Source organism: Meriones unguiculatus, chromosome 20 (genome assembly GCF_030254825.1).
Source record: "Meriones unguiculatus strain TT.TT164.6M chromosome 20, Bangor_MerUng_6.1, whole genome shotgun sequence".
Lineage (NCBI taxonomy): Eukaryota > Metazoa > Chordata > Mammalia > Rodentia > Muridae > Meriones > Meriones unguiculatus.
In genome coordinates, this window is record NC_083367.1 from 69,456,445 (window position 1) to 69,744,802 (window position 288,358).

General features: G+C 44.9%; 1 protein-coding gene, 1 long non-coding RNA gene and 1 pseudogene across 12 annotated transcripts; 1 reads left to right on the plus strand and 2 right to left on the minus strand.

Annotated features, from left to right (window-relative positions):
• Positions 1-8,537: 8,537 nt before the first annotated feature.
• Positions 8,538-217,037, minus strand: Plekhg1 (pleckstrin homology and RhoGEF domain containing G1). Of its 11 annotated transcripts, none has more exons than XM_060373155.1 (17): positions 216,887-217,037; positions 161,627-161,688; positions 93,265-93,773; positions 62,837-62,937; positions 49,874-49,943; positions 41,184-41,230; positions 37,607-37,757; positions 33,082-33,213; positions 31,192-31,374; positions 31,013-31,108; positions 30,813-30,899; positions 25,433-25,466; positions 24,859-24,954; positions 22,821-22,859; positions 21,351-21,373; positions 17,984-19,625; positions 8,538-11,818 (listed from the first exon to the last, which is right to left on the minus strand). In XM_060373155.1, the coding sequence occupies exons 3-17, from the start codon at positions 93,670-93,672 to the stop codon at positions 10,770-10,772; spliced, it is 4,158 nt and encodes a 1,385-aa protein (XP_060229138.1). In that variant the 5' UTR covers positions 93,673-93,773; positions 161,627-161,688; positions 216,887-217,037; the 3' UTR covers positions 8,538-10,769. The 11 variants fall into 11 exon arrangements, with proteins under 11 accessions (XP_060229138.1, XP_060229141.1, XP_060229140.1 ...); XM_060373158.1 differs by having other exon boundaries at positions 93,265-93,776; XM_060373157.1 differs by lacking the exon at positions 216,887-217,037 and adding an exon at positions 216,472-216,830.
• On the minus strand, positions 35,868-36,818 carry LOC110552872 (E3 ubiquitin-protein ligase RNF5-like; annotated as a pseudogene).
• A 37,170-nt stretch (positions 217,038-254,207) lies between the features above and the next one.
• Positions 254,208-260,230, plus strand: LOC132649529 (uncharacterized). Its single transcript, XR_009588007.1, has 4 exons — positions 254,208-254,251; positions 254,333-254,375; positions 256,912-257,008; positions 258,889-260,230. It is a non-coding gene; the product is annotated as an uncharacterized LOC132649529 (long non-coding RNA).
• Positions 260,231-288,358: the final 28,128 nt, after the last annotated feature.

The following is a 288,358-nucleotide window of genomic DNA, read 5'->3' on the forward strand; positions in this document are numbered from 1 at the left end:
TAGACCAGGCTGGTACAGAGATCTGCCTGAGTGCTGGGATTATAGGTGTGTGCCGTCATACCCCGCCTTATTTGCAATCTTTTTTTTTAATTAATTCTCAGCTTTTGAGATTTATTTATTATGTATGCAATTGTCAGCCTACATGTAGGCCTGCATGCCAGATCTCATTATAAGTGGATGTGAGCCACCATGTGGTTGCTGGGAATTGAACTAAGGACCTCTGGAAGAGCAGCCAGTGTTCTTAATCTCTGAGCCATCTCTCCAGCCCTTATTTGCAATCTTAATGGGCAATTAAGAAACAAAACAAAACACTTGTAAGTTCTGGATAAAAAAATGCCCACGCTGATGGGACAATTAAGATTGTTTACTCAGATGCTCAGAATACTGGTGTGATAAGCCCAGAGTCTGTGCTCAGCTTGGGCCAAACCCAGGTGATACCATTGCCCAGGAGAAGCATCTGGAGTCTTAGGTAGAGTTATCTAATATGAAAGCCCCCCTCAAAGGCCGATGCGTGGAGGGCTTGCTTCCCAGCTGGTGACATGATTGGATGATGCGAACATAAAATTCACCAGTGGATTAGTTCACCAGGGAGGGTACAGCTGAAGCGACGGGTGGCAGGCAGATTTACTTGGGGGAAAGACATGTCTAAGGTTAAATCTTGGAGAGTGTCTCTTGTCTCTGGATCCTTCTCTCTTTTATCCTTCTGTCTTTTCTCCTCCCCACCTGCCTGCCTCTCTCTCTCTCTCTCTCTCTCCTGGGTGTCATGAGGTGAGTAGTCTTGTTAGCCACACGCTCCCACTTCCAGCCACCCACAGGGCTTAACTGTGAGCCATAATATAACTTGGTTATGTTGGTATTTTGTCCCCGTGGTGAAAGGCTAGCAGAGCATAACATACCTACTTGCAGGACGAGGGAGTGGGAGTCAGACAGACAAAACTCCCAGGCTTGTTTCTGATTCACAGCTTTGACTGCACATTGAGAGAGCTGCCTCAGTTTAATGTCCTGAAGGAAACACTGTTAGCATTTATATAAAGATGCCAAGCATACAACCTATCTTATGAGCGTTTCTTCAGGGGAAGGGAAGCAGAAGAGAGTTGGGGCCTGAGTGAGCCATGAGGGCAGAGAGAGAGAGACAGAGAGGCAGAGATGGGGAGAGGGGGGAAGCCCCTACAGAGAAAGGGGAAAGAGCAGAGAAGAGAGCAAGAGAGGAAGGGGAAAAGGTAAAAGGCAGGGGTCCTTTTATCCCGGGTCCCTGTGGGCGGTGACCAATGATGACATCACAGGTGCCTAAGCAACCTGGGAGTGGGCTACTGCATCAAGATTTATGGACTAACAAACACTACTTAAGAAAAGTCAGCTACAGTAGGAAGAAAGGTCACTATTATGTTGAAGTCTTTAAAAATGTGTCCACTAACGTTCTTTCTTAGTAGAGGTAGGTAATTTCAAGGCATTCAGCAATAACACTTGAACACAGTTTAAACAGTATATCTGAGTTTAAAATACCATTTTCTAACCAGACCAAGATCAGAGGTTAAGAAGCACTGGCTGCTCTCACAGAGGACCAGGGTTCACTCTGAGCGCCTGCATGGCAGATCACAGCTCTAACTCTAGTGCCAGGGGATCCAACAGTCTCCTGGCTTTTCGGACTTTGCACGCACATGGCACACTTACTTTACATACATGCAGGCGAACCCTATAATGCCTAAAATAAATATTAAAGAGTATTTCCCACATCTATAGAGTTCACTTACCCCAGTGGTTCTCAACCTTCTCAATGCTGTGACCCTTGACTAAAATACAGTTCGTGTTGTGGTGACCCCGACCAGGAAACCAACAGTGTGGCTGCTTCATAAGTGTACTTTTGATACTGTTGTGAGCTGTAATGCAAATACCGGATATGCAGGATGTCCATATGTGACCCCTGTGAAAAGGTTGTCCAACACCCCCACACACACCGCAAAGGGGGTCTTGACCCACAGGCTGAGATTTGTTCTGTTCCAGGAGCCATTCTGCAGCATGCGAGAAGTCACCCAGGAATGAGACGGCTCCAGGCCCAGGTCTCACGGGGTTACCGTGAAGAGCGCTGTGGGCCACATGCCACTTCAAGGGGAGCCCTGAGCAGGATCGCTCTGGGTCTCAAAAAGTACCGAGTGGCATCGCCCTAGATTCAAGAGAGTCCTCAATGAGCTTTCTGGAGGAGGCGGCAGGTCTGATGGCTTTGGAGCTAATGAAGACCAGAGCTGATGTTGGGAAGTGAGTAGAATGGTTAGGAAGAATCACGTGAACAGAGTGTCTAGGGCTCAGCAAGCACAACAAGCTTGAGTTATGGAGAATGGAGAGGGGGGAGGAGGAACAGTGACAAGTCAGGCTGAGGAGCCAACTTCCGTAGCACAGCTGGTCACATGATCTCATGAAAGACTTGCCCCGTGGCCAGGCCCTTCAAATGGGGAGGATGACGATCTTTGTCTTATGTGTATCTTGCCACATTTTTTTTTTTAATCAAGAAGATGAAGAGAAAGAGGAAACAAAACATCTCAGATTATCAAAATAATTGTTAGAGGCAGCTTCTGTGTTTTTGTTGGTTTGTTTCCTTCAGCAAAGAACAGTTGTTCTGTGTGGTGGCCGAAGTGAATGGAGGCGGAGGTAACCAGGAGTGACCAGACCAAGAGCCTGGGAGGCCAGTGTCCATCAAAAGACGGGGGTTCTTGGAACAGTGGCAGCATGTGGTGGTGGTGAGCACACGGCACCGTGAGAACTGCAATCCGCGGCTGACACTTTCCCTGCATGAGGAGGGCTGGGAGGTGGCAGCTGATAGCGCTCTGTCTACACAGAGTTCTCCATTCCAGAAAGTCTGAGCTTCCGTGCAGCACTTTCCGTGTTTTGGCAGTGTTCTTTCTGTTTCTATTTTGTGGAGTAGTTTGAAGAGTATTGGAGTTAGCTCTTCTTTGAAGGTCTGGTAGAATTCTGCGCTGAAACCATCTGGCCCTGGTTGGTTTTTTTGTTTGTTTGTTTTGTTTTGTTTTGTTTGTTTGTTTTGCATGGTAGACTCTTGATGACAGCTTCTATTTCCTTAGGAGATATAGGACTGTTTAATCGGATTACCTGGTCTTGATTCAGCTTTGGCATGTAGAATCAGTCAAGAAAATTGTCCATTTCATTTAGATTTTCAAATTTTGTGGCATATAGACTTTGGAAGTAAGACCTAATTATTGTTTGGATTTCTTCGGTGTCTGTGATTATGTCCCCCTTTTCGTTTCTGGTTTTGTTGATTTGGATAGTTTCTCTCTGCCTTTTAGTTAGTTTGGCTAAGGGTTTGTCTATCTTGTTGATTTTCTCAAAGAACCAGCTCTTGGTCTCATTGATTCTTTGAATTGTTTTATTTGTTTCTAATTTATTTCAGCCCTGAGTTTGGATTATTTCCAGCTACTCCTCTTTGGTTTGTCTGCTTCTCTTTTTTCTAGGGCTTTTAAGTGAGCCATTAAGTTGCTTGCATGAGATGTTTCGAATTTCTTCTTGAAGGCACTCACTTCAATTTTTAATGTGTAGGTAATTCCCGGGCTCACAGTGCCCGTGGAAGCCAGAGGAGGGTGTTGGATCCCTTGGAACTGGAGTTATAGACGGTTGTGAGCTGCCATGTAGGTGCTGGAAATCGAACCCAGGTCCTGGAAGGGCAGCCAGTGCTCTTAACCTCAGAGCCATCTCTCCAGCCAAATCCATTCATTTATTAGGGAAGGTTTGATATCCCCCCCTTAAGACTGGGGATCCCTCAGCACGGCATTCCTCCTCTGTGGAATACACTCAACACTGTGGCACCCCCAAGGGCTGTGGTGAGTCTGGGGTAATGAGGGCCGCTGCAAATGTGGAGCTCACTCTGCCTGCATCGATGTCGCAATGCCTTTCACTCCAGTCCTGGGAAACCAAGGCAGGCTAACCACTAGCCTGTAACCCCCTTCATGGTTCTCAGCAATGAGCTCAGGGCTAGGTCCGGCAGGTGGGGAGAAGGCGTAAAGCGGATTGATTGTCCTACAGAAGAGACAGACCCTGGTCAGCCGAATGGAGGATGTCACAGTGCTTGTGTGTAGGCATACCAGGCTGGGTAAGGCCAGGAGGGATGTGAATGTGAGGAGTGTGGGGAGACGGTAACCAGATGGTCAGTGAGGATCTGAGTAGCCCAGAGAAAGATGGCTTGTGAGGAGGATGCCTCGGAGGAACGTACAAGGGGTCAGGGGAAATGACATCAGTTTTTATACAGTTCAGATGGAAATACCCTGGAGGAAAGCCTGCCGTGTCCCTCAGGAAGGGAGTGTGGGCTACAGAGGGTACTTTTAGGAAACAGAATATAAAAAGTACTTTAAGCCTTTCGTGAATTTCTAGCAGTCAGGGGGACTCTTTGATCACACACACCAGCAGCCCATGGGGCATGTAGAGGCCAGGCAGAAATGCGTCATTAGTGAGTTGGCTGGGATGTAAAGTTCCCTCTAAGGAGCATCATGTTCTTCATGCTTTCCATGACAGTCACTCATTTCCCCTTAAGAGAAAATCCTTTATCATTTATCTAGAACATCTGTGCTCAGGCTGCCCACCAAGCCCATAAAGGAGCCAACTCCTTGAGTGGTCAAGGCAAATGACCATTACGAATGTTGCTTTTTCACCTTTTGTACCTTCTCAGGTCTCATCGGGTTGCGTCACCACAATCCAGGACCAAATGGGCCAGCCCACCCCCTGCTCTTTTCTCCCTTTTCTAGATAAGCTGGACATTTGGACTTTTGTTTTTAAGCTTGTCTTCATATTGCACAAGTTAGATTCAGCCTCTGGGCCAGCAGCTCATAGTTTCCAACCTGTCTGTGGAGGAAGGAATTTGCTGATATCATGGTCTTGTTTTGGGGTTCCATGAGAGCCCTGTGCAAGCTGCACATTGCTATACCAACAGGGCATTTGGGGGCTTGTGCTTGCCCATACAGCGGAAGTTCTGATCGCTATCAAAGTCCTGTTCTTTTAAGCTATGCTGAGATCAAGTGGCTTTAGAATTAGTGAGTCTGACTGCTTCTTGTCCCTTTGAATTGTGTGCTGTGTGTGAATTAAGCTTACTGTCTATGCCTGTGGTGTGCCTGACATTGTAGAGCAGGGAAGGCATGTCTTTTGACCCCCAGCCACCTGTGATTGCTCCCTCCACCCCGCCTAACTTCTCCATCTGTGTGATAGGCGACTCTGTGCTTTCTTCACATCCCCAGAAGCAATTATCAGAAAAGGCTTTTGTCCAAATGACGCTCCCAGAATGGTCTGAGGTACCACCTGGAAACTGGCAGGATAAATGTCTCCAGAATCCAAGAGGTAGGGAAGGGCAAGGACTCGTGAAATGCCACCTTCCCGTGATTGGGTGACACTGTATTATTGATGGTTCTATGGATTAAAAATATAGATTCTTAATTCTTTTATGATTGTTTTACATGAATGTATTGTATATACCACATGTGTGCCCAGTGACCATGGAGACAGAAGAGTTTATTGGATCATCCAGGACTGGAGTTACAGGCTGTTGTGGGCTGCCATGTGGGTGCTGGGACTCAAACCCAGGTCTTCTGAGCAACAGATGCTCCTCACCACTGAGCCATCCATGCAGCTCTGCTGTGAGTTCCTCAGAGCTAACTATTTGTTATTCTTACTTGTCTCCACATGCTCCTGATTGGACTGGTGTCTCCTGCTTTGGGCTCTTGTAAGGTTTGAACTCTGTGTAGCCAATCATTAAACATGTGTTGGTCAGGTACAAATCACCCCACTCTGTTTAGAGCTGGGACAAAGCATCACGCAGGATCAAAGGACACGAGGCGTGTGCGCTACCATGTAGAAAGAACATTTATCTAAAATGGGACTTTGAGCTCCTGCAAGAGAGCTTTCAAAAAAATTATAAAAGCAAACACCCGAAATTAATTTAGTTATGTAGATTGGTGAAGGAGTGAAGGGTGTGACACCCAGAATATGCTTAATTGGTGACTTGATTACTTTAAGACGAAATCAGCTGAAAATTTCCTTATTTATGGAGACTGGTCCCTGGCGCAGCAGAGGATCTGTATAACACTCTGAAGGGGCTCTCATGTCTCCTCAGCCTCTCCATCTGCCACCCGATTTAACCTTGTATTTGTTAATACTATCTATCTGTCAAATTTACTACCTGGTCCACATATCTGTTTGTCCTTGCATCCTTTCACAGTTATTGGTATCTAAAACCACTACCCTCGAGTCATTTCTTTAATTTTTATTCTTTTTATATCCGCCATGTCTATACCAAGTTAATAAAACTGTAATATTTTCTCATGTTAGCTGGCTGTGTATTAATTGGGTCTCTAAATCCAGCCAGAGCGTCCAGGTAAGGACCAAGAAGGGAGACAGGAAATCTCTCCTTTTTAGGCATATATTTTTAAAATCTATTCTATTTGGGTTTCTTATGTGTCTACCCCCCTTCCAACCCTTATTCACTCTAATACCTTCCAACCCCCCAACACTCAATAGGAGAGAAAGGGAAGAGGAAAAGGGCAGCATGTGTCTCTTTACTGCTTCCTGCTGGTTGGGTCCTCCAATTCCTTGGGGCAGGTCCAATCTTAGTTTCAGGACATCTCCGACTTCTCTTCTCATCAAGCTGCAACAACAGCCACCAGAAGAAGTGGGGGTGGGGAGGGAAGGGAGTGTCAGCAGGCTTCTGACTCGGACCCCTCCCCCGAGTCCTCAGAATTAAACTCTCTGCAGCTGGCAAAGGCCATGCCCTTCTCAGAGCCCACAGAGGCCAATAGCCTGCTGCTGTGGACAGTCTGAATCAGCCCCATATCCCACACCTGGGAGCAAAACAAAACCACGTTTTATCAAAACAAAACATAACCAAGACTTTTACTACACTCCTCTACATCGTGCAGTGAGGTTTTACATTTGTCTAAGTTTAAGTGTCAAATAATGCCACCGTAGCTTCGGAGCCCCGTTGCTGTAAGCTACCTATGGGGGGGGGGTGAGAACACAAACCTGAGAATACACATGTCTTGAGTTTTTTAAAATAAAGACTAATATATAAAATAAAGCTTCAGATCTCATACATGCAAGGTGTTTAATAAAGACATAATGAGGTGAAAGTTGTGAAAAGGCAATAACAGTTTCTTCTACTGAATTTTCATTCCCGAGTTAAGGAATTGAGTGTAGTCATAACTGGCCAGTTAGAGAAAACCATAGCTCACACAGCGGACTAAGGGCACATAAAGCACTGTTCACATCTACTCTTCATGGTTGTTTTTTTTTTTTTTTCTTGTGTAAAAAGGCAACTTAGTATATATTTAAAGGAGTCCCCCTTTTTTCTGAAGAGTTATGCAGAGAACTTATACACAGCATTTTTTTTTTGTCATTGGCTTGTCTAAATTAAACCCATGACTTCCATCAATTCATCACATCCAGAGAGATCTGAAGTCTCTTCAGTATGTTTAGAAATGCCTAGAAATACTCTAGAGAAGGACTATCAACAGCTTTTCTCCATGGGTGGAATCACGCAGCCTGGATTTTCAACTCAGCTGGCGAGGATCTTATGTTTATATTTGGAAATGGATTGCTTTAAAACGCACCAGTAATTACCCATTTATAGAAGCATGTTTTGTCACTCTCTCCCTTTCTCTTATCTCTCTCTCTTCTTTTGATTTTGTTTTTGAGATAGGGTTGTACTGTGTGGTCCTGGATGTTCTGGAATTCACCCTGTAGACCAGGTTGGCGGAACTTGTAGAGCTCCACCTGCCTCTGCTTCCTAAGTTGCTGGGATTAAAGATGTGCGTCACCACCAGCCTGGCTTGTCTCTATAATTTTAACAAAGAAATTCTGGAATGAAAAGTTGTATGAAATAAGCCTTACTTTGTAGAAAACATTTGAATTTTCAGTTCAATAACGGAAAAGGATGTCTTGTTATTATTACCTTTTCAATGAAAAGGCTTTTAATTTAGTGACTGAGTTAATTTTGACTCCTGTCAAGAAAACATAAACCATTTCAGACACTAAGCTTACTACTCCAAAAGCAATCCAGATACGGAAAACTAGTTTGTCCAGAGTCACTGAGACTTAGAATATCCTCTGCCCCAGTTTCTTTCTGTTGTGAGAAAGACATGACCAAAAGCAACTTAGAGAGGAGGAAAGGGTTTATCTCAGCTTACTCACACTTGAGTGTTAGCTCACAGTCTATCGCTGAAGGAGGTTGAGGCAGGAACTCAAACCTGAAGCAAAAACCAGTGGAGGGATGTGGCTCATGCTCAGCTAGCTTTCTTATACAACTCAGGACCACCTGCCTAGGGACAGCGCCACCCACAGTGGGCTGAGGGCTGCCCACCTAAGCATGGTGCTGCCCACAGTGGGCTGGCTGGACCCTCCTACATCATGGCTAGGCTTTGCGAAGCTGATGAAGCTAACCAGGACATGCTTTTACCTTGAATACTTTTCTCTGTGGTTCACATGGCAAGACGGAATCTATAGCCAGTTTGGAAAAACCGTAATATTCTAGAGCAAACACATTAATTCAAACATTTATTTTCCACTTTACAAACTTTATTAAATAATGGGCATTACTAACCTCATTGTCTTATATACAGTATTTAAACTAGGTTTTCCAAGCTGCATTGCTTTCCCTCACAAAGAAAAAAAAAAGGTGAAAAGTGAACTTATAAAAAAAAAATTGGCATTTTTAGTGTAGGAACCCAGTAAGAACTTTTAAGCACATAAAACTTTCACCCCAGGTATATACATCCCCACCCCACTTGCAAAAGAAACTATTTTAAACAAAATCACTGAATTGCTAACATCGAGGGAGCATCTGAGCATGCACACACACACACACACACACACACACACACACACACACACGGCTCTCAAAGTCTGCAGCCTGGTCCACAGAAGTGATCAATAAAACTACAGATTTATCCTAGAACCAAAGGACCACATACACAGATATTTTATACAACATGACATCTACCTTTGCAGGTGACATCAAATCATGCAACAACACACCGATGTGAAAAATTAGTAATTTCTGAGACTCAGACAGAACGGTGACACGAACTATATTGGAATGTGGGTCATAAAGACTAAAAATAAAATTAAAAAAAAAACCCAGGAACCTTCATTTTTGGACAAGAGTCAGGTAACTTAAAACTATTGCTTAATATGGAAAACTCATGTTTAAGTAAAAGCAATGACTAGAAAGGAATGTTTTCAGAACCATGTGATTCAGTCAGGGCACTGGGGCGTGCAGTAGGGCCCCACCACCAAGCATCCCCTTCAGCCCCAGACCTTTTGGTAGCTACAGGAAGAATAAAGGATTTGGAGAACACGCAACTCTTAAAATTAAAAAAGAAAACAAAACTTGGGGGCTTATTTGTAACATGAAATGGAGTTAAAAAGAATGAATTCTGGAAGGCTGTTGGTGAATCTCTAGTATTGCTTACCATCAAATGAAAGGCCAGACATCTTTCCCTATAGTTCCTGTCATAGCTTTTTAAATGGAAGATTGTTTAATTCTAATAAAGAGAAATAAGTTAAAACTGGAAACTGAGAGGGTGAGGAAAGATTCCAGAACGTTCCACTGTATAAAATGAGAATAGAAAGGGAGAGAATATTCTGACTGCATTCATGGAGCTTTCAATGAAATCCTTTTATGAAGTAGCAATAAATCTGTCTTCATTTTTCTCTTTGGTTTTCCTTTTGAATCACAGTGTCTTGCTTTTTAGCTTCTGTTCCTCTCGACACAGGGTTAGAACGGTATGCTATCACAGTGAAATGCTGCATGGGACTATAGTTACAATGTAAAGGAAGTTACTAGCCAGAACTCAGCAACAAGAGGTTCTGTTCTTCCGTAAGTTCCGAAACACTGAAAGGGGCCCTATGTTATGCACTGTTTTGAAAGTGAGCTCTTGCCCCTCTCTGTGGTGAGGACTCCTCAAGGGCGTTCAGCTGAAACCAAAGCTCAGGAAAGTGTCTACAAAGAACTGTTCTAGAAGAGTCACTTTAATGCAGTTTGTCTTAGTTTAGCTGAAGATTTACTGATAGATACAGGCATATACAGTACCAGAGTGAGATGCTTTGGGTTGGTTTTTTTTTTTTTTGCAGGGCCAGTTCTCCTTTAGTGGTAATACAAAGAAGTCGTCAAGTATCTTATCTAATAATTAAGTTGGCTTGCATTTTATTAAGAGTAGATTTCCTTATGCCATGAAAGAGATAGTTTATTTCACCCCAGAAATTGTAGAATTGCCATAATTACTGGCACAGCATCTGGGCCTCGTCCTGGAACACATGTAAAGATTTTTTTTTTCTCATAGCAGGTTGGTCCTAGGGCTACATATTAATTTTTTAATAGTCATATAATGTTGTCATCTAGATGAAATGTGATGAGAACACCAGCATGGTAACCTTAAAATACGTGAGGAGGCTGTACTCTAACCAGTGGTCTCTGGCATACGTCATTCTTGAGTCTTACAATAAATACAGAGATGCCACATAGAAGCATAATTCTTTAAATAACTCTAGCTTCTCTTTTTAAAGACTGTGAAAGAGACTCGTGCTGCCTCTGAGTCACAGTGTGAAACTCCTTGGGGAGACAGATAATCTAAGAGTTATATGGGTGCTACTGTCAGGATATGGAGGGGGGAATGTCCTGGTCAAAGAGTTGTGCTATAAAGGAATGCACATTTTACCCTCTGATCATTACAAAATGGCTTCAAACTGGTACGTTTGTTTAAAAACAACAGTAACAACAAACCAACCTAGGCAAAGCTGCTTGAGCTAAGACACTGAAATTTCTCTCTCAGAGACTGCACAATGTTTTGCTGATTGGGTGATGGCCCTCTCCACAGGTAATCATTCAGCTTGTCAGAGTCTTTAAACGCTGTCAGGTATGGAGAGAGGCCCAGCCTGCCGCTCACGGCCTCCTTCAAGGGGCATGGTGTGCTGTGGCTGCAGATGCTACCAGAACAGTCAGGATTCAGGATCTTTGGGTCAGACTTCCTGACCGGACTCGGAGAGAGATCCAGCCCCACCTCGTCCTCTTCTGACTTGATTTCCACATAGTCATCTTCATCTCCCTCGGTCTCTTTGAAATTAGAAAAGTAGTTCTGTGTCGCTATTTGGGCACTTAAGGGTACATTTTTATTTACCACCAGAACTTTCTGTGAGTCTTGGAGCGTGAGATCGGAGCGTTTGCCAGTGTTCTTTTGACAGGAGTCAGCCAGCCCTGACAGGAGGTCCTGCTGGCTTGCACCTCTGGAACTCTTCTGTAAAGACAGCACTTGCTTCTTTTCTGTCTCACTGGGGTAGTGGATGGAGTCCAGAGATTTGTTAATCAAGACTGAGGAAGATGACTGGGGTCTGCTGTAAGCCTGGGATTTAGCGCCCATTGCTTTGCGACCCAGCGAGTTGTAAAGATGGCCCTGACCAGAGTTCTCTTTGTGGGGCTGGCTCACCACCACGTCGCACGGCTGCACAGGGCCCAGCAAAGGGTCTGATGCTTGCAGAGAAGGCACTGAACAAACGGCCGACAACTGTCTGGGAATACTTTTTGCAATGCTATCTAATGTGTTGGGATATTTTGACTTTGAGTCTTGTTCTGCCTGGACAGAAAGATTGGCCAACTCTCCATTGCTGTAGGGCGAATGCCAAAGCCAGTCCTCTGCAGTGCGCTGGGCCTGGGAAGGTGATGCGGGCCTGAGGGGAGCGGGGTCTGGGGTGCTGCCCCAGCCATCCTTCTGAACTTTAAGAGGTGTCTCTCTGAACACAATCTGGTCATACAGTTGGGAATATTCAGCAATCCTGGCACCTGGAAGGCAGACATTGAAACAATAAGTACACATAGGATTATTCTTGTGTAGTAAGATTAAACATAATAGCATAACACCCTAAATGATATATTAAAAACAGACAGGAGTCTTAAGATTAGGGGTGAGTAGTCACTGAATGTAGCGCTAATAAAAATAACGCATAGTTTAATAAAAACAGAGTTCATTTTCTTTGATTGAATTCTACATTATTTTATTTGAACAACAGATCTGTAAGTGCCCAGTTATATGTACTGGAAAGTCCTTTAATCCATAAAATAGTGTTTAGTGCTGAAAGCAAGCGTCAAAGAAGAATGCTAGAGCCACATTCTGATGTATAAAATACCTCATGTTTGCTATAAGAAACAGGACCACAATACTGTAGCCAGCCCTGGCTTCGTGCTATTCTTGTTTGCCCTCAGACAAGTTTTCTTAGAGAAGTCAGCTCCTGGCAGCTGTTCCAACACCACTGGTTTCCAGATAAGCCCCTAACGGCTGCCTGGCAGCCAACATCTAGGAGAGCCCTTTCCCTTAGCACAGGTAAAGACTAGCTTATGAATCCTTTCCTGTTTCTCCAAGCCACCAGAAACAGACCCCTTGCTCATGTACTCCATAACTGAGTGCTGTCTGCCACTGACTTAAGAACAACATCTGCCACCTAAAATTAAGCTGCAGCCCACTCCCCATGTCGCCTTATTTCACAGCATTGACATCTCTAAGAGTATGACCCAGCTCTTGATAGGCACAAGAGAGCGTTCTCTTGGGCCAGCAGCACACTGATCCAGGAGCTGCTCCCAGCTGTGATCCTGGCACGCAAGACTTTTCTAGCATCAAGGAACACCATGCTCCCCGTGTTGCTCAACCCTCCTCTGCAATGCCATCTGTGACGGAAGTCCATCCCCTCTGACAACCAGCACATGGCATTATACACACTGGGACTATTCAGATGCTTGGTGGCCTGCTGTCAGTAAACGATCCTCAACATTGCAGGGAGACACGCCTTTAGGGGAGCTTGTGCTATTCCCTTCACTCTGCATTCCTTGAAGATGGAAACACGTTGCTGGCCTCATGTGCTCTCAACCCATAACCCTCCATTCTTTCACCCTTGACCCCAGCTCCCTGCAATCAAGGCAAACTACCTGTGTAACTTCTCATCAGAGTTAATATCTAGATGCTTTGGGTTCCAAACTTTAAACTGCAAGGACAGAGATTATTGTTCAGAGAATTCTAGAAGCAAAACCTTGGCAAATTCCTCCTTAAGTAGCATAGCAAATGCTCATAATACCAATTCAAACGCAGCAGAACCTTAAAAGATATGCTCTGACCATCTACTTGCATTGCAGCGTTCTATGGTAGCCATTGTCCCAAAGCCTGGCATGTTGCATTAACTATGAGACCCCATCATAGCGAGCTGGGGCTTTAGACAATGTCATCTGCTTCAGCCCACACCATCTCTCACATACTGTACGCAGCCCTGAGTTGATTCACAGCTAAGTCAGTGGGCACTGAATTTCTACAAGGTTCTGAGGAGACAATAATTTGAAGGAGAGCAGAACTAATTAATAATTCAATTAAAAGTATTCTGGCATAAACTTACCCATGAGGTCTTTTAGGGGGACATGGCTCCTGACTTCCACAATGTCTGAAATACCCATTGCATTTCTCATGCCTTTTCCCTCTCATACTCTTTTCTTCTTAATCAAGTCTTACCCATCCCTCAGAATCATCTACAAGCCCAGTCTCAAAAATCCTCCTCCTGCCTTCTTTCACAAGTGTTATACAGGGCTAGAGAGATGGCTGAGTAGTTAAGATGCCTCCTGTTCTTCCAGACAAACCAAGTCCATTCCTAGCACCCACATGGGGCATTTTAGAAGTGCCTGTAAACTCCAGTTCCGGGGGATGCAGCACCCTTGTCCAGCCTCCAAGGGCACCTGCATGTATGTGGCGCATAAACATACACTCATACATATGTATGAGATAAACATTTAAATAGCCGCATATGTACATACTCAAATACATGCACGCAGAAGAGCTATATGGCTAATACCTTTTGTAGGCTATCTTATGACTACGGACAGTCTGTGGGCTTTTGGTCCCAGAGAACAATGTTATACACTTTGCTCTGAGCACCAAACACAATTTCTAGAAGGAAATTGGTCTCAACTATTTAATTACACAGTTTTTGTTGTTGTTGTTGTTGATTTATGGGCTTTTCCTGAGACTACCCAACAGTCAAGACAATGTGTAAGTCAGGCCACAGCAGGAAAGTGGGAACAGGCAGATGGTCCTGGATTAACATGCTTCCCACAGATAACTCACACTGGGTACTCTAATCTTTAGATAACAAAGAGGGCCCTTATAAGTTCTGAATAGAATGTTTCTCACTAGAAGAGAAAACTTCTTTCAGTTATTTGTCTCAATTTTCCTACTTGAGAGAGTTTACAACTTGCACAATGCCAGTATGACCAGACAGACTCTCAGAGCTCGAGCTGTCATGAAACACCCTGTGAGCCAGATGCATAGAGTGCAGTCGGCCACCGTCGGCCTCTCCAGCTGAGAAAGCGCTGTCAGGTCAAAGTTGACTGGGATCTTACTGCCGGCATAGGACATGTACATTATTATTATTATATGATAATAGCAGGCTTTCTTTTTTGTTGTTTTTTTCTGAAGGTTTTAAAGTTAGAATCCTTATCATCAAAGATAAAAATTGAAGTAATTCTTTCAGAGATATCACACATAGTTCCAAGACAGGATTAGAAAGATATTGACATTTCTGATGTTGCTCAGATATAGACAGAAGCCTAGAAATGTGCCTTCTCTATGTTACACAAGAAGTTCTCAATCCTACATGGAGATATCACCCAAAATACAGAAACCCAAGCAGCCTCCTTGGTTTCAAATACTGTTCAGCTGAACGAGATGGCCATATGCTAAAACAGGCTCTAAAAGGTGGGAGCAACTGGACCTGGTTGGGTGATTTATAGGTGGACATGTGACCCAGGGCCTGTAGACCCCGGGGACAGAGTTCAATAGAGATGCTCGAGGGTTTCAGCAGGTGAATAGGGTGCTCTTCCTTCCGCACAGCACCGAGAGCAAGCTCCTGGCAAAGAGGCAAGGCCCATGCGCAGAAGTCTGGAGAATCGGTCCATTCGATTACGACGTCCTGTGCCCAGATAAACAAGAAAGAGAAAAGGAGTCATAATGCCAACCAATTGAAAGCCTAGTGGGCACAGGAAGTGGCCTCGATCACCCGGACTGAGCCAGGACTGAGAGAAGGCAGCCCCCGGGGGTATGCTCCTGCCGTGTGGAGGGGAAATCGGCTGTCTCAGAAGACGCCTTGGGACGGTGCTCCTCTGTGTTGGAGGAGGACGTCAGTAGTGGCCTAGTAGCCCACCACATCAAGAAAAGACATGGATATGAAGCTGAGAAGAGATACGGGACCCCAAGAAGACAGCAGAACAAACCAGAGGTGAAGCAGGCAAAAGGAACTTCAATTGCCAACCACAATACTCAAGAGCTGGGTGAAAAGAAATCTATTTATGATAGTTTTAGGTCCCAATTCTTTTGTTCTGAAGGGCTTGCTTCAAACAGACTTAGAGTTTTGTATCTTAATGGCTGGCTCCTATTCCAGTTGGCCTGGCCCTGTCGTCTGCTGGTATAATCAACGAGTCATCACTACCATCGGAAATCTTAGTAGTATACTTTCTCTGAAGCTGGGAACCAATGGCCTGGTCTCAGCCTATGGCTGAAACTACCACTAAGCAAGTTCTCCCAAGACCACCTGCTCCTGCCCCCATAGGCCTCCACCAATTTGACGTCAGTCACTCTCTGTAACTACGAAACAGCCTTGGAACCAGGATATAAATGACTTTTAGCTGTTACCAGGAGGAAAAGAAATGCACTCTAGTCTCTCACAGTCACACAGAAATCAATTTTTAATTTTATTATAAAGAAGAATGCAAAGAGCCTTTCAGAAACCAACCGAAGCCTTCACTCCCTGATCTGGTAGGAAACCACTGAACATGAGAGTGTTTGATAATTCAGTCTAAATTCTGACACGGCTTTTGTCTCCTGCGTCTACTGAACTCACTCAGAATTTAGCTATCTCTGTCCTTCCGTCTAGTTTCTGTTGAGATAAAGAGGCTGAATCTAGCAAAGAGGAGAGGTTAGTGGCATCCATGTATCGAAGTGGTGCTGACGTGGAAAAACGCACCTTGTCATGGGGCTGACGTGCAGTTTTGTTTCTCCCCCACCCCCAAGGCGGGACCCAAACTACGATCTTCTTGCCTTGGCCTTCCGGGTGCCACATTACCTCTATGCACCATCACATCTAATTTGATTTCTGCTTTTAATTGGAAACCTGACTCCTTTCTTTTCATACCGAGGTGGGTTTTTTGTTAGAAGATAGGAGATTAAAGAAAAGAAAGACAATAGGAGATTTTCTGTTTCTCTTTCTTTTTTAAAAACAGAATCTCAGTATGTATCCCAGACTGGCTGGAACTGGCTAGAGCTCATACGTCCTCCTTCTTCCATGTTCCAAGTCCTGCGATTTCAAGTGTGTTACAGGGCATGCCAAGGGCAGGATTCCTTAGAAGGGTTTTAAAAATTATAGGTTGCAGGGCCTTTGGATGGAGCTAAATTGGAAATGTGGATGGCTGGCCGCTGGTCCAGTCACAGAACTGTGTAAGATGAGATGTGGTGATACCCACCTGCGTCCTCAGCATTTAGGGGCGGCTGGAAGAGGACCAGAAGTTCAAAAGGCTTAGTGACACAGGGAGTATGAGGCTAGCCTGGGCTATATGAGACCCTGTCGAGAGAGAGAGAGACAGAGAGAGACAGAGAGAGAGAGAGAGAGAGAGAGAGAGAGAGAGAGGTAGATTCCTAGCTGCAACCCTGGAAATCAGTGTCTAGGGATAAAAAGATCCCTAAGGAGAACGTTCTTCTTTTGTTTTCTTTCATCAATCCATACGCTTTACTCACAACCCAGCTTCTCCTGAAATCAGTGTTTCATTCTGTCTTTCAAAATGTCACAGTACGACTCGCTCGCCCCTGCACCAACATCACACCTAAAACCCCAGTTACACCCACAAAGGCAGTCCGGCTGAAGGATTAAACTTCCTGAAGCATTAAGTGTTGAACGAAGGGAAACGATCTATTTAAGCATACTTAAAGTAACTGAGTAGCAGCTGAAATGTGTGGGTGCAAACGAATTGTAGCTTGGAAAGATGCATAAAAACGGGGGCTGCAGAGAGAGGCGAGCACGCTGGCTGCTTTCCCGGAGGACCTGGGGCAGCATACCCCTGCAACTCCAGTTCCAGCGGACCCAACGCCCTCTCCTGGCCTCCTCTGGCATTGCAGATATACGGTACACAGGCACACACAGAAGATAAAAATAAGTAATTCTTTAAAAAAGTTTTTTTTTCTTTGCTGGGAGAAGTGGCCACTTCTGTGCTGTGTGTGTGTCTGTGGCTGTTCTGCCTGAGCATGTGTGAGCCTGAGGCCTGCGTTGAGTGTCCTCAGTTGCTCACACCTTACCTTCTGAGACCGAGTCTCTCACTGAGCCAAGACTGACTGGCCAGCCAGATGTCCTGATGCTCCCTCTTTGCCTCTGCCACGCTAGCTTTGGATGTCGGGCGTGTCACACTAAACCGGACTTCCGGATACCAGGGAGCTCAACTCAGGTTTTCCTATCTGGCAAGGACTTTACCCACTGAGCTTTCCCTCACTCTTAGGCCAGGGTGAGCACTTTTGTTAGGGTTCTGTCAGAAACAGCAGCTCCACTGTGGCTGATTCCCAACCTTAACAGTTTTGAGGAGAGCCTGTTCCCAACACAGGGAGAGTCACAGGGAAATGCTTATCGCCCCTCCCCCCCAACACACAGGTTAAACCAGATAGCTTCTTTCACACTTCAGGCTCCCTTCGAGGAACTTTTTCCTAAAAGTACCAACTCTATAGCAACATCAGTTGTGCAGCAAACACTGAGGCCCAGTCATGCTCCACTTTACATGATCCAACTCAGGTAGAGCCGGAAGGCCTTCCTGGCCTGTGCGATCTGAGAAGCGAATGGCAGTGTTCTCACAGGTGTGTCTACTCTAAGGACAGTTAGAACTGGGAAGCCTGTTCCCACACATGACTGTCAAGAAGGAAGAAAAGCGCGCAGAACATACCAATGGCAGGCCCTCCTTGCCTCTTCTCTTCCAAGATGGCTGCCAGGTCTTTGTGAACGGGCTTATGCTGACAGGGCGGTGGCTGCTCCAACTCTGGGCTTTTCACTTTCAAAAGCTGATTTGCCTTCTTAATCTTCTGACTATATTGCCTTGCCATCATAAAGACCCTGCTCTTGGTCTTATCTGTGGCTTCCATGCCAGGGTCAGGGCTTTCTGGGTCTGTCTGGGGCAGGCTGCAGTTGGCCAGGTCATAGGGACTGTCCACAGGAGGTACTTCACTGGCCAGAGAAAGTTGGTTAAGAGTCAAGAAGGAGCCTTCTGTAGAAATCAGGTCCTCATCAAGGGAGCAGCTGGCCCTGCTGGCTCTCACAACCCTGCTTTTCCCAGGTGTGAGGAAAGCCTGACTCTCAGGAAGGGACAGCATGGACACAGCGTGGCCTGAGTCTCTGTCTCTGCTTGGTTCACGGGTGCTCTCAACACACAGCCTCTCTGGTGCATCATCTTTGCTCACAGGAAATGCTGCGAGGAGACGGTCTCTTGCTTTGTCTTCATTTTTCTTGATGTAATTTTCCAAGTCATTCCAGATTTCATCTACTTCTTCAGACAATTTGTCTGACAGAGCCTTATCTGCAATAGGCAGGTTACAGCGGGGCGAGTCATACAACAAACTCAAATAATCAGTATTGGAAGGTCCCTGGTGGTAAGGCACATCCTCTTCACCAAACTGGAGGCTGTCCTGGGAGACAAATGGCCTCAGGCTGTCACAGCAGGCAAAGTCAGCTTCCAGACCCAGGAAGGTGCTCCTTTTGGGCTGCTGGAGGCTGCTGCATTTCAGTGACGGTGTGTCTGGAAGTCCTATGGTGTCATAGATGTTTTCTTCCACTTCCTGGAGTTCGTGAATGCTTTGGTTAGATGCCTCCTGGCCACTGGGAGCTGCCTCTGTCTTGGGGTAGAGAGAGCCTGTACTGTGGCTGGCCTGCCTCTTTGAGAAGGCTAGTTCTGGGGTGCTCTTGGGGCGAACAGGGTCTCTGGGTGATCTGAGGAGAGAGGAATCAGCCTCGTCCCGCTTAGCAACCATTAACTTCAAGTCTTCAAAACTTATGTTATCATAGACATGGTCTATATCATCAATTGTCAGCTCTACAGATGACCCAAAGGAAGTCATCCCTCCCTGGCCTCCTGGTTGAGGGCCGTTCTGCAGTTCTCTCCTGGGACAGCACTGGGCGCCGTCGCTGTCCCTAATCCTCCCTTCAGGAGGGCATGTGTTGCTTTCCCCCACACTGCTGGCCCGCCGGACGGTCCTGTGGCCAGAGCTGGAGATCTCTGTGGGCTCAATCAGCCCCAGGTGCCAGCTGCAAGGGCGACTGGAAGAGCTCTCTTCACACAACCTGGTAGAATTGAGATCGGAGGAAGAAAAGGACGGGACGAACATCTGGTAGTCATCGTCGTCCTCCTCGTTGTCCTGCGGAGACCGGCGGCTGGGAAACAGGGGCTGCCGGATGTGCTGACCTGCCCAGAGGCCCCTGCTGCCGCCTTCCCCACGAAGCATGCCGAACATGGCAGTGCGGCTTGGCTGGCTGTCCCTCTGCGCAGGAGAGGCTGTGACGGAACTCAGCTGGGAGGAACTCTCCACTCTAGAAACCTGAAGGAGACAGACACAAAGCGACTGAATCATTGTGTCACTGAGGGACATCACCTAAGTGGCTAGACAGCCACATGCTTAAAATGATCAGTAGACATTGTTGGTTTTTAATGAGCTGAAAGGCATGTCAGATCTTTTTAAAAAAACATGCAGAAAGGGGAGGGATAGTTCTGGTAAGCTGATGTCTTACTCCAAGGGCTTCCTTAAACTTGAGGCTCACTGTGACCCTGACCTTGATTTATAGGTTCCAGGCAAGGAGGCTTTGTTACAGAAGTTGAACCCACTATAAAGATAATGGTATCTTAATGTTTGTTTTCAAAACATATTTAATTCCTGGGTATCTGTTTGGAAGTAAAAATGTGGGCTACCATCGTTTCTAATCAGAGAAACAAAGGAACATTTTGTCACCTTGACGGAGCCCGGCTATCTAGAGAAATCCCGTCTCCTAACGAGAGCACCGTGACAAACGTGTCCTAAATGCAGCAGAACTCCGCTCCCGCGTGTCACAGCGTGCACGCTGAGCAGCCTGGCCCTGGGGCTTATGAAGGAAACAGCAGAGAGGAGCGGAGAGCATCCTGGTACTATTCTGTACCAGGAGCTGAAGTAGTCAAGTCTGTGCCAACTAACTAGGACCTTGGTGAGACACTTCCTCACTAAGGCACTGTGAGTAATCTATGGGAAATGTCCAATTACCTAGAGCTCTTTAGCACTTGTCTGTCTACCAGGAAAGGAAGAAAACAGTCTTACGTTTTGATAATAATTTCATAAGTAGGAAGCCAGGTCCTGCTAATGTTAAGCAGCTAGCAAGGATTGTTTATAAATGGCAGAAACACATTTGGAGCCAGGACTTAACCCCAGGTTATGTACTATGATAATATAAATTTTCAAGATGCTTAATATGATATCTGGCAAAAGACAAATATACCACAAATGATAGCTATTATCAAATTAATAAATATCCAAAATTGCAAGAAAAAGCAGAAGGGAAAATGGTCACCTTGGCCAAGAAAAGACTTACATGCTGTGACCAACCCTACATTGACCACATCCTAATCTTAGAACGTCATCAGGTTTCCGAATGACATATTGGACACAGTGTTCCAGCTTTGAAAATCCTGCTTCTTCATTCATTTTAGGTGCAATCAAGGCACACAGACCATACCCGCTGTACCAGGAGGAGGACTTAGTTTTAGCTTTCTTTTGAGACTGTTTTCACTATGTTTCCCAGGTTGATATTAAACTTCTGGATTCATGCACTCTTTCTGCCTCCGTTTCCCAAGTAGCAGGGATTCTGTTCTCCTGCACCCACCTTAAGGCCATATTCTTTAGAAGGTCACCTAGGCCTGCTTCAGGAAGGGAGCTACACCCAGGAGGTCAGGGGTTGGCGCATGCTAGCCTTATGCAAGGGTTACTTCGGCGTGGGGGGGATGAGGGGGTGGGGAGGATGGGGAGATGGGGGGTATAGCAGCTCCTGAGGAGAGGAGTGAGCCACAGGATAGGTAGAATTGCCTGAACTGCAACAGATGGAGTGGGGAGGGAGCACACTGAAAAGAACCGGTCTTCACTTAAATCAAGTATAAATAGCCAAACATGCAAAGTGAGCAAGAGTGTCAAGATGTAAAGTAAACGCTGGCACGTCAGGCTGGGGCTGAGACCAGCGAGGCAGGGCGCTGAGCTGAAAGGCGTCCACAGCAGGCCCTCCAGAAGAAGTGTGGCTCTGCTCACCTTCTGGATATCCTGTGCAGTTTCTGAAAAATAAACAAACATGCTTGAAGGTGGAGAATTTAAAATGCGTCTCATATCTAGGTAAGCACTCATATTTTTACACGGCTTGTAGACATCTTGCTAATAACTGGAGCTCAATAGCTTCAGGTCTTTTGGGTCCAGTTTTCGAGAATGTCTCTCGCTTATCTGTCCTATAGCCTCTACCATGACAGAAGCACTTCATTATGGGCTGGAGCTGTCTTCTGTATCCATGAGCGCTACAGTTCATGGCAAATAGTTCCCAAATCTTCCTAACAAAAACACGAAAAAGAATGCCCAGGCCATAGGCCACGGGAGTCCCCGAAGACTTGAGAAGGTCCTTGTTGAGTTTTAGGCATTTTGGGGGTTTTAAATGAAGATGAGGTCTTTATCCAGCAGGTCTTCTTGGCCGTGTCATGAAGAGGAATTTATGTAGGTATCTTCGAGATACCTCAATAACACATATCTCATCTTAAAATTGTTGAGTTATGTAAGCTTATAAAAGCTCCACAAATTTCTCTGCCTAGACTAGTGGTCCTTAACCTTTCTAACGCTGTGACCCTTTAATACAGTTCCTCAGCTGGGGGTCCCCAAACATAACATTATTTTCATTGTTACTTCCTAACTGTAATTTCGCTAATGTTGTGAACGCTAATGTAAACATTTTTGGAGACAGAGGTCCGGCAAAGGGGTCACGACCCACAGGCTGAAAAGCACAGCTGCAGGAGTCTTGGTTGTTTCGGCAGCTGATAGTCTACACCTGGAGGACAGGAGCCACACCAGGTGCCAGAGCACACGGGATAAGAGTTGACCTCTGAAAAGATAGACCTCTATCATGCCAAGGCCCGGCCCCACTTGTGACACTTGTGACGAGTACAGAGTTCTAGTCACAGTTGTTGACACATCTGTATGGGCCAAATTGTTGGGTCAAAGGCAAATGACCACTTGGAACTTCAATGGGCGTTACCAATTTTTGCTCAGGACATTCATAAAAATTCAGCCTCCCATCAGGAGTTTTGCAGTGCCTTTTGGTCAAATTCATAGCTCCATTTCTCTCATTTAAATGAATAGCTTTTCCAATTACTGACACAGAGGGCTTTTTCCACTTTAAATGTTATTGGCTTGTTATCTCTTCTACAAGGCTAGGGCATATGTATACGGACATACAGCATATATATATTACATGTATATGTTTAAGGGTTCTTTTCTTCTTGTTTTTGTTGATAGCATTTCTATGCTAAATGTTAGTTTTATGTCCATCAGATACGTTGCAAATAACTTGCATTAATTGACTGTTTTGCAACAGGACAGTTTTGCTTATAGAAACATTTAATCTTCCTGTAATCAGGCTATCTAACAAACTCACCAACCTACAATGCACTTAACGCACACATTTCTTCTATATGGTTTGAATACAAATGAACAGTTTTGCAGCTCTATTTTTGGACTTACCACTGGTCTTCAACACTTTGTGTGATCTCGAGGAAGGTTCTAAGGGAAGAGCAAAGCCAGCGTCATTTGCAAATCAATACTTTTCCTCATAAATAAATTAGTAGCTTATTGACATTTTAAGAGACCTAGAAATGTTTCTTTTTTGCTTTAGACTGGCTTTCATGCCATCGTAGGCTAGCCTTGAACTCACTATGTAGCTGAGTATGACCTTGAACTTCCAGTCTACCTGCCTCCATTTCCTGAGCACAGAGATTACAGACAGAAAGATTACAGGCATGAGCCCCTTCTGTGTGGAGCAGGGGAAGGAACCCAGGGCTTTGTGCCTATTAGACTCACACACTATCAATGAAGCAACGTCCCTGGCCTTGAGCTGCAAAAATGCTCTGTCCAATTTGCCCAAATTCTCAGTGCTCAGAGACACTTAGGTGCAAGCAATTCACCCAGCTGAAGCGGTTTGATAAACTGTAAAGGGTCAGGAGTTACAGGGAAGAAGGGCGGGGGCTACTTTGCCAGCCCACCAAACAGCAGAACAACTCCCGGCTCTGGCTGCAGCCTCTCCGCTGGTAACTGGCGATTTTACAGCCTAGGCTGCATACCTTACCCACGCCGTGGATCCTGCCAACTCTCTGTCTCAATCTGAGCCCACTTCTTCCTCTTGAACTTTCACCTGTATTTGCTACCAACTTGTCAATGACTTTTCCCTCCCAGGCTAGTGACCACGGTGACATTCTCAGTCTAGACAGCTTTTAGTGAGCTGCCCAGTCACCACCCTGCATATATATTACATGTATATGTTTAAGGGTTCTTTTCTTCTTGTTTTTGTTGATAGCATTTCTATGCTAAATGTTAGTTTTATGTCCATCAGATACGTTGCAAATAACTTGCATTAATTGATTGTTTTGCAACAGGACAGTTTTGCTTATAGAAACATTTAATCTTCCTGTAGTCAGGCTATCTGATCAGGCTATCAGCATCATTTCTCCTTGAGACAGGCATGGTTGCTGCATACAGGGTTTCCTTCGCAATGCAGCGTCCATGCTAAGCCAGGCTTAGCACAGCCTGCTAAGCCCTCATGGTCAGGCTCTTGTCGTCTACGCCCCTCTACCCTCATCTCTTTCCACTGTGCCTTGTCCTCTGCCATCTCAGCTCCACCCTCCCTCCAGCCATTGGAGGCGCTGACAGTGACTGTCCGTCCTGGGGCCTCTTGGCTCAAGTCCTATAGGGTTCTGCATGGATGACTCCAGCTCCACCTGCCTTCGTCTTCCTTCCTACCAGAGCATCAGTCTCTGGCTCTGTGAAGTCTCTCTCCTTCCTGGAATCTCTTTCTCTCCCGTCTTTGTCTTTCCACTCTCTTTTCCATCCACATCTACCAAAGCTTTGTCAAGGAGACTGTTGTTGATCCGGAAGGCCTCTCTCACAGTGAGGGTCTAATAGAAATCTTAGGTGCTGTCTATCCTGGCATTCCTTGCCTATAGTAAAGGGTGAGGTGGACTTAGTAAATACTCCTTTCTATAAAACCAAGATCTGAGTGCTAAGAGAATGGTACTGATTTATCAAACACATACCAAAATGTTAGGCTTGGATATGCTGTATGTGTCATTCACAGGTATACTTTTCGCCAGAAACAGGAAACAGGGCTAATGGGGGTACTCGCCAATGACGAGGTTCCAGATAAAGCAAAAGCAGTTGGTGCATTCTCTCTCTCTCCCTGACACAGGGTCTCGCTGTGGAGCTCTGTCTAGCCCAGAACTTACTATGTAGATCAGGCTGGCATCCAACTCACTGAGGTCTGTCTGCCTACACCTGGGACAAAAGGCATGTGCCATCATACCTGGCTGGTTGACATGTTTTGTATTCACTGGGAGATAATTAGGTTGAGAGGTGTTTAAAGAAAGGCGAGAGGTTTCTTTTTGTTTTTTTGTTTTTGTTTTGTTATGGTTTTTTGGGTGCCACCAAGCAGACAGAAAATGCCTAGGTCAGAAAGTGCCCACTTCCGGCTTCCCTGAGCACCACAGTCTGCTGCCGACACCCTGCTTACCTGATTTCTGTCTCTGCCGATAAGGTGCGGAACCTTCTTTGGAGCCACACGGCGTCTTCATCTCTCCCTCAGGACTGTAGCAGAAGCCTGGATGGTCTGCAGAGGAAGTGCAGGGGTGAGTAAGGGTGTGGGACCATGCAGCGGGCTGCTGCTCCCAGTTCTCAAGTGATAAAGGTTCTTGTAAATAATCAAAAGGGGCTTTTTAAAAAATGGGTGGGTAAACATGGATAAATGCACTGCAGTGCCTTTTCTTTTTTCTCTCTCTCTCTGTGTGCGCGTGCGTGTGGTAGAGGTGACAGGAAGAGTCCTCCACGGAGGCAGATCTGCTGGTGTTAGGACTTGCAGAAACCTGGAAGTTGGCTAGCCATTGAGCACTGCACAGGGAAGCCAGGAGCAAAGAAGAAACAAACCAGTGTCTTAGGAAGTGATGATCATGTCTACTCCAGCTGCTAAGCCGAGTGACCAGCTGCTAGTGTCTTATACCTGACCTTTCACGAGCTTTGAGACAGAGGATTGGATACCCACACAGACAACAGCATCTCAAGGAATGCTAAGGAATCAACAGCAAACTTACGGATGGCGTCCATTTCAAGAATTGCTTGCTTGGCCTGAAAGAGAGAAAATGTAGGTACAATTCAGTGTTTTTAAAAAAATTCTGTTTCTTTTTTAAACTACCATGCATGGCAGAGATCTTATCTCACTTGAATAAATGGATTTTAGGAAACTTTCTCAGAATCCCTCATTATTTATTTTAGGTACTAATACATGGTTCTAGAGACGGAAAGACTATCATCATGGGGACAGCAGATGCTGCCGCTGGGTACAATACAGCAAAGACTTGCCGGCTAGCTTAATGGTCACATGGACAATTTAGACTCACCTGCGAAGAGTCTCAACAAAAGACTGTCTAGCACAGAGGTTCTCAACCTTCCTAATGCTGTGACCTTTTAATTCAGCTCCTCATGCCATGGTGACCCTCAACCATAACATTATTTTTGTTGTTGTTTCATAACTGTAATTTTGCAAATGTTATGAGTCATAATGTAAATATCTGATATGCAATCCCTGTGACAGAGTTATTATTTGACCCCAAAAGGGGTCTTGGCCCACAGGTTGAGACCCGCTGGTCTGGATTAAGTTGGCCTGTGGGCACATCTGGAGAAGATTATCTTAATATTGTTAATTGTTGTGGGAAGATGGATTGGTATGGGTCACAGCCCTGGGGTTTTGTCTTAATTTGTATCAGAGACAGTGAGTTCAGTAGCAGGCCTACAGGTATGAATTTACCTCTGCTCTTGACTTCTGATGTGGTGGCTGCAAGTTCCTGCCCTGATGTCCCTGATGTGCTGGAGTGTAACCTGAAACTATGAGCTGAAATAAAACCTTCCTCCCCAAGCTGGTTCTTTCCTCACCGTACCATAGCAGCAGAAACGAAGCAAGAGCAAGACTTTTATAGGGAGACCCCGTGTCGATACAGAGCCTGCACATGTGTTCTGGTGAACTTTATTATTTTTTAAAGATTTTTATTATTTATACAGTATTCTGTCTGCACACCAGAAGAGAGCACCAGATCTCACAACAGATTGTTATGAGCCACAATGTGGTTGCTGGGAACTGAACTCAAGACCTCTGAGAGAACAGCCAGTGTTCTTAACCTCTGAGCCATCTCTCCTGCAAACTTTAAATCACCTCTAGCTTACACACAACACCCAACAGGTAAATGCCTTATAGATCGCTTTACACTGCATCATTTAGGTGAGTAAAAAACAAAAGCAAAACCCAGCCCTATGCATATATGGACAGCTGCAGTCCAGTTATGTCCCAAAGTGACCCAAGGTACGGTTCTCGCCTCTGAGGATACGAATTCCTAACTGAGCTGGAAAAACCAGATCCACCTTTCCCAGTGCCATTAGGCTCGCCCGACAGGCTCAGGCATGGATCCCATCTCTACCCTTCCCGGGAACGGAGCCTGATGCCTCAAGGTTTCTGCTCTCCACACGCTTGGCAGTTCTACCAAGGATCCTTCAGGGTTTGTAGTGACTGTCGTCATGTGTTGCTAGTGCTTAAAAATAGGCAAAAGCTAAACTGTCTCAATCCATCATTTTGCCAGTTGATTGGGGGCGGGGTTCAGTTGAGGTGACGTTTCTTGCTTTCCAGTGCTTTTTACCTTTCTCCGGGGGTATGTAATTTAATTTACATACAGTATGTTATAATAACTAAAATGATTTTTTTTAATTTGCTGCAATCTGTAATAATATCGTGCAAAACTCTTTGGGCTGAGTGATAATCACATGTAATAAAAAAATAAAGATGAAGGCACAGACGGAAGAAAAACCATTAACAGTCACTTTAATTTTGAGAAAGAGTAGCTGCCTATTTCATACTCTTATCTTTTACTTTATATTTGGAACTTGAGGTTACTAGGTGGAATTAATTTCAAACACAAATGACAGTTTAATCTCTGGAAAGTAGCTTTCTAGTCCTATGTTAATATTTAAAATGTAAAAGCTCTTACTTAACTTTTTGCCCAATTAATTTGGCTGAGTTTATATACTGTGTATATAAATGGGGCGTGTGTCGAGTTCCAAGAAATTCCCTTAGCAAAATTAATCCATAAGAAGGCTTAATCTTAATCCCCTGGAGTCTTGTAAATCATTTCCAAAAGAATTCTTTCCATGTCCACTAGGTGGCAGCCAAGGGCCACCAGGGAAGTAGAGGGCGAGGGTGTGAGCGGGCAGAATTCAGTGAATCACCAACAGCTGTGTTGACATTAGAAGCCCGTGTTCACGTCTTGTTGTTTAAAGTGTCCCATTATACATTTGTTTGATTTCATAGAAATAAATATATTTTGAAAGCTTTAAGAAAACAATTGAATAGTCTTGATGAAAGATCTTTAAAAAAAACACCCTTCGTTTAATAATCCCTTAAATAGGGCAAAAAAATCGCTTTTAACATTATAGTGGATAAAGTATAAAAGTAAGTTTGTTTTCATTCCTAGTGGGGGAAAGATGGTTTAGAGGCTCCTTGGAGCCAGACGACTTGGGTTTAAATCTGAATTTGGCCATGTGCTAGTTATAAAACTTAAGCAATTGGCTTCCTGCTTCTGAACCCCTGGTTTTATTTTCTCTAACATTTGAAGAACATGATCCATCTCCAAGGTGTTTACTGAGTGTGACGTGAGAATACAGTGTAATTCTTGCCATGTAATGTGTTCAATAAATAGTTAATTAAAATCCATTTTGGATTCTAAATGGACTAATAACTTGGGTGAAAAGAATGATTTTATTATGGCTGTATCAATTATTTTAGGCATCAAGTGAAACCCATCACGAATGCGTAGAAGAGGACAGGCAAGTAAGCTGTTTCATTTGGTAATTGCCTGTAATTGCCTTTCTGAATCTTGTTAAGCAATTTCCCAGAATTCTTGTAACCGGTGGGTGGGGCATATCAAAGACATGGTGCCATCCTGCAGAAGGGCATGGCCTCTGAGTAACCACGAGAGAGGTCAGTCACTGCTATGCAGGAGTTCCCTGTATCCCACGACTGACGCAAAGAAACTCACACTTCGGTCCAAGCACACACCTCTGCCTATCCATTTCCTGAACGTAAAGCCATTCACTGGCACAGCTCCTACAGACCGGTCTAGGAATCTTCTCAAAACACGTAGAAGGCAAGCTGACCATACTGGGCTCTCCTGTGTGTCTTAGCACTCAGGAGGCTGAGGTTGGGGTGGGGGATGGGGACTCCAGATCCAAGGTTATATGGTGAGACCTTGTGTCACCAAGCAACCAACCAACACCAAAGGTAAATTTCTCCTTTCCCAGAATCCCTCCTGATTTTTCCCATCCAGCAGCACTCTTATGACTCTGATCCCATTTTCTGTTCTTCCTCTGTTCTCTTGGTCCCATCATGGATATCCCTCCATCCTCACTGATGGCTACTCACCCCTTTAGTCTTTTGCTCCTTTATCTCTAACAACTGTTTCTCCTCAACTCCACAGTGCCAACGTGGAAGGCAATAAGCTCATCCTAGAGCCTGGACACACCAGGATTACCCTGCCTTCCAGGTAGGGTACCAGGAATGGTCCCCAGCTACAGACTCCACATTTCTCTCTGAACTGGACTTCTCACAGACCAGAAGTCTCTTTTCTACTCTGCCTGGCGTCACAGTCACCGCAGCTACAGGCTCATGACCAAGCGCCCTTCTCCTCGCTGTGGGAACCATCTGTCCTGCAGCTCCATCCCCCCCCCAGGAATGCATGGGGCCATAGTTCCTTATGGCAGTTTCCATATTGCGAGGTGGTTTGTCATGATGCCATCACACTGATTCCCGCAGCAGCCGCAGGCGGGTCTTAAATGGTCTGAGTCACCCTGCGTGACCGTTCTCTTCAGCACATCCCAACCCCATCCCTGCTTCATCCCTATGTCTTCATCACTCACGCCATCACAGTCTCCTAATTCTCCTCAGTGTTCCCCTGCCATGACTCTTCATTACTTACCCTAGCCCGGGAAACATGCTTTCAACGCTTTCTACCATTCCGTACTAACGAGGGCCCCTTCCTTCCACCTCCCCCACAAACGGCCTTCTTCGTCCCTGTTGCCTCCTGGTCTTCCCCGACAGATCGATAGCCTTCACCACGTTTTTCACCCGATGGCAGGCCTGGCTTTGTGTTGCTCTCTAAACTGCACCTTTTTGAACTTCGTGGGGAAAGAGCCCCCAGCCAGCCTGTTTCTAATTTCTTTCAACCACTGCAAATACTCTGAGTTCCAACTCCACACTCTGTGCCTGCTTTTCTGCTCCCCTCTCCTTCCTTTTCAGGTACCCCCTCCAGGTCCTCACCGTGCTCCTACGCTCCCTGGCGGTCGTCCAAGTGCCCCTCCCCCAGCAGGTGGCTAGCTGGGATTCCCAAGAGTCCTTGTTTCCTTTATACATTTTTGTGGGCCACCCCATCAACCCACTGCCTCTCCTAATCCTGGGCTGCCAGAACCTGAATTTCCACCTCCACCCGCCCGGCCAGATGCTACTCTGCTCCCACCTAACCGGTTTGGCCTCCTCCGTGAGCTGGTTAACTCCCAACCTGGAGCACTTCCTGCAACTCAGACACAATCCCAGAGGGTGGCGTCTGTTTCCTTGGCCTGGGTGACCTGTCTTGCATCTGGGGCACCCTGTGCTGGGTTCCATGGACTACTCGGCCGGCTTCCACTTCCCCGGGCCCCATGCCCGCCCTACCTCCTGGCCCTCGCGTCCCAGCGCCAGCTGTGTTTGGCGAGCAGGGTGTCACTCCTGTTTTGTTTACTTTGTTGTCTTAGCCCGGTTTCCCCTCCCTCTCCCCAGCTTCGCAAGAACATTCCTCATCATCCTTCAAGAAAGCAGGGGGCATTTTCCTTCCTGTCCTCCACTGAACACTTTGTCCTCCACCCCCCTCCCCGCCCTGGCCACCTGGCTTTCAGCACTATTGTTTCCCCACATCCAGCAAACAGATCTGGGTTAGGCGGGCAGCTGGCTCTCTCCTGGTAAATTCCTTCCCGCCAAACTGGGCTTGGCTTCCCGCTGTTCCCAAGGGACCTTACACAGCCACGTGAGACTGAGGGCTCCTGGTCGGGGCGGCGGGGAGGTGTCCCCAGAATTTTCTGTTAGTTTTCTGAGCTTCCTTATGGGCTTTAACTTTTTTTCTCTTTAATCCTCAAGGAGTTTAAAAAAAAAAAAAGAGCAGTTAGCAACATTGGCTCCGTAGCCCAAAATGTAAATATCTGGTGGGTGTCATTGCTCCTTTTTATCTATCTGTCTATGTCAACGTAACCTGGGAAATGTCTTTCTGTAGACAGGGTTTTGTGTGTGACTCCCCCTGACTCAGCCTCCTGAGTGCTGGGATTTCAGGCTCCCCGGTGAAGCTATGCCTTGCCTCCTGCCAGACTCCTTGCTAGGGCCTGGGCCCTCTTGGCGTTATGGCGTACCTTAGCTGGGATCTTCGCCGCATGGTTCTCCAGAATCAGTCTCTTCAGGTGCAGGACCCAGAGGCGTTTGTCTTGTTGGGATTTGGCCTACAGGGTGAGGTTTAAAAGGTGAGACATGAGGCGACCTAGAGATGGTGGCTGCACCCCTCTCCCCTGCAGGCCTCTTCTCTGTGGGGGGCTGGTGGCGGCCCACCTGTTACCTGAACTGTGTGCTGAAGCTTGGGGTTCTTGTAGTGGAAGACACTGAAGCTGAGCGGCTCCTTTGGTATGACCTCCACCAGCATGAGGTTGCCACACTGCAGGGAGAGCACAGCAGGTGAGCACACTGCTAGGATGCCCAAGCCACCCCGGGCCTCACAGCCACCTGAGGAGGACCCACCAGGATGTGAGCTTTGTACATAAAGGTGTCGTCTCTCTTCTTCGTGATGAGCAGCAACTTGTCCAGGAGAAAGAGCGTCCTCTCGTTCTTCGCCCTCTGGATGCGGAAGGTTCCCTCAAGCACCAGCTCCCCGTAGCTGGTGAGGTCTGGCCCCTTCCAGTTCGTTAGCAAGCTCTGGATCTCCTGAGAAAAGGAGAATTTCCCTGAATTAAACACCAGGCAAACTGCAGGTATCTGTCATTGAACTCAAGGATGGTGACTGACAAATCATATTCATGAGGGTTAACCGAAATGAATTGGATTTTTAGCTGCTGACTTGCTAGCTGCTCATTGTCGGTCCTGAATGGTCCAGAGTCACAGCTGGCAGCAGCAGCTATACCCTTCAAAAGCCACAGGTGGTCAGCACACTGGCACTATCGGAGATGAGATCCTTTTCTAACCTTTCTCTTCCTCTCCTCTGTGGATTAAAAACCTCCAAAGTTCACCATACTATACAGAGTAAATTTTATTGGCTAGAAACAGAAATGGCAGAGATGGAATAAAATTTGAGACAGGGTCCGATTTAGTGCTGTCTTCAAAATGTCATGCAGATTGACACAGTATGAAAAATTAGCTGTTTAGCCATTTTTGACTCTACTAAAGACGTCTGACATAGTTGTAAGAAAGAACACTTGGATGATTAAACTTTTTGTTAATGCTGGGAAAACATCAGTAACATAACCTGGAAAAACAGAACGCTGTCTTCTGACTTTTGACAGGCAGCGACATCACACCAAACTCTGATCGCCTGATTTTCTTCTAATTTATGAGGGGAAAAAAGTGCACCCTTCCCTGAGTTGAGTTGTCAGTGGATTCACCCTGCATCTTTCTGTCTCGCTTGGAAGGTCACAAACAAGACCGGAATTAGCTGCTGGGTCACATGCAGCTAATTTTAAAGAAAGATTTATATATTTTTACTCTCTGTGTTTGAGTGCTTTGGCACATCTGTGCTCCTGTGTGCATCATGCGAGGGCCTGCTGTCACAGAGCCAGAAGATGGTGTGGGAGCTGAACAACTGTGACTCTCTATCTGGGTGGGTGCCTGGGACTGAACCTGGATCCCTGCAAGAGCAGCAGCTGCCCCTGACCACCAAGCCCTCTCCCCAGCTCCCCTTTTAAGTGGCTCATTTTTTTGAGGGGTTGAGGACATAATCAAAAGTTCCTGAGAGGGAAAAACGTTCTGGAGAATTTAGGATTCATGATGTTGGTGCTGGACGGAACTTAGCAGACCCATCACCTGGCTGTCATAACTGACAGTTGAAGAGGCTAAAACAATGTGCTTTGGACTCATGTCTCAACCGAAATGCAGAGTTGCTGCTCCAGGCTCCAGTCTCCCAACTGAGTCACCTGCCCCATGAGTACCCTTATACTGTACCACAGGTTCGTATAAACTAGGGAGAGAGAAATAGGGGCTGTAATCCCAACACTCAGGGAGGCAGAGACAGGAGGATCTCTGTGAGTCTGAGGCCAGCCCTGTGTATAGGGATAGTTCCAGGTCAGTCAGGGATACACAGAGAAACCCTGTCTCAAAATCCTTAAGTATTTTAGAGCAAATTGCTTTCAGCAAGAACTACTGATTTATAATGATATAAAATAGAGCCTTGTGAGACTCATATTTATTCAGGGTCATCAAAGGAGCTATAAGAAAACTATTAGTTTAAAAGTGATTGAGTTTGTCTTGTGTGGCTACCTAACCACTGGTCAGCATGATCCACGTCCTACCCCGTCTTCGGGGAAAACTGGTGAGGGCCAGCAGTGAGGGGCTCTGCTGGTGCAGGCTTGAAGGTACGGTTTGGGAGGCGGCGGCCTGCAGGAGCACCTGCTGGGCACTGCCACCCGGCTGTGTGCTCACCTGTAAGCGGATGGCGTGCTCGTGCTTCCGTTTCATGTCATTGATGTGCCAGGCCACTCGCTGCATCGTGTCTATGGCGTCTAGCACCACGTCATAGCCTTCTGTGTCCCTGTCAAGGTGGTTCTCTATTTCCTAAAAACAGACAGACAGAAATCTTATTAGATCTTTATGTTGTCAGTGAAGCAAGCGGCTTCTTTAGGTATAGTTTTATACACACACACACACACACGTATACATACATACATACATATGTGTTATTTATGTATCACCATAATCCCTTAAGTTTAAGAGATAATTTTACCATAACTACACACCACAAAAATCCCAGAATGGGCAGGAATAATGAAAGTATATTACAGTCCCTGTACAAAGGCATAAACCCTGCATTAACCATGCAGAGATACTGTATTTGCAATGGTCGCCAGCGTAAAAAGGGGGCTTAGTAATAATACAGTCCTCATTCTCAAAGACAAAAATCTTTTAAAAATACATTACATAGGCAGGCAGTGGTGGTGCACGCCTTTAATCCCAGTACTCAGGACGGAGGCGGAGGCGAGGAGGAGGTGGGGGCCTCTGAGAGTTCTGTGAGTTTGAGGCCAGCCTGATATAAAGAGCAAGTTTCAGGATAGCCAAAGCTACACAGAGAAACCCTGTCTCAAAAAAGCCAAGCAAGTAAGCAAGCAACCAAACAAAAACCATACACACACAAACATTACTTAAACGTATCTAGGGGACACGCTGCTTAAAGCTTAGCGAAAGAGCATGTTCAGGATACATAGGCCCTGGGTTTGACCCTCAGCTCTCATCACCAGAGAGGGGAGGAAGGGAAGAAGGGAGAGATGGGGTCCGCTTTTGTGAGGTCATTCAGTGTTAAGGGGATTAGAGCATTCAAGGTTCAAGAAGCGTCCTCTGACTGTCAGGACAATTTGCATTATCATAAGTTTCATAATCCCAAGGAGGGAGGAGAGGGCACAACCCCTGTTAGGATTCTTTACTGCTTCCACGTCTCCTGGACCCGGATGATTCTCAGTAGATGGCCCGGTCATTTGCTCTTTTCATCTTCTCCGATGGGTGGTATAGAAAATTCTTTTTCCCATTTTGGTACTAGGAACCAAATTTAGGGCCAGACAAGTGTTCTAGCATTGAGCTAGATCTCCAGGCTCAATACATGCTTAATTTGAAGCAACACCGACTTAAAAACAGCAATCTACATTAGTAAATGAGCTCCCCCATCCGTGGGTCCCGCATTCACTGCTTTAGACAGCGGTAGACTGAGAATAGCCATATTTACCAGAGGCTAGCTGTAGCTACAGCGATCATATTTTTGGAAACAATGCAAAAAAGTCTATACATGCTAAATGCAGATCTATTCCCTAAGCAATATAACAGCTACACAAACACAGCGCTTCCTTTATGCTAGATACAACCTAGAGGTGACTTAGAGCCTAATGTAGGGGTGAAAGTATGTAAATTCTTTGCAAATCATTCTCTTGTTTTATTATTTTAAAAAGCAAGTTCATTACAGCGCTCTATGCTATTCTTATAAGGGATTTGAATAGCCCTTTCAGCATTTGGAGGGACCTGGAATTGGTCCTCTGCAGATACTAAAGGATACAGTATTGACAGCAGTAAAAACTCACTCATTAGATGCTTTATTACACCTGTCATACATAATTCTCGAAAAGGCAGTGACTGGAGCTTTGGTATAATACTGAGGCTTCTTCCCATTACTTTAAGGCAACACTGTTAAAAACTGAGTATTTAAGTTTTCAGCAAGCTTGACCATGGGCAGAATCTGCATTTTCTTTCCAAACTCTCAGGCCCAGCTGCTGCCATGTCTTAGGAAACTGTGCTATAAAACCAAGGTCTGGGTGACACTCTTCTTTTACTTTAAGAGACTTTTCTGCTTTTCAGTACCTAGACAGAAGTTCAGGGGGTATCCTGTGAGGATGCGTGTGGGATCAGCTCTGGGATGCTGTGAATTTTAGAGGGAGATTCCAAACTACACGTAAGAGCAAAAATATTTCAAATGCAACAAGAAGTCGATCTGGGATTAATTCAGTTAACATGCCCCTTTCCTTCATTAACAGTCATTTATAAACACCAATTAAGTTTTGTATAGATCTTGATTATTCACAAGAGCTGAGATCTTGGATTTTTCTTGATGGCTACCAGGCTCTCAAGAAGACTCATGTCCTATATGTCACAGTGACACAGTTTAGCAGAGACGTATTCTGGGGTAGGTGTTGCTTTTTCAGCAATTATCCAGACACTGATTTGGCAAACTTAACCCACTAAATCTAGAAGGTCCTTAGGGTTCACTTGAAAATGAGGGAACTATTTCCAGTGTGCTTTCATAAGATGACAGATGAGTCTCCTAGGATGAGCTACTTAAGCAAGAAGATGGAGAAATTTTTGGTAAAAATTTACATATGTGAACTCAGCAGGCCAGAAATGATTGCCCAAGTTAGAAACCTAGAATCATTTCATAAGAGACACTATTCACAGTCAATGGTCATGCTGCCCTGAACATGCCTGATCTTGTCTGAGCCTGGAAGCAAGACAGGGTTGGGCCTGATTAGTATCTGTATGGGAAAGATACCGGACATGCCGATAAAGTGGGGCTCCAGATTAAAATTCCTTTATTTAAAATATTTATTTGATTATTGATTGATTAATTGGTTGGCTGAAGTAGGGGCTTATGTAGCACAGGCAGGCCTTAAACCCTCTGTCTAGCTGAAGATGATACCAAAGCTTCTATCCTGCTTCTGCTTCTAACACCCCTTCAGAAAAAGATTATTTTTTAACATTTTATGTCCATTATTATTATTATTATTATCTGTAACAAGCATCAAATCAAGAAACCCGTGAGAGAGCAAAGGATTGGAGAGCAGACCTGCACGCCCGTCTGTAGGCTGCTCTCCCCCGGGGGAGAGGCTCCCGTCCGACCAGCCTGGTCACTCCTGCCTAGGCCCTCCTGAAGGCGGCCTCGGCAAACAGAAATGGGCCATGGAAGTGAGGAGGTAGTCCGAAAGCAAGGACGGGCCAGCAGGGACCCCACATACGGATTCTCCTCTAGCTAGAGGTGGGTAGGCAGGTCACAGCTCAAATACTGAGCAGCCAGAAAGAGGAGATGGTGACAAACAGGAGGGGGAATCTTTCCAGCTGGAGGCCCTGTGGCCCTGCCCCTGATCCACACCCGCTCCCTCCGGAAAGGATCCTGGGTATTGAACATGGTGGTGAAAAAGCCAACACCAACCAAGAAGTGAGAGCCCCTGGTATCACCAGATGGCTGGAACCCTCCTCTGCTCTCTGGAGCTGTTCCTTGGCCCTGAGGGTGGAGTTTTCAATCTGGGGTCCTGGGGCTTCTGGCTCCCTCGCCCATAAAGAGGGTCCTTCTCCCGGCTGATGCCAGCTTTACACATTGGGCACTGTTGCTGGTCTGGCGATGTCTCCAGCCACCGATGAAGACAGGGCCAACAATACAGGTGGCCGCACATGCTGACCACAGCCCCCCGAGCCATCTCCAGACATATGTTACATTCAGGTCACGCCTGCCCCACCCTGCCCTACTCAGGGGTTCGGCCCCTTGGGGGGGGCATCCTCTTCCTCCGCTGCTGCCATGGCTGGTTCTGCTTTGCCCCATGTATTAGTATTCCCAGGCACACACACGGAACACACGCAACCACACATGCGCTCATGCCCTAACCAGGAAAAGGTTCTTAATCTAGTATACAAAATAACAAATTACAGATGCCACCCCATTTTTATTGAGTGGCCACGGGCCACAGTGGAAGTAGCCCTTAGGACCTGGAGGCAGACAGCCTGGCCTCGGAGCTCCACTCCTGAAGCCTGAGGCTCTGCCTTGCCCCCACTGCAAAGCAAAGCAAGTCCTACTCGCAGAATGGGAATTATCTTCAACAGAACTTTCTCCATCTTTGCACATTTCATTAGAGGATGAGAGCTGAGAATCTTAGCCCTGTGTCCAACTTGTTTGGGACTCCTCCTTGAGTTTCATACAAGCAGCAGAAACTGACAGAAAAGGCAGAGAGCCAGAAGTGAGGCTAAGACCCATAGAGCTCCTTCACGGCCCTGTGCATCTGCCCTCCCCCTTTAGAGCACTTTCTCTGTTCTCTCATGAAAGGGCCGATGTATGGCAGACACTGCTCCCTCCCGGCTGCTACAGAACTGGGCCTCGTGGAAATTAAACAAAACAGGACAATGAATCTGCTTTTCATTTAGATGCTTGTTCCCTGCCTGAAACGGACCTTGTCTAGGACAAGCCCCTCCCCAGCCCTGTCGCTATCCAAGTTCAAGTGAATCTTTCATCTTGGCTGTCATCAGTGGGGCTGTAGCCCTAGCATCTTTGAGGAATCTCTAAGAAAATCAGTCAGTTGTGAAGTATGAGTGTAGAAAATGCTTCCATATGAGCACAGCATTTTCTGGTGTTACCCCTGCCCCCAAATTTAATATACACAACCCAAACCCTTGCCAAGTAAGTGCTATAGCCCAGGCCGAGACTCACATGTAGAAGGAGATGATATTTGAGAATCCGCTGAACTGGTTTTAGGAGATAGGACCCGAGGGGTAGTGAGTGTTTCAGAGTTTCCTGGCGCTCCCGGAAGAACTTGGCCAGTATCTTGTTCCTCATACACTCAGTTAGCACGGCCACAGACCTGCAAGGGAAGCACACGCTTTTCATCACCGTGGCGCCATGTTTTTCATGGGCGTTTGAGGTCTGAATGCCAATCTCGGTAGAAATGTCCTAAAATGGGCTGGGTAGCCACATTCTAGCTAGCTCCTGGCTAGAATGCTTTGGGCCAAGTTTAAAAAGGTATCCCTTCGGATGGACTGAGTTAGAGAAGGAACCCGACTTCAGAAATATAGTACCATGGGCTCAGGCTTCAAGGGCACACAGGCCCGTACCAACATAGTATAGCTTGGCAAAAGACATCTCTGTTGAATGTTAGCCCCTCCATATGCCACATCCAGATGTGTTTGTTTACTAATCATGTTGCACATCTGGACTCAGTTTCCACAGGTCAGGTGAGAAAGCACAGCATCCATGGATTAAGACAGAACAGTTGCTTTTTAGCACATTCTTGGCCTTCCATCAGGGCATTAGTCACCCATCCTCCCTGGTGGTTCGTGAAGCGTGCCTTCTCTACCCTCCCGCCTCCCTCTCTAGTGTTTTCTCATTTCTCACTGCAGGACATTAGAAAAGGGGCCTCGTGTCCCTTCTGCAGCCCTCAGGGTAACACATAGCTTCTGTGCATCTTAAAGCAGCAGCTGAAACACCAGGCTAGCTAATAGGATTGGATATCACACACGTGTGCAAATTAAAATCCTGATGTGGTACAACTGGAATGTGGGCAGAAACCACTTTATTCTTTTTTTTTCTCCCCAAGTCCGTGCCTTGTCTTCAGGATTAACTGAGATAATCAGATGAAGCCAAACATCAAAATGAGACTTCTTGGAAAGCCGTTAAGTGAAAGTCTTGTAATTAAGCTGTTAGAATCCCCTTGTACCAATTGCTTTAGAAAATATCCGTTCGAGTGGATTTATCTCTCCCTTGAGTCCCGATTGTCAAACTCTTCCTGTGAGATCTGGGCGTTTCTCTGAAGTCCTTTGGAGTTAGGTGCAGTTGGTCAGTAGCCTGGTGGATGACCGGCAGCCCAAGTTCTTGCTCAAGATTGGAATCTGCTACAATGAGGGCCACACACTCTGTGTTCCCGGAAATCTCAGGAATGGCTCAGGCAGAGGCAGACAATGGCTGACCTCCTTTGTACCTGTCCCTGGGGGAAGGAGGGAGTGACTTGTGCCTCTTCACAGTGAAATCACTGGGTGTGACTGGTATGAAGAAAGAAGTCACCTGCCAAGGTGCCGGTCACATTTAGGATCACCACCCTGGGTCTCAGGTAGGAAGAAAATCTTGGTACTCTTGGCTTGCTAAGACAGGGAAACGGGACTCTCAAGTCTCAGAGGCACAGAAAAAATTTCTTTGTGGCTACTAAAGCCACACACTGAGCAAGTACTGGATGTGCCTTCTTCCTTAAGAACATCCTTCTGTTAATGCCAGTTTCTTTAAAGTCAGACTCAAAATCAAAACACACACTCTCCAAAAAACTGTCCTTAACTATCCTCACTAGGTCTATTTCTCATTACTTTGTGTCTTCAGCTTAGCCACTACATATTACTGAGTCTATTCCATATTAATTTCTATTTAGGTATCTAATCTCCTCTATTATACTATTTCATTAATGTATTTAGTGGGTTCTGCCCCTCTAGAGCATACAAGCTGCCTGAAGGCTGGAGAGCTGGTTACAATTCCTGCCAATTGGCACTAAGCATGGAATAGTGCAGCATGGATGACAAATTCTTAACATCCTTCTCGCACAAATGAGTTGGCTTTCCCAGGATCCCAAAACGGCCCATCGTGGTAAATCATAGTGCCCCATAGGCAAGCCACTAGCACCTTCTGCATGTGTGACTTGGAAGAGTGTCTAGATGAGGTTACATCTTTGGTTAATATGTTCACAGTGAAATGCACACACAGGCCCTCCCAAGCCAGCCCCTCTGTCCACCAGACCCAGCGCCTTGCTGATTGGTCAGTTCGAACATCTTCCCTTTTGCTTGGGAAGAATTTCTGGGGAAAGGCTGTGACTTGGCTCTTTGGTTCCTCTGTTGCATGGCATTTTGGCATAAGGACCATGAGATTTAGTTGGGGCATTTTATAGTTCACACTGTGTCAGAAAAAAAAAGATGCTTAAGTGCAGCCTGCAAACTCTGGGTGTGTCTATAGATGAGGATTAGGGCAACAATTGAATATGAATGTGGTTTTTCGTTTTGTTTTAAACAGGGACCTGGGAAAGGCATGGCTGTTCTTCCAAATGAATAACCATGGTGTCACATCTTGATCACTGCTTACAGGGGACTAACATTTTACAATGGCAGGTAGTTGTTAAAAGTAATTCTGAATGTCAGGCTTCTTGCCGCACACCAGTCTTTCTAGTTGGGGGTGTCTGTCTGTTTTCCCTTCAGCAGAAGGATCCGACTGTATACTGTATTCCTGGAGGCCATGTCTGCCAAGATTGACAGGAATGTGCTAGTCACCCTCACCCTCCTGGCTGGGTTGCAGGCGTCTGGCAGTCACCGCTTCACAACCAAGCTCCGAAACTTTATAAAGATATGGTGGTGGGTGGCCTGAGGCTGGAGCAACTTGGTTGATAGCCTCACTGGGCCATCCATCAGCTACGGGATCCTTGTGGAGTCCGTTGGTCATGACCCTTAGCAGGCTCACCCATAGACTGGGAAGAAGGAAGGGGCGGTGGTGGGTCTGCATCTGATGAGACTTCATTGGGTTCCTGGCACTGGAGTGGATGTCCTGGGTTCCTTTAATCCTCGAGAATCTCTGCATCACTGTGAATCACTGTGAATGTTTGATTCAGCATTTGGTTTTATACCTTTCAACACTGTTCAGGAGTCAAATGCTCAATACATGTCTTGTGGAGAACACAGAAAGGTCTAGAATTGTAGGTAGTTGTCTTCCAGCTCTTGCTGCTCAGTGATCAGTACATGTCCAGGCTTCTCCTCAAACTGACCTCCTACCACTGATCTTGGAAACAAGCAAAACAGAGCCAACAGCTGGGGGAGGCTGGAAGCTCCCTTTCCTCACACTGGCTTCTCATGCTCTGTCCTTTCTGAACTTAATAAAACTTGGAAATCTCATAAAGTTCACCAAGCAAAACCAGAGATTTTTCTCCCCAGCTGGGTTATATAAACTCAGTCTCAAAATGTGACACACATAACAGAGAAATAGCCCGATACAACAATGTGAATGTGTCCATTTTCCTTCAGAGATATGCAGTGGCATTCCCGGTCTTATTCAGGATCTTCCATGAAGTTTTTCCTGCTCCAGCTTCACAGTGCATGCCAGTCCAACGGCATCAACCAATGCCTGAGATGCCCACAGCTTGTTCTCAGCACCTTTGCATTTCCATGGTCTTCAGCACTTGCCAGCCAGGCATAGAGTGCCCGAAATGGCATCTAAGACTCGAAACAACATGAAAGAGAGAAGAAACCCGCTCCTTTCCAAGACATACCTTGGGTAGTTGGTGCAATACTGAGTATAAATGTGGAACTCTTCACTCTACAAAGAAACAGAGGAGACTTCCATGAGTCCCAAAGCACAGACAACAACACTCAGCAACAACACAAGAAATAGTGATGAGACTTTTATCATTCCAATCATAGTGGTCCACCCCCTGAGCCTGTGCGGCCACCATCCATGCCCACTGAGCTCACATAAGTCCAACAAACACTCTGAATATCTGTTGTATCCCAGTGAATCTGAAGAGAAACCGGAAGAGGATGGAAATAAAATTTCTGCCCCAAGGGGCTTATGGTCACTCTGGTGGGCATGTGTGTGTCAGGGAAGTATAAGTAGGTTGGTTATATTTAGACATCACACGGTAAGACTATGTTGGAGTTTGTATGGGAGACCAGAAAACTCCTGGATACCCTCAAGCCTGGCATACGGAGCTCTCTCTGCCCATGGCCATTCCTGCTTATCTCACTGGGCCTGCCTTGAGAAAGAATCCAGGCTGTGCATCTTCCCAGCAGCTTTCCTTGAGCTCCTGGGTTGACTCGGCAGTTTCTTGTTGTGAACATCCACCATACACAGCACCCATCTGTCTGGGAGCAATGACCAAGTGATGCTGACATCTTCTGTTTATCTGTCTGGCTTACAGTCACCAGGGCAGAGTTCGTGTTGTGTCTTCCTGTTAGTTAATAGTGTCTATTGACCTCTCTCTCCTTCTGTACATCACATGAAAACTAAAGTCTACTCACCTGCATACATCTACCGCAGCAGCCATGTCTCAAAAGCAATAAAGGTTTGACTGACAAATGGACCTATCAACCCCTGCCCTCCAATCTCCACCTCCAAGGTGTACTAACTCTTCAGCTGTGAATTCTTATTACAGGAAACAACATATTGATACTGGCTGATTCAGACAATTCTTTAGAAAGGGAGGGTCACAACTCAATGCAAACATGAAAAGAGCATTGTTTCTTATCTTATTTTGCCTATTAATGAGGAAATCAATCAGACATTTAAAACCGGATCAAAAGAGAAAGAAATACAGCCCACGCAGGTGTGATTAACAAAGAATGAAGACATGAATTTCACAAAGAGATAGGAAACTGGCTTTTTCCTTTTGTGGACTGGGGTAGAGGATAGGAAACGAATTGTCAGCTCAGTCATGATGATGCAAGACTGGGCCAGGAAGGCTGTGAGCTTGAGGTCAGTTTGAACTACAAAGTAAGAAGGTCTAAAAAAGAAAGAAGGGAGGGAGTCAGGGATGGAGGGGGAACAGAGGGAGGGAAGAGAGAAAAGAAGAAGAGGTATAGGAAGAGAAGAGGAACAAAAGAATAGAGGGAATGTAAGGAAGGAGGGAGGGAGGGTCAGGAGGGAAGAACGGGGGAAGAGAAGTAGAAGAGGAGGAGGAACAGGAAAGAAGGAAGCGAGAAGGGAAAATCCATCACCCCAGTTCATTTGCATCTTGGTGAACAAGAACCATTTGCACTTCTCTCAGTTAGATAAAGTTGGCAAAGATGAAAAACATTCCATACACAATCAGGGAAAGGTGTGGGGGACTTCACTGAATTACTGATTGGGAAGAACACCCCAGAAAACGGGCAGTGATGCCAACTAACGAGTCCTTTTACTGATGAGTGGGGAACACTGACCACTGTGAGCCAGATGGATAAATAGAAGACCTCAGCATCATTCTTTCAGTGCTCCCAGGCAGGTGAATGTTGGCTCTGATGGGCACTCACAAGGAGAAACCATTGAGTCAACACAGGAGCTCAAGGAAGGCTGCCTGGAAGAAATACAGCCTGCATTCTTTCTCCAGGCAGGCTCAGTGGCCATGCAGTAAAAGAGTAGGGATGGCCATGGGCAGACAGACACTACACTGCCGAGAAACAGATCTACAGAAAGTGCAAGGCGAGTTTTAGGGTTTCAGACTTTTGATTGGGCAACTGTCAGAAAGAAGGACTCAAGCCAAAGAATTACTGGCTCTTGCAAACCCTGAACTAGAATTCTTTTCTTAGTAAGAGCCACAGGAAAATTGCTGCAAATCCACATTTCCCATTAAACTGCTTTGTGCAGAATCCACAGGAGATTCCAAGACAGTTATTTCTTGTGTTGTTTAATTTTTTAACTTAATTTTTTTTAAATTTTAAGTTCTTGTTTCTATAAAAAAATAATTATAGAATGTTTCAAACATAGAAAAATTAGAGAGGATGACATGGTTACTATTCAGGCAGCCACCATTTAACCTGACAATCATGTAGAGATTTATAGCCTACCTGCTCCTCTTGACCTCCCCCCACCATCACCCTGAAGGAAATTCTAGATGACACATCCTGTCACCTATACATATTTTACTGTGTGTCTCTAAGAACTTAAAATTTTTTATTTTAATTTTTTTAGGATGTGGGTATTTTGATAGCATGTGTCTATGAATCACATGTGAGCATGGTGCGCGTACAGGGCTCAGATCCCCAGATATGAGAGGTTTGTGAGCCAGTCCTCTGAAAGAGCAGCAGGTGCTCTTAACTGCGGAGCCATCTCACCAGGCCCTATCGCTAAGAGGCATCACAATTCTATGATCAGACTTAAATAATTCCATGGTATAAAGTTTACCACTAACCAGTCACATTTCCTTCTTTTCCTGATTTCCTTCCTTTTCACATTTTGCTGTTTGATTTGAAGCCCAAAAGAAGGTTCATACACAGCAAAGGTTATCAGCTGGTTGTGATTGCTTGCTTGCTTTGTAACGCTGGGTGGGAGCCAGAATCCCAGCATCCCAGATTCTACCCTCCACTCATCTTTACATCCTCCTCACAGTTTCTTCCTTTGCAATTCAGTTGTTGAAGAAACCAGACCATTCATTCCATCCACATGGTCAGGCTCAGGGGTCCTGGGTCCCCTTTGTGCATCCTGTCCACTGTACTCCTCATTTTCATAATTTGGTAAAATGCACCATGGGGCTGTTTTGTGCTTCCACCAAACAACATCTGTACATATTTTTTGTGATATTAACAGGCCCTGATGATTATTGCTAGGTCTGTTATCAGGGCTTACCAATGGTGACATTTCTAATTCAGTTTTTCCTTTTTTTATTCATTATTCTTAGAATAATATATTGCTTTCTTAATATCCTATAAAGGACCTATCTGATTTTTAATGTTACTTTAAGTTAATAAATAGGAACAGTTTAGTTAATGAGGTTCAGTTGTTTTCAATTAACTATCTTTACTGATTGTATTAGTCAGGGTACTCTAGAGGAACAGAATTTATAAAACAAAGTCTACCTGCCTGCCTGTCTCTCTCTCTGTCTGTCTGTCTGCCTGCCTGCCTACGTATCTACGTACTGAAAGGGGATTTATTAGAATAGCTTACAGGCTGTGGTCAAGCCAGTCCAACAATGGCTGTCTGGGCATCAACAGGAGGTCCAAGAATCTAGTAGTTGATCAGTCCATGAGGCTAAATGTCTCAACTGCCTTCAGTTTACACCAGAATCCCAAAGAAGTAGGCTCTAATGCCAGTGAAGGGATGGTCTGGCCAATGAGAGTGAGAGCAAGCAAGCCAAAGAGAGCAAACCTTTCTCTTCATGGCTGCCAACAGAAGCTATGGTTCAGATTAACGGTGGCTCTTCCTGTCTCAAAAGATCTGGATTAAAAGTGGCTCTTCCCACTTCAAATAATTTAACTAAGGAAAAAAATCCCTTGCAGGTGTGCCCAGCCACTTGGGTTTTAGTTAATTTCAGATGTCGTCACACTTGTCCGGTGTTCAAATGTCCACTATCTTTGGCTGGCGGGCACTCCTTTGGATACCGGCCTCTTTGCGTTCTACGACAAGATCCACCATCTTCAGAAGCTCTATGTTTTATGTGTGATAAGACATTCCTTATCATCCGTGTGCTTCCAAACCACCCATGCTTCCCAGAGCCCGGAACCTTGGTAGGAAGCAGTGTTTGGAGGCCAGTCTGGGTGTTGGTGACCTTCAAGCTTGGCTTAGTCATTATTTTTAGGGCTTTTCAATGGACAAATTTAAAAAAAATTTGTTGCTTTCTAAGAGATTTAAATTAGGCTTGGTCCATAGTGATACAATATTAAAAGAAAACATTTAAAACCTAAATCGTTGAGAATGAGCATGATGTGACAAGTGAAAACCCCAAACCTGAACTCATGCAATGGGTAGTGCAGGACACAGCTGCACTGAAAATATTGTGCAGAATAACCTCAGCCTAGGTGCAGAGGAAGCGTTCCTGGAGTCTGGGTTCACACCTGGATCCCTTCCCCAAGATACTGCATTATGCATAGGAAAAGTTCCAAAATCTAAAAATATATGAAACATTTCTGGGCCTAAGCATTTGGGATAAGGACTTCATACTGGGGAATTCCTGCACCTATATTTCACTTCTCTTAGCAATTTCATTTCTCAAGGGCACTAACATCAGCAATTCCTTGCATTATCCCACAGCACACTCTATAATTTTTTCAGGAGAAAAGGAACATCATAAAGTACGTGTTGGCTGTATTTTGGCCATCACACATTGTCCAAATCAGAATTTCCACTGTGGCTACCTACCAACCGCATGCACACCTTTTTGTGTTTCTTTCATTTTACTCTTGGTATATAGAGCCTGTTTTTTAAAGCCTTAGTTTGGGGTCTTTGACTAATGTGTGTGTATGTGTGTGTCTGTATGTATGCACAGCCAGTCAAATAAATACATACTCCAGAAGATAACTCACTTTGTTCTATTCTAGCTGATTGCTTCCTTTCCTATTGTGTGTGTATATGGCCCAGGCTGGCCTCAACTTTGCTATGTAGTTGAGGATGACCTTGAACTTCTTCAGTCTCATGCCAGCACATTCAATTCCTTTCTCCTATTTTTTAATCTTCTCAGTTACCCTGTTTTTAAACACAGACATCCTTTCATCAGATAAGCACAGCGTACTGTAGGAATGAGCGTGAGTGACATCACTGGAAGGTGTATGCTAACAGGTTGCTGGACCGAACACCGGATTTTCATTTAGTTGGTTGCAAGCATTTCTAGCAAGTTCCTCTGGGATGCTGATGTTGCAGGTCCAGGGACCACACTTGGGGAGCTTGTGTCTTCTCCACAGCAGTGTTTGGAGAGATCCCTGTCTGCTTGCGCTGTTCCACGGCACTCAGCGTCTGCGTGAATACACAACCATTCAAGCAGCTCCTGCTTCACATTGTCTCTCGTCTTCGGAGAATCAAGTGTTACTGCCAAGTCTCATTCAGACTCGCTGAAATTTTGTCAGTTTATCCTATGAATAGCTTTCTGGAAGTAGGATTGATGGGTGACCAAGTAAATTATTTCTAAATACCAGGTTTGGCCAGATTCCTCTCCATAGCATAAAGGCCAACTTGAATCTGTCTCCTTACAGCCTAAACGGTGTTTTACACCCAGAACCACATTTTCCAACATAGCACTTGACAAGAATCCTAGATTAGCTGTCAACTTCTAAGCACTGGAGACTATAAACAACTCGAATTTTTGGCTTCTTTTGAAAATGTATAGGTTTCGTGGGCCCACAGGTTCACACAGCAAATACTATTCCATTAGATCTGCAAACAGCTGCCCTGCTGTAGCCACCACCTGGGCCTTTCCACATACTGACTTAGGCAGTTACTGGCTGTACAGGACAGCCCTGCCTTCAGGAATAAACAAAGCAAAGCATTCTGCTCAGGCCCTTCAGGTGTGTGGCGGATGGAGCTTTCCCAATGCTCTACACCAACTTGGAGTTTCTGTTCTTTCCTCATCCTGGGACAGAACAGTATCCAGCTACCTTTCCTTATACTTGGAGACCTTTAGAATCGTGGAGCTTGCCACACTGAAAACAGTGGACTTCCTGAAGACACACTGGAGCTGAGTTCTATAGTCAGCCTCACACCCAGTCCCAGTAAGGCCCAGGATGCCTCAGTGTGACTCAGCTCCCATTCTAGAGACTTCTCCATTAGTGCCTTAACAGAGGATTAAATGCAGGTTTGACCTTAGATGTGCAAGCATCTGCAGATCCCACAAACAATGGTTTTATTAAAAAAACAAAAAAACAAAAGCCAAACAGCAATAGTTCCTAGTCTTATTAATGCTTGAATGTCCTTAGTTATTGTATAATGCCAGCCCAAATAATTTTAAAGATGCATTTAGGGGAATATATTATACGAATTAGAAAAAAAGCAGATACTGTTTTCTAGTTATTCAGCTCCTTCAAATTATAATTAGAGAGGATGCAGAAATGAGGCGATTATGCAAAAAGCCAAGCTATAAGGTAGAGCCTGTCAGACAACACACAGGACACCCATTCTGCTGAGTGGGTGACAGAGAAAGGAAGTCTGTGTGATTTTAGCGCCTTTCTACCACACATCTCTCCCTCCCTTACAGTCTGTGACTTTACGGATGTTTTCTTGGACATAGTACATAAGGAGCATATGGGGAATGTGACAGTGACTTGACGTAACATTTCAATGCTAGCAAATTCTTGATGATAATTCCAATATGTGGTGTGTGTGGGCCTGTGTGTATATATGTACACACGTGTGTGTGCACACATGCATTTATGTGCAGTGGGTGCTTGTTGCATCTTTTGGTGTCTATGTGTGCTCATACTCGTCAGCCAGGAAAGGAGGAAAGCACTCATGGGAGGTAGGAGGTGACTGGGCACCGAGGGAGAGTTGGCGAAGGGAGAGTCATAAGCTATTCAATCTCTCCTTCATGCTGCTCAGAACAATCCCCCCTGACAGCCCAATGAGAGATGAACATGAGGGTGGCCGAGAAGGCAATCTGGGGGAGACTTGAGTCTTTCAAGATGCTTCCAGAGTCCTGATTGCAGATCAGTATACACGGGGCAACAGGCCCAGCAGCACATGCTTATTTCCGTTCCTCAGGCCAGCTGCCATCCTTATTCTTCTGGAAGCAGTCGGTAAGACGGAACAGCGTCTTCTTTCTTTGGCTGTGGACTTCCCTAGCCTACACTTAGCACAAAAGTAAGCCAGGTCAAAGATGACTGTGTAAGCCCCAGCGATTCAGATAACAGCAGAAATCAACTGCCAGCTTTATGTCTTTTGCTAATGACCTCTCAATTAAAGCAATTTTCCATTCCTCTCAGAGCAGAGCAGCTGGTGGCAGTTCAGCCTCATCTAAATGTCAGGGTGCCGAGTGAGAGGCGGGCAGCACAGGGCCGGCCGGCACCCCTCCCAACGCCTGCTCCCACGTGAAAGTGCTGAGCGCTGAAGTTGGTCTTCTAATTAAACTTGGCAGTATTACAATGAAAAATGAGATTTGGGAGTTGGCAGGGAGGCTCATAAACAAACTTTTATGTGAATAATTAAGCCAGAGTTAAGCGAACACTGGAACCCCTTTAATCAGCTTGTGATTAGAGTTAGTTAGCAAAAGCCGAAAGTTTCCTAAAACGTCCGTGTAACGCACACGCTCTGCTTAACGTCCCTTTGAAACGCTCAGCCTATCTCTTTGTTTCAACACCAGTTCTACTGTTTCCATTTTCTTTTTTTTAAAATTCCTGCCCTATCAAAGAATCTATCACAAAGAGGGCAGCTGTGTAAAAAACTGTGTAAGCATGTATGCACCAACATTTTACATGGGTGCACACACAAAGCTATTAAAAAAACAAAACAGGAGACGTTCTATACAGGCCTACTGATTGCCTTCTAGTGACTTCCATCGAAGCTACAGAGTTGCTAGGTTTGAGTTCCCAGCCACGTGGGTGGGTCTGTGGCCATCAGAACGAACAGTGTGGAAGAGTCCACGGCCAGGAGCGGCTGCAGCACCTTCTCGGTTCACCGTCAGCGCTAAATGAGGCGCTGACGGACGGTTGCTTCCAAAGCATTGCTGAGAACTCCGCTTCAAACTCGCCCACTCCTTCACACGGTAAAACTCGCCCACTCCTTCACACGGTAAAACTCGCCCACTCCTTCACACGGTCCCGGAAATCACACGAAGCTTTCCCGTAAGATAATTTCTTCTAGACAGAGCTTTCACAGAGAAAAGCTGTTGAGTCCCAAAGTGCAACCGGAATAAGACAGGCCACTACGTCTGCCAGGCAGCGGCACGTGGATGGCCTGAGGTACTGCACAATGTCAGCCTTCCAAGTTCAGAGCCTGAACTTGCTTCATGTCAAGCCTGTGTCTTGCATTTTTCTAAACCGCCAATGACACAAAAGAAGAACACACACACACACACACACACACACACACACACACACAAAATACCTCAGGGTATTTTCTAATGCAGGAAATAAGCTTTGCTGTTTCTTACCCCTTGATAACAGCAGTGACTGTCCTAGTGCCACACATACCACAGGTAAGACACATAAAACAGGTAGATTCTTTGCTGTTTTAGAGGGTGTTAAATGCATTTTTATCTTTACATTCTCTAGTCCAGATTCTCCCTCCCAAACTTTAAGTCTTTCCAAGGAAAGAATGAATAACATTATCCAACTGCCATACAAACTCTTGGAAAAATAGAGCTAGCATCACTTTCTTTTTCCTGTAACTGTGTGTGTGTGTGTGTGTGTGTGTGTGTGTGTACAAAACAAAATGAAAACCTAACAGAAAAGGTGCATGACTAGTTGGCTAGCTCCTTTCAGTGCTGAATAACCATTACTCTAACTTTTAAACAAGTTGCACTCTCTGTCTTGCCTTGGTTGGCCCTGAAAAATGTGGGCTGCTTACCTTGGACACAAAACATTCTGCTATGGCCACAGGATCATTTTCACAGTTTTCCAGGTCTTGAAGAAGTTCACTGATAAAACAAAACAAAACACAACATCACATAGCCAGGAAGTATTAACGGTAGTCTTCAGGTTGAGGACAATTTTCAGAAGTTAAAAGTTTAAACTTTTCTAATGGCTTTTACAAAAAAAAAAAAAAAATCAGGAAATGGGGTCACAGAAGATCTATTGCCACTGGGTCCAAGGCTGAGATAAGAGTTGTCCAAGGTCATGGGCAGGGCAGGAGTTTAGACGTAGACTGGACAAGTAGTTCTCCCACCAGAGATAAGGCCTGCAGAAGAGTCAAGTATCCTGGACATCTGTTACCAATTGCAAAATGCTCACACATTCATTCACTGACGAAGGGCCTAGGTACCCAAGCAGTGCAGGGTGTGTGTGCCCCTCTCCCCCACCAACGAGCAAAGGGGCACATCCCCAGTCTCAAGGAATCCCTGAAGCATTTGAAGAATAAGATGCTCAAATAATACTGACAAACTTACTGACAGAGGAATATTAGTGGGAAAGACTGCTCAAAGGACAGATACACCAAGAGAGGAAGTATCCTCTTCTCAGATGCAGACTCGTGACGTTTTAGTGGCAGGACCACTGTGTTGCGTGGCTCTTCCTTTAACCAACCGTTTAATCTCTCAGTGTTAATGTTGCAGAAAACTCTGAAAGTGGAATTGCTTCCACACTAGACAGTCTTGGTTACATGGCACATTGCCAAGCTGCTCTGTAATAATGCGCACTTTAATGCCAGCCGGGTGCTTATTTTTTCAATGTTATATGCTATACATTTAATAAGAAGACAAACTGTTCTATGGGAATTAGAATAAAATACTCCCTTGCTTTGTGCTTCAAATTCTTGCTGGCCTCGGCTGAGAAGGCTTTACTGTTTCTGCTGGAGCAGGTTCCTATTTCTGAGCATGTTGATGATGGGTTTTCATTATTATTATTATTATTTTTTGTTTTAGTATTGCTTCTTTATTTATTTTTTAAACTCCCACCCATAATCTTTTTAACCAGATGTATTTTGCAATCAGACTACCTTAATGCTCAGATTTACAACTCAACACAATGAGAATACTATGGAAATAACATTCCTAGTTTAGGTTTAGCAGGTATCATGATTTATTTTCCTTTCTTGTAGAATTATTATTTCCTTGGATTTAAAAATAATCTCTCTCAAGACATATACTGCTACCAACTTGTTTTTATATCATTAGATATGATATTATTTGTGCAGATGAATTAAAAAAAACATGGTTGAGGAAAAGGGAGACCTGTTACCTTTTTATACAGTCCTATAACTGTAGCATTTGAAAAAAAAATCTTAAACAAAAATTAGCTGCCTAACTGTGTGTGAGGAGAATAAATCTCAACTAAGCCAAGCAAACATTTTTTCTGGTGATGTTATTCTTGGTGGTGTACTGTTACTGTGTGTGTGTGAAGTGTGGGAGGCTTCTATCCTGAGTCTGCACAGTACTGTCCTGCCAGCACGGGCCACTCTCCCGCTGCTGGGCAGTGCTGCATGGATCTTGGGGACCCGTCACCCTGGTTTGCCTTCTGTGCTGCGAGTCTTACTCCCTACCATTTCCCGTGATTCTCTCCTTCGAGAGTACACAGTTTCTGGAAGCTTCCTGAGTGAGGGCGAGAAGAGGTGAATCTTCTGAGTCTTCCTCTTCAGCAAACGTCCTTTTTTTCACCTGGATTGATGATGTCATGGGTCAGGGGATTCTTGATTGGAGTGATTGTCTCTGAATGTTCATGGGGCTTCCTGGATTAAAAAACTGCTACTGAAAATTTGCTATCCCCGTTCTCCCCAGTTGGTCTTCTGTGTGACTTTCTTTTTTTCCTGTAAGCTTTTAGAATCTTGTCCTAGCAGAATTCTGAGGCTCCGTGCTGGTCAGCTCTGGGTCTTGTCTTTGATCATGTATGCAGCCAGTTTGGATGTGATCTTGAGCTACAGCATAGGACATTAATTTGTGAAAATGCTGCTTTTTGTCCATGTTCTCTTCAGAGTACCGTGAGCACTGCCAGAGGCTGTGTGATCTGGCTTGCCTCACAGAAAGCAGGAGCAGAACAGGGCTTGGGTGTGTGTGGGGTGTGTGTGTGTGTGTGGGGGGGTGATGCTGATGTATGCTATGAGGATAAACAGTAAGGAGAGCTTCAAAAAAATGTAAAATGGTATCCAAACAAAACACAAAGCACAAAGTCATAAAATTGTTTGCCAAAATGCGTGGGTTTATTACTATTATCCTATGCATTGATAGCTTAATTATTTCCAAGCTTTAGTTTCTAACACAATAAACAGACATCATAAGACCCAAGCAAATGTGCTTATGGTCTTAACCACCTGCAGCAACACCAAAGCTCCTGGGACCAAGAACCTTCATGCCTACTGGTCTGGTGTGTCTGTCCCTCTGCTGGTGGCTGGCAGAGGTCTGTTATTCATAGTTTTGGATCTTCTGGTCTGACCGTGTAATTTTTCTCATTCCCCTGTTCTTTTCCTTGTTATGTGGAAGTTGTCTGTTTCTGGATCGTAACTTCATTTCCCACGTGAGATAGTTTTCCTGTTTATACCACTGCACTGTTAAGAGGTTTAGGGTGTTTTTGTCTAAACATGCTATCTGGAGGTTTATGCTTCTGCTCTTATTCCACAAGTGCAAAATATCCTGCTATGTAGTGCAAGGATATGATGATGACAGTGATGGTGAGGATGATGGTGACAGTGACCTTTCTGGGTGTTCCTGGTCTTATGGTCAGCTCTTCTTCCTCTGCTTGATGATTTTGGCTTTTGTCATCCATTCAATCGTCCTCCTACAAAGCCTCTGGGAACCTTTAGTTGTCCTGGATAGTTTCAAGTCAACTTGACACAAGCTAATGCTATCGGAGGGAAGAGAACCTTAACTGAGAAAATGCCTCTATAAGAGTGGGCATTAGGCAACCCTGTTGGGCATTTGGTTAATTACTGACTGAAGGGGGAGGGCCCAGCACATTATGGGTGGTGCTGTCCCTGGCTGTGGTCCTGGGTTCTATAAGAAAGCAGGCTGAGCAAGCCACAAGGATGAGAAACCTGCCTTCAGGTTCCCACCTGGTTTGAGTTCCTGCCTTGGCTTCCTCAGTAGACAATTATTCAGGACATGAAAGCCAAACAAAATCAACAACAAAGTCCTCCTCTCCTGCCCAAGTTGCTTTACTTGTGGTGTTTCATCATAGCCATAGTGTCTTTAAGATACTTTCAAAGGAGACACCATAATGCTGATCATAATCTCTGGGCATGGACTGAGTTTATCACACAGTGACTTTGACTTCCAGGTAGTGGTACTCAAGTATTTTAAGTGACATAACCTATTTACACCCGGAAATATTCTTAAAATGGAATATATATATATATATATATATATATATGTATATGTATGTATAGATATACATACATACACAAGGAGTTGATAATAATAAATAATAATCAACAGATATAGAAGATAATTATATTAATATAAATACTCCTTTGAGACTTTTTTTTTACAAAACAGAAGAGCATGTTTTTCATTTTCGTACGTTTTTCATCTAAGGCCAGCTGGATTCTCTTACCTGCTGCTGAACTCAATTTGCTGCAATCTATTACTTGGAGTGAAATCTACTGAAAACAAAGCAGCCACAAAAACATGTACTGAGGAGTTGGGAGAAGGCAGCTATACTTTGATAGTCTTCTGATAATAAGTGGTGGATTTTTACAAATTTGCTGAAGTCAAAGAAACACAATAAATGGGCCATCCTCTCACTGTCAAATCCACTGCATCATCCTACTTTCAAACATTTAAATAAAAATTTATTTAAACATCTCCATTGCAAGATTCTTTTCACTTCGGCAAGTACCATTCAGATATTTGTATTGTTATTTACAGCAAGATGGATGCAATTAAATGAGAAGCAGCTGAACCCTGAACAGTGTGAGCTGAACCCTGAGAGAGGGAGAGAGTGTGAGTGTGTGAATGAGAGTGTGAGCTAGGAGACAGAGAAGAGCTGAAGACAAGGTGTTTGGGGTTGGTGTTCTCACTTCTTGAAGGGAAGACTGCTCTGGTTCTAGGGCTTGTGCCTGGGTCTATCAATATTGCTGAGCTTACTTGAAATATTCCTTGATTATGTGCTACTCTCCATATTTTAAGTTCTGTTTTCCTACCATTCCTTCTGTGCCTTAATTTCATCTCCAGAGTGGATTTGCTGGGAGGGGGAAGTGTCTTGGAGTCTACCCTGGCTCTGGACATGCCTCACCTATAAATGGATGATTACCAGTCACTGCTCGGGAACCACAGATCCCTGATAGGCCCAACCCAGTTTTGCAGTGAGGAAGTCACAGGCCATGACGAGGACGCTGCTTATCTTAGATCACACAGATCACCATTAATGACAAAGCTGTGGAAGGTTCCTGACCCTCGTCTCCGTACTCCTTAGAAGCACAGCTGCTGAAGAAGGCATTTCTTTAGCAAACCTGAGGAGGCTAAGTACGAGACCGTCCGCCCTGGAGTTTTCAAAGGCCCACCTGGGAGATCCTCTGGTGCCATCTGGCACCTCAACTTTTAGAGCCTTTTACTCAGGTAACATAAACACAATGTAAGCGAGGATGGAAGGAGCTCTTTCTCTCACGTTCTTTCATTGGAGCTGTTTCCAAACAGAACTGTGTGCTGCTAGCCAACAGTCACTGAGAGCCTTCCCTCTCAGGCAGTGAGAAGCACTGAGGTAAAGAAGACAAAGGCCCTGCTTGTGACTCATGGCCTATTTCACGTTCTGATCACAGGTGACCAATGTTGATAAAACAGTCAATACCACATGGTATTGTAGTCTGAAGTCAAAGGAGAGACACTGAGGCAGGGTGGAATTTGTGGAGGGTTGAGGGGGTAATAACGTTTATTCTCTGAGGTGATCGATGTTCGAGGGCATGAGGAGACATGGAAGAAAACATTTAAGAAATGAGGCCTCTAATTCAAGACAGAATGAGCTTGGAACGTTCTTGTGTGAGGTGCAGAAAGGAAGCTGTTGTGGCTGGTGACGTTGGCGACTGAGGGGATGCAGGAAGACAGGTCACTGGGGGGAATATAAGAAAGACTGTGGGATCCAGCGGGAGCCTCAGTGCAGTAGGCCGGTCACCAGAAACAGGACTAGGTACCCAGAATTACAGCCTAGTGGGCCAATGACCCATAGAGGTGGCTTCAGTGTAGCAGTGGGCAATGAGACATGCGTGTCCAGATGATGGGGTGTCAGAGACTTCTCTGAGAGTTAGTCAGGTGGCAGCCATCTTGCTTTCAGAGTCTGGGTCTGTTTTCTTTTCCCTCAGTCATTAATTATTGTAAATCTCTCCTCTCTTTTGAATGGGATCATGAATGAGAAAATGACATCATTTTCTTCTTGAGTTCAGGCCTATGAACTTGCCCAGGTGGACAAAGAGCAATAGCTCTGTTCCCTTTCAAGAGCATATTATATGTGATGGTTTCTCTGACTGCTGCTGTGAACCTGAAGGCAGGAACTGTATGCTGACTGCAAGGCCGTACATACTGTTTTACGCCGAAGAGTCAGGAGTTGGCCTCTCCTCTTCTGCCTGGTGCAAACGCCAGCCTCCAGGAAACTTTCCCTACCACCTCACTAAGCCATTTGAATGTGTAGGTTCTGCAGAGACTCATGTGCATAATGGGACATGGCATGTCAGGCTCACGGGTATGTTAAGCTTTTGTCATTTGTTTGTTTGTTTGTTTGTTTGTTTGTTTGAGACAGGGTTTCTCTATGTAACCCTGGCTGTCCTGCTACTCATCACTACCACATGCATTAAGCCTTTCACTCCAGTTGACAGAAAGGAGTCCCAGCATTGTACAAAGCTGGGAATCATTGTGGTGGGCTGGAGGTGTACTAAAAAGAATACTGTCCCACCTCTCTCTGCCCAAAACATTGCATTATAATTTCATTTAAAAGTAAAGCACAGCCCAAAGATATATATATTTGTTTTAAGACATCTTTAACTTATCTGGTGAAGATTTTATTGACCAAAATTAGTTGCACGGTCTTGAGTATCTGAGAATGTTCTGTTCATTCCTGGAGTATCTGCCTGCCTGCCTGCTCTACAATGCTGTCATTAAAGTCAGAGCCAAAAGACTCAGTCCAGCATTTTACACACCGTAAAGCCTCCACACAGGTACACTGAGTGAAGAAAAATATTCAAAGCGAAAAGGACATTTTCAGTTTGAGCTTTGATGATTTTAATCTGTCAAGAAACAATTTAGACATAAAATCCATTTTGGAGGAACTGTCTACATTTCCTCGTGCTTCATCCTTAAAGAGAGTTTCAAGTTACATTCTAGACAACTTTTCTCTATTCCAAGAGTACTGGCATTTTTCCTTTGGTTGGCAACACATTTTTTTTTAAAGCTTTAGGATTTTAGGGGTCAAGTGGTTTCTTTTAACTAACCCAGTTCCTGACCATTTGGAGATTTATTCCAGACACCAAACCAGAGACTTAAATTTCAAGTTTATACCGTAAGAGATGTGGCCACTAAAAAATCAACCAAAATAAATTCTCAGTTGCATTTTATGATGAGAGATTTAACAATTTAAATCTCATGATATATCAAAAATTAAAGGAAGACAATAATGAAAGAACAAAATGTTATCATTTATGAACATGCATAAACTATTTCATCAGTTTATAAAATAAAGAACATCATGAGAACAGGAAGTTTGTTTTTGTAATGATATATGTGTATGATTCAAATCAGAATGCCTACCAATGTGGTTCACCCAATATGAATACAAATAAAATAACACACTGTTTATTAAAGTCAACTGCGTTTAATAATGTTCAACACCACAATATTTCTGATAAACTCTAGCAAAATGAAGAGGCATTTCTCTAGGTTTCATTATACTTAGTTCATTAATAGGGAAACGCTTCTGATGATGTCAAAATGAAGATAAAGATGGTGACATTGTGGGACAAGTGGATTCAAAGTAGTGGATTGAAAAAAAAAGGACTCAAAGGCAAGAACTAAAAAGGCAACAAAATAATCCATCTCATTTTCAGAACGAGTGCATAGAGTTCTAGAAGCATCTGTAAGCCGTTGTTCTACACCACAAGAAGCCTGGGCAGTTCCTTTGATATGACAACATACATAAGAGCCAAAAACATTCCTACTTGAGAACACACAGTTAATTTAAAAAATATAAAAAAAATTAGTCAACATAGTGTCAGTATTTTAAGCTCTGTAGGAATAAAATTTAAAGCTACATGCTTCCATGTGGGAGAAAATTTGTTAAATATTCTTCCAGAACATTTTAAAAAGTAGTTGGCACCAGATGTATATCTGGAATCCCAGGATGTGGGAGGTGGAGGCAGAAGGATCAGGAGTTCAAGGTCATCCTTGGTTACATAGTGAGCTCTAGGCCATCCTGGTTTACATGGAATTCTATCTCAAAAATAAATACACAAATAAATAATTGGTCAAAGAGACATACAGCTATAAGATGAGATGACTCGGTCATGTAAAAATGTCATTTTTCACATTAGACTCCTAAAAATACCAACAGAGCATTGCATGAAATTTGAAAAACTAGTAAATAAAAACAAGAAAACCACTTGATAGGGCTAAGTCAGTGTTTACGGGGAGCAAAGAGGGCTGAGGCGCCATGGCAACAGAATAGTTGGAAAAGTAGACTAAAGAGGAGTCAGAGCCCGGACACAGACCCTCACACCCATGTAAACCTGGCATACAGGACCGGAGATGTAAGTTAGCGTGGAGAGTTTGTGTGCTTTAGTCAGTTGTGACGGGACCATTGGCATGTGAAGCCAGAGCTCAGGTTTACTGTTAAACCGCACACTACCATCAGTTTCAGGCAGACTGAGAGCAAATGGAAAAAAGCAAAAGTATAGGAGTCTCTGAGAGAAAAGGATATGCTTACCACCCGAGAATGGGCGACAGAGAATTTTAAACGCAACCCAAAAGCATCCTACTTTCAAAAGTATTATTTTGTCTTGTGAATTGCGCAGTTCGCTTCTGGGAAGCCACACTAAGGTTAAAAGGCGTGTCTGGCCACACGGTCCACAGGGTTTATCAGCAGCCCCCATAAAGCAATGAGGAGAAACACAAGAGCAGGCCTTGGATATGGCCAGATCACAGAACAAACACAAGTGGCCAGCAAGGAGAAAACAACAACAACAACAAAAGCTCATTCCTATTGCAACTGGCTCAATGCAAAACGTAGAGCCGTCTGGGAAAAGCCAGACGCAGTTACACAAACTAGAGCACAAGAGCTCAAAATACTGCTGAATGGAAAAAAAACCAAACAAAACCTGTAAGAGTGTGACAGTATTTTCTGCCATGTCTAAACCAAGGTTAAGCACATATTTTAAGTATATATGTAACGATGGCAAAACTCCTACCCAGACGAGGCTTGGTAGCAGAACACATGTATGTGTATTATGTGTGAGGCCCTGGGTTCCATCGACAGACACATGGACACTATCACACAATAAAGCAAAACAGGAAAACAAACAAGCTGGGGGGCTGGAGAGGTGGCTCAGAGGTTAAGAGCACTGGCTGTTCTTCCAAATGTCCTGAGTTCAATTCCCAGCAACCACATGGTGGCTCACAGCCACCTATAGTGAGATCTGGTATGCAGGCAGAATGTTGTATAAATAATAAATAAATCTTTAAAAAACCCAGCTGGGGAATGAAGAATTATGGACAGTAGGTTACAAGGAAACACAGATCTAGGCAAAACTCGTCTATCTTCGTTGATCTGCATCTTTCTCATTCTCCCTTCAGTGAAGACACAGAATTGACATCTAAGACCCTGGATTCTCTGTTTTAGCATGTGAGAGGATGACATGCTAGGGAAATTTTATTCCCTAGAGTGCTAATCCTAGTGCCAGACTCCTCTCCCACTGCCACACGGTGCAAAATGGCAACAGAGAAGGACGCAGAAGAGGCTTTCGGTGAGACTTTTAATGCCTCTAAAAGAAAAACTAAAAATAAATGTAGCTTATGGTACAGAAAATGCTCTGAAGGAGCTGGGGTTTATTGTGTCACTCTATACATTTCTCTGTTTTGGAAAGACGGGTCCAGGGTTCCTGACCCACATGTCTGGGACCAGAAGTGGTTTGGGTTTGGGGACATCTGAATAGACACGGTGCAGTATCTTGGAGACGGGACCCAGGTCTAAACACAGAGACGTTTCATCTGTGGCTGGTAACATGTTGCTTGAATGTAATTTTACGGTTTTCAGTGGGTCTGTGTTATGACTATGACACGTTACTTGAGGTCAGATGTGGAATTTTCCACTTGTGCCGGTGTTCAAATGGTTTCTAGTTTGGAGCACTGTGTATTTTCAGGTTTAGATGCTCAATCCTTAATGTCTTGGAAAACAAACCCATTCATCTGAATTTTTCAGGCTAATATAGCCCATAGCTACCCCCCCCCCAAATTTGGACACATACGTTTTACCCAGCTGGACACAACATTATAATTCTATGCTGAAAAATCTAGAATTAAACTTAACAAAAGAACTTTAGAATCTATTACTAAGCTCCATCATGATCCACCAGACAGTTGCATCCTGGGAATCAATTGGAGTATCATTAAAGATGCATGAGCACTGACATAAAAGGCCACATTAATGTCCTTACTTATAACAACCATAACAACCACAGGGTCATTTAAACTATAAATTTAGATTCTATGTATAAAAAAATGGAAATCAAAACAAACGGGGACAAAAGAGGTGATTCTACTGTACATAGCGGGGCATTGGAGGGAAGCTCTGGAGCCCCAGCGCGCTCGAGGATGCCCGTGAAGGCTGTGAATTTGAGGACAGCCTGGGCTACATATAGAGTTCAGGGTCAGCCTACAAAACCCAGTGAGGCCCTGTCCCAAACAAATAAACAAGCAAGCAAGCAAACAGCCAACCCACAAAACCCTGACAATTCAACAGCGAAGTTAAACAACGGGCATTTCTCGTAACAGAGGAAGATGTTAGAAATTAACAAAAGTAGTATCCAAAGAGGCCCAGGACTAGTGCTACACTCTTGAGCAGAGGCTCTCCTGGTCTGAGAGGCTGATTTCTCACGTATGAAATCTGCGCATCTTATTGCATTCTCTCCAGCTCTCGGAGCTGCTATGGAGATTGAGATACTGCAGGAGCAGTGACTACCTAACTGTGATCACTGCAGCCACCAGCATAAACATGATGGGTTGCCCCTCTTGACCTCAGCCACACCTTGTATGTATGCCGTCAGCCAGGGATTCTTTTGCCCCGGCCCAGGTATATTTTAGACAGGAATGGCTTCTAGGGTCAACAGACATCCCACAGAAAGAAACAGAGAATGGATTCAGGAAGAGAGATCCATCAAGCTTTTGCAGAGTGGGCCACACTGTGGGTCCCTTCTTGTTAACTCACCTTTCACTTTCTTTAGACTAGGAGACACCCGGAACATTTATAATTCCAAGGAGTGAAAAAATCTCTCCTGACGTCAGCCATAGTTTCCTGGTGTCTTCAAGCCCTCCATAGGGTTGAAGAGCAGGATTCTGCTGTGCAGGAGGGCACATGGCTGAGTGGGCCCTGATGGCGTGTAGGGATGATGTGTCTAAAAGCGTTTGGCCTCTGGCACAAAGGGAACACCCCACAGGGACTTATCTTCACCAAGTTAGAACCAAACCACAGAAGAGCTACATCTGGGGCCTCGCAGCAGCCAGCATCTTTCTGGGTCACAGTGTCATTAGTGGGCTCTGGAGAGTGACGCTATCCAGGGACTCATGGAATTGCTAAATAGGGGCCTGCATTAAAACCAGGACATCACCAGTGAGCCTGTGGCTTCTGCAGCTTTTGATGCCTTTCTTATTGCTGGGCTGATTTCTCTAGATAGTTTGTTTTTTTTTTCCCCCTGCTGGGGTCCACACTGTAAATTCTCCAGGGCCGTTTAGACAATTCTGAGGCTATGGTCCCATTCCAGACCAATGAGTCAATTTGTGTAGGAATGGTTCAGATCTTGCTTTAAAAAAAAATAACGTTTTTACATATTTTTAAAGAATTTCATACAGTATATTTTGATCAGATTTTTCCCCTCCCCCAACTCCTCCCTGATCCTCCACCACCTCCCTACCCATCCAACTTCATGTTTTCTCTCTCTTAGAAACAGCACTAACAAACAAGTCCTGTGGAGTCCAATTGTGTTAGCTGACTACTCCTGAGCACCGGATCCACCCCGGAGTGTGGCTGATATACCCGGAGTCACTGCATTGAAGAAAACTGAATTCCCTCTCCCAGCAGCTATCAATATCAGCAGCTTCTTGGTAAGGGCCTTCACGCCTACTTCCCTTACACGCTGGGATTTTGTCTGGCTGGAGCTTGCTGCAGGGCCTGTGTGTGCTGTCACAGTCTCTTTGAGCTCATATGTACACTAGCCCTGCGTTTCTTTGGAGTCATCCACCGCCTATTTGTCTTCTAATCCTTCTGGCCCTCTTTTTATAAATCTCTGGGCCATTAAAGGAGGGGCTGTGACTCCCTTTAGGGCCAGATATTGCTTAGTAGCTCCAGGCTGACCCTGAATTCACTGTGTGGCTGAGGACTACCCTTCTGCCTCTGAGCCTCCCGCCTCTGCTGGTGAGCCCATCACCTGTCATTTTATGTGGAGCTGAGAACGGAAGCCAGGGCTTCAGGTATGCTTTGCAAGCGATGTGCCCCCTCTGTACCCTTACTGTTTTAGGGAGTGCTCCCCAGGTGCTGCCGTGGGGGATCCGGGGGAGTCTGGGAGCAGAAGACACAGGGTGGTCCTCAGGGTCTGCACGGTCAAGCACGGGGTTTCCTATGAGCTAGATCGTCACACTGGAGGATCCTGTCTCCTACAAGCCAGGCTGGTGCCAAAGCAGACAAGGGAGGGGGGACCCTGCTCATCTTTAATGGCCTGAATAAGCAAAGAGGGGTAGGATGTAGCTTGTAGTACAGCTGAGTCAGGATGAGAGGTGGCTGTAGAGTTTTCTAACGGCAGTTCACTGTGTCAAAGGAATGTTTCAGTGCTTGCTCCATGACGACACTGAGCTGGCCCTTGGGCATGTCAGCTAAGAGCTCCACCACAGCCACCAGAGGGGGCCTTTCTTGATATGTGAATCCATTTGTTCATCATTGAACCTCTCCCACAGCCCAGATGACGTGATGAGCACTAGTCCCTGTGTTCTTAGCCTGCCTTCTGTGTCTTCTGAGCCGTGCTACAAATGATTACAATAGTTTACATGTCTGTGTCGATGACCTGCAGCTTCCAGTCCTGGTCACAAGTGGAACTTTCTAGCCTGCTGCTCACCATCTAGGACCTACCTAATCCACATGTGAATTAAGTTTTTGAACTGGGGACTGCAAGATGACACAACAGGTAAAGATGCTGGCCACCGAAACCTGGCAACCGAGTTCCTTCTCTAGAACCTACCTGGAGGAAGGAAATGATTCCTTCAAGTTCTCTCTCACTGTGACACAAACACACACACACACACACACACACACACACACCACAAATAAATGCAAGTACATTGTAGTAATCTGAAATGCTTAATTGTTAGTGGAATGGAAATACTGTTATATCTTAAAAGCTTTACTGTCTATCTCTTGTGTCAAGATCATTTTTTAGGCAGGAGAAAGCATGTTGAAAATCCCACACAGGGGTAGGTGCCGGAGACCAAGCTAATGTGACGTTTGGATGCCCCACTTGTGTTCTCTTGTGGACAAAAGATGGCAGTGCCTTACCAGGGAGATAAGTCTCTAAGCCAGGAAAAAAGAGAGGGACAACATTTGCGAAGCTGAATCAAGGGTTACGGCAAAGGTTTCTTAGGTGTGCTCCACTGAGAGGAAGTCATAACGTGCTTCTGCAAGAACAGCCTTTTGTCCATCGACTTACCTATTAAAGTGGTAGATATCCTGTATGTTTCCAAAAAGAGCAGCCCTGTCTTCGGCGCCCAGAGGAAATCTTGTTTGGTCCTGGATGCATGCGAGGTAATCCTGTGAAGTCAACAAGAAGGACGCTTAGGGCTCCTGATCTTTTCTGAGACATTTTTAATATGCCTCAAATAACGATGATTCTAACATGTTCATTACCTCTGCCACAGAGCACAGACAAATGTTCTCTCACCAATGAGTACATACTTACCCACAGAAGAGCACGCAATTGTAGTAAGGAGAAAGAGTGTGGACCACATTAGAGAAGCCCCTCTCCCCCGAGACCATCAGAGCTTCCCTCTACGGATGCTGATCACAGTGATCACGTCAGAGTCTGGGGGGCTACTATTTCCTGTGTCTTTGAGTGATTAAGAAAACAACGTAGGGGTCTCGGGAGATAGTTCAGTTGAAAAGTGCTTGCTGTGCGAGCATGAGGACCTGAGTTCAAGCCCTGTAGCTAACGTGAAAAAGTCCATGATGGTGACACACTTGTAACCCAGTCCTGGGGAGATGGAGACAAGAGTGTGTTCATTGGCCAATCTAGCCTGATTTTTTTTTTTTTAGTCCTAGGCCAATGAGAGAGCCTGTCTCAAAAACCAAAGCAGATATATCTTGAAGAACAATGCTGAAAGTTGACCTTTGACTTCCCCATGCACTCTCATACACATTTGAAATCCACACAGTGGGAAATCAGAAATAAAAATTCAAAGCGAGACAGAGTTGTGTCAGACAAATGCTTAAGGAATAAAGACACCAAATCCTCACACAGAGAACCAGATTCTGCTTCAGATGACAACCTGGAAAAGTTTAACAGCCACATGACTCACTTTTGTTCAACATTAACTTATATTAGTGAACTGGGTGATGGAAATAATTTTAAATGTCTAGCATCTAAATGGTTCTCAAATAGATCCCACATCATCCAGACCCACAGAGGGTTAAACCAACACAGCCCGGAAGTTGTTTGAATTGCTGAGAAAGAGGAAACTGCTTTCTGCCCCTTGTGTGCTCAAGAGTTCATAACTCAATGTTCCTCTCTCTCTGCATTGCTGAAGAGTAGACGCAGTAGGAAGCAAGGACAGGATAAAGAAAAAAAGTGAGAGCAGCTGAAATAACGTAAAATAAAAAGATAAATAAATGCAGTCCTTCCCCAGAACTGTACATTGTAGCTCTGCTTTCTCCACGTCCCACGCTGTGATCTGCAAGCACTGGGGGAGGGGGAAGGTGTGCTGTAGCATTTTGGGGTGCAAAGGAACAGGGACCCCAGAGCCCAGCTCCCCATTCTATCTCATTTTCTAGCAACACAGGAGATGGTGTACAGAAAGACTCACTCGGGAGAAGCTTCATGTGCCTCAGATGCTCGTGTCCTGTGCCTTTCCCTCAGCCATATTCATTCTCACTCTTTCTGCCCCTTCCATAAAAAGCAAAGGCTTTGTCATTAGCTTTCTGAAGTAGCCCAGTCACTGTCTATGCCAAATATGCTTTCACGCGGGTCTTTTCCCCCTAAAAGTATTGCCACACGTGGCCTTTATTATCAAGCTTTGTCAGTAACAGTTCCCCCCTCCTTCCTAGACCATCTCATAAGAAAGCAGGCTCACAGCTTTCAGTTTAGTCACCATCGACACCCCCCCCAACTCCCCAAGCAAGAGTTATTGTCACCGTCAAGAGCGGACAATGATAAGCAAGTTATGTGTGTGCAGAGGAGTTAGTGTCCAGCCAAGAGCAGCTGAGCGTGGCGGATCTGCAAGAGAACATTCTGAACAGCATGTACGACCTGCACTTCATCAAAAAGCGCTCGCTGAGAGCTCCGGGGGTGGGTCAGCGAGCAGAGGCCCTCATCAAGCCTGATGACCTCAGTTCCCTCCCCAGAGCCCAATGCTGGCAAGAGAGCACCAACTCCCACCAGTTACCCTCTGACCTCCACACAGTCCATGGATGCCAAACAAAACAAATTAATATTTCTGCTAACTTACATGTGGTACATAAAAATGGTATTCTAGTCAACCTCACCAAATGTTTGTTTTTGATAGTAGCTTGGTATGTCGTTGATCCTTAAATGTCTTCATCACACACTCACACACGTGAGTGTGAGAGAGAGAGTGTGTGTGCTGGTATCCGAGGAAGCCAGACGTCTCTGATACCCTGGAGCTGGAGTTACAGGCAGTCAAGAGCTGCCCAGCATAGGTGCTAGGAACTGAACTTGGGTCCTCTGTCCAGCAGATGGTCTTAATCACTGAGCCTAACTAATTAGGGCTTAATTGGGGCAATTTTAAAGAGGTATTTTGCATGTAAAAAAAATAAGGCATTTAAACGAGAGAACGGGTCTGTAGCAGCACATCAGGCTGAGAGGTGTAACTGGATGGTGATTGGCTCTTGCAGTCACATGATTGGATGTAGCAGGAAGTAAATGAAAAAGCTAGTTAAAAGCCTTGAGGAATTTCATCTGGGGTTAGAGATAAAGCCTGAGGCCCCCTTTCAACAAATCTCCGATGGAACGTGCTTTGAAACTCCAAGAGTTCATGGCAGAGACCCTATATTTTAAAAGCTGCTTGCTTTTCTGACATTGTTGAGAAAATAGGCCATTAGGAGTCCATATTTTTGTAGGTCACTCTAGATAACAGATCAAAGTTGTATGGCCACAACTTGTTCCCCGCTCCGACCGTAATTAAGTCTTTGAAATAGGGGACGTTAACCCCGAACCAGTTACTGGAAACCACTGTAGCATGTGCTGCCCCGGCAGCTGCAATCCTCTGAGCCAAAATGAGGGGCTGTAAGCTGAGCCTAATAACAGTCCGGTCTGCGCGTAATTGACGGCACGAGCGCCCAGCCAAGGCCCCGAGAGCGCTGCAGTGCTTGTTCACTTCTCTGGCTTCGTGTCAGCACCTGTGGCTCTTACCCAGCCCCCAACCAATCTGCAGACGATGTCAGCACTGGGAAGCATTCTAGGCTTAGACGGAATTCACTCTGCTTCGGGGCTGCAGACACTGAGAGAGAACTTTCTACCACTCACACGGTTTCCCTTTGGCGATTTAAAAATTTGCTTGAAAGTATCTAGTTTTTAAGTTGTTTACGGCCTTACGGTCATCTTCATTGCATGGTTTGTACATGACGGTTCTCATTTTATTTGAAAATATCAGGAGTCCAACTTGGTGCCCATCAAGGAAGGGGAGTTAACAGGAAGCACTTTAAAGATTGTTTCTGACCCACAGTAAGGCAGAACCTGAACTATGCTGACATTTTGATCATGAGTTTAACCACGTTGGCTCTATTAATAAATCTGTTTTGTAACTGGTGCGTCTTTTTAAAAGTCTAGATTATTTAAAGATTTTTGTTTTATCTTATGCGTGCTTTGCCTGCATGTGTGTCTGTGTGCCACGTGCCTGCCCGGTGTCCTCAGACATCCGAAAACCGTGTCTGATCCTTCCTGGACCTGCCCTTCCCGGCAGTTGTGGGCTGCCACGGGAGTACCGGGAGCAGGGCCACCCCTCCAACCTAGAGCTGACATGGCTTATTTGTTCCTGTTTAAATTGTTTTACAAAAGCAATAGTGAGTGAGGGGCTATAACAGGGTGTGTGTGTGTGTGTGTGTGTGTGTGTGTGTATGTACACATGGCAGCTACAGAAATCCTAGTCTAGATAGTCATGCTGCAAAGACACACATAGCTACAGAGATCACCAGGACAATTTCTACAAGGGGCTTGAAGAAATTTAGTCAAGTGGCTGTTTCATTCTGTCTCTTTTTTGAAATCATGTTTAAAATGTTAAAACCTGTTCAGCATGTTAGAGGTAAACCAAAATGAGGAAAAGATAGTTACTCGCATGAAAGATAGCTTCAGTGCCTCCCAATGTTTTAGACCCATTTTTTTTTCCTGCACTCTCTTTAGCTTGGAGATAATCCACTGTACAAGGAAACTGGAAAAGTCTTCGGCTTCTCCTGAGGGCATTAAGAGCGGGTGCCACGCTCTATTTTACAAACTAGCAGTTTACAAGCTAAATCACACAGGATCCCATCCTCCAAGGAGCTGCCTCCCTGGTGAGCTGAAAAGACAAGTATCCACCAACAGGTCCTGTACAGTTCTGGCTAAACAACCCATAAGCGTCTATTAGAGAAGTGCCCACATGTTCAGTACAGAAGGATCCATTGGCAAAGGGGGAAATGGCCAGGTCCAGGAGGTATTGCATCCCTTGGCAGGAGAGAAGATCTTTTTACAGACAGACACTTGTGCTACCAGACTACTGAAAGACAACAGATCCCCAAACCCCAGATTTTTGCTGGAATTCCACACAGAGGGGAAGAGGAGGACTGAAGCTTTGATGCCAGCCAGAGGAGGGACTTGCCTCCCAGGAGATGATATCCCAAAAGCTGAATCAGTGGTGGAGAGATTAGTTAGTTAATCATGGTCATGCATACCCCTTGCCCTCCATGCTCCATGGTGGGCGAGAGCCACTGGACCTCTTTATTTGTTGTTCTTGGTGTCCCCATATTGAAGAACCCTAGTTTCTCAGCTTTTCATGGTGACTTGTCTGTTTAATTGCTATACGGGGGACAGTGTAACCTAGCTGTCAGGGCTGCCAGCACCTAAGCTATTACCCTAAAAACTTCAATAACAGAAAGAGAGGGTACACAAAGAAGGGGGTGAGAGGTAGCTGAGTCCCTGAGGATGACTAGGAGCTTGAGTACAGAGAAAAGAGGAAAGAACACATTTCCAGGCAAATAAGAACAAGACTCAGGACAACAGAAGTCAGGTCCTTGAGGGGGTGACAGGGGCTGTCCATGGGTGAAGAAGATGTTCAGGGTTGAACCTGGCTACAGAGAGCCCACTAGTCCTAGAAGGCAGGATCCTGGAGCGATGGGCAGATCCTCTAGGATGGGAAGACCTTCTTCTCTGCCCTGCGGATGATCAGTCCAGCGATCAGTAACCTTAGGAGGCCACTGAGGGTGGAGACCTACTTCATGGTTAGCTTTGGACCCCACTTCCTGGTTCTTTTGGAAGCACAAGAAAGGTCAAAACACCAGCTTTGCCATTCTTCAGGTCTCTTGGTCAAAATAGTGAAATAAATCCCTCTAGCTCTGGGAGCTGACATGATGGTTTGATCTACTCCAAAGATTAAAATTCCATACTGTTGCCTCCTTTAAGAGTTAATCCAGCTGGGTCTGTTAGTCACTTGGTCAAAGACTCGTCCTCAGAAAGGCCAATTACCTCAAGCCACACTAGGAAGAAGGGAGGAATAATTAGTCCCTTAATGAAGAGATGTCCATATCTATCTATCTATCTATCTATCTATCTATCTATCTATCTATCTATCTATCTATCTATCTTTCCAAAGAACTAAATTTTTGTTAGAATTATGCTGGTGGGAAGAGAAAGGGACTTTTTTCTAAGGAGGTGATCACCCAAAAGCTGGATCAATGATGGGCAGAGACATACCTTGAACAGGACATCACATATATATATATGTGTGTATATATGTACACATATATGAAGATGTATTAGCCAAATAGATATATATGAATATATAAAATTCTATATATACAGAATATATTCTATATGTTCTCTCTATATCAATCTATCAATCTATCTGTATAGATTATATATGTATAATCTATATATATAATCTATATGTATAGATAGATAGATAGATAGACAGATAGATGACCCTTGTTTTTCTCTTTTGTTGGACTATTGCAGGAAGGCAGTTGTGCTATGGTCCTGGGCACCTGCTACCTTCTATCTTCCTGTTTACTTTCCCCAGGTGCTGGGCCTGCAGATGCCATAGTAGGATAGTTATAGGCCTTTCTGACTGGCTGGGGACTTCTTCATACCAACGTGAGGTATTCTCTGACATCTCTGAGGATTTGTGGTAGAAGGAGACAAGGCCTATCTTTGACCTATCATGTGTAGATAGTAGGAATTTGCATGGCTCAGACTTGTACACTGTTTCCACCAGGGGTCAAGCTCTGAATTGTCCTCTGCATAGTGTCCCCAGGGATGGCTACACCTGATAAGATGGGCTTAGCATCACAGGCCTCTGACTGAAGCCTCACTTGGTCACCTTTGCTCTCTCTCCCTGAGGGCATGGGAACAGAAGGTAGCATTAGTCTGAGGCAAAGATAACATCCCATCCTCAAAACTGTTAAGGTTGTGATGACAGAAAGACATCTCTGAGGAACTGGCAGGACAGAAATTCTCTGTGAATAGTTGGCTAGAAGAGCTCTGGCCCTTATGTGATTTGGAGTCCATCTTAGGGACCATCTACAGAAAAGCTGGAGCTAACGCTTATCCTGTGTTTCAGGGCCAGGGACCACAACAAGTGCCTGCTCAGGAGAAGGTGACTCTAGAGATCTCAGGGCCAGCAAACTTCAACCTCAGGAGGCCAGCAGCCTACGCTAGCAAGACAGAGCCACTTGGGAGTCCTCTGCCCTAGGAGGAGCATCTAACAGCTCTGCAAATAGAGGCTTAGTAAGGAGTGTTGGAGATGCAAGACTAGGTACTGGAGGATGCAGTGTGCACCCTGACAAAGATCAGACCCCAAGGGAAGGAGAGAAGGAAGGGATTCCCTGACTGTGAGGGTCTTGAAGCACAGAGCCACGATGCCACGATGCCCTTTGCCTCTCCTGAAACCATCTTAGGAGAGTTTGGCAGGAATGGATGTCTAACTCTAATGTGAGAAGGAGCTATTGACCAATGCGCAGGAGGGGTATAGATTAGTGTAATATCTGAGCTGTCGTGACTATAAAAGGGAATGTAGGAACAGAATGGTGCGTGGGGAGACTGATCTGACCTTTGATTCAGAGTGGCTGTTGACACAGGACAGGGCAGGAAAAAGAAGCCCCGAACTGTAAGATTCCACCCAATAACTTTATTATAATGTATACCATAAAGGCTGGGGCTGCATGCTATGCTTTAGGTCCCATATGTAGGGGGAGGAAAATGTTCAGAAATGATGGAAATGCATGTACTCACTGCACACACACACACATACACACACACACACACACACACAAAGGAGAAAAACTCTTAAAATTTAAGTCATACTACGACAATTTGAACAGGGTAAGCATTATTTACAAAGAGCTTTGAGAGTATTGAGGAACCCATTTTCAAAGTATATAAACTTTTAATCTTTTTTTACCCCCCCCCCCCCCAGTAAGCCACTAACAATCTTACAGTGAAAATCGCTGATGCGGTTGGCGGATGAAAGCCTGAGACGTCTAATGTGCAAGCCAACATCTGCCCACTGCTTTATCTCTCCAACGCTTATGTGGGAGGAGGACAAAGTGATGGGAGCTGAAGGCCTATAGGTTCCCAGCTGCCCCATCAGGCCCAAAACAAAAGCTGGCGCTATAGACACAATGCTGCCTCAGGTCTATGGCACAAAACCTGCGCATTCATGGAGAGCAGAATGGGAAGTGCTGTGGAAGGAACCCACACAGATCTGTCTGTAAGTATCTCTGAAAGGGAAGGGAGGAGGAGGAGGAGGAGGAGGAGAAGGAGGAGGAGGAGCAGGAGGAGGAGAAGAAGAAGGAAAGAAATAAAGAAAAGAAAGAGGAAAGAGAGGAAAAAAGAAGCAGAAGAGAAAGAGGGATAAAAGTAAAACAGTCAGAAAGATGAAGGTTAAAACAGGGGGATGGAGAGTGGAGAAGGAGGAGAGAGGGAGGGAGTCGTGGGGTGGTAGTTCCCACCCAACACTGGAGTTGGAGGCAGCTCCTCCAGCGGACAGGAGGTTCGGTCTCACTTCAGGTTTGCTCATTTACCTCACAAAGGCTCTTTCTACTGACAATATGTGGACATCTTTTAAGAACTCGAAGATGTTTTGATAAGAGTAATAAACCCAGAGGTTTCAGACTCATTTACTTTCTATAACATTTTCTTTTTTTTTTTTTGTATTTCATTTTTGTATTTTTCTTTTTTATATTAATTACAGTTTATTCACTTTGTATCCCAGATGTAGCCCCTCCCTCATTCCTTCCCAATCCCACCCTCCCTCATCTCCCCTCCATGCCCCTCCCCCAGTCCACTGATAGGAGAGGTCCTCCTTCCCTACTATCTGACCCTAGCCTATCAGGTCTTATCAAGACTGGCGGCATTGACTTCCTCTGTGGCCTGGTAAGGCTACTCCCCGCTCAGGGGGAGGTGATCCAAGAGCCAGCCACTGACTTCATGTCAGAGACAGTCCCTGTTCTTCTTACTAGAGAACCCACTTGGATACTGAGCTGCCATGGGCTATATCTGTGCAGGGGTTCTAGGTTATCTCCGTGAATGTCCTTGGTTGGAGTATCAGTCTCAGAAAAGACCCTTGGGCCCAGATTTTTTGTTTCTGTTGCTCTCCTTGTGGAGCTCCTGTACCTTCCAGGTCTTTCTATCTTCCCTTTCTTTCCTAAGATTCCCTGCATTCTGCCCAAAGTTTGCTTATGAGCCTCAGCATCTGCTTTGATACCCTGCCAGGTACTCTTTCAGAGGCCCTCTGCGGTAGGCTCTTGTTCTGTTTCTTGTTTTCCTGTCCTCTTCCGATTTCCGTCTTGTTTGCCTTTCTGAGTGAGAATTGATCATCTTACCCAGGGTCCTCCTTCTTGCTTAGCTTCTTTAGGTGTACAGATTTTAGTATGTTTATCCTTTATTATATGTCTAATATCCACTTATAAGAGAGTACATACCGTGTGTGTCTTTCTGCTTCTGGGATACCTCACTCAGGGTGATCTTTTCTAGATCCCACCATTTGCCTGCAAATGTCACGATTTCCTTATTTTTAATTGCTGAGTAGTATTCCATTGTGTAAATGTACCACAATTTCTGTATCCATTCCTCAACAGAGGGACATCTGCATTGTTTTCACATTCTGGCTGTTACGAATAAAGCTGCTACAAACAAGGTTGAACAAATGTCCTTATTGTGTACTTGAGCATATTTTGGATCTATGACTAGGAGTGGTATAACTGGGTCTTGAGGAAGCACCAGATTGATTTCCAAAGTGGTTGTACAAGTTTACATTTCCATCAGCAATGGAGGAGGGTTCCCTTTTCTCCACATCCTCTCCAGCATATACTGTCACTTGAGTTTTTGACCTTAGCCATTCTGATGGGCGTAAGGTGAAATCTCAGAGTCATTTTAATTTGCATTTCCCTGATGACTAAGGATGTCGAGCAGTTCTTTAAGTGTTTCTCTGCCATTCGATATTCCTCTACAGAGAATTCTCTGTTTAGCTCTGTACCCCATTTTTTAATTGGATTAGTTGATTTGTTGCTTTTTCACTTCTTTAGTTCTTTATATATTCTAGATATTAGTCCTCTGTCAGATATAGGGTTGATGAAGATCCTTTCCCAGCCTGTAGACTGTCGTTTTGTTCTGACGACAGTGTCCTTTACTTTACAGAAGCTTTTCAGTTTCATGAGATCCCATATTTTGATAGATGATCTTAGAGCCTGTGCTGTTGGTGTTCTGTTCAGGAAGTTGTCTCCTGTGGCAATGAGTTCAAGGCTCTTCCCCACTTTTTCTTCTAACAGGTTTAGTGTGTCTGGAGGTCATTGATCCACTTAGACTTCAGTTTTGTGCAGGGTGATAAATATGGATCTATTTACATTTTTCTACATGTAGATATCCAGTTAGACCAGCACCATTTGTTGAAGATGCTATCTTTTTTCTATTGTATGGTTTTGGCTTCTTCATCAAAAATCAAGTATCCGTACGTGTGTGGATTTATTTCTGGGTCTTCTTTTCAATTCCATTAATCCACAATTCTGTTTCTGTGCCAGTACCATGTAGTTTTTATTACTATTGCTCTGTAGTACAGCTTGAGATCAGAGATGAAGATACCTTCAGACGATCTGTTGTTGTACAGGATCTTTTTAGATATTTGGGCTTTTTGTTTTTCCATATGAAGTTGGGAATTTTTCTTTCAAGGTCTGTAAAGAATTGCGTTGGTAATTTAATGGGAATTGCATTGAATCTGTACATTGCTTTTAGCAGGATGGCCACTTTTACTATGTTGATCTGACTGATCCATGAGCACGGGAGATCTTTCCACCTTCTGATATCTTCAATTTCTTTCTTCAGAGACTTGAAGTTTTTTTTTTTTTTTTTTTTTTTTTTTTTTTTTTTTTTTTTTTTTTTTGGACAGGTCTTTCACTTGCTTGGTCAGAGTTTATGTTATTTGTGGCTATTGTGAAGGGTGTAGTTTCCCTAATTTCTTTCTTGGCCCTTTTGTCTTTTGTATACAAGAAGGCTACTTTTTTTTTTTAAGTTAATTTTGTATCCAGCCACTTTGCTGAAGATGTTTATCAGCTGTAGGAGTTCTCTGGTTGAATTTTTGGGATCACTCATGTATACTATCATATCCTCTGCAAACAGTGATACTTTGACTTCTTCCTTTCTTTCTGATTTATATCCCCTTGATCTCCTTTAGTTGTCTTATTGCTCTGGCTAGGACTTCAAGTACTATGTTGAAGAGATATGGAGAGAATGAGCAGCCTTGCCTTGTCCCTGATTTCAGTGGGATTGATTTAAGTTTCTGTTTAGGTTAATATTGGCTATAGGCTTACTGTGTATTGTCTTAGTATGTTTAGGTATGTGCCTTGGATCCCTGATCTCTCCAAGACTTTAAACAGAAATGGGTGTTGGATTTTGCCAAATGCTTTTTTTGGCAACTAAGGAGATGATCATGTGTTTTTTCTCCTTCAGTTTGTTTATATGGTGAATTACATTGATGGATTTCCATATATTGAACCACCCCTGCTTGTCTAGGATAAAGCCTACTTGGTCGAGGTAGATGATGTCTTTTATGTGCTCTTGGATTCGGTTTGCAAGTATTTTATTGAATATTTTTGCATCAATGTTCATAGGACAGAAAGGCCTGAGGTTCTCTTTTTTTGTTGGGCCTTTGTGTGATTTAGGTATCAAGGTGACTGTGGCTACATAGAATGAGTTTGGTAATGTTCCTTCTGTTTCTGTTTTGTGGAATAGTTTGAAGAGAATTGGAGTTAGCTCTTCTTTGAAGGTCTGGTAGAATTCTGTGCTGAAACTGTGTGGCCCTGGGCTTTTTTGGAAGGTAGACTTTTGATGACTGCTTCTGTTTCCTTGGGGAATATAGAACTATTCAATCTATTTACTTGATCTTGTTTTAATTTTGGTAAATGGAATCTATCAAGAAAATTGTCCATTTCATTTAGATTTTCAAATTTTGTGGCATATAGACTTTGGAAGTAAGACCTAATGATTGTTTGGTTTTCCTCAGTGTCTGTTGCTATGTCCCCTTTTTCATTTCTGATTTTGCTGGTTTGGATAGTTTCTCTCTGGCTTTTAATTAGTTTGGCTCAGGGTTTCTCTATCTTGTTGATTTTTCTCAAAGGACCAGCTCTTTGTTTCATTGATTCTTTGAATTGTTTTATTTGTTTCTAATTCATTGATTTTTCAGCTCTGAGTTTGATTATTTCCAATCGTCTACTCTTCTTAGGTGTGTCTGCTTCTTTTTTTCCCAGGGCTTTTAGGTGTGCTGTTAAGTTGCTTGTATGAGATGTCTCCAACTTCTTTCAGGAGGCCCTTAGTGGTATGAACTTTCCTCTTAGCACTGCTTTCATTGTGTCCCATAAGTTTGGGACACATTTTCATTGGATTTTAGGAAGTCTTTAATTTCTTTTTTTCATTTCTTCCCTGACCAAGCTGTCATCGAGTAGAGAATTGTTTAGTTTCCATGTGTATGCAGGCTTTTTGTTATTTCTGTTGTTGTTGAGGGCTAGTTTTAGGCCATGGAGGTCAGATAGGATACAAGGGATTATTTCAATCTTCTTGTATCTGCTGAGGCTTGCTTTGTGCCCGACTATATGGTCAAGTTCTGAGAAGGTTCCATGAGGTGCAATTTCGGAGTTTCAGATCCTGTGCTCCTCAGATTCGGCGTGCGCCGGTTGCTGCCATCTTGGAACCTCTTTCTATAACATTTTCAATGCACGCAAACAGTAAGAAATGCAAGGAATGGTCCTCTAGCCAAGCTGGGCCAAACGGCACTTGTGTTTGCTCAGGGCTCTCTATTGTCTCGTTCCTCCTGAGCAAGCTTGCTAAGGTCTCCTCACAGGGAGGACCGACACTGGACCAATGGCAGCCGGGGAGGTAGGGGAGCTAGCAGCTCTCCCCAGAAAGGGAAGCTTGGGGAAGGAGAGGGAGCATGGATTTTGTTAAAAACAGACCCACTGATTGGAAAGGCAAGGACCGCAGCTTGGATTGACTTCCTCTTAAAGCAGAACAGTCCACAGAGCACAGGTTCGTAAAAACTGATGCAACTGTTCACTTCTTGGTGTGGTTTTTGAGACACGATTTTGCGAGTTGCCCATGCTGGCCTGGAACTTGTGATCTTCTTGCCTTACCCTCCCTGGTAGCATGCATTACAGACACAGTGTGCCACTGACTCTGCCTAATGCTCAGTGTTCAGGATGGCTATCTTTCCCTATCTCTCTCATGACCATTGCAGGCATCACGGGAGCTCACCTGCCATCCAGTCTGGCAGAATCCGTGAACCCAAGGTCCAGTAAAAGATCCTGTCTCAAAAAGACACTGAGGAAGACACTGATAGAGGAAGACACTGAGGGCAATGCTCTCTCTATATGTTCAAACGTGTATACATAGTCTCCTTCCCATATGCACACATACGGGCATGTACTCCAGCCCCTAAAATGTGCTTAACGTTTTTAAAGGACATCCACCACATTCTCATGTAGACACTCTTGTTAGGATAAAGGGGGATCATGGCACGAGAAATGCTGTTTAGTAGCCAGCTCTCCCCCTCAACCTTCAGTCACATCAGGGTTTCTAGCTACCGATGAGTGGAAAACGGAACAAAACAACACAAAACAAAAATGTGTTTCTGAGACAGTCGAAATGCCTTTGGATAGAGTTTAATATAACATTAAAAAAACAAAACCCTTCAAATGGGCCACCAGAATGTCTAGCAGAATCCCCTCGAGAAAGGCATCAGGCCTGGCTCGCTGTGCCACTACCAGACAGCTGTTAGAACGAATCTACAGGCTACTGTTTTTCAGGACATGATCCCAGTCCTAGTCACCTGCAGAAACTGGTCTTCTTTTGTTTTAAACCCATGAGGACAGTAACTTCAAAACAACCCACTTTTGTTCCCTGTTTCTGCTTTCCTCAGCCCTTTTCTGTCTATAAAAGCAACTTCACCAGCCTGGCTCACCAGAACATGCATTTTGTTTTATAGAATAAGGTGGAGTCTGGTTCTCAAAGCACAAATCAAAACCAAGTAAGAGTTATAGTTTTGCCTTTTGACATAGGTAAGCAGAGAAGAAAAGTAACTGCTCTCTTTTGATTTCTTCTTCTTTTATTAAAATTTATTTATTGTTGTTTGTTTTGTTTGTTTGTTTTTGACACAGGCATTCTCTGTGTAGCCCTGGCTGTCCTGGAACACAATTTGTAGACCAGGCTGGCCTTGAACTCAAGAGTTCCACCTGCCTTTTCCTCCTGAATGCTGGGACTGAAGGTGTGAGTCACTACTGCCTGGCCCGATTCACCCTCTCATGTCTTTCTTTCCTCTTTCCCTGGTTGACTTCACACAGCATTCTTATCTTGTTTTTAAGACTTGATTTTAGCTTTTCCAACATCAATCTTTTTAAGAAAATAGACAGATGCAATCCTCAAAGGAGAAGGTATGGTTGCCCAAGGATATATTGGACAGACGTGTTGGTAATACTTTTAAGTACCTGAAAATAAAATGCTAACTCAACTCAATCACAAGCAGAGGACAACTGGCATTATTTGAATCATGGTACTTAGGGGAAATCAAACAAATCCCAAAGGGATTTTTTTATATTGTAAAAAATACCAGTAAAATAAGAGTACATTATAAGATAATTATAATTTTAGTTTCCATTTGTGGCTATCCATTATCATCACTATCATTATTCTCAGATTTACTACTAGGAACCCACACCCTACTTTATATACATTATCTCATTTAATCTGCACCACACCCTAGCATTCCCTCTCTGGAAGGATAGAAAGTTTCCATCATTCTTCCAGGGTCACTCAGAGAATAAATGACTGAAGTCATGTGCACATTAGCATCCGCTGGCCAGCCAAGCACCGACACCCTGTATCCCATGTCAAAGGCTTTACACTCTAACTCACATCTTCAAACAAGAGGGAATTGGCTGCTGGTTTATTCTAGGGGTGAAATGTAGTTTTTATTAGGGATCCACTAAACACAGCCACCCTCATGTACTAGCCACCTACCATGTGTAATTACAGCCTGTGATGAATTACTGCCAGTCCCATTTACACATCCAACTTTTTGCTGGCAGATGTTCATCACAGTCACTCCTGGTATGAGTTCACCAGCTAATCTCCACCAAGTCTGCTCTCCACTCCCTACGATTTAACATTCAAACTCGACAGTATCTTCTGACCTGCTCACACATCGGTTTCCTTCCTTCTCATGAACGTCTGCTCTTGATGGACCGAGACATACAGCTGACCCTGCCGGCCACCTACACTTTCAGTACTGTGCTAATTTTTAGGTCTCATAAAGCAAAACTACACACACACAAACAAAACAAAACAGAGTCTATAAGAGCCTGAAAACTCTAGTGCTCTGAGGCTGGAGGGCTAGGCACTTCTTTTGAAGATTCTGAGACACTCAGCAAAGACAGAAACAACACAACTGAAAAGCACAGCTTGGCCCAAAGGAGGTGCTGGCATGCTGCAGTGGACTGCTGCCCAGGGGGCTCAGGACCCACATGCGAACATTCCGTCACTGTGTGTTGCTGTGTGCTCCACTGCGCACACAGAAGCACATACGTGCTGTGCACATCTCAGCGTGACCCTGACCACACACACACGTTCACATATTTTCTTTCATGGCACTCCAGCTCCCTCCACGAGCTCTGCATGTCACCACACGGGTGGCTTAAGGCTTCACTAGGCCAGAAAAATGATTAGTGATTTCGGAAGCAAAAACACCCCCTGGCCACATATTCAATAATGACCTTTAGCCTACCCAGAAATCAGTTCTAGGAATTTTGAAATTAAAAAGACTAAGTAATGAGCCATTCAAACAAATACAGTTTTCTACAGTTTTTCTGTGCTTGCCATCGACAGTAATGAATCATACCAGTTACTTTATAAGTTAGAACACCTCCCCAGCTACTGCACAAAGCCTGTAACCGCAAAAGAGTGAATCCTTTGAACGTGCTTTCTCAGGGTTCAGCCAACGTTGAAGACACAGGCTTTAAAAACAAAGTCTCTTGTTGTTTGTGCTGAATTTCTTAAAACTCTAACCCTGACACAAAACAAGGTTTCAATAAGGCCACCAAGGTAGTGGCTACCTGGATAGAATTATCTAGACAAAGAAAAAGGCTGGAAGAGGAAAGCTCAACTTTTCATTTACTGAGTCACACAGATGGCAACAGGGCTCTTCAAGCTGTGTCTTCCCAACAATTACAGGGCCTTCTCCTGCCATAGATGGTTGGTACCAAGTACTTCACTACCCCTGTTGACATCAGTGGCAGAGGAGGCTGTGGGGCAGAGCTTATTATAAATTTTCAGTGTGCAAATAGAGTTTTGTTTGCTTTTGAACCCAAAGTGGCTGTGGTCTGCCCTACCTCACAGTCTTTTTCAGGAGGAAAGAGATCTAAAAGGCCACATTGGAGATGCTGCCGCCAGCCAGTGTGTGTAGAACCCGACGTACCAGACACCTAGAATAGCACTGTGGTCGTCAGCTACGGACGGTCTGGCTTTATATGTCTCCCACCAAAGAGCTAAAGCAATGGAGTCTTGAAAAGAGGTCCGTACACAGCATACTCCAGGGCTTGGAAGGAGAGGGCGGGCAGGCGGGTGTGCTAGCATCACGCTGTGCCTGGAACCCACATGGAGCTAGACCTTCCACAGTGAACCCTGCTACTGGCCTCAAGTGCCACACTTTGTTCCCATGAAAATCTTCCGTCTTGCAGGAGATGGAAACTGCAACTGCATGAAAAGTCTGCAGATTACAGAATTAGAGCTGGGAATACGGTTCACGGCAGAGCTTTTGCCTAGACCCAAAAGGTCCTGGGTTCAGTCCTCAGCAGGGCAAACAAACGACAACAAATCACTGCTATAGATATCCGTGTAACCTCCCAAAATATCACTTTTGAAAACCATGTCCTGTGAGAAACCTACCCTTCCCTCTCACCATCTCTTTGTGTCTGTCATTCTGACACTTTAAGTTCTGAGGACCAAGATGGTCTGCAGGCAAGTATGTGTTGTTGGTTTTTTGTTTGTTTGTTTGTTTTATTAATGATTGATGTGGGAAAGACCAGCCCCACCATGGTCAATACCATCACCAGACAATGTTCCTGGGAGGGACAACAAGAACTGCAGCAGAATGTCCCTTCATGTTCTCTGCTCCAGTTTTTGCTTCCAGCTTCCTGCTTGAGTCCTTGCCCTGACTTTCGTTACTTTTGTGTCAGGTAGTTATCACAGCCACAGGAGGAAGTAAACTAAAATATCTAGTTAACTCATCCTTCAAGAGTCATCCGTGACCTTGAAGTCCATGTCTCAGTGCACTGGACACTCTTGTGAGCGGTCATCACAAGAGTTAACAAGTTTCTCCGTAGCTCTCACTTTCTGCAAAGATATGATCAAGGGTAGGGACTGATTTCCAGCTTATCCGTCAGGAAGGACAGAATGAGTCTCTGCTACCATGGTAAAGAGAGCCAGAACGGCAAGGGTTAAGGGAGGCCCTGTCAGTCTCTGTCAGTGGTAGGCTCTGCTGCAAGAATTTCCACCCAGCTCAACATTCCTCCTGTGCTCCTTCCTTTGTCCCAGGGGCCCCTTCTCACCTCTGGAAGATGAGGAGGCTGCTAGCCCAGTCTCTCCTTTTACACTCTCCCCACACTAACAGAACCCCCACCTCTGCTGCAAGAAAAGAAATGCTTTTCTAATCAAAAGTAGATTAACTCCTACCCTTCCTCTGCAGTGGCGACACCATTGTCCAGGCCTTAAACAGAACCCAGGGGGAGTGACTTATCCCTTGCTTTGTGCAAAACAGAACAAAAGGGGCCCTCCTCTCCACAACTTCGCATTTATTGTGGGCTAGCTCACAGGCCGCCTTGCCCTCCTCTCCTTACAGATTGCTGGGAGCCTGGGTGCAGTCACAAAGGGAAGGTCTGCTGGAAAATACAGGAGACGCGCTTCTTGCTGACACAAGAAAAGAAATAATTTTCTTAATCCCTGAGAAAGTTTCATTAATCCCCTATCAAAATACAAGTTGTTTTATTTTGACCATAAATGGCTGTTTGAAATTAGTTCCACAAAGACTAATATTAATGCAAGGACTTCACAGCTCCAATCCCACAGCACCGACCCCCGGATGCGGAAAGCCCTACCTACAGCGACAGGGCCCTGTCTGTCCGTGCTACTTAAAAATAACAAAAGGAAATATCTAAAGGATAAAAAAAGAATGGCCTTTCCCAACAGCAGCACACATACACACGAACACCCACACACAGATACATGCATATATGCTCACACACATACTCACACACAGCTTCTCACCTTGTGCCTCTCCTGTCCATATAGGGATTCCCCCTTTTTATGAGATGTCATTTCATTTTTGGTGATGCTAAGTGCATAAAAATACATTCAATCTCACAGGTCCCACCTCTAGACATAAACTACAGACAACTAATAACTGTTGAGAGAGAGAGAATTAACCTTGCTCAGTGATGTGTCCCATGATTGCTTATCTAATACGAAGCAGTCAGCCCTGAAACCACATAACAACAAAAACGACGCAGCAAGCTGTGCCTACATATTTGTCTGTCTGTCTGGTTATCTGTATGTATGTATGTATGTTTATATGTATGTATGCTCTTAGATCATATCAGGATATTGGGTGACTTCCTCTATCAAGCTTATGTTTCTATCAATCACTGAGCTTAAAGGACAGTTTTCAGCTCCACTGGCTACAGAGCAGGTGGGACTCCCCTGTCTCCATTTTTCAGTGTTAGAATGACAGGCACATATAGTCCTGCCTGCCTGCCTTCCTGCCTGCCTTCCTGCCTGTCTTCCTTCCTTCTTCCTTCCTACCTGCCTTCCTTCTTCCTTCTTGCCTTCCTTCCTACCTGCCTTCCTTCCTTCTTCCTTCCTGCCTTCCTTCCTTCCTTTCCTTTCTCTTTCCCTTCCTCTCCTCTCTTTCTTTTCTTTATTTCTGTTTCTCCCTTCCTCCCTTCTCTCTTTATTTCCCTTCTTAGTCCTTTCTTTTCCTCCCTCTTTGTCCCTCCCTTCCTCTCTCTCTCTCCCTCTCTCTTCTTTCTACCTACTCTCTCTCTCTCTCTCTCTCTCTCTGTTTCTTGTTCTGGTGACTCATATTCAGGTCCTCATGCTGGCAGAATAAAAATTTTTATCCATGGAGACATCTCCGCCTTTGGAGTTACTGTTTAACCGATCCAGAATTTCTGGCTGGGATGATCATAACGTTCTGGAAATGGACAATAGTGACGATCACACTGCACTGTGAGGGTGTTTACCACTGGCATCGGGATGAAGCACCCAGTTGTGTCTATTTTCCTACCACTAAAAACCTTTTAAATAACAAATTTAATACCACTAAAAACCTTTTAAATAAAAAAAATTAATTAAGGAACCTCATTTTGTTTGTGAAAAACAAGCATCAGACCACGCATGTTAGAAGCCGCAGCCATCACACCGTGATACTCCTTGCTCCGTAGGGCCAGCAGGAAGTCGGGGCTGGGCTGACAGCAGGAGTGAGCAGCTGCCACTGCCCCTGCAGAGGACCTGGGCAGCACCCACGGGGCCATTCACAGCCACCCCTAACGCCAGTTCCGGGGGTTCTGACGCACTGGGATGACCACTTGGGCCCCAGGCACACATACAAGTGGTGTTACATACATACATGCAGGCAAAACACTCACACACATAAGATAAAATAACTATCAAAAACAGAGAAAAGACCAGTTATCTCTGGGCTTTAATTCTGTAATAAAATTCATCATAATGACTGAAACAGTTTTGCACCCAATTCATCAGCAGTGGTTCTCAGCCTGTGGGCCCTGACCCCTTTGGCAAACCTGTATCTCTGAAAATATTTATATTATGATTCATAACTGTAGTAAAATAACAGTTATGAAATAGCAACAAAAATGATTGTATGGTTGGGGGTCAGCACAACATGAGGAAGTGGATCAAAGGGCAGGGCTAGAGATGCTGGAAACCATGGCCCTGGACTGTTGTTACCTCAGTCCTTTGAGGAAGTCTTCCCCCCGGCTTGTTGGTGCTGGCACATTCACCTCGGCTTACCCCTCTACTTGCCGTAGGCTATGAAACCAAGTAATTAAGCTTATTTTAGACATGTAGGGTAAATGGGCTCTTAGTGACAGCCTGGGCCTCTTGGGTGAAGACACAGGGTTTACTGTCTAGTGTTTGAAATATCTATTTTGGCAGCTCAAAAGACACACTGTGTCTGGGCTGCATTCTTGAGAGCTGAGGCTGGTGGGGATGCGATTGCCAGTCATCTGTAGACTGGCCTTTCTGAATTAGACTCATTTATAGAGGAAGAGGCTGACATCAGACTGGCCATTTGTTTCTGGACACACAGCTGATTGTCACATGAGCTGGGAGTCCAGACTAGAGCTTTGTCCATTAAATCAACCTCAGTTTGACTCAAGCCAAATCAACACCCTGAAAGAAGGGATTTATTACGCTATAAAAACCTTTTGGTCTGTTAGAAATAAAAAGTACAGCAAACTATGTATATCTTGTAATTTTAAAATAGTTTTATTTTTAATTAGAGGTATGTGCGTGTGAGTGCGTGTGAGTGTGTGTGTGTGTGTGTGTGTGTGTGTGTGTTTAGGCATGTGCATTTGAGTTCAGGTTTTCTGGGAGGCCAGAAGTGAAAGTTAGATTTGCTGGAGCAGCAGTTATAGGCCGGTGTAGGTGCCTGACATGGGTGCTAGGAAAGAACTTGAGTCCTCTGGGAGAGCAGTAGGTCCGTTAACCCCTGAGACACCTCTCCAGTCCGTATGATAAAATCTTTCTAACATACAATGAGATGGTTCAGCAGGTCAAAGCGGTTGCTGCTAAGACATGTGCCCTATGTGTCTATGTGAGTGTATGCACAAGCACACATGTACACACACACACACACACACACACACACACACACACGCACCATTTAGAGCCTAAAGTTAAGATTTTGTTGTTGTTTTTCGAGACCATGTAGCTCTGGCTGTCCTGGAACTCACTATATAAACCAGGCTGGCCTCCAACTCACAGAGATGCACCTGCCTCTGCCTCTAGAGTGCTGGGATTAAAGGCGTGTGCCACTGTGCATGGTTTTAAGATAATTTTCTTCACTAAAACTTTGATTTAGATATACAGGTCTGCCAATATTATAACACTTTAAAATCTACCAGAAATGACTGGCTTTATAAAGGAGCCAATTGCATGAATAATTATTTAATGAGAATAATGACTCAGCCTAAAATGTTTATTGCATCCTTAGCACTGTGTAAGCATTGTGCATGAAATTCCATACTCTTAATCTCAAATTTTCAGGTGTTAAAAAAAAAAAAACTTTAAAAGTGTTGTGGAACGAGTGAGGTTTTACTGGGAAGTGACAAAGCATAGGTCCAGATCCAACCCTGGCAGCTTTGAAAGCCTATACTTTCCCCATTTTCTGATACCCCATGAGGATGAGAGGGTGATCTGTGTTGCTTTAAAACTTACTCTTTTCTTTGTAACAGCAGTAGCAACACTCTCCTGAGAATCAGGGACCTCTAGGTTGAATGGCTGTTGGAATATGAGGCTCATCCAGGAAAGCATCCATCAGCCCCACAGCACTCCATCATCAGCCTAGGATGCAGCCTGGGTCTGGCCAGGAGCTGGGATGCTCCCACAGTCCTCCCCAGCAGCCCCTGCCCTGAAAAACCCTGCCTAGGTTTCTGTTATTCCTCCAAACCAGATTTCTCAAGCGATAGCTTTTAATTGCTCAAATAATAGCCCCTTTGAAATGTTTACGAGGGCTTCCTATCCCAGGTTTGAAGCGGGCTGATGGCCGTTAATTGCCTGTTTCTCATGAGGGGTCATTATGATGTTTGATTAATTCCTAGTTTTGAAGTAGGAATTTTCTCAACGTAGACCAGCACAAAGACAGCTTTGAACATTCTGTATGGCTTGAACATGGGTAACTTTACATAGTCTATCAGTAGCCTTTTTGTCCTTATTTTGTTTTAAATAGAACTTGGGACTTGGCAGGCCGCTCCCATTCAGAAGAGAGGTCTGTCAAAGAGGTCTCTGGAAGGACCAAGTGGTTCACCATTGACCACACATGAACAAACCCTGGAAGACCTTGTCTTGCAGGAGAGGGAACTTTTCACCTCAAAAGTGACCTCTAATGGAAATATTAGAATTGCTGGGGGAAGGCTAAGCCGTGGTTGCTTTTGCCTTATCTGAGGTGGAAGTGGGCCTAACTGTTGCAGATTCCTCTGTCTTATACTCTGGATTTGCTCCCTAAGGATAGACAACAAACTCTTTCCCACATACCCTCCTTCTCTTTGTGAAGTCCTTAGGACTTTAAGTAACAAAACTAGCTTGCTTCCAGGAAACTTCATTCATGAGTCTTTCTGAGGACTCACCCTAACTGGCGGCCAAGACACATCTGGTGAAATGCCTCTAGTGAGTTTCCTTCCACTTGTTTCTAAGTGGCCCTGCTCTGCCACACCTCCCCGTCATGGTGGACTGAGGCCTCTGAAAACTGTGAGCCAACAGGGCAACGCCTCCCTTTCACCCACCTTAGGGATTTGGGTCACATACAAAAGCAACACAGTTGGTTTTGTTTATATTTTAGCATTTAAAAATGATTTTAGAAGTTCTATTCAAGATGCTGAGCAGAATGTCATCATTGGTTTTAAGAGGCAAAGCAATCTTTGTGGAGAAGAGAGAAATTGAAAACACAACAAGAACAGTTTCTACTAAAGTATACAGGCGACAAGTTGTGATAGGCAAAGCTGCCCTTGTACTGTGTTACGGAGTAGGGGTGCTTGCTCATTTGTACTGTCTTCAGGCCTTTCTTATGATCTGGAGAAATTCTTTTCCATGATTCATTTCACCAGGTACAGGGAACATGTTTGATTTGGCAGACCCAAATTTCTCCCAAATACAGGTTGGTTCAGAACATAATTTCCTGAAATTTATAATTTTCTCCTCACTCGCTATAATTGAATATTGAAGATGTCACATACCCAGAAAAGCAGCATGACTCTAACCCAGTGGAGAGGACCTGTTTTAGCAGATCTGCAGTAGGACTTTGCCCAGAGGCAGACTTTGAAATATGAGCAGTTCTTTCACGGACCAGTAAAAGCTGCTACTCAGTTGCCTGTATTAACTTAAGTTTTTAAAATCACTTTTCATTTCAGTAAAAAAAAAAAGTCAAAATAAAGGCAAAGTCATCTGAGTAAAAAGGGACCTTTCAGTTGCAAGTATTTTGAAGGCTTAACTGGGCAAATGGAATACACAGACGCAGTTCCGTCTGAGACCAGCACAGTCCCCATCAGTGTCTACTTCCCCTATGACTGTCTTCTCCTTTGATTCACCTACCTCTGAATTTGCCAGTAAAACGAGTCTTTGTGGAGCGCCAACAATTTCCTAGGCCATGAATGCTGTACTTGACCTAAGAATATTCAACCAAATTGGGCAGTTCCTAAAAGAAAATGTTCTGGGAATTCTTTGTATTTCTAAGCAAGCATGTTACTTTTCAAAAAGGGGTCGGCTCTCACACTGTGGAGATAGAGTGAAATACTATTTATTATTATTATTTTCTCTTGAGACAGGTCTGTGTGGCCCAAAATGTCCTAAAACTTGCCTCTTGCTGCCTTGAACTTTTGGTCTTGCCTTCCCCTCCTGAATGCTAGGACATAGGCCTGGGATAGCACACCCAGCTCATGTGGGGCTGAGGAGGGAACTTGGGTTTTTGCGCATGCTGGGTAAGCACTCTGCACACTGGGCTCCATCCCCAGGCCTTGAAATACCTGTGAGCTGATTGTTCTCACACAACAAAATGTTTAAAGAGTCCGTACAGATAGCTGTGGAGGTTGTTTTTAGCATTGTGCCGTACTTCTCAGTAATGGAAGATCACTCACACGGGGGTGGAGAGTGCTTCAGGCTGCAAGTCTAGCAGAGGGTGGTCAGACCTGTTTAGGATGCGTTATGAGATTCCAACGAAGAAGTAATTTGGTTCTAATAGAACCTTTGTTTAGAAAATATGAATTTGTTTTCTTATACATGATATGTTAAAGAACATTTTGACTTTAATTTTCAACCTTTTCTTTGTGAGTTCACGCAGCTGCCGTTCGGTTCTAAGAGGAAGGCGGGAACACGTGCCTTGATCACCTGCCTCTACCATCACCTTAGACTTTGTCCTCCCTCCACATCAGGCCGTGCTCCTCCCCTGTAGCTCAGGGGTGGCAACGCTGCGAACTTCTCCATGGTCCCTGTCCTTGGAGCCTACCTTCTAATTTTCTTTTGTTCTTTCTCTGTCCGACTTCTCATTCGTCTCCACGCTTCCTTTCACTCTCTCCTTTTCCCAGGTGGGGAGCCTGGGACTCTAGTAGCTTCCACATTTTTAAGGTCAGGTATCATATTGTGACAACATGTATTTGTTAACTATTTATCACGTATAAACAATGCCTCCTGTTTTGTTAGATTTCTTTTTTAAAACATTCTACTGATGGAGTTTTTGAGTTCTAAGCTTAGCACTCCATTCTCCCATAATTCCTTTTCCCACAAGCAATTCTGCAGGGAGAGTGATTTTAAAGAACATAAGCTAGGCAGTTTGAAACCCCTACAGCTCTTTCCCCCCAGGATCTGCATTTTCCTTTATTGGGCTTTAGCCATCTGTCACGGGAGTTAAAACAACCCCTGACTATAATCTCTGTAGAACATGCATTGCTATAATCAGAGAACAAGGAAGACAGCCCTCTGAGTTGGATCTGCCCCGCACCACCAGCACCTCAGGTAGCCTTACTCTGGTCTCAGCTGCTCACCTCAGCCCCAGGTTTCAAAATATAGGTCAGGACTATTGGAAACTCAAGGGGAAGCTGCCCACCATCCGATACTCAGCCACTCTGGGTGAGTTTTTCCAATGCTGTTATATCTGTAACTATTACGCGACTCAGGTGACTGGAGCCAAAGTCTTCAGGATTTGAAAACGACACCCTGTCAAGGACAACATACACAGGCTATTTTCTGGAAAGGCACTGAAGAGATACATGTTTTGGGTTTGCAATGGAATGCACCCATAACAATGTGGATTTGGGTAGCACGTGGTTTCTCCTTTTAGCAATCTGTTTTCTCATTGTTTACTTTTTCTTCAAGTACTCATACTCATGAAAATGCCTACAGAATTTCTTTAAAAAAACTTAGACCAATATAAAAGACAAAAAAATTCTTTTCTTCCTTTCTTCCTTCCTTCTTGTTTGTGTTTGTTTGTTTATTTGTTTTTGAGACAGAGTTTCTCTGTCTAGCCCTGACTCTCCCAAAATTCACTCTGTAGACCTGGCTGGCCTAAAACTCACAGAAATTCACCTGTCCCTGCCTCCCAAGTGCTGGATTAAAGGTGTACAATATCACCCAAGACTAAGACCTGGATTTCTTAAGGACTTAAGCACACTGGAAACCCCCACATCCAATGTTGATAGCTGTTTGGTGGCCCCTTCAGTTCCTTGATTACTGTCTACCCATAAGGCTCCCAGAAGGCTATCATGATAAACACAGCCTGTGCCTTAAAGAAGACTGTGCCCAGCAGCCCTCTTTTTAACTTGAAGTATTAATGATGATGTTGAATTCTAAAGAGCCTTACTGTAAGCTGAATGGGTGGGATGGGTAGGAAAGCAGGTGCGGAGACCATGTAATTAGGAATGATGGAAAAAAGTATAGTCTGAATCTTATCTGAGCCCTAAAGGAAGACCTCATTTGTGGTATTTTATGAGGTCAGACACACACACACACACACACACACACACACACACACACACACACATTTCAATGCCTGATGTATGGTAAACACATTTCAGTTGCCTCTAAGGTTATTTTTTTAGTGATTTTGTTATTACAAAGACACAGATTAGGTGATTTAGAAGCGACAGGTACAGCTGTTCAGTTCTGTTTAGTTGAGACAATAGCAACCTCAGCAATAAGCATTATCGATATCTTCCCCTATTTTCTTCTTTATTTTTTTCTGGTGATAGGGAGCAGGGTATAATGGTATAGGTTTGCCAGTTATATGTAACTGTATTTGTTACATATAAAAGGCATGGTAGAGAACACTAGTTGTTATAAAAATGTTTTCTAAGTTCTTTGGGCACACAGCTAGAACACATGCCCTTGCCTGCCTTAGAGTCTGATGTAACCATAGCACAAGGCCTTCCTTCCCACATCAGTCAGATGTGAGTGGAAGAGAGTGACACTCATACTTACTCTGTGTTTCTAGAGGTGTTGAGACGTGCGCGGGAGGCAGGGAGGAGACGAGAGGTCAGACAGTAGTACAGATGGCAATAAGAATAATGAAAAAGGACAAGAACAGGTCAAAGTCCATTCTGTGTGCAGTGCATTCTTCGAAAAACACCACTGAGGAAATATCTTGTGCATGAGCAGGAGATAAGATTTACTTATAAAGGATCATAGATCTCAGATGACTTTAAGGAAGACCCCACACATCCATATGGTGAGAGTTCTTAGATGACAAAATGAAAAGATGCACCCACACAAGAGTGCCCAGATACCACATTAAGCAGTCTTATGCCAAGCACTACAGTGTAAATTCTTTATTAAGTCAACCCACAGAACAGGCTTTCATTAAAACAATATCCCTGCCAGATCCCACAGTCTAGGAGGGAAACCATTTCCCCCTCAGTATTAAAAAACGCATTTATCTAAATGAACCTCGTTAAAAAGTGCAAGCATGGTAAATGCTGTATAAATTAGAGGGACAATTATACACTGAGAACCTAAGGGGGGGGGAGACAACGAAATCTGTGACAACCTTTCTGCACAGCCTTCTACCTCAGTACGTAGCCTTCTCTCCTTTGGGAGCTGTGCAGGGCATATGCTGGTCCAGAGCATTCCCACACAGCCATTTGACTACGGGAGAGACACACATCGCCATTCCAACACCCAACAATTCTGCCTTCCCCAAGATCACTGGGAGGCAGGCCTGTTAGAAACTGCCTCCAGATTCTACAACACACTGTTGTCCTCAAGGGCGGGGTGTCCCAGAACAAAGGCCATTTCAGATTCCATTTGTCCCAGCACAGAACATCTGGGCAGAGCTTGCTGCAAGCTCTCCACATCCACCCCAGGCCTGGGCTTTCTGTACAAACTAGAGAGAAGTGCCATTGATTGTCCTGTTGACAAATGTGATAGCACCAATCTTCCTCCCTAAGCCACAGCATCAGGAAGAACAGCTTTCCATGAATCTCCTGTCAGGAAGGTATGGAAATCACTCTTCACTCTTTACTTGTCCTGACACTACCTGCCCAATAAATAAATGTACTGTTAGGAGAGGTTGACACTCAAACCCTTATTCAACCAAAGCTTTTTATTTTACTTTATTCTATTTTTCTTTTTTCTTCTCCCTTTTATCTCTCTCTCTCTCCTCTCTCTGTCTCTCTCCCTCTCTCTTCCTCTCTCTGTGTCTATCTCATTCTGTCTGTCTCTCTCTCTGTGTCTCTATCTCTTGCTTTCTCTCTCTCTCTCTCTCTCTCTCTCTCTCTCTCTCCTTTAGGCAGTGTCTCATGAATAACAGGCTGGCCTTGAACTCACTATGTTCCAAAGAAGGATCTTGATTTTGGATCCTCTTGCCGCCACCTCTCAAGTGCTAGGATTCCAGGCATGTGCAACCACATCTGGTTTTACGTGGTGACGTGGCTTAAAACTGAGGACTTCATGCAGCTATGCACACATTGTACTCGCTGACTGCAGCTATTGAGCTATGGCGAATGCTCCCAACAAAGATTTTTTAAGCTTTGGCTGTTTAGAGATACCCACAACATGCAGTGTTTATTGTGGCATTATTCACAGTGGCCAAGATATGAAACCAATCCATATTCCCATCAAGAGGTGAATGGATAAAGAAAATACATCATATATCCAAAAAGAATTAAATTATATCACCTGCAGGAAAATGGGCTGAACTGGAAATCATCATGTGAAGAAAACAGCCAGACCCAGAAAGATAAACATCACATTTCTCTTATATGCAGAATCAGTCTCTCTCTTCCCTTTACACACACACACACACACACACACACACACACACACACACACACAGGCATGCACACATGTGAAACTAGAAGGGGGAAGAAAGGGGACAAGGGAGGGTCATGGGGAACAAATATGAACAAAAAAGATGATTATATAAGTCTGAAAATGGCACAAACCCCATTAGTTTATGTGCTCAAGGGCATATTTGATGTGTAGTTCCACTCTACGTAGGCTGCACTGTAGGTCCCGGGGATTGAACTCGGGTTGTTGGACCTTTCTCACTGGCCCTTATAAACAGTATTTCAAAGCTCTGACTTTTAAAATGTTGGACATTAAGGCTGTAATACTTATTAGCTTGACAGATAAAGGTACTTAAAAAACATTTTAAGTCTCTGGTATATGATAACGGAAGAAAAGGTTCTCGTTATACTTATTTCATCCACTCCCCACCCAACACTCAATATTCATGTCTTTTTACATCCCCAGAGATGAACTAATTTGTCATCTCAGAGTTCAAAGATGCCATTTGTGGGGATGCAACTTCCAATTATACAGCATTATATAACATTTTGAACTATTTTAAAATTCACTAAAAGGGTAAAAGAGGCTGTGAGCTCTATCTGAGGTCCAATCTCACGAGGCTCTCAAAGGCTCTTTTATAGATCATTTAGAAAGATTAAAAGAACCCTACCTTGCCCAGTCAGTCAAAGTTCCATTAAACATGAAAGACCCTTTGGCTATGGATCCCGCCTCACCACAAAGTGTATGGCTGGCTATTTTACCTTCAACTTGTTTTCCTGTTCATTACCTCATTTCATCAGGGAACAATGAAACATAGGAACCATATATAAAGATGGGAAGGACCACCCCATGCCCCTTAGTGTCTGGGTGATGGCCAAAATTACATCTTCCCTTTTCAAATGTTCAACATAAAAGTGACTAAGATGCTGGAAGGAAAGGGGCAGTGGGTGAGACAGAGGCACCGTGGCAGATGACACAGGCATCTGGAGACTAAGGGAGAGAAGAAAAATGCAAGGCATAAACAACAGGGATGAGGAAAGCAGCACATGGAGCCAAATGTTCCCAGAGCATTAGGATTCAGTCATGACAGGTGGATGCCATCACAGAATCCATGTCTAGTAAGAGAAAGAAAAAGTTCATCTATGTGTTTTGGATTAGTTTAATACCATGTCTCTGTACGTGGGGAAGAAGGTATTTCCTTTGTCCCTATAACCAGCGTGCGCAACCCAACTACCCGGCTTAGAAGCCTCTCTTCTGAGAAATCAGTTAGCTGGGACAAGTCAAATTGTGCCCTGTGAATGTCTCTTAAATCAGTATCTGTATCAATAACTTCCACAAAATCTCCCTGTTCACAAATCCTAATGACAAAACCTAAACCTGAGCTATAGAGGTTGTGTTTATATAGTATACAGCCAAAATGTATCCCTTCAAAACAGTTCATTCAACTGGGAGAGCCACTATTGCTAATGCACAGAAGCATAACCTGGGCTCAGAAAGCTGAGCCTCTTCTTTGTCTTGCCTTGTGGAGAAAAGCTCGCCAAGAACTCTGCAGAGCAAGACAGGAAGCTTGGACAGCTTCAAGCAGTATTGATGGGGTGAAACTTGGAAAAAACACCTCTCCTCACCTGGTTTCTCTCATTCATCTCTTATTTCTTCTCACCCAAATCTTATCAAGCAGCCTTGACAAAAGAAAACAAGACCAAGAGTCTTCTTGGAACAACTGTTGAGGATTTTAAGTTTCCTCTCTTAGTGAGATGAGTTTTGATTAGGTGAAAAGGTTACTAAAAAAAATGATAAGAAAAAGCCCAGCACAAACCAGTAACAACTTTAATTAGTTTCCTGAGAGTTTGTAAAATTGTTGGCAGTTTTGCAGGTATTTCTTCTCAAGTACAAATGACATCATGGTTGAAAGTCAGAAACTGAACCACTTTGGTCTTTATTTGGTCCACATATTGTTTTGGTTGAACATCAGTTAACTTTCTATTTTTACTGGGAGTGATGTCAGGACTGTTTTTAGGATACAGTGTCTGTTCTGTGGAACTTAACACATGATCATGCTTTTGAGTGTCTTTTTCTAAAGCTGTAAGCATGTGTGTATTTGGTGGAGAATGTGCTCATCAGCAAATAGTCCTCAATACTCTGGAACACATTTTCAATTGAAAGTTTAAAACAGAAGCTAGCACATGGCACACACATGTCAGTTCCAGAGTATGGGAAACTGAGGTAGGGGGATTGTTTCAGCTCAGGGGTTCAAGGCCAGGAGAAAAAGAACATAGGCTTTAGCCACTAAAAACCTGAAGGTATTTGGTACATCAGGAGGCACGAAAATTAGTAACTTTGTAACATATGTGTTGCCCTAGAAATAGCAATATTTTAAAGAATGAATTAACATCTGAACTCTACCTCTGGGAACTGATATATAACTCACAACCAAATTAATAACTTAAGTTCCATGGGATGTGCTCTGGCATATAAGCTGAGCCAAGCTCAAATTGAATAATTTATACAAATAATTAATTTGGCAATAATTTATGCAAAATTATTATTCATTATAAAAGTGAATAGAAAAACAAGACAAGCCCCAGGACTCTTCTCCTTCCCCCGACTCAGTTCCTTCACTTCCCTCCTCTAAACACCAAGTAACAGAGGGCCCAGGACAGAACGATGTCTTTGGGGTAATCCACAGAGGCAGCTGGGGGTCTTCGCCAGGTCCACCCCGGGTCTAGAGACACACATGGAGACTTGTGGTACAGGTGACGACCATTGAGTTCTGATATAACTACCATGTGTTCACAAGAAGCCTGCCCCCCCCCATCATCTGTTCATTAGCTGAGAGGCACCCTGCTCTGCAGGACAGTATCTGGCTGAACGTGTGAATGGTGTCATCATCTCTGCTACGGCACAGATCCGCTGTGCAAATATCAACTACCCCATCGACAACGTGGCAACGTTCTTCATTAGGTTTCCCTTACACGAATTTGTTTTGGTACTCTCCTCCAGCATCATAGACAGCATCACCCCAACCCCAAACGAAGACCCTTGCTTTCCTCGATATTTTTGCAAACCTATTTCTCCTGCTCGGCAAATCAAAAAGTCCTTAGAGTCTGCCTTACCTCCACGATGCTTTTCAAATCTTGCACGTAGGTCCTTTCTGTCTCCAGGATTTCCTGTACAACTCTATCCACATAGAGAAGCTTAGGGCTGGTGGCCGAGTCCGCCGAGGTTTGGGGCCCCCCATTCGCGTCCGCTCTCCATGGAGCCCTGGGCTGCCTCTCGCTGCCCTCATCCATGTTCTGTGGCCCGGACGCGCTGTCCCTCTGCAGCTCGCTGCTCGAAAACGGCCGAGCTGGAATCAGCTCCAGCTTTATGGCTCCAGCTTCTCTATCCTGGTGAAATAAGCCCAAGTGGCTATTTGAAACCAAAGTCATTCTGCTGCCAAAGGAGCCATGGCTGTCCCTGGAGGAGGCCGAGGATGAGGTGGAGCCAAAGCTGATGGGTCTGTCACTGTCGGAAAGCTCCATGGTCTTCGCTTCTGGGCCCTGGGAAGGTTCAGCTGTGGCCGTTGGGTCAGGAACTTGAGTTACAGCTGATGATGCTTCAGGTTGCAGCCGGTGGTGCCCATCTACTTCCGTTGAAGAAGGGTAGAAGAGACAGAAGAAAGGTCAGTGGGGTCCTCTCAGCAGGAGGAAAACAGGTCAGACCCACCCAGGTGCAGAGAGCGTCATTAACCTGCGGTGGCAGGTGAGCTCGGAGGAAAGGCAGACGAAGACGCTCAGGAGAGCATCTGTCCTCTGTTCTCCGAGCCTGCCGGAAAGGCAGCCTCAGGCTCGGCCCGGCCTCCTGACCTTGGATCTGCCACTCAACAGATCGCAGAGCGAGCCAGGGTACCCTGAACTGTGAGAAGCAGGACGCCCATTGCACGCTATTTTTCTAAGTGCGACCACCTGAACTGACCGACGCGCCCAGATTTACCTACTTAAGGGCACAGAGACCCAGCAACTTTAACCAGTGCCACACGCGGTTCTCAAGTGCTGAGGAAGGAGGCTGCCTCTCACAGGATCCTGAGAAAGGTTGTTTTAGATTTTAAGTCCTCTGCTGTAATTTTTACATAAGGGGCCCGGGGCATGGAGACGCCATTTAAGCGACAATGACGGGCATTTCACTCGCACACAGCACTGAGCATAGAGCTTCATGGGTCCTTTTTTCTTCTAATAGTGAGACACAAAGGACAAACTGAAATAATAACAGCCATGTCCTATGTAAAACAGATCTCTTGCCTTAGCCTTTGCCCACAGCCATCCTTTAAAACTGGCCCCCAGGCCAGCAGGGTGGCTCAGCTGGTATTGGCACTTCCCACAAGGCTTCACTACCTGACTGTGATCCCCAGGTTCACAAGAAAGGAGAGGAATGATTCCTGCAGGCCATCCGTCTCTCTCTCAAACAAACATAAATAAATGCCATAAGGAAACTGCCCTGCCTAAGACAGACAAACGTGGCTTTTGTAGTATCTCTTCAGTTGTCATATTTAAGAGCTCCTGGAGTAACTCCAGCAGCCCACATGAAAAGCCGTGAAACTGCAGCCTTAAATTAGGAACTAAATGATGAGAAAAATTAAGCACATCTGGGTCATTAACAGCTGTGAGAAAGCACAGGGAGACAACACCTGCCGAGTGGAGAGGTGACAATACACGGGGCAGAGGAGAACCAGCCTGGGTTCAAAATGGCTGTTCCTGAACTTGAACACTCCAAAATTATTCTTAAGAAACATGCAAGAATCCAAATTATTTTTTTCAGCTGTCAAGGCAGGATCAGCAACCTCCTCCCTCCCAGTTTGTACCTTATGATAAGAGATGGAACAGAGTAAAAATATAGATGGTGAGCTTGTTTTGACTTGATAATAAAGATCAAATTGCTGCTACCAATGTTTTTAGAATGTAAGTCCTTCAGAACCTATCCTTCCCCTAGACTATGTGCACAGAAAATATAACTGCCAACCTATAAAACAAATGTTAAAATTGTAACTACGACACGGAGGTCCTCGCTTTTGCTGACAACAAGGAATGGTAAGAAATGCATAAGAAATGAGCATGTGCCCACTGTGACCGCCACCACATGGTATGAGTTTGCTCCAAGTTTTTAAAGCTTTTGAAATATGCTTTCTGCTTGCTCTGTAGCAGCTTTATAGCCTGTAAAACACGGATTGGTTTGTAGTTAAAATGCACTTGACCTAAGAAGCTTGATCCGACTTGAGTGTGGGCTAAGATCCGAGAAGCGGCCATGCATTCAGACATACTTGTTGCAGAACACACTCGCCAAAGTTCAGAACTGCTGTTAGGAAAATCTAGAATGTGACGGGCTGGGGAGGGCTCAGTGGGATAAACCCTTGCAGTGCCAGTGTGAGGATCTGAGTTCAAATCCCTGAACCCACATAAAGGTTGACACAATATTGTGTGTTTCCAACCCTGATGCTCCTGTAGCAAGATGGAAGGTAGAGTCAGAAGAATCTCTGCAAGCTTGCAGGCCACCCAGACACACACACACAGCGAGAGAGAGAGAGAGAGAGAGAGAGAGAGAGAGAGAGAGAGAGAGAGAGAGATTAATACTTACAAAGCATACATGCAGTCAGGTTTCTTTAGGTGGTATCCACTATAATTGTGACCCCAATATTGATCCCAGTGTAGGGAATGGCCACTCTCGTGGGAAAAAAAGGTCCTTTACGGTCCCAAAGGTCCAATGAGGCTATGATTTAGGGTCAACCTAAGTTAGGTATGCTCCATACCAAAGGCTAGGACATCTGGAAAGGTCTAGGTCAAACAATTAATCCCCACAGAGGAGACAGAGTGGTCTCCAGGGCAAGTCTCCACTTCCTATCTTCTCTCTGGTCTATAAAACATCTTTAGCACTCATTACCAAGATGAGCAAATACAAAAGAGAGACCCGTTTCTTATCATTTCTTTTCTCTAGTTACTTTTACTCTAAAACTGAGAGATCAAGGAAGAAGAAATTGGTTTTCAATTCTAAGTTATGCTGCTATGGATGTGAGTACCTTTGAAATATTTTCAAAGCTAGGAAAGAGTGAAGTGTACAGGTGACCCCTTCTGGGTAGCTCTTGAACAGAAACGTGAGTGGGTTCTGGTCCAGGGATGCTCATATCAGGTTATTGAAACCCTCGGGACCAGAGTAATTGCCAGTTAGATACTTTGTTAAACAGAATGCAAGGGATATTTGGTGTCTGTAGTTATTCAGCCTAGCCTACTTGGCTAACTACCATCCAAAACTGCCGAAGACAGAAATAAGACATTTAAAATCAAGCCAAATAATAGCATGTAATTTGAGGCTATCCGTGTTAATGAGTAACATTTTTTATGTTGACTCATGGCTTAGAAGGTAATTATAGTTTTCTCATTTAAGGCAAAATGCTTCATAAAAACTGTCTAGTCTTGCTCTCACCTCCCTTGAAATAACTGAAGATTTCTACCATCTGGACTCTTCTTTCTAATGTAAATATCCAATGATTAATATTTGTAAAATTGTGCTGCTCAACATAATAGCCACTAGCTATGTGGGGTGACTGAGCAACGGAGATGCGGCCTTCCAGAATTGAGGTGGGTAGAAGGTATAGAACACAGACCGGGCTTAAATGACAGTATGGAACAAATTTTCAAAGACTTCATTAATACTTTTATCTGGTTATCTGTTGAAATGGTACTTTAGAATAGTGAGGTAAATGTAATACCTTTGCAAAAATTTACCAGTGTTGTTTTGCCTTTGTAAATGTCACTACTAGCAAATAGGATTTCAGAGACTTTCATGGCAGGGGACATGTTACCTGTGTAAACTTGCAATGTCAGCATTTAGAAGAACTGCGGCAGGAGGATCTCAAATTTGAGGCCAGCCCATGCTACATTGATAGTTTTAGGCCATCATGGGCTACATAATAAAACTGTTTCAAAAAAAGAAAATCTGAAATACTCAATTTTTTTTTTTGAGATAGGGTGTTATAGGGCCTGGTACTCACTGTGTAGCCCAGGCTAGCCTGGGCTTTGGGCACTCCTGCCTCAGCTTCTAAAGTGCTGGGATTTGAGATGTTCACCATGCCTCTCAGCTTTCAATTAATTTTTTTTAAATGAGACCTTAAAAATATCTGGTACGATAAACTCATGACATTGAAACATAGCGTAGAAAGGTAACTTATTTTGACCCATTTCTAGAATATCCCTGTCAATCTGCACATGGATAAGAAGAACTATCAGAAAGGAAGAGCTGTTTCCACCTTGACTCTGTCGCTGGGTGACTTTGGGCGAGTTGCCTAAATGTCCTGGCCTGTGTGACTTCACATGTTGAAGGGAGGGTCTGGTGGATAAGATGAAAATGGAAATCAAGGCTTTGGGCATTTCAGGAAGTTCTCTGGACAGCGTGGTGAAATGCTGTAAGGTCATACAGTCATGAAGATCTGGCTCAGACTGCCAGCATTCACCGCACGAAGCCTGGCACCGGGGTGAATACCTGTAATCCCGGCATTGGAGAGACAGATAGGAGCGCGTGGGCTGGCTGACCAAACAGTCTAGCCAGCTACACAGACTTACACATGTGCACATATCATACATATGTGCACAAATGATTCTCTGAAGTAAATACTGCCGCCTCGTGGTGCCTCCCAGGTGCCTTTGCTTTGCACAGTGCTGCAGTGGGTAGAATGTTTTCAGTTAACTTGTCAGACAGAAGCCTCTGTACATTTGTCTTTTCATGATTAACCTGCTCCCTGCCCAGTCTGGACAGCAATGACGCATCTTGCTTGAAATGTGGATTTGCCTTACACGGGATAGAAAGCTCTAGTACGATACAGTACTCTCTTCAAGGCTCAGACTTTATCCTCTAATTTCGTGCTTTTCTATGTAACACTTCGACAGCACTATCTTTGGTTGCTTATATACACAGCTGTTTCATTAGACTGTGTTGGAGTTTATGAGTCAGATTACTGTTACCAACATGTTTATGAAATCACTTCTGAAGTCATGTATTTGCATCATGTACAACCTGTTTGACAATCAAAACATTCTGACCTTCTGCTCTTGGCTGGTCATGATAGTAAGTTTCCAGTCAAATGTTCCACCATCATTGGGCAGTGGATAGGAGGAGCACCATTTATTATCTTAGCATAGAATTCTGAGTGTATCTGTTTCTTTAAGGCCGAGGACATGTGTTATCTTGTAATGGCCTCAGTGTGATCAATTAACAGCACAGACATTTTGCAGTACAGCTAGGGGACTGCAGATACAGGCCCAGTTATCTTTGCTATTTCATGGAATCCCCAGTTCTTGAAGAGATGATTAAATAGTAAGTTGAGCACACTGCCTGTCTGTGGCTGTCTCTCGCTGTCTTAGATTATTTTAAATCTTAGCAGATTTTAAATCCTATGGATTGCTTATGTATATTTTTATTAAGCAAAGCTTATGTTGAAACCATCTAGATAATTACATTAATGTGTAAGGGGCTCAGTGGTTAAAAGTACAAACTGCTCTTGAAGAAGACCTGAGTTTGGTTCCCAGTACCCACACTGGGTATCTCACAGCCGCTTGTAACTTCAGCTGCAGGGGTTTTCTGGACACTCTAGGCATCCACATACATGTGCACAGAACCCCACACAGACACATATGTACACATAACTTAAAATTATAATGGGTAAAATATTTACATTTATCAGCTTATTCATTGTTATTCCAATAACAGTGAGTGGAATGATTTATGAAATGTTTTCTTTTTTAATATATTCATGAATGTAAAATATTGTTGGGAGTAAGGAGAAAGAGAGGGAGAGAGAACTGCTGTACAGACGTGACGTGAGAGCGGAGTGGCTGCTTTCCACAGCAAACTGAACCAGACGGCAAACTCTGCCAGAAACCTCTTTACTCTCCTTGGAGTGAAAGGTTAACATGTGTACACAGCTCTGCATTCCTTCTAGAGCTTCACTCTCTTCCCAAATCCTGAGGCGAGGGCTAATACTAGACAGCTTTGGAGAACTTGCCAAACATCAGCTCATGGGCATCACAGATAGAACTTTTGACCATTACTCCTGTGAAATAATCCAGTCCTACCCACACGGAGGCCACGGCCAGGCTCGCTGTTGGAAGTGGCTGGAGCAGCACCTGTAAGAAGCTGGAGGCTTGTCCATTCTGAAAATGAGTAGTACTCATTGGTCTGATCCTATCTCCTGTGTGCTACCCTCAATGAAAAGACAGGCTTCCACACATTTCACTTCCCAATGAGTCTTTGTAGGGGAAGCAATCCCATCCTTGGCCTCTCTTTATTTGTCCTTCAAATGTCCATTATTTTCATTTCTTTCTTTGGAAATGCCACCATCAGAATCAAAAGGCACTACTTGCTGACTCTAACTTTTCTTGAGCTGACTTTGGTATTCAACTTTCCTGCCTTTATTTCACCCACTTACACACTAAGGCCCAAGGGTTCCCCAGCCTACAAATCCCAAGGAGCCTGCTGAAAGGCAAGGCTGAGACCCTCCCCACTATCAGGGTAGAAGGGGCCCAGGACTCCAGTTTCTCTTCACTGCTGTTTGTGACATCAAGCACTCCACATAGTTTCTTGGAAAAACCACTACCAAAATTTCTTCAGGCCTTCTTTACTATTTTACTATTTTTTTTTATTAGAACATCAAGTTCCTGCTACCCCAACTTTCCCATAATGATGAGCGATGGCTCAAATAAACTCCCTTTTCCTTAAAAATAAATCTACTCTCTTGGCAAATTTTGAGGCATGCAACATAGAATTATTAACTATAGGCCTGTGCTGTTCTTATCCATCTTGCATAACTGAAAATTGAACCTCTGAGTAATTCCATGCTGCCTTCACTCTCCCCAGTCCCTGGTAACTACCCTTCCACGCTTTTCTTCTATGAGTTTGATTATTTTGCATTTCTCATGGGAGTGGTATCATGTAGTATTTGTCCTTTTGTGCCTGACTTACTTCCCTTAGCACAGTCCCTCAGACTCACCCATGATGTCACAAGAGGTAGGATGTCCTTCCTCATGGCTGAGTAATATTCAGTTTCACACATGCATGACACATACACACATGCACATACATGCATATGGCACTTTACCTTACAGTTAGAAAAATGAAAACAGTTTTTCTTATATACTATACACAGAAAAATCAATCCAAAGTAAATAAAACAAAACTTAGATTTAAAACACTAAACCATAATAATTTTAGAAGAAAAACAGGGGAAAATGCTTGTTGACAGGAATCTAAGCAACGGTTCCTTGGTTTCTTGGATATGGCACCAAAACATACACAGACAAATAAACAAACAAAACCTACAACAACAACCAGGCCAATAAGACTAAATCAAACAAAAAAGCTTCTGTACAATTTGGGGAATAATTCACGAAGTGAAAAGGCATCCCACGAAATAGAATAAAACATGAGCGAACCTTTTACCATAGTTTGCTGAGCTTATAGCTTGTTACAGTAGCTCAAAAGGGCTAAGACACGAGCCAGTGATAACTAAGAGATACAATGGCTGCCTTGTTTGTTGGAACTGAATGGGTGGTTAATTCGACTAATGTCTTCGACCAGTTGTCTCAGCCGAGTGGTGATGCAGCCAGTCTGGTTAAAATGGGACCTAAGGGGAGTCCTGTAAGCCTTGTTATCACTTGTATTCTCTTTAGGGAACAGTGGGAACTGTCCATTGCTTTCCGCCCAAACTGACTTGCCCTCAGCTGAGAACATTTCCCAGGCTCCTTTGCTTTTAGATAGGGCCACATATATATGGTCAAGTTTTCATCAGCTGAAGTGATGTCTTCCCACAGGGGAGTCTACTGATCAAGGCGTCTTTCCTCCACATTCTTTTCCCTTCACAGTGGAACCCAGATGGGCCAGGGACTTTGCCTCTGACAGGAGAATGATTCCAGCGCCTCCAGCATGGCTGAGGGGGAAGATGGTGGGTACAGTTCCAAGCCACCATAGGAATAAGTTTCACTCCCTGGAGCTGCCCTGCTGGGGCATCAAGCGGTGAGACACGCTGAGAAGTTCAGGGGTGCTCCGGAGACCCCTGCTGTTCCAGCCCTCGCCACTGTGGCTTCAGCCCAAGCATCCCGCCATGTTAGACAATGTAACAGTCTGACAGAACCCAAGTCAGACACACTTGACCAAGTGTCTCCTGAGTTGCTGGTGCACAGGTACCCTGGGAGGTTCTAAATGATTATCACCGTTTCCAACTACTGAGGTTTAGGAGTGATCTGGCTTCCGGTAAGAAATTACCCAAGCAGATTCAGCTTCCACATACAAGTCTGTGACAACATCTCCCTCAGCCTCCCCTTGACCCCAGTCCCTGAAGTTCATGGGTTTCATCATGTTGAAAAGATTTTATAAAAACTAAACCAAACTAACCAGAGGTTAGGTACACAGTGCTCCACAGCTGAACCGTGAAACGGAGACTACAGTTTCTGATTTCCAGTCTGTCACTCACTGTGTTCAGCAGGAACTCATAACCATTAGGGCAACAAGAGGCTTGGAGATGAGAAAGTAAGGAGCAAACCCCAAGCTACTTGTCTAGACCACTTGGCGTCTGTACCCAACAGGCCTACATCATGTGTGGGTGTGGCATGTGTGTCTGCATGTACCTGTTTAGGTATGTATGAATCTATCCCCCACTATACATAGACACAGAGATCAAAGGGTAGAGTGGAAATTAAATTATGACATGCTATTTTCCTCTGGTCAGAGCATGTGTGTATTTGCTCCATGTCCTTTTAGTTGACCATGATCATCGGTTCTTCCCTAGAAAGTGAGAAAGCTGGACCAGATGGCTTTCCCAGGCCCCATACAACCTCCAGGATGCGATTCCAACCCTGAAGTAACCAGAGGGTTGCTGGCTGATGCCCACAGTTCCTGTTCCTATCTGCAGTCAGGCACCAGTACCAACGCCATGCTAACAATGCCCTGTGTGGCACTAATGCCAGGTGTTAGCTAATAAGGTTTTTCAGTGACTTTGCCAGAGTCAAACAAACTACCAACCTGTATTTTTAATTTTGATTAAAAAATAACCAGCTCCAGATTCACTTTAAATAGGGCTTTCCTGTTAGCATGGAACTCCTGGACTTAAGCAGTAAGTGAACAGCAGACACACACACACACACACACACACACACACACGTACACACACCTCATCTGTCTGGAACACACTTCTGTCCACAAACATCTCTGCACAGTTGGAAAGAGGCACAAAGCAAAATGACATTCTCTTAAAGAAAAAGGAGGAGGAAGGGAGAGAATTCCAAAGGGCTGACAATAGCACTCAGTAAATAAATCCCTCCCCAAAGTACATTAAACACTTTCTTCATGAAAAAGGAGGAAGGGAAATTGAAATGCCTAACAATAGAGGTCAGAGTAAATAAATCCTTCTGGAAAGCACCATGTTAAATTAAATGTCAGGTCCTCTTAGGTCCTTAAAGGTAGAGGAAACTGAATATTCAAAATACATGGCTCAGGAACGAGGAGTGGACAATGGCATCTCACACTTAGCCTTTAGATACCAACTTACTGCCACAAAAAGTCCATGTGAAACATCACCATGACTTTTCCCCAGGTAGAAATGGATCATTTTCTTTGGCTGTTTATATAAAAATGTCTCTTTTCTTCAATAACTGTAGCTTTCAAAATCTGCCCAGATCACTTAATAAAAAAAGTTAAAACCACAGCCCCCATATGTATCAAATATTTAAACCATTTAAATTAAAATGATTTAATTTTCATATATAATTTGAGTTAAATCTATACACCTTTTAAAAACGTTAACATCACAAAGTTGAGTTAATTAATAGGACAGTATAAAGTTAGATTCTAGCAGAGAGCAATACCCATAGAAGCCCATTGCCTCTCCATCACAAGAATTTCTTTTAATAAAAGTATTTTCCACCAATAGCACACTCAAACACAACCTGCCTCTTCCTAGTCCGCTTTGGTTGCCGCGAGCCTCACGCTAAGCTGCATTGCTGCTAAGCCTGAAGTCTGCAAACATTCACTTTGCCCCCACCTCCCAGCTGAGCCTGCCAGAACCTTAACAAGAAAGGATATTCAAGTGTGGAACATCCAATGTCCACTTGGAAGTTTCCCTTCGGAGTCAAGAACAGGAGCTCTCCAGTCATTTCATCCCAACTTTAAGGGAAGATCAAAGCCAAACGAAACCCAAACAAGCAGAAAACAAGTGAATACAGACTTCAGTTCAGACGCAAGGGGCTGGGAAGGACTAGTCCGGATGAATTCCATCGTCGCATAACTTCAGGGCATGGCGTTTGCACCGGGACGCGTGTGCTGCAAACAGCCGAGTTTCTGTCCTTGCACAGTGCTGTGCAGAAAGAAGCCCGGGAGAGTTTCTGTGGCAGCCGCTGCCTCAGCTGCTCCATTCCCTGCAGAACCTCCACCAGCACCTACCTGCCCTCCGCAGCCGAAGCTCTCAGTCTGTCTTCAGCTGCAGCGGCCGCACTGGGCGCCCAGTCAGGTAAGACAAGAAGCCTTTACTAGTCTGTGCAGCGTCTTCCACTGAAATATTGCATGAGTCAGCTTTTATCTCTCAAACCCAACACAAAGGCTTTACAAAAAAACCTGATTTGCAACTTTCTGGCTGCCTTTCCCCCCTGTGCACAGACCACAGGCTTCAGCATCACCGAGAGCCTTAAATGAAACATGACATCATTCAATTGAGAACCAGGACAATGGACACCCACTGTGGTTAAGCCGAAAATGCACACTTTGCTGAGCGACACCCTACAGCGCCCATTCTTTTGTACGCATCAAGCACAACCCACAGTCTGAAAGCCTTCTGGCTTTTACCTTCTGGCTCAGGCCACTGTTCTCCACAAGCCCCATATTAAAATGAGCTGGATCTTTGGCGGTCAGATATTTTCAAGTTCACTTCCTGATTTACAAGCTTGTGTGAAAGTGAATCACACAACTTTAACAGAGCTTTTAAAGGGGTGTCCGGGACTGACTAATGCCTCGTCGAGGGTGCCCTGGGTAACCTCACTTTGCTAGTTACACACTGTACATTTCAGTCAGCGCAGTCTTACAGGAATACATCTGCACTAGACTTTAAACAAGAGTTTTAAGAATTCTGTCTGGAGGCAAGTGCCTAAAATCAAAATGTGCATGCAGGCATTTCTTTGGAAAACAGTAAAGTTCTATGATCTCATAAACACTAAGTAATAAATACAGACTAGTCCAATTCCTACATTTCAGTGAATTAGACTTCCAATTATTTGGGATTTTAAAGTTCCCTAAGGTCACTCACTTTTCTTTAAAAATGCCACATCTCACAAGCATGCACACATATACACACAATAAAATAAGATAAAATGCCATGTCTATCTAGAGACAAAGTTTCAATAAAGTTTCACTTTCACATATCTATACCCAAGACTGGCTTTCTCTCATCTGCAGAAGCCTCACATGTGATCTGAAGGGATCAGACACTTTCACTGTGCATGCCTCCGAAAGCCTGCAGCTGGGGTTCTGAAAAGCAGTGCTCACAGACCATCTTTAATACAGCAGTCTCCATCATGCCTACTAGGTGGCTGAAGCTAAGAGCGTAACAGGATAATCTGTTTTAATTACCATTTCCTTTGAGTGAGTCTGTGCACACATGGGCTTCTCCACTCATGGCTTCGGACGGCAGCGCAAGTCTGTGTGGGGATGTGTGTGTGTGTGTGGGGGGTCATAGCTCTCTCCCACCCTCCAGGTCAATGGGGATCATTAATCCAGGCTGCTAGCAGACCTTGTGGGAGGAAGCCCCCTCCCCGCCCCCAGGCTGTGGAAATGGCCTTACTGGTCCTTTCTGACCGCCACAGTGGCCTCTCTGTCCACCAGTGTCCCACCCTGGAGCCCAGATGCACCTTCCTTTCCACTTAATGGAATTTTCTCCATCTTATGAGTTCCTATCTAAGTCTCCACCCCACCCCACCCATCACTGTTCCTACTGGCCACACAGCTACTTACTATGCTCAGAGGAAGCTTTGCATAGTCTCATGTTCTCCTCATCTCTCCAAACCCTGACCTGTCAGAGCTGAGGGAGATAGGCAACCCTCCCACACCGGAGATTTCAAACTCCTAGATGGACACGAATAAACAGAGGAGTTTATTGGTTCATACCTATTCTATGTGCAGTGTCAGACATCAAATTAACTACTTCCATCTTCTAATAAAAGGTTTCCGCCCTTGGGTCCTCCCTGCTCCCCCAAACATGTTGCTGTTTTTAATATTTCTGAGAGATGCTGTCTGGGTTAAAAGGAACACTACAGCCTAGCTGCTTTGGGTGTGGCCGCATTCACCCAAGTGAGTGTGGACAAGTGATGACCCTGAGGGACAGATGCGAAGTGGCAGTACAGGCCAGGCCACTCTGTGGAACAGTCATAATCTAGTATAGAGACAGCTCCTGTTTTCTGAAGCTCCTCAGCCTGTACAAAGTCCTCTCATATAAATAACTTGCAAGTATCTGAAACCAACTACATCACACCTACAAATGACAAAAGGTTAAAGTACAATCTAAAGTTTTAAATTATGTTTTTCTTTCTCCTTCAGACCAGAACACACACACACACACACACACACACTATGTATCTCTGTATTTATCCCTGTACCATAATTTTTGCAAAACGGAATTAACAAATGTATAACATATAGGGCCAAAGGCTGGATAACAGCACAGAGGAAAGGAAGGGGGAGGGAAAAGTCCCATGTTAAGGTAGGAGAGCCAGGGGCCTTTCACCTTTCACCTCATGGTCCCATTTTCTTACAGCCCAGCTGGGCTCTGCTCAAACTGTACAAAGGCCTTGTATTCCAGTCCTTCCCTGCTCACAATCCACACACTGGACTGGTGATAGCTCCTGGGAGGAAATTGCTCTCTTGCTTCCACCTTCTGTGGGTAGAGCAGGAAAAGCCCTCTGACACACCGATAGCCCCAGGCATATTGTCCTGGCCAGTTCTTAGTGCTCAGTTCACTTGCCAGTATCACCACCCAATCAAAAGATAGGTTTTGCTCAGCAAACTCTCTCCAAACACAGTAAGATCAGTCATGTGCAATCATGTGTCCTCCTTAGTGGATAAGGATGCCAGGCTGTATAACCAGGAGGGGGGCACTTTTCCACCCCATCATCTGCAATGAGAAACCGAAGCACACAGGAGCATCACACACCTGGACGTATCTATAGCAACCAGAACACAAGCTAACAAGAGAGGAAAACTCCGGTGAGCAGGTGGCCTGAAAGTCAGCAGTGTGGGAAATCTCCACCAGCGGAAACACTGTCACCCTTCCTAGAGTCCGCCACAGCCTGGAGTCCCACTGCAAGCTGACAATCCCTCACCTGAATGCTTAGCATTGCTCGGGTCTCAGAAGTCTTTGGATTTTGAAATATTTGTATACACATTATCTATCAAGGGCAGAGGACACAAGTCCAAACGTGTGTTCATTTATGTACTATATACAGCTGTGCACATGGGTTGACATTAGTTTTAGACAACATTTGCCATACTTCTGTGTATGAGATGAAGTTCTGTGACCTGGACTTTTCCATTTGGGACATGATATCAGTACTGCAAATGTTTTAAGATCTCGTGGCTTTCTGATTTCACAGCGCTTTCAGAGTCAGATTTTGAGATCAGGGTGCATCATATGTGCTGGAAACTGCTCTGAGCGTACAGAGATGGCTAGCTCTGCTGGGAAAGTGTTTGCCTTGCAAGCATGAGAACCAAGCTGCTTCCGCAGAGGGGCTAACACGCATGCATACACTGCCATGATGATGATGATGAGGAGGAGGAGGAAGGTGACCCCTACACCTCAATGGCCAGCTACCATCACCTTCTCGGTGAAGTTTTAGATTAATAAGAGACCCTGTCTCCCACGGAAGGTGGAAGGTGCCTGGGAAATGGCACCCAGAGTGGTCCTCTGACATCCACATGCATTTGAACTCATACAGGAATGAACACACACACACACACACACACACACACACACACACACTTAAAAAAAAGAGAGACATATTCCAAGTCTTTCTTGGTATGGGTAGATGTCATGAGTGAAAACTGTAACTCCCCATGGGAAGGACCATAGGGTCATTGCTCTTGTGTCAAGAATTAGCCTGCCCATTCTTCTAAGAACTACCCTGGGGTGTTAGGAATGAGACTATAAGGCTTTTTGTCTAGTTGTTTGGGATATTGAGAGGGAAAATGTGTGCACTGCAGCTGCCAGGGCTTCAGGGATGGCCGCACTGAAACACTTTGCAAACTCTGAAGGTAGCCAACAGACACCCCAGAGACGGCAGGACAGGAAAATGCATGTGTTAGGGGACTTGAGAAAGGATTCAGCCCCAAGTCATACAGGACCAGAAAACTTTAGAAAGTTGCATCATGGTTTCAGATATGAAGATGCTCGAAATGGCAGGCGCTGTTTCAAAGCATTCGTCTTAGTTTCTATGTAAAGTATAGCAGCTGAATGCTGGCGGGGCTTGTAGGAAGACTGTCTTTCAGTTTTAGATACTGCTGTTAGCTTCCACTTTCTAAGACAACCAACAAAAACAACTCTTTTTTGATATGCAGGCTTTCACAAAACATTCCCAGTTTGTGTTTAGTCTTTTAGAACTTTCTCTTTGGCATAGAGGTATAGGGGAATGTTGAGGTGAGCCTTTTGGAAGCCCATAGGAAGGCATCAGTGATTCCTACGACTCCTTGAAAGATCCTGATCCACTGCACACAGTGTTGATCCACTAGCAACTCCTAGCACAAGAGTGAAGTCTCAAAATGGATCCAAAGCCAGAGTGCTGCCTGCTTTCCCCTTCTTTACAGAGGTCTTCTGAGGTGGCCTCACCCTGCCTTCATCTCCCAGGCTTCCTTAGAGTCACACCAACCTGACCGATTGTTACTGGTGCTGGAGACTAGCATGGCTGGTCTGATCGGCCTTTCAATCACTTCAAGGCTGTTACACGGATAATAAAGTTAGCTCCACACTTTTGAGCGTGGTCTCTGGAGTCTTATTCCCAGGATTCTATGTGGCCCCATTGCCACTTGCCCCTTCCCTCAGTTCCCGATCCCCACACAGAGGCAAAGTAAATATTATTACATTTTCTGAATACATCGCAGGAAAAAAAATGTGGCAAGCACCAAAGACAATGGCATATCCCAAACAGCCTACATTTGCTTAAAAGTCCCTTTGAAGGGTACACGGACTTTCTCTTGAAAGTGAGTGGTAATGAACCAATCCCATCTGCAGATGCTTGTTAAAAATCTGCACCAGTTACAAATCTGCCTATGGTGGTTACACGGTGTTCGACCACACATTTGGGCAGACAAAGAAGCTGACCTGGCAATTTTCTTCCAAAGGGCAATTTGTAAAGTGAAATGATTTCAATGGCCTCTGACTTTGTTTCTACTAATTTAGAAAGTATTTACTCTCAGCAGAACAAACAGAGGCTTAAGGTAGACAGAAAGCATTTCCTTTTGGAGAAATGTGAAAATCTTTTTCTTCCTTCTTTTCCTTCCTTCCTTCCTTCCTTCCTTCCTTCCTTCCTTCCTTCCTTCCTTCCTTCCTTCCTTCCTTCCTTCCTTTTCTTTCCTTCCTTCTTTCTTTCTTTCTTTCTTTCTTTCTTTCTTTCTTTCTTTCCTTTCTCTTTCTCTCTTTCCCTTCCTTCCTTCCTTCCTTCCTTCCTTCCTTCCTTCCTTCCTCCCTCTCTCCTTCCTTCCTTCCTTCCTTCCTTCCTTCCTTCCTTCTTTCCTTCCTTCCTCCCTCTCTCCTTCCTTCCTTCCTTCCTTCCTTCCTTCCTCCCTCTCTCCTTCCTTCCTTCCTTCCTTCCTTCCTTCCTTCCTTCTTTCCTTCCTTCCTCCCTCTCTCCTTCCTTCCTTCCTTCCTTCCTTCCTTCCTTCCTCCCTCTCTCCTTCCTTCCTTCCTTCCTCCCTCTCTCCTTCCTTCCTTCCTTCCTTCCTTCCTTCCTTCCTTCCTTCCCTTTGTTTGCGCCAGAGAACTAAATCCACCAAGAGTAACGGAACCGCACACACTGGTTACTCACGTCAATCAATGGAAAACCCCCTGCTGCACTAAATGTAAGAATTGAGGAATACCATTAATTCTAGCACTTGGGAGACAGAGGAAGGCATATCTCTGTGAATTCAAGGCCAGCCTGGTCTAGAAAGTGAGTTCTAGCACAGTCTTGGCTACTCAGAGAAATCTGTCTCAAAACAAAACCAAAAACCCAAATCCAGGTTGGGTGGTGGTGGTGAACACCTTTAATCCCAGCACTCAGGAGTCAGAGGCAGGTGGATCTCTTGGTTTGGGGCTAACCTAGTCTACAGAGTGAGTTCCTGGACAGCCAGGTCTACAAAGAGAAACCCTGCCTCAAAACAAAACAAAACAAAACAAAACAAAACAAAACAAAACAAAACTCCCCCCAAATGAGAATACACAAATACATAGCACCCACCTTTTTTTCAAACAGTAGTTTTCATAGCCCACCCTCCCACCTGATAGGATTTAGTTTCTCACTTGTATTCCTACCGTGATCAGCCATGCGGGGAATGGGGTGGCCAGCCCGCACACACTCTCAAACTTTGCTCTGTTGCATGCGATCCTCTACTGGCTCATGTCTCTGCCAAGGTTAGTTCCATCTTGCCCTCTCCTTTTGTTAGTACATTGGCCTTTATTCTCCTGAGCAATCAAATCAAGCCTTAGCTATTTCTGAACTGAGCAGTTTTCAGATAGCAAGCAGGCAAATATGTTGCAAATAGCTTCTTGCTTTCAACCATCTATCAGTCCCATCTTTAAGGACACCCCTGGAGGACTCGCTGTGTAAAGCACAATGAAAGAATTATCCCTGGAAAATGTTGTTGGCTTTTAGACACATTCCCCCTCTCCCTGCAGGAGATAACACATAAAAGCCATTCATAGTCAGAGGCATTCAACACTGACACAATGTATTTGAACCCGAACAGGGGCTTGGGTGTGAAGCTGAAATCCTACAGTTGTATTTCCCAAAATGCTAATTAAAAAAGAAGCTGTACAGTTTCAGAGGAACTGTTTTCACACCCCAGCAGAAGAGGAAACTCCGTTTGCTAGCTTCCCTCTGTCCTTGCCAACACATCTCCTGGGTGCACTGGGGTAAGGAGAGGACTCATGGCCAGCTGCTGCCAGCTGCTGCATAGACCTAAGGACGGGAGCTTCAGAGGCACTTACCAAAACAGCAGAGGTGAGGGTATATGCTTTCAGAGCGACACAGCAAACTGCTTGGAACAAATTTAAATCGGTGTGGGAGTTCATTCAGACCCCTCCCCACATCCCCTCCAGGCATCATGGGGGGGGGAGGAATCCCTGTAAATCTTCCTGTGTCCACAAACTACAAACAATCCAGGGTTGTGGTAGTTGGATGCATGGCCCATGAGCAAATGATTTTGTCACAGATGACTGCTATTCATGAGATTTTGTTTTAAACTAAAGAAGGTAAGGAGGACCACAGATCCAAGCATGTGATTACAAGGCCCACCAGTTGCCATGGCAAACTGGCCTGTGCCATCCAGAAGGCAGGCAATATACACAGCAACGGCTTGAGGACCCGTTCTCTTGGCGTCAACAGCCTGGCCCCTCATTTGCCTTCAGTCAGGGGCAGGCACCACGTCCCAGGCTTCACACTGGAGGCTGCTTTCCGACACCAATTTCCCCTTCCTGGAGCTCTTGTCAAGCAGGCTGGGACAAGTCTCAAATCCATAGTGACAAGTGTGAAGAGTGCCAGACAGCCAGCTGCGCTGTGCATCACAGACAGAACCGATTGTGACCGAATACGTTTACTCTGTTTTTCTAGCCCAACTCTCCCCCATATTCTCAAACTGTCCTTTAAGTAATATTGAAGGAGGAGAGAGACTTACTGCGGAGAGCAAAACCCAGCTCTTTTAGGCTACCTTCCCACGGACTTCCCCCTGCAATCTCACAGAGTAAACCAGTCAGGCTCATCTTTCATCTTATATTTAATGACTTGAGATCCAAGCTGAGAAAGTCAAACTTGCTGAAAGTTTCAGGGAGCTCCGGTGCTTGCCTAATTCCAGTTCCCACAGGGGCACATGAACTAACTTGTTTATAGCAAGAGAACAAAGGAAAAGGAGAGACAGCTCTCTGTTTCAAGACAGGTCGGTCTTAATTAGGTCCCAAAACAAGTGTAGCCAAATTTATTGCGGTTCATCTTGAATAAAACCCATCAAATCCTTTGCAAATATAAGAAAGAAGAGAAAAGAAGGGGGAGAGAGGCCACATGTGTAAATATTAGCCTTTGTGAGGTGGTACAAGCAGCCAGCTCTTCTGTTTCCCACTTAGATGTTGTCTCTACATTTTTGTTAATGGATATGTTTATTGGGATAACTACTAATAAAAGGTGGATGAAATGAATTCACATGATGGCAATCCTTATACTCTGGCCTCTGTGGACCTAGAACTCAGCCAGGGAGCCAGACTTGGAACAATCATCTGAGCAGGTGACCTTATGAGAAGGAGGCACAGGTGTCAGGGATGCATGCAAAAGGGGACAGGGCCTCAGGTGGAGAAAAAAGACCCACCTGTCTAGGATGGGCACAGTCTGCTCATACAGTGACCACCCAAGCTGGGTCTTTTTCTCGTGTGTAAACACCACACGGTTGCACACCACAACTAAAAGCAATTCTTGTTCTAAGAATTCCTCTTCTAGAAACTGTTCTTCCTCAAGCTGGAGTGATCCTATTTTTTAATGTGTGTGTGTGTGTGTATGTGTGTGTGTGTGTGTTGTGTGTTTTCCTATTCTAAACACTGGGCAGAACTCCATGGGCAGTCACCATGATTCTGTTATTATCTGGCCACGTGGATGTAGTGTTTTCTTATATAAACCTCATTTCAAACCTCCCTCCCAGCACTTTCCTGGGCACAGTCAGAGTCACAAAAGAGCGGGCTGGGGCTGGGAAGCTGTCGAGTCCACCCAGTTCATCTTCAAGCTTCTAGGAGTCATATAAAGTGGCCATGTGCAGCGAGTTAGCCACCCTATGAGACCTGATGGCAGAAGCAACTGCCCAGTTGTTAAGATGGCTTTGAACAGAACATCGACTTAAGGGTCTGTGCAAAGCAGTCAGGGCAACATGGTGAGCCTCGATGAATTAAGCCACTCCACAAATGAAGAGGGGTGTGCTTCCCTTGTCACTACTAGGTATCACCCTACCAACTTAGGGATGCAAAACATGCCCAAAGCTACACTGCACAATTAAAGTCAGCATTGACTGCTCATGAAGAGGTGTGGCATGGGTGTGGCATGGTCCCGCAATCCAGGGTAGAATATGTGGGATCGAAGCTCTCCTGGACATGTTTGCCATCATGGCCAACTTCTCTTTGATCCAGATTCCACCTTAGCTACTGCCATGAGAGATCTAGAGTTTCTGGCATTTAAAAACACTTTCCCAAAGGTATGAATCAACGATCCCATGACTATGGGTGATGTGTTGGCATCATGCCCTACTCGTTAGTTCTACAGGCTTTAAGACAACTTTAGCCCCTTAAAAGTGGTCCCACCAACATCAGAAAACATGGATGGATCATTAAAATACTTCGTAATTCCTGGCCCAGCAAGAAGTGGACATCCTAATTCAACTATTAGCAAGGGCACAACACCTTCTCAAAGTTTAAGCATCAACCAACAGTCTATGTCTGGAGCTCAGATCATGTTTTGGCTGTCCACTGACATCATCCCACTTTCTGCAAAACTGCATTCTGAAAACCACATAATAAAGTAGATTAGGGAAAAAAGCCTGTTTTAGCACAGGGGTATTGTCATACTTTGTGGCTATATCCCAGCCAAGCACCTGCTGTACTAGGTCCTTGGGAGGACAGGAGCACAGGGGCTGAACCGATTAGAGGCTGGGAAGATGGTGCAGTGGGCGCAGAGCATCTGATGCTCTTCTAGAAGACATGAGCTGGGCCTGCAGAACTGACCTCAGGCAGCTCACAACCATTTCCAACTCCAATCCAGGGAATCCAATGTTCTCTTCTGGCTTCCACCGGTACCACATACATGTGGCATGCGCTCCCCCCACAACAAATCTTTAAAAGAATTGAAGTTGAATGAACCATACAACTGAAAAAAATGTGTTCCTAAGCATTAGAGGACCTAGACCTGAGGCTATCCTGGGTACCACAGCTCAGTTTCAAGAACAAAAACGTAAGAATACAAGTGTAGGGAGTGGACAGCATACTTATATGTTCTGTGTCTCTTTTTCACTGCCTCCCTAGTCAGGTCTATCCCTGGAACCAAAAGTAATGGTCTCAGAATACAAAGTGTGGTTGATTCAAAGTTATCCAGGGAGTTTGTACTCAAGTAGCATCAGTGATGACAGTTAGGACAAAGTCACAGTAATGAGGTGACATGCATGAGCCCAGTGAGTGAGACCTGAAAACTTGCTGCCACCGTCCCCACTCTAGTTACTTTCTTGGTTGTTTGACTGCCTGATTTACAAGGGGCCTGGCTAAGATGTCCCGTGGAAAGAGAATTCTGACAGTCTAAAGGTGGCTTTCAGGTTGTTCTTTAGGTGTGTGTAACAGATTCTACATGGGAGGCTGAGGCAAGGTTGCAGGGGACCTGTCTTATAACCGAGAGAGCAGATACCCTGGGAGGACCAGGGAGAAGGAAGTAGCATGGCAGACAGGATGAGCTCAGGCCTTTGAGGGTCATGGAAAGCCCTTGTTTCTCATGTACACGGTATGCTAAGCTGGACTCCCTGGCAGACTGGAAGTCTGTGAGCACCCAGCAAGGAAGAAAAAATGGTAGCAAAAGAAAGCGAAATGAAAGAAAACCAGGAAATACTATGACAGTCCTACCCCAGTCAACTTAGCCACCACTGTTTATCTAACGGAGGAACAGAGGGGCTTTTCCCATAAAGAGAAGAATGGTGTGGGCCAGCAGCCTGCTTGGAGGTTTGGTGGTCACCAGAACTCCTCCAGAGAGATCTGGAGCCTGGAGTACCTTGGAACCGCAGCCTCAGAAGTGCGGCTGCGTGTAGAGGGGAGAGTGAGGCCCTTTCCTTATGCCAATGGCAGTGACAACTGAGCTGACAATGGTTGGCCTACATCTGTTCCCATAGGCCTGGGTAAGGACTCCCTCTTTCCCCATGAGAAGCTGTGACTTCAAGCAAAAGTATCATGCGAAGACCTGTATCCTGTGGCCTTGTCCCCACTCTCTCCTTTTTATAATCTGCCTGACCCATGATCTGTGACCCTGAACTACACATGTGGACACATCCTGACACTGTACTGTATGCTAGCTTAGTGGTCTTAGAAATCCCCTTCAGCTTGATCTAGGAAGACACAATTTTTTCTCTTCATTGTATAAAAGCCCTATGGAAATGAAACATTGAGAAGTAAAATATTACTTGCTACTTTAGATAAAATTTAAACAAACAAACAAACAAACAAACAAACCCATAAAGCTGATATTCTCCTTTCCCCTTATGGAAATGAGAGAGTGAATATTCAGATTGGGAGGATCCCAGTAATTAGGACAGACTACGGTGTCCTTTCCCCATTACTTTATTAGTCAGAAAAATCAGTCTCTTACCCTACTAAATGTTTGATAAACCTAAATTTCAACAAAATTTAGTGCTTAGGGTTTCCATGAAGGGATTAAGAAAAAACAATTCAGCTAGTGGCTTGGCTAACCCCAGATAACTAGTGCTATCATTTTTGACATCAAGTGATTGCCAGAGAATAAATATTAGTAAATGAGAGGAGGAAAAACTCAGGATAACAGGACAAAGCCTAGTCACCACAGGGGGACCCTGAGTTGGTTGGTGACCTCTGGGGACAGGAGAAGGAATACAGGGGGAATTTGGTTTTGTTGCTCTTCTGAAAAATAAGCCAAGACTCCCTGGTTGTAAATGCCGGAATTTGCATGTCATATCCTAGTCTTACAAGTCTCTTATCCCATCTGGAAAACAATAGGACAGAAGTTTAGTCTTAGAATTGGAGATTTTAATCCCATCAAAACAAACAGGGTTGCACAACTGGGGTTTTGGGCAAGAAGAAAGGAGAAAAGAGAGGGCCTCCCTGACCTGGAAGAGCTTTGTGAGTCTGGGCTCCGGTCACTTCAGAGGGTGCCTGGAGGCACCAGTCCATCAGCAGAGTTTTTCCTAGAAAGGAGAAAAGCCCTATCCTGTCCCCCATACCAGTGTTTATTTCTTTCTGAACTCAGAAGATAAAAATTTGAATGCACTGAGGCCTCTGAGAGGATTCTCAGACACAGGACCCTCTCTGATATGTGATCTCTTCCCTCAAGAGCTCAGGGGGAGGGGTGGAAAAACAAACCCGACCACTTTCCCCTAATACTGGTGTGAAAGAAGAAAGCTGAGACCTGAGCGCTCCTCCAGGCTTCCACGGATCAAACAGGCCAGATTTCAGACTATTTACCGCGCATGCACTTTCCCTTGCCAATCCCAAGGTTTATTAAGAGTCCTCAGGGTTCCAGCACACGTCTGGGTAGTCGGGGCACCTCTTTTTCGCTCAGGAAGGTGAATGAGTAGGCCTCAGTGAACGAGCACAGGTGGCTGCACAGCCTTTTGCGCATGCTCCCTGGCCTTTTGCGCATGCTCCCTCTTCAGGTGCCTGGGGGAAACCCCCTGGGCAAGAAAAAATTCGAAGGTGGCCACTTCTTTCTGTCTTCCACAGGGATAAATATCACTGTGATTTTATTTCCTCTGAAGATGAGCTAACGCATCCATAATACATGAAAATGAGTGCTCTCTTCAAAATAGACCTTGCATTCCCTTCTATTGTAGACATTTAGATTTTTATCTATTTAGACTTTTTTTGCATCAGTTACTGCAGTGGTTCTGCAGAACAAATGCTTGACAAGTGTGCCAATGTCACACATGCACACGGTCCCACCAACCTTTCTTCCAGGCATGATCTAACCCTCAATGGACCGAATCCTTGCTGTCAAAGCCCTAACACGGAAGGAAGTAATTAAACTCGAATGACATCACAAGGGTGGGGCCCTAACCCAACAGGACTGCTGTTCCTGCAGGAGGAGTTGGCTGGTGCAGTGGGAAAAGTGCTTGCCCTGCAAACACAGGAACCAGAGCTGGATCCGCAGAACCTTGGGAAAACGCTGGGAGTGGTTACTCAAGTTTATAATCCAGCACAGACAGGCAGCTCCCGGAGGCCTGCCGGTCTAGCCTACTTGCAAATTCCAGGCCGGTGAGAGACCTCATCTCAAAGGGGAAAAAAGGAGCAATGTCAGGGCCCCTAGAGCTGGAGTTACAGAAAGGTGTGAGCCACCTGTGGGTGCTGGGAATTGAACCTGGGTCCTCTGCAGGAGCAATAGGTAATCTTAACCACAGCTGAGCCAGTTCTCCAGTCCCTTGATAGGTATTAAAACTTGTCACGCAAGCATGAGATATAAAGTGATAAAAGGAGTAATCTTCATCTCCAAAGTTTCAGAATGTTTTAGGAAAAGACACCTGTGCAGCTAGCTGATGTCAGTGTTTCCTAAGGGCCTAGTCTCTGCTCGGTGTGCTGGAGGCTAATCAGCTCCTCATCATCTTATTTATGCTTCCAACTCACAAAAGCTCAGTGCATAGCAACTTTAGGTGATTAATATATACCAACTACGGTTCCCCCTCCACCATCTCCACCCAAATCCTCCCCACCCATCCAAATACACACCCTTTCTTGCTCTCATTAGAAAACAAACAAGTATCTATTTAAAAGAAGAAGAAAAATAAAATAAAAACAAGCCTGAATAGGACAAAACCAACAAACAAACAAAGGGCCAAAGAAAAAGCACAAGATACATGTATAACAGAGAGAGCAACATAATGGCAAACACAGACTGCCCACAAAAATGCAAAGTCAGAAACCATAATATATATGCAAAAAGCTTGTAGGGCAAGGGCAAAAAGAGAGAGAGAGAGAGAGAGAGAGAGAGAGAGAGAGAGAGAGAGAGAGAGAGAGAGAGAATTTGAACAAAGGCATTCGGATTTCAGAGTCTGTCTTCCCAGTCATTAAATGACACCGCCAGGTATATAATTTGCATCACAGCTGGCCAGATTGTGAGAGCTTGGGACATGAAGCTCAGGGGTTGTGTTGGAGAGGTATCTTAGAATAAACCTTCTTATTACGAATATTTCATTTAATAATAGAAACAAAAGTCTGGAGAAAGGCTAATTTTGGGTCATCTAGCCCCTAGTTTTACCCCCAAGTTGGCATCAGATGTCTCTGGAAGGCTGGCTAACAGTCTCACGTCAGGGTCTGCAATTCCAAGGGACTGGGCTGGAAGCGAATACATTCCCAGAAAGCTGATGCAGCCATAGGCCTAGGGATGCACTTTGAGAATCAAGCCAGGCAGCGGCATCATTCACACAGATGGCAGGAGCCAGCCACACTCAAGGTAAGGGGCCAGGTGAGCAGAATGAACCTCCATGAGCCAGTCTCCATCAGCATGGGTACCTCTTCCGTGAGACTTCTCCTTCTGCTCCACCATCCTGCGACCCGCTCTAACACTGCCCATCACAAGACCCCCTGGATCTTCCCCAGCACACAAGCCTACATGAAGCAATAAAAACCTGCTCACTGTCAAGGATAAATATTATTCTCACTGTGAGCTATTTATCAAAACTTGTGATCTAAAATTTGGCTCTAGCAATGCCAAACATAAGACTTAGGAGAACTAGCAGGGGCCCTGGAGAAAAGCCAGGATCCATCCTCAGAAGGGGAGGAAAATTAGACAGTTTCAAAGTTTTCATTTATTTACATTATAAATCAAAAGCTTTTTTTTTCCTGATTATTTGGTTAGCTGTGAAGGTCCATTGCCTTCATTAAGATCTCTAATAGAATATTCTAAAATCAGGAATACTTTAACTATTGTTTAAGCTTGGCATATTTAACCCTGTGTCATTTTCTGTGGCCTTGAGGCATATTTGGAGGTTTCAGTGACTTGCTGAGTATAAGACACAATGAGCCTGGTACATACCAAGTCCTCACAGACTGTCACCAGGGATTGTGTGTTTTCGAGATTGAGTAGGAAGAAGCCAAATGGTATGAACCTAGTTGGATAGACAACATCATAATCTCAGGCCTTTCCTTCTCTGTGGTGAAAGGATATCGGAAGAGCTGCATCCCAGAATATTTGTGGAGCACTTATATTTCCCAGATAGCTACCTGTCGCACAGAAACTCCTGGGGCTGAATACGTGTAGTTATTCCATATTGAGTCACAACATCTTTTCTTGATTATCTGCCAGGTACCAAAGCCCTCACGTTCTAGAGGACAGTTTTTGATTGGTACCTTTTATTTTTAACCAAGCAAAAATCCACGGGGAACCCGCCTACTCCCCACATGAAACCAAACAAAAAATACACAAGAATCTCCCCTTTATCTTGTACTACATTTCTCCCGTGACAGCTTACAGAGCTGTGATGGCAGATGCTAGTAATGATCTAGTTTATAGGGCACATGCATACTCTAACAGCTTGGATGCCAGTTGCACTTTGGTTATGAGTAATGACAAGGACATGGAATGAGCAACAAGCAGTAAAATACCAACTTCTCATCTGATATCACTTTGAAATATACCATTGTATCAGCTACGGGAAAAAGATTGACCAAAAAACTTTTTTTTTGCAGAGACTGTTCTTGATAATAATAACCAAATCATAAACAAATGATTTGTTTTCAAGGTACCTCTAGATACAAGGGTGATTAGAGAAAGCACTTCACCCCTTTCAAAGAACTGAAGCCAATATTTGACCCGTAGATCTGGAGTCGCACACCCACTCACGAGTAAAGGGGCTTTAGAGCTTTGCATTAGTGGCACTTAGAGGTGCTTTCATGTTGCCTCACTCCCCCAGATAATCTTTGGCAATCACCCTTACTGTATTTACTAGACATTTGTTTAACCGATTTGTTAAAAATTATATAAGACATGCGTCCTGAAGCACACTCAGAAGTGTGTGTGTTTGTGTGTGTGTGTGTGTCTGCATCTCTCTGTGTATGTATGAGAATAATAAAACTGTCTACTTTAATGAGCTGGAATAAATAAGATTTTACTGTATGTCTTTTTTTCATAATTTATGGTCAGTTTGAAGAGTCAAATCATTAATATGCCAATGATGTCTTAATGAACATCACTGACATGATCAAGATTGATAGATGCGTTGAAAATTTTCTTCATAACTGAGCTCCAACTCCTCTAGGAACTAAAAAAGAATCTATATGAGAATTTGATTCTGAAACAGCAAGGACTATTAGAAACAACTTACAAATTAAAATGTGGATATGATGACAAAATTCCAACTACTGAAACCCACAGGGATTTATTTTATGTATAATCAACATTTAGTTCTTACTTATAACTATATTAATGAAAAAAGAAAGGCTAGGAGAACAAAGTACTTGGAGAGTTTACAAAAGCAATCCTAAGAGTCTACTATGAAAAGGTCTAGGATTACACTCCTAAGCGGACACCAATGTGGAGACATTTTTGATCCTTCTTATAAGAAAGCTGCCCTGGTATTAGAAAACCAAACAGGGCCCCATCCCTTTTCACTCTAGGGGACTGTCTGCATCCTCTCCCTCCAGGGAGCTGGCCAGGGTAAACAGATGTCTCAATAGGTGGAGAAGCCGACCTCTGCTCCAGCTGTACACAGAGCTGACACACCCTGCTGGGGTTATTTGAATTTTCAGTGACCAAAAACAACGTTCAAGAAGGGGCTCCCCATCCCAGGGCCCATCTCAGGCAAGATTCTGAAATAGAAGTTTGTCCTGGCTATAGTGTCTCACCTCCTCAATCCCCATCTGAACAACCCATCTGAGTGCCCTCTGACCTACCCCAGTCTCTGTCCCCACTCACATCGTTCTCTTTAAGGTCAAAAGGCCTGTGCTGGGCCACCCTCCAAGAATTCCCAGGAAGCTGAGAAAGCTGCCCAAGGCTAAAGAGCAGGAGAGCAGCTATCCGTGTCCAACTTTAACATTCTTTCAATTGCCTACGACAGGGCATGCTAGTCTGTGGACCCACAAATCGAAATTTTACCACTAGATTCATTGTTTTTTAAGGTAAAGAATTTAAAAATTGTGAGTACTACTTTGTACTCTTTTAAGGAAAAAAAAAGTATTACTATTATTGTGGGAGGGGATGGTTTCTCCTTCTAACCCATGTGGGCTCCAGAGACTGAAGTCAAATTTCCAGGCTGTGTGGCAAGTGCCTTTTTATGCTCAGCCTTCTCTCAGGCCCATTGTCTCTATTGTTTTCAGAATCGAGTAATCTATTTCAGCGCTTGAGGAATTTGAAAGCATTAGAAAATATCCACATAGTTAAAAGTACTTCTCACAAGAACATGCTTACAAACTACATGCTTTTTCATCAATCTTCAGCCAAAGGCAGCATGTCCTCATCTTCCACCATCTATCTATCTATCTATCTATCTATCTATCTATCTATCTATCTATCTATCTATCATCTATATGTATGTGTGTATATATGTATATGTATATATGCGTATACACAGATAAATGTATATACATATATATATAGCGTTTCAGACATATAAAGTATATATTTAAAACAACCAATATAATTAAGACCGAATTTTCTTTATTGGTCATAGTATAATTTTTCATACTTTCTTGGTGATACAACGAAGACTTTTATTTAATAGATAAATAAAAGTATATATAAACATCTTTTCAGTCTCAGAGTCTTGGCTTCATATATACAGCGACATTTCCCCTCTTCCTAGATGACTGCTTCTATTTAGGGACTTGAGGCATTTGTGGAACTATGCTCATGACTCGATCACTCACTCTTCACCTTTTGAGAGGCAACCAGTGCACACGTTACACAGAGATGTTCTTGTCAGGAAACATGCCCACAAATCCCGGTCGATGGAGCTGAGGAAAAGGGCACCAGTGGTAGCCAGGGCCACTGATCTCCTAATAGGGCAGAAAGTGTGGGCACATTCTTGTGTGTGAGCAGGTTCAATGTGTCTCAATAGTATCCCTAGAGATGCCTATAGAGCATCTACTTGCCCAGAGCTGTGAGGATTCAGAGCCACGAGCTGTGCTGGCACAGATATGTGATTTATAACATGTCCTGAAGGTGCTGAGCACTGAGTGGGCTCTCAGAGGAAGTGAGCAGTGGGCGTGTGCGGAAAGCATATAGAGAACAAAGCCAGGCTGAAGTGCTGGAACACACAGCAGGTATTTGGCGTGAACTAAAGACTTCTGCAGGAGAATGACCAAGAAGAGGGTAGTTACAGATGCAAGATTTCAGAGTCTCTTCCAGGGAGCTCAGAGGCATGGGCAGTTTGTGCTTTGTTTGCCGACAGGAGAGCACCCAAGTCCCAGAGTTATAGTAATCAGAGAAGAAAGACAAAAGTTGAGGGGGGAGGGGTTGAGCCACACCATACCGAACAAACACAGTTAGCTGCATACAGTTTATGCTCTTCTGAGAAAGCAGGCAGAAACCCAGGACTTAGAGGGAAATAGCAGACCCTCCTTGGCTAGGAGCCTGGGAAGCACCTACTGGCTTCCACCAGCCCATTTTGAACAGGATCCACCTCATACTGAGTTTAGACTGAGGAGCACAATCAAGTGGAGAGGGCCGCGCACACTGGGCATGATGGTTGGTGCCGGGCTTGTCAAGAACTAGTCCAGAAGGCGGAACCTTGACTCCATCACCACCGTTACTCACACGGCCTCGGACAGACTGTTGAAGTGACTGAGTGCAAAAGGGAGCTTTTAGACTGAGGTGAGTCTCAAGGATTACTGTGGTGTGTGTGAAGCTCTCCACCCACTACCTCAGACATAGCTCTGTGCTTCAGCTTTGGGTTCAGTATTTGTCTATTCGGTGTCTCTAATCAACCAGTCAGAGGCATAACCAAACAGTTCCCACCTCCCATGTTACCAAAGCCCTGAGACACCCCAATCCATTCTCATACCCCCAGACAACATTTCCTTTCTTCTAAATGAACCAAGAGCCAGAATCAGACAGGGGACAACCGGTCTGACCTAAAGCCCAGGAGACCTACCCCACAGCTGCAGGGTTGGGCACCTGTCCTACCAGGCCTTTTTCACAGAAGACCCAAGAAAGGCTCTGGCCAGGGAGAAGTTTTCCTGAGGTTATTCTCACATCCTACTGATACTGTAACCTAAATGTGGCTCTTTACAGTATGGTGTGGTGTGGTGTGGTGTGGTGTATGGTATGGTATGGCTTATCTTCTGAGAAATGTAGTAAAAATCTCCTTTCAAAGGCATTAATGTCTCCAGTTGTTATTAGTCTCTTCCATTGACCCAAACCCTATAGACATTTTTTTATGCTTCTTCCATTCATTCTTTATCTCCATCCCACCTCCATCAGTTTTGTATTGATTTCCTCTCTGAGACTTGCCAAATCCAGACTCTTGCTCTCCCAAGCCACCTCTCTATACTGCTGCCTTCCAATACCCCAAATGTGATTTGTTTTGCCAGGAAGGTTTGATAGAGTTCATGAGGTCCAGGGATCAAGTCCAAGCTCCGGACACTGGTGCTTAGACCTTCTAGGTTCTGACCTGAAACTGTAACTCAACATCCCCCACGAATGCCCTTTGGTCTCAACACCTCCCACCTTTGCTTGAGATGTCCTTCCTGACGCCCTTCCTGCAAACATGGAAACCACCAACCCAATCAGCCAGCACAGGAAGCACCCACTGTGTTGGAATCTGTGAATGTGCTGATGCGTTAGCACTGTCCTTATCTTAGCAAATTAACGTAAACCCTTCAGTAGGGCTTAGATCCTCTAGAGTTCAGAAGTTAGTGAGGACATGAGCACATAGGTCATTTCTGTTGGCCCCCTCCAACTTAAGAGTCGACAGTGTTCTCAATAGTCCAGAAGGCCAAGTCCAAATAGACTTACTTGGGAAGGTCTATATAGTTTCTTAAGACAGTTTCTTCCTGCGATATTCATTTACCATTTTTAATTTGTTTACTCATATAATACATGTAAATATGTGTATGTATTTATATAAATATTATTAATAATGTATTAGTGTAGATGATAAAATAATACGTTAATATACATATTAAATATATGTGCCTCTCTATTTGCTTTCTCTAGATCTCAAACACTATGAGGTCGACAGTGAAGTAAACCTTAGGGCTCCTTTTCTTTCGAGCCCATTAGTTCTACAATTAGCAGTTGCTCAATAAATAGTTATTGAATCTGAGTCCCATGATTATTCTAATTAAACTAAAAGGCTCTTACCAAATGGTAATTACATAGTTAATTATGAGAAATATGGGAAAAGACTTATATAGCTATGCTTAAGCTAATTAAAATAAGTACAGTCCAGCGAATAAGCCTATTAACTTCCAACAGAAAATAGTGACAGATATAGTAAATTATTTAGAAGCATTATTTTGGCATTTAGTCATTACCATTAATTATAAAATAGGGTTAATTTAATTTGGATTTTTTTTTTTTTTGGTTTACAAGGATAAAAATTCTTCTAGCCTTTAAGCAAGCCAAATATCAGCTTGTAATTATTCAATTTTCTGTTTTTTGTTCCTCCATGTCTAAAGTTCCTAGACATCTATTAAAGAAATGAAAAGTCTAGTCAGATTGCAGATGTCTAAAGCAGGCTGCATCAACTGGCTTCTGGGCCTGAAGGAGGAAATAGGCTGGGGCTGGCTGTACAGGAACCCTGGCCATGCCCAGACCCTGGCTTTTCCAAGTCTCCCTGGGAGTGATGGAGGCTGAAAGGTTTGGTGGGATATACAATGGCTTAGCCACACTCTTTTAATGAGCATTCTCTCAGGTCCTCAATAAACATCTAGGGATCAACTGATTTTTATCTTCTGACTTTCCTTCCAGTGTGACTGTTAGCTGAGATTTATAGCCACTTCTTCTCCCTAGGTGGGTGGCTGGGCTTAGGAAAGAACCATTTCATTGACACAAGGAGAAACTCCTCTCAGCTGCCAGAAAAGCAAACAGTGGTTTAGAGGGGGAAAAAAAATCTCAAAAATCACTCCAACATGATTACAGGCTGTCACTAAAAAATGAGAAAGGAAGAGCTTTTTTCCCCCAACTACAGGGTAGACAGCGCTGAGCACAGAAATGAATATTTTGTATTTGGCCGATGGTAGTCTGTAAGCCTTTGAAATGTAAAAAGCCATAATACCTTAGGTGCCTGCTGTGACTCAGAAAGCATCAAGACGATTACACGGTTACGCGGGTCAGCTAGGCAGGTTCCTGGTTCCTGGATTTACAGCCCCTCACACTTCACATTACTGAAGTTGCTGCTCTCAAATGCTTCGTACATGCCCATGCTGGGAGGGCACTGGCCATGGTGGACTTAGACAGTAACAAGCCACTGAAGTTTGACTGGGCTCATCAGTTAGGAAAGGCAAGGGGCATTTCAGGATGTCTAAATAGTTCAAGCTGCACACGATGAGTTAACACTGATCAACAGAATCACAGCCCACCTGGGCGTGGTTGGAAGGGGTTTCCTTGAAAACGGAAAACAGAATTTATGAAATATTGTTCTAAGTCTCCTTATTCCAGCTGGTAGAAAAAGGCTCTCAGAATCTAGAGCAGAATCTGCTTCAGTTTGGCTGCTCCTGAGTCAAGCATGAGACAGAACCACAGCGGACAGGGCCAGGGGCAGGCACGGCTCTAAGAGCTTGGTGCAAGTCAAGAGCAGCACAGCCTAGCAGCTGTGATGCCCTGTCATCCTCCCAGCATCACTAGCTCCTGATGCAGTGATTCCCAACCTGTGGATCGAGACCCCTCTAGGGGCTGCATATCAGATATCCTGTATATCAGATATTTACAATATGATTCATAACAGTAGCAAAATTACAGTTATGAAATAGTAACAAAATAATTTTGTGATCGGGGTTTACCGTAACATGAGAAGCTGTGTTAAAGGATTACAGCATTAGGAAGGTTGAGAACCACTGATCTAAAGGAATGAAGCAGACCTTACAGGTTTCTTGGGTTGACCTTTTAGAATTTGTTTATATTTAAGTGTGTGTGTGTTTGTGTATGTTTGTGTGTGTATCTTGTACGTGTGCACACGAGTGCAGGTGCCCACAGAGGACAGGGGCATCAGAGCCCCCTGGACCTGAAGTTATAAGCAACTGTGAATGACCCAACTGTGTGCTAGGAATCCAGTGAAGGTCAGCTGCAGCAGCAGTATGGCTTGACCATCCAGGATGGTCTTCTGATATGGGGCAGTGAAAGGCTCATGGTGTACAGCTCAGGACTTGCCTATATTTAGTGCAAAGAAACTGTCACTGCATATTTTTATGTCAAAAGAAAATATCACTGTTCTAGGAAACACAGAACTAAAGCATAAAGACCATATTAACTTTTATTTAAAATATATTTCCTGTCATCTAAGAGAAACTTGAAAAGTTATTCAATCAAACCAGGATAGAGGTACACATCTTTAATCTCAGCAGGCAGATCTCTGTGAGTTTGAGGCCAGCCTGGCCTCTAGGACAGCCAGAGCTACAAAGTAGAAACCTATCTTAAAAAAAAAAAAAAAATCAAAACAAAAAAAGTAAGCTAAAAAAAAAATCATTCATTCTATCTCAAGGGAACACATTGCCTAATCCAGACCAGACAATAGAGATGAAACGATTCTAAGACATGGTATATAGGGTTGGGGAGATGGCGTAAAGGTTAAGAGTTTGCTGCAAACATGGAGACCCAAGTTCAATTCCCAGAATCCACATAAGAGCCCAGCAAGGCAGCAGTATTAGGGGTGGCAGTAGAGACAAGCAGTTCCCCGGGGCTTGCTGCCCAGCCAGCTTAGCTTCTGGTTCAGTGAGAGAATCATGTCCTCATAAAACAAGGTCAAGAGTGCTGAAGGAAGACATCCACCACTGATCTCTGGCCTCCACCACACACATGTGTGCAAACCACACACACACTAAAATGATTTATCTACAGCTGTTGTCTTTACAGAACTCATTAAAAACAGAGACCTAAGAACCTCTTTATACTTTAAATACTTTAAACATAAAAATATCAGTGGATTAAAAAAAAACATCCAAAGGAGGATGGGATCAACTTGGGTGTTAAAGAATACTTAAAAGGAAGAGAATGAAACAGAAGAGAATTAGTTGGGTCTGACCTGTTGCCATGAAGAGGAAAGGCTCTCTGTTCTTTGTGGATGACCTAAAACACTGAGCCAGAGAGGTGCATAGAGGATAATTACCCACGTGAAATATTTAGGGTAGATGAAGGCAGGAGGCAGATGTGATGTTACTCAAGGCACAGGTAAGCTGAGACCAGACAAGACTGTTCAATGGCCCCGGAAGCTGTGTTTAAGACAATGGCACACTCTGGGAAATCACAGTGATGGTCACACCCCTTCGTGGACCTAAGGAATGCTGCTCAGCTGAACTGTACATACACTTAAAGATGGTTAAGACAGCAGATTTTACATTTTCTCTATGTTCCATAACCACTTAAGAAAGAGCCACAATGTCATATGCCCGAAGCCAGGGACTCCAAATGCAGGGTAGAGTGGCTTGTGATCTCTGCCCCAGCAAAGCCCCAGACCTGCAACAGGTACAGGGCGGATCTGGGTAGGAGGGAAAACTGTGACTGTTCTGTGCACAGCATGCCAACTGCGACTGACAGCATGTAAGTGCAGATTTCAAAACAGCCAGCAGAGAGGACGGTGAGTGCTCCCGGCACAAGGAAACGACGAAGGTCGGAAGTGACGGCCATGCCAGCCTGATCTGACCACTGCATAGCGCCCTGTGTACTAGGAGCCTGCACCGTCCCCTTCAACATGTATAATTATGTGTTTTTAAAAATTAAATTCTTTACATATTCACTTAAAATAGCTCCATCACTGACATGTTAGCTCGTATGTTGTTGCCTCACAGGCTCTGAATATTGTGACAGAATGTTATCAAATTTTGTCGGTAGAGTTTGGACCAAGAGTTTGGACCAAGAGAGAAAACTCTGGCAGCGGAGTGTGGGAGCCCTGCTTTAGGCCCTGCTTAGCCACTGCAGAGGCCGGAGCTGCTGAGGCTCCTCGCGGGCTCTGCTTCCTAGGCTGTGAGACAGTGGCAGAGACAGGCGCCTAGCTCTTGGAACAGTGTTCCTCACACTCCTAACAGACTTCCAGCTCCCATTCACCTGTTGGCCATCTGGCTAGAACAATGAATTACTCTCTCTCTCTTACTTGGAATATTTTAAAAATATCCTCCTTTCTCTTTTTGAGACAGTCTCATGTAGTCCAGGCTGGCATCCAACAAGCTGAAGATGAATGTCTGTTTCACCTTCCGAGCGTAAGGATTACAGGCACAAGCACCATCATGCCTGGTTTACATGTTGCCAGGGATTGAACCTGAGGCCTCCTGTGTGCCAGGCAAGCACACGACCAGCTGAGCTACAATCCATGGCCAGGTCTGAGTCTTCCTGCAAATAGTTAGCCTGAGAAACATGGGCCAAAGCCACTGTCCCAACGACACAAATGACAACATTTGGTTTTTAAACCTCTTTAACCTGGTAGCTAAATAGGGCATGATGATCCACACTTGTAAGGTCAGTACAGGAGGATGGGGGACAGTAGGGTCTGAGACAAGGATCTTGAATTTGAGGCAAGTCTGGGCTAGCTAGCAAATTCAAGAGACCCTTTATCAAAACAAAACAAGTAGGTGAGCTGTGTAGACCACAAGCATGTTGTATCTTGGAAAAACAAAACAAAACAAAACAAAACAAAAACAAAACAAAAAAACAAAAAAAACATCTGGAAATCCCTTGCTTTCAACATGTGCCAGGATGAAAGAGCCATTCCATTTGCTGCTTAGGACACTCTGGGGCTCAGGGTCCGAGAGAAGCCATCTGAGGAGCAGCTGGCTAGTTCTGAAAGCTCCCGGGAGCTGTTACATCTGGGTGCCAACTCCCTCCCTCAGCTGGCTCCAAGTCCCTCCATAGGTCACCCAGCAAGACTAGAGAGTTCAAAGTAAGCATCTTTAGACATTCAAGGTCTAGACAGAAGTGCTTGAGGTCAGGTCTTTCAAAAAGCATTTGTGTGTGTGTGTGTGAAAAGTTCATTCCAGAAAGAAGCACAAAACCTTTCGAAGCAGGAGGCCTGCATCTCTCTCCTCCGTCCTACTGTTGTCTCAGAACAATAGGAAGGACTCAGAAAACAAAAATAACTAGTGGGGAAACCAGGAGCAAACTTCTCCTATCAGAAGTAATGAAGTAATAGAATCTGGGCTAAAAGCTGCCAGAAACCAGCAACGTACCTTTTCTCTCCCGGTGCTCAACCCTCTGAACTAGGAGCTGCTTTCAAGCAGCTTTTGAAGAAAAAGAATGCAGGAATAAATAGCTTTTGCTTTGTGTCCCCTGAAGGTTCCTTAGTCTTTGATGAGAAAAAGCAATACATCACCTCTTCCTTAAGTAAGTTAGCTAGAATTTATATAAGTTAAGAAAAAAAAAAAAAACCTGTAGCTCTATTCCTTTTGGTCATCTCCCCACGTCCCTTTTTAAAGAGTTTTCCAGCCACATCAAAGTATTAACAACATACCCTGAATCCGAATTCCGCCTTGTCTCTGTGGGGTGGGCGGCTTCCAGTCTGCTCTCCGGGGGGAGCTGCGATTCCTCCAGCCTCTGACCAGTGTGCCCACCATGGTGGCTGGCAGCATGCTCCTGCGGTCTGGCTGGGATGGAGGGCAGCCTGGTAGGCTGCCACCGGCAGGAGGATCGTGTCCTGCACAGTGCTCCACCCAAGGAAGACAGGCCTGGGCAGTTCCGCCCACCTCTGTCCTCCACCCACAGCCTCAACTTGCTTGTGTCATGAGACCTCCCTCAGGAGGCCCAGGGAAAGTATGGGAGATGAGACAAGAAAAAACACACAACAGCAAAAATTAGAAATGAGAGTTAGGAAGAGAGGGAAGCAAAGGAAAAGAGCAGTCATTTCATAGAGGTGCCTATCTCTGTGTGTGGTGTGGGATTACTTTTGATTTTTTTTCCCTAAAAGCAGATTTTCAACATTGAAAAATGGCTGTGAGAGGTGAGAGGAGTTTGTACCAGTCTGCGTTGGCCTATCATTCTCTACCACACTGGAATTATTTCCGCTTAACCCTTTCTCTGCGGGACCATCCTTCCCCCACAACAGAGCTGGTTAACTTAAGCATTACAGTGGCTTTTGAGGGTGGGGAGGTGAAGAGGTTTAGCAGTTCCCGGCTTTGTACAGTCTCCAGGCCTTTTCGAAAACGGGCTATTTGCGATGGACTGACCCTTTATGAGCTAGCTGGTGGCCTCACTAGGAGTACTGAGGCCACACTGATAGCGCGTGCTTGCTCACAGGTGCCCCCTACCGTCCACCATGCCAGGTGTGTACAGGTGAGAAGAAAACCTGCAGTAAAGCTGGGGAGCGGGGCCAGCCAAGCAGTTCTAGAAAGCTCATGGGTAGCAACTCTGAGTCCCGTATTCCTTCAGCCTAGGCAGAAAGGACGGAGCCTGAATGAAACGTCAGCAGCACAAGAACTATCGCTATTTACTGTCATTATGACTTTAACCATTAACTAATGGAATGATACACGTATAATTTCACATTTTCTCCTTTCCCAAGATATACCTTGGTTAATTTAAATAAGCTTCAGATTGCTTCTTCAGAAGCTATGTAAATTAAACAAATCCCTTGAAGTGGATCACAAGTTTTTTTGTTTGTTTTGTTTTGTGTTTTAAAGGCTATAATTCCCACAACGACACATCAGTGTTTTAAGGACACATACTTTATACATGCAATTTACACATTTATTTGGTTCACAGTTCCCTACTATTTTAAACCCTTTCTTTTTGTCTATTTTATCTATTTCTGTTTTGTCCTTTTTTCTTTTATTGTAATCACTAGCATGTTAAGTTTTGCTGTACCATTTCTGCGTGATCCTTCCAGAATTTAAGAAAATGGTGGTATAATTGTATAGAAGGACTGTGACCATGGAGGATGGGAATTTAGAACAGCATGAACACTGGACGCTCTGGAGTCTATTCACACCCCAACCTCAGCGTTAGATCAGGAACCACTGCGGGTGGAAAGGGCATACGGCAGGAGGCCCAGGTGCTGGTCCTCCTGTGGCGGTGGGGGCATCTCCATTCTTTTGTGGGGTGGCATTCCCTTGTCCGGGAGCAGCTCTGGCCACTGAGGGATGAACAGAACTGCAGTAGGTTCAGAGAGAGCAGCGCTCTCTACAGGGCAACCATATCTATCTAGCGAAAAGGGTGATGAGGCCTCCAAGCAGCTCAGTTTCCAGCCACACCCAGACTCACAAAGACAGGCTTAACCTGCCTGCTGATGGGGCTACTCCCTGCACGAGGGGGCAGCCTCCAGAGAAGGATGGCATTAGAGCCAGGATGGGCATCAGCAGAGGTCCTGGGGCATGTCCAGGACAGGGTCAGGAGCGGAAATGCAGCTGTGTGTTACCTGAAGTCATTTCTCTTTGCAACCCTGTCTCCCACTGTAAGGGGCAGAACAGTCTGGGAGATGAGCTGTTGGCATACACACACAGAAGTCATCTTTGCCCTCTTTAGGGTGGGGTGGAAGAGACACCAGCAGTGCTAAAAGCAAGGGATCAGGCACTAGCTCGCAGAGCTCTATCAACTACCTCCCGTGAACCTCTTCTCTAGTCACTACTGCTGCTACATCACCGAGAGCCCGTCTCCAAAGAGCACAGGCTGCACACAGCTTATGGCCAAAGCCATTTTGAAGCAAAGAAAACTGCCCAAATCCAGACACCCAGATCCCTCCAGAGCCACTGCTGACAGCCACCAGAGGGGACAGAGGCAAATGAGGCCAGAGGATGTGGCAAATACAATTCTCTAAACCTCCCCCCTTGGCCTCCCCCGTCCCCCTCTCTGGGCTTTCTTCTTCCCCAGGCATCCAATCACAGTGCTTCCCACACTAAGCTTCGTTCCCTGTTCTGCCTGCCTCAGTCAGCTGCTCTTCCCCAGCTGCTCTGGGGAAACCCCTCCCAGGGTCGTCAGGACTTTCCCCCAAGAGGCTCCTTCTGGACATGGGTTGACACCATTGCAGGAGGCCACAATATCTTCAAGAAGTTGGGGCCCAAAGCTCTCATCACCGTTTTGTCCAGCACAGCGTATCACTGTTTTTTGCAGCCAGCACATGTTTTGTTGTGTGAAGACTCCATTCTAGAGTTCTGAGGGCAGGAACACGGAGCTCTTGGATCAATGTCCATCCTTTTTCTCTCTACGATTCTTGCTGGCTTCCGCCTCAGGTGGCACCCTGGTGGCAGGTGCTGCCTGTGGGCATCACTCATCTTTGCTCTACTCCACATCCCCTCATAATTCCCATGGTTCTCTCACCTGTAATGTTTCATCCCACAACAGTTTGTCAATGGTGCCCTTCCTCTTCCAACTCCACACAGAACGATACCCTCAGTTCTACTGAAAAGCGTACCCTGGGTCAGCTCGCTCAGTACCTAACACTATGCTGTCCTCCACTTGCTGGTGGCAGCAGAGGACCACTCAGCATCCACAGTCTCCCCCACAGGAAGCTGAGCAATGACCGTGACTGCGGTGAGAAACAGGACAGGAAGAGGAAGAAGAGTAATGTCCTGCCTGTGAGGTCAACTCCACCCTTCCCAGTCCATACAAATGCACTTCCTCAAACAGGTCACACTGCAGGAGAGCTGAGTTCTCCCACCAACATACAGGGCAAGGACGTGAGCTCATTCTTTCTCCATATCTGTCTTCTATTATGAACGTTCTGAAGAAACGCATGCGTTTGCGGCGTGTGTGGGTGTGTGTGCATGTGGGCGCACACGTGTGTGCATATGTGTGTGTATGTGTGTGTCCCACAAACTAGTTCACAGCCACTTGCTTGTAACTTCCTATGGTGCCGATGAACTACTAAGACTTTTAGATTTCATGGACATAACTACTGCCCCTCCCTCTGCAGGGGATGAGGACTGAGTCTGGCCATGTAACTCTTGGAGATCCTTTAGGACTTAATGTGACTCTGGACACCAGGGACACGTGGCAAATGCTGACTGAAGGGAGCCTGCTGAGCTTGGGTGACATGGCTGACAACTGTGAAGACAAGTACCGAGCTGTTGGAATTAAACAAGCCCGCCATCTTGAGCAAATATGTGACCTCCTCCTACTATTTCTGGAGAAGTTGCTGGAGTTAGGGTCGGACTGGGTGCCGGATATTTCTCCCTCAGTACTAATTTTTAAAAACTATTTATTTTTGTGTGAATGGGCATTTTGCCAGTGTGTACAAAAAAAAAATCATCCTAAGTGAGGTATCCCAAAAGCAGAAAGACACACATGGTATATACTCACTCATATAGACCTATAAGATAGGATAAACATACTAAAATATGTACAGCTAAAGAAGATAAACAAGAAAGAGATCCAGGGATAAGATGATCAATCCTCATCTAGAAAGACAAAGGGGATGGACATTGGAAATAGGAGAAAACAAGTAACAGAACAGAAGCCTACCACAGAAGGCACCTGAAAGACTCTACCTAGCAATGTATCAAAGCAGATGCTGAGACCCATAACCAAGCCTTCGGCAGAGTGTAGGGAATCATATGAAGGAAGGAGGAATTAGTATATCCTAGAGGGGACAGGGAGCCCCACAAGGTCCAAATATATCTGAGCACAGGGGTCTTCTATGAAACTGTTTATCCAACCAAAAACCATGCATGGATATAACCTACAAGCCCTACTCAGACATAGCCCATGGTAGCTCACTATCCAAGTGGGTTCCCTAGTAAGGGGGACAGGAATTGTTTCTGACATGAACTCATGAGCTTCCCCTCCCCCCTGAGGGAGGACCAGACTTGCTAGGCCACAGATAAGGACATTGCAACCATCCTGAAGATACCTGATAAGCTAGGGCCAGACAGAAGGAGAGGAGGATGCCCCCTCTCAGTGGACTCGGAAGGGGGCAGGGAGGAGATGAGGGAGGGAAGGATTGGGAGGGAAAGAGGGAGAGGGCTACAGCTGGGATACAAGTGAATGTATAAAATTATTTAAAAATAAAAAATTAAAAAAAGAGAAAAAAAACCTGTTTATTTTTGTGTGAATGGGCATTTTGCCAGTGTGTACATCTGCTCCACAAGCATGCAGTGACTGTAGAGACCAGAAGAGGGCGCTGTCCCCTGGATTGGAGATACAGAGAGCTGGGAGCCACCATGTGGGTTCTGGGAATCGAACCTGGGTCCTCTGGAAGAGCACTCATTTTCTAACCCAGCACTGATGTTTTGCTTTGTTTTCCCTCGGCTGGTACTGCAGGAGTTCCTGGTTTCTACTTAACCTCTCCTCTCCCACACACTTTTCTTAGGGGCCATAATCAAGAGTAGGACAGATATGTGTAAAGTGGGAAACTAGTTAATTTTCAGAAAGCTGCCTTTGATTTGGTTCCTATCGTTCTCCTGTGTGGAGGGGGTCACTTCCGCTCAGCCTGAGAAGTATGCTGATGCCTACCTATCATAAGACATGGCTTCCAAAGTCAGTAACAAAGGTAAGAGTTAATCTCTGCCTGTCTTCTGTGTTCCCAGTTCTCAAACTGGATCAAAACCTGATTAGATTAAAAGGTCTTCTAGGCTTTGACACCAGACCCAGCAGCTGACAAATTAGCTTCTGGACACGGCATCTGAGGAACAGAATAAGTCCTGAAGATGAATGCTTCCGGCTGGTGCTAAGAAACATGGAGCATTCTTTTTAAACCTTGGTAATCCATATTGAATGGTTGTGTGTTACAGCGAGCTTTTATACCCTGGATGCTGGCTCCTAATGTGAACCGTGGGTAGCCGTGGTGCAGTATTTACCTTGATAGTGGACATGAATGAGCAGCCCTTGAGTGTCTTGCATGGGCTACAAGGCTCTCCCAAGCAGGGCTCAGTCCTTACCCCGTAAGTACATGGCTGATGGTTTCACAAGGGCAGTATGACCTAGTACTAGGATATACAGATGGCTTCACCAGGCAGACTGCTTTTGGATGTCCCCTGATCTACACTAGAGTGAGACTTGCAAAACAGATGTACGAGCAAAGCATTAACTGTAAGAGAGCTATGAAGAAAGAAATGATTTTGACAGGCTTTACAGACATCAGGATGGGTAGTGTGGCAAGGCAGCAAGCTCTCTCCACACCACAGTGAGCTCATGACTTTGAAGTGATTGATGTCTGGCCTATCGCACTATGCATGTATAATGCTAGTGCCATTTCTGCATTCAGGGCTAGAGGGAAACGGAGGAGGCACAAAATTGAGGTTCACGCTGTGGGTCCCCAGCTGTGGGTTTCCCACATGGTGGGCCACACAGTCCTCTGGGTCTCTGAGTTCTCTCAACGTGGTCTGCTCTGGACTTGGCAATGGTTTTTGGAGCAGAGGATTGCACACAGAGATGATAGCCTTGTGTCCAAAACTGCTCCAGAGTCTAGGAGATAACCCTATTTTCTAAACAAAATGTATAGTTATTGGTCTGTGTGCAAGTCTCACATGAAGAGCAAGGGAAGAAAATGCAGCACTTTCATTTTGATTATTATTTGTTTTAGAGATTATTTGTTTATTATTTATGTAGTGTTCTGCTTGCAGGTGTACCTGCATGCCAGAAGAGGGCACCAGATCATATTATAGATAGTTAACGTGGTTGCTGGGAATTGAACTCAGGACCTTTGAAAGAACAGTAAGTGTTCTTAACCTTTGAGCCATCTCTCCAGCCCCACATAGTATCTTTACAAGGGATAAGCAAAAAGGATGGCGTTTAATCACTTCCGGTCTCTGAGTGTGAAACGCAGCTCGGACTGAACTGTTGTGAATTAGGTGCTGGGCAGAGTCCACTTGATCACAACACTGTTTCCTACAGGCCCAACATCCAGCAATCAGTACTGCATGTTCACACACGGGTGGAAACCGGGCAGACACGGACACACACCGTTTCTGCTCACAGAAACCAATCTGGAGGGAAAATCACTTGCAAATTCATTTAGGATTTAGGTCTCACAGCTGGGCATTATTCATTTGCTCTCACGGGTGTCTCTCCTCCTGCGGCCTGAATGAAGGGAAAACGTGCCCACAAACCTTTCCATCTGACCCACCTCCCCTTGACCCAGGGCTTGACTCCAGCTGTTAGCTCCTCTCCTTTCAGTTCCATCCAGCCTGGCTCTCCCACCACAGCTCTCCATGATGCCGCTGCCTAATCCAGGCGGTATTTATGAGTCTTTCTCACAGAACTTCTTGGCAGCATCTGGCATGTTTGGCCACCGTTTTCCTCTCAAAGCAGCTTCCCCCTAACCTGGCTCTCCTCCTACCTCCACTGATGTTCTTTTTCAATCTCTTTTGCGGAAACAGCCAGAACCCAGCCATGACTCAGATATTCTCAGCTCAAGTGTCTGAGCACAAGGCGGGATGGCCAAGTGGCTGCTCTATAACCCAACTTTGAGATTTCACGGGAAACGAAAATGCAATCCGCTTAGGATGGAACACAGACATCCTCGCGACTCAGGGTCCCAGCCAGAGAGTGGCACCACCACTGGCTCTCTGTCTGCCAGAAGAGCTAGCCCCCCTCCTTTTTCTCCTTCACCCCAGACAGTCAAATCATTACCAACTCCACCCAACCTCTTCACTTAATTCTCTATTACAGAGCCATTGCGTAATCTCTACCGGCTATGTTGAATCTGTACTAGAAGAATAGTCCAGTAGTCTGTCTCCTGGAAGGGGCAGGCAATTGTACCATGCTCTTCCATACTGCGAACCTGGTGACACCCCACCCAGACACGCTTCCATGCCTTCTCATTAATCTAGCATAGTGATCAAAACCTTCAACGTGTCTCAACCCATTCCTCCTTGCTAGCCTTCCCAGCCGTGAGCCAAATATCCTCCAGACCCATTACTCTTCTACTTTTCTGGTGCTCCTGCTGCCTCAATATTATTTTGATGTACCCACTTCAGCTACAGCTAATCTGTCAGGATTTGGATCAGACACCACCTCCTCAGCTGGGGAGAACATTTTTTTTCCCCCGTCCTGGCATTTATAATAACTATTTGGTTTCTAGCCACCGTCCCTACTAATTTCGCATATACTGTGACAATGGGAGTACTTGTATTTATTTATTTATTTATTTATTTTAGCCACATCAATTTCCCAGAGTGTGAATTGGTACCTGGAATTTAGTACCTATTCAATAAAAACTTGTTGACTATTGAATGAATGAATGAATGAGTGAGTGAGTGAATGAGTGAATGAATAACTATTACACACCAGAGCCAGTATATTAGTGAATAAGATATTTCTATCGCCACTGTTGTAATTTTAAAAACAGGCCATTGTTTATAATTAGACACTAAGTTCTGATAAGGAAAGCCCATAATTCTCAGACCATTCCCACGGGAAAACATGACTTGTTTTACATTGCTTCCTTATGCTATGGTTTCTCCGAGGAGAGAGTTGGGGTTAGATGTGAGATGACTTACATTGATCTCCAACTTGGACTGAATGTTTGCTCTCCACACCTAGAAATGCTGTACTGATGGACACAGCCACAAAGCTTGTAAAATCTAACTGTGCCTTAATATTCATTATAAGATCAAAGTATGAAAGAACTGCTTAATTTGTATCTTTTTAAAAAATATAAATGGGCCAGAGGGATTGTTTAGTGGTTGAGAATGTTTGCAGCTCGCAAAGAAGAACCAGATTTGTTTCTTAGCATCTCCATCAGATGACGCATCATCATCCATAACTAATGCCCACTGCTGACCTCTGTAAGCACCTGCATGAGCATGGCACACCTACTTACACTCTCACACACACACACCAAACACACATTTTAAAAAATCCTTTAGAAGGCACAGAAATTTAGAAAGAAAGGCCATGAACGGAGCTACCTACAGCCAACCCTCAAAAATTACAAAAATTTCTATTTATTTTCTCTGCTGTATCAAAGGAAAAGACTATGAAATATAGTAAGAATTTGTTTGACATTGATTTTGTAAAAAAAAAAAAACCTGTCCCTTAATATTTTATTATTTATGTTTATTATTTATGTTCTCAATTATGAAAGGTGGTGAAGATTTATTATTGGTTTAGAGTCTAGTGTTATTCAGTTAAGGTTTCAGAGACAAGACTGATGTCCCCAAATGGTAAAACCCACCTGCTCAGCCACATTTCAAAAACATCTGAGAATGTTTGTCTTTGAATCAAATATGCCTTTGGTTCTCCTGCTTAGAACAGATTTCAAACAAGACCTCAATATTTGGCAGCTGGAAAGAGCCATCTGCCGTAGCAAAACCTTTGTTAATTGTAATTCTACCCTGAAATTTGAACTCTATAAAACCCGGGCACTCTGAGTTAGGTTGGTAGGGAGCTGGGAGCTGGGGATTGTGCCAACCTCTCTCTCTCTCTCTCTCTTTTAAGAGTATGTGGATTAATTACAAGGTGCTGATCGACTGGGATTAGCCTTTATCCTTGCCTGCATGAAATTAATTCCTACCACTTACATCAATTAGACTGGGTCAAGATGGGTAATTCAGGCTGAACCCAATAGAAGAATCCTGTTTGCCAGGGCATCTGACAACCATTGAACATGGTCTGTTAAGGGGAAACTCCTGCTTATGTGTGGAGAGTTATTTAATAAGACATAAAGACTTGGTCTCTTTTCATTTGTTCTACGGAACCACTAAAGCTTAGTTACACACTGGAGAATTTAGGTCCCTCTGGGAGTGGTTTAAAGCATTTGTCTGTAAAGCTGTTTACTTTTTTACCTGGAAAAGCTGTTTACTTTTTTGGTGGGATGGGGCTACAAGTTGTCCTAATGCTGCAGTGAGCACGCATGCCAGCATTATTTCAGGCATCACTTCAGGACGCGGAAACAAATTGAAAGCTTGTATAAGGCGTCTCCCTTTACGCCTGTTTAAAATATTTGCATGGACATTTTAATAAATGAACAGTTGGCTAGAACATTTCTAGATAATCAAAGTTGGACAATCCCTATTTATAAGGACTTTTCTGTGACACTCTCACAGTCCACCCCCTTCGTCTCCTTCCTTTTCTGCTGTGACCCTAAAATCCACCTGTTCCCAAACCTGCTCTAACTTTTGCATCCAGATGGAGGTGAACATAGACTTTTTCCTGACTGTAACTATCGCTATTAACAAAATAATAAAAGAAAAATATCATTCTGGCAGCCCAAAGTGCTAAGCATGCTAAACAATTTTGTCCCAACTTAAGTAGAAAAGGAACTGTGCAGACACCGGAGTTCAGAATATAAAATCCCTTCTTTGGCTAGCCCAGCCTCTTCCGCAGGGGCATGTGCCTGGTGCTGTGATGAGCACACACAGGCCTCCAGCCCGTGACGTGCAGTCTCAGTCTTGTTAGTGTAAGGAATTCTCAGGGCTTGACTTCCCACTAGGAAAATGAAGTTTTTATCTTTAGAGACAAGAGCTCAAAGTAAAACCAACCCAGGAAGAGGATAAAAGACTCAACTTTGCGACTGAGAAAATCCAAACGGTGAGGCTGAAGGTGTAGGCTCTCCCGCCAAACCCTCCGCAGCCCAGGGCAGTGCGTGTCACGCGTGTGTTGTTCATCACACGCTCCAGCCTTGCCCACCGTGGACGAGGAAATGGTACCAGGAGACAGATGACCGAAAGGGTGACACTCAGTAGGCTTCTATTCTTTCTTAAATCAGTCCCTCCTAGTGAGTACTCTGTGGAGTAGAGGGGGAGGAAACAGGACGCCTTTTACTTTTTTTCTCAATGGAACTGGCAAAACAATAGTTTTAGTTTGTTTGTTTGTTTGTTTTTTAGTATGCATACATGTGCGGGCGCATGTGCACACATGGAAACCAGTGACGGATGTCAGGTGTCTTCCTCTATCATTTTTACCTTGCTTTTTTGTGACACACTAAATTTGAGGCTTGTTGACTTGGCTAGCCTAGCTGGTGTGTGAGTCCCAGGGCACCTACTGCCTTTGATTCTCCAGTGGGATTACAGGTATGACGCACACTAAGCTTTTTACATGGGTTTTAGAGTTTGAACTCAAGACTTCACGTGAAAGGTGCTTTACTAGGGATCCACTGCTCCAGTACCCCTGTTCCCCAACACCAGCTTGGTTTCAGGGCTCTGTGTAGGAATATAGAGCATCCTAGAGTCCCTTGAACTGGGAAGTGCTCTTAGTCACATTTACACACGAGGAAGCCATCAGTGCCTACAGACAGGGAGAAGACAATGAACTGTGTCTACCAGGACATCTGTAGAAACCCTGAGAGTCTTTCCCTGAGATGACAGCAGAGTCACAAACCACACGGAGGTCTGAAAAGAATGCAGTGCTTGCACACATGTTTAACAATACGAAGAGCTTTCGGTGAGTGGGGCATACCCCGAGAGCGAGCGTCTTTGGAACATGTCGCTGTGGTGACTTGCACTTCTGCCGAGAAGGCTGAAAGGCTAATTTTCGGTGGCATTAGGACTGCAGAGGCAAGCCAGATTCCCATTTCCACACTCACACTACGGAACCAGAAGCAGAACATCTGAATGCACATCAAATAGTCTTGCTTTCTGGCAGACTATGAAAAAAAGAATCAGCCTCAGTGTTTGAAGTTGGCGTTTGTTTACATAATGCAACCAGCCATGAATGCCAAACACAATAATTAAATGTTTTACAAGTGCAAATCTTGCCAGGATATGTAATTTAAGGAAAGTGGGCAGAAATAAGTACAGAGCTGATACGCAGCAGAAAGAGCTGAAATACTTAGTTCACATCAGTCAGAAGCAGACTCACAAAAGACGCTGCTTGTTTTGGTTACTGCTGCCTTCCGTTTGGATAGACACGGTGTGTATGTATGGATGGGACATGGTGCTCTTCTTTTTTAGCCTAACTTGGAAACTGAGGACTTCTTGGGCTGGGGAGGTGGCTCGGTGGTTAGAGAGCTTGTTCCACAGTGTGAAGACCTGAGTTCAGATCTTCAGCCCGCCACGTAAAAAACAAACACACAGGTGGCCACCCGTTTCCCTGCCCACCGAGGGGAGGAGGCAGGAATCCCAAGGCTTGCTCTCCAGCCAGGTTAGCCAAAACGCTGACCCTCAGGTTCACTAGAAACCTTGTCTCAATAACCAAGGTGGAGGAGAGACTGATGAAAGGCCTCTGGTCTCCACATGGACCCCACACACCGTCCTTTCATATTACAGTAAAAACCACCTGTTTAGCAGTGAACTTAAACATCTCTAAAGAAACAATATAACAACCGCCTTCTCCCTGTCTTCGTCCCTTCAATTATCAAATAATTCTGATACTCTCCTCTATCTGTCAAAATCTACTATTAGTGACTTGTGTCAGTTTACTGGCTTTTGTTACAGTAAGTGGTTATTAAGGTTGTTTTCTTCCAAAGGACAGAACTTCTAAAGTCATAGTAAGATCGTCTCTAATCTTCACAGTTGTATATCTCTGCAAACAATGACCATGCCCCATGGCACCTCTCAGGAATTTAGAGAACAAGAGAAAGCAGAAAGGACAGCCGTCACTGCCAGCTAGACTTTGCCCAGGACTTTTCAGTTCTTGGTGCCATTAAGGCAGCCATGCGGGGAATCAGGCTTTTTTATTGTCTGCAGATCCAGGTCTCCCAGCAGACAGGTCCCAGCGCTGCTTTCTGAAAGGCGGTGATATGAGGTAAACATACCAAGATGAAGACTTCTTATAGCACTTTCTTTATGATTAGCTAAATACTTGTTCCTTGAATCTATGCATATATGTAAGTGAACTCTCTAAGTGACAGGATTGTCAGTACCACGACTGGCCTACAGTATGAGGCTCCTAGCTCTGTTCCATTGTTACTCCCCTGCCATTAATGCAATTGGGTACAACAGCTACCATGAATCTGCAAAAAGCTGACCTGTATTCATCTCTCTCCTACTTAAAGCCTATAGCTACATCTCACTGCCTTTTCAGATGAAAGCAAAACACCTTAGCATGGTCCACAAGGCCAATCAGTATAGATTCCTTGCCAATCCAACCCAACCCAATCGCCATGGATCTCCGGCCTCCCTGGTTTGTAATTCATGCATTTGTTAATTCTTTCACTGAAGTCCTATGGATCTTCTCTAATCTCTTGCCAACCCAAATCTCTTAAGCCTGCCCTCGTGCTCTTCATAGCCATCACTGCTGTTAATCACACACTTATTCTGGTTTTAAAGCTCCACTAGACTCTAAGCTCCTTAGACTCAGTGGTCCTTAGCACCTGCCACAGGAGTGAGTTGATTACAGCCCTCACCAATGCTTTGTGGAAAACTGCCTGAGCACATGGGGTCCTTGTCTGACTCAAGACTTGACAATTTATTCATAGCTCGATGCTTTGGTTCCAGCCTCACGGTACTCCTGTCCTTTCTTCTTTTGAGAGGTACTCTTCAGATGGAGGAAGAAGAAATAGCAGGAAGAGCTGTTTCCATTGTACCATTTCCACAGCCAAAAAGACTATTACTTCATCTTCACAACTAAGAGGGTTGTGACCTCTACAGAGCTTTTCATATATGCTTGTGTGATCCACGGTTCCCCAACATTCCTAGGAGGAATAGGGAACCCCAAAATGTCACTGAACTTTTTAACATATAAATGCGGAGGTTATTCTAATCCCTTAGTTCTAGGATTAACACGGTGACACAATTCCAAGGGCGCCATGCACAGATCTGAGGTCAGCAGCACTGTGGACAAAAGGTGTTCCCACTTTCAGTAATGGTTGCTTTCAGTAACTGTTCCACTTTCTTCGTCATGGCTGCTTTTTCTGGATCATTCATCCAGCTTCTCGTGGGTTTTATTAAGTATTACAAACACAACAGTTTTTTCTACATGTCTTAAAAGCACAATTTAAAGGATCATATCCCTTGTTGAGTCAGTAAAATTGAGAATCTATGAAAATAGAATCTATTTAAGCCAAATTTTTATTAGAGCCTCCTCACCTCCCAGAGTACTGCTGCTTTTTGAAAATGTATTTCTCTCCCTCATTGTTTATTTATTTTGGAAGCATAAATATGTATAAAAATACAAGTGAAGAACCAGTATTTTTCTTCCATCAAAATTTATGAGGCATATGAACAAAGTAAATAACTCTCTGATTAAGGTCAGGGGTTACATAATGTCAATGTTTTCCTGGAATGCAGCCCGGTGAGAGCCACACAATGACAAGGTGTGAGGGCAGCGGAGGGCCTCTGGGCTTCAAGACCTGTCGCCCAGGACTAAATAAGCCACAGACTGCAATGTCATGGAAGGTGCTCCCACATGAGTCCTACATTCAGGAGACTGAAGTCGGAGAATTGTACAGGTTCAAGGCTAGCCTGGAATGCATGGCAAGACTTTGTCTCAAGACAACAACAAACCTGGGGCCAGAGAGTATTTTGTGATTTATTTTACATGTCAGCTAAGGAGTTAATGTCCCCAAAGCCCAAGGCCTCTGAATACCAGCAGATGCAGTTGAAAGGGAGCCAGGCATCTAGCCATCACATAATGACTTCTGTAGACCAGAGGTTACCACCAAAGCCTTTTCAGCTTCAGTCCATTCAGGCAAAAGCCTTTTTTTTTCTTTTTTTCCCCCTCTTGGCGCCCGCTTAATCCCATTAATTACAATAGAAACACTGCTCACTTATCTACAACTATTTTCTTTATTTGATTTTTGAAGACTTACTTTCCTCTGTGTCAGAGGGTAAGCTGTCAAGTCTGGGACCTCCTTCTGTCCTTCCTGAAGCCATAGTGCGGTTGTACAAGCATGTGAGTTTAATCACAGCCATTGGGACTGGTGCTGGCAGTCATCTGAGGCTATTCTGCAGAACTGGGTGGGGGAGAAAGAAGCCACGAGAACAAGGCTCAGCCTACAATGTCTAAAAATAAATTGGGATTAGCAACTGCTTTGAGAAGTTATTGTCAGATGTAGGGAATATATTGGTCACAATAGTCTGGCTTTCATTTTATGTACATTTAAGGTTAAATAAGACAAAGTCTGTTTTACATTACTTTGTACAAAATAGAAGCATTGGGGAAATGCATCTTCTGTATCATCAGAGATTAAAATACTTTTCTTTCTAAAAATAAACTAACATTTAGATAAATGGAACAAATTTTTAATGGTTTGCTGTACTCTCACCCTCAAATGTTCCACTCATTTTCAGCACTCCCATATAAAACATCATAATTTTTAAAGTTTTTATTCAAATACTTCAGAGCAGGCCTGGTTAGGAACACAGAACCCAGCTCAGCGGAGTGCTGAATTCCAGTCTGGTCCTTAGCCAGCTCAGCTCCATGGAAACCACTGGTTCTACAGATAAAAGGACAGTTTAGTGCTTAAGAATTGCCTCAGACTTCCCAATAATAGAAATGAGGCTGAATATGGGTACAATTTTTCAAAAGAACCATTAAAGTTTATTGTGGAAGATCTCAAAATATCATGTACACATGGATACTCCAGAAACTCAAAAAGGGCTCTCCAAGAAAGCCATGATATTCTCCCCCTCCAACCCAACTTACTGTGTCTCTCTCTGTGACTCTGTCTCCCACTGTCTCTTTCTCTGTCTCTGCATGTCTTTTTGTCTATCTCTGTCTGTCTGACACTCTCTCTCTTGCTCTCTCTCTCTCAACACACACACACAGACACACAGACACACACACACACCTTTTCTTTCTGTTTGCGGAAGATACAGATAGCCAGCCAATGCTTTACATCTGTCCTTGGCAGAAAGCGGCAACCAATGCTTTACATCTGTCCTTGGCAGAAAGCGGCAACCAATGCTTTACATCTGTCCTTGGCAGAAAGCGGCAATGAGGGTCGGCCAGTCTATTCGTGGGCCCCGAGACACAACAATACCTGTGAATATGAGGCTTTTCTACTGCACAGGAGCTCTCACATCCAATAAAAACTCACTTCAAAAACCCACATCAGACCTGCAGCATTGGCCTTTACTTTCGCAGCCCTGGAAAACATTGGGGCATCCTGTGCACAAGAGTCTTCAGAGCTTCCTTTTGAGTCTCTTTGTCCTACAGAAGCAGACGCGTGGCAGTGGTGGCTAATCTTCATTGCTAACTTGACTGCATTAGGAATCACTATGGGAACACTCCCTTAGATGTGTCTATGAGGATGTTGGAATGAAGTTTGTAAACAGAAGCTTTATTCTATTTCAAATTCTCTTTAAGTGTCCTGTTTGGACAACAGGACATCATATATCAAAACTTGTTGATCGCTGGTCAAAAGAATTTCACGTGTAGAAACTCTTTTTTGAAAAAATCCGGCTATAGAAACAAAGGTTTGAAAAAACTATAGTCCTAAACTCTTTGGGGGATATGAAGAGCCTGAAATCTAGGAGTTAGGCAACCAAAGGTAGCACAAGCCAGCCCCAGAGCATGTTTGATCAGGCCCAGTTTTCATGCTGCATGACTTACATGCTTGGAGTCCAGGTGCGACACAGATTGAAGCAGCCAAGCAGTTCTTACATAACCCACCATGCTGTCAGCTTTGACCGTCCATTTGACACAACCTAGAGCCATTTGAGAAGAGTTTCAAGGGGGGATGTCTACACTGGATTGACCTGTGGGTGTCTGCGGGAGGCGGGCTCACTGAGGTTAACAGGTGCAGGACGACCCAGCGACTGTGGTGACACCGCCCTCAAGGAGGAGATCCTGAACGGTCGAATGGGAAAGTCGCGCCAAGCACAGCCAACAACAAGCCAGCATCACCTCATCCCGTCTCCGCCCTGGACTGTGCATGTGGTGTGACAAGCTGTCCTGGGCTGCCTAATCTGCTGCTGTGACTCCCAAAGTGACGGCCTGGAGTTGAGCTAAAATAAAGCCTTTCTCCCTGAGGTCGCTTCTGGTCAGGCTATTTCTTATCACCGCTTCATCAACGAACCTAAACTAGCCATCTTTTATTTCTCGCCACTAAATAGCAGATGCACACAGAAGCTCATTACATATACATCCCCTGTGTTCCTTTTAGTGAGACTATCAAGAATCCTGTAACATAAATGTGGTTATATGATGACACGTATCCTAGGCGAGAAATGGTATCTTTCAGTTCTTTTTTTTTTTTTTTCCTTTCAGACACGGTCTCACGTAGCATAGCCTTACCTGGAAATGGCTGTGTAGCTCAGGCTGGCCTTAAATTTTTTTATCCTCCTGCCTCCACCTCCCAAGTGCTAGACTCACAGGCACAGGCTGCCACACTAGCTCGTGAAGTGCTAGGGGTTGAGCCAGAGATTCATGCATGCGAGGCAGGCACACCACAGACTGAGCTCCCCCCCACTCCCCACGTCCATCTTTTGATGCCATCACTGCTTTTCTCTGGACCTCAAGTCTCGCACAGTGAACACAAGATGCTTATGAACGGTTCTTCGCTCTGTCAAAAACAAACAGCTCAGTAACACCGCAGTGACAGGGTCCACACTGGCTCACAGGTTACCTGAGGGTAGAATCAGGCCCCAGTAAGGAGGGTCACGCAAGATGGCTAACAGACACAGATGAAGAAGGAGGCACATGGGATGGAAAAATAACAGGGGGAGGCATAACCGATTAGGGGGAGACCACAGACGCCTCTGCCGCTGGAAGCAGGTGTTAGCTTGTGATGACCTCGCCTTGCACTGCGAGACCTTGAGTGTCTTGGTTGATTTTAGACGACCACAACTCCATCAATGTGCAGAAATTGGACCATCTAACCCTTTTAATATATTCTGCTCAGGAAGCTGGGTGACATCTATGTAACTTGTTTTTTTTTTTTTTACTCAGAGTCCAGAATAGAGGAAAGACTCAGAATAAACCACAGATCTCTGATGTACTGTTTGCTGTTTTAAAAAGATTTATTTTATTTCATTTTATGTGTGTGAGTGTTTTGTCTGCATCTTTGTACGTGTATCACATGTGCCTGGAGTGCAGAGAAATCAGAAAAGGGCATTGGATCCCTTAGAACAAGAGTAATACAGGTGGTTGTGAGCTGTCACGTGGGTGCTGGGAATCAAATCCAGGTCCCCAACTGACCTTAACTGCTGAACCATATCTCCAGCCCCTATATTGACAACAGGAAGCTGTTGTTCAAACAAGACCATTTGCAACTTTGAAGGAAGGAAGGTAGGTGGTGCTCACCTATTGGAGGACCGTTCTGTTCTGTGCTGGCTTTGGAAGCAGATAGACTGCAGTGATGTCTGTATTCCATGCCCTTCAGCCCTAATTGTGCTTTCTTCCCACTGCTCCAAGGTAGGGCTCTCCAGGCCACCTTGGCCTCCCTCCATCCCTTTGCCAAACCTTAAAAACCAGAAGAGCTTGACAGCTTATGTCTTGTTTTATAAGGGCAGCAACAACCTTTCTGCAGCAGCCTGTCATGATCCATTCAGGACACGGAGACAGCATGCTCCAACAGGAGGAAAAACCAATTCCCCAACCTCTACTTCAGGGACTAAATCAAAACATTATAGTTTTGACAGGCAGGAAGAAAAGTTTAGCTTTTAGTGTCTTCTTTTTTAAATAATAGGTGGTGCTGGGAAAGGGAGAAGACAGGGAAGGACTGCGGATTTCTTGAATAACTTGCAACTTGCAAGACTGTGTCCTAAGCCACTCTGAGCCCAGACCTGGCATCTGGAGGCTGGAGGGGACTTTCTCATCAGTAGATCATTAGACAGGAAAGACAGGGCCCCACGCTGCTGATGCGGGCCTGTTTGACCCAGCCACTAAACGCCACAGCTAGGCTGCCCCTGGGCTGCAGCCTAGTTCTCCCTGGTAATCTGAGCTCCCAACCAACCTCAGCAGCTTCTTGGTTTGTCTCCTGCTTTGATCCCTGTCCCCACAGCCTATGCCCAAATCCTAAAAAGAGACGAAAAGAAAGCATCTCTGATGGTGATTTTCATTTAGAAGTCCCTATAGGAGAAGCATCCCAGGTGTACAGAGGCTATTTAGGTTGAACAGGCTGCAAAGAACAAAGCATCACTGGCCTGGGCCAGGCTCTCGGCACAGTTGGTTCTGGATACAGCAACGGCTAGATTTGGGGCACCTTCTGTTCAAGGAGCCTGCAGCTGCTCTGATCGTAAGATGGAAGTGATATATCATACTTGTTTATAAAAGGAGACATGTCCTCCACCAAAGTGTAAGACATCTGAGACTTTGCATTAGTAGGCAGGGCTGGGAGTGAGGCTCTGGCAGATTGCATTAAGGACTATGTTATTTAGTTCTTTCTTTGGAAATAAAGAGAATGCAGCGCTGACGTATAATGGCTCACTTTAGTGGACATAATTGGCTGATCACACAGCACTAATGCTCTGTCTCCCTTCCTGACACTTGTTCTATTGAGGCTTCCTCATCCTTTTCTCACAGACTCACGATGGAAGAGTGGCTAACATCATTCCCAGCTCTTCATGTGGATCCGGACCAGCGTAAGCCAATCAGTGAACGGCCTCATTACTGTTACAGCCTCATCAGCTTGAAAGAAGAGTTTCTGTTTTCTGGCCAGGGAAAGGACTTTCTTTTTCTTGGTTCAGATGGCCTTGGGAATGGATTAATTCATCTGTGTTCAACAGCATGCAATGGCCATTTAAGGGAGGTGATCTGAAAAAGGTCAACTCTAAGTATGGCTTAGCAGAAAAGTAGGGAGAATCCATGGTAATGTCTCTGAGCCACCGAATCTGTGAACATTTAACTCCAGCATCATCTCAGCAGTAATTTAAATATACTTATATGCTAGGCTAGGAAGTGGTTTCTATGTTTCTAGTTTTTCTTCCTGAACATGTAGTGATCTGTGAAAATAAAATCCATTGTATGTATGTGGTGTCTGTGTGTATGTGTGTGTCTTGATTGTTTTGATTTTTGGGTTTGGTATTGGGATAGAACCCAGGTCCTTTTACTTGCTAGGCAAGTATATTCTTCCACTGAGAGAGATCTGCAGCTCACGTATTTCATATGCTCTGACTCTAAGATGGTTTACTTGTGAGCCACATTTTCCTGAATCATGAGACCATATCATTCAGTCTGTTTGGATATCTGCTCAGAGAACCATGCGTTGAAGTTTATCAGAGATGGTTCTGGAACACTCATATCTAAAGATGATCAAGTCCCTTATATAAAAATGTCATGGTAGATATTTAATATAGGATAAACATACTAAAATCTGTACACATAAAGAAACTAATCAAGAAGGAGGACTCTGGCTAAGATGCTCAATCCCCATTCAGAAAGGCAAAGAGGATGGATATTAGAAGAGAAAGAAAACAGGGAACAGGACAGGAGCTTGCCACAGAGGGCCTCTGAAAGGTTCTACCCTGCAGGGTATCAAAGCAGATGCTGAGATTTATGGCCAGCCTTTGGGAAGAGTGCAGGGAATCTTATGAAAGAAGTGGGAAATAGTAAGACCTAGAGAAGACAGGAGCTCCACAAGGAAAGCAACAGAACCAAAAAAATTTGGACAGAGGTCTTTTCTGAGACTGATACTCCAACCAAGAACTATTCATGAAGATAACCAAGAACCCCTGCACAGATGTAGCCCATGACAGTTTAGTGTCCAAGTGGGTTCCATAAAATGGGAACAGGGACTATCTCTAATCTGAAGTGATTGGCCTATTCTTTGTTCACAAAGTGAATAAATCATAATTAATAAAAATAAAAATTAAAAAACAGGCAAAAAATGTCATAGGCTTTGCATGTAATCTACATGCATACTACAGTTTACATACTTGACATTATCTCATGTGGCCATGTATGTTTCAATACTATATCATATTTCAATACAATGGAAACATGACACACATACCTGCTATACAGAATTATCAGTGGAATAACAATAATAAGGTCTGTAATGCTCTGCACAGTTCAATTCAAAACATATTTTCAATCCACAGTTGGTTGAATCCATGTATTCAGACATGGGCATGGATGACCAACTGTATAGAAGAATAAACAAAACTAAATAACTTGTCTAGAAGGCTAAAGCCAGAAAAACAGAGTAGGATTGAGGTAAGTCTCTTCATATAAGCATTTGTGATTTTTAGAATTAGTATTCCCAAAGTGTGGGTCACTTTTGAAATTGTAAGTCTGAATCAGCCTTCAGAAAATTTATCAAAATAGCCAGAAGAAAAGATTTTCTTACTGTCTTTGAGGATCATCAGAAGAATGGTCACGGAGAAAGGAAACTAAATGATCACATTTACCATTTCACAATAGTTTAGTGGGTTGTATCACCGCTTTCCAACTATTTTCTATCCTCTAAAGTGACTCAAGCACATGTTTTTCATAAGTGCTTCAAGTTTCTCAGGTAGGAACACTAACTTCATAAAAAGAAATGCAAACTATGGAAAGTTGTAAAATGTTTAGTCTCAAGAATGCACAGTTGAGACTTCTGTCCAGATGTACAGAGTAGTAAGAGAGTTTGCTGAATTTCAAAATAAAAGAAGCTCATCCCTCATCCCCATGAGAATTTAGCACATCACCACTCTCTGATCAGACTCCCTTGACCAGTGGTACAGACAGAATCAACTGTAAAATGGACAGTGTTCCAAAGGATTCTTGGTAAATGGCTGTACAAAAAAAAAAAAAAAAAAAAGAGGGTTTCATATTTGTGTGTGTGTGTGTTTGTTAGAAAAAGAAAGGGTGAGAAGGGAGAGAGATGAACAGGGAGGGAAGAGAGAGAGAGAATTCCTCACTTTGCTACCACGGGTTACCAATTCTTTTAGACCATTGTACTTAAGAAGTTAAAGATAACCAGGAAGGTTAGGAGTCTAAGAAGAAAAAGGCAAAGATCTCATCTTAATCACCTTCAAACTGACACTGTCCATTCTTTTTGTATTCCCATTGGGATGCATGTTGGTTCCCTGTCCAATACCACAGAGAATACCTAAGACTGTCAGGTTGTAGTGAGGCAGGTGTGATTTGACTCACAGCCTCAGGGGTGCTAGAGTGCCTTGTTGGTCTTGATACTTTAAGGCTTGTGGTAGGTCAGTGCATCTTAAACAGGAGCACAGGGAAACAAGCAGTAGCAGAGAAACGGGTTATCACTCCACAGCACACCCTGAAGGTCTACAGACCTCCTTCCTCTAGGCTTCACCTATTAAATTTCTACACTGGTCCTGTCCCCCAATGAATAGTACCTTGATAGAGACCATACCTTTATCACATAAGCATGTAGGTGACACTTAAAGTTTCTACTTCAGCAGGATTTGTGAATGGAGACTGTGCTGGCTAGTCCTATGTCAGCTTGGCATGGAGACTGCAGTTATCTGAAAGGAGGGAACCTTACTTAAGAAAGTGCTTCCCTAAGATGGGGCTGTAGGACATTTTCTCAGTCAGTGATCAGTGGGGGAGGGTCCAGCCCATTGTGGGCGGTACCATCTCTGGGCTGCTGGTCCTGGGTTCTATAAGAAAGCAGGCTGAGCAAGCCACGGGGAGCAATCAATGGCCTCTGCATCAGCTCCTGCCTGCAGGTTCCTATCCTGTTTCAGTTCCTGTCCTGACTTCCCTCAATTATGAACAGAAGGATGGAAGTGTAAGCCAAATAAACTTTTTCTCACCTACTTACATTTTAGTCATGGTGTTTCCTCATAGCAATAAGAACCCCAATGAAGACAGGGACAGTACCACTAAAAAGAAACATAACACTCCTCCAAACTCTATTTTATCCCCTTTCCCCCTAAGATGGATGGTCCCAGAGGTTGCCATTTTGATTGTCCCCTCATCTTCTTCCAAGATCCGGCTTTATCTTGCCATTTATTTTAAAGCATCCCACCTTAGCTTTTTCCCCTAAGTAAATAAATATATTTGCATCTAGATATTAAAAGAGTTTCAGAATTAAAACTGGAATAAAAAATAAACATCTGAAAAACTTCAAAGTGCTGTGTAACTAGAAAGTGCTTCTACAATTGCTAGGACTTTTAGGTAAGGCTCCCCTAAATCATTTTTACACAGTGCCACTCATTTCTACATCACTATACTTCATAGCTGATAAGTGTATCTCTCAACCTCAGTGGTGAGATCTACAGTCTAATAAGAATGTTTATGCTATACTATGCCCATTGCAAATGTCCGCAGTTGCTTACGGAATAATGAGACGTTCCATCTTCTTCTGTGGCCTGCAACATTTCAGGTGTTGAACAGTTAAATAGTCTTAATTTGTTCAGAGACTCCCTAGACACAGCCTTAATATACTCCAAAATGGTTTGCAAAGGACTTTTGGAAAACCACCCTGGCTCACACTGAAGATGCCTGCACCTACTAGCTGGCATGTAAACATGGTTTGAGTGACTGAATCACTGTTATTTCCCAGCTTTCCCTATAGAATCCGCAAGGCAAATATGCAGCTACTTTCCAAATGTTTGTATTTTTGAACATTTATTATTTGTCCATTTGTGTGGGGGTGCAGGCATGCGTGTGCCACACTTCACATACAGAAAGTCACAAGAGAACTCTTGGGAGTTGTTCTTTCCTGCCACCTGATGGGACCTGGGACTTGAACTAAGGTCTTGGGCTCTGTACCTGTACTTTTGGGTCTGTAGGCACCTCTACCCATTGAACCACTGCACCCTGAGGCTTACTGAGGGAGATCTTTAAAGGAGTCTAATGATGGTGAGTACTACAGACTGTCTCCCATACTCTAAGACTTTATCTGCAAAAAGCACACAGTCAGTCAGTCCACTGAGGGCTCTGTCATGAGGACAGTGTCCTTCCACAGCTGAGGAGAGGGCTTCCCTTTCCTCCATGACCCCAGTAAGAAAGGAAGCCGCTCCCCAGGGAGGGGCCTGTGGGAGGATCTTGCAGCACAGTTCAGTTTAGCAACGTTAAGCCTGGCAGATCCAGGGGACTTCTCTTCTCCTCAGGCAAATACTTTAACAAATAACCTTTTCTGTACAGACAAACATTTTTAGGTTAATAAAAAGCATGTTGTTTAGAGAGAGACTACTCAAATCCCTGGTCTTCAGGAGGAAACAAATAGGATGGCATGTGAGACTTGGCTACCTTTTGCCCTAGATTTTTATTGCAAATCCCAGCACTGATTAAGAGCCTCAGACCCTCATGTTAGAGTTATAAAAGGTGGAATTTTAAACATTGACTCTGAATGTGAGGATCTTAAGCAAAGCCAGGGACCCTATAATGAATAACACTATTGTTTTCATTTGAAACCACCAGCACATTTTTATTAGAAGGGCACAGGATAAGTATACCTTTGCAGGGGTGTACATTTTCAGGCTAGCTTCTCCACCAAACTCTGCAGATGACTGGATGAGTTGACCAAAAAACCAAAAGCAAGCAAACAAACCAAGACAAAAACCTTAAAAAATGTTTCCTCTGAATGTTTTACTTGTGTAAGCGTTCATTCTTGTTGAGGAAAATACAGGCTTATCTACAGAGTTTTTCTTCATCATGAATTCCTTCATGTAACAGAAATCAAACATGTAGGCTTGAAGTCAGAGAAATGAATCCTTTTGAGTTGGTGGTATCATTTGGGAACCCCTGCACAGATGTAGCCCATGGCAGTTCAGTATCCAAGTAGCCTCCATAGTAATGTGGACAGGAACTGTCTCTGACATGAACTGATTGGCCTGCTCTTTGATCACTTCCTCCTGAGGGGGGAGCAGCCTTACCAGACCACAGAAGAAGACAATGCAGCCACTCCTGATGAGACCTAATAGACTAGGGTCAGAGGGAAGGGGAGGAAGACCCTTTTCAGTGGACTGGGAGAGGGACACGGGTGGTGCAGAGGGAGGGTGAGATTGAGAGGGGAGGCAGAAGGAAGGAACTGGGGGTATACAAAGTGAATAAACTGTCATTAATAAAAATTAAATAATTAAATAAAAAGAGGCAAAAAAGAAAGCTAGGTGCAGGGGCCATGCCTATAATACCAGCACTCTGGGAGGCAGAGGCAGGTGGATCGCTGTGAGTTTGAGGTCAGCCTGGTCTACAAAGCTAGTTGAGGACAGACAAAGCCACACAGAGAAACTGTCTCAAAAGAGAGAGAGAGAGACAGACAGACAGACAGACAAACAGACAAAAAAGAGCTATAGAAATCCACTTGAAAAAAAAAGTTGAATCCCTGGCTTTTTATAACAGTTATGAAAAGCCAGAATATTATCTAATCTAGAATGGCTCTGAGAACACATGGCCACAAATAGGGCCACATCTGATGGACACTCAGAGCCTAAACTACTGCTGGCTCAGACACACTGGGCAGTCCAGTTACTGGACCTTTACATTATTTTTCTGCAGAATTCTCTCTTGCAGGATGAATGAGAAATCTGGGCCAATCATACTCTCAACAAGAATCTTCTTGGGAAGCCCTTAAAACCAAACAGATAATCATTTTCTTGTGGATACAAATAAACTTTAATTTTTAAAAACAATACATGCCTAATTTTTAAAAAATTTATTTTACAGGAACACTAAAATGTAGACTAACATAAATATGAAGGCCTTTCATAATTAGCAACTTCACATCGAAGCTTTACAGGTATTTACCTCCGATGATCTTGGGACAGCTTGCATTTTTAAATATATTTAAATGAGCTGGAAATACTTACACAGAAAGCATGAGCTACGTGCCCTAGTAGCCTGAGCCCATTAGGACAAGAAGGGAAGAAGCCGCTCAGAAGCATTTCAAAAAAGACTTATAAGCTCTAACAGAGACGGATGGAAGCACATGATTAAAACTGCTAAATGAGTCCTGGAGAGGCTGAGTGAGCCCACACCTTAGGAACACAGCTGATAAAATTAGGTCAGAGCAACTTAAGTAGAGAAGGAAACTGGTCACATGTGAAAGGATGGCTAAAGTTTAGGTACATCACCGTCCTTGCTCTCACTGAAGTTGCCAAGGCCAGGTTGCGCCATAGCAAAGCCCAGCACCTGCTCTCTCTTCCCTGTTGCCCCTTGAAAAGGCCAGTTCATCATCAGGCTCCTGGGAATGAATGTGGCCAGTGATCTGTCTGTGGCTTCTCTGTGAGTTAGAGAGACTCAGGTCCAGCTGCACCCAGAGCCTCCTGTATTCCTGGTCCAAAGCCAAGCCCCCCACCCCAACAAAGGGAGTGCTGATGGTTCAGAGGAGGAGGATACAGTAAGGGAATGTGGTTTCAGGCTGGTGTGGACTATACAGCATGACCCAGTCTCAGAAGTTAAAACAGCAACAACTCCCAAACACTTTTTAGATCAGGTGGCATAAAGACTTCAAACAGACAGACATGCTGGGACAAGTAACAATAGGCTGTTGTGAATTTCAGACCAGACTTGTAAATAATCAACACTGTACTTAGGACATACCAGGGCAGTAGACAGAATGTGTGAGTTAAGGACACCAGAGAAAAACAGAAACCACGATGCATGCAGCATCATGGCCTGGCTGCAATGGGCCTCTCTAGGGCAGAGAAGATGATGTTGTGCTTGGACTTGAATATTTCCACCTCAAATTCCTTTCAAACGTACCAGCAAGGATGCTGGGGTCATTAATAATTGCTAGAGCACTTGCTTAGAATATGTTGGTCGTGGATTCCATTCTTAGTACACCTTTCTCACTCACACATACACGCATGCTCACATATTCACAGTCTCACACAGATACACATACACTAAGTCTTCATTTGATTTTAGGCTGTTTATATAAATTTCTGAAAAGTTTCAGTCCTTTGCCCTGTAATTTTTCAATTAATGACTATAAGGCTAAAAGACTTAGTTCAGCTAAAACATACAGGATATAGCTTTAGTAAATGGTTAAATGCTCATTTTATCTTTCATAAAGGCACAGGAAATAGGAACCATAGTAAGAGCTGATGGGAAAGTTGGTCCTAAAAGCCAGGAGGAAGATGCAGGAGGAGGAGGAGGGAGAGAGATAGCTCAAGTTGGCCTTGAATAAGGCAAAATGTCTCCACTTCCTGAGAGAGGGGAGTGAAGCAGCTAGAAGAAGACACAGTCCCAGAAGGTTCTGGGAGATCTGCAGTGAAAAACGCCCAGAAAAGAATTTAGAAATGAACCAGGGGATTAGGGAGAAATAGGAAGCTTGAGAAACAGGATTTGGTGAAGGCTTGGCTAAGAGCACTTCCTGTGAGATTCCTGAAAACCTGTGAAATGACTAACATCCACACCCCTCTGAATGACCATGCTTCCCAAATCAAAGGCAAATATATGAAGTTACAACACTGGATGAAACCAGACCTCACATTTTAAAGAAACAAAGAATATTAAAAGAAAATAGTGGACTTGATTCAGGGCTTGAGATCAATTGCACTCCCGTGTCTTTTGACCGTGGACCACAGTGATGGTTGGCTGAGCAGCCTTGCTTTAACTCCACAAAGGCCTTATCGACTACTCAGCCTTCATCCAGTGCCGACAAAGGGTGGTGACAGGAACAACCCACAGATTCCTAAAAGCTTTTGCCCTGCAGACAATGGAGGGGGGTGGCTAGGTTCTGGAATGAGGGAAGAAAGGGGACATGGCAGGCGAGGAGGTGATGTTCGCCGATAGCACAGGCCTTGATTCCCGAAAGCCGTAGCTGGTGATTTTGTTTCATTGACTTCTAAAGTTTCAGAGTCTGGCTGAGCACTTCCACAAAGTTTTCAAATATTGTAGCTGATGGTTGGAGGCCTGGGTTCATTTCTTATCTCCAGATGTGGAGAGCAGAGCTGGGACCAGTGAACTCATCTGGTTCTTTTGACATTGGAGGTGATGACTTTTCCATTATTAGCATGGCTACTCATCAAGGCCCCAGCAGGTCTATGAAAGGTTACCATCCATTGCAGATGTCAAAAACAGGAAACTGCCAATGATCCACACCCCCCCCCCCCCCCATGCAGAACAGGGCAACGACATTCTCTCTGGTTTTCTGATACCCAGCGGCCTTGTATCTGGCCAAAACAATCAACCAGTTCACTAATGTTTGCTCATAAAATACCTTTGCAGTGCATAAAGGGAAAAGAGACGAAAAGAAGAAAATCCACAATTTACCAATACAACAAAAACCACAAAATGGCTCTTTCTGGGCCATGACAAGCTAAACAAAGAAGGATCTCAATGTTTGGAATGAGAATAAAGCAATTCTGGATTGAATCTACAGCTCTGGGCCAGACAACAGAAAGCTGCTTCATTTCCAGGGACGTAAGCACATCCATGAGTAGACAACTCATGCACAAGGACTGCCCTGGTCCTTTTCTAGCACTTTGATGTTACATTTTAATTTATTCTACCTCTCTGGTTAATTTCTAATTTCTTCTATCACACCACTGCTTCACAAAAAGGTAATGTGGGGTCATGTGCTCCCCTCCCAGATTCTCGTTCTAAGCTCGCCAAGGATGGAAATGTTGTTCTTGCCTCAGCTTTCTCATACTTAACTTAGTGTTTACTACAAAGAGTAATTTATGGTCCCGAGGCATGTCATTCCTAACGTGAATACATGCCTACTCACAGAAGAGGAAAGCATCTGAGCTCTGTGAATGGCGTCTGATTGGAGGAACTTCAGTTGCAAGAGGACATTTGCTTTGAGAGTCTGAGATGGCTGACTGCCACCCTTCATGGCTGCTGGAGGCAGTGGCTTAGCTAAATGCTTCCAGATGCCACTCACAGTTTACGGTGACCATGAGGTCAGCCTCAGGTAAAGGGTGAGGCTCTTTCATTGGTTATCCAGGTAGAGAGGAGAGGGTGCTGCTGGCTGGAGCTTTGTCATCCAAATGTTCACTCCCCAGTTACTGTTGAATTTCTTCTTGGAGCACATTTCTGGGTCTGCTTCAAGCTTGAGCTTGAACTGCAACTAGAAAACCAGCTGCTCAGAGCCGCATAGGAATGGGTTAAAAAGGAGAGGCTGTGGGGGAGAAGTGCCTGGACTGAGGGATCTAAGAAACCTTTTCCATAACACCTCTTCTTGCTTAGCACAAGCAGTTGAGAGCAGAGGCAGAGAAAGGGCACTGATGTTAGCCTACGGTTCATTTATCTGACTGTGACGTTCCTTCCCTCCCCCGGTGTGACTTACATACACACACACAATCTATTACCATAATTCCTGGTTCTCAAAGCTGGGAATAGAAGGAGGCATTCATGTCTCGTTCCAGAGGACATCCCTCACGAGAAGACAAGGGTTCTGCTTTTGGTGTTGCTGGGGCTCAAACTCTGGGTCTTGTGCATGCCAGCCAAATGACCTACCACTGAGCCACACCCTGAACTGCAAGCAGCTAAGGAAAATTTCTAATGAATGACTACTCCCCAAGTACAATGACATATGTAAGACAAACACGTTTCAAAGGATAGAGCCAGACAACCAAAAGGGTCCAAGTGGCCCAAGTAAATCTAAAGTCAAAGAGGGTGAAGAAAGTTAAACTTTAAGTCTCCATTTTAAACTTATATTTTATTTCTGTAAAGAACAATTAGTGGCCTCCTCAGCCCCTTCACCAGTCACAACTGAAGGGTCTCCACTGGGGAAGGCTTGACCCAGCCTATGCACACCCATTTCCAACAAATGCACAATACAGAAAAAAGATGGCTACTGTGTAGGTAAAGTCAAACCTGGATATTTTTCTGAATGATGTAACTCTGGGCCACATTTTTACAGCTAGTACACCTGTATAATGCTTTTAATATTTATGTATTTAAAAAAAAATCATCATCACAATCTGTCAGGGCAGGCCAGGAGAAAGCTGGAAGGTTTCAAAATGAGAGGGACTGAAGGAAAGTGCTCCAGTGGGTTTTTAAGGTTGCCCGCTCCCTTCTGCTTCCTGTCCTCCGGCAGTCTGCCAAGAATTTCACCGGATGGTTGTATCTGCAGAGTCTAGTCTGATACAATGAGTTACTTATTTATCATATGAATCATTAATGATGTAGACACTGATTATTGTTTTATTAGCTGACTTCCGACAAATCAATCAACCCTTAGTCAGACACTTACAGGGCCCTGTGACACAGCAGCAAGGTCATCTGCAAGACCCAAGAGGCACGTAGGGTTTGTTTTCTCCCCATAATACCCTCACCAACTTGCGTGCAAATTTTAGAGTAAAAAGCTGCAACCCAAATCCCACAAAGACTCCGGCTGCGGGATGCTTGCTTCCGGGGTACCGCAGCGGCAGCTCCTGATCTGGGGTGGGCTCAGCAACTGTTCCTCCTCTCCTGATGGAGGAGCACTTCATACAGGAATGGAAGAAATGACAGCGATGCTCCAGAGAGAACCAGCGCGTGGCAGGGTCATGGGTACTGCTGACCACGGACCCGCGTAAGCAGTCAGTGTGGGAAATCTGCCATCACCAGTCCTTGGCATCTTTACTGAAAAGAAGTTCTCTGGGCAGTTACTCAACTCAATAGTGTAAGGGGCTCAGAAAACACCAACAAAAGAGTAACAGTGAGGATGACTGGTGTGGACTTGCAACAGTAATGGGTACATGTCTGTATCCCAGGCGGCCCTGCAACCCCACACTCTTGTAGCATCTCCACTCCAGTGTTATTTCATCAAAAATCCAGGGCAGGAAAACCCTAGACAAGAAATAACACACCAGGATGCTTTTATGTGATACCTAAAGAAAGTAGCCTTTGAACTGAACACTTACATTCACATAATGCCAACAGAAAACAAACAAACAAACAAACAAACAAACAACCCCATCCATTTCTGGTTCTCATGTTACAAACCCCACTTATATAGACCAGACTTATCCTCTGGGATTTGCAGTTTCTGTAGGTTAGACTTGCCTAACCTAATCTTGCTAATTACGGTCAGTCCTCTCATTTCCTAGTCTTAGGTGTTCAGTAGTGAGAAAGAAACAAGGCCTCTGTCTCTAATGTTCTGGCTTTCCTCCTCCGTGTGTCAGGGAGGAGCCACTGGCCTCCTCAGTCAGGAGCTCACACTGACAGCGGTGCTGCCCCCAAGAGGACAGCGCTGCCTCCGAGCTCCTGTTCTTTCCTAAGGGACCACACACACTTCTGCACGCCTGACAAAGCCTTTTGTTGCCAGAGAACAAAGGCTGAACAGGGCTCTTCCCTACCCAACCCAACAGCAGGCTACTTCAGAGCAGGAAGGACCTGACTTTTCTAACAGAGGAAATTAGCTCATTCTTCCAGGAAACATTTGAGCTTCTCTTATATGTCTGTTTTTTCCTAAGGTCTAGAGTAGTCAACACAACACATAAAGAGCTCTTTAGGGAACTCATCTTTGAAAAGATTACCCAGAGAGTCAATGGACTTACTTCAAGTCAACAAACAGCTCTGAGGAGGCGGTCTCCTCATTACTGATGGTCACCAATGCTGAAGACCGACAAAAATATTTTCTACAAAACTAGAACATGGCTTTGAAAGTAAATGAAACTAGATGAGACACAGACACTGAAAGGTTCTTGCACTTATATAGGTCCACAACACCAGAACTGCCATTCTGGGCTCCCTTCCCCTAAATGGCAGCAAGGAGACCCGGAAGGCCACAGTCCCCGAGGAGCGCAAGGCTTCAGTGACATACAGCTATGTAGAACCAAGGGACCCCAAATCAAGTACCGCTCTCTTCTCTTACTGTCTGTATCATATCACAAACCAAATGGAGTATCTCTGGGTGTCCGGAATCAAAAAGTTATTTAATTTTAGGAAAACTTATTGAATAATCTTAACTATCTAATGTATCAAATGTCATGCTTTTCTGTCTTTGTAGGCATAGCCAAGAATCAGTCTAAGAAGAAAACGTATAGATTCATTTACAGAGAAATAATCCTTTCTTTTAAAAGGAATAAGAATAAGGAGGAAGAAGAGCAGGAGGATGAAGAGGAAGAGGAGGAAGAATTAGGAGAAACAGCTGGAGAGGTGATGCAGCAGTGAGGAACACTCATTGCTCTTGGAGAGGACCTGGCTTCATTCTCAGCACCCACATCAAGTGGCTTCCAACTGCTTGTAACTCTAATTCTGGGGGACCAGCACTCTTTGGCCTCCACATGCACTCAGGTGCATATGGCACATATAACCCCATATGGGCACACACATACACACACACACACACACACGTAAATAATACATCTTGTTTAAAAGAAAAATTCAACTCTATGTCAAGTGAAAACACAAAATGACTAACTCTTACAAACATGTGTCTGAGGGTGACTTAGGTGGGGACACACGATTCCTGTGGGCTTTGGGCATATTAGCCCAAAATATCTTCTTTCCTTCATAAAAATTATTAAAATTATATTTCTTAGCTACATTGGTATCAAGACAAATGTATTTCAGATCCAATACTACATATTCATTATATAGTTATATTTTTCTTATACTTTACAAAGAAGAAATTAAAATATTTTCATAGGCCACTACAAGTGGATCTGGGTTCTAGCCTAATGAATAAACCAACTTTGGACCACACACAGCCTTGGTTTTTAAGCAAAAGACGAAGTGACAGACACCTACACGGGGCAAGTCATTGTCTCCTCAGTTAACAGAACTCTGATGAGTTCAGACACAGGCTGAAGTATCTTGACTCCATGGAAAGATGGTCTCTGTGACACCTGTGAACTCCTCCAGAAGAGCCCAGACATCAAACGTTTATGACTCTGGTGAAGCATTATCACAGTGTGGGTTGAGGCTATTAAGCTCTATCCCAGTGGTTCTCAACCTATAGCTCTGACCCCTTAGAGTATTTAACAGCCCTTTCACAGGTGTCAGGTAAGGTCACTGGAAGACACAGATGTTGACACTGTATTCACAACTGTGGCAAAGCTACAGGCATGGAGCAGCAGAAATAATGGCGGGGGGGGCACCACAACCTGAGGAGCTGTATTAGAGGTCAGAGCGTTAGAAAGGTGAAGAACCACTGCTCTAACCCATCGTTGGACTTCAGGTTTTTTTTTTTCTTTCATTTTGTCATAAAATTCAAATTATAAACACACACACACACACACACAGTGCTTCCCCAGTGGAGGTCTTCATACATTCCTATCACTCTCTGGGGTTTTGACATGGGACTGAGCAGTGCTCATCACTTGACAAACAGCCTCAATTGTGCTGAGGGTGAAATAGTCTCCACCAGTGCGGAAGGGAACAGTCAAACTAGGGCCTGACCTAGCCCACGTCTCCCCGTTTGCCTTTTATCACTGCAGCATTCAGGAACTGTCACTGCAACACTGGATTTCTAAACCCTGAGAAAAAGAAGCTGAAAGGGACACATAGAACTTTGGCCAATGTAAAGCATTTAGAAGGAGCACTAACTCATTAGCTTGTCACAGGCTAAAGGGACAAAGCCGGTCTAGATGGCACAGGTTCTTTTTTGACTCCATGTTTACCCTAAGTGTGTATTACTGGGAAGTGAGCACTATCTTATTTCATATTCTTTTGTAAAAAAGTTGTTATTCTGGATTGAAAAATAGTTAAACACTAATTTAAAATACTTAAAAATAAAAACTCAGCTTTAGGACATATCCATATGAAATATCTAATAAACATAAATTATAATATTACCCCTTTGACATATATTTCATAATCAAGTAGCCAAAAAAAAAATTCAGAACAGAAAAGAAAAAAAATGGAAACAGCTTACTTTTATAGTTGAAGCTTGCTTTTCTGATGTCTTCACCCACGACTCCCAATGTTAGTCTTCACCTACAGTAGAAAACAATAAAAGAAATTGACTTTCCAGAAATACTATTTTTAAGAATTTTATATACATTATGTATATACACACGTACACACACATATATTTGTAGTGTGTGTGTGTGTGTGTGTTGTATGTGCACAGGGATACAGGGCAGAGGAGAATACTGGCAGTCCGTTCTACCTCTCCTCATTTTATCGTTTTGAGAGATAAATTTAGCAACCTTGAGTGGTCATCCTTTTTCTAACCTGCACAGCAATGGGGTTAGAGGAACACATGGCTGTACCTGGCTTTTCACATGCTGCTAGAGATCTGAACTCAAATCTTCATGCCTGCATAGCATTCTTGCATGCCGAGCCATTTCCTCAGCCCCAGAATTCTTTTTAATGGAACATGAATGAGATATCAGAACTAACTTGAAGCAGTGAGGTGAAGATTAGCTGCCAAAAGGCCAGAATTTCCCAAGAAAATGTCACAAGCATTCTAAAATAATCTTGAAACAAAGGGGACAGGAGCCCCACAAGGTAAAACAACAAAGCTTAAAAACCTGAGCCCAGAGGGTCCTGCAGAGACTGATCACCAACCGAGGATCACGCATGGAGAGGATCTAGACACTGTTCCAATGTAGCCCATGGCAGCTCAGTCTCCATGTGGGTTCCCAAGTGAGGGGAACAGGGGCTGTCTCTGTCGTGAACTTGATTACCTGTTCTTTGATAACTTGCCCCTGGCAATGTGGCCTTCCTAGGCCACAGAGTTAGAGGATCCAGGTAGTCCTGATGGGACTTGATAAGCTATGGGCAGATGGCAGAGGAGGAGAAGTCCCGCTTTCAGTGGATGAAGGAAAGGAGATAGGGGAAGAAGGAGGAAGGGTGGGACTGGGAAGAGTTGAGGGAGGGGGCTTCAATTGGGATATATAATGAATAAATTGTAAAAAAAATATTATCATAAAAATAATTCAAACCCCACAAACCTTAGAGGATGTATTACTAATACTCACTTATCTTTGAGGGTTTTTTTTTTTTGTCTCAGAAAATTCAAGGATTGAACTTTTCAATAGTTCTGAAAGCAAAGGATTCCAACCATTTCCCACAAATTAGAAAATATCTCCCCTCATAGAGGAAAGATGAACCCAGGGACATAACCAGAGTGGGAATAAAGACATCAGCCAGTCTCAGCTACAACATTCCTAAAGTCCAGCTTCTAAGGTCATGGCCATTGTCCCTTGAGGTCCTGTCCACGTCTCTATCCACAAATTCTTCCCAGCTTCCATTTCTGTGAGGTGGAACCTTCCAGCTTACCTCTGGAAGATTTTGAATTCTTTTTCTCTTCATTGTGTTTGAAAAGGAAGAACCTTAGCTCACTCAGTGTTTGAACTTTCAATATATGTGCTGTCCAAGCCAGTTAAAAATAATACTAAAAGTGCTTAGAAATGCACCAACTGTTTATCTAAAACGTCCATCTTTATCTAACGTGTCCAGGTGTTTTGCCTGCGTGTATACATGTGTACCATGCGTGTGCAGTGCCTGAAAAGACAAGTTGAGGGCGTCATAGCTCCCTAAACTGGGATTACAGAGGCCCTCAGCTGCCAAGAGGGTGCAGGGACTCAGACCTGGACCTCCTGGAAGAGCAGCCAGTGCTCTAACCACTGAGCTATTCCTCTAGTCCCCCAAGTCCATGTCTTTATGAACATGATAGAAATTATCCTAGAAATTATAGAAAGGCCAAAATATGTAAGAGTAAAAAAGTACATGCTGAGTAATAACATGGAAAGCAGGATGTGGGGACAAAGGGTGACAGTTGTTAGAACAGTTCGGGAAAGTGCAAACTTGTAAAACCTTTAAAAAAAAATCTAACCAATAAAATTGTTTTAGTTCCACCTAAAAATGAAATACTAGCTCACATCCTTAAAAATAAGACTGGGTAAATGGATTTTATTTCATATGTGGGATGTCAAACAATACCATTTTGTTTGTGAATCAAGTAATTGTGGTGTTTTTTTTTAATAGACAAAGAAATGAAAACAAAGAATGAACTAAATATTTAACTTCAGTTATGTTAGAACCATGTATGCATGTAAACATATATATATATATACACATAAGAATGCACCATTTAGATAGTAAAAATTAAAAGCTGCTTCTTTGCAAATTTTAAAACAGCATAGACATGCTTTAGAAAATGTAGCCTTAAAACCAAACATGAAAAAAGAATTATTCAAGGAATGTATCACAGACATAGAAAAGATTTAAACATGAAGAATATTGAAAAATATCTTTGGGAATCAATGTGAAAATCTCAGAGAGAAAAAACTGAACTCAAAATACAAAGACAAAAAATTAGAATATGGTTTAAAGATACCAAGCAGTAGTTTAAAAAGAGGCTGTCTAATTTGTTTGATGAAGCTAACAGAATCTTGTTCACAAGATTAGCTGCTTGATTTAAAATACAGATAAGAATCCTAAACAGAGCATTCAGAATCCAGTTTCCAGTGAATGCCACATCATTGTAGAGATTTTTCGTCTATAGATATTTAAACACAGAGATACTGTGTACTATCACTAAGTAATAAGAGCTTCAATGTATCCTGTTGCGCTCCATCAATACCCACCACTGTGTTTTAGAGGCTTACAGAACGCTTTAAATATAGCCTAGATGACCATTCCACAGTAGTGAAAGGGAATGCACAGACCAGTCATCATCATAGACGGTGAAGACTGGATTCTTAGATAGCACAATAGAGTTTGTTTACTTTATGGAGCACAGGGCCTCATGTACAGAGTATGGCTAATGTTCTACCACTGATCTGGCCTCAATCCTAAGACAAATATCCCCCTCCCCCAGAGAGTGTTATGAGAAAGGCTCTTCTGTAGCCCAGGTTGGCTTTGAACTCACTATGTAACTGGGGAATGACCTTGAACTGTTCTTTTTGCCTCTACCTCCCAAGTGCTGGACTTATGGGGTTTATCACCATGCCTGGCTTCTAAGAGAAATATCTTTATAAACATTAGAAAAGTGTAGAACACAACATGCCAAAAAAGGGGGTTTTGTCCAATGACAGCAGATGTATAGTCACAAGCGACAGAGAATAGAGATCATCCCCAAGGGGACATACTCAGAAAAATTACCCTCTGACCAAACATACAAAAGACAGTAGAGCTATTTAGGTTCAATAATATTTCTTCATGAGAAATGGAGAAAAGTATAGATGCGTTTGTTTTTCAAGAGGACAGCAACACTCCATAGTCAGGAAATTCAAGATGAGGTAAGCCAGCACGCTGGTATTTTTGGCCTGATGGGAATACAAGGCAATGGGGGAGGGGAGGTTTACAAGCAGCAGGGCTGATTTATAGATGAACACCTGGGAACCTCATTGGTTGGGGATTTAAAATAATCAAGAACGTTTGATTATCTGGCCTTAAGTGCAAACTACACTAACAGAGGCATTAAACACAAATATAATTTGATGTAAAAACAAAACGAGCCTTCATTACGCTTTGGAAGAAAGGCTAAGGAAATGTTGTAAAATAGTTATCAATGTAATGTATGTGCCAAGACTATGCTGAGTCACAGCAAGACGGGTCTCATTTTATTGGTTTTGGCCAAAGCACAATGCTAAGCTTATACAGTCTGGAAGGCAAACAAGCAAGGTGATGTTTAAAGTAAGTTACAAAGGCGAAACCAGGTAATGTGAGTTCATGTGCAAAAATAAATAAAATGTCAGGGTTGGTTTTATAAAGAGGAAATGTGAGTCCAATATAGCACCACGTCCTTTTAACTCCAGTGTCTAAAATAAGGTAGCTCACCTTTAATTGTAGATGACACTCAGACATGAGATGAAAAGCTATGTGGCAACAGCTACAGGATCAAATCTAGATAGTCCAGAATGAATGTGCACAAATTTGCCCAGGGGAGGAAGCAACTTTGCTTTTTATATGTAGGACAATGAAAAGACCGTTATGTGACTTGCTAGACATAGGTCTCAATGCAACACCTTTAAAGGAAACAATTGTATTTAGGATAATTTTTGTGCAAAGTCCTAGAGCATGTACGTTTTCCATAAGATACTACCTTTTGGATATATAGAAACCCCACCCAGAGATTTATTACCTCCATGAGTAAAACACATAGACTTCATGAAACACAAAAAACAAAAGCAAAAATGAAGCAAGTGTGGATGCTCATAGGATGACCTCTTAGAAATGACAGGGCTTCAGAAGAGCGTGTAGTGCTGATACTGTTAGGTAACCAACTGACCAACCAACCAACCAACCAACAACAACAAAAATCTCTCAATGTCCCCTGAAGTTTCCAGAAAGTATTTTTTAAACAAATACCCTGGACGATCAAGTAGACAACGACAGTATTTGAGGGGATACAAAATGTGATCACATAAAACTCCAAGCACTTTCTGTGTGGACTAGAGTCTTGCCTCTTCCCGGGCCTGTCTTCTTGGGGTGCCATTAGACAAATGTTTCACCTGTCCCTGTAGATCTGGCAGCACTGCTAAGACATGCTGCCACTCTGGGTCTACTGCAACAGAAACGCTTTGTTTGTTTGTTCATTACATTCTGACTGAAAGTAAACTTTGTTTCATACAATATATTCTGATCATGGTTTTCCCTTCCTCATCTCATCCCAGACCCTCCCCACCTCCCACCTACCCAATTCCACACCTTCATCCTATCTCTTTAGAAAACAAACAGGCAAACCAACCAACCAATAATCAAACCAGAATAAGAAATAAAGACAAGCACAAGAAACACCTATATACAGACATAGACACACACACACACACAAATACACACACACACACATACCCCCATAAAACACAAAATCAGAAACTATAATATACAAGGAAAAGATCAGTAAAGTAAAAAATATCCATACAAAGCAATCTGAGACAAAAAAAAAATTTTTTCCCAAACCACCAATGAGTTCACTTTGTCTTGGCCATCTACTATTGCACCCGGGGCTTAGCCATAGTGTCATTAGTATCCCCAGTGAGACTCCACTGGAGTAAACTAATTTTTTTTCTTCCTAAGTGATGTCAATAGGAGATAGCTTCTTGGTTAGGCATGGGGGCTGGTATCTGCTTCCTCTCTCAGCGGTAGGACCCCACCTGACAAGTGCAGGCTCAGAGCAGGGTGCCACAGTCTCTGAGTTCATACGTGCCGCAGCCCTGTTCTGCCCAGAAGACACTGTTTCCTCAGTGTTATCCGTTCCCTCTGGCTCTTACACTCTTTCTTCCTCCTCTTCCGCATAGTTCCTTGCGTTCGCTGAGCCCTGAGGGGAACAGTTTGATGAAGACATCTCGTTTGGGACTGCGTGCTCCAAGGTCCCTCACTCTGCACACAACACTTGCTTTTATATGTCCTTTGAATAGCTTCATGTCATCTGTAGGCCATAAAACAAGTCATGATGTTCTACCTAATGGGTGGGATTTTATCTGCTGTGACAGATGCCCAACGTCCAGCTGCCCTCCTTAGCGTCCTTGAATTGTTCTTTTCCTTGTCCTGATCCTAACCCATGTGTGATAGAGTTTATTAAATACAATATGCTATTAATTATGATTGATCCCCCTAATTATAGTGATTGGTTCATGCACACTCACAATTCCCAGCCTAGACCAGTTAAGGTCACCTGGAAAGCAGACATTCCCCTGCTCCTCACTGATGAGAAGAAGAGAATTTAGAATGTAGAACTCCTGCTAACAGGAGGGGCCTGAGGAATGAACCAACATGGCAGAAGTTCGTGCTCATTTAATTTGTAGGCTGACAGAGCAATCGTATCTGAAAATACCCAGGACTTACTTTTCCTCCCTAGTGATCTGTTTGCAAGCAGCTTTCATGCCTTTGTTAATTACGTGGTGTGAGTTGCAGCTCACTAGATAAACTGTGATCTATTCAGAGTCACACGGAATCATGGCATCTCCGTCCATGATGAGCCACACACAGGACGGCGGCCCCACACAGTCACGTCTGCGGGCAACATCACGGCTGTCTTAGCGTGTGTGCACTTTTCACAATGATGACTGTGCCCAACTACAGCTGACGGACTCTATCCCAACTTTTGAATCTTTGAATTGTTTTCAGGGTTTCTTCAATGTGACCCATATTACATGTGCCCTCTGCATTCACACGCAGGAGATTCCACATTGCGTTTGCCCAGAGGGAGGGGCTGAACTGCTTAACATGCACATGCCGAAGACCACACTCGTCAAGACAGTGTATTGGTTTACAATCCGTGCAACATACGTGCATCCAATGTCATAGCCCACGCAACACATGATGCCGCACTCCTATCTACTCAGAGTGGTAGAAAATGCTGTTACTGTGCTAATATTAGTTTGTATTTTCCCAATTTAAATGTGGTTGGGCATAGCATGCACAGGCTCTAGGTTCAAACCTTGATCACACACACACACACACACACACCCCACCTGGAAGTCATCCTGCTTTTCCTACAAAGGTTACAACTAACTAAAATAAACAAAAGCTTACAAAGATAAGTAGAATTCAAAGAATATTGTCTTTTCCCTCTCTCTTTTGTTGTAAATGTTCACTGATACTAGTATATATTTTTTTTTCATAGAAAGTTCTACTGCTGGGCGATATATGCCCACAAACTTGGACACAGCAAGGAAACCCCACAGCTACAGAATTCACAGCAGAAAATCGTTGGGTGAGATGGGAATGGAGTAAAGCAGGGAATTCAAATAGTCATACTCCTTGGGCTAGAACATTTGACAGCTGCTTGACGCTTCATCCGCAGAGATGATGAGCAATGTCAGAACTGGCCATCAGTAGTCTCGGTTGTGGGCTTAGGCTCTATCATGTGGACACACATGTTTGTGCTCATGCAGAGCCCTCCAGAGACATGGTTCTCCTTAAAAACGCAAGTCAGTCTCTGTGTGCAATTTAATGTTTCTGGCTGGCTGACTCTTCTGTTGACAGAAACCCGTTGAGTTTCAATCACTTTAAAACTAACTAACTCACTAAGTAACCAGCCATCTAGAACATGGGAGTGAGACTATGGAAAATGGAGAGAAACCTTTTAAGAGCTCCTGTTTCGTGGTCTCCTAACCGGGATATCTATCAACTTCACCCATAATTTAATCCAATTATGCAGTGAATGCCTTATTCATGCCAGGCACTGTGCCAGGCCTCGGAGATCACCAAGTGAGTGGGGCAAGTGACTTGTCTCTGACAAGTCCACCTCTCCAGTACAGTGGGTGCGTTCTTAGAAAAACTACATATATCAGGCAGTTTTTAATAAACTGGATTGTTTTCAGTGGCATTTTGACAGATATATTAGGAACAATTTGTCAAAGTGAAGGGTCTAGCCACTCAATTCAGATATTATGTGTCAGGTTGGCGTGTCTCGCCAGGCTCTGCATGCAGTGCATAAATAATGCTTACGAAATGAGCTGAGCTTTTAAGACAAGTCCGGCCTCTAGTTTGTATTAATTCCTGGCTTCCATGGGCTCACTCAAGAGCACCCAAGCTGATGGAGGTTCTTCGATGCCATTAAACTGAGCTATGAGGTGCTTCCCAAATCTGGGCTAGATTTCATGGTACGCTGGCTACAGGCTTGTATAGAAGGAAAGCAAAAACAGATAACTACGCTATTCACAATTTATGATGTGGCTGCTCTTTTATTTATTTTACAAAGTAGACTAATGGTTGGCAAACTGGTTAACATGGGGTTCATTCCTTCAAATGCAGAATCAAAGATTGGGGTTTCCAGTAGGGGACCCGTCCTCAAATTTCCTGCAGGGTCTTCTCACTTTCACACTTCACAGCAAAGAAGGCTCTCTCTCTCTCTCTCTCTCTCTCTCTTTCTCTCTCTCTCTCACTTTCCCTCCCATTCTCCTTCTGTGTGCATGTGCATACCTACTCATGAATGTTCCCACTATGTTTATAGCAGGCTAGCTGCCTTGGGAGCTTCCAGGAATTTTCCTGTCTTTTCATTTATGGCAGACTCCTAAATCTCATAAAAAAAAATCCCCAACATTTGAGCGCTGATGGTTTGTCGAGGTAAAGAACAAGGATACAGTCAGGAATGAGACATATGTAGTCTTTACTTTTAAGGGAACCTCCAACCAATGGGGCCCACAAACTTGGACACAGCAAGTGAGAGCAGATTTAACCAGAGGCAAAGCCCAAGGCAACTGAAGCCTGGCGAGCTCCTGAATGGACAGAATAATATAGCCATAGTATCAGGGTCTTTGTAGCATAACAGTGAAGGAGAACTGTGAGTGAGAAAAGACTGTCTAGAGATCAAAGACAGACTGAAGTAAGGGAAGATGTAGTGGCTATGACAGGCTGTGAAGATCTTTTCACACATAATAATATGGAGAAGCCACAGAACTTGATAGCCATTTTCTTAGCAGACACACTTCAGAAGAAAGATCATTTATGAGTTAGAGTTCAAGAGCATCTCCATCTAGATCAATGACATGAAGCAAGTTGGCCTCTGTGGCCAAGTAGTGAAAGGGAACCGTGTTAAAAGACAGAGTAAATTTCCTTAAAACTAGAAAAGATTACGCTGGGTGTAGTGCTAAAAGCTGAATTTCCCAGGACCGAGGAGGAGGCTCCATTGGTAAAATGCCTGCTAAGCAAGCAGAGATCCTGAGTTCAGATCCCCAGAACCCACATAAAAAGCTAGCCACGGTGACCACAGTGCTGGGGACGAGGCAGGGAGACAGGAGGATCCCAGAAGCTCATTCCCTGGCCAGCCTGGCCAAACTGATGAGCTGCAGGCTCACGGAGAGACCGTGCCTCAAAGAGGAAGGTGGAGAGTGAGTGAGAGAGACAACCAGTGTTGACCTCTGACCTCCACATGTATGTGCACAGACATGTACACACACCCGGCACCAACACACATGTACATAGACCACACATAGAAACACACACACGGAAAATAGTTGGATTTTTTTCATATATAAAATACACTTGGCAAAGAGAAATAGCGGATGTTAGGTTGCCGATAGTGGCTCTTTAATGAAACCATGTTTTGGGAGAAGGGTCTAACCACGTGAGTCTGTACCCAGCTGTGTATTTAATGCTGTGGAGCTGGTTTGATTTGAAGCAGGCTTCTGCACGAACACTGCTCTTATTCAAACAGCATGTGGAAAACTCTGCTCCATCCCCCACCAATGTCATAGAACGAAGGTAATTTCCTCCTCCTCCACTCCTCCACATCAGTCAAGGAAGAGGGGCTTTGACATATCAGCAACGAAAAAGTGAGTGGCCAAATACAACACAGAGTATTTATTTAACATCAGTCTTGAGATTTCTGTGAGCTTCTGGGAGAAAAAGGAAACATGAACGGAGAGGGCGAACTTCCAGTAACACGTTTCACAGTGACTGCAAAGTCACGATTCATCCCCACGGCCCTCCAGGCAGCACAACTACCAGGACTTCCTGCAAAGCCCTGGTTTTGTGAACATGGGTTTTTCATGTCCCGAAAGAAAGGAAATGTTAAGTTTGAACAGTTTCACTCCCAGGGAGGGGAGGAGAGTAAGAAGGGGCTTAATGGGCCCCGCCATGTCCAACCTGCCCTAGAGCCAAGCATCCTTACTGAACTCTGCCAAACTCTGCATCTGGCATATGAGCACACAGTGGGTTTGCTCATCTTAGCAAGGCTCCATGACTAATGTGATCAGCATTTCAAACACACTCCTGGGAAGCCCCGGCTTCACAGATCAGTCTTTCTGCAAGAGGCTGTTGATTTCTTTCACAGGAAACTGGTGGAACTATCTCTTTTCTGTAGAGCTACTTTAGGAAGGCTGTGTTAACTGTGCTTGATTTTCAGCTGAGAGTGTGTGTGTGTGTGTGTGTGTGTGTGTGTGTGCATATACCTGAAGTTGTACATGACATAGGCGCACCTGTGTGTGGAGGTCAGAGGACAACCCTGGGCATGTTTTTCCTCGGGTACCTTGTTTTCTGAAACAGAGTCTCCTAGGGCTTGCCAGGTAGACTAAGCTGTCAGGCCAGTGACTCACAGGACACACAGGTGTCTGTGCAGGCCTCAGGCCTGGGGCTACGTACATGCTACCATAGCTAGACTGTAGGCAGTCACCCTTGTGACACACCCCGGGGCCTCTGGAGAAGGACAGGGGAAAGAAAGGCCAACAGCAAGACTCCTAGACATTTTATAAAGGCTCTTCCTCGGGAGGACCTGGCTGCCCCTTCACTCCACAGGCTCTGGGCCTGCAATCTGGCTCAAGCCCAGAAACTGGTTTACAGTCTGGGATTCCCTTTTGCTTCCCTCCAACGGAGTGGAGACTTTCACTTGTTTGAGGATTTTTCTGCTTATACAGATCAAACAAAAGCAGTAAGCTTCTTATCTGCTTCATGCCTGGAAGCACCATGACTGATTAGCCAGCACCAAAGGTTCATACAAGTCACACCACCATAAAAATCTCCTTCCTGTGCTGACCTCTATGTGTCAGGCCGTCACAGACATTGCCTTGCCTATGCTGCCCGTTATAACACCTACGCTCACCTCGCCTGTGGCATTCAGTGCTGGCACTCTGCTCCTGCTGCTTCAGAGCCCAGTTAACCCATCACATTTAACTCATCCAACCGAGCAGCTGCATCTCCCACCTAAGGTCTGGAACAAGGGAAAGGGTGACAACATGGTGGGACCCCTTACCATTCTAGGTCCTATAGGGTTAGTGGAAGGTCTGTCTTCTGGGCTTTTCCGTCAGGAACGATGAGGCTCTATGCCATGTACCCACTCAGCACTGGGATCTGAGTGGCAGCAATGAGAATTTTGTGGATGAGTTAAAATATACCCGAGTGAATGCCTTTCACTTTTTCCAGGCAAGTACAATGTGAGTTTAAGCCTTCCCAAAAGATACGGGCTTTCCACAGGAAATGAAGAAAGAAAATAGTGTCCCCATTCATTAAAAGAATGGTATTCAGTGATGTTTACACATGAGGCCCCCGTGCTTAAAACTTAGGTCTAAATATATTGCTTAAGCTACAAGTAAAAGCAGTAATTTACTGAAGCCAAACCACAGTGAACTTTCAGGAATGTATCCAGGTTGTGTGATTCTATTTCCTGATATATATTTCCTGATATATATACATATATAAACATTTTTTACATAGCTTCTATTTTGGTCATTTATTAACTAATTCCTAGTTGGAAAAATTTTGGAACATAAAATAATTTCAAAAATTAAGCTTCAGTCAAATTAAATTAGATTTCCAGGTAAAAGGCAAAAACTTAAGCCATCAAGTCCTTTCTCACAAATAAATGCCTGGTAAGAGGGTTGCTACCTGGCTAGCAAAAATCTCCCTCTTTTCCCTACCATATTCTGGAATGTTCCTTTTGGTGCTTTCAGTTATCCTAATTTCAGAATTCCAAACTAGCTGGGGTTACCCTCAGCAAGAGAAAGAAGCAAATACAAAAAGGTTCAAGAAAGGGTCAGTGGATGTTAAGTGAGAAAAAAAGAATGCCTTCTCCTGAGAGAGAAAAATATTCTAGAATCTTCAAGGTGGAAGGAGGTGGGAATTGGAATAGCTTGTGGGGGGAGATGCGACAGGAAGAATATAGTAAAACAATGACAACAAAGATCACAGGCAGAAAGGCCTGTGCTCCTGGGAGCTGGGAGCTTGGGGGCTACCGAAGGGCATTTTCTATATAAACTAACAGATTAAATAAGTGCTTTGATGGAAAAGAATGCTTCTAAGCAATTCATGATCATCTCTGAGAAACTGTGTCGTCCCAAGAACCAGAATAAAACTCAAGATACTCACAGCCCTCTTAATGGAGAGAGAGAGAGAGAGAGAATGAGGCAGCTATTAAACAGATCGGTCTATGGATGATTCAGAGAACCAACAGCCCTTATATGCTTAAAGACTCCTTCAGTAGGCTACAAGATTAAAGCTAAAAACGAAAAAGCCTTCATAACATGCAGCAAAAATTAAGGAGAAAGAGAAATGAGGAGATGAGAAACAAGCCCAGGAGGCCCAGTCCTCTGGAGTCTGCTGCACTGACATGGATGTGGCCTCAGCTAACGGAGACAGAAAAAAGAGCAAGTGAGAATGGTAACAGAAGTTTCAGAAACTAGGCCACTGCACCTAACACACGGATACTCACATATGCTTGCATGTGTCCACACGCGCACACACACACAAACACACACGCGCACAGGCACACTCACACGCATGCACACATGCACAAGCACACTCACACGCACGCACACACGCACACACACAGAGGCAAATGCCTTCAGTCACAGAAGCAATGTCTACAAAGTTAAGGATCAATAATTTTAGTGATTGATGGTAGTGATTTTGATCCAGACTGAAATCACTAGTCAAGAGGACAGAATTATTTTCAAACATGTGGTAACACAGCCTACCATCCAGGCAAATTATATACCAAATTACTCAAAAGGATTAGTATACTGAAAAAAATAATCTAAATAAGAGAACATTCTCCATGAAATTGAAGAAAAAGATACAGCAGATGCTGCCTAGCATGCCAAAGTAGAGCTTGGTCTACGGAGAAATTAAGCTGTAAAAACCTTTTCCAATTATCAAGATTCAGAGTCTAGGGATGAGGCCCTGTAGATTTTTGACTTGACAACAAATAATATGTGCATATTGGCTTTAAAAACTTTTTAGCCACAAAAGAAAGTGCTACACCACCACAACAGCAAATCACTGTGAAACTGTAAAGCATGGCAGTCTGGCAGACGGAGGCGTCTCAGGTGAATGACTGTCCTCTGGAGAGGGGGTTCCCAGATGTGGGACTTCCATCGGTAAAACTGGGAAAGTCCTGGGCAAACCAGGGCAGAAGAGATGAGTGATGCTTTGTCTGACCCCGAATTCAGTAAATACTTTAGAGAAGAAATATTTGATGACCCCAAAATTGACATAAGAGAATGTGCCTGGAGAATGAGGTTTTGATATTTTATTTCATCTCTTCCCAAAGCATTTGGAGCTTCAAAATAACACATCCGTTGGACCAGTTAACCTTTATTCACGAGGCATCTAACTTCTAACAAAGAGAACCCTCCAAAATTAGAGCAATGTTCTCCAAACACGTGGAGCTAACTGGAAAGGATTAAATAGGAAATTTTAAAAACGCCTAAACCCCATTCGAAAACAAACTTATAAACAAACCTGAGGACAGGATGATCTGTCCCCGTGTGTGGTGTGGTGTGGGGACGGCATCTGTAAGTGGTGACAGTGGGTGGTCACGGTAAGGGGCAGGGACAAGACAGTGCCAACGGCAAAAACCACGTTCATGTCCACAGCAGGCCACTGAGCATGCTACCACAGACTGCCTCCAGAAGAATGTGAGTTTATCTGAGTGGAAGCTATGCAGAGACGGCAGGCAACTCCTTCCCTCTCTTCATGCTCTCAGAGTGCTATGCGTTGCATGGATTTTTAAAACAATAGTCATTAATCACGGTGTTTTAGACCAAAACTGTTACTCACTAAGAAATACCTAAGATAAGGATTCTTTCCAAGAGCCTTAACACTGAAGGCTAAGGACACGAAGAAAATATCTACAGATAATTTTCTGTGTGTCGTTAACAGAGAGCCTAAGTCTTAGTGGGCCGACTCTGCAGCCGTTCACACAGGAAGTTTTCAGCTCATCTATAAATGATAACTCAGGCCTAAAGATAATAACTGTTTCATGCCTTCACCCTAAGCCTATCCTGCGTTAACACACAAAGATGTGTTTCCTTTAAATCTCATCTGGAAAACGCTACAGTTCTGACTTCTGTAAATCGCTTAACCATGGAGCATATAATCAAAATCCACTCTGGTATCCCTCACTGCAGAAAAGGAGGCCCCTCACACATTAACAACCCAGTGGGGCTCTGCCAAACCTCGGCATACCCATCAAGCTTCCTTATTTTACGGTGCACCTAGCATCTTAAACGCATAGCTGAAATCAGTATGTAGCTTCCAGTGAACATGAAATTTAACATGTCTGAATGCCCTTCTGCGCCCTGTAAGGCTGTTAAAGCAATCGTGTATCTTAAATGTTCCCAAGCTTCATCACCAACCAAAGGGAAAAGAAAACCCATCCGTGTAGCTCACTGTAAATAAATGGTGATGACGTGGATATCTGAGCTCGTGAAAATGTAGTTCAGGTAAGCGGAGCTGTCAGCTCTCTGAGTGAAGACAGCTCAGACTGCAGACATTTAAAAGAAGAAGAAGGGGTCAGCAAGGGGCTGGGGAGGTGGCCCAGTGGTTAGGACTGCTTGCTGCTCTTGCAGGGGGCTGCAGTTTGGTTCCCAGCACCTACATGGTGGCTCACAACTGCCTGCAACTCCAGCTGCAGGGCATCCAATGCCCTCTTCCGGCTTCTGAGAGGCCCTGCCCTGCCCACACGCATACACACTTACTCAGACACACAAATGTGTGTGTGTATATGTGTGAATATTTACTATATTCAACATATATTAATATTTATTATAATGTATAATTAACATATTTAATTGTGTTGTATACATATTTAATTGTGTTATATACGTATATATATAACACAATTAAATAAAACCTCTGAAAAAAAGCATGGCGGGGACTGCTGAGATGGCTCAGCCCGTGAGGGGACTTGCCTGGAACCTGGGCAACCTGAATTTCAACCTATGTGGTGAAAGGAAATAGCTCCCACAGCTGTCCACTGACCTCCAGGAGCAAGCTGTGGCCCAGCCCCCTGCCCCGGTATACATAAACAAACAAACAAATAAGTACATAGAGTAACAAACAAGACAGTGCAGGCACCTGTTTCTGAGTGTGTTGTACCACAAATTACATATAATCGAGCCACACTTTCTGGAATTTTAAGCAGCAACAGAAAGTTGACTCTGTAAGAACGGCCATCCACTGACCACATTTATAATTTTAATGAATGGACTACTAAAAAATCCCATTCAGTTTTTTCAGGAAGTTAAGACATTTCATTGGTATGTATTTTAAGCAAAATTTGCAGCTTTCACAGCTGTGAAAAAAAAAATTAAAAGAAAAAAAGAAAAGCCAGAGAAAGCTACAATTTACTGGCTCTCCGGGAACTAATTGGAAGGTACAGGAGTAAGCTTGATGAAACAATGTAAAACATTTGTGAGAATCTGGAGCATTCCGGTGGGAGGGCTGACTGGGTAGGAGCCACCCCCCCCCCCCCCATTTTCTTTCCCTTTGGCTCTCAGTGACAGTTCTGTTGAATATTCAAATCAGATAGGATTTTGAATTAATTATCTTTCCAGGGAAGTGTCCTTCAACTTCTCCAAACCCTGGATTGCCTTAAGTTTTTGTATCCCCGTCCACCCAACCCCAGGGCTACTAACTGTTCTTGGAAAGAAACCATTCAACAAATTCCATCCGTTCTCTGAAATCAGTTACAAACCACAGCCTGCCTGTAACTCATAGGGGTGTTTGGAATAACCAGCAAGCACGGAAATGATGGTGTACCTCCAAGCATTTTCTGTGTTCTCTACAAAAATCAAGATTTATTGCGCAATTGTTTCATTACTTCATTACTGTAATGGGTTTCTCCCAGAAGTAGGCTTACAGTCAGGGATTGAAAGTTAAATCTTTCCATATGTCGGAATTTAAACCATTTGCTCTAGTGACAGGGAAAATGATTTATTCTTTACTGTAAGTTAAATGTTTACTCTTACTCACTTTAGTTTTTGACATTTTCTCCCAATGCTGTTCTTTGCCTTGATGCATTTTTCAAGCTAGCCTTGGATTCACTGCTAGATAGCTGATGTGGTCATATTATGAACCTTTGGTATGGTGCTACACGGCTTATGAATTCATACTATGTGCTAAGTAACTGAGGAGGTCATACTATGTGCCCTTTAAACTTGCCACCCTTTCTATCTCCAACTGTTTAAAAATGTCACTAAGTCCATCAAGTTCTCAGCCACTCTAGGCCACAAATTTTATCATTGTTACTCTTAACATGACCATTACCAAATTGACCATTTCTAACCCAAATGACAAAAATCTGAAAACTGAGCATCTGCCTGATGCCACAAGGGGAAAATACCACATTTCATGTCACAGGCAGGCCAGCAAAATCATGGGCATACAAAAATACTGTACAAATCACATTCAGGCTATGTCTATAACATATATACAAAATATAAATGAATTCCACGCCTAGATTAGGGTTGCATGTCTGAAATACAGCCTCAGGTATATGCCAATATTTTAAAGAGAAAATCCCAAATCTAAAAGGCTTCTGCTCCCAGGCATGTTTGGGTAAGAGCTACAAGCTATTTCATGAAGGCTGGCTCCTTCTCCCTCCTACTTAGCACACAGCGATACCTCACACTGTGATTCGCACACAGGAAGCCTCTTCCTGAGTGAGTTCATGTGATTTGTGGAAATCCAGCAACATCTATATCTCTAAAGGAAGGGATCATGAGACTTGATCTTTTCCTGACACGGGGACTTCTGTCACATCTACCTGTGCCAGATGATCAAAAATTTCCAGTGACTTCATTCATAGCTTCACAAATATTACCTTGGACTTGAATTTTGCTACTTTTGAAAGCTAGGTAGACAGCTTCTTATTTTATCTGATAAAAGAGTAAAATTATCAATAAATGAATGTTATCATCTATCATGAAGAAATTTATATATTATGGCCTTCATAAGCCTGACAGCCACTTACTAACATCTTTCTCTGTGATCCCTCATGCCTCTCTCTCTCTCTCTCGTTTGTGTCTCTGCATGTTCATGTGTGAGGGAGCTCATGTGTGTGTTCAGGTGAGCTGGAGGCCGGGGTCAGGAGTCTTTTTCATCTGCTCTCCACTCTAGCCATTGGAGCAGGCTCTCTCGGTTAAACTCAGAGCTTGCCCATACACCTAGTCTGGCTCGCTTGTTTTCTCCTGGGCTCTCTGCCTCTGGATCCACAGTATTAAAATTACAAGCAGGCCACCACACCCACCTGTTATCCTGGCATTTACATGGGTGCTAGACATCTGGACATTTGCTGTCATGCTTGTGTGAAAGCACCGTATTGGCTCAGCCATGTCCCCTGCCCCTCTCTCATTCCTGACGTTCACTTTATCTAGAGAGCTATGTGTTTCTTGGCTTATTCAACGTTTCTCTCTTCCCACTAGCTTCTGAAGGTCCCATCATCAGTCACAACAACGTCCTCCTCTCCTTTCCATCCTTGTATTCTGTAATTGTCCATAGAAACCCAACACAAACACATGTCAAAAAACAATGTCGGATCACTGTTTATTTTTCTGCTTTAACTTATATATTCCAGCAGCTGAAGAAGACTCCGGACAAAGCACATATGCAGAATGAAATCCCCATGGCAAAGCCAGGCCCACCGCTGATCTCAGCCATGTTCTTACAGCTCTCCAGTGCTCTTTGACTACTAGTTTGTTGTCACTGTCACTGGGTGGTATTGTCCTTATTTCAGCCCCTCCCACAGTTTGTCTCTGCAGCAGCGATATATTCTACTTCTTCCAAACCCTCTAAGCCTTCTATTATCAGAATCCCTTCCAGCGCTGAGGAAAGTGAAGCCAGTGGCAGAAAACTCAACTTCCTGAACGTCCAATGTCTGCATCCACCGCTGTCTCCTTCCCTCTCCTCCCCACCTTCTCTCTCCCCGATTTCTCTCTTATGTGGACAAGCTCTCGGTACGTTTCCCTGGCAACCCTCAAGCCATCTTCTGGCCTCAGATTCCTGACTACTGGAACAATGGGAGCCATGGCACTGACTCTCTTCTCTCGTGTTTCCTCCAGGCTCAGAGGAGGAATGAGGACTGAGAAGGAGGAGAGCCACATACCACTCTTTTCTGTTCATTCAATTTCTCCTTTTCCTTGGCTTTTTGTTCTAGGCTACACACAGGATGGTGTCTCAGACATCCTCCGCAGCAGCTCTTAGGGCCACTCCTCCACAACAGGCCCCGCCCACTGTTGGAAAGCTATTCTGGTGCTCCTAATGTGACCACATCTCAAGAATACCATAGTGAATCTTCTCCTTCCTCATCATCCATCAAACCTTGCTCTGCCCCTGAATGCCTGGAGGTTCTCCCCCTCGGTCTACAGCTTGAATAAAGCTTTCAGTCATGGATCTTCAGGGACTGGACAGCAGCTCCAGGCCATGCTCTTGGCTAGTCACTGTTTAGGGCAAAGCTCCACGCTACCTGCTCCTGGCCAGCTGCACTCATGACTCCCTCAGGCCTCAGGATCTCCCTCCCACAATGCTGACCCGTCTGCTGCACCCACTTAGAACTGTCTCTTGGGACCCTACCTCCTTGCTGCCTCTGCCCACCGTGGTGTGCATCTCTTATTATCTTGCCTTCTCCGCTTGGCTGATTCTCAACCTTCTGGACTCAGTCCCAACATGACGAGCTGGGCGAGCCACTGTCGCCTCTCTGATTAGAACCGGAATTCCTCAAAGGCAGAGACCACTTCTCAGCTTTAGATCCCAGGTCCAGGGCCATCATTCAAAAACTAAACTAAATTTGAGTCTTCGAAGGAAGCGATTAGTTATTCAACTCTCCAGACACAGAACCTACCTTTTAGCTTAATAACAAGGTGTGCAGACATGAACAGAAGGTGTTGTGTAGTATTTTCAAGAAGAGCTGAAAATCTTAAGGGGGAAATACCAACAAAACACCAACTGGGGTAAAAAAAAATTTTTTTTTAAATGAATACACACTAGAAATGTATGGAAAATTGAGCCTGATAAGCTCTAACTTGAAGGTAAATTATTCTTTAACAATTCACTCCCCTCCCCCTTGTCTTTTGATCACTAGTATTTTCACTGCTATCATCAGTCACCTGGAAGAGAATAAAGTTTGAAACACAATTCTCTTCTGTCTCTCCACAAATGATACATCAAGAGACACAGGTCACAAAGTACCCCCAGTGCGAACCCAGCCACCATGTATCACTTACATACTTAAAAAAGCATTCATAAAATAATGTGAAGACACACTAGACTAGACTGCATCCTGCTTCAGGCTTCAGAGCCTCTGGTTCCCTCACGCTAGTCCCTGGGGTAAGCCCCCTGCATCATTCTAAGCCTTGGGTTAGCCTCCCAGGTGCATTGGGTCAAGAGGAGTGGGGAGATTGTTGTCCTGAGGATGGAGGAGAATCTGGAGTGGAGCATAGAAAAGGGATTGACATCTAGGCCATCAGTGTATCTGTGACTGACAAGAATTTGTAAGTGCATCAAACATGTACTATGAACAGATTTCAAATCACTCAACCTCGAGTCCTTTGAAACTCCCTCTGCATGAGACTTCACCCAAGAATCTACTGACCCTTCCCTAAGTGCCTGAGTTGGGCTAAGCTCTCAGTTAGCTCTAGAATTCTACACTCCCTCAATCCTGGCCTTCAGCCTCCTGTGTTTGTAACACTGGTGCCTCTCTGTTTTCCCTGCTTAACTCAGAGCTCCAACAGATGGCCACCTTGTCCGTTGGCTGAGAGCAGCACCTGACAAGAGGTAGAAGATAGATCACTGTGCCCCTCTAAGAGTGTCTTCCACTTCATCCAGAGGTTACGCAGGGGGTACCTGCCTACAACATTTGATAACTCCCTCTGCTTTTCCAGTAGCTGTGAGGATAGAGTGTTCAATGAACTGGCAGGCAGTGAGGTCAGGGGCCTTCCATTAAATGAAGATCCCATGGGAAGGGGAAGGTGGGTGTCTAAAGCCCAAGCTGGTCTCTGCCAAAGTTGGGAAGTAGGACATTTGGTGACATTGACAGCAACAGTCAGAGCAGGAAAAACAAGGTGGGTTTGTGACAAAGACACAAAGAAGCTCTTTCTATCTCTCTCTCTAAACTCTGTCTTATCTACAAGTAGCCTAACTCTTCCTCTGTGACCGATATCATTATGTTTCTCTTTGAGGGAGGCATGGGGAGCAGGGAAGAAAATTGTCCCTCAGGTCAATGGTGACTCCAGTTGCTGCTTCATTCACTGTTCACTTTCTACCATACTTTTTAAAATTCTCTCCTTTCCCCTTATGTATCCATCCATCCATCCATCCGTCCATCTCTGTGTGTGTGTGTGTGTGTGTGTGTGTGTATGTGTGTGCATGTGTGTAAATCACAGCTCAGCCTTGAATGTCATTCCTCAGGAGCCATGCATCTTATATTTAGAGGCACTGTCTCTCCATGGTCTGGGGCTCGATCATTTGGCTATGCCCCAGAGAACTGCCTGTCTGCATTCCAGCACTAGGATTACAGGCAAGTGCCACTATACTTGCCTTTTCTCTTTTTTCCTTCTTTCCCTCCTTCCTTCCCTCCTTTTTTTCCTCCTTCCTTCCTTCCTTCCTTCCTTCCTTCCTTCCTTCCTTCCTTCTTCCCCTCCTTCCTTCCACCCTCCCTCCCTGCCTTCCTTCCTTTTTTTTTTTTAAACAAAACTAGGAGATTGAACTTGGCTCCTTCTGTTTGCAAGGCAAGCACTTTACTGACCACACTCCCCAACCTGTACATGAGCCTTGTGTCTTATACGAGATCACAGAAGACACTTTACAAACATGTTTTATGTTGTGGATGGGGGCATTTGGCACCTGTTCTTTATCCTACTCTAGATGCTAGAGAAAGGAGGTATAATTTCCAACTTCACAGTATTTCCCAAATGCCCTTCACACAGTGATACTCAACACGTTGTCTGTCTCACAAGAGGTGAAAGTGCATTACAGAACCATGAACAACTCCTAACGAACGGTGGCCAGGAAGGTTTCACAGTCAAGGGTAAGACTTCAGGTCCTGCTGCACCCGGTGGGTTCCTAGTCAGGTGGCTCTGCTGGACATCATCTCCTCCTGCCTAGGCGGAGCCTATTAGTAAATTTACTCATCAGATCTGGACCCGTGGGTTATGGGCAACTCACATCTGTCCACATCCACTGCCAAAGGGGAGTGCCTTCCTTACTCTTCTTATCTCCAGTGATGAACAATCAGTCAGTCAATCAGGTTCTCATCAGCTCTCTTGTTAACCATATGTATTTACTAGAACAGGAATACAGTGTCTTTGGAACTGTTGAAAGTTGCCGCCACCTCCAAAAAGAATGTGAGGAGAGAGCATCAAATGGGCACTCTACACAGAAGTACATGACTCTTATTTTGTAATAATGGCAGGTTTATGAAAAGCAATTACAAGAACATGGAAGGTGGGTTTTTTTTTGTTTTTTTTTGGTTTTGTTTTTTTTGATTGTTTTTTAGTTATTGAAGTTCCAACTATATCATCTCTGTGTTGTTTCTTTGATGGTCCTCCTAAGGATTAGCCACTTGTGCTACCAACAGATGGTGGCTATGGGAAAACAAAATTCAACCTCATTCTTAAGCCCAGAATTTGTTCATCCAGTGAAGATAATGTGACTGTGTGGTCTATGTTCATACTTTAGATCTCGTAAGTTCTAATAGGACTTCTAAGCCCAAGCCCAAAGTTTTCAGTGTCCTTGTGTCTTAATGGCCCAAGTGAAAGCATTAGACTGACACTTAAATTAATTTTAGCACCAATATTCCTTGTGCTTTACACACATGCACGCAAGCATACACATGCACAGGCAAAATCACTGCTTTGAGCAGAAAAGCCTGACGTCTGGACACATAAAGCCAAGTAGTGTAAAGTTCAGGGTATTTGTAGCCAGTCTTTTTCCAGTATGCATAAGTTGCTCCCCAGCAAATAATACACTCTTTATGCTCACAGGCTGATTCTCCCCAACAGAGCATTACTATTCTCTGCAAAATAATGGAGGTTCAATGCCAAAGCCAGCGAAAGTCAGCGAGCTGCACTGTGGAACATTTAGAAAAAGAAATAAACCAGGGCTGGGGTGAAGATCATGAACATTAGGATGTTCTTCCACCCCCACACCAGACACAAATGGGCTGTTGCCAGGCCCCAGGGAAGGGCTCTTGCTGACATCACACACCTCAAGACTTCTTCATTCCCAAGTCTAGACACTCTTTTCAGTCAAAGAGGTGGTCTTGGGTTCTTTAAGAAAGCAGGCTGAGCAAGCCAAGTGGAACAAGCCAGTAAGCAGCAATCCCCCAAGGCTTTTGCTTCAGCTCCTGCCTCTAGGGTCCTTCCTTTCGTGAGCTCCTGTCCTGATTTCCTGTGACGGCGGTGAATGGTGATGCGGCAGCGTAAACTGAACAAACCCTTCCCTCCCCAAGCTTCTTGGCCATGGTGTTTCACCATAGCTACAGTGACCCTAACTGAGACAACTCCTAAACACACTCTGTTGTAGGCAGCCATCGACTCCGACAGCCCACGTCCATACCTGTCCCACAGGGCTTGGCTACGCACAGAGCCACCCACCACAAGCACCACTGGCATCCCTTAGGAGCTGGCAGGACACACACAGCTCAGTCCTGCCTTTGCCAGAGAGAACCAGCACCTACACTTCAGCCAGCTCTGGGTGATGCCCGTAAGAATCAAGGTGACTCAGAGCCCTGCACTGCCTTCCACATGGTAATGGTGGCTCTTGTGGCCTCTGGATCTGAAGGAGCTTCTTAGTCTCAGCTTCATTATAGACCCCCCCCCCCGCCATATATACCCCAAACACCGATTTCAATTTCTTTTTATTCAATCAATCAATCAATAAATCAATCAGTGTGTGTGTGTGTGTGTGTGTGTATACAGAACACTTACTGAAGTCAGAGAATAACTTAAAGGAATCAATTATGTCCTTGTACCATATGAGTTCTAAGACAAACTTAGGTTCTCAGGGTTCGCGGCAAATGCCTTTACCTGCTAAGCCATCTCTTTATAATCTTCCTTTAATTTTTTTTTTAAGTAAAGTCTTTTTCCTTTATTTTATGTGTATGGATGTTGTGCGTGTGTGCGTGTGTGTGTGTCTGTAAACTGTGCATGTGTGGTGCATGCAGACATCAGAATAAAGTGTTGCCTCTCCTGGAACTAGAGTTATAGATGGCTGTGAGCTATCATGTGCGTGCTGGGAATCGACCCTGGGTTTTCTAGAAGAGTATCCACTATTCGTAAGCTCTGTGCAATCTCTCTGGCCCCTTACACTGGCCTCTTTTTACTCCAAGTTCACATCTTATTTGCACCCTACCCTTTGCACCTCTCCACAATGTTTAGCGATGCTGAACTTTGCCAAAGCTTCCTACAGCTGCTCGACACTGGCACTAACCCTGTCTGAATCCCCCATCTTTGCTGTTTTGTTTACACCCTATAATCGTTTGGTTCCTTCTTGCAGAATGTGGTTTGAACCTGTTTATAAGCAAACAGGAGTAGACACCCCTTTCCTCCTTAAGGAGGAAGGAAATCTTATTTGTTACTTTTGTTTCAATCTGTCCAATTTGATTTTTTTGTTTGTTTCTCTGTATTTTCCCAAGTCAAACTTTGTTTCCACATGGAGTTGATGGTTAAAGCCCATCATTGACTAGTGAAAACAGGAGAGATTAAGATGTTTGTCTCTGCTGTGAATTTACGATAGTGGGTTTTCCCTGTTTGTCAGCTTTCTTACAACTAACTGAAAAGCAGGAGCACCCTTCTTGTCTACCTCAGGATGAGAAATTCCACACAAGTCCTGACTTTGATGTCACCGAATAACAGCCCCAGGACTTCCCTCTACCTCAGTCAGCACATGCCCCTGTCAGGCTGTCGGGAATAAGACATGGACGAGGAGCCAGGGGGACAGGCTTGGCTGTCCTGGGCAGCGGTGTCTCTGAGTCTGCAGCTGCCGTGTCTTTCTCCCTTCACAGCACAGTGCAGTTCATACCCATGCTGGTTTGCCTACCAAGTACTTACGCCCCACAGGAGCTGCCCTTGGCACACAGTTTGCCAAGACCGAAGACAGTAGATGGGGAAAAAAGGTCAAACTAAAGAAACCTTTAATGGTACCATTTAGCTTATTTAAAATATAAAACAATAGATGCACACTGTAAAAGATCAAGAGAGTAAGAAAACCCAGGGAATACCATCATTACCTGGAAATGAGAGGAGTGTGGTTAGCCCCTGGGCAATCTCCTTCTACTTCTTCTCGTTTGTTTATAATGGAAATCAAAGTGTTAGCTGTCCTCAGACCTTTTCCCCCCACTGGACATTATAACACAGGCATTTTTACAAGAGAGCTTTCAACTATTGACCTTTTCCTACTTGCAACAAAAATTCTCCAAGAATGTCAGAAATACCGCAGGCTTGTTTTAGGGAGCAGAGTCCTGGAAGCTGTGTGGTATACTCGTCTGAAGAGAGTTCTGGAAGCCTGGAGCTGTCTTGGTTCTCAGTGGCAGGAGAGCAGAGAAACGCTGGCGGCAAGCCTGCAGCGGTGGCAGGGAAAGCGGGCAGACCACCCTGAGACATCTGGGAAGGAAAACCCCCCCTTTAAAGCTCCTCTCTTAGTCCCATTCCCAGCTCCCTGGCGCTCTCCAGTTACATGCAGCCCTCATGCAGCCCACGCCTTCCATGCTTTCTTTCTTCTGGCCTTGTCCTGCCTTCCACCCACTTTGCTATGGTTTGGATTTGTAACGGCCAAAGGGTCTACGTGGTAAAGAGTTGGTCCCAGATTGGCACTATCGGGGAATGGTGAAGACATTAAGATGTAGGGCAGAGTGAGACATCAGTAGGCCACCAAGGATGCTCTTGGGGAGCACTGTGAGACCCGGTCTCCCTCCCCTGCTTCTCTCTTTTTCCCCTTGGCTATGTGATGGGTAGTTTTACTCTGACCACTTGTACCACTCTGCTTCACCCAACTAACCACGAGCTGAAGCCCAGAAAGCTCCGAAAGCAAGTGAAGCCATTTTCTATGTCAGTCAGTTTTTCACAGATATTCGTTAGGTCAGCACAAAGCCAGACAATGCAATACTCCCCATGAGCCTCGAGCCAAGCTCTGAAGTATCTGTTAGGGGGGAGGGCATGGCAGGGAGGCCTGAAATCCGTCACAGCAGGTGAAGATGTGATCTGAAACCCTAGCTTAGAACTTGCACTTTCCTAGAACTCTCACTGTCCATGGTTCTTCAGGTATGTTGGGTATCTTAAGTGACCCAGAGATGTCTCCATCATGGAATCCATGCCCACCCCTTGGGGCTTGTGAGACCGTGTGAGATGTAGGGTGTGTGTGCTGCTAGCCTTATGTCAACCTGACACACAAACTAGAGATATCTGAAAGGAGGGAGCCTCACTGGAAAATATCTCCATACGAGTCAGCTGTAAGAGGCTGGAGAGGTGGCTCAGGCGTTAAGAGCACTGGCTGTTCTTCCAAGGATCCTCAGTTCCATTCCCAGCAACCACATGGTAGCTTAGAACAAGCTATAGTGAGATCTGGTGCCCTATTCTGGTGTTCAGGCAGAATGCTGTGTAAATAATAAATAAATAAATAAATAAATCTCCCTCTTTCTTTTTCTTTTCTGTTTTATTTTATTTTTTTTATTTTTTATTTTTTGATTCAGCTGTAAGGCATTTCTTCATTTAGTGATTAATGTGGAAAGACCTAGCCCATTGTGGGTGGTTCCATCCCTTGGCTGGTGGTCCTGGGTTCTATAAGTAGGCTGAGCAAGCCATGGGAAGCAAGACAGTAAGCAGCACCCTCCATGGCCCCTGAATCAGCTCCTGCCTCCAGGTTCCTGCCCTGCTGAGTTCCTGACTTGACTTCCTGCAATAATGAACTATTATTTAGATGTGTAAGCTGCATAAACCCTGAATAAACTCCTCAACTTGCTTTTTGGTCGTGTTTTCATTATGGCAATAACCCTAACTAGGACAACGTGGCTGTTCTGTAAGGCCTTTTTCATCCTATCATTCCTTTTGTGTAGGGGATGGAATACCCAAAGGGCAATGGCACCCATTGCATCAACCTTCCCATTCTATATCACGTTGAAGCATCCTGGGGGTGGCGGGGGGTGGCTGACAGAGGGCAGGCGGAATCACTTTCTTTTAGCTCGAGGAGGATAGAGAAGCTGTGGTGACCTACCATCGCCATGTCACACCATGAAGGTGTCTGCAAATATGAACATCATGTCGACATCTATTTCAAGCACAATGGACCAATGACTGGAGCCTAGGATGCTGGAGATGGTGTAGCCACTGAGGAGTGGAACTGGAATCTAGAAGCTTTTAGACTTTGTACACGTGAGATTTTCTTTGCTTCTTACTCTGGGTCATACTATTTAGTCAGGTTTTGAGTTTCCATTCTCCCTTCTGAGCAAGAGGAATGGTCAGCCTTGCATCCTTCCCCTGGCTTCTTTGAAATGGTTTATTCAGATCACCAATGACCTCATCATAGCAAAGTGTGTGGCTTGTTCTCTGTACCTTTCTCCCCATTTCAGCTGCTACAATGAGCTTTCTCTTCCTTTGTTTCTGTGACTCCACCCAGCCCTGGCCTTTCCTTTCTTGCCAGCTGTTTCTTCCCCTTTTGCTGGGCAAGGTCTTCTTTATCACACCACCCTGAAGGTGCTAAGGTGACCTAGGAATAGTCTCTCTCCATGCTGACTCTCAGAGACATCATGACCAGGTTACAGAAAACTTCACGTTGCTGACAGTTTCCTGGGTGTTTCTTGCCCTGGCCCTCTTCTGAGTCCTGGGTTAATACACTGAAGGCCTGTTTGAGGGCCAACATGACTAAGTTAGACCCCTAACTCCTCGTCCTTGAGAACTGTCTCTCTCCTGCACTTGCAGCCTTAGCAAACAGCACAGACTACAGCGTCAGTGAGCATCAGATGTTCAGGCTAACATCCTTGGCTTCAGCCCTTCTTCCCTTTCTTTCCTCATTTATTTATTCTTTTCCAATTCTCTACAACTGAACTATTGACAGATCCTGTTAACTCCACTCTCAGTAAACACTCCACCATCACTGACCTGCACTGCCATCATTTCCCACCTGGACTGTGGCCACCGCCTTCTACTCAGGAATATCTCCTGAGGGATGCCTGTGCATCTCTGTTACAGAGCTGCCATACAGAAGACATGATGGCCTCCAGCTCCTGCTGCACTCAGAGCAAAGCCCACATGCTAAGCAGGACCTGCCCCCTGGTCCTCCTCTCCCACTGGTCTCCCAGCTATAGGATACTAGCTTACACAGGATGAAAGACACTGCAAACGACTCTCTCAGATGGCCGATGGTGCCAACCACTGCTGCTGGGAAAAGCCTGTCCAGATAGTATCTTTGATTTGTACTGAACAAATCAAGTAACTCTTCCATGACTGTAAAAATCCTGAACAATATGCCAATCCTGAAAAAAGCAGAACAAAATACATAAAAAAATACCAAGTGTCAAATCCCAAAGATAACCACTATTGTCCTTACTCTCGTGGGTTAATTTTCTGCCATTGTTTTCTATGCAGTATTGACTTTCTCTGTAATACTGACTTTTTAAAAATGTGGGTTCTTCAGTGTTGATTCGCCTTCCTCACACAGTTTTAACATTTTCTTTTAGTGTTGCAATTTTATGGGAAATCTCAGCTATGCGTAACAGTTTTGTGTCTAAATGCGCTGTACATTTGTCCTGTCCTCTACTGCTGACACATAAGGCTATTTTAATGTTGTGGTAGCTTAAAACTATACGTAGGATCAAGCGTATTGAAACTTTCCTTTGTTAAGTGCATTTCCCCAAAATGGAAATATTGGGTCAAAAGTCACTAAGTGGTTTTCCAGAAGATTTTATTTCAGCCGCCATGCAATCTGTCCAATCCTTATGTTCAGATTGGCCAAAGTCTGCCCTGCCCACATTACACAGAAGGTACAGACTCCGCCCTGGTGCCTCAGATGTTAGCCGCCATGTGCAAGTGAGCCCAGGGACAGTGTTCCAGACTGCCCCAAGGAAGCGGCTTCTTCACTCTCAGCGTCTCAGTAGGAATCTCCTCCCACCTGTTCTCTCCCCTGCTCTCCTCTCAGCTCATCTTTTCTCTCTCTCTCGCCTGTCTCAGACTGCTATCCTGTTTCTGCTGCCATCCAGTTCTCTAGGCATCGCCACCTTCCGTACCTGGGGCAGAGAGCTTCTGTCACACCAGGGAGCTTGTCTGTCGCCTGAGGATATTGTTAAGTACATGCTCCTATCCTTCAGGATAAATCGATGACCTGGGAACTGCGTTATTTTCCCTGCAAAATTATAATATCAATAGTTGGGGTAGAAAATTACAAGAATTCAACCCCGAGTTTCTCTAATCAAGTCTAGACGTAATTCTGATTGAGAGGGGAATAATAAAGCATAGCAGGCAGGCGTGTGTGTGTGCATGCTTGTGTGGGGAGGGGGTCCGTGCACACACATGTATCTCTCTGTCTGCATCTGTATGTCTCTGTGTGTCTGTGTTTACATGTTTTCTCACCTACACACCATTGTCATCAAATGCCCATTTGTTAAGAGCAATTTAAAACCTGATCTCATGGAGGTCTAAAGGGAAGCCAGGATTAAAGCCTCAGCTGCTACATAAAGCTGCCGCTATGCACTCTTACAATCAAGGGCTTTCTACCAGCTCAACATCCTCTTTGAAGTAGATCTCCCTCCCCCCCCTAATAAAATCCACATACACATATTAAGCAGTAGTGGCAATTTATGGCAAAATGGAATAATCCCACTCTGGGGAGAATGTGTTAAGAGCCACATTCCACTCGGACTGAGAGCAGCAGTTCAAATGCCCAGCCATTACCCCAGCAACAGCATTCCCCCGATGGTCCTTGCAGGGTTCCTGGTCCATTACAACATTTGTTTTGGTTCAATCTGCTGTCCACATGGCAGATGGAGGAGGAGTCAAACTTGTGACACTCGCTCTTACAAGACGGTTTCTCATAAAAATTCCATCTTCGTGTGGTTGCATATAAATCCTATACCGTTTCTTAGAACATAGGCTAGAGCCGCACACCCATGAGACTCCCTGATGTTGTTCAGGAACCTATTGGAAAGCACGAGGGCAGCGGTTCTTTACGACCATCTCTGTAATTGTGGGTTTGAGTTTCTAATGATCACAGACGGCAATCAACACCAACAGCGTTCAAGGCGGGGTGGGTGTGTGTGTGCTGTCTCTCCTAACTGCAGGAGCAGATGTTGACAAGGATAGTTGTAAGAAGTTTGCCCTGCAAGACACACGCACTTCCTGCAGCCCTAAGCAGGCTGTGTGTCAGTGTGTCAGTGTAGGTTAGAGTAAATCTTAAGTTCATGCTTGCGGACCCATAAAGGCCTTTTTTATTATTGTTTCCTTTACAAGTGGAGATAGGCTTATTCCCTGTGGCAGGCAGGGAGAGCATGGGAGTTATTTCAAAGCAGTGATGTCTTTCAACATGGAAGTATGGAGAGTTATGAAGGGAGCCCATAAATATTTACATAGGGAAATGCTGTAGGAGCCGGCATGCTTCTGAGCACGTGGTTAAAGAGAACGTTCCCAGCAAGTTCAGTTGAAAGTCACAATCCAAGAATGAAAGGTGGTGGATACGTTCTGGGTCGTGCATAGCTCAGGGCTCTGGAGCGTGTGTTTGCAAGGTTAGAATGGCTGGCAGGAACACTGTGGGGCGTGTACTGTCAAAAGAACACCTCTGGGCATGCTCAGGTTTCATCACCCACATCATGCAATTCATAACTGTCTATAATGCCAACTCCAGGGTATCTGATATCTCTGGCCTCTTTGGGCACCCCAACACATATGACATCAACACACATATATACATGCTTATAAATAAATAAAATTTGAAAGTAATAGAAAGCACTTTTGTTAATTTGAATTTCATTTCTCTTCATCATGAGATTGATAACCCATTGATTGAGAATGTTCACTCTTCTTAACAGAACAAAACCCTGATACCCTGGCCTTTGAACAAAGAAAAAAGTTCAGTGATAACAGAGAATGGTACAAAGTTAGAAAAATTCAGAAGCGAGTGAGGCCAGGGAGTCTGTCACAAAATATGCCCCATAAGGAGCAGATTTTGTAGCTTGTAAGTACAGTATAGGAAGAAAGATGATTAAAAAGTTTCCATCTCTGACTGCTACAAAAACATCTTTCAAAACTTGTTCATTTTTCATCTTTTAAATAAACATTTTGTCCTACATTTGATGTATTGAAGATAAGTGTCAGAGGCTAGGTGACTATGTTTCTATCACTGTTCTAGAAGCCTGAGAACAAACTCTTCCCTTGATCTAAGCAGGGGCTCTTCATCTTTTCTTCTCTGAGTGTCCCATTCACTAGGAAGGACGTTTATTCCTTACTTTTTCTTTCATAAGCTTCCCTGGATTTACTGACAGTTGAGAGCAAGGACTGTTAGTTTCAAGTAGCCCTATATAGCCTTGACCTGAATTGGGGTAAAAATACAAACACATGCAGGCACCTAGTTCCAGGAAACAAAGAATTGACTACAACACCTGATGGACTATTGCCCCACCCAGAGTCTCAGCCAACGAATTTCATTCTCTGTGTACCTTTGAGCCTTTTGGAATGGGGCTGCTAAGCACCTTTTCCTGGACGTCTCCTTACCTATCCCATAATGCTTAGCCGGCATCACAGCAAAACCAGCAAATGAGAAACCACGGAACAGCAGAGCACAGGGCAGCCCCATGGCACCAGAAGTGGGCATTTCAACATCAGGATGGTGTCCTTCACCTGAGAGCTTCAGGAAGAACAGAGATGGTGCCTTCCAGAGTGTCCCAACCCCTGCTTCAGACAGACACACAAATGCACACTGACTGCTGATCACGAATACAGTGCCGCTCTGGGGAGTAACATGGGCAGCCTGCCTTGCAGAGAGATCATAGCCAGGCCAAGGACGTCTGAACCTCTGCCTAGAGCCCCTGGAAGCAGACATGCCGTCTTTCAGCAAATCCACGGTGTCTGTGCACGGGTCCTTCCTGGAAACACAGAGGAGCTCCCTTTTCCCAAAAGTTTTGTTTGTCACCTCTGTTGTACAACCTCCTCATGGCTCTGTCCCATTATATCAGTTTTCTCTGATAATAAAGAACATTTGAGATTAAGGATCAGTTATCCATCATCCCCTCCTACATATTTCACCACGAACCCCACAAATATCACTTTCCTACTGAACCACAATCCATTATTACACATAGGAAAGTTAACAAGAATTCCACATTGCCATCTAATATCTACTGTGTTCAGAGTTCATCAGTTGTGTCTGTCCTGGGCTGTACTGTGTCTCCCAGAGTTTGTATGTGACATCTTTATACCTGGTACCTGAGACAGTGGCTGTGTCGATATAGGTTCTTTAAAGAGTGATTCCACTGAAATGGAGTCATTAGGGTCAACCCCAGTCTAGCATAAGTGCTGACATTGGGACACAGAGAAAAAGACAGGAGAAAAAGACAAGATCTAAGTTAACCAGAGCAGTGTGCAAAGAAACAGACTCTGTCAGCACCTTTTTCTTAGAGTGCCAGACTCCAGGAAGGTGAGAAGTGAATTTTCACTGTTCATACCATCTTCTCTCTTTTTGTGAGAGTCTAATGAAGCAAAAGAAAAGTAGCAATGGTACTCTGCAGATGTGGTGCTGGTTTGGGTCTGAGATTTAGCCAAAGTCCAGCTAGTACTAGCTTTTATTTCATTCAAGTTGGACTTTGATAACAATAAATTTTCTGCCATGTCTCCAATGTAATGACAAGAGCCAGAGGTTGCAGTGGAGAGATTAACAGCCAACAAGAGACTGTCTCACAGTCCCAAAAGTACGCTGGCACTTTGGCTTGACTCCATTGCAGTGACAATCGGGGTCACCCCAGTGAGCCAAAGCAGTAAGGCTTTATGGATGGTTGTCTTTTCCCAGAGCTTCCCCTTGCCAGTCACTCAGGGCCAGTGTGGGGTCTGTATAAAATCATTCTTCCCTTGCTTAAATGTTCTTTAGAGAAATGCATGTTTTTTCCTACTACCACCTAGCCTCATGTTGGTAAACAGAGGAACCTGCCTCAGAAGCTGGTCCTTTCCTGCCTACCATCTGTGATGGCTCAAGGGAACCCTTTCACCTCAGAGAACCCTCAGTCTCGAGAATTTTGATTTAAGCGTTTCCTGTCCTGAGTCCCTCCTTGGTGCAAGGTATTCAGAAGAGAGTTTCCGTCTTTCTGGACTTCAGTGTTCTCATTAGAGACCACGACCCCTGCCTGCCCCTCTGTAACGGAGAGTGATGGCGATGACAACTGAAGGCAGAACAAAAAGACGAATATATGGAAGTGCTAGTGAGTGGGCATTTTGGGTAACTGTCCGTACTATTCCTTAGCCTACAGAGGAATCCCAAAACATCTCTGAAGTTCCCATGAAGAGCCGCTCATTCAGCCTGTTGACACCATCTTAGCTGCACCCAATTGTCATTCACACGGTAAAATTGCCCTCCATGGACACTGCCCTCCAGCAGCTACATGAGGCAGAGAAGGCTTCTATGCATGAGGAGTTGGGGAATATAATAAAATGCTTTTGTTTACAGTGATGAAGGGCGATGCTTGACACCCACTTTGGATTAGGTCTTGTATCAGTTACTTATGCCATTGTAGTGACAAAATACATGTCAGAGGCAACTTATGGAAAGATGGGTTTGTTTGGCTCACAGCTTAACGTTAAAGTCCATTCCAGCAGGGAAAGAGTGATGGCCAGAGCGCGTAGGGACTGGTCACACTGCAGCCACACTCAGGAAGCAGAAAGGCAAATGCTCAGCTGGCTTTCTCCCTGTTACTGAGTTCTGGACCTTAGCCCAGGGATGGTGCAGCCCACAATTATGGAAATAGGTCTCCCCATATCAATGAACTTAATGTGGGAGCTTCCTCATAGATATGCCCAAGGGTTCATTTCCACAGTGATTCTGACTCTTTTCACGTTGACAGTGAAGAATAACCCTCGCAGGTCCTGTGTACTCTACAAACTCATTTCTTCTCCACACTCATGCTGGAGAACATTACAAAGAGGGAAACTAAGGCCCAGGATCGGATGAGGGACCAGAAGGAAACTCTTGGCAGGGGTGGGCACAGGAGGGCGAGATGGGCAAAGGCAGAGTGTCTGACAGGAGGCATCATCCTGACAAGCCTGGAGCACCTGCAGCCTGGCAGGAACGTACTCAGGGCTATGATGGGCAGGACTGGAGGACGCTTCGGCGAGAAGAAGCTGGTCTCTTCACAGGGTTTAAGACTCAAGTGAGAAGGTTGTGAGCAATTCCACAGCCACTAAGCGTTGCCTGCACCACGTTCTGTGGGCAGCACACCTGCATAGGCTGTGTGCTCTTGTCCTGCCCACTTCAACAGTGAGGCCGTTTGCACGGTTTGCACTGACTCTGCTCAGCTTAGCTGCAAGCTTAAGACACAAGTTTACAAATCTGCTCTTGTCCTTGAGTCAATGCCTTTATGTTGTTATTAATGCCATCTGTCTCTGCCTCTGTCTTTGCGCCCCTTCTCTCTCTCTCTTTCTCTCTCTCACACACACATACACACACAGACCACTAACACCCAAAATCAAACTGGCAGCACGGAAAACAGCTCACCTCCCAGGCAGAGTCAGGAGACCAACAGGCAGGCTGGAGAGTAAGCCAGAGGTGATGGCAGATGAGCTCAGAACGCAAACAAACAGGAAAGGCCTGGGGTGGCTCTGGCTTGCTAGAACTGTCTATTCCCAAGTGGAGCCAGGGCCACACTCTAGGTGACATGGGAAGACAATCTGCTGGTGTCCTCTTCCTCCTGCTCCTTCCTCCTTCCCCACCCTCTCCTCTTCCTTCTTCCTCCTTCCTATCCTCTTTTCCTCACCCTTCTTCTCCATTCTTCTCCTCTTTCCTCCTCCCCCTCCGTCTTCTCTCTTCTCCCTCTTGTTTCTTCTCCCTCCTCCCTCCTCGCCCTTCCTCCTCCCACCCCTTTGCTTATTTGTGCTAATTAAACATCCTTTGATGGTTGACTCCACCTCTTGCCTCTTTTATTCCCTCGCACCCCTGTCGGGGTTCACCCCCACCCCTGACCTACAGGGTCCTTTCTCCTTCCTTGACGTTTTGTTTTGTTCTGTGACCCTCTAACTTTAATCACGACAGCCTTGTGAAAGCACATTTGGAACTACCCACCGGAGCCTGGTGGGCTCTCTACTGCTTGGTACACAACTGAAGGCAAAGACTTTCACTCCCTGGAATCTACTCATTGCCAATAATTCAGAGAGAGAGAGAGAGAGAGAACGGGTGCTTAAGAGCCCCTCTGCAATGAGTGATTAGCTGTTGACAAGGCTTAGTTTGGTGCAGGCCTGATGTAGGCAGATAAAGCTGCCATGGCTGCCATGCCCTGAAGCCTCTTGATGTTGAGACACTGTTTCCCAGCTCACCTGTCTCCTCCCAAGACTATCATAGGAAAATGAGATAGACAAGCTAGACCCTGGGGAGGTGGGCAATGGAGGAGCTCCCCATGCAGCTACAGTCCACGAAGGAAGGGGACTGCCATGGGGCCTCACAGCACAGCTAACAAAAGGTCTTTACCCTGGGAAACAGAAGAAAGAGCCTCCCCACCTGCTTTCCTCTCTTTGTCTGCACCCGTGTGGCATATGATGGCGCAAATCTGACTTCCAAGTCATCTACGGAGCGGTGCTGCAGTGAGGTCAGGGGTCAAGAAGAGCGAAACGGCAAGGACGTGTCCTGACACACGGGACGTCTCACACGAACAGCAGGCGTGGCCTTAGCCAGGCACTGCTCATTTCCCACAGGAAGAATAACGACGTTAATTAATAATCCGTGTCAAGGACACAAAAGAACAATGCATGGTAGCCGGGCTTTCCAGGTGTACCTATAAAATTCCCCTTTTGTTTCCTGTCCCATAAAGGGTCCTAGCACAGTGTTGGACACTGAGGGGTATGTGTGTGTATGTGTCCATCCCTTGAAACCAACACTGATTTCTTATTTCAATCTAAAGGAAAGGTGTCCAGTTTCCTGTGAGGATAAAACACCCCAGCGTGAGTGGCCAGGGGCTGTGGAAGGAGGGCGTTCCTCACAGTCCACACCCGAGTGCAGAGCTTCCTGAAGGGAAACTAGCAGGGAGGGGCTAGGAAGAGATCTGAGAGTCTCCTGTTCATTTTATGCAGCAATGCCCGTGGCCTGTCTGGTAGCGGGCCCTCAGCCCCAGCCCTCACTTGTCTCAAAATGCCAGTGCAGCTGGAGAACCCTGGGGTACCTCTCGGGGCCTGAGATTGCCCCACTGTACAGAGGACGGCACGGGTGACCCACGAGGCCACCCACGTGTCATCTTGTCATCTCTGCTCATTTAGCGATTTGAAACTTTGGCTGGCTCATGCAAACAGATCCAAGAGGGGGACCGACCAACAGAAAGGGAGGCGTGTCCAGGTTGGCTGTGAGGGAAGAAGACTGAAATGTGAGTCAGACTCTAACGTGACTCTGTCATCAGCCCTGTGACATCGAGCACTGTAACAGCAGAAAGGCAATGTCGCAAGATACTGTAAATCAAACCATGATGAGTTCCCAGGAACAGAAACAGGCGAAGAAGAACATTCAAAATTTGACTCTTTGGGTAGCTTGGTTTGGTTCCCTGCTGTTATCAGATTCCACCGTTTCCACTCCAATAACACTTCCTAGTTTTCAAATTGTTCTCTCTTTATTCACACTGACTTACACGCACGCACACACACTCGTACTGACTTGTGCACACACACAGACATCATTTGAGGCTAGGCGAGCTAATAAAATCCCATTTTTTTTTCCAGAGGGAAACTGATATACTAAAAGATTGCCATGCTGTTCTGATGCCAGAAGGAGAATGTCAGTACTGAACATTCTGGAGCAAGGTCTTGGGGTAAGCCAAAGGTATCAGTTATCACCATCACTCATAGCTAGAGTTAAGGGTGAGGACCACTTACCAGGTGATGGCTGCATGGCCCCTCCTCAAATTCATTTACTACAAACTGAGAATCTCTCATCTGACATACTTGGACCAGAACTACTTAAGATTTGGGAGGTCTTTGTTTCCTCCTTTATTTTTCAAGACAGGGTTTCTGTGTGTAGCCTTGACTGTCCTGCACTCACTTTGTAGACCAGGCTAGCTTCTAAATTACAAGGATCCACCTGACTCTGCTTCCTGAATGCTGGGATTAAAAGGCCTGAGCTATCATACCTGGTTCTCTCTTCCTAATCTTCACTCATTCTCTCTCCATTCTTCACTGCACTGATCATTCCTGAGAACTGTTATAACCTTGTCTATCTCTGTCTCCTGCAGAGCATAGGTCCCACAGAGCCATGATCTCAGGTTCAATCAGCCCTACATCCTAGGAACCCAACACAAGGAATGGGCTCACCAGGCATAAGAAGGTATATGATAGTTAAAAAAAAATACAACAACATGCATATATGTCTCTACAGAAGAACCCTGGGGGTGGGAACAGAGGGAAGTCGAGTAGAAAAGGAGACGGTCATTTCAAAGATGATTAAAAGTCGAATGTGTGGTATGTGCCTCTAGTCCCATTGGTGTGGGACACTGAGCAGGGGGTTGTGAGTTCAATGGCCACCTAGGCAACATAGCCAGACCACCTTAAAAAGGCATGAAATGGCATACAGAACTGGATTACCAGCTCCCTTGGATTAAGAAGGGCTGGGTGGACAGAATGGTCACCAAGGGGCTGGCAGGGTTTCTGTGGAGCCCTTCTATTCCTTCAAAGATATTGGAGAAGGGGAGATAGAGCCAAAGGACAGCCCAGGTTACTGCAGCGATCTGTTGTCCGAGTAGGACCCTCCCGTGCTGGCTTGAGTGTGGCCAGGAGTCACAGAACGGGACACCCCTGAGTTGAGCATGTTTTCTAGGCTGAGAATGCCATCAGATGTCCGGCAGTTGGGGCTTTCTAAGTAGAGCCAGTCAAGGACCTGAGTGAGCATAGGTGTGCCTCCTCCCCTTTCTTCACGTCCCAGAAAGACTTTAGCTGTACTTTCTTTTTTCTTTTGAGTTGGGGGTTCTGATCTATCCCGGATTAGCCTTGAACTCATTATATAACAGAAGAGGACTTTGAACTTCTAGCCTGATGGCATCCCCCTCCTGAGTGCACCACCGCACTTGGTTTACACAGCACTGGGAGCGAACCCAGATCTTTGTGCGTAGTAGACAAGTACTTTACCAACTACACTATGTCCGCAGTTCCTTGTCTTACTTATTAATGTGAAAAAATATCAAAGAGTATTCATGTTGAAGTCACATTCACATGTATATTGAATGCAAAAATAAACTGGGTGAGCATCAATAGAAATATCCAGAAAACCATTACCGTTTTGTTACTATTTCAACATTGCTTTGTGTGCCAGTGTAATTTACAGTAAGCTGTGTATTTGTATCTGTGTGTACAACCCCCATGCTACCGCATTACACAGTGAGCCCTCACTCCACTCTCACCCTGCTCTGTATCCACTTTCTTCTGCTCCTGCGTTTGAATGTGTTCCCTGTCCCCGACAGTCTGTTCCCACACCCCAGGCCTTCCATGAAACAATACTTGCTGATATGGCCATCAGTGAGCTGCTGTGGGTTTGTCTGTGCTCAGAGAATGGAAGGAAATCCCCCGCATTGCTAAGCCCTGGGGAGGGCTCTCTGGCCTGGCCTCACAAGCTGGCTTAGACCAGCCTGGCGGCTGCTTTCACAGCTCACCATCAGCAGGGCCATTTGGAACTTCCTTAGGCAGCTCAGAGAGAAACAACCTTTAAACCACATGAAACCTTCCTGAATTCTATGAAAAACACTGCCAAAGAGATACAGCATTCTGTAATATAGAGATTCACAGTGAAAACACAGACACTCTTCTAAGGACCATTTGAGGTTCTAATTTACATCTAAAAGTACGAATTTTGCCAGGCCAACAATTAACTGGTTAATTAGTTCCTTAGCACTTTTAAATTTCACTAATACATCGTTTCATTTTGAAAATCCAGTAGCAGCAACAATTTTGTCGAGGATGAAAGTACAAACTTTTAGCATAAACTTTTTTTTTTTTAAAGGAAGTCTCTTAATTCTTCTGTGGGCCACCACGAAAACAAGTGTGATTAAATGCATTGTTGTTCTTCAAGATCAGCGGAGTATAATGGATTCTATAATCTTCACCAAAAACATACCACCAAATAAGTGTTTTTCTAACTACCAAGCCCTCTAAACTCTGGATACCCTGTTATAAGGATTTCCTGTAATTTAGTGGGAATGTGTAAAGAAGAAAAAGGAGAAGAAGAAGAACGAGGAGGAGGAGGAGGAGGAAGAGGAGGATAGAATTAACATTTCTGAAAATTCAACTCTTTCATCTTGGCTATTTGCTTTCTTGTCTTCTCAACAATTTTCAAACCGTACTTCCCTTCTTTCAAGATACAGATTCTAAACATCAGCATTTGCCGGTGCTTTCTTTATCTGTATTACATAGGTTGAGCATATTCAGTCATGTTGCTGACTCATCAGGTCGGTCCAAATGTGGCGTTATCAGAGCTGCTGTCGGGGTTTGCACTGTTGTTATCAGGTGAACTTGTCCTGACAGGATGGTACCTAAGTGAGGGAGCCCACATTGACTTTCCAGTGCTTCCTGTCACTCTGAATGACTGGTGAGCCTGGGATGGCTGGCATCTTCAGCTGTTTCCCTCCAGGCCGAATGTGGCAACAGACAGCCATTCCCACCATGGAGTATTTGCTGAAAATGTCCAGTTCTTAGCTCAACACTACCAAGTACTATTCATTTGTCCTCAAGCATGCTACCAACAACTGCTAAACATTTCAGACATGGAATTAACCCCAGGAGAAAACACCTAGGAGTCGGCTCGGTCCTGAGGACTTCTGTGAGGCCCAGCTCAAAAGGGCCTGGAGAGGTTAGCCCAAGGACTCTGGCCACGGGCTCTCCTGGCCTCAGGACTGCCATGTCTGACAAGAGTCATTGCTCTTCTGTTCTCAGACACACTGTCTTCCAAGTGGTCACCCTGTCTATCTGCAACAACACAACTCTTAATTTTCACCAGGCTTATGTCTACCCTAGTCTAGATGTCCTCTCTCAGGACAGGAAAGCAGGGGTTTGACTCTCTAGGTGGAACTAATTCAGACCCGTGAGAAAAACATTAGTTTCTCCTTTTCACACCACTGGATCCTCCTTCACCTGTCTTCTTCACTCCCAACACCACATCTGCTAAGATCACAGGATCTGGGCCAGTCTGGTAGGTGCGGAGATGAGCGCTGCTGTGGATCACCTGGCTATCTTCTGCGAATTCACATATGTACACTTTTGTGCCTTCATTCCCTTCTCTGTGATACGGAAGTGGCCTTGTACATTCGAAGCACCTGAAACTTATGTAAAGCCTCTCACCAGTACTACGAGCGCCTGCAGCCCATCAGTCATGTACCTGCTGCTCTCTAGTCCAGTTGGGAGCTATGGTCGCCAGGCCAGCGGGAGAGAAGACCACCCAGCCACCCCTCTCCTCTCGGGGGCTTACTTCTCCTTACACCAGATACCCAGCCTTTTCAGTCTCCCTATCCATGTTTTCAGTTCCATTCTATTCTTCACAGCAGGTCCTATCACTCTGATTCCTTTCTGGTTTGATTCTTCTTAAAGATATCCTAGCCCATGTAAATTCACACAGACATACACATATATACACATACATACGTATGTATACATTCATGTACACAAACTATATATACATACATATATACATTCATGCACATACAGGCATTCTATATATACTTATCCATACAAACATGTATACACACAAACACACACACACATATATATACCTATCCATACAAACATGTACACACACATACACACATGTACACACACACAATTTTGCTGTTATGGGAATTTAAGTAAGTTCACAGTATAAGCTTCCTACTAGGAAGTTTCAAGAGGATGAAGAGGTGCAGGAGAGAAGACAGGGCAGGTGCCAGCTCTGAAGGGGCAATTGAGGCCAAGGAAGAACCCCAGGAACACCTGTGGGCTGTCCTGCAGGTTTTGTTTGATGTGAGGGATGCAGACAGGTGATGCAGGAAAAGGTACAGGGGTATGTGATGAGGCACTAGTGTCAGAGTCACGCGTCTGCTGTGTCAGGAGAGAGGGGTGTGGCTTAGGTTATCAATTTTCCAACACAGTATTTGTTTCAAATACCAGTTATTTGCCTCAGATCAAGGGCGATCTTAGACATACAGAATGACTAATTCAAACAAGACACTGAAAGGGCAGTGTCCACGCATTAGGTGAATGATGGGAAGGGAACAAACCTGTGCGTCAACCTATAAACATGGGTTTGCCAATGCGCGCCTGATGCGCCAGTCAGGGACACTGCGTGCGTGAAGCAGCTCCCCCTCTAGGCAACCACCCTGTTCAGATGTGGATCTGCAGTGCCACGCAGCCTTTCCCTCAGGGCTTTCGGGGACAGAGACCTAACTCTGGGGAGGCCACAAAACCCCCCAAGTTTATAGTGTGGAACAGCGCCTGATTTTCATGAGAAAACCGATTTCCCCCTGCTGTACCTCATAAGAGAAGGGAGTCTCCACATCTCTCCTTAAACTTCTACACCAGTAAAAACTCTTCAGATTTCCGGTGGGCAGGGTGCAGACCGGGTGAAAAGCACACTTCACCCACGGGGGACCGCCGGCCCTGTGGGCGAGCCGAAAGCCTGCCCTGGAAACAAGGACTGAGATGCAAGGACCAGCAGAGCACGAAGGGGCAGGGCGAGGGGGCGCTAGAGCCCACCAGGGGGCGCTAGAGCCCACCAGGGGCCCTGATCTCTTTCTCAACAGCTCTCGCCTTGGCTGTTGCCACCCACGTGGCCTCAGCATAAGAGAATGCCCAAAACAGCCCGCCTTGCTTGGCCAAGCAGCAAGGCCGAACGCGTCCACTGCTATCGGTCAGCGTTCATAACAGTCTCATCCAGCAGCACATCACCCCCCGCCTGATGCTGAAGGAGCAGCCGGGAAGACTGCAGTTCGGAGCCAAATGCAGCTTATCCAACTCAAGCCAAAAGCAAGAACCAGGTGACCTTTGTTCCCCATTCAAGAGGAGAAAGGCAGCTGGGACTTCACGCCTGAGTCAAGAACCAGACACAAGAACAGTGGCCCCCGGGGGCACGCTGAAAGTGTCTGCTGACTGGATGACGGTGCAGCTGGCTTCTGTTACTACGTGAGCCCTGCGGCCTACACTGTCCATTCAGCACCAGTAAAACTCACTTGAGCTTTGCCAAAGAACCAAAGTGCTACACGGCCCAGGACTACAAGCATCATGTACACTGTATTTTTAACAGCGCCGTCTCCTAAAGTTCAGTTCGGATACACCGTTCGTTCATTCGTTTAAGCCTTGCTTTGCCTGTTAACACGCTAGGGGCTCAACGGCGCGCTATACACACAAGCAGTCTTGCGCTAACAGGATTTAAGCAGGCTGAAGAGGGGACAGAAGTAGGTATTAAGGAGCCGTGTCATTTTCATTACAGTTGTGCAGTGGTAGTAAAGTTTGTCAGGAAGAAACTGAAGCATTTGTGGGCAAAATACTGTGATATCTGGAAACTGCTTTTTGGAAGGGGCCGAGAACAGAATGTAGGCCCTTGCACTCACTAAGCACGTACGAGGACTGAACTACACCCTGTCTTGGTATTTACTTTTAATAATTCAAAGCAGGGGAGGAAAAAAATGAATGAACTGGCACTATGTTTGTGATTGCTGAATCTTGAGGTTGGGAATGTGAGGGTTCATTACTGTGTGTTCTCCATTTACCTCTGTTTGGAAATTTCCCTAATTAGAGGCTACATTCCTCCCTTCAAGGAACTTAAAAAAAATAATAAACAAGTAGCAATTTATGGTATGTCAATTAGATCACAGAAGGGAGGTAAGAGCTAGGTAGATAAACATAATCTTCCCATATCCGTGTGATAGTTATTTTACATAGTAGTCAAATACGAGGTGTAGATAAGCTGACGGTTTCTATTAGGGTAAGGAGCTAATACCAAAGAAACAATAAAAATGAAAACATCTGTTCTTGAGAAATAAGAGGATAATTTGAATTTTATAAAATTTGCTTTGAAACATAATAATAATAATAATCATAGCTAATGTTTCCTTAACTTTTTCTCTGTTAGGGCTGGGCACTGAAAGCAGGTTAAGGGATGGCTACAATCAACTCCCACTAAACTCCAGGAAGTTGTTATTCATTTACCATGTGTAGGACGATAGTCCTGGGCTTACGTCAACACTTTGTCCAACATTAGTGAACCTCTAAGTGATGAAGCTGGCTTTGAACCCAGGCCAAGCTCCAGAGTTGAGATCTGTAATAGCATAACTTACACCACACTTCTTGCCTTGAGAAGACTTAGAAGGCAGAGCCTGCGTGTAGCGTTAGAGGATTAGGGGCACAGTGATGCAGAAAATCTAGATAAGATGGAGCTGGAGAACAGACTCTTCAGAAAAGAGTCAGGCACTCCTCTGGACATTTTTCCAGAAGCCCCAGAGTATGAAGCCAAAAATAAGGGAAGAGGAGTCAGGGGGAGGTTTTCCATCTTCCTCCTCACGTCGACACCTACTTCCTCCCCTCACCATCAGCCCCACCACCCTCACCACCAAGATCACTACCATTCCACCACCGCCGCCGTCATCGTCATCACTATTCAGCCACCCACAATATTTTGGGCTGCTAGTGTCTGTTCTAGAAGGTGATGTAAAAGAATCAGACACCAGAACATAGCAAACAGGAAGAGATGGCAATTGTCAAAGCAACATCAGTTTAACCTTCTCTCCACGACGGTTGCTGCACTAACGCATTGGAAACACAGCAGTGAACCACCCAAAACTTCTGCTCTAGTAAGGATGGGGAAGACAGACAATAGGCAGGCATATTCCACGGCAGGTGTTGATAAAAGGTAGCCATAAAAACGAAGTGGGGCGAGGAGGATGTGCTTGCAAGAATTCTATGGATTTTAATTCTATAAAAGTAACCAGGCATTTCTTTAGTAAGGGGACAGTATTGTTGAGCAGAAAACCAACAACAGAGAGGGACAGTAAGGCCCCGGTAGGTAGGCAAGAATGTTCCAGGCAATGATGGAAACCGTGTGGGGCTGAAGTTTGGAATATCAGGGAATCTCAAAGAGGTCAGCGGGCTAATGAAGAGTAAGTTCTGGGGAGGGTCAGGAGGTGAGGTGAGGTGAGGTGAGGTGAGGTGAGGTGAGGTGAGGCGAGGTGAGGCGAGGCGACGTGACGTGACGTGATGTGACATGACGTGACAGCAATGTAGGAGCTAGGCCAGGGAGCACGTCTTATAAAACCCCATGAAATAGCTTCTAACCAAGTGAGGAGGGGATCCACAGAGAAGGTCGATATAACTCACTCACTTTGGTGCTAGATAGAAAACAGAGAGCTAGGGGTCAAAAGGAGAGAAAGGGGACAAATGAGCCCTACATCAATAACCAAGTGATCGGGCCAAATGACATCAATGAAGATTAGATACAGTACTTGGAGTCTGGGTGCTTCGCAAAGAAAGTCTGTGTGTTTGCCTATGGGATTTTCCTCAGGTATAAGAGATCGACGTGACCAAGAAGCCCTAAATGCCTTCTTCCTGGGACTTACATATCTCTCTACTTCGTCTTTCCCACCAACCTTCACCGGAATTAAGCCAACAGAAGAGGCCCCAGGAAAATGCTCTCAGTGTTCAGATTTGTTCTTGGTAGGGCCATCAGTGCTGCCACAGATAGTGTCCTAATAGTCCAGGCAAGAGGCAGGATTCTAAAAAGATGGGGAGGAGGCATGGGTAGGTGAATATGATTGTTGCTAAAAGGACAGGGAAGGAAAATGCCTTGCTGTGACCATTGAATGGTGGTGCTGTTGAAAAGAATTGGAAAATAATGTGTGTATGCCTGGCGTGGGGGAAGGGGGGCAGGAAGTTAGAGGTATGTCTGGGAACAGAGATTGTGAGTCCAGTTCTAGGTGGGTGATTTTGAGTCAGCGGACAAAAGCCAGATAGATAAATCCCAGGAGGGATCAGAATAGAAATGGGAGGCTCAGACCAACCTACTGCATCTTGGAGCTCTGCCCCCTTTTATTGGCTTATTTTGAAACATAATTGGGCCTTACTATTTGAGTCAGAAATTTTAAGTTAGAATATTCCAGGAGAAGTGTTATTTGTCAATTTTCTAGTCAGCATAATCATTAAAACTAGGCCAGCAGAATCCATTTTTCTTTAATATGATGGGGTATTTTGGACATATCCTTACAAACTAAGATTATACTATCATAGGCTAATTACTGTACCATTTAACATTCTTCAGAATGGTTTAGAAGTATCTTTTTTTTCTATAGTAAGACTGAGTAATTCTGATCCTGAGAATAATAAAAGAGGACTTTTAAAATTTGGTTGTGAATTGCACTCACAGGCTAGTGACCTGGCACTGTAGCTCGTATCCAGAACTCACACATTAGCATAAAACACACTTCCACCAGAATGTAGGAAGAGATAGCTGGATGACAATTCAAGACAAGCCACTAATTCAAGGTCTGGTGTGGGGGAAGGATGAACTGGGAGCGATCTGTATGTTCCAAGAAACACAGCTTACTGAAGGGTCAGGATGCTTTTCCAGACCCAGGGAGGAATATGCGAACTCTTGTGGCACAGTTGATACTTCACTTAGGACTGTGCGAGTTTCTCGGTTGATTTTGAGTGTTAGAAGTGTTTCCTACCACCATAATATCTCTGGGAGTTCGTTCTGTTCCAGAATAAACACAATCTCTGTTGAGTTTCCAAGTTTAGAACAAGTTAGGGAAAGGCAGTGTGGCATGGCTGCCTGAAGCCAACCCTTTCACAGACTTGGTCTGCTCTGCTCTTCACCGTACAGCCAGAACTAGGAAAAATATGTTTGTTAATCAAACCAGCATCTTGAATATCTGGTCCCTACCTCAGCAAACCAAATGCACGTCCTTATCTTGAAAGGTGGACTGCTGCCTCAGGAAGCTCGAGGCACAGCCTTGTAACCCCTAGATAACCTGGTCCAGTTACGTTCATGTTTGTTTATTGCTCCCGCTATCTAGTAAAGAGCGTAAAACTAACACGATGTGCCAAAAACAGAGTGTGAGAGCCACTCTCTATCAGGTTTATTACACTTAAAACTTCCCCTTCTTTCCTTTTAGTATTTTTGACCTAGGATCTTGCCATGTAGCCCAGGCTAGCCTTGAACTATTGAATCTTCCTTCCTGGGCCTCCAGAGGGCTGGGATTTCAATTGTTTTTCACCATGTGCAGCTTCATAAAATCTTTATTATACAGTTGTGTACTTTTAGTTTAGGTGACATGTAACCTTCTAGTCAAACACGCACCCTTCCTAATTTCATGCTCGCCACCCATTTCAACTCTTTCTAACTGAGACCTTGGGAAAACACGTGTGTATTTCCATGCACACAGTGATTTCACGGTGAGTCACCCCAAAGCAGCATTTAAATTTGGATCACCATAAAGAAGGGAAATGCAAGATGATAACAGGTGAGTGCTATAAATACACATTATGCACATCAAGGTAACAAGGAATGTTTTCGCTGAAGGAGCATTTCTGAACAAAGCGTTTTCTGCATATACAAGCAACCTAAAACTGAGCATAAATTTGGAACAATTGCTGCTGGTATGTCTTTACCTAGTGCAGAAATCATGTTCTCTCTCTCTCTCTCTCACCCTCTCTCTTTTTGTGCACGCATGTGTACACAAGTAGAGGCCAGAGGTAGATGTGTGTGTCTCCCTCACTCTCCACATGATTGTTTTACCACTACCACTACTACTATTCCTTTAGATAGGGTCACACACTGAACCCACTGCTCATGGATTTGCTACACTGGTTGGTCATGCCACTCTGGGGACCCACCCATCTCTGCCTTCTCTCCCTCCCTCGCCCAGCACTGGGGTTAGAAGTGTGTACTGCCACGCCTATATTTTCTTTGGGGATCTGAACTCAAATCCAGAAAGCACTTTACCCACAGAGCCATCTCTCCAGGAGCAAAGGAATGTTAACTTCCAATTTAGAAACTGTTTAAGCAAAGATGCTGGGCTGGGCAGAATCTTGACACATGACAGATCACAACACAAGAATGAGTCTTCCTCTTTTCCTCGGGGGCACTGAGGATTTTGAAGGCTGTCGCTAAGTATGCAACTCCTCCCAGGTTTTTATAACCTCATAGTATCTGCTTCCATTCTAGGTACGTTAAAAAAGGAAGCAGATACAAGGAAGAGCCCTTCAGGACAGGAACGCTGTCAGAAGCTGCCTGGGATCTAGCCTTCACTGTGCCACACCTGCGGGCCATGAAATCATCATTTTCATATTACTCTCATCGCTGTAGTTAATTTGGAGGTCAGATATTATGAAGGATCAGGATTAAACAGCCTTCTTTATAGTCAGATCCAGACTCCCAGTTGCTGAAGGCATACGTGTGTGCTGTGGGAGTGGATTATCTTATACAGATAGCGAGAAAAAGTGGACACAAGCCAGGACCACCAAGATTTCCTTCCATAGCTAAGTCTCAGAAGCTTTCAAATAACGCTTAATGCACTCTCCTCAGCAAAGCCAATACTAATCAGCCGCGCCACATCCCATCTGTTGCCAAACCATCTGATCACTCTCACAGCCCCACCCTTGCTATTCCTTCCCAAGCCTCCTAGAAAGGACAAGAAAGGCCCCGGATAATTGGTTCGCTTTTAAGCAGCCTGCATCTCCCCTAACCCAAATCTCCTACATATCTTTCCCGTCAGTGATCCCGAATCTTTGAGTTAGACTCTTTCTCAGGCTCCTTTGGTGGTTTCAATGGTTAAAAAAGTGTGAGATTCCTGGATATGTTAACAGTGAGTATTTCAGAAAAGAAGCCATGTCCTCCTCTGAGGCAGCTATGCCACGTTAGGACCACATGGGTACTTAGACTAATAACAGGGTAATGTGGCTCAAGGGACAAAACACAAGACGGTGTATTCATGCCTCAGATTAAAGTCCTCCCTTCCCTTGCAGCACGTCAGAGAAGCACAGTTGTCAGGGTTGGAGGATGCCTGTAATCACAGCCCCTGGAGCTGAGCTCTGATCTCCACAGCTCCTTCTCCTGCTGGCACCAGCCCATCCCCAGCTTTCTGTCACAGGTTGGTGACAGCTTTAAATCATCGTGATCCAGGCTGGACTGTGCTGAACACGAAGCCCTGGAATGCCTGGGAATGACTTTTGTTTTGAATCTACTTGTTTCCAAAGACTCAGATTTCAGTTAGACTGAGTATCTGTTCTTTTTTTTTTTTTTAATTTATATATTTATATTACATCCTGATCATAACCTCCCCCCAGCCTCTCCTCCCGGTCCTGGGCCCTCCCTCCCTTCCTCCCATCCTCTCCACCCCTTCTCTCCTCCCCTTGCCTTCTGAAGAGGGGAGCTTCCCCCACCCCATCTAACCCAGCACATCACATCACACCCGGACGGAGCTCCCCTCACCCACTGAGGCCAGGCAAGGCAGCCCAGCCAGGGCAAAGTGACTGAAAGTAGGCAACAGAGTCCATGTCATACTAGGAAACCCACATGAAGATCAAAATGCCCATCGGTTACACGTGGGTAGGGAGCCTAGGTCCAGTCTGTGCATGCTCTTTGCTTGATGCGTCCATCTCTGTAAGCTCCCATGGGTCTAGGTTAGTTGACTCTGTTGGTCTTGCAGCGTTCTTATCCCCCCCAAGTCCTTCTAACCTCCCCTCCCACTCTTCCACTGGACTCGCCTAGCTCTGCATGATGCCTGGCTGTGAGTTTCAGCATCTGATTGAGTCAGCTGCTGTGGGTCTCTTAGGGTGTTTGTTCTGAAGTCCTCCAGGAGGACGTGGGACCTTAAACACACGGGAAGTGAAAGGAGGAAGGCAACAGTGGTGAAGGAAGGGGAGGCCTGCGCTTTGTTCCCTTCTGGGCCAGGCACCATTCGATAGCACCAGGTCCACCTGGGCATAGGAAGGGGACTTTGTGCTGACCTCAGTGCTTAGCTGGAGACGTTGAGGCTAGGGACCTGGGTAGCTTGTTGAGATGGAGAACAAACCAGAACAAAGGTACAGTTGATCACAGCTGAGGTGAACACACGCCCACAGAGGGTTCAAGAGGGGAGAGAGCTGGGGAAGGCAGCAGGCTCCAAGTAGGGGTGCAGAGCCGAGGTCCTGACCCAGGCTGGGAGTCTGGGGTGAGTAGCCCAGGGCCCCTCCCCAGGAGGAGGGTGGAGCTCTGTTGCAAGGAAGTCAGCTTGGTGTGAAAACCCAGAGGCTTGCCAGAGCAGGGAAGGAGGTCTGACTGCAGCTGAGCCTCCTCCACTTCACTGTACAAAGAAACCTTCTCCATCAGAGGGACTGTCAGCCTCCTGGGAGAGGGAGGGGCAAAGGCACATTCGTGTTAAATAAAATCTAAAAAACAGAAGAAAGCCAGCTTGGAGCTAACGCCTTTGGAGCTCTGGAGAGGCAGTTACACTGCAGTAAGGATTCACAGACCTCAGCAGACAGCTGCCTAAGGAATTAGTTGGCTGTCGGAACGACTCAACCTAACCCTTCACAAGTTAGGTGCAAGTCAAGTTCACGTACAAAAGATTCACTGGAGACCCTCTGGACAGACTGAAGTGATTTTTTTAACTATTTAAAAAATACATCATGTCATAGATGTATTGCAGTATTTTTAAATTATTATGTTAATATTTAATTAAACTCTTTGTCTAATCCAAGTCAGTATCTGAGAGCTAAGAGACAGAAAAGGAAGGTCCATCTCTGTGCAAGGCATCCGTGGGACACTGTGCAGCCATGATTTACATGGAGAACACATGAAAACATGTTACACTGCAGCATCCTGGACATGGATGTAGGAGAGGGTGTGGAGTCTGAGGTTGCCATGGACTACAGAGTGAGACCGAAAACACAGGCAACATTATTTTAAAAGATAGAAAACAGCACATTTGGAGCCCCAAATCTATTCATCGCAGTGGTGGAGTGTCTGCCTAACGCTTTGATTGCCAGCAGATCATAGAGTACGTTTTAGAGCTCCTTTACAACCCATTATGGTTATGGTCCCAAGGAAATGCTGCCTCCTCTAGAGAACTCCTAGACCACCAGTGAAGAGTAGCCCATCTATCCTCACTCTGATTGTTCCATCATCCTCATCCTATCTCCATGGAGACCACCTCCCACGATTGTCAGACACTATTCTAGACAAAGCAGAATAACAAAGGGCTAGAGGTAGGTTCTCAATTAACGGATCTGAGCAGCATAAAATTTAACATTCACTGGTCATTTGCTAATGTGAGAAGTAATTTTTACAGCAGGAAATCTCATTCATTCTTAGGATCTGAGAGTCCACTGTTGATCACTGTAAAGATGAAGAACTGGAGACGGAGACTGTAGCTCAACTGGTAGTGTGACTGACTGGCATGAGCAAAACCTCCGTCTGACCTAGTACTGAAGAAACCCAGCGCACGGCGAGTACCTGAAATCCCAGCACTTGGAAAATGGAGGCAAGACGATAAGTTCGAGGCCACCTTTAGCTACACGGGGAGTGAAAGGCCAGCCTGGGATTCATGAAACCCCATCTTTAAAAAAAGAAAGATGGGTAGGCCACAGCAGGTGAAGGAAGAAATCAAGACTATTCTTTCAGCTTGAAAGATGTTCTTGATAGAATATTGATAGATTGTCTATCAACAGGAATCACCGCCTTCTTCTGGGCTCTAAAAAGCTTCAGCTCTAGGCTTCTGTGGAAGCATGGAGATGCATACACGTCTTTGCCCAGTGTGATAAACAAGGTCCCTGAAGAGGTAACACGTCCTTACACTGTACACAGAGATTCACTGTCTGTGAGAAACAACATGGTCCCCTCAGGGCTGCAAGCATTGCTGACTGAAAGTGACATAGGACCATGCGGAATGTACTAAAGAAGAGCAAGTGCTCACACACTGTCCTGCCCAGGGGCTCGGTCCTCATTCCATATGGAGTTGCTGATGATAAGTTTCAATGTAGCTTTAATTTCAACTCAACCAAGCCCCACCCCCGCCCATTATGTGTCTAACTCATTATGTGTCTAAGCTGAATATGGAAATGTGGCATGGCCATTTCCATCATAGCTGCAATGTCCAGCAGTGACTTCCAACCCCAATGTAAAGAGAAGTCAGAGAAAAGACAAGATCTCAATTTCATACCAGTCAGCACTGCATCAACTCAGATAGTGGCTGTGAAATTTCTTACTGTAGGTCTCCATGGAAATACTGAATGATATTATAAACATCAAATATTTCACACAGAATAGTTAGCAACCTACACCTATGGGCCAAATACAGCCCTCTCTCCCTCCCCCTCTCTCTCTTTCTCTGTGAGTGTATGTGTGTTGCTGGAGGAAGCATGTGCATGATATGTGCACTGGGCAAATGACAACCTTTGGTGTCATTCCCCAGGTGACGTATACCCATCCCACTCCCCTTCCTCTTCCCTCCTTCCCTTTCTTCCTTTCTCTATTGGGACAGGGTCTCTTCCTGGCCTGAACATCAACAACTAGGCTAGGCTGACTGGCTCCAGAGCTGGGATTGCTAGCCTGTACTATCACTCTTGGAATTTTTCCATGGATACATACAAACTCCAGTCCTGGTGCTTGCAAGGGAACTTTACTGACCATTCCATTCCTCCAGCCCCACATCCTGTTTTTGTTCCATGACAAAGGTCTCTTTTAACACTTTTTTAAAATGTGCATATTCATTTATTTACTGTCTACAGACAGAATTTCACACAGTATCCCAGGCTGGCCTGGAACTCAGTCTGCAAGCCAGCTGGCCCCGAACTCCCAGCAAGCTTTCTGTCCGAGTCTCCTCAGAGGCGGGATTAGAGTCATGAACCCCTATGCCCACCAGCTTTTACGTTTTTAAGTGGTTGCAAACAAAACATCCCCCAGATCAAATACCACATGGTAGAGACACATATGAACCACAAAGCCCCAGATACTTGAAACCTAGCTGTTTGTAGGAGTTTGCCAGCACCCGGGCTAGAGTTCACCCCCTCTGTTCCTCCTCTCTGACTGCCTACCCACAGGTCACTCACGTGTGCAGCGCCCCTGTGACTCCCTCTATACTATTGCAGCTACCACAGCTAACTCGATAGCGCGATGGCTTCTGGGTCTGCTCTTTCCTCTGAAGCTTTAACTATCACAAGATCCACCTAACTTCTTCCCTTTGACATTTTGCAAGGATGCCCCCCCCCCACCTCTAGCCGTCAAAGGGGTGCTTAGCTTTTAGCCAGGCTGGCTTCTGTTGGTAAGCTCCTCCTGTGGCCTCGGTAGCACCGTGGTTATTAAAGCTACCAAAACAGCCTTCTTAATTAAAGGGAAAACCCTGGCTCTCCCGCCACCCCAGCACCATCGAGTTATTACAAGTGGGCGTAGCTGGAATTTGCTTTAAAAGATTTACCCTAACATTAACACCCTTCAGATTGACTTTCTTCTTGGCTAGTATGGGAGGGATAAAGAGCAGGGTTATGGAATTGTGAAGCTAGAAGGCTTTAGCTTCCTGTCAGGCAGTAATTTAATACAGACAAACATTTCTTGGTATTCTGATGGGGTTCTTCTATGGATGCTCAAATCCTTTATAGAAGATACAGTAGAACTTTCAATTTACACAAATTCTCTTACAGTTCATTTTAGGGCTAAAGATACTGGGGATTGAACCCAGGCAGTATGAGAACTCAGCTTGTGCACTACCCCTGAGCTACATCTTCTATACCTCCTATATACTTTAGGGTGTGTGCGTGCACCTGAGTACACGTGCCAGAGGAGGCCAGAAAAGAGCATGAAAGAAATCCCCTGAATCTGAAGTTTCAGGCAATTCTGAGCCAGATGTGGGTCCTGGGAAGCAAACTGCCATTCTCTGTGGAGTAGCAAGCTCTCTTAACCATCAACCCATCTCTGCAGTTCCCTATATACTTTAAATTGCTTTCACATGCCTTAACTTAAATTACTTATAATAACTAATGCAACACAAATGCTGTAAAGTCATTGCAGCCTTGGGTATTTTGGAAATAAAGACAAGTCCTCTCGGTGAACAGCTTGTTTAATCAGGGGTACAAAATGCACAGGTACAGAGACAGCCACTGCTCACCTAAGAAAATCTGGAAATTTTTACTTGGCCTTACTGGAAAAAAAAAAAAGTATTCAGGAACCTTTCTGCATGGGTTGAAAAGCTACTCAGACTCCAACATGAAAGCTAGGGTTCCACTCAACTCCTAATCACTGGCAAGGGGGTTAGCCATGCACCCCTGAAGTTGTTCTCCAGTATTTAGGTTTCCCAGGGCCAAGCCCTTCAGCAATGAACCAGGGCCCACTGCCAGGGGATCAGCAGGCATGCCTGTCATCTCGCTGAGGCATCCATTGCTAGCTATGCAGTCAGCCAGCTCCTAATCATGTGGAGCCCCCTCTCCTGTCAATGAGTTCTATTTGGCACAGCTGCCCGTGACTCTGAATGGTCCAGTGGGTTGGAGTCAATTTTTCATTTCATCAGGTGAGATCGATGCAGGCCTGGGATAAAACACGAATAGCTCAGATGCCTGCTACACATAAGTCTAAAGGTACTTGGAGAGACTCTGTCTGGAAAAAAAGAAAAGGAAAGGTGGCTTTTCTCACCTATGCCTGAATACGGAAATGCTTTGTTTAAGAAATCATATTTTTCTTATGTCAAAAGATGAGTGATATTTTTTTTTTTCTTGAAGAGTGAACCACAGTCTGGTGTGGTAATGTTCACTTGTAATTTTAGTTAAAGGGGGAGAATTGTGAATTCAAGGCCAATCTGGGCTCCATAGTAAGACCTTGCTTAAGGAAAGTGGAAACAACACCCCAAACCAAACAAAAAGTAGTTTATAAATAAGAACATGAGTCCCATGCAACCATCACTTTGAGGTAGCAGAGGACCAGGTTTCAGTCACAGCTGAGTTCAACCACAGCTCCGCCAATGGAGAGTGTCCAGCAAAATCCCTCCCTTCACGAATCAGCTTATCAGCAACTATCATCTTCAAAGCACACCACATGTGCCTAACATTTAATATGGATTACTTCATTCAGTCCTCAGTCCAGCTCTGGAGCTAGGGGGCATTCTTTCTGAAATATACGGAAGAAAGGGGTGTGGGGGAGGAAGAGGGAAAGATGAGAAAAGCCCAAGAATGATCTAGTATAATTGTTACTTTCCTTAGTTACAAAATAACTCATGTCAAGTTAGAACAGTTTCCTTAGCAAGGTCCCTGTCTGCAAGCTCACAGACAGGAGCGTCACATTCAAGGAAGGGCTAATCCTAGAATACTTGCCCCTAATCGCTCTAATCTTTAAGGCGCAGAGGCAGGGCCGCACCATCCAGAGCTATCCTGCTTGAATAGCCCAGAGATCTAATCACCTCTGCAGCGGGATTACAAGGTGACAATTGTTTCATAGACTCAGCTATCCACAGTGAAAAGAAAAACCCACAAGAAGGGGCTCTCAGGGCAGAGAATAAGCATAAATCAGAAGCTGTTTTAGTTTACAAAAGGCTCAAAAGACTTGAGGTTACTCAGCTTTTCTTCCTTTTTTTTTTTTCCATGTCAGAATACACACTAGTAAAGCTGAATCAAATCACCAGAAGAAATCATGGCCACAAACTAGGAGAGTAAAATACTACTGGCTGTTTTGAAAAATTAGGCTGCCAATTTCTACAAGTTACAATGTGATGGTTTAACCTCTTTGAATGTTAGCTGTAATCTCCCATGGGAGGTTTTTAAAGTTTTTTGTTTATTTCAAATAATCATCTATACTAAAGGCTTTGGAAAAAGTGGACTCGGGAAAGAGAGGCGCAGACAAATTCTATCAAAGTAAGGCGGATTTAGGGCCCAAATTTAACTAGCAATCACTGTTCTGTTCTCACTTTGTTTTGTCCTTTTGCAAAAAGCTTTGGGGGAAATCTGTCATGTACGGGAAATGAAAGGAAGGTCACACAAGGATTACTGGTGGGGACCTACTTCGGGAGGAAGCCAGGGAGGTCCTTGAACTTTTTAGAAGAAAGTTTCTTCCTGGTTGGTTTTAGTGGCTTGGACACGGTGAGAGTCCAAGAGGACAAAACGCCAGAATCAAAGGTATTAAAGGGTGGAACACTAAGCCATCACTTTTGTGTATAAGTGTTAACTACAGTAGAACACAAAACAAAACAAAACCAAACCAAACCCCTGGACTGTGGGGAGCGAAGCCAGTTAAAACTATCTGGTCCATATACCTCGCTTTATCAGAGAGGAAGTCAATGCCTTGCTTGTTCTCACGTCCCACAGTCCAAGGCTAAAGCTGAGAGGTTTTAGATCCCGGACACGATAGGCTTAGATAAGTCTTACAGTAGTTTAAAAAAAAAAAAAAATCCGTCCATTTTTTTGAAAGAATGTGAACTCCAGAAACTGAAAATTCAAAAAGGCTTTAAAAGCCGAGCCCGGGTTCTACAGCGTTGAGACACTGTAAGCCTGGAGTTCAGGTAAATGGGAAATCGGACCCAGGCTTAGCGTTCTGGAGTTCGAATTTTGTGTACGGTTTGTATCCAGTGGGCGGCAAATCCCCAAAACAACTCTCCCCGGATGATTGGCACTTTCTGAGAAGATGCCCTGCCAAGCCAAACTCGCTTTCCCTTGGGGGCATCAAAAATAGGTGCAGCAGCTCCGGCCACCTGAGGGCGGTACAAAGAGAGCGTCGGGAGCCGCCGGAGCTTAATGAAATTCCAGCGCCGCACACAGGGTCAGCTTTACACATACCAACTCCATACTTCACCCAAAGCCATCCTCATTGTTCCTCAGCTCCAGCAAGCCCACGACCCTCTCCTCCACCGGGCGTCCTGCGCGGAGCCCTGAGACGCCACAGGGCACAAAGACGGGACCTGCTCTGGCCGGCACCCCGGGGCCCGCTGCCACCCCAAACCCCGCGCCCCTTCCCCCGGCCAACAGCCTACACACCGTGCTAGCGAGGAGTTACCGTGCGTCAGGGCGGTGGGTGGGACGCAGGGTCTGGCCTCCCGGGCTCGCTCCTAAAAAGCGCCGACTCGCTGATCTGGGGCGCCCACGCGAGTTTCTGCCCCGCGGGGCTGCTCCCAGCGGACCGCACAGCCCTCCCCGCCCTCGCGCCCGCACCGCTACCGCGGGGTTGGCCCAGAGTGTCCTAGTTGGGGACGGTGCCGCCGGCCTCGGGGTGCGGGTGGACCGGGCGCGCTGGAGCAAACTTCGCGGAGCCGCACACAGGGCGGCCGCGGCGGCTGCGGCGAGGGGCGGGGGCGCCGGCCAGGCGGAGGGGGACTTCCAGCAGGCGGCGGGGCAGCGCCGCGGCGACCCGTCCGGACCCTCCCCAGAGCAGCGCGGGGACCTCCCCCGGGCCCGCGCTCCGCCCGTCCCACCTGCAGGTCCGGGGCGCGTGGCCGAGTCCCGGCTTCCCGGGTCCGGTCGCTGGCCGAGCTCCGGGCGCGCGTCCCGGGGAGGGGCGGCTCCCGAGCGCCGGCCCCGCTGCGCTGCGCTCCAGCGCCGGCTCCGGCCGCCCCGAGCCCTGCAGCCTCCACTTCCTCTTTCCCGGTCCGCGCCCGGCGCGCCCCGCCCCGCCCCGCGCCTCCGGCCGCAGCCGCGGGTCGCGGTCCCCGCCCGCCCCCTCGGGGCCCTGCCGGCCGACCAGGCGGGGAGCAGGAGGCTGCTTAGAGAGAGATTAAGCTTGCTCTCTGGAGCTTTGCCAAAGACAGCAGTCAAATTACAGCCTCCAGGGGGGAAAGGGTTTTTCTTTTTTCTTTTTAAAAAATCTCTGCTACTGTTTTCGCAGACATACTGCTCCCCCCACCCCCACCCCCAATGAGCTGTTCAGGTTCAGCTAAGCCTCGGACGTGTCCATTTCCTAGAGCGCACTGAAATAGGATCCAAAACGATTGCTTTGTGTCCACGCTAGAGCTTCGCACCGTAGTTTGTGGGGATCACAACACTTAAAAATAATAAATAAATAAATAAATAAATAAATAAATAAATAAAAAAAAATGGGAAAAGGACACTTAGAGCGTTCCGGCATCCCTCCAGCGAACATACCGGACTACCTTTGATTACAGAAAACAAAAGTGGAAAAGGAGGCAGAGGCCTTTGTGACAGCCAGATGTGTAAAGCCGCTGATACGTCAGGCCGGTAAAAGCAGGGCTCTGTCAAAGGTGCCGGCTCCTCACGCCAATGCTCTTTCTGAACACTTGGCACCTCTCAACAGGTGTGTCAGTGTGCCTGGGCCGCGCCGGGCCTAAGGCCGCGCCCACGCGGTCGGTCGTCGCTTGTTTGGAAAACCTTCAGCTCCCAGCTTGTGCGGCTTTGCGGGAATTAGATAATCTCTCCGGGCCACAGTTTACTTATCTCTTAAGCGGTGATGACGGTGACCTAACCCCGTGGAGTTGAGCGCATGATCTAATAAAAGGATGGGCTGGAAACCTCAGAAACTCCCCCGCATTCACCGAGTCCCGCCTAAGCATTATCGTTGTTGAATGCTCAGGTGCACGTAGTCCTGAAAATCAGAGAAGATATTTGAGACAAAGTACACCTTTGTGGAGTATGACACACATTGGCATAGCTATGGGTCTGAGCTGTGTTTGAAATGTGTTCACGTGGTGGCCTTGCTGTGGGACTGAAAAAGAGTCCTGTAATGACCTTGGAGGCCCGTAGGACCGGTGCTGGATTCCTTTCATAGACAGGACAGCTCTGCTTTTGAGGCTTGGTCAGAACCTCCCTGGTATCTGGAACTCACAGAAAAACTTCGCCTGTCCCCTGCGCTGTTTGCATCTCCTGTACTGTAGCACGTTTTATGAACTCTTATGGTACTGGGTGACATTTTTCATAAAGATACAGGTCATCATTCAACTTGTCCATCACTCTGATAGCAAAATGAACTCTGGCGGGCCTGCTTGGTATCCCGCTGGGACGGAAATTATTCCTTTGTCTGGTGTACCTGCTTTCTTAGTTATAGTTACTATTGTTGCGATGAAACACCCTAAAAGCCAAGAGAAGAGGAAAGGGCTCATTTGGCTTACACCTCCACATCACTGTTCATCCTTGGAGGAAGTTGTGGCAGGGACTCAGGCAGGGCAGGAACCTGGAGGCAGGAGCTGATGCAGAGGCCACGGAGAAGTACCGCTTCCGAGTTTGCTCAGCCTGCTTTCTGACAGCAGCCAGGACCATCAGGCCAGGGGTGGCCCCACACATAATGGCCTTCACGGATCACTAAGTAAGACAATGCCCTCCAGGCTGGCCTGCAGCTGGGTTTTGTGGGGCATTTTATCAGTTGAGGCTCCCTGCTCTCAGATGACTCTAGCTCGTGTTGACCTAAAAGTAGCACAAATACACTGTACACACTCTTACTATCTGCTGTCTCATGCACCAGATCATCTGCTGTATTATCACGGTGCTTGTGTTCCAGTGACCCTGCTTTACTTATTGATGGCCCTGAAGTCCAAGAGTAATGATACTTAGTCATTCTATTACTCCATATTGTAGAGTCATTCTATTCTATTAGTGGCCCTTGCTAGTTTCTCAATATACCTGCTTTATAAAATATCATTTATCATCGGGGAGTATGAATGGGAAATGTTACATTGTATATTGTTGGCTTTCAGGTGCTAACTTGGAGTTTTAGAATGCACCCTTCTAGGATTTGGGAAAACTGTACCACATCTGTGGTTTCTGTTAATCCTGTGAGTTGGTATCAATCCTTCTGTAAAGACTCAGGGTTCAGAGAAGCCATTTGGAGAGTATTGGGAGCACTTGGAGAAGAGGGGAACAAAGTCGGACTTCCCCACTCGGACTCTCCTCTCAGGCCTTTGCAGGTCTGAGCCCGGTGACTTAGCAGGACAACACAATCCAGTGACAAGACACACTCTGCTTGTACACTCTGCAGCTAACCACCCCACTGAACTACCGGGCTGTATTTATGGAGAGGTTATAATATTTCCTTCCCTGTCTTCTCCTTTTCTGGTTGCCTCAGTTTACCAATGAGAAATCAGAAGTGTAGGAATCAGCAGAAAGAGCAAGAAAGTCTCATTGATTCTGTGTGCCTAAGCATGAACTAGGAACCCAACACACGTATGATTTCCAAGCAAACATTCCTTACATGATTTGAGCACCGTGGTGTCCTTTGGTTCCCCTGTGCCATCCTTTGTGGGTCTGGCTTATTTATGAGTGCCCAGCAATTAATCTTGCCTCCCAACACTCAAAGATTGATGATGATAGATGGATATGTGTGTGGGTAGATGGATAGCTCAATGCATGTGATGAAGCAGAATGCAGGATCTGTGAAAATACTGTCATGTAGCATTTTCTATCAGCAACCTGATACCCTTTGAGGAAAACAACCAAGAGAAGGCTTTCCTAGAGCATTTCTAGTATCAGGACTTTTTTTTTTTTTTTTTTCTGAGAAGCCTCCTTAATATTCTGGTATCAGGAAAGGTTGAAAAGGCAAAACATTCAAAATCTTTATGAGAGAAGGACTTTAATTAAAACACAAAATAAAAGAAGGAAGAGGATAAGGAAGTGGAAGTGAAGGAGGAAGAGGAAAAGAAAGAAGACTCAAATGTGGGAACAAACTGCCCATAGAGATGAGAGAAAAGCTGAGAATCTAAAAGAAGACAGTGAGTCTCTCCAGAGGTCAACACAGTGGAGGGTCGCCCACCCCCTGGCTGGAGGGGTGGGCAGATGGGCGCGTGGGAGATGGAAGTCTTCTGTGGGAGTGGCAGAGGTAGAAGCAGCTGTAGCTGTAACTGTAGGCCCTGTGAGGTAGAAGCTGCCAGAGGCCCTGGCAGAGCAGGGGGATCTACTGATGTTCTTTCTCATTACTCTCTAAGCCAGTGTCCTCCTTGACTGAACCAGGGAATCTTGGGGTTTACTCTTGCCCCTAGTTAGGTGAAACCGAGCAAGAGAAGGGGATGTGGGGAAATGGCTCAGTAGGTGACGTACTTACCTGGACAGCAAGGTGACCTGCCTTCTGCTCCTCCACACCCACATGAAAGTGCTGGGCATGGTGACTTGCATCTGTGAAACCAGTGTCAGGGAGGTGGAGGCAGAAGGATTCCTCGAACTCACTGGACAGCCAATTTAGCTGAGTTACAGGTTTAGTAAGAGACCGTGTCCCCAAAATACAGTCACATTGATCCCTTACTTCCATATTCAGGTACTTGCATATCCTCACTCACAGGGAAACTTACACACTTACACACAAACATGTGCATACCCCACACATGGAAAAGGAGGGCAAGAACATCTGAGGGTGACAGGCCCAGGCCTGGTCTACGTTCAAATCATACCTTGTTCCCTCTCCAGAAAGGCTGGGTCTGTCAATTAGCTGTCTGCAGAAGAAACACATTTGCTTTCTGAGAGTATCAACTGTCTCCCGCAGCATCTTATTTGTTCCTCAGACAGGTCCATTAAGACAGGCAGCCACTGTAATCCACCATGTCGCAGTGCTCAGAGGGAGGCCACACAGCCACACCAGGCTCGGCAGAAAGCAAACACCGCTCTGCCGTGGTGCTCGGTCCAGCCACTACCTCAGCTGTTTGGACAGGGGCAGCCCAGCATGGCACACACTCAGCTTCTTCCAGCCGGGCACATGGGAGAGTTAATGTCTGCAAACCTCACTGGGTTTAATGGCTTCATCATGCCCTGCTTGAGGTTTATGACTTAGGATGTTAACGTTTATGGCGTTGATGATGACTGTGCTGAATTTATGAGTTTGCGAGATCAGAAAAACTATGCCTACTGGAAGTAGGACTCCTCAGAGAAGGCCCAGGTAACATTAATCTACTTTTTTTTTTTAATGGAAAAACCTAGATTTTAGATTTGTGAGACTCACATTTTTAAATTATTTTAAGTTACTTCTTATATAAATTCCTCTAAAAACCATAACACCTGTAATTCCAGTCCAATAGAAGCTGAGTTGGGAGTGTTGCTAATTCAAGCCCAGCCTGGATTATGCAATGAGACCCTGTCTCAAAGATAGGTAAATTCTAGACAATCTTGGCCATGTAAAGGTTTATGTTATGCGTCCTGTGGTGGCACTGTAAGAATGTGCCCTGTGATAGTTCATATTGTGAGCTTTATAGGGTTAACTATCAGCTGGGAGACAGTCTCTGGGCTTGTCTGTGGGGGTTATCTAGATTAAGGTCATTGTGATGGGAAGATTGATTCTAACTGTGGGAGTGCCTTTCCACAGGCTTTGGACCTGCACTGAATTCGAAGAAAAGTGGGGCTGGCGAGATGGCTCAGTGGTTAAAAGCACTGGCTGCTCTTCCAGAGGACCCAGGTTCAATCCCTAGCATCCACGAGGCGTGACTTCCTCGCCATGATCTGTACCCGTGAACCGTGAGCCAAAACCCTCCTCCCTTAAGTTACATGGCTTGTCATGGCAAGAAGGGAAGTTTCTAATACAAGAATGTAAGCAACTGTGGGTCAGACGACACGTGTTCAAAGTCTCTGCCCACTGACTGCAAATTCGGGCAGACGTTCCTTCTCTCCAGACTGTAGCGGGATAGAGATATACAAGCTGTATCATCCTCAAAGAGCAAAACAGAGATAAAATAAGAAATATTTATAGACCTTCCACTTGTGCTGAGTTGCACCTAAAAGCAGGTGGAGGGATTTGGAATCTGGAAGGAACCTGAATTCTGGAGGGCTCTGGCAGTTCTAATGCCCTTGAGTCCTCTCTGCTGCTGGCCTGCAGTGGAGATTAGGAAGACCCTGGACTCCCTCACTGGTAACCAAGGGGGGGAAGGCTTTTTAGTTCACAGATTCATCGCGTCTTGGTCCATCACAGTGGGGAAGATAAGGAGGCAGGAGTGGGGGACCCAGGGCACTGGAGGCCTGTGGAAGAGGCAGGACAAGGTCAGAAACGGGTAGGATTTTCACAGGCCTGCCTTGAGCGAGGCACCTCCAATAGCCAGGCTCGCCCCACCTCCTAAAACTTCCACGGCCTCCCGAGACAGTTCCACCAGCCAGGGAAGAACACTCAAAACACAAACTTCTCAGGGGCGTTTCAGATTTAAGCCATGTCAAGACCCTTCAGCGTGTTCTATTAAAGCAATGAGAGACATTTCATGCTTGTGCTTCACGATTCATGTTATGTTGGTAAGGTGGTTTGTTTGGAAGATTGATTGAGGTGCTCTTTCCTCTATTGGCTGTGTAAAAGGGGGATACTCCCTCTTTATTTTTAAATTGTGTGTTTAGAAAAGCCCCGCAGCATGTCAGTTGGCCAACTGGCAAGGCGGAGAAGCAGTCACACAGAAGCAGGCGTCTGTTGATGTTTGGTGGAAGGATGAGGGGCGTTGGACTTTCTGCATTGCATAGCCCCTCCTTCAAGATAAATGTTTCTCCCAAACTCCAAAAGCGTCTTGATCACATTGTCTCCCTGAACACATGCTGAGCATCCCTTCAAATGGGCACCTCAGATGTAAACACTCCTAGAGGCCAGAACAGTGAAAACCAAGTGTCTGCTTGGCAGGTTAGAACCGTTAGGGTGCATACCTGAAGGAGTGGGAGCTCAGATGCCCTCAAATACTGTCTTAGCGAAACAAAATACCCTGAAATCAATTCTTCTCTGTGTTACTCCTTTTTCATTCCCCATTGCTTTGGAGTACATTTTCAAACAACAACAGAGGAAGATTTCACAGCTTCCCCATCTCCCTCTTCCTCTTCTTTTCTCTCTTAAAAAAAATACATACAATCCAGTCAGCTGAGGGAGACAAGTTTTTCTCTCCCTTAGGAATTCAATGCTATGATGCTGGAATTGGGATAGTAAAATGAATAAGTTAGAAGACAAGACTACTTTTACCCATGAAAAATTTAAGTTAACTTTGATCTTCAGTTCTAAAAGTCAAGGAATGACCTGTAAATGGGATGGGATATTTTGCCCTCAGGTATTTTGTGGCAAATTCATCTCTGACGCTAAAGCTTCAGCTGCAGTGGGGACTGCTATGGTTAGAATAAGTGTTCTCTGAAGATCCAGATGGTGAAGGTCCCAAGCCCCTGACACCCCTGAGAAGATTGTTAATAGATGCGGCCTATTGGGAGACCATTAGAGCACTGAACATTATCTTCAGGGGTCATGTGAACCTGGACGAGAGGAGGCATTCGGAGGAGCAGGGTGTAGGAAGTGCCAGTTTGAGATGCATGTTGCCGATGCCCAGATGCCAGGAGGTACTGAAGCACTACGTGAGAAAGCCTCAGGCCCTCTCCTGGGAGCTCAGTGCTACCAAAGGATGGTTGCTGAGGTGTTTAACCTTTCAAAGATAGTCACCAAAGGCCACTGGAAGCTTAGTCTTTTTATGTCATTGGCTGAGCCAGTGCAAGGCCACTCCTAAGGCATAGTGGGCTCCATAGTGGCATCCTATTCACTGGTCATTCTTGAGGATTTCTAGGCACCCTGTCCCCTTGTTCAACCCAGACAAGATGTGTAGGCCTTATTTTGGCTTACCTTGTTCTCTATTTTGTCTTCAGACTTAGTCCTATGAAGGAAGGAAGTTTACATTAAAGATCTGACTGTCCATGCTGCAGACAGAAATGAAGAGGGAACGGGACTCTATAGGGATGAAGTGACTAGCTCCAAGGAGGAAGCCCTGCGCTCAGCCTCACGCAAGACCACCTAAATGAGCCCCTGGCTACCATAAGTTGGCAGAGTTCTTCCAGATATATCTTAGAAATAATGGTCTGAGGCTGTCACTGAGATATCTGTGACAGCTCATGAACTCGGGGAAAACTTTAGATGGGGAGATGCCAGAGGAAGCAGGCTTTCAAGGCTGTTCTTGCGCTGACTGCAGAATGTTGTTTAATGTTTAGAATTCTGGAAGAAATTATCTAGAATGTGCTGCATGTAGCAAGTTAAAATGCAAACTTCTAAATTAGTTTCAGCCTAAATTGTTCAGCCCTGGAACAAAATGCCCCAAAGCATTTTGAAATGAAACCTAAAAAAAAATTCAAATGTTCATGTGTGCGTATGATGTACATATTCACAGTCTGTGGGTACATACATACATACAAATATACATATATATATATATGTATGTATACACACACATATGCAAGTGCGCACATTTGTCCAGGCCAGAAGCCAACTTGGGTGGCATTCCTAGCAGCTCTCCACCTGGGATCTGGGAGTCACAGATTCGGCTAGGCAAGCATCTCTGGGACTCACTGATGTGGCTAGATACCAGGCTGCTAGGATAGCAGTCAGACTTTGCTAAAATAGAGTATCTGATATACTTAGGAATTTAATAATAATACTTTGTAACTATAAATTTTCTTTGAGATTCATAGATTTTAGGCAGTCACGTGAAATCATGTATGTGTGTATTAAATGCAAGTAGAAATAATATTGCCCATAGGAGCTCAGGGGATTAATAGAAGGATGTCAAAAAAAGAGAAGAGAGCGGGTGGGGGCATCTCTGAGACAAGCTGGAGACCTAAGGCAGCGTGGGCTCCTGGGAGGATGTGGGGGTGGCTCTAGCTGAGACTCTTAATAGTACGGGTCATAGAGACTGAAGAGGCCACCCTCTAACTAGACTGGACTCCTAGTGGAGGGAGGGGAACACCAACTCATCCACAAAACCTTCGACCCAAAATTTACCCTGACTACAAGAAGTGCAGGGATAAAGATGGAGCAGAGATTGAGGGAAGGTCCAACCAATGCCAGGCCCAACCTGAGACCCATCCCGTGCAAGAGAGCCAACCCCTGACACTATTAATGATCCTCTGCTATGCTTGCAGACAGGAGCCCAGCATAGCTGTCCTCTGAGAGGCTCCACCCAACAGCAGATGGAAACAGATGCTGAGACTCTGCAGCCAAACATTGGGTGGAGTGCAGGGAGTCTAGAGGAAGAGTGGGGGAAGAATAGAAGGATTCTTCTTGTGGAGACAGGAGCCCCACAAGAAGACCAACAGAGCCAACTAACCTGGACCCAAGGGTGCTTAAGGAGCACCAACCAAGGAGCATGCATAGACGACCTGGGCCCCTTACACATATGTAGATGATGGGTAGCTTGGCCAACATGTGGGTCCTGGAAATGGGACAGGACACTGTCTCTGACATGAATTCTGTCACTCTCCTCTGGCGGGACTGCCACACCAGGCCTCAGAGGAATGAGGTGCTAAGTCCGGATGACGCTTGATGTGCTGCTGTGAGTTGGTATGGGGGAGGCCCCCTTGAGCTGAGGAGGGGCGGGGGGCAGGAAGAAAGTGGGAGGGAGGATGGGAATGGGGCCAGAGGAGGAAGGGCCTATGATTGGGATGTAAACGGAATAAATAAATAATAAATAAATAGATAAATGAACAGGAACATGTGCTCAATATTTACCTGTAAGAATATTAAAATAAATAAATAACATAAAATATATAAAGAAGAAAATAAAAGAATAAACATGTCTCTGTTTTATTTTTGAAGATACAGTCTCACTATGCAGCTCAGGCTAGTCTCAAAGTTATAATTCCTTCTGCTTCACCTTCCCAAGTGCTGACATCACAATCATGCACTGAAAGGTCCAGAAAAATATTTTCAATATATGTTGATCCCCCAGTGTGGAACCCTAAGTATTCACAATTACATCTCATATCAATTAAGAACTGGAGGAATTATCTGTATTAGTGGCATATATCGCTCTTGTAAAGGACAGGCTATGCTTGTCCAGCTTTCTTTCCTGGCTTTAATTTTTTGAGTCCTACCCTCTTCCCCCAGGCCCCTAAAATGGTGGTTCTCAACATGTGGGGTATTACAATTCATAGCGGTTGCAAAATTACAGCTATTAAGTAGTAACAAAAATAACTTTATGGTTGGGGTGAGGACTGTATTAAAGGGTCGCAGCATTAGGAAGGCTGAGGACCGCTGGCATAAAACTTGGCTTTATTCTGAATGCCCAAATCTTGATCTCATCAACAATTCTCTTCCAGCTTCATTCAGCAAAGCTGATTCTGTGACTTGGACGCACTGTGTAAGTAGTGGCTACTTACTTTGGGGATTTTGTAATAAATTAAGGCAAAACTAGCTTAATTTTCCCTCCCTGGATTTGTTGCATTGAGGGGAAAAGCCCTCTTAGAAACAGTCGGTTTCCTTGTTTCTGTGACTCTCAGTCGTGCAACAAGTGACTTGAGAGCTGACATAAGTGGTCAGCGGAAGGTCTAGTCGGGAGTGTGAGGGAAGATGGACAGCCCTGCAAATCATACAGCCCTCGCTGCCTGTGGAGGTGGAATTCCTCTGTGATGCCATTAACTGAAGACCCACCCAGCACACTGCTTTCAAAGTAACTTTTTTTTCCCTGTAATTACAGAAAGACTCAGGTCCCGAAGAATCCAAGCACATGCTCAGTTTCCAGCAACCCAATACTTGCCTGAGCTGACTGCCACATTCCTAGCAAGATGTTTGATCTTCTGTTTCCTCTAGGACATGGATCCTTTCAATTTTCAAGAACAGAAAAGTCTTTTAAAACTATTTTGCCAGTTTAAAAGGAAAGAAAGGGAGATTTAAAAGAATGGGAAATAATCTTGACAGGGATTAATGAAATGGGCAAACACATCTGTAACCACATAATTCAAAATACAGCACCTAAGGTGAAATGACCGCACACTTCCCTGAAAGCTGCCGTGCGTTCCTTCGCTCCTTTTCTCTTACTCCAGCTTTGTGGTTCCCAGTCCCCGCCTAGAGTACGCTTGCATAGCTAATAGCACACATATGAGTCCCAAATGGCTCAGTGCAAACCCAATCTGTGCTGCAAAGGAGGCCTTGGAGACTAGAGAGTAGACAGGGAACCATGGACTTCTCCATTGTCAGGAGACTGGCCAAGTGGCCTGCCACCTTCACACCCTCTGTCCCCCTGGGAAACTCAGGTTACAGCTCTTTCATTTTGTAAAGTATACAACTCTCCCAGGTAATGTAGCCCTGGCCAGAAAGGAAGCTATTCCTAGCCAGCCACACCAAGCCGGCAGGTGGTTTATCAGGGTGTGCATTGGAAAAGAGCACAGCTAATTAAATGGTAACATTGTTCAGACCTGCTCAGGCATTAAGTGGAAAAATGTAGCTGAGTTTAAAATCACCATTGGGGAAGACTCTTACACATTTTGGGAAATTCAGACTTGACTGGGAATTAATTCTCCAAATTATAACCTCTTTTTAAAACTCTGTTGCAAGGAAATAATCAACCCATTACAGATGAGTGTGGAATATTACTCAGCTGGATATATATAAACATTGCCACATTATCCAAACTCAGTTGAGAAGATGAATTTTATAGGTCAGGGACAAAGATATGGCTATTAAGAGGTCACAACTCCTAAGTTAGTTGTTTCACAAATCTCTTATGATAAAGGCGCAAATACTTGCTGGCCTGTCCAGCATGCTGCGTTGTTTTCTTGATGTATAAGCTGTGTCTTAAGAGCTATACCATAATGCAGCTGTACTGTCAATTGATTTCTTTGATGGCTTCACAACGTGAAGGGCCAGGCCAGGGTTGTTAACGAACCTGAGCCCAGAGGGTGCTCAAAAAGTAAGATGTGCCTCAGTGCTCTTATGAGGAGCAGCCTGCGGTGGACCTCATGAACGCAGGCATTAGCCACCCTTTACACACATTTCTGGGGCTCCCTACTGTTAAGTTCAAACCCCTCAGCTTTATATTCAAAGTCTATTAATCTAGCAGGTATCTGGCCACAGTGCCTTTCATTATCAATTTCATCATCGTCAATATGTCTCTCACATCCCAAACTTCAAACCAAACCTACTAGTGTAATCTCCAGGCATATCACATGGGTTTCTGTGCTTGGGGGTGTGATGGGCTTTTCTGGGTTCCATGAGATGAGCCCGTCTCCCAGGAGATGCCCCCATTCTGAGGACTCATGGCAGGTTTTCTCCAAACACCACGGGAGTGCCCAAACCATACAATGGCTACGCATCTTCTCTGGCGTGGCAGCAAGGCTGAAGGAGCTTGGCCTCATGCGCTCTCCCTGTGGGACTGTTGGCACTGCTACAGGGAGGCAGGTGAGACCTAGTTAATTTCCTAACAGCAAGACTTGTGAGCACACGAATTTGTGTTTTTGCAAAGGCTTAGCAAACAAAATCAGTGTAATTGAAGGTAGTTATTCATAAAACAAAGTGATTCATTGATGGATTTGCTAGTCAAAGCCTTTCTACGAAAGGGTTTTCTACGAGACTTCAGGCCAGCTGGCAAACCTTTAGGGGATAAATAAGCTTAGGCTAGATTAAAAGGAACACCCTCTCATGTCTGCTTTCTGGAGAACTAGGTTTTCTGCGCTTGGTGAGTTTGCTACCTACTATCTCACCCTGCTGGGCCGAACTGAGCTACAAAGCTGCATCTCAAATGCAAAGCCAAAAAACTCCCAGAGCATCTAGTGCAGCTTTTTAAACTTTTCCCAACTAACTCTTTCCAAGGATGGAAAATGGAAGAAAAGGGAGGGAAGGAAAGAAAGGGGCAGAAAAACAAAAGAAAAGAGAAGAGCAGAGAAGTGTCCTTGAGTGGCTAGTCGTGGCGCTTTTAGAATGTATCTTAATCGGTTTTCAACTAAGAAGACATTTTAATTAATTTACCTTTTAAATTAGCATACAAAGTAACAGGTTTCCTTGGCAGTGAGGAGGATGTTTTTGGGGACTGAGTTCAGCTGAGAGGAGTAAGGCATCTTGGGAGGGGTGGCTTCTCTTGGCTGGCTCCGTTGTAACAGCCACCCAGGAGCAGATCTGTCAATAAGGCCCTCAGTGCGAAGAGGCGGGGCATGGTGTTCACGCAACCTGAGAAGTGAGATGTGGTCCCAGCACGATGGTGGCACATGATGCTTCCCGGCAGGATCTCGGAGGGCTTTCCGGTGGCTGGGAGTGCCATCTTTTAAATGAAAAGGCCCTAGCGCCACTTCTCCAGCTTGGTGTTGGGAGGTGGGAGCAGAGGCATGCCATCTAGAGTTTCCAAGGGAACCCACACAGGCTGGCTGCTCCACAAAGCCCCTCGATTGCCTATGTGAGGGACAACTAGGTGCCTCATACAGCAACAGCTGAAGGGCTCCTGTTAGCAATCTGACATTTGCTGAGTCCCGCCTACAGGCCAGGACCACTTGAGGCACAGGTGACTCGGTATGAGCCAAAGGAAGAGCATTCCTGTCCTCATGGATTCTCCAAATAACAGAGGAAGCAGAGCTTGGTGAGGTAATGTCTGAGTCGTGATAAATCAGTAACTGCAGAGAGTAGAGGATTATATGAAAATTCACCTAGCACCTCACCGGGAAATTGCCCTTGAGACACTTTGAAGAGGGAACCCAAGAATAAGTAAAACTAACACGGCAGAGGAGAAGAGGAGAGAGGAAGCGCACATGAGTTATCTGTGCGCTGGGAGGCAATGGGAACAGACCCGGGGCCCTTGCAGGAAGACAGCCTGGGTTAGAAACTCGTGCTAGGAAGGAGGCTGTGGGTGCGTGGCTGCAGTAACTGAACAGGCTGAGCAGCTGGAGTGAGATGATTCGGGTAGAGTTCCAGATCAGAATGCTGTTGAAACCTGGAGTCACCAGGCCAGTGGATCTGTGACCTGCTGCTCCATCTCAGTGACTTCTCTACAAGAAGACGGCACTTGGCTAAAAGCCAGGGCTGGCCTCTGCTCTCTTACTTACTAACTAGACTGTAGTGGAAGTTTTGGTTTCTTTAAAACCTCAGTTATGTTATGTAAACAGGTTTTTGTTTTAATCTTGTGTAGGATATGGGGTTGCCTTGGTTTGTCCATAGCTGATAATTGTCTGGTATAGGGCGTCTTTGCCAGCTGGGAACAGCCTTGTGGGGGCTCAGAGAGGCCAGTGAGCTTTGCCAGCTGGAGTTAACGGAACTCTGAGGACTCTGGGAGAGTATAAATACGAGAGGAGATAGAGAGAGAGAGAGTGCGCGCTTCTAGAGATGGATGGAAGAGGAGGAAGCTTTTGTTCTGCTGCTGTCATTTGCTGTTTGCTGGTGCTGGACTGCTAGATAGCCTGGCATCTGAAATCAGTATTTTCCCAAAGAACCTAAGGACAGATGGAACTAAGTCTAAAGAGATCTACATTTTCTTTCCCTTTTAACATTCTTTCTTTCACACCTAGGCTTGGGGGGTTGGAAGGGAGGTAGAGGCATAAGGAACCCAAAATAAAGCAGAGTTTAAAAACAACGCCAACTCTGGGCAACGCTTTGAAAAATTGGTTAACTTCTTAGCTCTTTAATTTTTTTCTCTTGAGAGTGTGGATGACTATCCCTGCATAGTCCCCTTGGCAGGGTACTTGTGAAAACAACTTAAGATAAAGAACACGAGCTGGAGAGATGACTCGGTGTGTAAGAGCACTTGCTGCTCTTCCAGAGGACCAGGGTTTGATTCCCTGCTCCCACATAGCAGCTCACAACCTTGTAAGTCTTGTCCAAGGGGATCTGACCCTCTTCTGGCCACTGCACAGACATACCGGCAAACACATTTATACAAATAAGAACTTTAAGGGACCATGAACATGTTCCAGTACACTGGGAAGTGTGATATGAGACATAACACATTCAACCACCATCAGTGATGCAACGCTGATGCAACCACCATCAGTGATGCAGCGTCTATGCAACGCTGGCCATCTAAACCAGGGGCCTCAGCCTTCCCAGTGCTGCAACCCTTTAATACGGTTCCTCATGTTGTGGTGACCCCCAACCATAAAGTTATTTTTGTTGTTGCTTCATAACTGTAATTTTGCTACTGTTACAAATTGTCATGCAAAACTCTGAGTGTTCCAATGGTCTTAGGTGACTCCCGTGAAATGGTCTTTCAACCTCCAAAGTCACAGCCCACAGATGGAGAACTACTAATCTGAGGATGGAGTCTGGGCGATGGTGGCAGCAAATACTAAATCAGAAGCTAATTTTTCTAACTTGTTTTGCAAAGGAATTTTTTTTCTGCATTCACCTGTTTAAACCAGTTTTGGGATTAGAGCAAAGGCTTTTACCTACTTGGTTGAAGACAAACGCAGCTGAGTCTCCGCTTGCATGCCGTGTTGGTTTCATTGTGCCACAGAGTACCACTAATTCAGTGGCTCAGGACAGCAGCAAGAGCACCCTCCCTCCTACCTCATCCCGGGATGCCCTCTGTGATGTCAGGACACGGCAGAAGACCCATATCATAAGCTGACTCCATGTGTTACACTTCCCAGGTTCCAGGATTGTCTGAAGTCGATCTCTGTTGTTCATCAATGCACCCCCCCCCCCAAAAAAGACATTCAGACAATCAAACCCCTTAAGCACTCAGTGTTTCCCAGTTTCTGTACATCCAGGATCTGGACTGGTTCATGGCTCCATATGAGGTTCTGGGAGGGAAGCCTTCCAAGCTCATTCACGTGACTAGCAGAATTTACTTTGCTGCTGCTACAGGACTCAGGTCCCTTTTTCCTTATTGGGGTCTGCTGCAGAATGCTGCCTTTTGAGCATGACATCTTTGCTGGAGCAGCTCTAGCTGCTTGTAGAAGACTCCTGTTACCGGGGGTCTGCTGGTTGTTGAAATCCCATCAGAGGAGAGGGTGAGAAAGGTCACTGAACACTGGTCTGGCTGCTCAGTCACTCTCCCCTGCTCCTCTCAGCTACCTATTACTTGAACATGGCCGCATCGTCTCAGGAGGTGCTTGAGTTCATAGTCTACGGAATGAACTGAAGGAGAGCCGCCATCTATCCAACTGTGGGGAAGCTGCCTTCCCACCGGAGTGTGACTTTGGGGCAGTGTGGTGGCTTTAGGGGTCACCCCACTCCTGCAAATAACCCCTCACCTATACCTTGTAACTAACCCTCCAAACACCCAACTTTCCCAAGTTGGCTTTGGAGAAATGTGCCTTGGTTTGCCCTTGGTGCTTATAAGGAGGGCGTAAATGTTTGTTTACATCTCCTCAGGGACAGGGTTTCTGAGACACGGCCATTCTCAGCTCTTAAGGGCTCCACTCTCCTTCAAAGCCAGCCATGGTTCAGCTGGTATTTTCAAATCTCTCCAACTTCTTCCACTGACAGGGAACTTTCTGTTTTTAAGGACAGAAGGTCTGTGCTGAAGTTGGGCTTCATGAATAATCTCTTTATCTGAAGCTCAGCAGGCCCATACATCATAGTGAAGTCATCGAAGTGCCGTCATACCCACAAGCTCTGGGGATTAGATCATTCAGAGCCACTTGTAGATTCCGACGGCAGTGCTCAAAGTGACCTTGATGCCAGAGTCGCTCACCCTCTTTCCAGCTGAGTTTTCTTATCAATCATAGCGGGGTGCACAATCGTGTTTTAAGCTAATAAAGCAGCCGCTGTGTCTAGATCATAACAAACACACTGCAAATGTGAATGCATGTTTTCCGCCTTCCCCATTGAGTTTTGAGTTCTCGAAGTATCAACCCAGGTCTATTAAAGAAAACGGTAAACCCTTCCCGCACACAGCTCATGCTCTCCAGAATCGCACGCTACCACATTGCCTCTGTGTAGTTGCTGGAGTGAGTGGCTATGTCTAGGTCTATACCGCTAACCTGAAGAAAAGGAGAAATTTCTAGGATTCAATTCAATCCTAGTGTGTTTATGTCTGGCCTTACACACACACACACACACACACACACACACATCTTGGCAGTAATAGTAACTTCTTGGTGGCAATAGTGGGTAAGAAGAAAAGACGGCTTAAAGCTAATTGCTGGAGTCGAGTTTGTTTTGCAGATTTTATGAATAAGTTCTGCCAAAGCAGACTTGCTTTTAGGAATGCAGAACCCAATGAGAGGAACCATACTGAAGCTGCTTTTCAAGCTGTGAGGACATAATAATCCTTGCACTGTGTTCCCTGTGGACCCCCTGCTCGCAACAGTAAATTTTCATAGAGCCCCCTTCTTTCTTAAAACAAATTTCAACAAAGAACCAACAGCCCTTAAATCCATCAACTGGCCCCAAATCTCAGCAGCTGCTTTATGAGTCACTCCAGCATCAGCTCAGTGAATGAGCTACTGTGCTTACAGACGGGGGACCCAGCACTGCCTCCCCAAAGTGACAATCTCCCCTAAATCACCACCCTCCTTCTGAAGTCTGAAGCATGGCTCTTTGCAACTCCTCAAAGGCTATGCAGGAGGGGAGGTAGAGATGGGGTGGCCTCAGAAACCTGAACACTGGCCTGAGGTAGACAACTGCCTCCTGCTGAAGGCGTAGGTAGACTTTCAGCTACTTCCTGTCTGTCCTTCATCTCTCTAGAAATAGACAGAACCATTTCTGCTTCTAATATTTGTCTCATAGGCCTATTTTCAGGGCTAAAGCAGAACAAAAATGCTTTGAATAGAGCGTGTTATTTGATAATTATATCTTATGTGCTCAACCCCAGGACCTAAACCACGGATAATGACTCATGATGTGGACTCGTAAAAGGACATGGAAAACAGAAATGTAATGTATGCTGGCTCAGTCACACACAGCCAGGGGGCTTCCAGTCCACTGGCATTCTTCACTCAATTCAATAAAGTCTTGTAAAAAGGGATGTGACATCTTATTGAAATGCCTTTTCCTCTGCAACATGTAGGAAAGATAATCAGACATACTTGTTTATTAAATCATCTTGTCGAGGTAATTGGGTCTTTTCCTTCATTAATACAGACTTTGTAATATCTCAGGCTCATATTTAGCATGTTCATTCTCATAATGTTAAAATAGATCATGATGTATATATATATATATTAGCATATTCATTCTTATAATGTTAAAATAGATTGTGATATCTATATCTATATCTATCTATCTATCTATCTAGATCTGCTGCCTCTCCAAAGGCATTTTACTGGTCACCGCTTCCTCCTGGAGTAGAGGTTCTCAACATGTGAACTGCCACGCCTTTGGGGGTCACACAGCCGATACCTACACTGAGATTCCTAGCAGTAGAAAAGTACAGTTACGAAGCAGCAACAAAATAATGTTATGTTTGGGGGGTCACACAGCGTGAGGAGCTGCACGAAAAGACTGCGGTTAGGAAGGTTGAGGACCACTGTCCTAGAGGGACATACACAATTACTCTATGTAACCGAGTCCATTTATCATCTAGACGGTTGATGCGTGGTCTAATACACTGTTGTCAAGCACATTTTTAAAGGTCGAAAGGGCGGAGGGTGCAAAAGAGACGTCTCAGGAGTTTGATGTGCTCTCTGTTCTTGCAGAGGACCCAAATTCAGTGTCCAGTACCAACAGGCAGCTCACAACACCCGTGACTTGAGCACCAGAAGATCCAGCACCCACACCTGGCCTCCTCAGGAACCCACGCTTGCACACACATGCACACACCTAAACCAAAATAACTTGTATTGAAGTTGAAAAATGCACAATAAGCCTACTAGTATTATGGGATATAATAGAGCATGAGGGATGAAAAAGAAAACTTAATGCTTCACTATTCAATTTGAGATTGCCATATTGCTAATGTTACTGAGAGCTTTGCTTGTGTTATTTCACTTAGGGCAACACAGACTAGGCGAACGACAAAGCTTGTCAGTATCGGCACCGCACTATCTGAGCTTTATGGGAAGCTATATAAATGGTCCAGTGGAATACATGTCTAAACCAGTGATCCCCTAGGTGGAATATTGCAACCTCCCTGTACTTTAAAAACCAAACCGACTGAAAGGCCTTTTCTTTGGAAAAGGAAAACTCCATCCGGCAAACAAGGCACGCACAGAGACCCTTTGGGTGGCCTTGGTTGGGGCCCAGCTCCTGGCAGGGTGTGACTCCACAGTCCTGTCACCACTGGCTGCTGACACTCAGGGAGGCTGTCAGAAGCCACTTCGAGCAACCTTCTGGGAACAGGCCTGTGATTCTTCCCTTTGGCCAGGCATGGGGTGGTATGGAGACCAGCAAAGAGCTCAGTCGCACTGTCTAGAAAGAATTGCAGAGCTAAAGGGTGATGCTGCCCGCTGCCCTGAATCTTTGCATCCTGCTGTGAGAATTAAGAGAGTTCTGCCATCCCGCCCAGGGGCAGCATTAGCTGTGTCTGTCCCTCTCTGGCCTGGCTACAGCAACACCAAATTAATTTTCCCATTCTCTTCACTCTACAGGGTTTTCATCCCCTAGAGATAGGTATCTCATATGTGACTGCAGCATTTTAGTACAGATTTTACAGATAGCAGAAGTTAAATAAAATTGGTATATTGTCATTTGCAAGGCTGGAATAGCGGGAAGTACAATTTTATCTCCGTGATATGTTCTTCCTTTTACAACAGATTTCCTTGGTGCTGGCCTGTGAGGTCACAGCTTAGTCCCAGACCTGGAGACGGCGTCACCCTTATTTACAGGGAGAAGATGGTTTTGGGAAACCAAGGACCATCTTGCATCCAGAGCCAGATTCCCTTCGAATATCATCACAAACTGTGACCCACGTGCTCACGAGGAATCGGGTTTGGTTACAGGCAGGGACACGCCACCACCTCATTGTACTAGCCTGGCAGTGAAAAAGCTGATCTTGAAGATTGTAAGTCACTTCAGAAAAGAGAGATTTTGAGGAAGGTTGGAAAAAGTAATTGTTTACCTGTTACTAAGTTACTCTTGACACACAAGACCTTCAGATTTCAGTGGAAATCCTTCCAAAGACATGGTAGAAGAAAAACATGAGCACACCTGTTCTGTCAGTATTTCTGAGCTATGCTAATAGCCATGTAGCGACCTGAGCGCGGTCTGACGGCCAGTGGGATCTATCACCTGGACTGCATTAATGGGGACTCTTACCATCCCCATAAAACCTGACTCCAAGGCAATTTATCTTTATTCTTTACAACAATGGAAAACATTTTTATAGTATTTGGCAATCGCCAATATGTCATCTGATTGAAGATTTAAAAAAAAAAGAATTATCAGGGGAAAATAACATCCCTTTAGCTCACTCACGCTAGATGATGCAATCACAGGTTCAATCAGTCATGTCTCTTTAAGAAACAGAACGAGAATCTGTAGCTAATTTGCCAAGAGTGACAGGCGAATGTAGTGGGGCCTTCTGTTCTCTATACTACGGCAAGGCTTGCTTTATCTCTCAAGTGAAGAAGCCACTGCTGTGACTTGATCCATAATTCACTTCAACTGCCCCAGCCTATGACTTATACAAGCCAACAACTTGTCTTTCTTGATGGAGTGTTTCTCTCTTCAAGGCCCTGTGTCTTCTCATATAAAGAAGAAATTTTGAGTTAAAAGGAAGACAAGACAGTTTGCTCAGTATCACTATTAAACAGAGATACAAGCAACCCACAGGGACAACTTCCTGTCCTCTTGGACTTTGGGGCAAGCTTTTCTTTGTAGGAATGGTGGGGGCTATGGTACGGAGACCCTGGCTGCCAGGGTCATCTCAGAGCTGACGGCCAGAGGACTCTGCCCCTGTGTGAGTACAGCCGAGGCAGCATGGCAGCTCTTGGGTTTCTAGGGCTGCAGAATCCTGCTAGACACTGTTAGATGCGTCAGTTTGTGTGGGCTGGGAATCTGGCAGAGATTTCCACAATGGGACAAGGTATCCAAGCAGGAAAACACGGGGCAGCTTTATCCTTCTGTATTTTCTGAGCATGCAAAGAAAACCCAACCCAAAGCAGACACATATTTCTGTTTATAGAATACAAGGCCCCACCACACTTCTACCTCCGCATGCACTGGCTGGTCTGTTCCCGGCCCATCCTCAGACCTTTAATCCAAAACTGCATCCATGATGCATCTACATATATGACCATAGGCCACAGATACATATGTTTAGACATAGTAAATGATTCCGGGATTGTATACGGCACAAAACTAGTAATAGTTGACTCGGTAGAGAGGGTAGAGAGGAAGGCCGGAGAGACACACCTGTAACTTAAATATCACGGAAGGGGCCTCAGCCTTCTTGGTAGCATGTTCACAGTTTACATAGAGAAGAGTCTGTACTCATTTTGCCTTATTTCCAGAAACTGCTGCAGGCCTGCCAATTATTCTCACCCCGACGAGGAGCCCAACCGAATAATACAGGTTTCAGAGGGCCGCGTGTATGTGTCCTGAAGGAGGTTTATATCAGTTACAAAAGAAAGCAGGCTGCCGGAGCTGGCTATAATTAGAAGCATTATGCTCTGCGTGGAGTCCTTCCACAAATAGATAACAATATGCTCCCTTCCTCTCCTATGGAGAATGCTGTCCCTAAGCCTGAGTTCTGGCTCTCGATGGAAAGCTATTGTTGTAGGCTCCAGGCAGTCTAGCTTCTGCTCAGATAGGAGGCTAGGAAAGTCCCTCCATCCACTTTGAAGGAGGAGCTGATTCTCGGAGCCACAGGAAGAGGAAAGGGGGAGAAACGGAAGCTGGCAACCCCTCCTCCCTGCTCCCAGGCCTTCCTGCTTCCCAAACTTGTCCAGGGCAGCTAGCCCTGTACCCTTCCAGTTCCAGCTGCGGGATCTTTCCTCATTTCCCCCGGGCGCTAGGCCACCTCAGAGCACTGCATGTCTGTTCTTCTTTCCACTGCCATCCTGCATGTCTGCAAGGCACAGCTCTAATACCAGAACCCTCGTTCAACCCTCCATGTTCCTGGCCAGTCTCCTTATCACTCATCAGTTCTCAAGTAGGCGTAGTCAGGAGGATCTGAGGAGTCACTGTAGACCTATGGTGCTCAAGTCCTCATCCCCTGTGACACAGGTGAGAAGGGCCTGGCCCTGGACATGGAGCCTCCGCATCCTGTTGGTGTTTCCTGTGGTGGCTCTAGGGATTGGCTCTAGGGATTGCCAGGCAGAGGTGAGGTGTAGTGTGGCTAGCTCTCTGGCTAGCTCTTGCTGTGGGCTTTCATGAAAGCCTTTTTGGTCCTCAGAGTGTGAAGGGAAGTGGGCTGTGCTCTGCAGGGAGAGGCTATAGGGGAAAGGATCTACTCCTGGCTTTGTCAGTGTCCTGAGAGAAAGAAAATCCACCCCCTCCCAGTCTCAGACCAACTATGGAGAGTCAGCATAGAGTCCAGGCACATGGGTTCAAATCCTGGATTCCCTCATCTACAGGTTGAGAGCCCTAGGTTGCTAATTTAAATAGTCCAGTCTTTGGTTTCCTCCCCCTGACTATGACACAGGGGAGCAGCTGTGTCTCCTCAGATTGCTGCTGTGGGAGCCTTAAAGGCAAAGAACTTCGATTAGCATGTAACACAGTATTGAAGGAACCCTAGATTCTTATTAGTGTATTGGCCCCGGTTCTTTAGAGGAATACAACTTATAGAATGACTGTCTCTCTGTCTATCTATCATCTATCTATCTATCTATCTATCTATCTATCTATCTATCTATCTATCTGTAAAGGGAATTTGTTCGAGTGGCTTACAGGTTACGGTGGAGCTAATCCAACAATGGCTGTCTACCAGCTGAAGGTCCAAGAATCCAGCACTGAACAGTCCAGGAGGCTGGATGTCTCAACTGGTCTTCAGTCTATGCCAGAATCCTGAGAAGTAGGCTCTAAAGCCAGTGAATAAACAGACTTGTTACTGAGAGCGAAAGCAAGCAGAAAAAGAGAGCGAGCTTCCTTCTCCTGTGTCCTTTGGGCTGCCAGCAGAAGGTGTGGCCCAGATTAAAGGTGGCTCTTCCCACCTCAAAGGTCTAGATTAGACGCAGGTCTTCCTACTTCAAATGATTTAATTAAGAAAAAGAATCCCTCACAGGTGTGCCCGGCCATTTGAGTTTTAGTTAAGTCCATATGTAGTCAAGTTGACAACAAAGAATAGCCATAGCAAGAAGGATGGAAAAAAAGCGAGATCGCCCCTTTCTCGTCATTTAGTCTATACAGACCATGAGTGGACACTGAATGCCTTCTAACTCAGCTGCAAGAGACCCACCTGACTAATGCGTCAGGATGAGGTGTTTCTTCCAGGGCTGTCCACACCAGACAGACATCTGCTCCGGAGCAGAAATGTCCTCTTAACCCTTATGAGCTCTTTGAACCAGATGCATGTTCAAGCTGCAGCTTCCCCCCCTTCCTCTTTCTTCTTCAGAAGATGATGTGTGTTGAGCTGTTCTGCTGTGACAGACAGATGTCACTCTACGCCTAATTCTATTGAAAGTTGTTATCAGTGGGGAATGACCTGGAGCTAAAGCATCCATAAGTTAACAGGCGTTCTCATTTTAGTTTGGAACACTTGCTTTATTTAACTGATGCCCACCCTTTAGGTTCTGCTAGTTGGCTAGACAGAAGTTTAGGAATCGAAGGCATTAAGCTGGCCCCTGCCACTCCTGCTGACGCTTGGAACCACCCCACACAGCAACTCAGCACTCCACGTTTGTAAATCCCAGCCTTTAGGCTAAGGCATAGGGAACAAATGTCAGTTTCTGCACCCACAGAAAAGACTGTAAAATTCATTAACGTGACCCATTTCCAATCACTTCTCAGTGACTTCGGTATTCATAAACTCAAAGCTATCTTTCCGAGGTTTTGGCAACTTTCTATTTGGCTTAATTCCATCCTTTCGGCATTGTTTTCTTGTACTGGAGAGGATTTGCAGAGGAATTGGTAAGAACAAACAAGGCCATTAGGAACTGAACAGACTAGGAGGGTGAAGGGCCTAACACCGGCAGCAGCAGCATGTCTGCCTGGAATCTTAGGTGAGGCATTGAGCGTAGTCTCCTACCCATTTCGTAGATGGGAAAGTTGGAGTCTAAGGGGCGTCTGGCTCCTTTTGTGGACGCTGTTGCTCCACATGCTATTCTTGGTTCCTGCTTACACGGCCTCTCGTTGTGGGATGTGAGGGGAGAGGGCTGTTGTAGGATGTGAGGGGAGAGGGCTGTTGTAGGATGTGAGGGGAGAGGGCTGTTGTAGGATGTGAGGGGAGAGAGCTTTAGACATAGAGCAGGTGAGCTGGGGGCGAAGGCAGAAGATGACTGGCATTGTGCTATAGGAATGAAGCCAGAACAGCCGCTGGCCAGCTGCCAGCACAGCTGCTACCACCAGCGACACCCTGCCCTGGAATGAGCTGAATCCCCTGGGATGCTGGGCCAAAGCCAGCCCGGGCCGGGAGCTCCCTCTACCACAGCTTTTGCTTTCTTCTGGGACTGGTGCACTGCCCGCTCCCGCTGGGGACACCCCTGCCCACTGGCCTCTGTGCTGGGTCAGTGCGCAACCCAGAGCCATCCCTGACGACGCTGGGAAAGGACATCTGACCCATGCTAGTCAGGGGTCAGTGCATTCTCTGGTGGGGCACAGGTTGTGTCGGAACAATGTGAGCAGGCCTTGCTAGAAAATGCTGACCGTCACGAGCCCTGGCAGGGCAGACCCTCACATGGGGAGACAGACAGACATCTCTCATTAGCTAGGCTCTCCCAGCTCCCACACAGCCACCCATGACTCTGAACGGGCACATGGAAATCCAGGTCATCTGAAGCCAACTGTGGACAGTCCACAGGTCACTTCCCCAAGGAAAGGGATAACTGAAGAAGGGTGTGTCCTGGGGGAGGGTAAGACAGCCCCATGGCATTACACGTGTGCTTCTGACACCCCCGTGTCTTTTCTGCACATTTGCTTTTATGCTTAAGTCTGAGTAATACTCGATGGTAGATTCCTGCTGTTTCCAAGTCCAGTCAGGTATGCTTTACCAGTTTGCCTAGGACCAGAAGTGTTTCAGACTACAGTTTTGGGTTCTTTCGTTTGTTTGTTGTTTTGTTGTTGTTCATTTGTTTTTGTAATCCTCAGATTTCTTGAGTATTTGAAAATACATCACGGGTTGTCTTGGGATGGGACCCAGCTCGATAGGTGAAATTCATCTGTGTCTCCTGTATGCTTTACATCCATAGCCCAAGGTTAGGTTTTGTTAAGCTTTATTTTTATGTACATGAGTGTTTTGCCTGCATGTACTTATGTACACCATATGCATGTCTGGCACCTGAGGATGCAAGAATAGAGCATTGGATCCCCTGGAAATGAAATTACAGATGAGGATGCACCACCGTGTGGGGTTTGGGGAGGGAACTGTGGTCTTCCGCAAGACAAGCCAGTGCTCTTAACCACTGAGCCACCTCTCCAGTCCTCAATGGTAGTTCCATATAATATTTCACATACTTTTGTGAATGAAGTAAACTTTAATGGCATGAAATTTTTTCCTGTGGTGTCAGATTGATGTTAAAATAATTTTAGATTTTGAAGCATTTTATCTTGAATTAGAAATTCTCTCTCTCTCTGGCAGGCTCCCATCCTGTTCCTTCTCTTCCACCACTCTGGTGTCTATCCTGTATGCCATTCTGAATGAAAATTAGGCATCCTTCCTTGGGTCCTCCTTGTTGTTTAGCTTCTTCAGGTCTGTAGATTTTAGTATGTTTATCCTGTATCATATGGCTAATCTGCTTATAAGTGAGTATATGCTGTGCATGTCTTTCTGCTTCTGGGTTATCTCACTCAGGATGATCTTTTCTAGTTCCATCCATTTGCCTGAAATTTTCATGATTTTCAATAGCTGAGTAGTATTCCATTGTATAAATGTGCCACAATTTCTGTATCCACTCTTCCATTGAGAGACATCTAGGTTGTTTCCAGATTGTAGCTATTACAAATAAAGCTGCTATGTAGTTGAGCAAATGTCCTTGTTGAATGGTAGAGCATCTTTCAGGTATATTCCCAGGAGTGGTATAGCTAGATCTTGAGGTAGCACTATTCCTTTTTTTTTTTCTTTTTGAGAAAGTGCCAGATTGATTTCCAAAGTGGCTGCACAAGTTTGCATTCCCACCAGCAATGGAGGAGGGTTCCTCTTTCTCTACATCCTCTCCAGCATGTGTTGTCACCTGAGATATTTATCTTAGCCATTCTAATGGGTGTGAGATGGAATCTCTGAGTCTTTGATTTGCATTTGCCTGATGATGAGGGATGTTGAGCATTTCTTTAAGTGTTTCTTGATCATTTCATATTCCTCTGTTGAGAATTATCTGTTTTTCTCTGTATCTCAGTTTTTAATTGGATTATTTGGTTTGTTGGTGTCTAATTTCTTGAGTTTTTTTAATATATATTCTGGATATTAGCCTTCTAAATGTCCTCTGAAAGGTTGTACCCAATAAGGGATCGAAGCAGATGCTGACACTCATAGCCAAACTTTGGGCAGAGCACAGGGAGTCTTAGGAAAGAGTGGTGGAATAGAAAGACCTAGAGGGAGCAGGATCACCACAAGGAAACCAACAAAGCCAAAAAACTGACCCCAAGGGTTCCTGCAGAGACTGATGCACCAACCAAGGACCATGCATGGAGAGGACCTAGACCCCTCGCTCAGATGTAGCCCATAGGCAGCTCAGTCTCCACGTGGGTCCAGGGGCTGTCTCTGACATGATCTCGGTTGTATGCTCTTTGATCACTCCCCGCTAGTGGTGCTGCCTTGCCAGAATACAGACAGAGGAAGAGGATCCAGGCAGTCCTGATAAGACTTGATAAGCTAGAGTCAGATGGTAGTGAGGGAGGTCTCCCCTTTTAGTGGACTAGGGGAAGGAGATAAGGGGGGACAGGGAGGGAAGTTGGGACTAGGAGGAGATGAGGGAGGGGCTACAATCAAGATATAAAATGAATAAATTATGAAACTTAGAAGTAAAAAATAAATAAAAAGAAATGTTCTGTTTTTGTCTCTGTCTCTCTCTTTCTCTCTCTATTGTTTCTTTCTTTAATATTTTGAGAAAGAGTATCTTTCTACCATAAATGAGGACAGACTAAGGAAGCCAGGCTTCCAGCACGCAGGCTAGCAAGGTAAAGGTGCTTGCAGCCAAGCTGGATGACCTGAGATGGATTCCTACTCCCCACATGGTGGAAGGATACACCCCACTCACACACGTTACCCTTTGACCTCCACTCATGTACTGTCGTTGTGCATTTACCACCCCCACCATGAAATAATGTGATGGTTTACTGCCCCCTCAACATGAAATTGATTGTTTTTAAAGGAAAGGAAATTAGCATCTGTTTTATAGACAGTGAGAAACCATGGAGAGATTCCACCAAATCAGCTATATGCTTGTTGTTCATGTAAAGAGAGTGGCGAGGAAACACATGGTCCAGAGCCTGGGGTTGTGTGTGGAGGCCCTTCCCCCAGTCACCAGCCCTGAAATCCTGGGCAACCAGCGTGTTATCCTAGGCTTTACATTTGCTATCTGTCGTTGATTCACCTTTGTTTGCTACACTATATGGGATTGTTATAAGGATGATAGGATAAGGGTATGCACAGACAAGAAAGCCTCCAGTAACCTCTAACCCAGAGTCAGGGCTCAGATGCTGGTTAGTCAGATACTCCGTGTACCTCAGCCATGCCAGTAAGCCTTGTGGAAGCTTGAGGTAGAACATCTGGCGTATCAGTGCTGCAGAAGAGGAGCTTAAGTCAGTGGTCGTAGTTTCAAAAGACAGGAAGTGTGTGAGGGGTACCAGGTGAGCACCAGGAGGAAGGGAGGCAGGATTCGGAGGAAGAGGCCAAGTTTAGGCATTTTCAACCCATAGCATCACTGGAACAAACCTTGTAGGCAGCTGAGCACTGGGGATGAGCCCCAGTTGATGCCGAGCTGAGCTGAATTACCCATGGCGTTTGAGGGAGTTATTATGGAAGTGACATTTTAGGGAGAGCTGCCTATTAAAGGAGAGTCTTGGGAAGAAGATGAAGGAAAGGGATAAAATAACATTTGGAGGCATCACAAGTAAGAGATACGGCAGAGAAAGGGAGGAGGGAGAGAGAGAGAGTTCAGGGAAGATACGGGTTTAGGAAGTAAGACTAAAAATGCATAATACAAAGGGTTTTATGCCTTAAAAAATTACTGTAGCTGGGTGTAGTGTTGCGCGCCTTTAATCCTCCCACTCAGGGAGGCAGAGGCAGGTGGATTGCTGTAAGTATGAGGCCCAGCCTAGTCTACAAAGTGAGTCTAGGATAGCCAAGGTTACACAAAGAAACCTGTCTTGAAAATACAATAAATAAATAAATAAATAACAACTGTGACGGTTATTCTGGTTGTCAGCTTGCCTGCGTCTGAAACCATCTATCTAGAAGATAAGCTGCTAGGCATCCCTGCAATGGAGTCTCTTCACTGGGTATATTTGAAATGGGAAGGTTCACCCGAACTGGGGGGTGGCAGCCTAGATAAAAAAGGAGCCTGGCATGGTGTGGTGGGGCTGTGCTTTTTGAATGCTGGCTAGTTCATCCACTCTGCAGCAGCTGCTACATTCCATTGCTGATTATCAAAATACTGATTCTTCAGCCTTCCAACGTGGACCAAACAGGTTCTCTAGGAACCCTCCAAGCTTCAGCATCAGATTCAGGCTGCTGAGATACCTGGCCTCAGGTAGCAAGTAGGTATTAGGTTCTTAGCATCTCCAGTATGAGGAGACCCACTGTTAGAATATTCTGACTGTATTGGGTAAGCCAATGTAACTAAATCCTCTTTGTAACATATAGTTACTGTATCACTTCTGATCCTCTAGAGGACCCAGAGTTGTATAATGTCCAAGGCCAATGAATGGCTAAGAATAATGAGTTTCCAAGGAGGAGGGAGAAGATGATGGAGAGGAGAGACAGCGCCACTGTGGAAGACTGTAAAAGCCCAGGTCCTACGTGGAAGCAGAAACAAGAAATTCAAGGGTTGAAGAGGATGACTGGATAAACACGCTGTGACTGATATTAGACAATCTTGGACAAACCTGAAAGACTCAGGAAGCAAAATGACAGCAGTTAAATATAGGTCGCTGAGGGATAGTTAGAGGATCCCTAACACATTGCTGAAGGAAGGGAAGAAGTGACTGGGGACCATCTCTGATATTGAGTGACTTCAGGTCAGACAAGGATTCATTCATCTTTTATCTTTGGCTGTTGACTTCTGATACTTCAGACCCAAAGCAAAATAAATCACTTTATTAAAAAAAAACCACAAGATTTTAAATTTTATTTATTTTATGCATGAGTGCTCTATCTGCATGTACACCTACACGCCAGAAGAGGGCATCAGATTCTGGGATAGATGGTTGTGAGCCACCATGTGGTTGCTGGGAATTGAACTCAGGACCTCTGGAAGGGCAGACAGTGCTCTTACCAACGGAGCCCAATAAATCATTTTTTAAAAGTCTACCGTGACTGAATTTTCCTTTTAAGGTATAATGATGTAAACGAATCAACTTATGACTAGAAAGCGAAAAGCTCAGCTTCATGATTCCACACAGTTGCAGACAATCCCCAGGACTTCACAAAAGAACCTGCAGGTGGGTCACTCACCTGAAGGTGCTGAAGCCAGGCACCCATCCTTCAGAGCTGCGATGAACTCACCCTTGTGGTTGGCATCTCTTGACTGCTTGGCTGTATAGATTCCCCCGGACAGACTCAAGGCATCTTGTTTGCACGACTGGCTGGCTTATGAAGGAACTGACTTGCCCTTTCTCTTTTGCAGTGTTGAGGGGTGAAACTTGAGCCCTGTGCACACGAGACAAGTTCTCTGTTACCGCATTTCCTCGTAGCTCTAGGAGTTATCTTCAAACCGTGAGCCCCGCCCCTTCCCATCCCACACTGGTGGGAAGAAACAGGCTCTCCTGTTTGTGTCAAGGGAAATAAGACTCTTCTTAGAGGGTCTGGCTAGGGCTGTAATGGAGTTAATAGCTTGCTTTCTGAGCAGGCTTCAGGCATAAAATTCTGGCTTCGTGTCTCAGCGTTTAGATAAGAAGCAGGTACATTAATATGCATTTGTAATCGCAGAACTTGGGAGGCAGAGGCAAAAGGATCAGAAGTTTGAGACAAAAAGAATAGTCTCTTGGGGTCTGAATAACTACAATTTCCCCTTCGGTTGTATGAGGGTTTTCTTTCTTTTTCCTTTCTTTCTTTCTTTCTTTCTTTCTTTCTTTCTTTCTTTCTTTCTTTCTTTTCTTTTCTTTTCTATTCTTTCTCTTCTTTCTTTTCTTTTTTTTCAGAATACCCTGGCCTCTGTCATTCTCAGAAAACTGGGATATAGATAAGCATACTGGAAATGAGTACTGATGTATCTTGCATGTACGTGCCTTTCTCTCATTGTGGTGCTCCCTCATGAAAGGAAGCCCACCTCAATGAACATACCATTTTAAAAGATATCCACAAGGTCCTTTCACGGCTTAGAAAAAGGCGACGCAACCATGAAAGGAGGGGGGACTTGAGTCATGCCAGCAGTCACACGGTGGTTGTCCTTATACCAGTAAAAAGCATCAGAGGATGGACGTGTCCTCTACATCCTGGCACAAGACCATAATATGTGCACTCAACATTGGAGCCCTCAGAAGGACTCCACAAAGTGTCCACAAACCAAGTTCTTGACTTGGAAGGCTTTCTCCCTTCCTTAGTGCTGACAGCAATGCCTCACTCCTCTGGATGGCACAGGAAGCCTGCTAACCTTTCCTCAGCTGGCAGAGGGCATCACCCCCCTCATTCCCCATCCTTGGGCCTGTCAACACACACTGTGATAAGAGCAAGCAGGCCACAGGTGAATTGCCTTCCTGCCTGTTGGATGACAGCTGCTGTCAGGTCCCCAGGCCTCTGCCAGCATCGCTGTTCTTCCAGACTGGGGGTTGGGAGACGGGAAATCCCTTTCTGAGTAGAACTCTGATATCCCAGGTACACTGTATTTTGCCTGTTAGCCACAGATGAGGTAGGTGGTTGCCAGAGAAGAAAAGTCTACGATGCTAGAATAACTGATTGACAAATGTTCCCTTCCCTTGCACCTATGTACAGGGTGGGATTTTATATGTCCATATGTGGATGGAATAAAGTAACTTTTATCAACAGGGAGGAAGGGTGCTCTCTTTTGAAGTGTTCAGATCATGGAAGCTGAACTGCATCTGTGGGAAGGAGGGCCCTGGGACAGGGATAATAATTGCCCCAATTTGCTGCTTGACTTTGGTTATGTGGGCACAAGACTGTACAGTATTTAAAGTATCTGATATCCTCCCAGATGCAAACCCAGCCTTTGTGAGCTCGCTGTATGCTAAGAATCAGAGCACAGAAACCCTGTCTGGAGCCAGTGCTATTGTTGACAGCCCATTTTTGTGTCACCCAAGTCAGAGAGAATTTCGTTTTAAGAATAATGCACTATGTTTTCAGAGAGAACTTCCTCCTGGTCATGTGAGAAAGTTGAGATTTGGTGCTATTCAGGACCAGCCTTCAGAGACATGTCTTGGGGGAGGGAGGAAGATTAAATAACAGAGCATTCCAAGCAAAAACCTTAGCTTTCAAATACTTGTAGTGGTTGAGATTTCAGCATGTTAGCGTCGAGTTTGACCCGAGGATTTCCCTAAGTGGCAAACACTGTTCAAACTAGAAAGGTTTATTTATGTTGGTTATCTTACGAGTGTCTCAGATCCCACAGAAAAAGCTATTGTCTCCTCTAGCTTGTTAAAATAATCCTAGGTAGAATATTTCAGTACAGGAAAATGGTTCCTTTTTAGAAAGGAAAAACAAATGTCCTGGAGTAACTAAATCAAAGCTTTAATGTTTCTTTCTTCAAGGAATGATTTCTTTGAAAAGGGGTGGGGGCCCATTGTTTTTCAGGTGGAATATCAAGTGTGTGTGCAGTGATGAGGAGATGGTGTGTGCAGTGGTGAGGAGATGGTGTGTGCAGTGATGAGGAGATGATGGTGTGTGCAGTGATGGGGAGATGGTGTGTGCAGTGATGAGGAGATGGTGTGTGCAGTGATGAGGAGATGGTGTGTGCAGTGGTGAGGAGATGATGGTGTGTGCAGTGATGGGGAGATGGTGTGCAGTGATGAGGAGATGGTGTGCAGTGATGAGGAGATGGTATGTGCAGTGATGAGGATATGATGGTGTGTGCAGTGATGAGGATATGATGGTGTGTGCAGTGATGAGGATATGATGGTGTGTGCAGTGATGAGGAGATGATGGTGTGTGCAGTGATGAGGAGATGATGGTGTGTGCAGTGATGAGGAGATGGTGTGTGCAGTGATGGGGAGATGGTGTGCAGTGATGAGGAGATGGTGTGTGCAGTGATGAGGAGATGATGGTGTGTGCAGTGATGAGGAGATGGTGTGTGCAGTGATGAGGAGATGATGGTGTGTGCAGTGATGAGGAGATGGTGTGTGCAGTGATGGGGAGATGGTGGGCAGTGATGAGGAGATGGTGTGTGCAGTGATGAGGAGATGATGGTGTGTGCAGTGGTGAGGAGATGATGGTGTGTGCAGTGATGGGGAGATGGTGTGTGCAGTGATGAGGATATGATGGTGTGTGCAGTGATGAGGAGATGATGGTGTGTGCAGTGATGAGGATATGATGGTGTGTGCAGTGATGAGGAGATGGTGTGTGCAGTGATGAGGAGATGGTGTGTGCAGTGATGAGGAGATGATGGTGTGTGCAGTGATGAGGAGATGGTGTGTGCAGTGATGGGGAGATGGTGGGCAGTGATGAGGAGATGGTGTGTGCAGTGATGAGGAGATGATGGTGTGTGCAGTGGTGAGGAGATGGTGTGTGCAGTGGTGGGGAGATGGTGTGTGCAGTGGTGAGGATATGATGGTGTGTGCAGTGATGGGGAGATGATGCTGTATGCAGTGATGAGGAGATGGTGGGCAGTGATGAGGAGATGATGGTGTGTGCAGTGATGAGGAGATGGTGGGCAGTGATGAGGAGATGGTGTGTACAATGATGAGGATATGATGGTGTGTGCAGTGATGAGAAGATGGTGTGTGCAGTGGTGGGGAGATGGTGTGTGCAGTGGTGGGGAGATGGTGTGTGCAGTGATGAGGAGATGGTGGTGTGTGCAGTGATGAGGAGATGGTGTGCAGTGATGAGGAGATGGTGTGCAGTGATGAGGAGATGGTGTGCAGTGATGAGGAGATGATGGTGTGTGCAGTGATGGGGAGATGGTGGGCAGTGATGAGGAGATGGTGTGTGCAGTGATGAGGAGATGATGGTGTGTGCAGTGATGGGGAGATGGTGTGTGCAGTGGTGAGGATATGATGGTGTGTGCAGTGATGAGGAGATGGTGTATGCAGTGATGGGGAGATGGTGGGCAGTGATGGGGAGAAGCTTGTGCTGGGGAACCATGTGGAACTCTGTGTACTTCGCAGTTGCAGAAAAGTGTCTCGTCCTCACAGATAGAGCAACAACAGCAGACCCAGGGACAGTTCTACTGCAGTGCAGCCTGGTGCCCCAGTGACTTCATCTGGGCTTCCTGACAGCATGTGGCTGCCATGTTACTAACGTTGAGAGTGGGTGGTCTAAACAGCCATGTCACTGGAAAGTCTCCCCTCACCTTTGGTGGCGACTGCCTCGTGGCCGCATGGACGGTGTCTCCCCTTCAGCTGGTCTTCAACTTCCTCGTGGCTGCATGGATGGCATCTCCCCTTCAGCTGGTCTTCTCCCACCGGAGGCCGCAGGGTCACGGGCAGCCGGGACAGGAGGGAGGTGTGTGGAGGGCACAGCCAGGACCTAAGATGCGGGTCTGACCCACGCCATCTGCTCTTCCTCTGGGGAATGTCGACAAGCCCGAGAGCCTCTTGCAGGTAGTCACAGCTGCTCTGTGATGACGGCCGGAATGCTTGGAGGACAGCTCTCTACAGCATTCCTTCAATCTGGCTGTAAACCTCACTCTGTTATTTATTTTTTTAGTCTGTTAAAAAAAAAACAGACTTACAAACAAAGGATTAGATATTTTTTAGGGATTAGATTTAGAAAATGTCTCAAGGATCCTGTTACACTTTAGAACTTCCAAGACCCATGTGTTGAAAGCTTGGTTACCCAAAGTTTGTGCTATTGAGACCTAGAGTAAGGTGACGGGGACACTAGGATTGTCCTTTGATGAAGCTTGTAAGACTCCAGCCCGTTCCTTTTCTATGTGGCCTCCTGGTCATGAGGTGAGTTGCTCCTACACATTCTCCCACCATTGTCAAAGCTACAAGGTCTAGTGACCAAGGACAAGAACTTCCAAAACCATCAGGTAGAACATAGGCTTAGTTTTCAGAGATTAATTTTCTCAGGGATTTTCTGTAGCAATAAATAGCTATAGCCCAGTTCTCAAAACCTGTCTAAAGATCCCTTGTCATTCCCAAATCTAACTTGTCCCACGTTCAAAAAGCCAGCGGGAGTGGTTCTAATGTCAGGTGACAACTGGTACCAGAGGTTCTTGAAAACAGAAAATGCGGCTGAAGTTGGGAAAGCACTTGCCATATGCCACCCTGAAGAAACCACACATGGATGGCCTTGCAGGTCCTCTGACCCGTGTTACAGGAGTAGCCCCGAAAAGCCCTACGGACCATATTTTCCAGGCAACCCCTTAATCTTTGAGTCTCTCTCTGGCCTGTCAGAGTGGATCAACCATTTGGCTCAGTTGCTAAAATTCCTTCCTGGGGGAGACAAACGATGTCCACCCATTCTCCCAAGGTGTCAGTCACATACCAAGGCACAACTGCAACTAGGTCTACTCTGGAGAACCATGACTTTCTTGAGCTTACTTACAGAACACAGGGCTTATCTACAGGAGTGTGGGGGCTCTCCCTGCAAAAGCCTCCACCTGGAGTCTTCACCCAGCTGGAATGTGGGCTTTCCTATAGCCTTAGGTGGAGCCCACAGCCCAGTCTTCCCTGACTCCTCCCTGAGGCCACATGCAATTAAGGCAGCATTAGCTACAACAATATAAATGTTATCATTATGTATCAGGAGTTGGGGAGAGACTGGATACTCAAGTGAGGGTCCTGGACTCTTCCCAGGCCTTCACAAGGAGATACAAACCACAAGCCCAGCTAGAATAATCCTTTTGCAAGAGGGTGAGTTGAATCTGAAAGTAGCAGTTGTTTGGCTAGAGGTATAGTTATGCATATCAGGCCCCCAGGCCACTTGTCTCCAGCAAGTGGCTGCTACTCTGGCTTTTAGGAGGACATGCAACTCTTGGTCTAGCTTCAGAAAAATCTAAGGATGCCTTCCAAAGTAGGTCCTGTCTCAATTTCCCTCCACTTCAATCTGGCTGAGAATTTCATAGGACATTCTGGAAGACTGTAAAACCAAGGGAGGGAATTAGAATATAAAAAACGACTCAAAACCACTAATAATGAGATAGTCTGGGTTGTCAATATAAAATTTAGCACAATGTGTAAAAGCCTAAATCCCACTGGGGTGTCTTGACAGCAGGCTTGCTGAGGTGCAGAACTGGGTCTCCCCAGTTTCTTTCTATTCTGCTAAGAGACTTCCCATAGTAGGCAGGGCACAGAGAGGGATAGCAACCAGAAGAAAGTTGGGCGAGGCCCGGCCCAGTGAAACACAGGCTTTCACTGCCTTAACTAGCTGAATCTCTGTCTCCAGTGCTCTATGCCTGTAGGTTCCTTTACTGAGAGAGCTCTTGGCTTGGAAAATCTTCTCTTTTCCACCGTCATACACTACATTTCTTGTTCTTTACTTTCCGTGAACAATGAACACCTAATTGAATGTTTGGTTGGTTCTTTGTTGGTTGTCTTTCTATACAGCAAGCTTTGACATGGCAAGTCTGTCTTTTGTTGGGTCAACATGGTTATCGATGTACAATAACAGATGAGTGATGGTTCAACTAAACTGATATGATAAAAGAGACATTCTGCCCTGAATTTGAAATCCAAAACTTTAAATTAAAGGAAGCATCTGATTGGAAATTCCAAGCAAATGATTTTGCTTTAGCTTTGGAAAAACAGTATCAGATACCATTCTCTCTAGAGGTTGTCTTGCTATCTTGGGAAAGGAAAGAAGACAATTTCTTACCTTCGGGCCACAGAAACTTCCTTGAATCATTTGCCAAATTACTCTTGCCTGGCAATGAACACAATCGTCATTACCAATTAGGCTCCGGGAAGGAGAGCTGAGCCCACCTTGGCTGTGAAATCAACATGGCAATTGCTACTGTGCCAAAAGGCTTCACCTGCCAAATGGCTTTGCCTCAGACCAGCTTGTCTGCATCCCTGCCCTTCTGGCTTGAAGAAACTACAACTAGAATACCTTCTCTGGCAAAACAACAAAGCGAGCAGGTGAGTGTTACAGCGATAGCTGCTCCCTTAGAGGGGCCTCGGGACGCACGCCGGCACCGTACACACAAGCATGCAGTAGTGCCCTTGGCTAATGTACTTTGGATGGGGGGACACTATAGCCAGAAGGAATTTGGAGACCAACAAAGACAGTCTATAGATGGGTTAGAGGTGAAAGTCTGGTCTTTTAAGGAACAGGCCATGTTTAGCCAAAGGAAAGGCTTAGAAAAATCAAGGGACCAAGGGCTCCAGGCCTGGGAAATAAGTCATGGCAGGTGGCCCCAGCATCGGACAGTGTCACAGAACTGTCCTTGTGGCCCAGCCTTTTTTGTTTGTCCAGTCCTTCACACCTGCCTTCCAGACTTGTCTACCAAGATGCTATGAAAAGTCTAAAAGAATTCCTCAAGGCCAGGAACCAAGTTGTCTGCCCCATTAAAGAAAGCACTCAACTGGGTCTTTGGGCCCTAGAAATGTTGAGAACTCCATTGGAAAACCCACACAGACAGTCTGTGGAAAATGAGGTCACGATTCAGAATTCAAAAACATGGTAACAATTTAGGAGATGTGTCAGGACCTTATCGCCCATTTCCTGGGTTCTTCTGTTGTGTGCCCGTTTCTCCACCCTCACCCTTTCACACTCTCATCTAGAAGAGAGAAAAGCTGGAACAGGAAGAAAGGTAGCAACAAACGCATCTGGGAGCACTTGCCCCCACTTCCCTCGGCAGCGGAGTGGGACTGGGACCTGCGAGCCAAGTAACCCCTCACCTCCCTGAGTTGGTTTCGGTCAGAATGTTTTATCACGGCTATAGAAAGCAAACGGACACAGGCCCCAGTAAATTCAAATCTCCCCCACCCCAAGGAATCTCAAGCAGAAAGAAGTAATAGGCCGATCCCTGTAGCCACAGGAGGAATTTATTTGCTAGGAAAAGATGTCACACAATTCTGACAACCTGTCAGATTACCTTTTGGAAGAAACTGGAGCTTAGACAAGACATTTGAAAAATGCGGAGGACCACGCCCTGCCCCGGACTGCTTGGCTAGGCGCACCTCTTTCTACTCCCAGCTGTAAAGCCTCACATCAGCACCCTGAAGGCAGACTTAGGCAGTCACTGAATATCATTCCCATCATGGTCACACTGAATAAATGTCCTTTCTTCGCTGGAGCCCAGGCTTTGACCCTAACAACTCCAGTAGCAGCATGGCGATTCTCCGCTTGGCTTGAACGTCCCAGGGACCGAAATACAAATGGCCCCTCCACCGGCCATCCAGCCAGTTCATTTCTGACCCACCCGTCATCCAGGCCAAGCCAGCAAAGTAAACAACTAGTTATACATTTTCACATCTAAGCAAAGACATAGGAAAAGAACCACAATGTAATGCTTAGTGTTTGCCTGTAAATCCCGGCATGAAAAGCTGCTGTGAGAAAGAAACGCAGCAAGGCAGTGATGCTGAAATCCAGCTGCTGGGCTGGGCTACGACATGTCAGATGGACACATGAGAACCCCCAAAACATCTCTCAGGGGGTCAGATGGCCCAAGGGTGTAGTTTCAATGCCCCCATTTAGGGAAACTTCTCTAAAGGAGACCTCTCCTTGTGGTTCATTTTAAGAGGATCAATGTCAGGGGGAAAAACAGTTGGTTTCCTTTGTATTTTAAGATTTCCTGTTGTTGGCATCTTTCCTTGAGGATGGCTTTATCTCTAAGCAGGGGCCAGGAAGTTGATTGTGTTGGTGGGACCATCCCCCCTCTGTTGGCTGAGCCTGAGGCCAGCTCAGACTTTCTCCACAGAACACACTAGGGGAGTCCCAGACAGTTCATGAGCCACCAGCCTTGACTCCAAGGTACTGTTTTGCTTTCTGCAGATGAGCAGACTAAACTCTCCCTTAGCTCAGATTCACTTAGACCTGTCTCTATTTTTGCAGCTGTCCTAGCCAGATGTGTGTGAGCTCTACCATTCATGTCCATGTAAGCAAATAAGATTTTCTGTTTTATTACTAACAGCAGAACAGAGGGAGCCGTGAATGCCTGGGATCTCCTGCTATCCTTCAGCAGTGGGTGAGAGGAGCCAGGGTATGACGAGCCTGCTTCCACTTTTACTCCAAACTCATTGGTTATGTGATTTCAAAGAAGTGTTACTTTTATGAAAAGTGGCTCAGAAAAATCAACTAAAACTGTATTGACAGCTCTGGATGAATAAAATAAAAATACTATTTATTGTTATCTATTTTTAAAACTAAGAAATATTCTATATACAAAAAAGTATTCTAAAGAGTACAGATTTTAAAGCCAAGAACTGTGTAATTTGAGAATATATATATATATATATATAGTTTTAAAAATAGATAATAAATAGTATTTTTATTCATCCAGAACTGTCAATACAGTTTTTAGTATTTTTTGCTCCTAGCCTTTTAATATTTCTTCTCTATATTCTAAATAGTTAAAACAATATGTATGTAGTTCAAGGTGACTTTAGCCCTCATTCCTGGTTCTGCCCTACTTTTGTGTACTTACATGAAGGTGTGATGGATTTAGAGTAGCCCGAAGTCAAGGCAGCTTTGAGTGGCTTCCACATGGGTGCTGGGACCTGAACTCTGGTCCTCCACAAGAGCATTAAGTGCTCTTAATTACTGACCATTTCTCCAGCCCCTTTAATACTTGTTATGACACCCACTGCTTCAAGCATTTAACTTACATTGACACATTTTATTCTTCTAACCTGAGAGCAAAGAGCTATTTTACCATATAGAAAAAACAAGACCCAGGAGTCACCTTTCTTGCCCCAAGCCACTAACCAGTCATATTCCAAAGCACTTTACATATACCATTTCACTCACCTGCTCACTCACTCATCCATCCATTAGATTACTGCTCATGGATTTTGGTTCTATTTGAGTCACCAAGGTGATAGATATATTTGCTCAAGTGTGGCTACTTTCTAGTGGAGGATGATGGGAAATTCACCAGCAGCATAAAAACACAGGTCTACTGGCCGTGCGTGTCACAGAGGGAAATAAAGCACTGTAGAGAATGTGACAGCTGCAGAGACTAATGGGGACAAGAGCAATCTATGTATTTATTGAGTTGTTCTGCACACATGCCATGTGCAGAGGTGTGAGGACAACTTAGGGGAGCCATACCTCTCCTTTACCATGTGAGTCCTACGGATTGAACCCAGGTCTTTAGGCTTGGCTGCAAGTGCCTTACCGCTGAGCCTTCTCCACAGTCCCACTGTTAGTATTTTATAAGGGGCTGTTTTAGTCAGTGTTTTCTTGCTGTGAAGAGACACCGTGACCAAAGAAACCCCTATAAAAGAAAGCCTTTAACCGGGGCTTGCTTACAGTTTCAGAGGTTTATTTTAGTGCGTTACCAACATGGTGGGGAGAATGGTGGCAGGCAGGTAGACATGGTGCTGGAGAAGTAGCTGCAAGTTCTCCATCTGGGTCAGCAGCCAGCAGGAAGGGGAAGAGCCACTGGGCCCACCTTAGGCTTCTAAGATCTCAAAGCCCACCCCCAAGTGACACACTTTCTCTGACAAGGCCACACCTCCTATTCCTTTCAAATAGTGCCACTCCTGGTGACCAAGAATTCAAGTCTATAAGCCAATGGAGGCTATTCTTATTAAAACCACCACAGACAGGGGATAAGCTACGGCTGAGAGATAAAGGGTGTTCTGGGTTATAGAGGCATTGCAAGGCCCTGCCGTGGAAGCACCCTGCGTGTGTGTGTGTGAGGGGGAGGGAATAGCACAAAGGCCAGTGTGGCTGTCCTGGAGGGCACATTGTGAGGACAGATGATGTCTAAGCACAGGAAAGGATGACGAGGGCGAGTCAGGTCCCGGAGGACACTGAGAACACGTTGCCTTGACCCCGAGCTGTAAAAGAAGCTATTTGTGGTTCTCAAGTTCGGGATGTTCCATAAGTTGTCAAAAACACAGTAAGTGGCAGCGTTCAGCTGACAGCAGGACTTTTGCTTCCAGCACAAACTAGCTATCTGTGCTTCTCATGCCGTTTCTTCACGACAGGAAGAAACCAAGAGCAGAGCGCCCATCCTCAGCAGGGATAAAGGTCTGTTTCACTGTTGTGGTTTGGATCCCCAAAGACCCTCGTCTCAGCTACTTTTCTCTTGTTGAGATAAAACACTGTGACCAAGGAAACTTATGAGAGAAACTGTTTAATTGCACTCACAGTTCAAAGGGTTGGAGTCCACAGTGGCAGTGAGAAGGTGTGGCAGCGGGGACAGCTGAGCGCTCACACCTCAAGCTGAAGGCAGGAGGCAGAGGCACACTGCGGTGCAGACCAATAATTCAACCACACAAGCCTGCGGGGACGTTCTTATTCAACCCTCACAGCTAATGTGTGAAAGGCTCTATTTCAGTTTGGTGCTGTGAGGGAGTGCTCAAGCCTTCAGTGGTGAGGTCTGGTGAGACATCTTAAACCAATGGAGCACGCCACAAAGGAGAGAGAAGGAATCCAGGTTCCTCTCCTCTCTCACTTCCCAGGCAATCGCGAAGTAAGCCTCTTGTCCATCAGTGTTTCCTACCATGACAAGCCCACAACCATGGGACCAGGCGACTGTGGAATGAAACCCTTGAAACAGTGAGTCAAAGAAGCCTTTCCTCCTCTTATGAGCTGAATTCCCCCGTTAATGAATTTTTATGAGTTATGAGGGCTAACCAGGAAGTGGCATTGCTTAACATTAGATTATCTTGGGTTATTGAAATGAGTAGTTGCTGACTGTCCTGGCTGATGGGGGCTGAGGGACTGAGGTACAGACAGTGGGACAGTCCTGCACAAAACTGGGTAGCAAGTCACATTACACAATGACTGAAAACCAAGCAGCATGCGTTAGTGAGCTGGGTGAACTCCTCTTGTCTCTAGCAGCCATCCGCTCTTCACAGAGGCAGCCCTATCCCTGGAAATGTCCCAGAAAGATCCAGTGTCACTGTTGGGATTACTGTCCACACTTCATTGAAATAATTGGGGTGTTATCTCGGGGGGGGGCATCACATGTATTTTCCCCCTTCCCATGCATGCACCTTTTCATGTTTAAAAAGTTTTGCCACCAATCTATGATGCTAATGCTAAGGGGGAAATGTACCACGTTAATTTTTTACTTCATGTTCCCTTTCTTTGTTCTGAGTTTCTACCTCAGCTCTTAGTGCTTAATGAGAGAGAGTTCGAGATAGGGTCTCCTGAAACCCAGGCTGACTATGCAGTTGAGGATAACCCTCAGCTTTTAGAATTCCCCTCTCTACCTTCTGCTAGGAATACAGGCGCTCACCACGCCATACATGGTCGATGTTGTGATGGGAATCGAACCTGGAGCTTCATGCATGTTAAGCAAGCAATCTACCAATTGAGCTATATTCCCTTCACCAATGAAATATGGTGATCCATGCATGACAAGGATTGATCCAAGCATCTTATCAAACAGTAGCATGTGAGGCCTCTGAAAAACCCCACTTGTAGGCCTCAAGCACAAATGTGTCTGTGTTAGCAGGATGGCATAGCAAGCCATGATGGCCATAGATGGCTGTTCTACCCCCAGAGCTCTGAGTCAGTTCATCTGAGGAGGGGCTCCATAATTCGCAATTAATAAGTACCCAGGTAATGCCGTTGCTGCTCTAGGTAGGAAGGAAGAACCAAATGTGAGATCAGTGGCTCGACATTGAGGAGATGAAAGTTGGATGTCGGTGTTCATGTAGTTGCTTCCCCATGAAGTGGAATTTCATGAAAAGTTTGGTTCTATCTCTGGGCAAATTTAGACATGAGGCCATTTCTTTTTTCCCACATTCAGCAATCACTCTGCTATCTCACCGAGGTGTGAGCATACCTGAAGCTGAGTGGACTGCAGCCCTTACCCTTGACAACACGCAGAGCCTCCGAGAAATATGAAATTGTTCACTATTGTTGTTTTAGTTCCTAAATAATCAGATAAGAAGTTAAACTCAGGAAGGAAGGAAGAAGCTTTAAGGAAGTGTGTTGTTCATTACCTGTCCATGAAAACGGATGAGCCCAGGTTCCTCAGCTCAAACGACAGGCCTTCCACCAATCCAGCTGTTGAGGGCACAGGACAAACGGGGCCAGCTTCACAGACTCAGGCCAACCAATCACACAGCACCCCGGGAGGAAACAAGACTCCATGCAAAGTTCTGCGCTTTTGTTTGAAAAAGAAATCAATGCCTCAAGTGTAGCCCATGGAAAGAAGATGGGGGTTGTACTTGGCTTCTCCCCAATACCCACGCATAGAAGATCAACTTGTTGTAGCTTTGTATGGATGCATTTACAGCCTGTGTATATCGGAGGTTTAGTCAGGACTGTCCCTGTGAATGTGTGTGTGCTTGGGAACGTGTGCAATGCATGTGCGGGTGTGTTTGTGTAGGTGTGCATGTGTGTGTGTCTTGTGATTAGTGTATTTTTCGTTGAATATTTCTCTTGGCAGAATTCTCACAGCCATGCTTTGCTGTATTTTCCAGGGGTGACCTGTGGACCCCCAGAATGAACTTGTCACACCTAGCTGAGCTCACTGAAAATGCTGGTTTCTGTGAGCCATCCTGGGTCTATAGAAATGGACCCTCTGGTGTCTTTTTGAATACAAAAGCTCTAGAACCCGCAACTCTATACTGAAAAGGAAGAAGATGATAAGAAGATATTGGGATTAGCCTTCGGTGTACTTTCAGTAGCCGGTGGCTGGGCTGTGTTTTCCCAATCTCCTTAAAACGGGCCAACTGTATTTCTGCCCCTCCCCCATTCAAGAACACACTCTTGCTAGAAATCCTTACTATGCAAGGCTACTTTCCTAATTTGCTTTTGCTGCTAGGAAACTCAGCTTCTAAGCTTGTATTTATTGCAGGTAACTGCTCAGGTATTCTGGCCATTTTTCATGTTTATCCTTATTTGTGGCTTTATCTTCTTTTCTGATTTTTTTTCCATTTCCTAAATTAATTTAAAGTTCTGTCGTCCTATCTGTATTTTGGTAAGCTATCTCTAACACCTCTGCTTCAAACAAGATAGGAATAAACAATTCTTAGCATTTGTATTGTTTTCAGGAGACGTTATTAATCAAGTAAAGCCTGCTAGTCAAAGGCACGAAGCACAGCATCAAAGCTAAAGAAGAGTGTGAACCGGGAGATTTAGGGTCAGGGAGCACACACCTCTGGCTCAGCATCTTGGGCCAGAGAGACAATAGAAACTAAACTGTTGTGAGTCCCAGCGGCGACTCGATGCTTTCTCCTGTGTACGTGCACCCACCTGTGTTTGGGAGCGCACCCACCTGTGGGTGCAAGTGTGCCTGGGGAGGGAGATGGAGGCCGGAGGACCACCTCGTTTGCTGTTGACGTGTATGTGTGAGACGGGGTCTCTCCCTGGCCTACAGCTCACTCGGTAGGCGAGGCCAGCTAGCTCCTCAGTGCGTGAGCCCCAGAGCCCGCTTGTCTCTGCTCTCCAGTGCTGTGATCACAGCCTACGCACCATATATGGCTTGTTTTTCCACATGGGGTTTGGGAGTTGAACTCAGGTCCTCATGTTTTCAAAGTATCCACTGAACTCACTGAGGTGTCCACAACCCCTCTTATTAGGTATTTTGAAGTGATGATATTACATACATACACATAGGCACGCACATGCAGGCGAGCACAAACACACACACACCACAGAGTAGTTATGAAATGAATGTTTGTGTCTACCCTAAAGTTTGCATGTTAAAGATCTACCCTCCAATGTGGCTGTGTTTGGTGAACAAGCTTTGCTGAAGTAATAAAATTTCAATGAAGTCATAAGGTTGGAGCCCTGTGATTGGATAGCATCAATGTCCTTAGAAGTCACAGCGGAGTCCTGTTTTCTCCGTCTTCACCCAGTGAGGACCCAGGAGAAAGCACATGTCTAAAGGAAGAGGGCTGTTACAGAACCAACCACACTGGGCCCTAGACACTGAGAAAATAAATTTCTATTGTTTAATGTATATATTGTAGAAATAAAATAATTTTAAAAAGTCAGATGCAAGTTTCCGAACTTTGCTTTTATCTTTTCACAAAGGAAACAAGCAGTTACTAAAAGAAGCTTCTCCTCCCCAGTGGGAAGCAAGTAAGACAGACCTTGACCACTGGCCAAAATGCAGAGGGTAAGAGATGTGAGTGCCCAGACATAACAGGGCCATCTGGATCAACCCTATGCTCATGCCAGGCTCGGAGGACATCACGGAAGAGGAGGTGGGAAGAATGTAAGAGCTGGAGGATGGGTGGGGGAAGGCTATAAAATGCTGTCTTCTAAGTACAACAGAGCCCTTGTACTCAAGGACTCACAGTAGCTCTGTAAGACCATCACAAGACCAAGGCCGTCAACATCCCGCCAGTGCACACAGGAAGACATGAGTTGGTATGTGGACATGTTGGAAGGATCTGCAAGATCTGGAGGCGGTGAATGGGGTGGGTGGATATGACAAAAACGCAACATATACGCGAAATTCTCAAATAATAAATAAATACTACATGGAAACACTTCCCCCTCCTCAGTGTTATTATGGTTGTGACGGACACACTTTGCAAAGCGAGAGCAGGGAAGTGCAGTGGGGGCAAGCGGGTCCTGCCGGTTCTGCCCGCGTGAGTGCACTGGCGGTGCCCCATGGGACTCGGCCACAGCTCCGAGGGCAGTTCTCCCAGGGCAGTTCACAAATGAGGCCACCCTAACGCCTGTCCCTTGAGCCCGTGGTCATTTTCACTTCCCCATTACCTTGTAACAAAACCAGGGCCTTTGTGTGGATATCAGCACTGTGCTTTTTGGACTCTCCACAACCATGAACCAAGCAAACTTCTTTTTGCTATATGGTTCTCAGACATTTTGATACAGCAATACAAAATGGATCAAGATGCATATATGGTGTTGACAACCATTAAAGAAGACAGTGAAAACAAAAACCAACCAACCAAACAAACAAGTGCCTGGAGGGGTGAATTAATGAAGTCTCGTAACGATGAATGAGAAGTCAGGAGGGTTCTCTGAGAGGGGTGTCATGTGGCTACAGGAAATATCAAGCCCTTGGAGGCATTTCTGATAGGTTAGCAGCCGGAGGTCATGGGTACGATGGTCACTTGCCTAGGGTAGCAGCCAGTATACCCTCCCTCTGGCTCTGGGGATTTCTGGGACACTGCAGCTTTCTGGCATGGGCTCCTCCGTTTCCTGGCTACAGTTGGGTTCTGGGCCATCTTTTGTTTCATTCAGTTTCAAATGAGAGGATCTTTTGGATGCTGGCGCTGGTCTGGGAAATGGAAACTATTTGTGCTGCCATGAGGGAAGCTTTCTGCATCTGGCAGGGATGCTGGCTGGAACCACCATAAAGAGAATGTTAGGAAATCATCAAGCAGCCTCACTCTTGGTGTGCTTTCATTGTTAGTATTCCAGTTCCTGGGAGGATGTCTAAAGCTTTTCCTGGTTTATCGCCTTGGAGATTAAAAGAGGAAAAAAAAAAAAGGCCCACAAAACTTTACATAGCTCAAGTTCTTCACCACAAGCCTCCCAGCAAGATGTGTGTGCGTCTGTGAGCAAGTCAAGATGGTGTGGTGATAGCCATGGCGTCTGGGCCCCTTTTTCCATTCCCTCACTGCTCTTCTGGCTCAGGCTTGTAGCAGTAGACAAAGTTCACTCTGTCCTTTAGAAGTGCCTGCAGGACTTTCGAGGGTTTTCTCTCTGCCCCTCACCCACAGAAGTCTGACTGATAGTTAGCTTGTTTCTTCAGAGAATGAAATGGTCACTGTTTGCTGGCATTTGGCATAAGGAAGAGCATGTCTATTCGGTCCTTTTTTTTTTTTTTACATATGCAAAAGAAGTCGAAAGGGGTAGACTTTAAGAAAACTGAGCTCCTCACCCCATTCAGCTTCCCAGTACAATACCAAGTCCCGCCTAAAGCATTTGAAATGATGCAAGGACATTTTTTTTTCCCTAGGAAAGGCTCATATACTCTCCCTCTCTGGTTCCTCAGCCTCCTCTCTGTTGCCTTTAGTGGGCTGTGATCTGATATGGTCTAAAGACTCCTGGGTACACAGTGTGAGCCCAGGAGCCAGCCTCCTGCATGCACAAACAGTGCTCATTATTTTAGAAAGTCCCAGCTTCCACTGAATTTAAATCTGTTTGATGCTTATTACACACAGTCCTTGAAATGCTTGGAGAGGACCAGAGTGTCTACATTTGCCAAATAGAGTTTCTTCAGATGTTCTCCACTGGTCATGATTAAAGCAGACATGCTCCCCTTCTTCCTCCCTCCCACTCCTTTCCTTCCACAGATATTTCTGCGTCTAAGCGCCAGAAATTGTGCTAGATGTTTTCCCTCTGTTGTACAGCTGAAGGACTTGTATATTAAAGGGAGATAGAGAATTTATGCCGTGTGGAGAGGTCAAGAAAGAGCATAGACCCAGAGTTAAGGTCTTGTTTTCTTTTGGTTGGAACATGATGGTGCTATGAATGCCAAGGAATGGCCTTGACCTTTCAAATCTCCTGCCTCAGCCTTCCAACTGTTGAGCTTCGAGCATGTCCACCAAGCACATCCAGTATTGGTTATTCTGTCCTTGTTGGCTGTGAAGTCCTTTCAATCTTCCTAAGCATGCTGAGCACAGTTTCTTTGATCATGATAGAGCATACACTGCCTCACTGTAGAGATGGCAGGAATGTGTGCAGCCTGCCTGGCGCATCTCTTGGGCAGAGCAGGAACTTGGCCATTGAATGGCTTGGCCTGCCATGCCATGCTATTAACCCCATGAGAGCATGGGATGGACTTGGTCATCAGAATGCATCAGCTGCAAATCAACTTTCTGAGAGTTTGTTCAGTGGCATGGAGTCCATGTTTTCACTGAAGCTATTGATACAAACATCGACCAGGATGTGGCCTGGATCAGAGCCCTGTGACCCTCTCCAAGGACGCCAACCCTTGTATCCTCATTCTGATGATAAGCATTTTTTTTTTCCTGTCAGAGATATTGAGTGAGTTATAAATAGAACTGTGCTCTTTCCTGCTCTATGGTTTCTCCAGATGGAAGTTTGGAGAGTTTTTTGTCAATCCCTCACTAAAATCCAGATATTTGCCTATAGCCTTCCTTTGGCCCAGTCATTAAAAGAGCCTCTGTTTTTTCCAGGCACCGTCTTTCAGAAGGAACACCCCCTCTCAAGAAGATGAACACATCGCACTATTCTGTAGTAGACCACTAATATTTTACTACAGAATAAATCTCTGACTAAATAAATCTCTGACTCAGGTGGGAGCGAGTGAGTCTCTGGATTCTGGGAGAGGCAAAGAGGGTTCTTTTCGAGACAGCATTTCTCTGTATAGCCCTGGCTGTCTTAAACTCACTTTGTGTACCAGGCTGGCCTCTAACTCACAGAGCTCCACCTGCCTCTGCCTCCTGAGAGCTGGGATTACAGGGGTGAGCCACCGCACCCGACTTCCAAAGAAGGGTTCTAGAGATGTAAATGATGCACTCACAGCTTCACACACGCCTAGTGAACAGGTGGAGCTATGCACGGAACCACATTGGGCACTGAGAAAAAGATACACACTGGGATCCCAGTGCCCATGCTCGCTCTTTCTCCCCTTCTATCTGAGAAGCAGCAAGATCACACGTTCCAAGCACCTCTCTTCTTACCCTAACAGGCTCTAGGAGCAGGGGACAGGTCAGACATTCAGGTTTAGCACAACATCAACATTCCCACTAGCATGAAAATGTCAGCTGACATTTCTGGTCATTGTGCTAAGTGCAATAAGTCACAGTCGCACCCCATCCCCCACCTCAACAACCCTAGAAAGACAGGGTGGCTGTTAGCTTCCTGTCTGAGAAACTCAGAGAGTCTGGGCAATATGCTGAAGGCCACACTGATATGCAGGGAAAAGAACCAGGGTTACTTTAGTTTTTTACTTGACGAGCTGTGGCCAACATTTCCACACTGTGACTCAACATCGTCATCTACAAAGTCTATTGCTGAACCTTGCAATTGAGTAACAAAGGCAATCACACACACACACACACAAAACTCCTCCTGATGTTCTAAATAAGCTTCTCAACCCCGGATTTGGTTCAGACACACTGTCATGCTCTTAATCTTTAAACAAAAGATTCTTCCTAGTCTGTTTTTTGTTTTTTGTTTTGTTTTGATTAATTGACAATCAGGTTGGCACTCGGGGATTCTGAACTCAATGCTCATACTGTGCTCTTTGGTCTCTTATAATTTGCTGCCATGTTTTCAGAAGAAGGCCAGATCCCTCAGGATCATGTATTTATTTTCGAGTGTCAGCCTGTCACCTGGTCACAGTGCCAAAGGGAGAAAGAGCGAGCATGGGCACTGGGACTCCCTCACTTCAACTCAAGGTTCACACCCAAGGAGCCCTCTGCTCTCTGGAATCCATTCTGCTGGGAGGCCGGCCTCCAGATTGTTTTAGAAATGGGTGGTGGTGCCTTGGAACAGCTTGACTAGGGGCTGTATCTCATTACTGACAGAACTGTGGCCTTTCTGCAGAATACAGAAAATGCCATTAATATGATATGCAAAAATGATGTCAGCGCTGTTATATGGGAGGGAGAGAGATAGGCCATGTGGGATATTTATTTCAATGATATCACCATCAGTTGTTATGTGGTTTGAATTAAATAGAAGTCTTTGAGTATAAATTCCACCAATAATTTTTCAAGAACATTCTCTTGTTTTGTCTGGTGTCATTTAGCACCCATTTTGCTGTGCTTCCTGCCTGAAGGGAGCCCTGTATGTGATTTTATTGTTGTTGTTGTTCTGCTGTCCTAAACTCAGAAATAAGGGAGCCTTTATCTTCAATCTCATTGTATTCATATTGATCTAAGATGAAAGCATTTTTAAACAGAAAGTAGGAAATAACATGGTTCAAATTAAGGGGATAGAAAAGATGGAGTCTGTCATACATAAAAACTTGGTCTGACCATATCCCCATAATCTCACTGTCTGTCTCATTCTGTCTGTCTCTTCCTATTCTTAGGGTTCCCACTAAAAATTCATGTTCAGTTGGTTGGTGATTATCCCATTCTTCTCAGCTTTTCTTTGGTCCTGGACACTTTTATTGATAGCTATGTCTTTTTAAAAAAATTGTCTTCAACATTTTAAAATTATATCTGTGTTCTTGGATCTTTTCTTTGCCTGATCCTGCTTCACCCCATAGTTCTCTTTTGGGCCTGTTCCTTATGCAATAAATCTACAAGTATCTACTATTTGCCTTCATCCTCCCTGTCTTCTGCCCAAGACCCTTCATCTGCTTGGCAGCTCCATCTAAATTACCACCTAGTGTCCATCCTTTCTGTCTCCCGCTCCAGTTCAACTAAACTCAGCACGAATTAGATACCATTCTCTGTGTCCAGATGCCTACAACATGGCTCCATTGTCACGATGGTACCGCAGGCTAAAAATATTCTAATTTGGCACCATTCTCCAAAAGCTAACTTCCTGCCCACACACTGGAATCCACCCCCACCACTGTTATACAATCTGAAGTTGAGTTAAAAAAAAAAAAAGCAGAGTGACAAATAGATCATAAAAATACAGTTACATGATCCCTTGACAAATTTCCAGATGGGGCTGCCAGGTTGGATCTGGGGCCCCTGAATTCTAAGAAGCAACTGAATAGAGGCTCCACAACAGCTTCCAGCTGCTGCACTGCCCAAGCTGTGTCTCCAGAGGAGGTTTGCTAGTGATGGCAATAATTACTAATAATAAATAACAATAACTAATAATAATAATTGTGAGCCCGCTCTAGTATGTCTCCCAGAGGTTTGAGAGTTTGAACACTTGGCTGCCCGCCTTAAATCTGTAGCTTTGTCTCACAGTTGGCTCTCTTTGCTTGTGGTTAAAGGTGCCGTCTCTCCTGCTACCATGCTGCCTTCTTTCTGTCATGGTAGACTCTTATCCCTCTGGAACTGGGAAACAAAATGCATTTTTCTCTTTTATAAGTTGCCTTTCTCATGGTATTTTATAACACCAGAAAAGTAATTTATACAACTCACATATCTGCTTTCATTCATAACATTTTTATAGTTCTTACATATGCCACCTTATTTAATCTTGTCAATGTGGGTAAGAGAACTGTCAATGTGAATGTTGTTATTTTCTCTATGTTACACAGAGAGTAACAAACTTTGAGTGAGGACATCATAGCAGAAACACATATAGTTAGTGGTAGCAGATGAAGATGAAGCCTGGGTCGCAGGGCACTGGGCTTTTAGGGCCAAAGCTGCTCCTGGCCTGGAAGGTCCTTGTTCTCAGAGAGACAGCAAGGTGGGTAATCATATTCTTACAGAGTCAGGAGTAGGCTCAGGTGTCCTATACAAATGATCCACAAGAGAAGAATTAATTAGACATCCCTCCCACAAAGGCCAGTAATGAAGTTGCTGTAGGAGTTGGCAATCAGACTAGGCAGAGCTCTGTATGAAGCTCTGCTGTGTGAGGGACAAGATGGAGTCTGGGTGCCACAGCTATGATGGAGAAACCCTGGAGGTGCTCAAGTCTCAGGAAGCTTTCCTCATGATTCATGAGGTTGGAGGACAACAGCGTTGCTTTCTCTCCAGCCTCTCCACTCTGTCACTGGTTGTCTTCACTGTCTGTCCCTGGAAGGTCACTCTCTGTGTGTCTGTGTCCTGCTGTCCTCTTCTTTAAGGGACCCAGTTATATTGTATGGATGTGCACATTGCTGACCTCATTTTAACTCAGTTACACTTTTAATGACCCAGTGTCTAAATATGATCTCATAGAGAAGATCCTGGAGGCTATGACCTCAACCCATGAATTTTTGAGATGACACAACTCAGCCTGTAGCTCACTGTGTTGGTTTCATTGGAAATATTATTTAACTTTATTATAAAGGTGAAAGAGATGCCGAAGCTTCCTGGAGACAAATCAGATTTATTCATTCCACAGCAGTGGAGTGCTCAGTCTGCATTCAGCCCTAAGCTCAGCCAACCTGCTACCCCATTTCAGCTTATCAAGGCACTTCTCTCCAGGGGCCACTGTGACTGCAGATTCTACAGTCCTTGGAGAAGAAAGACAAGCCTAGCTCCCATTCTCCCAGGTGCATGAAAGTCACCTGGAAAACTTGCTGAAGCCGGGAATACTTGGGTCTTATCGTAAAGATTCTGCGAGTGAGTCAATCAGCTACATTTCTGACTACCAAGTGAGTCTAATGTCACAGGTCCAATGGCCACACCAGAATAATGCTAGCAAAAACACACTGGGGATTCCTCATCCTTAAACCTGGCTCTACATCTGTTGTCCAGAAGCCTCTGAGTTATGAATGTATTTTAAAAGATGGCCTTTAGAATTCAGGTTAGATTAATGCCATTGTGGCTGCTGTGAGTGCACTAAAAACATGGCTGCTGCATTCTTGTTTCTTTTGAAATGTTTTCCATCCTCTTGCTCATGAGAAAGAATTGTCTCTACAAAAGTGAGGAGTGTGTACCTCATCATGCTTTGTTGATCAACCTGTCTGTACTTTGTCCTTTTCAACAAATAAAAAGAACATGAGGAGACTGGCAGGATACACTTCCTGAGTGCTTATTTTTGAGCATTTCTGGCCAAAAGATGGGCCTGTGCTCTGAAATTTCATCCTAACGCAGGTCATTTTGTACTCAGAACAGGGTTTCCAAAGAAATGGTTATAGTCATTTCAGAAAGGCCCATTCAACCTGCAATGTCATCGAAGTATTTACACCATTCCTCGCCACTGTGTCTTATGGAAAAGTACTTGCCAATTTCCAGACTACCCAAAGCAAACATTTCCATCATTGACTTGGTGGAGGTGGGAGTGGAGTGGGGTTGGTGTCGGGGGTAGGGGTTGGGCAGTAGAGCCGAGACAGGAATAACAAACTCCAAGAAAGCAGTAACAAGTTCAAGGTAACAGTCGTGACTGTACACACTACAGTTAGTTACCCTTGTTAAGCTGTTGGTGTTTATTATGTAAGTTGTTTGCTAAGATGGGGTTTATGTTTCTATGTTAGGTTTATTGGAAGTTATTTGCTAAAATGGATTACACTGCCACTTTAGCATTCTTTGTTTCGTGGGTTTTAATCTCGTCACTTCAACTAGAGCATAGTCTTTCGATACCTGTTTGACAAGGGCTTTCTCTGCCGTCTTCTGAAGAAGTGTCTTGAATATCATTCATTATATCATCTTATGCTTACTAGGTCCCAACAGGGTTCAGCAGTCTGCTTTTAAGAAGTGGTGTGGTGGTGCACGCCTGTAATCCCAGCACTCGGGGAGGCAGTGGCAGGTGGATCTCTGTGAGTTCAAGACCAGCATGAGCTACAAGGCTACACAGAGAAACCCTGTCTTGGAAAAAAAAAAAAAAGTGGTGTCTTAGTTTCCATTGCTGCAACAAAACACCATGATCAAAAAGCAAGTTGGGAAGAAATGGGTCTGTTCGGCTCACACTTCCATACTGCTGTTCATTGTTGAAGGAAGTCAGGACACACACTCATACAGGGCAGGATCCTGGAGGCAGGACAATGCAGAGGCCATGGAGGGGTGCTGCTTACTGGCTTGCCTCCCATGGCTTGCTCAGCCTGCTTTCTTGTAGAACTCAGGGCCACCAGCCCAGGGATGGCCCCCCTCACAAAGGGCTGGGCCCTCCCCATTGATCAGTAATTGAGACATGCCTTAGAGCTGGATCCTATGGTGGCGGTGTTTTCTCAGTGGAGGTTTCTTCCTTTCAGATACCTCTAGTTTATGTGTCAAATTGACACAAGACTAGCAGCACCAATGCTGATGTCACGTGGCAAGGGTGTGCCAATTTTACCAGCAGGGATCAGAGGGAAGGTGAGAGGTACAGGAACTTCAGTCGCAGACTAAAACAAAGACAAAGTTCCACCGGTCACACACTGCCAACAGTGAACTCCAGGAATAAAGAAGAAAAGAACAAAAGTGTTACCTTTGATCTCATAGAAAGTTAGACCGAAATAAGCGGCCTTTAGAAATAGCTACATTCACCACTGTTCTCGAGGCTGACGAGAGATTGTGGACAGGGGTCAGTGAGGTTACTGGAGATTCTGGAGCTGAAGAGAGCCGGCTCCTGCTCCGGAAGCTCCCGCTGCTGTTCTGAGTCTGGAACTCTGAGTGTAGTGGGTCTGTTGAGACCCCTCTGGGGCTTGAACGACCCTTTCACAGGGGTCGCCTTGAGGGACCACCTGGGAATGAGAGAACCAACTATGATTATTTGAATTGAAGCCAGGTGCAGAGAGCTCTTGAAGGGCGGGGTGAACTGTTCTGAGAAACAACCAGCTGTAAACTACAACGAGCTGTAACCAGTCAATGTATAGAGCAAAAGTGACCTGATTTTCAGGTATAAAAACCCTGTGCTTTGCATGTTCGGGGTCGTCTCCTGTCTTTGGAGGGGCGATCCTCTCGAGATAGCAATAAACCTCTTGCTTTTGCATCGAGTTGTGTCTATGAGAGTTCCTGGGCAGGGCGTGATCCTGAGCTCCTGAGCAGTGAGACTCCAAGTCTTACAGCCTAACACCACCAGAAAACACAAATACAAGTCTTAATGTTAGCAAAGTCACAGTTATGAAGCAGCAACAAAATAATGTTATGGTTGGGCTCACCACATGAGGAACTGCATTGAAGGGTCGCAGAGATGGGAAGGTTGGGGACCACTGTCTTAGTGGAATGAATTGGTCTGTACCCAGTGAACTGACCCTGCTTTGGTGCCCTCATTAATAGCTTACGGAAAAGCCTTGACCTTCAAGCACTATTCAACTTTAAGAGATAAAAGCAATTGTTCTCGATGTATTCTTTCTTGGGAAGACTGTTTTTGCGATGGGAAAAAACCCTCTAAGCTCTGAGTCAGAATGCCAGTGTTCAGATTGTTGCTCTCGGTGTCCTTAAGGAATCTGTTTACCTCTTGGTATCTCACCCAGTGATCTCGGAGGTTTTTTGTTTTTTCCCCTTCCAGCTCTGATACTCTGTTTTTCTACAGTTAAGTTATAGAATGAAGCAGGGAAATAATGTTAGAGAAAATTACATTAAACAAATGTCTTATGGGAAGAAATAAATATTCCCATTGTCACCATTTCTACTCAGCGAAAGAAAATGCACAAGAATTACAGAATAAGAAATAAAACTAGCAACATTATTATATGGAGGTATGTGTGAAACTTCAAAATATTAACAAGGATTGGATTGAATGACTGATTTTTACCATGATCTGGGATAAACTATAAAGATGAATTTCATTTCTATATACCAGCACATACAGTTAAAATGTAATTTAAAGGATTCTGTTTAAAATTTATCAAAAATAAAAGCACTTAGAGCTAAAACCTCACAGAAATGTACAGAACTCTCTTTTACAAAAAAATTAAACCTCAACAAACAGGGTATTCCATGTTTGTACAATGCCAAAATTGTATCGAAATCACACATTCAAGACAGTCCCATCTCTAACAGAACTTATGAAAAAGACAGACTGGTAAAGACTTGCTTCCTTCATGTGAGGACTTGTTTTAGGATGTGCAGAAGCTACAGTGCCACATGCTTGAATCCCAGTGCAGGAGAGGGGAGGACAGAAGGATGGACCCTGGGGGCCAACTGGCCAGGAAGCCTAGCTTACTTGGTTGGTTCCACACTTGTGAGAGACCTCATTTCAAAATGGCAGACTGTGTCTGAAGAACAACAGCCAAGGTTGTCTTCTGGCACTCATGTGCACGAGCACATACTTGCATGTATCTGGTCCATGTGCACATGCATCAACATGCACAAACATTAGACAACACAGCTACAACACAGGAGCACACAAACACATGAATATGCAGACACACAGACACTCATAGTTTCGCTTTCCTCCCACCGTGCCGAAACCAATCATTCCAGTTGGCTTGAGATTTAAACGTTAATCATTAAAATACAAAGCCTGCTAGAGTGCTGTAGAATATCTTTGTGATGCCAACAAAAAGGACACCAAAAGCAAGAACTGCAAAGAAAAAGTGCCCCAGTGAACACCAATCAGAGGCTCAAGAAATATAGCAATGGTTCAAACTAAGAAGGCAAAAGGAATAGAAAGAACTTCGGAAGGAATTTAAAGAAGCCTGGAGTAAAAGCCTTATCGAAGGAGGGAGTGGTCACTGCCTCAAATGCTGCCAAGAATCCCAGCAACACAGGACAGCCAAGTGTCTGCTGGAGGAAGGGATGAGAGAAGGGATGCCGTTGGCGTGGCTGGAGACAGCTGCAGGGCAGACTGCCGGGGTGAAGAGCTCAGGGAATCAAGGGAAGAAGACCGGAAACGACGCTGCTAATCTGAGTGGATCATTGTTTTTTAATGAGAAAATATGTCTAATGCTGATGACAGCAATGACAGTGCACAGGGGTGGGGCTTGAGATATTAGAGAGAAGGAAGGGAGGGCAGGTGCCAGTGGCTGCCAAGAAGGCAGAGTCCATGGGAAGTGTTTGAAACACTGTGTGAAGAAGCCTCAGGCAACCTGAGACCTTCTCTCTCAGCAACGGGAGAGCGGTGGAAGGGATGTACATTACCACCAAGCTGCCCACCAGGTAAGTCTGAAGCCCACACTCATCACCTCAGTGGAGCTTGTCTGTATTCCCTGTGAAGAAAAGGATTCCACTGTGGAGAATCCATGAAGGAGGATTTCTAAGTGGACCAAAGTCTTCAGGGATGCTGACACTGTGCACTGTTGGCCACAGAGAAAGAACTGAGAATGCTTGGGCTGGGAAAAACCAGGAATCACATGACTCTAACAAGAGAGAGGCCACTTGGTGCTGCCTCTTGATTATGTTGCTATTTTTTTTCCCAAAGGAAAGAATATGTTCTTTTTCAGACATACCCTTGGAGAAATATTTTAGGATTAAGACTCCTAAAGTACCATTTTGGAATGGGTGAGTTATGGATAAACAGGATGTAATGGTGCTAGGGACAGCCAAGGTGAGCTAAGCCACAAAGGCGTGAAACGAAACTGTACCTCTTGACCAGACTATGCAACTTTAATTTTATAGGAACACTGTGCTTCCCCCCAAGAACTGCTGAACTGCCAGGATTATTTATATCCCTTGGCCAGCACTCACGGGTACCCTGTGATCCAAAAAAACATGACTCACACTTCCAGCCTCTACAAGATAGACATATGTATCTTCTTGATCGCCATAGTTCCCTGAACACTGCTGCACTTCGATATAAACCCTAGTTGACTGACTGATCAAATGACTGGAATCTTCCCCATGTACAGGCTCGATTTTTAAAAATTCAAACAAAATAATTACAACTCCAGAAATTTCATACTGAGAATATGTTCTCTGAATCTCCAAAGAGTACAGAAAGTACCAATCTTGTTTACAGGGCCAAATATGTGTACAAAGTTAGAGACAAAGGAGATCATTGCAGACTTGAAGACTGGCAGAAACTATTCAGTTTGCATGTGGTGAAGTGCTTATGAATTCACACAGGAGAAATAGAAGTATGCCGTTATTGATTTTGAAAAAAACTGCCAGATAAGGTTAAATAATCACCTATAAAATGTTCGACCCACTGACCTGCTTCTGGAACCAGGAAACCCAGCCAAATTGTAAACATTACTAGGAAGCATGTTGGCAAAACAGGAAGATTGTCATTGCCTGCATCACTTCTTAAACACTTGTAATTTAAAAAGTAAGTTGTATTGGCTGCCTCCAGGAATGGACAGAATGTTCATGCACACACATGTTTACAGTTTGCTGACTGGTTTTCACGGAAAGAGTGGTGCACCAAGACAGGGAAGTCTAAAGAGAGAGCTTGGGTGGGGTTCTTGAGGGAGAGGAGGTAAGGTAGAGAGTTGTAGGCAACTGGAAGGATTCAAGGCATGAAGCAGAGAGGTGCCATGGAGGACTGAAAAGAAGGGGTAGTCAGAGTAGAAACAGGAAACGCAGCTGAGGCCAGAGGATGAAAGGAGGCTGCTGTGGTCTGAGCCAAGGAAAATTGTTCAGAATTGAAGGGAAGGGATGCTGTGTCCCAAGTCATTTCAAGACACAGATGTGGGTGGTTGGAAAGACAGGTGTGCCGACAGTATTGGGGCTCTGTTGGATTATTAAGAGAATAGTGCTTTCAGTTTATAACCTTAGCATTTGAAAGATGATACATGCCTTTCCACAAGGTATAACTTGCAGTGTTCTCAGACACTGGACTGAAAGAAACAAGGTTCTGTGCAAGTGTGGGGATCATTTTGATGATTTTGAATTCCCAGGACCAAAGAGATAGCTCAGAAGTTATGAGTGCGGGCTCCCCTTGCAGAGGACCCGGGTTCTATTCCCAGCACCCTCATGGCAGCTCATAATCATGTGTATCTCTGGTTCCAGGAACTCTGACATCCTTTTCTGGACTACAAGGGAGCCTGGCACATGTGTGGTGCACAGATATACATGTGGGCGAGACACTCATAGAGATGAAATAAAATAAAAATAATGTAAACTTGAATTCCTGAAACCCACAGCACATGCTCATCTGAACAGAAAGGCAAAACATCTAGGACTCATTGTAAATGGCTGAGCATGTGTTCAGGTTGCCTTTAATAATTGTTCCTCCTTGGGAGAGAAAACCGAAAAGACTCAGAACTGCTTTTCCTTCCCAGCAATTGCCTGCATCTTATATGGAGAGGGAAGCATCTGCTCTTTCTATTCTAGTATGAAGTCATGCAGTTCTCCATGGTCTGGTCTCTGGAGATTGTGTGTAACAAGATCTGAGGAAAACACTCAAATCAGCTTCTGATACCCACTTCACAAACTCTTTAGGTGTCCTCAACTAGGCAAGCATGTGGGATTTTTCTTTCTGGTTTTGTCTTCCAACCAAGATAATACTAAAGTGATGGGCATTTCCTTTAAAATCACATACCTCGTGGAGTAACAGCCATGTATTATGTTTTTTAATTAGTTGTCAAAGGTCTATGTCCTCATAGCTGATTTCTTCTCCATGTTTCTATTCGAAACATTTGAGCAGTTAGTCATCATAAGGAATTAATCTTGTTCTCCTTGTGATCTTCTCATTTCCCTTCATTCAACTGTATTTGAAGATGAGGGACTTTATTCTGTCTTCTGTCTGGGATAGCAGCTGATCTAAGGTTTTATGTTGAATCTTTCATGATAGAGTCATGATGAAGGGGTTTTCTGTAACCCATCTTTTTCACTCATGTCCTTGTTCCCAGAAAGAACCACTCTGAGATGTAAATATATTTACAAAAGCCTGGGCCAATATAGCTAGGCTTGTTCCTTGACTTGCTCATAACTAATACCCCATTTATTCTGTTCTAAGTTCTGCCGTGTGGCTGGTTACCTCTGCTCAGGTTTTATGCAACTGTTCTCCTCCATGTCCGGAAGCAAATTTTTGTGTACCTCAGTTTATCGCAACATTCTTTCTACTGGAACTCCTCTCTCCTATTTCCTGCCTCAGCTATAGGCCAATCAGCTGTTTATTGACAGGTAAAGAATTCACACAGTATGTAAGAGATTATTCCTACAGAGTATAAAGAATATTCGATGGTCTTAGTGTATGTATTTGAACGTTTGTGATGGGGTTTTTGCTCATGGATGTGTGCGCTGGGGGCCAGATAACAATCCTGGGGTGTCATTCTGTGGGCACAGTCCTAGGTCTCACCAAGTAGGCTGGGCTGGCTGGCTAGCAGGTCCCAGAGGTTTGCTTGTGTCCATTTCCCCAGCACTGGGATTACAAGCACATACCGCCACATGCAGCATTTTAAAACAATATATTTTATATTTTTATATGTATGAATGTGGTATTATACACTAGTGCAGGTAGGTATCCACAGGAGCCAGAAAGAAATGACAGATCCCCTGGAACTGGGGCTACAAGCAGTTGTGAGCCACCCAACCTGAGTGGTGAGAACGGGACTCTGCCTCTACAAGAGTAGAAATGCTCCTAACTGCTGAGCTCTCTCTCCATCCCCATACTTGTCATTTTAAATATGGTCTCTGGGGATAGAACTGAGGAACTCAAACTTGCTAGACAAGTACACTTTGGCCTGGCCCATCATCCCATTCTCTGATAATCTCCTATTATGCAAAGTATCTTTAATGCCCCCCCCAAAAAATGAAGGAAGACTTCATCTATTCTCAACATGTGTATTCTTCAAATTCTGCTGATAACATGTGTAGATGTTGGTTTTCTCGTATCTTTTCATCTTGAGAGCTAGAGTTACTGGAGATTGAAATCTGGGTGAGAAAATGTAGGTACTGGGATTGCAAATGTATACCACCAGCTCTGGCTTGAAGGTTGATCTTTTGGTGAAAAAAACAAGCAAACAAAACAACAGCAAAACCCAAACAAACCGAACAACAACAAAAACAAGTGCAGCATTTCCTCCTGAGTAACGACCTCAGGAACATTCTAAGTCTAGTGGAGAGGACAAAGCACCTGCCCTGTATTTCAGTTCACAGTGGGATTGCTTGGGGTCTAAGTAGTCACAAAATCCCCTTGGGTTTCAATGTCATGCACTAGTTAAACCCAAGTGGCCTTACTTCTTGCTTGAATATGTCCATTTGAATTCCAGGGCCCCTTCTATATTGGTAGTCACTGTGGAGTCCCTGCATCAGGCCATGAGTACCCCACCTTTCCTGTTGATATTAGCTCCCAAAGTGAGAGCTCTTTGGAAAACAAAAGTCACAGTTCAGGAGGTGCTGTTTGCATGGAGGAAGAGGCATAAGGTACCAGGAACTCTTGCCAAGGTGGGAGGAAGAGGAAGGCAAGTGCCTTTGGAGACCATGAAGAACTATATGCAGTTCTAGGGCTACACTGTCTGGGACGTCAGAGGCCAGCGATGCAAAGGCTGGGTAATGAGGAGCACATTCAGAACTCAGCCCTGACATGAGACTAATGATAGACGGGTCATTAGAAAGAAGGCAGCGTGGTGCAGAAGGAGGGAGAGAGGAGCAAACGCGAGTGTGGTGGGGGCTTTCAACAGACAAGGGCCTTTTCCCAGTGGGAGACAAAGAGGCTCACTGGGAAGAAGGGCAAGCAGATGCTTCTAAATGCCAGTTATTTAAACAGTACAATCCTGATTTCTTGACTAAGAGTTGCCATGTTGGCTTTTCAAAGCCATGTCCCCTGAGATGCACAGATGAAGGTGGGGAGCCTAGGCCGGTGGTGCCAGAATAAAAGCCTCCAGCTCTAAAAAAAGAAAGACTTCCTCCCAGACACAAACCTAGACATTTTTTCCACCAATGAGACATAATTGTTTGAAACTAAAACAAAACTTTGTTGAAACAACCAAGCAGAAAGTTTGGGGGAGATTTGTAATTATTATATTTAGCTTGATGATTCATGGAAGGAAAAAAATTTATAAGAAACACCCATCAAAGATAAGTTATGATGTAATCTTCTGATTTTCTGATGTTTTTAATTACTACTCAGTTTAACCACTCCTAAGTATGTTTAATGAGTTCTAGCATGTTCTGCTGTTTGTTCCTAGTTCCTGGATTTCTGGGACCTCCGTGCATTTTTATTCCCAAAGTAGCCGCAGAGAAAAGTCCTTCAGCCATGTTCTGTCCCAAGACACAGCTGTTGTTCAGTTCCTCCAGTGCTGACTCCAGGGAACTCTGTGTGTGAGGTGCCGTCTTTCTGTCTGTAGTGTAAGTCCCCTGGCCTGGTCCTCTTCATCTCTCCCAGACTTTGGCAGGAGCTTTCAGACTCCCATCCTGCCTAGAAACGAGGACACTAGTACTCATTCCTCAAGTGGAAATGAGAAGCCTTTGACTTTTAATAGGCCTCCAACACGGAGAACTCTAGACCATTGGCCCAATAAAGGATGAGTCCTCTACTCTGGAAGTTAATTCCATCCAGATGCAAAAGTCATTTTCTGTCCTCCCTCCTCTTTGTTCCCTCCAGGGTGCTGTTTGTATGGATGTCTTTCTTCCTCATATTTTACTTCCCAGTGTGACTATTCATCATAAAGCCAGAAGTGGCTAGGGGGTGGGGGCTGGTCAGGGCTTGAACTAGTTCACAGATACGGTTAATTGATCAAATACTGACACTATCAGAAATGTTCTAGGGCTGCAGGCTAGGTGACTGTGACGGAACCTGAGGCTTCTTCCGAGGTTGGACAGGTGCAGTAGCTCATCTCACTACCCTCCCCAGAAGCCCACACTACACCCCATCAGTGGTAAGATGACATCCTCAACCACACGTCATCTTGTGGATTAAGAGTGGAGTGACCGAGGCAAACAGAATCCCACTGGGAAGATGTTATAGGCAAGAAGACTGTGTGTATACAGGTGAATGGTGGGAAGAGGAGAGGGAGAAACCAAGAGACAAAGAGGGAAGACCTGACAGAGAGAAGGAGCAAGGGGAGGAGGTGCTGGATGAGTGACAGAGCCAGCTGTGAGTGGTTAAGAGTGGGGATGGAGGCTGAGTTTGGATAGTTGGGCTGTGGGGAGCAGCTAAAGGGCAAAGTGAGGATTCCTATGAGGTATTCTGGAGTCTAGAGGGTGGGGGTAGGTGTGGACCATGGGGATTTGGAGGTCATCTCCACATGACTTCTGTCTAACATTTGATCAGGTCTCCAGGGCACCAAAGCCTGCCTTGACCTGAAACAATAGATTCATTTGTTGTAGATCTAGAGGCAGAAAGTTCAAGCTCAAAGGGCCACACCTTTGGTGTCTCCTCTGATCGTCTCCTTGTCTCACAGGCATTTTATCTGTGTTTATACACCCAGGGTAGCTCTTAAAAAGACACCATCCAGGTGGATTTAGTCTCCACATGGGGGCCTCATTCTAATTGAGTGATTTCTTTGAAGATACTGTCTCCAGATACACGAACCACTAAATCGCAGCCACAGCCCGGCTTAATCTGGAGTACTTCTTGTAATGGCCTTCTCTCCGAAAGTGGCTACATGGAGGAATAAGGCTCCGCATGTGAATGACAAGGGGCACACAACTGAGTCTATAACAAGTGTTCTCCGACGAAAGAGCTCTGCTGTAAATATAAGGGGAATACCATTTTTCTTTGTAATTTCTACAAAGTGCCAGCTGACTCCTTAGCAAGAGACCTGCACATCTCAGCAGGTTCTCTCTGGAATGCTCCCACAGCTCCTCTGAGCTCTCTCTACATTCCTGTCAGCTCCTACTTCTATGATCTCTTGCTCATCAGGGATCTGCCCTAGGTTCTTCTCTTCCTCAAATTCTGCTCGTTGCTTCCTTGCTTACATTTCTAACACTGCGATATCATGACCAGGAAGCATAGCAGCAGGTTGCCAGGTAGCGGGTCTGAGTGAAAGCTGAGAGCTCACAACTGGAGACACAATCGTGAGACAGAAGGAACCAACTGAGAAAGGTATAGAAGCTCAACTCCGGGCCCCAGTGACACACCTCCTCTAGCAAGCTCACACCTCCTAATCCTTCCCACTCAGTTCCACCAAGTGAGGACCACAGGTGGGGGAGGGTACAGGTTGGACGTCGTATTGTTATTCCTATGGTTGCACCATATTTTGTAAACACTCCCTCCAACACCTTCTGATTGATTTAATAAGGAGCTGAGCAGCCAATAGCTGAGGCCAGACAGGATAGGCAGGATTTCCAGCTGATATAGGAACTCTGGGAAAGAGTCACTAGCCAGACATGGAGGAAGAAACAGGTGCCAGGACGAAGGTACTGAGGAGAGGTAATGGGCCACGCGGCAGGATGCAGGCCAGGCCAGTATTATCAGGTTAGAACAGCTGAGAATCTGCCCAGATATAACGCCTACGCTTTATAAATCTTTAATAAGTCTCTGTGTCATTATCCTGGAGCTAATGCTTCGAAGAAAGTCCCAATTTTAACCAAGTATGTGCATGTGGGTCAGGGAGGGGAGAGAACCATGTCCACGTGACTGGTTTACTCATGGATGCACCTCCAACGCCAACTCCTCACCCACCAGGAAAGTTAAGTAACAAAGTGCGGCAAATGCATGTCAGAGCTGTATGACCTTGAGCATGTTACCTGATATGCCTGTAGCCTCACTGGGCAAAATAAGTGTACTTTTTAGTTTATCCATTAAACTTCATGCAGGAGCTGGGTGCAGTGGTGCGCGCCTGTAATCCCAGCACTCAGGGAGGCAGAGGCAGGCAGTTCGAGGCCAGCCTACTCTACAAAGAGATCCAGGTCAGCCAAGGCTACACAGAGAAACCCCTCCTCGAAAAAAAAAAAATTCAGGTGGGTACCATGGAGGTCTACAATGGGTCAATGGGTCTAAACATTGTCCCTGAAGCTGAAATGCCTCATAGATATCAGTATTACCAAGTAGAAGATGAACTAGAAGGATAAAGATGAGGAGAAACACCTTGGAAGTGATGGGAATGAGCAAAAAGCAGCAATGCTCTCTCATCCAGCACACTCTGCTCGGATACCCTTCAAGAAGATGAAGAGGAAGGGAAACTCTCCTGAAAAGAGCATTCCAGAGGCCCCCAACAGACATCTAGGCACACTCACGGAGCATTACAGCAGTCTCCAAGCCAACAGGACCAGCTGGCCTTGGAGCCCAGCTGTGGACCAGCATCCACAGGAAGAAAGAAGCAAAGTCAGGTTGTCTTCAGTCCCCCTAATGTTTTATACAAATAATCTGTACACATGGATGTATCTTTTGCCAGGACTGTGCCTTTTAAAATTGTGTCCCCTCATTCTGGAAGTTGATTGAATCTTATTCACCTGTTAAAAATACAAGTCCCTCATTTAATCACTTCAATTTTATCACAAACTTCTTCCAAAGCTATGGGTTATATCAACATAAAAAACTAAGCTAACATAACATTTATATGCAGTGTGGCAGTGTGTGTGTGTGTGTGTGTGTGTGTGTGTGATCAAGATTGTGTGATGTGGGCAACATATTTATAGAAAAACATACCCCACAAAACAGTAAAACTATGCAAATAGTTCTTGCATGGCTGAGACTAAGATCCCTGTTATTTTTACAGTCAAAAAATAAAGCTCATGGGCCAGGTGTGGTGGTGCACACCTTTAATCCCGGTGCTAGGGAGGCAGAGGCAGGCAGATGTCTGTGAGTTTCAGGTCAGCCCAGTCTACAAAAAGGAAAAACCATGGCTTCAGAGAGTTAGTTAACTAATCTACAGCAGTCATCTGGCTTTATCCAGATTTTAGATAATTTAACTACAATTGGGGTTAGCTTTATTGTAGGATACTTCAAGACCATTCATTTCTTGAGAGGTTCTTGTGTGTCACAACAATTGTTTACAAGGTCTCAGATACAGAGAGTGAAGGAGCTTGGGTCTTACCTAGCTCCATGAGAACATTGACCTGGCAGTGAACTATTTGGGAAAGGAACTAGTGGGGGAGGGAAGAAGTCTGAGGCAATAACGGAGAGTGTGAATATGACCAAAGTTCATTATATACCTGCCTGAAAATGCCTTAATGACAGTCATTGCTTTTTACAACTAAATATGCTAATTAAAAGGGAAATGAGAAATATACCTATGATAAAATAATTACTGCTTTCTTAGATCCCAAATGACCTAGTTCAGTTTCTATATTATGTAAACACTTCCCATTTAGTTTTATAAACACACTTATTTACAGAGACTTATTGTAAGTGTTCATACGTTATGGGTCTTTGTTGTTGGTTATATTTGTGTTGCTGTGAAGCAAACCCAAGTCCCCTATGTGCTAGCTAGGCCAGTGCTCGTCCCTGAGCTAAATCCTAGCCCTATTTCATGCAGCCTTTTGACTTAATACTGTGTTGAAATTGCTCCTTTGCACTGTGTAGCTGTTCCCTTTTCCACGGCTGTATACACTGCACAATTTTGCAGCTGCTTTCTTTTAGCCAGTTTTTAATTGATGGGTCTTAATAATTATTTTCACAGGTATATTTTCAGTCGCTAGCTTCACACAAATGTCAACTTATATTTTTATTAATATGATTAAAAATTCCTTAGATCTTAAAGCTTTTGAGGTTGTGTGACTATCATGTAGGGGATTTGAAAAAAGATTTGAACTGTAATCTTGGCTCACAAATACTTATCAACAAAAGGGATAACAGATGGCATTCGCAGTCATACTTTGTAATATTTCTCTTTATTTGCCCTAACACTTCAGAAAGCCTTAACAAGTGGACTTCATTTATGAACAGACCAGTAGAGGCCTCTGTGACCCTGGCAGGTCCTGGCCAGGGCCGCTGAACTCAGTGCCCCCTTTTCCTGGGCTGGCCGGATCCCCTTGTACCTACCACAGATGAGGCGCTGTGGGGTCACTGCGAGGAAAGCGGACATGTGTGGGCAAACACAGCCACTCTTATATAACCTGTGGTTGTGTGGCGCGTGACACAGAAATACCTTGTTCCCAAATAAGCAAACTGGCTCGCCCAGAGGCAGGGCACTTTGTGAGCACACAAGGTTAGTATGTGGGAGGTTCTGAGAGGTGAAGTTGCGAATATTAGTGCCTTGGGCTGCTGGGGTGTCAAGGCTTCTCTTTAGCCAGCGTCACCATCCACGCACCTCCTGTGCCAGGAATGGGTACCGCTTTGCCTCTTCTTATTAGCCTCCACTAAGACCAAGGTTTTTCAGACTCATACAGAGAGCCCCGTCAAACATAAAAACAAAACTAGTTGTTTTCCGGAGCCCCCTGTTACCATGTGACCAGTGCTAGAACTGTTGAGATGATTATACTAACAACTGGAGAACAAACAGTGTCCTTCTTCAGACAGACAAAAAAACTTAATGAATCTTAAAGAATCTTAGGGAGCAGCATTTCTTAGCTGTATATCCTTTCAAATCAAAGACCATCTGAGTGTTTCTCAGACTTTATGTTCACAAGCTGTGACCATGGGCTAGGGGAGGAAATTCTGTGCCCAGTGTTTACCTCTTGTTATGGCCAGATCTAGCGTCAGCTCAGGAGGCCCCTCCATTTTGAAGAGAGCTGGTGCTTGCATTCAACCAAAACATGGTCAGCTCCCCTCCCTATGCATCTTCTTGCTAAGCTTTGGAAAGTAAGGAAATGTGCTTGGGTGAAAGATGTTAATTCTGGAGTATGGTTTAGAAAAAAGAAGTCTAGGAGTGAAATAGCTGCCATTATAATGCTAATTATGGTTAATAGTTGAAAGGAGCAGGCTATAAAAACAGTACAAGCTGGACAACAGATCACAAAGTAAAATTCGAAGTTATCCATTGACTTTTGGGTAGGTCAGGCCTTTCCTTTTTTTTTTTTTTTTTTTTTTAAGATACTCCCTAGAAAGTTTTGAGCTTAGATTTATTTACCTGTTTGCTTATGTTTTTGTTTTGTTTTGTTTTGTTTTGTTTTTTCTCCATAGGATCTCAAATTGCCCAGGCTGGCCCAAACTCCCTATGTGACCAAGGCTTGCCATGAACTTTCTAGTCCTGCTTCTACCTCCTGTATCACTGCAGCCAGCGCCTGAGCTCAGGTTTTAAAGCAAAGCTTCCCACACATCCGACTCTTCCCAGCTGCCTTGCAAAGCGAGCGTGGCCTTGAGCCACTATGGCTCAACTGACCTTCAGGCCAGGTGGTTCACATGGATCTTGGATTGGCACCAAAAAGACATGCTTGCAAAATGAAACCTGGGGTCAACAGTTTCTGGCTCCAAACCCAAATGCTCAAGTGTCACCACCTTGAGAAAAGTCTGTGTTTTGAATGACTTAGTGACCAATTCTTTCTTCTGGGGAAAGAAACATTATAGAAGAACTGGACTGTTAAGGTACCTCCTGGATGTACTAGCCAAAAAGACCATCAGCACGATGTTAGCTTCCTGGCTTTATCTTGAATATTGTCAAAATCTGGCCAGAACTATATATATATATATATATATATATATATATATATATATTCAGATATAATCTCACCAAATTTCTTGGCTTTTCCAGCCAGAGACATCCTGGGCAGAAAGGTGCAGTGATGGCCTTTTTTGAAGGCACTCAGTCTGCAAAGACCAAATGTACCAGAAGATGCAGTAGATGTTAGTCCTGTCTGTGCTACGTGGGCACTGTGGGCCAGCATAACAAAGCAAAAGGACCACATTTAAGTGATTACAGTCTATGCATCAAAGCCGCTGAGGGGAAGTTCATGGCTGAGCAGGATTTTGAAGCCCTCATTCATAAGGGATTTCTGAAAGGAACGGGTTTTGCCTGTTTAAGGTTTCCCCAGAAACTGTGCTCACAGACTGGTGGAGGCTGCTGATGGTTTTTGTCAGATCATGGTCTAAGCAGACATCAGAAAATGGCACCAGATCTCCATTCAGTTGGTTCCCCACATGGCAGAACCTCTGTCTTTTAACAATAGTTCTCCACTTGACAGTTAAGAACACACTTCCTTATCTTGTGTTGCTAGGAGGAGGATGGTTCCAAGTCTTAACCGTCTTCAGCATCTGTTCCTTCCTTGCAGAATTCATTCCTAGGGCATTAGAAGAAATGCCCATAAAATACAGCCTTCACGAAGGTGTGACAGCCCAACTCCATGCTTTGGAAATGTCGTAATTCTTAACAGTGGGATGACTATGCTGGACACATAGGCTGGTGCATTCCCATTGGTGAATATAATTTCAGGAAACCATAGATGCCTCTGTTTAGACAGAGTTTACATGTTAAATGAAATCTCCAAGAACAAAATCATGGCTTAATTCTCAGCTTTCTGTAATGCTTATGCCAAAAAGAGAGCATGGAGCTTATATGTTTGGTCGTTATTCTGATTGCATCCAGTAGCGTTATTATTCTAATTGTAGTTTAAGCCAGATCCTACCTTAGATCAGCACTGAACCTGGAGTAGCTCTGAATTACTGCCCCCTGCCAGGAAACTGCCACACGTTCCTACACAACCTGGCTTTCATAAAAGCGAAGTCACTCACCACTGTTCCTGGGTTCACACTGTTGGCCAGAGGGAGAAGGACAGGGTTTAAATTTTAATCACTCGATACAATGTGTCTCGAGGTGGGGCAATTTGGAAAGAATATTGCTAGACGGTTACACTTTAACAAAGTGTAAACACACATGCTTTACAGCCCAGAATCCGGAATGCAGCACGGGGAATTCTCTACTGTAATGAGCCCCGGCTCACAGCAACCTCCATTTTTCCCTTTAGAAACAGTTACTGGCTTCTCCCTCCCTGCTCTTCTCTGAACTCCTTCCCTCTTTCCTCTCTCCCCTCTTTTCATTCACTGTACAACTGTACACAGCCGGGGAGAACAAGAAGGGAGTCAGGCCTTCTGACAGGGGAAGGATTGCAACCTGGGGCTCTTCCAGATAGACTGTCACACGACAGTTGGAAATATCTGGAGTTGAGGAGAATATTTCCACCTGGAAGGGAAAGCATGGGGGAAAGTCCTGGGATCTGGAATACAGTAACTGTCTTAGTCTGCCTTGTGCTGTTGTAACTGAAAACTTTATAAAGAACTCATGTTCTAGAGAGGCTGATAGCTTAAGGTCAACAGGCCATATACAGTGAGGGTGTTTTAATAGAATTGAGCCTAGGCAGCTCATTGTTTGCTAACAGGGGCACACAAGAGATGGCCAAGCCCTCTTTTAAAACAGGCCATGCACTCGAGAAGCCACTGAGGAATTGGTCCATTGGTCAATGACTCCATCACTCAAAGCTCTTGCCGCCAAACACCGTTACCAGGTAACTTTGGGGATTACGCTTCTAATACAGGAATTCTGGAGTGCAAACGTTTAGAGCAGACAGCATGGTCTTCAACAAGATAGGGTCCTGAAGAGGTGTACTGCCTTTTTGTCATGAGTATTAAAAACATAGACTTGTTTGCATCTTTTTATAATGTCAGAATTTGTTGCATAATAAATTTTCAAACTATGTCACTTTCACTGGCTCCAACTTACCAGACATTCCCAATTTCCCTTCATGGCTGGCTCTTGGCAGGTTCTTTAATTCCAATATCAATTATTATTATTATTATAAGTCATATTTTGTAGCTTTATAAATATGTATAATACGTGAGTATTTATAGAGGTTAGAAAATGGCTACTATAGGATTAGAGAGGCCACTGAGTGCAAAGAAGCCTTATTGCAAGCAGAGGCAAGACAGCTGATGGAGATTCAGAGAGTCGCTGAGGTGGCTAGAGAGACTTTGAAGGACCCACTGCAAGGCTGCCGAAGACTCGCCTCGCAGCTAGGCCAAGCTGCAGACCTACAGAGGCATAAGGCTACAGTTGAAATAGAGGTCCTATTGGATGGATGGACCAATGGATGGATGGATGGATGGTTGGATGGATGGGCATTTGGATGGATAGTGGGACAGTTAGTTGTTTGAATAGTCCACACCAAGCAGCTGGGACATACTGAGCTAAAGCACTAAGTACAGTCAGATGACAGGTCAGATGACAGGTTGGTGGGGCGGTTAACATCAAGGTATTTGATGTCCTTTTTATGGAGTCCAGGCGAGAATGTGGCACTCTTCCTTGTCTGCTCAGTAAGTTTACAGAGCAAGCTTTTCTGATAGAATTTTAACGCACCCATATGTCTATGTGTTTTTTGTGTGCTTCAATGAGTTTAAGTGGTAATTTTACCAATGTAAATATGTTATTTAGTCTGTGCCTCATGGTTTACATGCCACAGGTAGTTGTCGCTGCATGTACAAATGAGATGCTTTGTCATCCTGTCTCTGTGTGAACTGAAAATAGAGCCAACTGATGCTTGGTAAAATGGAGAAACCCAGGCACAAAGCCTGGAAGCATCTGTCTGCACAGCTCGGAGCAGCGCAGTAACAGAAGAGCCACGGCCTGACTCACACACATTGTTCTGCTTAACAGACTTACAGTCTTTGAACAGAGTCATTTCTGTGTTTGACAATCCTTTCTATAATGATTATCATTTTGTGTTCCTTTAGGTTTGCGTCCTTAGATTACCCGAGATTAAACATCATTTCCTGAAGTTATTACCTATTTGTATTCTTCTTTTATAGCCTTGAGCTTTTGGACTTTTGCCTGGTTTGAAATTAGAATGTCATCTTTTTTATTGATGAATAGGAACATTTTGTCTGCCAGATACCCTGCTCATATTTTTCTCAATATTACATCCATCTTTAAACATCGTTTATATCTTTTACTGTGCCTAGATCTTAAATTTTTATGAAGCCATTCTTGGAAGTATAAAACTTATTTTTTAAAAACACTGACTTCATATTGTGCAATGTTGCAGATGATCACTGGTTTCATTTCTTGGATCTGTGCTCTTCGCAATCTAACTTGGCCACTTCTCCCACTGGCAATGGTATCTGCTCCCTTGCTGGGACCACTGATCTGCCAATGGAAGTAACAAGGCACACCATTCCATCCTCTTCTTTGAAACCTTCCTTGGTGTGTCAAAGAGCCAGAATGCCATATCAGGAGGTAAAACGGGATCCTTACTCATGGCAGCATCAAGTATGGTGGCTACAGAAGATGTGATGGACAAAGCCATCCCAGGTGCCCCGCCCTTGGCCTACTTGCCAACTGACTGAGCAAGGCTCCTGGAGACAAGCCACACCTTGTCCAGGTCGACGGAACTACCCAGAGTCTCCAAAGACTTGTCAGCTACTGTCACCCATCACAGCTTGAATCCTCCAGCTTCAGGGCAGCTTGCTCTGAGGCCAGGAAGATCTAGGTCATAAATTTCCTTCTGCACTAAGTCTTACTTGGGGTTTAACTTTTGGTCAAATCTGTAACCCATGCAAAGTTCATTGTCATATACTATGAAGTGCGCAGAGGGGCTTATGGGTTTTTGGTTTTACTCTTATTCTAAATGTGTAATGGATTTTCCCAACACTAGTTTTTGAACTTTCTTTTGCCACCCATTTGCAATGTCGTGGTTCTCATTAGCTGAACTTTCATATGCTCAAGCGTTGCCCTTTAAGATGTGTCCAATATATTCAGCCGATTCCTTTCCAGCTTTTGTGACCTGGTGGGGATTACCAAATTTGTTTTTCTGGAAGAGGAGACACTTAGCCTGCCGGTTCTGTGGAAAGAGCGGTGTTCACTGCACCAGAAATCCACCCAGAGCCCCTTGTTTTTCAGGGATGGCGCCAACGACTGTCTCTTGTCCTCACAATTTTGGATGGTGTAAGGCAAGCCACCTGAGACAGGAGAGAAAAGAGAAGGAGCAAAGAGGGTTTGCTCAAAGAGGGCTCATGCGATTTGATGCCCCTAACAGTCCTGAGAGGTCAGTGATGTCTTGCATCTGTTTTCAGAAGGAAAGTGAGGTGCAGGAAAGATTAAATAGCTACAGCAACATCCAACAGTAAGCGAAGGAGTTAAAATCCCCTATGCGCATGAAGCCACAAACACAAAACACTGTATGGAACCAGAGTGTCCCTCAAGGTGAAGGGTGGTCTTCCTGTGAAGAGGGTCATGAAAATTCCTGCGTTGTTTTCTTTGTTTCTTCCCTGAGACCTCTAAAGTTCTTTAGATCTTTGGCATGGTTCGCTTCTTCACTCATGGCTTGGTCGGGGGCGGGGGGAAGGGAGGGAGGGTTGCCAAGCTAGAAGGAAGAGGAACCCCTGTGATGAACTTGTGTTCCGTCATATTGTTTTCTAGCCTGATCCACCTTGTCCTCCTGAGGGTGCGTGTGATGTGGCATGGTGGTGGTGATGGTGGTGGCTGTGTGTGTAAAGGCACACACGTGAATACAGGTATACATGTGTGTGCATACAGGACAACTTGGTGCCATTCCTCAGGCACCATCTTTTCTTTTTAGGACAGGGTTGCTGACCTGAAACTCCCAAGCAAGGTAGGCTGACTGGCCAGCAGGTCCAGGAAACCAACCTGTCTCTTCAGTGATGGAACTATACTCATGTTCTACCCACCCTATGGCTTTGTTTGTTTGTTTGCAGCTTTTAGGAGACGAACCTCAGGTCCTCACGCTTGCAAGGCAAGAGCTTTACCGATGGAGACCTACAGACAATTTTCATAGAAATCTACTGTTCCTGGCTGGACTGGAACCTGGAATAAAAGTGGTAACTTTTAGCCCAATGAAAGAAGCAACCTCTGAGAGAGAG

What these genes read in the sequence shown, in the direction of transcription:
- Plekhg1 (XM_021644471.2), bottom strand. Translation starts at nt 128,849, where the DNA reads ATGCTGCCAGCCACCATGGTGGGCACACTGGTCAGAGGCTGGAGGAAT. An exon ending in ATTTGAAAAGCATCGTGGAG is followed by an intron (nt 62,938 to 93,264) that starts GTAAGGCAGACT and finishes TTGACTTCACAG; the next exon opens with GATTACCTCGCATGCATCCA. An exon ending in TCTTGAAATGGACGCCATCC is followed by an intron (nt 24,955 to 25,432) that starts GTAAGTTTGCTG and finishes CTTCCTCTGCAG; the next exon opens with ACCATCCAGGCTTCTGCTAC.